Here is a 285,225-nt window from a genome sequence, read left to right on the forward strand (position 1 = left end):
CCACGTGCAAACCCTCACACATGCCAAGCATCGAAAACATGACTTCTCGCCCCTTCAGGCCATTGACCTGAATTGCAGCCAGACGGGGTTGCACTGACTGCTCGAGGCTGCCCTATGATGGTCCCACTTTGTGTGGGTGCCGGTGGGGACAGGAGTATGACGACACTGACAGGCACTCTGTCAGGAGGAAGTCCACAGAGGACAGACGTCAACCATCGCTTTATTAAGGCTCAGAGTCGTCTGCCAGTCGGGGGCTGAGTCACTCACCGCAGACTCCAGCCACGGAACACCCTAGGTGACCCCACGGGTGGAGGCTGTCCTTGAGCTCTCAAGCCATGGTCTCTCATGCTCCACTCGGGTCCATCCTGCAAGGCTGGGTGTGTGTGCAGACAACTCAGGGGGCCCTTGGCAGGGTGGGGCTGGCTCCAACAGGCCCTGGGCTCTGGCAGGGGGGCGGCAGGGAGGCACAGGAGGGCAGGGATACATCCGCTATCCCTCCCAGCCCAAACTATGGCTTTGTTACCCTATTGCCACTTGAGCAGGAGTGGAGCGCCCCTCCCCTGTGCTCTGGCCCGGGTGCTACACTCTGGAAGGAGGCAAAGGGAAAGCCCCTGGGGAGGAAAGGGCCCCTCTGTGCTTGGGATTTGGCCTGACTTCATCAGGGGATCGTGCCCCCCAACCCCACACACACACTCCCTCAGCTCCTCCCATCGACAGGTCTTCTCAGGTTGGGGCCGGTCACTCAGAAGTGGACACGCAGCACGTCCTGGCTGGCAAATGGCCTCTGGCAGGCTGTGCACGTCATGGGCAGGGAGCGCTGCTTCTCACCCAGGCAGGGCCGGCATAGGAGGTGGCCACAGGGGAGCTGGTACACAGGCTCCTTTTTGAAGTAGGGAGAAAACGCTCTTTTGCAGGAGGCACACTCGGGCCCCGGGATGCTCCCAGGCTGCTCTGGTAAATCAGGGAGGAAAATAGGCCAAGGTGAGGCGAAAGCTGTCCCCTGGTCCAGGCTCCGTCCTAATGGCAGGGCATGAGCCTGAAGTGGGACAAGAAGCTTCCCCACCCTCCACCCCTTCAGCGGCATGGCTTTATCCCTCCTGGGGCCACTTCTGGCTGCTCTGGGAGGAGAGGGTGTTGGGGAGCCAGGACACCTGGGAGACCTCCCCTCAATCATCAAATCTTGGTGCTCCAGTGAGTGCCCAAGAAAAGCTGGCTTCTGAAGGCAAGCGGACCGCACTGAGCCCTCCCTCCCAGTCTCTGAGCAGGATGTGCTTCCCCCTGGAACAGGCTGCTACGGTCAGAGTGAGGCACAAGCTCATCCTGATAACATAAACTACAAGAAAGGCAAGACGACTCAAGAAAGGAGACAGCAGACAGTGAGCAGGTGTAGCAGGGCTGGGCAGGTCCAAGGAGGAGGGAGGGCACCACGTGGGCAGGCCTGAGGTCTGAGTTACCCACTGAGCCTGGCACCTGCTTCTTCTCTTCAGCCTGGCAGCCCCTCCTGACCTGTCAATCCCCTTCCTGTGCGGCAGGCTCCCTCTTTCCCTGCTTCCCGCAGGGCCTCCCTGAATGAGGGCCGCAGTGGCCACGTCCTGCCACTGCCTCCCCAAGCTGCACCTGCTGCGCTTCCTTCTCTTGTGGCCCTAGCCTAAGGAGGCTGCTTTGTCCCCACTCCACACCCCTCTGGAGAGGGCAAGCGTGGTCGCTTAGGGGAAAAAAAGAGGCCGACCATGCAGAAAGAGAGGGACAGCAAGTACAAAGAATGGTTGGTCCAAAACCAAACCAAAGCAAAAAAAAAAAAAAAAAAAAGGAATGGCTGGTCCATTAAAGAAAGACAGGACACAGAGCTGTGATGGCGGAGACTGGCTTCAGGTGAGGCTACAAAGGGGGCAGGCTGGGGTGCGCAGGACTTCACCAGCGGCAGGGGCTTAGACTTTGTTCTAGGATCAGTGGGATGCCCTGGGAGGAGTCTAAGAAGTGAAGTGCCATGCGCTGGTGGACATTACAGGTGAGAGTGGCTGTGTGGGAGCAGCAGGGCTGCTGAAAGAGACAGGGAGGGGCTGGGGAGGGGACGGCACAGGGGACAGGGTGGCAGCAGAGTGCTCAGAGATCCACTTTGGAAGAGTACGTACAGGACTTGAGGATGAATGGATGTCAGGAAGGCTGAAGGACACCAAGGACAATCTCCACGTTACAGGCCTGACCCAAGAGAAGATGCTGCTCTTTACTAGCAATGGGGTGATGGGGCGTGTCTGCAGTTCTGAGTTAGAACTTCACTCAACATCTATCCAGGGGTTTCCCACGTGGAGGTGCCAGGCAGCTGTCAGGGAGGTCAGGGTCTGAGTTCCAAGGAGAGGAAGGAGCCACAGGGGGGAGCATGGGCAGTCACTGGCCAGTGGGTTCTCTCTGGGATGGCAGGGCAGAGAAGAGTTTGCAGGACCAGAGTCTGGAAGAGGAGTCCGAAGTGGAAATTGCAAAGGGACAGTGAAAAGAGGGAGAAAAAGAGCGCAGGATCCGAAAGGCCAAGAGAGAAGGGGTTTCAGGAAGGAGGGGCTGGCAAGCCGCATCAGACACTGCTGGGAGGGGAAGGGAGAGCAACCACTGCATCTGGAGCCGTGGAAACCACCGGTCACCTGGACGAGAAGGTTCTTGGTGATGGTCAGGATGGAAACAAGGGAAACGGAGGTGTGGATGAGAAGAAGAAGAGGTAAGAATGGCCTGGCTCTGGATGGGCAACAAGAATCGAGCATACACCTTATCACGGGCTCCTTCAGGCTTCATCTTGTAAAAATTGCCTAGCATTCCGGCATGTTCTCTCACCTTGTATCCTAACTGATTCTATCATCTAATGTGGTCCCAGGTTCACTGTGGGCAAAAACTGCCTCAGTCAAAAGCTGCTACAGCTCTATTCTAAACACCAGTGAAACTGTTAACAGGAAGGGACGAAGGAGACAACCCCCAAGCTTCTCTCCACACTTCCTTAAAATAAACTGCCCAGCTGTCAGATGGGAGACAGACTGGATCTGAAAACTAACCAAAGGAGAGGAAACAAAAGTCCAGGACAGAACAATTAATATTAGATCTTACCAAAAACACTGCAGAGTTGCCAAGCCCTAAGTCCACAGAATTACCAAGAGTTAACTAGAGAAAGCTCTCCTTGTGAAGAGTTAAACTTCACAGGAGCCCCTCAGCTCCCCCTGGAAAAGGAAAGAGACAGAGTTCTCCCTGAGGCCCGGGTGCTGGCTGCTGGCACTAAGGAGGTTGGGCATGGCAGTCCCAGGAGCCCCAGAGGCAGGGCCCAGGCTTCTGCTCCCGGGCTCTGGCGAGACGGATGGGGCCCCAGTTACCCGAGGCGGCGCCTGGCCTCCAGGAGGCGCTGCTCTCTCTTGTGCCGAGCTGTTGGAGCTGTCCCCGGGTCAGCCGAGCCGTGAAGGAGGGCATGGAGCCAAGAGTCGATGTCAAGGCAACTTCCAAGCTCTGTGACAGCTTCTGCTCGTGGGACACAGGACCTGACAAGAGATGCACAGACCACAATATCCAGAGAGAGGTTCAGCAAAAAAGACCAAGCAATAAGTCCTTGGAGGACCACAAGAACGGTACTTCTAACTTCAAATGGACGCAGATGTAAAGAAACTCCTCCCTGACGTCTGCTAGTGGATTGTGATGATGGAGTACCAGCAGTCAAAGCCTTGGGGACGTTCCTACCCATCCCACACCACTTTCAGGGTTTCTGGGCCAGCTCTAGCTTTCCTCCTCCTGGAAAGATTTCTGGGCAGGCCTGGGCCACCTTGTGGCTCATTTGCAGAACTGCACCCTACTTTCAGAAGGTCTCCTTGCAGGCCAAGGAGGTGCCCACCATTGTGCCCCTGCTCCCTGTCCATTCCCTCGCCAGCAGCTTTTCCTCATCTCCTCTCTTCTGGGGCCCCCACCCTCCCCGCTCTGCGGGTTTGCTGGCCTGCACTCTCTGGGCATTTGCGTTCTCTCTCTCCTGCTGAGTAAAGCAAAGTGGTCATTACCAAGTAGAATGACAAAGACCTCACTCTGCCCACTCCACTATCTAAGGGACCTTCTCTGTGTGGTTCACAGAAAGCCAAGCAGTAGGCTGAGGGTGAAGGCAATGGGAGAGTGAGACAGTTGTCCACGAAAGAACCCAGAGACCTGCCTGGTATCAGGGTTCACAAAACTGCCCCAAAGTAGGGAGTAGAACATTTTGTCTACAGTGTGCAGGACTTGCTTGGGGCCTTGAAGCACAGGTCAGCATGGTCCTATATCACCAACAAACCTGACCTTACAGACATCAGGGTCTAAGGACCTTTCTTTGTCTCACCCCACTGCACCTCAGATGCTTCCAGGAGTTTCCAGGGGTCATGTTGACTAAAATCTATACTCAAAACCAGAGAAGACATAGATGTAACCTTTAAGTGCACTATTTGCATAGGGCTTTTACAGTAAGAGAGGATATTACAAGAATGATAAAATCTAAACAGATTTATTTTCATAAGGAAAAAGAAAGTGTCAAAGAGTTAGCTCCAAAAGCACCAGGCACTAACAATCATGGGCAAATTCTACCAAATATGGAAAGAGGAAATTATTCTAATACTCTTACATTGTTCTAAAGTTGAGTACAGGAAAATGTCTTAATTCTTCTTAGGGAGCACACAAATCTTTGGTAACAAAACATGACCAGAGATGGTATGTGTATATGACAGTTCAAATTATTTATCCAAAATAAAACGCTAGCAAACAGAACCAAGCAGAACATTAAAAGAAGCATGACCAAATGAAGTTTATTCCAGGAATGTAATAACGGTTGAATATTAAGAAGCCTATTAATGTATTTTTTCACACTAAAAGATCTAAGGATGAAAAATCATAGTACCATCTCCACTGATATTGAAAAGGCATTAGACAAAATTCAACCACCAATCTTAGATAAAAACACTGAATTAAAAACATTTAAAAACATGACTGAATAAAATAGGAATCAAAGGTGTGGGAGAGTGTCTGAAATGGCTCCCAATGAGACCCACCTCCAGAGACTCATGCCCAAGGGTACCCCCTTCCCCTTGAGTGTGGGCCAGACTTAGTGACTTGCTTCTAACAGAATAAAGCAAAAATGAAGGGATGCCACTTCCACAATTAGGTAATATAAGACTATGACTTCCATCTTGTGCTTACACAGCTACCGTGTCATGTGCTGCCCTTGAGAGGCCCATGTGGCAAGGAACTGAGGACAGACGGAGTCTGCTGGCCAAGACCAGCCAACAGGGAAGAGAGGCCCTCGGAACAATAGTTCGGCCAGGAACCGAATCCTGTAACAATCACAGGAATGAGCTTACAAGTGAATCCTTCCCCAGTCAAGCCATGAAGCGGCTGCAGCCCCAGCCAACACTTTGACAGCAGCTGGAGAAGACCCCGCAGCAGGTGACCCAGCCGAACTATCCTGGCTTCCTGACCAGAGAAGCTATGAGATAATGAATGTGTGGTGCTTTAAGCCAGTAAGTTTTGGGATAACTTAAGACGGCAAAACATAAAGCACAGGGCAATAGTGCCACGTGTCACCTGGGAAGCACAGGGAGGGCAGCGGACATGGAAGCAGGGCATGGATTACCTGTTGAGCAGTCCATATGTGTCAGCCCAAGTTCACTGGCAGCTTTCATTTTCTTAGCGGTGTGCTCTGAGGTAGTGGGTGAGACCAGAAGGCTTGTGGTAGAAAAACAGGAAGCGTTTACCCCAAGGCTACTGTCCGGGGCATGTTCAGTCTGCTCCATCTTCCTTTTCCGAGAGGGCAGAGCAATGGAAGAAGGTGTCACTGCCAATGCAGTCTGTGCTCTCCCAAGCAGGTGGCAGCCCGGAATGGAGTGCTGGAGCAGGAAATGGTCGATCCGGGCCTTCAGGGAGGGGTGAGGCAGGGGCTGGGAGTGTGGAGTAAAGGCTACCCCCGTGAAAGGGTCACTGGGCACTCGGCCCCAGGCGGCTTCGCTGCGGTTACACTTTTCCAGCGTGCTCTGGTCGATGACCTTGCCTGAAGGCAGCAGCATGGGGCAAGGCATGATCTCCAGGGTGATGGGATCCAGGAACTCCTCAGGCACATCCTGAATCACCTCGGCTAGCTCCTGCAGGCTGGAGGGGGCCTGCTGGCCCTCAGACAGGCTTCCGGGATCACAGTCACTCTCCATGGGCAAGGCTGGGGCCTGCAGAGTCAAGTCCTGAGGGAGGCTCTCTGAGGCAACCAGCAGGACACTGTCTATCACCTCCTGAGAGCAGGTTTTAGCTGGCTGACCCCACACTTCCAATCGCTTGATGCAAGGGATACCGCTGCCTGTCACGTGGGTGATACAGATCTTGAGATGGATCACGTGGCTAAGGGAAAGAGCCCCTTTATTCCAGAGCTCCTGTGCCACAACAGCAGGAGAGGGGAGTGTGGCGTCCATTGGGCCAAAAGGTGGCCTGGCCTTGAAGCCCCTGTGACTAAACACCACTTGGCTCTGGTTTTTCAATAAGACTTTGCCTACTAAGGTGAACGCCTCCTTGTCTGGGATGGACGGCTCGGCGGGGCCCAGGGTCCGACACTCGGGGGCATTCCAAGATGCTCTGCTGGATAAGGCAGATGTGTACATTTCCAGGCCGGTGACATTCTGGCCTCCCCCAGCTGTGAGGTCTATGTTAATCCTACAGATTTCCACACTGAAGGGAAAGGAAACTATCACGTAGACTGGTGGCTTAATGAAATACTCTGTCCTAAAACCATGACTTCTCTTTGTCAGGTCTTCAGAGATGAGATTTTCTACTTCATAACCATCAGCTGATATCTAGAGTTAATGACAAATAAGACACGCATTCACTTGATGAGATCCAAATGAAGACACCTAGATTTCAAGAATTTGCTACTTTTTAGACAATTATTTAAAGAAAGTCTTAAGTTCCTCATTTAAACTTTCCTCTATTATACTGAATTCACCAGGGTTTTTTTGCGGGGAGGCACTCAAGGTTATCAGGTCAAGGGCTGAGGGCAACCGTGTCCCCAAGTACTGCCCATCCTTGAAAAATACAAGCAACAAAAGTCTGCTCAATCCAAACAAAAATCCCTTCAAAATAATGTCTGTGAGAAAAAAGGACAGCTCTACTAGTGTTTTTTTATTGTAGAGGATGAAACCACAGAGATTTAGGGGAAAACAAAGATGTTCGTTACAGTTCTTAATTTTGTATTTGGACTCTATCAGTTATTAAATTTCCATAGCAATCTTCTTGTGGACAATCTTCTTGTGAATCTATGACTGAGGGAACTTGGTCAAAAACAAAAGTGTGGGGGCACCTGGGTGGTTCAGTCAGTTAAGCATCTGACTCTTGATATCAGTTCAAGTCATGATCTCATTGTCATGAGATCGAGCCCCACATCAGGCTCTACACCGAGCATGGAGCCTGCTTGGGATTCTCTCTCTTCTCTCTCTGCCCGTCCCCTGCTCATGCTTTCTCTCTTTCTCAAAATAAATAAACATTAAAAAAAAAAAAAGTGTGTTCACCAACAAGGACCACAAAAGACTATACGAAATCTAGAGCAGTGAATATGCTAGGGGGTGGGATTGTGAGTAACTTCTCCCCCTCTTAATATTCCTAATATTTGTCATAACCAGTGGAAATTTTAAGGTAGAGGTATGCCTCCCTCTTTCTGAAAGTTCCTATCACACCACTTTGCTTTTACATAAGACCTATATTAGCACCTGTATTTGCTAACCAAAAGAAATCCAAAGAGAATTTTTACTTTTACGAAAACAAGTTTTGGTATCACACTAATGTAGATCTCTTGTAAATGAACTTCCGGAAAGCAGTGGATATTCATTTTACGCCATTTCAGCCTGTGAAAGGTTTCATAAGAATGTTCTTTTCAGATGGCGGAGGAAGCCTGTGTCTCTGTTCAAAGACATCAGGCTAGCAATCTGGGAACCTGAAACAGCATGCTGTGTGCAGAAGCTCAAAATTAAAGGACGGCTCAATTCTCTTTTTGCAGTTTCCTTACTCCTTGCTCCGGGCTGTGGAAAGATAACCTCCTTTGCACAAAAGGCAAAGCAACTTAGTTCAAATAAAGAAGAAGGAATCCAAATAACAAATACAAGTCATTATTTCTAGCATGAGAAGTAAGCGAGAATTCCTCTGGGGGAGACAGTATTTCTACCTTTGCTGTGACTTTGAGTAGAATTAAATTTTATCATCAGAGGGAGGAGCACAATGAACACGACCCTCCAGAAAATGAGCCACAGCTCCCTTTGCAACAGTGCTGCATGATTCTAGGGGTACATCCTGGCCAATGCTTACCTAAATATCACCTGGTGGGATTTAAAACAGTGAAGGTGAAAGCACATTACACCTAAATTAAGTCCACATACACAAGGCAAGACATGGGGAAAAGCATGAAAAATAGCCATTGCATATTTATGTGCATATACTTGTTTTGTTTACCTTGTTGCAGTAAATTCTTGGTCTGAACTGTGGGAGGCAAAGATTTATGACCATCTTTGTGGCTGAAAGGGTAGCTTCCAAGCATCAGAAATAGCCTTGAATAAAAAATAAAGCTTGATATTAGACATGTCAAAGTTCAATTCTAAACTTTTAGGAGTTGATTCCTACGGGAAGAGAATCAAACAAGGTAACAAAGACTCTCACGCACACGGCCATGGTCTATATAGTCTCACTGTATCGTACCTGTGATGCCAGGGAAAAGGAGTCACTAAAAAATTGCACAGGAGCTTCTTTTTTTTTCCTTATGTATTTAAGTAATCTGTACACCCACCGTGGGGCTCAAATTCACCACCCCGAGACAAGAGATGCACACTCTTCCAACTGACACAGCCGGGTGCCCCCACAGAGGAGCCTTCTCCTGCAGCCTGAGCAGGTTGGCCAAGACTGCAGGTCCTCTGGCTGACAGCTGGACCCAGTGGAGGCAACAGCTCTGCAAGGCGCTCCCCACAGGAAAAGGAGGGTCAGAAGTGGCAGAGCTCAGAGAAAGAACAGAACTACTCAGCCAGAGGGTTTAGAACGGAAAAGGTTGCAGAAATCATAGTAGTACTAGGCATCTTTGTCATTTAACAACTGTCAATTTTTTTCTTTTAAAGTTTATTTATTTATTTATTTATTTATTTATGAGAGAGAGAGAGTGAGCATGAGCACACATGTGAGCAGGGGAGGGGCAGGGAGAGGTAGAGAGAACCCCAAGCAGGCTCCGCACTGTTAGTGCAGACCCTGACACGGGGCTCAAACCCACAAACCATGAGATCATGACCTGAGCTGAAACCGAGAGTTGGACGCTTAACTGACTGAGCCACCCAGGCGCCCTGTGATTGCATTTTCTTATTAACATGAAAACAACTGGAAGAGTCCAAAATATCATCATTGAGAAACAGAAATCCCAGACTTGGAAAGCATCTTAAAAGGACATCTAATCCAAACAACATTTTAACGACCAACGTCCAGGCTGGGGGAAATGGGTGAAGTTGGTCAAAACGTACCAACATGTAGTTATAGAAGTTCTTTAAAAAAAAATTTTTTTAGGGGTGCCTGGGTGGCTCAGTCAGTTAAGCGTCCGACTTCGTCTGGTCATGACCTCATAGTCTGTGAGTTCGAGCCCCGCGTCAGGCTCTGTGCTGACAGCCTGGAGTCTGGGGCCTGCTTCGGATTCTGTGTCTCCCTCTCTCTCTGACCCTCCCCCATTCATGCTCTGTTTCTCTCTGTCTCAAACATAAATAAACATTAAAAAAAAAACTTACAAGCAAATTTTTTTAATGTTTATTTTTAAGAGAGACAGAGAGCGTGAGCGTGAGAGGGGCAGAGAGAGAGGGAGACACAGAATCCAAAGGAGGCCCCAGGCTCCGAGCTGTCAGAGCCCGATGCGGGGTTTGAACCGACAAACCGTGATATCATGACCCGAGCCGAAGTCGGACGCTTAACCTACTGAGCCACCCAGGTGCCCCTGTAGTTGTAAGTTCTGAGGAGGTGATGTACAGCATGGTGACTACAGTTAACAATACTGCGGTGTATATTTGAGAGCTGCTGAGAGTAGACCTTAAAAGTTCTCATCACAAGAAAATAAGCTGTAACTACGTGAGGTGATAGATGTTAACTTACTATAGTAAGCATTATGTAATATATACAAATACTGAATCATTATGTGGTACATCTTAAACTTATTCAATGTGATATGTCAATTAATAGCTCAATAAAACTGGAAGAAAAGCAAAGATCAATGTCCAACAGCCTTTGGTAGTCTTTGTAGAGAAGTAGGGAAGCCACCAGAAATATCTCTCCTGCCAGCAGGCCTTGCCAATGGCCCTGAACCTCTTGGGTGAGGCCAGCCAGCCAGTCTATGCTTTTCCATCTGGCAGAGAAGGCCATGCAAAACTCTTTTGTTAGCCCAACAGGGAAAGGGTCACCCTCTGGGGTCTGTGTTATCATGATTAATAGGTGCCACATGGAGGCCAGGCACATTTGGCATCGTGCAACATTTTAGCAGGCTGTTTCTGCACAGTGAAGGTCTGCCATGGGACCTTTAAATGTTTATTACGTCAGCCTCGCCCCAACTCAGAGTTTTACATATAGACACAAAATATTTTTTTAACATGGTTTTAATACATGCTAATTTCCTAAAAAGAGAACTTCTATGCAGATCACAGGAAGATTATACTTTGTTTTGTTCAGATCAGATTTTTACAAAGAGATATTAACCGTTTCTGACAACCGCATCACCAAGAGTGATGCTAATACATCTGACAGTCTACACTTGTAGCAGTCCGCATTCTAGGTGATTCTACATATTAGTAATAGCTTCTGATAACTTCATTATGCCTTCCAATATGGTCATAACCAAATATTTACACATGAGAATAAATTTTATTATCACACTTAAAAACCTCCTTTATATTACAGTTATAGCATTTGTATGTATATGAATGTGTACATACCTGTACACACATACCTGCACACACACATGTTGTTTTTTAAAAAGTAATGCATATGTTTATATTATTTTTTTTAACTTTGTTTTAATGTTTATTTTGAGAGAGAGACACACAGACAGACAACAAGCGGGGAGAGACAGAGAGAGAGGGAGACACAGAATCTGAAGCTGAGTGGTCAGCACAGAGCCTGATGCAGGACTCGAACTCAAGAGCTGCGAGATCATGACCTGAGCTGAAGTCGGATGCTTAACTGAGGGAGCCATCCAGACGCCCCTGTATTATTTTTGACTGTAAGTTCAGGACAATAGAAAGAACATTACAAGATAATTATAAAACTGGAAGAAAAACAAAGATCAATGAACCTGATGAGATGAGATGAACCTGATGGAGTGGAGACCCTTGGCCTAAAGTCTCCTGTTCTTTGTGAATCTGTGTTGAAATTCTTAGTACTTCTCACTGTTTGAGGTATATATGCCACCCCTCTGTCAGAATATTCTAGAATCTGGTCTGGAATCAACATGGACTAGTTTACAGAATTCTCTTTTTTCCCCCCAGGGAAAATGTCTCCAGCTTCTGATATTTTTCTTGTTCTCCACAATAACTCAAAAATGAATGTATGAGGAATTGCATCTGCAAATATTCTCAGGGCCCTTGTATGTACCTCTTCTTGGCCAGGAAACCAGAGCACATTCAGAGAAGCAATGCCCTCAATTCTCCTGTCCAACTAGGGAAGTGGCTTCTTATTAAGTTTTTGTTTTGTTTTAAATGCACAATTAAACCATTAACTGAATATGGAAGTAGTAACATGAATATAAAGCTCGTACCTAGGAAACAAAATATTTCTCCTGGAAAAGCAAGCCTATGATGCCAAAGGAAAACAGAGGATAGTGACACAGATGGTGACACAAAAGAGGTGTGCAAGTGCAGAACTGGGCTGGCCCTGAGCAAAGGGCGAGCTCAGCCACTCGGGTCCAGGTTCGAGAAGCTTTGCTTGCACTGCTGCAGGCAGCCCTCTCCTCCCAACTTTGTCCTGATGGGTCAGACAGGGCTTTGGTAAGAACAAGCAAAGAGGGGCGCCTGGGTGGCTCAGTCGGTTGGGTGTCCGACTTTGGCTCGGGTCATGATTTCATGGTTCATGGGTTCATGCCCCACGTCAGGCTCTGCACTGAGAGCGCAGAGCCTGCAGCCTGCTTCGGATTCTGTCTTCGGCTCTCTCTGCCCCTCCCCTGCTTGTGCCCTGTCTCTAAAATAAATAAATATTTAAAAAATTAAAAAAAAAAAGCAAAGAGACAGAAATTGTGTTATACTGTGTTATAACATGAGCATACTGAGAGGTGGTTGACAGTGAGATAAAGGGCCCCTAGAGTGCCATCACCTCCACTCCACTGTCCACTCCTTAGGCCTTTTCTCCCTCCAACTTTCAGGGACAAAAACAAACTGGCAGAGTAATAATGTCAGCTCCTGGAAGTGTTGATTTCCCAGTGGGAGGCACTGATTTCACTAACATTTACCTGCCTAGTTCCTTGTTATCTTCTTGGACATTTCACACTGCAGTCTTCTAACTTTGATTTATTCTACATATCATGAAATTAATCTGAGAACTTAAATGCCGGAACCAGAACAAGTTGGGTAGGGGTCCTCCTCAAGCCATGATGAAGGGCTCACCTGTGAGTATGAAGCCAAATAGAAAAGTTTCCAAAATTATCTGAGGACCCAACTCAATTGTAAATGGCAGTGTGAAATGAAATTGACCAGAAGTGACCACCCTCAGGACCAGCCTGCACTTTGCCTTTAACCCCGGCTCAGCTCTCACCAGATGCCTGCTCCTGTGGAGGGACTGGAGATGACAGGACGAGTCCAGAATGAGAGGATCTCATCTCTCCAGGATGAGAGGACGAGTCCAAGGGCTTTCAAACTCCAGTCATCTCATAACTTTAAAAATCCCACCTCTGACCCCTGAAAGGGGAAGAACTGGACTGTCCCTCCAATCAATATGATAATTTACAAGGTTTTATCTGCACTCTCAGCCAACACAAATGATTCCCAGTGAGTTAAGACACAAGGACCCTCTAGCAGCAAAACAACTCCAGCTAGAAAGGCACATACATAAAATGGCTTAGAGGAGGCCACCAGAAATTTCATTCCATTTTAATCTTACCCACTGGTTAGCCCTAAAGTGGTTACTAATATCTTTCTTTTGCAGATGAAGAAACTGTGGCTTAAAGAGAGGTTAAGCTGGGACTGAGATTCCAAACCTTCCAAACAAACTCTGGTTACTATCTATTTGGACACCATTTACCTTGAAGGACTTACCAGGAACTTACATGGACACCTTACAACTTTTTTCCCCCCTCTTACTTAGGTTAGGCTTTGGTATCATTCTTTTTTTTTTTTTTAATTAATTCTCCCAAACTTAACGTGGCTATGCTCTAAATGTAGAAATTTGGAAACCTTGACTGTCCCTTCCAACTTGTATTGGATCAAGCCTCAAATTGTTTTGTGAGGAAAATCTAGATAAGCTAGCCCTCTATTCGAGCATATTACCTCATGAGGGTTTTCAACCTTTCCAAGAGGTTGTTAATTCCATTAGCCAACCATTAAAGCATCTGACCAGACACAGCCTGTTTGTTCGACGCAGCACTTACCAGAATCTAATCTGAGAGAATATTTATGGAGACTGTTCAGTCCATCCACATTAAATTCCTTGTCATGCCAGCTTAAGTGGCACCTCTTGCTTCCTGCCTGGCACCCCTGGTGGCTGCTGCATTCATGTCCCACATCACCATCTGACAGACTGCTTAGGAGTGTGGACCCTCAGCCGTAGCAAAGATAAATGTAACACATGATGAAAATGTAGTGGCCTATCTGCCAAAATTCACAGGATATGAGGGTGGCAATGACACATCAGCGGGGAACCATAATTTACTGTCTATACTGTACTTCCCCATTGAGCTGCTCTTCAGGGCAGTGTACTGGATCATCCTCATGTTCAAATCCCAGACACAACCTTCACCACACTCCTCACCCCACCACAAAGAGCTTTACCAACTACTTCCATGTGGCCCATCAGCAGGGAAGGGAACACCTCTAGGGGCACCTGGGAGGCTCTGTCATCGATTAAGCCTCGGACTTCGGCTCAGGTCATGATCCCACAGTTCGTGAGTTCAAGCCCCACACTGGGCTCTCTGCTGTCAGTGTGGAGCCTGCTTGGGATCCTTGTCTCCTTCTCTCTGCTCCTACCCCACCCCCAAAATAAATAAACATTAATACTTTTTAAAAATGAAATACCTCTATGGCTGCCGTTTTATTAGGTTGTTAAGATGATCACTCTTTACTCTGCATAGTAACCTCTCTTTAAGACCCATGAGAAAATTCTCTTTTTGGTTTCAGTACTAGGAACAGTTGTTTTTTTTTTTTTCAACTCAATATTATATGGTGTGAATATGAATCATATAATTGATTATGATGTTTCCTTTATTTTGGCCACTAGAAAACTCAGAATAAACCTGTGGCCCATCCCTCCATATTTCTCTTTGCCTGAATTCTTCACTTATTTTTATGTCATAGTGTAAATATATTGTGAAAGCTACCTTAAAATCATTATGGAACAAGAGAGAGTAAAATTACCAACAAACCATTCTTTTGGTGGACATTTAGGTTGCTGGCAAGTTTTTACTATTAGAATATTAAGATAAAAATCTTAAGTCGGATTTTTTTGTCTTAGTACGATTTTGACTTTTTTTTTTTCTATGTTTCTTTTTGAGAGAGAAAGGGAGACACAGAATCTGAAGGAGGCTCCAGGCTCTGAGCCATCAGCACAGAGCCCAACGTGGGGCTCGAACCCATGAACAGTGAGATCAGACCTGAGTTGAAGTCAGATACTCAACCAACTGAGCCACCCAGGCACCCCTGACTTTTTTCTTAAGAGGTCGTGCATGCTTCTTGTGAAGGTGGCTATTTATTAACAGGATCCTTTTATCCCGTAAGTTTTCATAACCAGTTTGCTATATATAGGAAACTTTTTCATTTGGGTATCCATTATGTGTTCAGTTGGCTTATTAAACCAATTGATTTTAACAGATTTTCAGTCGGGGTTTTTTGCGGGGAGGGTCTACAGTCTCAATAATGAGAGCCTCCTTCTCAAAATGGTAACTCTTACTTGTCTCTCATCTTACGACATTAGCTAGAACTTCCAGAATTATATGAAATAATGAGCTGCCATGCTTGTTTTTGTTCCCATTAGAAAATGCTTCCAGTGTATCATCTTTGAAATAATGCTGATTGAAATATTCTTTTTATGCTAATAAAGCATGCTAATTTTCAGAGTTTTTTGAAAATCAGGGATAGGCTTTGAATTCTGAATTTCTCTATATATTGAGTTTTATTATTTTTCTTATCTGACAGACTAATGAGAGATGGCACATTTTTCTAATTTTAAACCATCTTTTTATTCCTAGGATAGGCTCTATGTGGTTGTGGCAGATTGTTCTTTAAATGTTTTTCAAATTCTACTGAATTTGATTGCTCATATTTAATTTTAGACAAGATATTACTGCCCATTCATATACACTTATAAGCCCGGTACTAGGCACTGGAGTATGAGATAACAATTAAATGGTCAGGGGATGCGTGGGTGGCTCAGCCGGTTAAGTGTCTGGGCTCAGGGCATGATCCCACAGTTCCTGAGATGAAGCCTGAGTCAAGCTCTGCGCTGGCAGCACGGAGCCTGCTTGGGATTCTCTCTCTCCCTCTCTTTCTGCCCCCTCCCCTGTTCCCGAGCATGCTCGCGCGCTCTCTCTCTCTCTGAACATTTAAACAAAAACTTAGACAATGAAATGGTCAAGTGGGGAAACTATTCTGTATGATATCGTAATGATAGATATGTGACATTACACATCTGTCAAAATCCACAGCACCATACAACTGAATGATCCTTAATGTAAATTATGAACTTCAGTTAATAATAATGTATCAATATAGGCACCAATTGTAACAAAAGTGCCATGCTAATGCAAGATGTTACTAACAGTAGAAACTGGGTGCAAGGTAGAGGAAGTATATGAGAACTCTCTGTATTATATGCTTGATTTTTCTGTACACCTAAAACCACTCTAAAAAAATAAAGCCTATTAATAAGAAGAATGGGGGGAAATGTGACTGAAACAAATGAAGAATGGAGATCAAATTGAAACAAGGTACTGTGCCATGTAAGAAGAGTGGCAGACCCTTTTTAAAACATCTTACAAATGATAGTATGTTTCTTTGGGAAATAGTGATGTCCAAATACTGTAGGATTCTATAGGGCTCTGGCTTCCATAAAGGTCTTGTGTGATCTTAGCACCTCTCTGGTTCCCACACTCCTGACCTTTTAAGGTCAAGTGCCTCCAGCCTTAATGCTTAATCTGGAAAAAAAGAATGGCTCAACTTACTGAAAATGCAGACAGCCTCACCCAGGAAGGCTCTCCACAGCCCTGCCTGGGAAATGACAGGTTACATGATGAACTCTCACAAATACTTATTTACTTATAAATTTACTCCAGTAAATACTTAAAAATGAGGGCCTCCTTTTCCAAATTTGGCATCTCAGTACAAGAGAGACTGGGTCTGAGTATAACCTAGGGGCCATGCATTATGGCTAAACTGCCCTGCTGTTCAGAGAAGTAGCCTGGAGCCAGACAACAGAGGTATTTATAAGACAGCAAGATAATACAGGTTTATAAGCAGATAATATACATGTAAATTCTATGGCTGGCTCAGTCAGTAGAGCATGTGATTCCTAACCTCAGGATCGTGAGTTTGAGCCCCATGTTGGGTGTAGAGCTCACATACATACATACATACATACATATACATATACATCTATCTATCTTTTAAAATGGGATGCCTGGCTGGCTTAGTCAGTAAAGAATGTGACCCTTGACCTTGGGGTTGAGTTTGAGCCCCATGTTGGGTATAAATATCACTTAAAAATAAAATCTTATGGGGTGCCTGGGTGGCTCAGTTGGTTAAGCATCCGACCTTTGATTTCAGCTCAGGTCATGATCTGGTGGCTCATGGGTTCAAGACCCACATGGGGCTGTGCATTGACAGTGCGGAGCTGGCTTGGGATTTTCTCTCCTCTCCTCTCTCTGCCCCTACCCTGTTTGTGCTCTCTCAAAATAAATAAATAAACTTTAAAAATTAAAAAATAAAATAAAATGTGTAAAAAAAAAACCATACAAGTCAATTTTCATTACAGTGATTTTTTTTTCTTTTTTTAAACAAAATATTTCAGATTAAAAAGGTAAAGACTATAGTAAACACTCTTATACCCACCACCTAGATTTAGTAAATGTAAACATTTTGCCACATTTGCTTCTCATTTCAGTGTTAAGAACAAACTTGAAAAGATACAGAGGTGCCTGGGTGGCTCAGTTGGTTGAGCGTCCAACTCTTTTTTTTTTAAATTGTTTAAAATGTTTGTTTATTTTTGAGAGAGAGAGAGAGACAGAGTGCAAGCTGGGGAGGGGCAGAGAGAGGGAGACACAGAATCCGAAGCAGGCTCCAGGCTCTGAGCTGTCAGCACAGAGCCCAACGTGGGGCTCAAACCCACAAACTGTGAGATCATGACCTGAGCTGAAGTTGGACGCTCAACCGACTGAGCCACCCAGACACCCCTATTGAGCATCCAACTCTTGATTTAGGCTCAGGTCATGGTCTCATGGCCAAGTCTGCATCAGGCTCTGCACTGATCATGGAGCCTGCTTAAAGATTCTTTCTCTCCCTCTGCCCCCTACCCCAACTGGAGCTTGCACTTGCCACAGCTCTCTCTTTAAAAAAAAAAAAAAAGATACAAACAAAAGCCACCACTAATCCTATTTCCTCTCCTTTTTTTTACCAAGAGATAAGCTCTATCTGAAGTTCCGTGTCTCTCATTCAAATCAGCATTGGTATGCAGTAGTCTTGTATATTTTTACCGTACCTTAAGGGTATTATAACAGGCACACCATGTCACGACTGGCTTTCCATTCAGCATGATTCATCCAAGGTTTTCCATGCTCAAATGTGGATTTCTAGTTTACTCACAGCATTCGACTGCACGACTAAAACAGCTTGCTTCTCCATTGCTCTATTACCTATGTTGTTTGTAATTTTTCACTATGAAAAAATACTGCAATAAATATTCTCTACAAGTCTTGTGAAAGCAAGTGAAAGAAGAGAAGGAAAAGAAAAAAATAAACGAAATGGTCCTGTCCTCAAGTCTTGAGGCACGATGGACCTCCTTCCAACAGTGATTATGGAACGTAAGAGTCTATAACAGAGCTCTCTGCAAATGACATTCAGAGTAGGAAGGATGGTCTAAGTGAATGTTTTTCAGTTTGTGGTTTTGAAATCAAGTTATGGGTTGAAGGAAAGAAATATTAACTGAAAGAGAATATAAAATATCAAAGTGCACATAATATGGAAATTATTTCATGAAACTTTTTTTTAAATGTTTATTTCTGAGAGAGAGAGAGAGAGAGAGGTAGCAGCAGAGGGGGAAGAAGGGGAGACAGAGAGAGAGAGAGAGAGAAAAAAAAAAATGAATCCCAAGCAGAGCAGATCCCAACTCAGGGCTCAAACCCACAAACCACAGGATCATGACCTAAGCCACCCAGGTGCCCCTCATGAAACTTTAAGATTTTTAACTAATCTCTATACCCAAAGTAGGGCTTGAACTCACAACCCCAAGATCAAGAGTTGCACGCTCCACCAACTGGGCCAGCCTGGCAACCCTACCTTCGTGAAACTTTGCTTCAGTTTTATACAAATACATATAACAAATTATATACTAGATCCAATATAAAATTTCTTATTGTGGCTTTTGATGAAAAAAAAAAAAGTAAGAATACTGGCCAAAAGTATACCCGGAATTCAGGGAAGAATTCACAGAAGTAATGTCTGAATTGGAGACAGCTAAGACACATGCCTGACATCATGACAACTCTGAGATGGGACAGATGCTACATACTAATTGTACATTGGACAACATGTGCTGGACTATGGGAGCCAGGAGGTAAGAACTGGAACAACAGGGGAAGGACACTAGGGAGAGGGACCTGTAGCAGCAAAGGCATAGAGATGGGACTGTGAGACTGATTTAGAAAATGTGGACTATGCCGCTCAGCTAGAAGAGGAAGAGGAGGCAGGGCTGGAGAGGCAGGTGCACTGAGATGGGCAGGGCTTTGAATGTGACGCTAACGGGCTTTAGACTACTTTACTTGGTGGTCTGAGGCAGTGTTTTTTCCCCCAAATTGCAGATGAAGAATCAAGAACTCACATTATTGAGACACAGCCAGAATTTTAAAAAATTCAGTAGAATAGAGTCAGAGTGTATCATACATGAAGGCGGGCAGTGTTTTACAAAACTTGTTTCAGATATATAATTGAAACTGTATTTCTATCAATCTGGGTTTCTTCCTTAAGTAATCTCTATACACCACGTGGAGCCTGAGCTCACGACCCCAAAATCAAGAGTCACATGCTGTACTGACTGAGCCAGCCAGTCACCCCTATTAGTCTGGGTTTTGATATAAAAGGCATTTCTTACTAAGTTCTGCCGTAAAAAAAAAGTTTGAAAGCTACCGGCCAGAGGGAAGTCATAGAAGGCTTACAACCTGGGGAAAGAACTGACACTAATGAAAAGCCTGCCATTAACCTCCTAGATGACAAAGCAATTCCGAAGCACTTAGAGGCAATTCACCCTTCAAGGGGTTCCAGCTCCCTCTATGTACTACCTCAGGGGCTATCTTTGCAAATGGCTTCCGGAAGGCATCAAAGATGAGTATCAAAGTACAAACTACTTAGAAATAAACTAGGAATCTTAGTTTCTCCCTCCCTGGGCATTTTCTTCCTTTATTGTTACCATTTTTTTTTTTTTTTTGAGGGAGGGGTATTCTTAAAGAGGAGGAAGGAGTAAACTGAACTATGTATAACATATTACAATCTTACAAGGATTTCAAAGCTACCCTCCAAAGAAGTCTTTTTTTTTTCTTTAAGTAAACTACTCCCAAACATGGGGCTCAAACTCATGACCCTGAGATTAAGAGTTGCATTCTCCACCCACTGAGCCAGTCAGGCACCCCAAAGAAATCTTTTCTTTTCAGAGATTTTAATTAAACTTTTTATTTTAAGATCATTGCAGATTCAAGTGCAGTTGTAAGAAACAATACAGAGATTCCATGTACCCTTTAACCAGTTTTCCCTAATGGTAACATCTTGCATAGCTACAGCACAGCATCCCAACCAGGAAGCTGGCAATGACACAATCTGTGATCTTATTCAATTTCCCCAGTTTACATGCACTCATGCATTTTGCCTGTGTATTCAGTTCTATGCAATATTATCGCATGTATGGATTTGTGTAATCCCCACCACAGTCAAGACAAAAGATTCCATCACAAGAATCCCTGGTACACTCCTCTAAGAAGCCTTTTATCTTACAGATTTTATTTTCTTATTATTATTATTTTAGAGAGAACACAAGCTGGGGAGAGGGAGAGAGGAGGAAAGAGAGAGAATCTTAAGCAGGCTCCACACTCAGAGCAGAATCCGACGCAGGGCTCGATCCCACAACCCGAGCTGAAATCAAAGTCAGGCTTGCAACCGACTGAGCCACCGAGGTGCCCCTGAAAATTTTACTTTCAAGTAATCTCTACACCCAATGTGGGGCTCGAATTTACAATCCCAAGATCAAGAGTTGCATGCTCTACCTACTGAGCCAGCCAGGATTTAGGTGCTCCTAAGTCCAAATCTCTATTACCATGGAAGTCTTAAAATTCTTTACCCAGATCTAAGACCAAAAATGGGTTTCTAGGGTCAAGTGAAAAGTCCAGTGAATCCCACTACCCACACCGTAAGACATATTTGAGTGACACGTTTATTCTTGGTGTACCTGCCACTAAAATGATAAATACTGTCTATGAAGAAAAATTACAAAACTATATATAAAATTTTAGAGACACAAAACAGAAGTATTATGATCACACATTTGTTAAAAATCTGTATTTAGGAATATGTACACATGAATAATTTGGGAGGTAATGGTGGCCATGCAGAAATTTAAAATATGCAACAGATTAGAGTGGTGGGCTACTCTATTTTCCTTTTTGTGTGTTTAAAGTACATGTAAGTAGTTAAACAATTGCACTGGGTTCCTGGGGTACAGGAAGATATCCGAGAGGACCGAGGCTCTAGATGCAATGTTCAGGGTATTTCTTGCAGCTTAGAGTCTCTATAGAACTGGATGACCAGGTGGAGGCAGACCTTTCTCCTCTGCTTCCCAGGATTGCAGGCTGAATAAGAGAAAGGGAAAGGGAAGGGCTGGGAAGGGATCCAAAGGTAGGGTGATCAACCATGCAGTCTATCTTGGACTAAGGGCTTTTCCAATGCAGAACTTTCTGTGCTAACACCAGAAAAGTCCCAGGTCCCAAAGTGGAACCAGTTGCTCATCCTATCTGGAAGGTTTCAATCTGTGCTTCCTTGGCGCTTGAAGCAGCTAAGTAAACCTTTTTGTGGTTGAGGACTCAGAACAGGAGGGTACGCAAGTGTGGAGGCATGATTCAGAAGAGAATAAGGTGACCATGACACTTTCTGAACACCTTAGCATCCATCTTCCTTTGGCCTAAAAAGTGCCATAGCTGAGTTATACAACCGGATTTTTGAGTCTCACAAAAACGTAATGGAAAGTAATTCTGGCAGATAGACATATTTTAAAGACTAGGCTCAAACAGGTTACAGAGGGAAAAAAAGAAGAAAAGATTACCTGTCAAATAAGAGAAAAGCATTTAACCTCATAGAGTGGGTGGAATACCAATGCACTGAGCAATTTTACAAATTGGGCACTTCAGCTTTTACAGAAGTACAATACTTCTTATAATTTCTAAATTGAGTTACTTGTCCATCCATGAAAAAAAATGTGACTTGTGTGCATTTTTCTTAGAGCTGGTTATAATGAAAGACAGCTGTCCCCGCACATCCCACACAGTCATCCACCAATGAGAGGTGCACAGAAGACCAACCAGAACACAGGTGTGCACCCAGAAGTTTGCAGCTTGTAATCTTAGGTGCTTGGAGCCCATTCGCCCTTCAAGGGCTTAATATGTGCAAGGCATACTGCTAGGCACAGGTAGATACAACTTTTACTCTTAAGAAACGCATAGGCTCAAAACAAGGCACAGATGGGTCTCTTAATTTTAAGAGACCCACAGTCTCAAAACAAGGACCTGAACCAAAGATTCTAATACCACTTACTCATCACCTTAATAGCAGTGCCAGCAAAATTCTATGGAAACCCAGCTGAAGCAGCTATGCTCTTCATTTACAAACCTGACCCTTGAACCTTATTCCATCTGTTCTTGCCTCTCTCCTGAATCCTCAGCTTATCTCTGACTACTGGACCTTTCCTCAACAGGTAAGCAACATTCAAGTTTCTTCTGCCCTCAACAGTCCCCTCAAAAAACCTTGCCGAGGCTCAGCAGGTTGAGCGTTCAACTTCAGCTCAAGTCATGATCTCATGTTTGGTGAGTTCGAGTCCCACACTGGGCTCACTGCTCTCAGTGCAAAGCCCACTTTGGATCTTCTGCCCCTCCTTGGCTCACACTCTCTCAAAAATAAATAAACATTAAAACAAAACAAAACAAACCTTGCCTTGGTGCTGTATTTTTCTCAGTGTTGCAATTTAGCAAATAAAGATAAAAAGTATCCACTTAAATCTGAAAACAGATAAACAATGGATTATTTTCTTTTAGTATAAGAATGTCCTATGTATTATTGTGACCTACGCCAAAAAATTCTTTATTGCACATTCAGCAAACTCAGAAAGGAACTTCCTTAACATAATAAAGGGCATTCATGAAAAACTCACAGCTGATATACTCCACGGTGAAAGACTTAAAGAATTCCCCATAAGCTCAGAAACAATTCTATTCAATTTCATACAAGAAGCTCTCACTAGTAGGCAAGAAAAATAAAAAGGTGGAAAGTAGAAAGAAAAAAGCAAAACTCTCTCTATCCAAAGATTATATGATCCTGTACGTAGAAAATCCTAAAGAATCAACACACACACAAAAACTCTTATAGCTAATAAAATAATTAGGCAAAAATGCAGGATAAATCATCCATATTTCTAAACACTAGCAATGAGTAATTCATAAAGATATACAGACAAAAATTCCATTTACAATAGCACTAAAAAGAATAAAATGCTTAGGAATAAATGTAACTAAGGAGGTACAAGACTTCTACACTGAAAACTGTAAAATGTTACTGAAAGAAATTAAAGAAGACCTAAATAAATAGAAAGCCATCTCTGTTCATGGACTAGAGACTCGGTATTGGTAAGATTGAAAGATGCTAGGGGCACCTGGCTGGCTCAGACAGTAGAGTGTGTGACTCTTGACCACAAGGTCATGAATTCAAGCCCCACACTGGGCATGGAGAAAGACAGGAAGGAAGGAAGGAAGGAAGGAAGGAAGGAAGGAAGGAAGGAAGGAAGGAAGGAAGGAAGGGAGGGAGGGAGGGAGGGAGGGAGAGAAAGATGATAAGCACCATTAGTCACTAGGGAAATACAAATCAAAGCCACAATGACATACCACTCCACACTCACTAGGATGGCTATTAAAAAATAAAACACATGCGTGCATGGATAGCTCAGTCGGTTGGGCCTCTGATTTCAGCTCAGGTGGGTTTGCAGCTCGTGGGTTTGAGCCCGCGTCGGGCTCTGTGCTGACAGCTCAGAGCCTAGAGCCTGCTTCTGATTGTGTCTCCCTTTCTCTCTGCCCCTCCCCACTCATACTCGGTCTCTCAAAAATAAAAGAAAAAAGAAAAAAAAAGAAAACACAGAAAATAACAAGTGTTAGCAAAGATGTGGAGAAAGTGGAACCCTAATACCTTGCTGCTAGAAATGTAAAATGGTATAGCCACTGTGGAAAAGTCTGGTAGTTCCTCAATAAGTTAAATATAGAATTAACATATAAGTCAGCAATTTCACTCCTAGGTATATACCCAAACTACTGAAAACAGGTGTTCAAGTAAAACATGCACATAAATGTTTACAGCGGCACTATTTACAATAGCCAAAAAGTAGAAAAACCCAGTGTCAATCAACTGATAAATGGATAAGACAGGGTATGCCCACACAACGCACTGTTATTCAGCTGTACGTAATGAAATACTGGTATATACCATAACATGGATAAATCTTGGTAATATTACACTAAGTAAAGGAAGTCACACACAAGAGGTTACATATTATATAATTCCACTTTTTCGAAATATCCAAAATAGGCATATCCACAGAGACAGAAAGCAGATTAGTAATTGACAGGGTCTGGGGTGGGGGCTGGGGGTGCGGTGGGTGTGGGGGGGGCGTATGTGGAATCACTGCTTAATGGGTATGGAGTTTTCTTTTGGGGTGAAAAAATGTTCTTGAACTAGATAGTGGTGATTGGTTGCACAACACCATCAATGCACTGTCACTGAATGACGCACTTTTCTACAAAATGGCCAATTTTATCTGTTTTTTACCACAAAACATTATCCGTTACTTATCTGAAATTCAAACTTAACTAGGCATTCTGTGTTTCATCTGGCGATCCTAGTCTCACTCTGCATCCTGCTCAAGGTTCCCCTTCTCTTCAAAAGTTCTCAAGGAGTGTATCAGCATTTGCAACCCATTCCTTAACTCTCATTATTTTACAGGAGTGTCTGGCTTTTGCCCTAACAATCCAACTCAAACTGCTATTGTTAATGCCATCAGTGATGTCCAAGTTGCCAAATTTACTGGAGATTTCTGGTTCTTGCCTTAACTGCTCTCTCCCCAGCAACTGACATGGTGCAAATTGTCTCCTTTTTGCAATATTCTCCTTTCCCATTGGCTTCTGTGCAGCAAAAGTTTAACTCAGCAGGTTTGGTCTGTTCAAATCCTGCACATTCCAAAAAAACTGGCCCTTCACCAGCTCCTTAGGGATAATCTCTAAACTCTTTGAACATCCTTCATGTTAAGACTGTCTGCATACACCTGAGACCTTGGGCCACACCAGTTTATACCAATAGTGGGGGCCTTGGGCCATGCTTTATCAGTTGGCCCTCTGAGAGGGATGGGGGCCAAATGAGGTCAGCCACGTGGGTACTCCATGCCTACATGACAGACGCCCCTCAATAAAAACCCTGCGCAGGCTCAGGTGAGCTTCCCTGGTCGGCAGTATTGGTAAAATGGCATCATTGCTGGGATGAAATTAAGAGCTGTCCACGACTCCACCGGAAGTGGACAACCAGAAGCTTGTGCCTGGTCTCTCCCAGACTCCACACTATGTGCCTTTTTCCTTTGCTGATTTTAATCTGTAGCCTTTCATTGTAATTAACCTGTAACTGTAAATGTAACAGCTTTCCTGAGTTCCGTGAATCCTTCTAGTGAGGGTGGTTTGGGGACCCTTGACAAACTTCTATGCTACCATTTTTCCTGAAGTCTAATTATATCTTCTTTTGTTGTCTTTACCACTGGGTCCCCTTTACTTGGTCCTCCCTACCAGAATACCAGAATGCTGGTATTCTATTCTTGGTTATCTTCTCTCCCCTGCTCCCCAACCCACAATAACCTCCCTCCCGCCTGTCCCAGGCAACTTCACTCACTTGTGGTTCTGACAGCCACCTGTCCTCATCCCCATTTGAGACCCCAGCCTGGAGATTTCTGCCTGGAGGCTCATCTTAGCATGACCGGCACAGATTAACCCTCTAACCAAACACCTTTCCTGCTTTGGTTCCAATTTTAGTTGAGGACTCCGTATCAATGTAGGCACCAAAATCATCATCCCCTAATCCACCCAATTAGCAAGTCTTGCCTTTTTCCCCTTCCAAACATCTCTGAAACTCAGACTTGCCATTCCATAGTTCTGGCCCTCATTATCTCTCACCTGAGCTGTTGCACACATTTGTGAAATATTCTGATGTATCTCATGCACCCCCACCCTCAATCTAGTTCTATTATTTTAACCTAACCGTTCTACAACATGAATCTGCCCAATTATGCTGACTTAAAACTCCTTTAAAAAAAATCCAGTCCCTACAGACTTAGGCTCTTTAGCAATGCTGTTAGTTGTGACCCAGATCTGCTCTACCTCTCTAGCCTCACCCTCTGCCTTCTTTCCACCCCAACTCTCCAGCAAAGCCCAGCCACTCTGAATTCCCACGCCATACTCACTAAACATTATCATCTCTGTGCCAGGACCCATTCAAGGCGCCGGAGACAAATTAACTAGTTAACTAGACAAAGTTAACTCAAAGGGCCACCTTCCAACAGGGAAAGTAATAAGTAAACAGATAAAGAGTAATTTCTGATGCTGAGTGCGGTGAGGAAAATGAAACTGAAGATGACAGAGCACAAACACAAGCCACTGGGAGTACTGTTTTAGCACAGGCAGGGAAGCGGGCTTTGAGAGGAGGCCTAAATAATGGGGGCAGGGATCCTTTTTAAAATTCTCACAGATCCCAAATGTTTACAAAGGTTACTTGTATTAAGTTGCATACAAATATATAGAGTCTATGTATACAATCTCTTTATGCTTGCAACTCTAATGCAACCAAACCTGAAGCCCACCTCATGGGAGGCAATGCATTTCCTTCTTGTCTGAGTTACTTGTCATGAACAACGTTCTACCCGGTCATCAGATTTGGTAATCAATGGCCCAACAGGCAGTCATTTAATTCTACTCTTCTAAGTCCAATTTTAGAAAGACAATATCCCAGAGGAAGGGTGGGGAGAGGGAGAACTTACTCAAGAGAAGTAGAAATGCAGAAGAAGGGGGGCTAAGAGAATGACATTAATTAAGCTAAGATAATGACATTAATCCTTGCTGTTTAAAACAGGAAGAACCAGCAACTAAGGATAACCAACCAAATCTAAAGGAGAATGAGACTTTAAAGAGTGTGAAGAGAACATGGTTGGTTGGGGGGGGGGGGGGGAATCTTGAAATGTAAATTAAGCTGTAAAAGATTCTTATTTTTTTAAATGTTTATTTATTTACTTTTTACTTTTGAGAGAGAACACAAGCAGGGGCGGGGCAGAGAGAGGAGACACAGAACCTGAAACAGGCTCCAGGCTCTGAGCTGTCAGCGCAGAGCCCGACATGGAGCTTTAAACTCATGAACTGTGAGATCATGACCTGAGTCGAAGTTGAATGCTTAACCGACTGAGCTACCCAGGCACCCCAAGAGATTCTTATAAAATAAACTATATGAAAACCATTTTTTAAAAATTAGCTTTGACAATGTCTGACTACCCTTTTATCTTACAAATTCAAAATAATCATAAGGCCAGTAAACAGAGGAAGAAAAATAAGACAGGACTTACTTGAAAATAGGGAATTTACGATGTTTATTAGTTACCTGCACAAATTAGCAACAACTTGTACAATGGGGCCAGGTTACAATTAATTCATGTAACACACAAACTTCACTCTGCCATTGACAAGAGCACAACTAAGTCTCTTCAACAGATGATTTTATTACCAAACCTACATGCTGGTTTTTGTAACTGTTTCCCAACACCTTGCATAGTATACCTCGATAGCCTTTATGAGTAACAATGTCCCTGAAAGCCCTTCAGAGAGCAGAGGTGAACACTTTCTCATGGAGGAACATCAGCTTTTCTAAGCGAGTTCGTTTCAATAGTGGGAGCCATTCCCAGTGGGATACCTCTACTACACGGTACCCAAGCCGATTCAGCTGCCGCCTCTTCATATTGTGCAGTCCGAGCAGATCCCTGGAACCATAGCAGTATTGGTTTTTATTTGTCAACTGAATAGCCAGCTTCACTTGTGGGGCCTGCGTGCAAGCTGGGGGACAAGGGCCAGCCATCTCCATAGCCCCCAATCTGTCTGCCACATTGCAAAGGGAGGTCCCCAAAGGTATAGGTGCGTTCTCTAATTCCCTTTCCCGCTGTTCAGTCTCTGATGCAATCTCTCCCTGGAAACATTCTCTTGATTTCCCTTTTAGTAGCTGATTCATCAAATCATCTGTAATGCTGACTCCCACATGCTTAAGCCTTAATGTGGCTTCATCCTTAATTGGTATGGCTTCTTTGTTAAAGGGTAATGGCTTCATGTTAACATCAAGCTGGACCTCTAAGTCAGAAGATCGGGTATGAGGCAAAATCATATGGTGTTTGATGTACTGGGGCCCACCCAACATGTTCTCTAGTAAAAAGAGAGCTTCCAGGAATTCAGGCTTTGAGCACATATCCTTCCTTGCTAAATTCCACAGCATTTCCGACCCCTCTTGCTGAAGGTGAGCACTAAGACGATTGCCTCTGTAATCTAGACACTCGATGCCAACGGTACCATCAAGAGTATATAGCTCCTTAGTGAGTTCAAACTTACTTCTCTCCTGAGCTAACTTGACGAACCCTGGACTCAAAGCAAAATTGATGAGCTCTAATGGAAAGTACTCAGAGAATGCCAGGCCCAGCAGGCAGGTGAGCAGGTGTTCTGGATATCGACTGAACTCAGGCATCTTTCTGTGAATCTCATTTATCAGGCTAGAATAAAACTCTTCTGTATTGGGTGGCTTATAATTCAGAGTTCCAAATGACCACAGAATCTTGGCAACATCTTTACTTCGGCAATATGCCACCCTTGGGGGCAAAGAAGCAGCCACAGCATTCATTATCCCTTCATCCAGGATGCGTAAGGCTGAGCAAGCAAGAGTCAGGTGCATGACACCCTGAACTCCTAGAAAAGGAATTCGCTGAGGAGCAATCTGGCCAAATTGCTTCATGAAATTTCCGTGATCCACGTGAGTGAAACGGAACATCTTAAGAATATTCACTAAGGCATAACTGCTCAGATGCTGCATGTCAGCACAAGCCAAGTCTCCAATTCTCCGCATGACGTATTCAGAGAGATTACTACTTGATTTAAAGAACCCCAAACAGATTGTACCAACCTCCTCTAAGTTGATCAAATCTATGTACTTGAGAATCAATGATTCCAGTTTTTGCATTAGGTCTTGGGGTGCCTGACGACTTTCACCTATAATATAAATTAAGTGAATCAGCTGGGACAAGGATAGGTCTTTCCAGTGCAGATTAAGATAACTAAAAAAGATTTTTAAAAACCGAGGTACTCTGCGACCCAAGTTTCGCCAGAGATCAGCCACCAAGAGAAGTTGATCCAGACTCATCTCCCACACCTTACTGCAAAATCTGATTTCATACACACCTAGCACTGAATGGGAGTGAGGGATTCCCAAACTGACAAAGGCCTTCAAAATACTGATCAACTCCGGGACATCAAAGAACTGTATGTTTTTCACACTCAGCTGGCAGAGCAAAGCAAAGCTGGTGCTGGACAGCAAAACAGGATGCTGCTCTGCAGGCAAAGAGCTCAGCTTACAGAAATAATCAGCAATGACTTGAGGCTGGAGATTATCTTGATGAACTGTGACTTTGTGCAAAATTAATTCACCTTCCGACACACACAGGGGCTGGCAAGTCTCAGATCTGTTATAGCTGTGAAGCCGGTACTCTGGTCTTAGCTGTAGGAAACCTCGGGGGTCTTCAAAGGAATCAAAAATTTCTATATCCTCTTCAACTCCCGCAGCCCTGTGTGAGCCCGGCTTCAACGTGCTGGCCTTAGAGGCAGAAGTCCTGCTGAATTCCAAACCTGGGAAGGCACTGCTGGTCATCAGGATCCTCTGAGAGGAGGAAATGCTATGAATGTTCTCAACTTTTTTGGCAGGATGGCAGAAGCCGCTGTGTTCTGGAGGCTCCTGTCCCCTCGGCTGTGTGTAGCTTCCCACATTCCAATATGTCACACTTCGGGCTGTGCTGTAGGCAAAAGGACTGCAAAACGCTCGATATCCTAAAGGTTTTAACAACTTGAGAGTGGCTGTTGTTCTGGTGTCAGTACTGATCGTTTTGGCAGTCAGAACACAGTCCTTACAGGTTTGTCCAGGCAATTTCTTGTTTACATGGTGCTTGATTAGAGCTGGACAGGGAGGCGTTCCACAGAAACTACCTGGAAATCTTCGGCATATCGCAAGAGCCATGGGTCACAAATGACTGGGCCAGAATTGGTGGTGCCAGATACTGAAAAAAGGGTAGATGAAGAATAAGTGGCTTCCACCTATCACAATACCAAAATTTACACATTATAAGAAATGGATTAAACTACATTGCTGTCCACTCAAGTAAGTTCAATGCTAGCGAATGCCCAAATGACAAGACAGCATACATCAAGGCTACAAGCTGCTTCTCCTTGATATCAATGCATAAAGGGCCCACTTGGGAGAATAAGAAAGTTGGTTAAAGCTGTTGCGCTAACACCAAAAGTAAAAAGCGGGACCTGATGTAAAGTTTAATTCATTATACCCACAATAACCCTCCTTGTTCCTAAGCATGAAACTTTTGACTACAGAATTGTTTTCTAATGCTCATTTCCCACACCTTACTCAACTGTTTTCTAATGCTGCTCCTGCACCTGCCAGAAGATGCCTATTCTCCTGTCCAGGCGACTTATCACAGACTTTGAACCACTATCGCAGAGAGGCACGCATTTAGGACATATACTCAAAAACTCATTTTGGTGGCAGAAGGCAGCAGCCTGAAGCTCTGCTGTCAATTCATGGGTGGGAAGCAAAAAGCATCTCAAAGCTGGGCTCACGGTTCAGGAAACACCAACTCACACGCCTGCCCCGCTGACGTGGAAGGGGAGCAGCACAGCTTTCCTCTGGAGGCAGCTGATTAGCAATGCTGCCAGGGAGTCAGGTGCTGAAATCTTGCCTCTAGCAGTGCAGGTCCCACTTTCCCCCATGGTAGAAACCAGGAGAGCCTACGAAACAGACTCTGCTATACTCTTGCTTTCTCTAAAGGCTTTTAGCTTTCCTCCCACTTGATAAATGCCAACGCCTGACAAGCAAAACCCAGTGAGCCCTGAGCTGCCAAGATGTGGACTTGACAGGGTTGTTGCTGCACAGAATCCCCTGCGGGTTCTGAGGGCGCAAGGGTGACTTTCTGAAATACCTGCCCAACTCCCCTGTCAACCTCTTCTTCCTTCCAGAGGCCATAGCATGAGAACCAGGTGACCACAGGGCAGGCCAGTGGCTTTGTGAGCTACACAGGCTTCTGTGGATGGTAGGAATGTATGCTCTACTTTCTTTGTGAACCAGAGGAGAATTCTTTTACATGAAATCTTTATACGTTTACATCTTTACTATGACCTTGTGGACCATTCCGTCTACCAAGTTTCAATCTATGGGTCCAGGTGTTACAGACCAGGTGTCAGCAAACTATGGTCCAGGAGCCCAAATCTACCCCTCTGTTTTTTGTTTTTTTTAAGAGAGGGAGAGGGGGAGAGGGAGAGAGACAGAGACAGAGAATCTCAAGGAGGTGCTACGCTCTGAGCAGAGCCTGATACAGGGCTCAATCCCACAACCCTGGGATCATGACCTGAGCCAAAATCAAGAGTCAGGTGCTCAGGGGCGCCTGGGTGGCTCAGTCGGTTAAGCGTCCGACTTCGGCTCAGGTCATGATCTCACGGTCCGTGAGTTCAAGCCCCACGTCGGGCTCTGTGCTGACAGCTCAGAGCCTGGAGCCCGCTTCGGATTCTGTGTCTCCCTCTCTCTCTGCCCCTCCCCCGTTCATGCTCTGTCTCTCTCTGTCTCAAAAATAAATAAACGTTAAAAAAAAAAAAAAGAGTCGGGTGCTCGACCAACTGTTCAAATCTGTAGACCTTCATCACACCTTGGGAACTAGTTCGGAAGAAATAACTGGGCGGGGGGGGGGGGATGGAGCAAAACTTTTTTATTTTATTTTATTTTTTTTAACAAAATATCTGTGCTACTCTAAAGCAAAAAATCGGGGTGCCTGGCTGGCTGAGTCGGCAGAGTGTGCAATTTGAATCTTGGGATTGTAAGTTCAAGCCCCACATTACGTGTAGATTACTTAAAAATAAAATGTTTAAGAAAAAAAAACTGAAAACAATATAAGTGTCCATCCAGAAGGAGGGGGCTGGCTTACAGGATAAGTGTGTGGCAAGCATCAACACGAGAAAATGCACATACAAATACTCATTGGAACAAACAGAACGCAAATGAGTGCCATCACCTAAAATACACTTATATGAAAGGAAAGGAACTATATAACTTCTTTGTGGGGAGACTTTCCATTATATCTTTGATAAATTAACTTTTCCTTCTTTATTGGCATTGAAACTGTTAATACAGAAGAGTATATGAATTTAACAAATACCTTTATAAATAATATAATTTTTTTTATTTCATTTTTATTTGAGAGAGTGAGTGTGCACACGCCCTAGAAGGGGGAGAGGGGGGAGGTGCAGAGGGAGAGAGAGAATTCCAAGCAGAATTCCAGATTCGGCACAGAGCCTGTTACGGGGCTCCATCCCACAACCCTGGGATCATGACCTGAGCTGAAATCAAGAGTCAACCGACTGAGCCTCCCAGCCATCCTGATAAATAATATTATTTTTTATTAAAAAAAAGTTTTTTTAATGTTTATTTTTGAGAGAGAGAGAGAGAGAGAGAGAGAGAGTGAGAGAGACAGGGAGACAGAGCATGAGCAGGGGAGGGACAGACAGAGGGGGAGACACAGAATCCAAAGCAGGCTCTAGGCTTCGAGCTGTCAGCACAGAGCCTGATATGGGGTTTGAACCCACAAACTGTGAGATCATGACCTGAGCTGAAGTCGGATGCTTCCCCGACTGAGTGACCCAGGCATCCCAAACAATATAATTTTAAAACACATTAGGGACACCTTGGTAGTTCAGTAGGGTAACCATCTGACTCTCGATTTTGTTTGTTTGTTTTTAATTTTTTTTTGTTTATTCTTGAGACAGAGTGAACAGGGGAGGGGCAGAGAGAGAGGGAGACACAGAATCTGAAACAGACTCCAGGCTCTGAGCTGTCAGCACAGAGCCCGACGCGGGGCTCAAACCCACGAACTATGAGATCATGACCTGAGCCGAAGTCGGACGCTTAACCGACTGAGCCACCCAGGCGCCCCTTGACTCTCGATTTTGGCTCAGGTCATGATGTCATGGTTCATGAGTTCAAGCCCCACATGCGGCTCTGCACTGACAGCATGGAGCCTGCTTGGGATTTTCTGTCTCCCTGTCTCTCTGCCTCCCCCTGCAAACACGCACTCTCTCTCAAAAATAAATAAATTTTTTTTTTTTACATTTATTTATTTTTGAAAAACAGAGTGAGACAAAGCATGAGTGGGGGAGGGGCAGAGAGAGAAGGAGACACAGAATCCGAAGCAGTCCAGGCTATCAGCACAGAGCCTGATGCGGGGCTCAAACCCACGAACTGTGAGATCATGACCTGAGCCGAAGTTGGACGCCCAACCGACTGAGCCACCCAGGCGCCCCTAAATAAACTTTTAAAAATAAATAAATAAATAAAAGTACATTAAATAATTTAAATTACTTCAATCAATACTACCTAAGCGTATTTAATGAATAAAATTACTGTGCATACTCCTCAAATGAAAAAAGAACCATTTCCTTGAACATTAATGTTTCTGTTTCGGTGACAGAGAGTCTGCATTTCGAATTAATGTGGTTCTTTTTGAAGTGCTAAAATACAGGTTAAGTCCCAAGATGGAAAAAACAACAGCCACAATTATCTTAGGGCCTCCTCTGTGCGAGCCTACTATGAGGTTTTTTATCTGCATATAGTTCCAATCCTTACAACCTCTCTGTAACGTAGGTTTTATGGTCTCCATGTTGTAGATGAGGAAAAGGAGACTTCACAAGGTTAAGGAACCTGCTGACGGTTACACAGCTAAGGGATGGAGTGGGGTTTGACATCAAAGATCGTCTGATTCCAAACCCACATTGCTGGTGTACTCTAGCCAAGAACAGTCAAATTCCAGACAAAGAAGTGGGGAGGACCCTGACCAACCTACAGGGTTTCCAGATGCCAGGGAGCTGGTGGGTTTGAACTGGGTGAAATCAAAAGCCCCTCTCACCTCTAATACAGGCGTTACCTTGAGATAGTGCTATTCAGTTCCAGACTACTGAAATAAAGTGAGTGTCACAATAAAGTGAGTCAAAGGAATTTTCTGGTTTTCCAGTGCACAGAAAAGTTATGTTTACACCATACTGCAGTCTGTCAAGTGTGCAATAGCATTATATCTAAAAAACACACCTATCTTAATTATAAAATACTTTATTGCTAAAAATTGCTAAGCATCATCTGAGCTTTCAGCAAGACATAATCACTGATCGCAGATCACCATAAAAAAAAAAAAGGAGAAAGGGAATATTTAGTGTTATAAGTCCATCAAACTATGTGACTGTGTAAATCATGTACAACTTTGACAAAAATTAAATCTGCAAAATGCATGTACTAACAGGAAATTAAGGTATTCTTCAAGAAGACAATCAGTATTCAAAGAAAGTAACGTTAAGTTTCAAGCAAAACGTTGAAAAGTTTTTCTAGCCCAAGTAATTCCTACTGTCTATAGAACTACTGTTTTCTTTTTAAGCGTTTGTTTATTTCTGAGAGAGAGCAAGCGAGCGGGGAAGGTCAGAAAGAGAGAGAATTCCAAGTAGGCTCCATACGGTCAGCGCACAACCTGATGCAGGGCTCGAACCCACGAACCATGAGATCATGACCTGAGCTGAAATCAAGAGTCCGAAGCTTAACTGACTGAGCCACCCAGGCGCCCCTCGAATTTCTTTATGAATGCCCAGTAACAGAAATGATGACAAAATAAAGGATCGTAGAGGCATGAAGAGCCAACTGCAAATGGCAAACAGTAGCTACTTACTTTTTCACCTTGCAAGTTTTAGTGTAACTGTATAGACACCATATCTACAAATATATGCCTGAAATATAATCACTTTGGAAGTCTGGTCTTGAGTGCTGTGGGAAAGAAAGGGAAAGAAACACACAGAAGATACAGAACCAATAAAGCAAAACAGTGAGGAGAAAAGGCACTGCGAAGGAGAGGCTGTCTGGATGTGTTGCCTACATAGAGAAAGCACAGCCGAGAGAGTTAGCTCCTTACTTAAGGACTCCCAGAGAATCCCAAAAAAAGCTGGAAAGGGAATGGTATGAGACAGATGCCCAATCAATAATGCCTGACACATTCTCTAGAGGTTCAAAGACATGTGACATCAGCACAAAGCTCCTTTCCTAGTTTAAGTGCCACATGTACATCCTCTTCCCCATCTCTCTTTAGGGGTCTTAACAAACCAGAACGGAGCCTCAGAGACCCCTGGCACTGTCCAACCACCCTAAATGATGTAATTTCACAGGAGTGAGGAATCTTACCTTTCCACCTTCCAGGTACAGGTCTGAGCAAGGCCGAATAGCTTCATTCTAAACTACAGTCCAGAAGTTAGAGGAAGGGAGCCAGACGGTGGAAGACAGCCATGCTAACTGTAGATTAAGTATATAACACTCTCAGCATATTTAATTCACCAGTTACTAGACCTCTCTGAATTCTGATTTCCATCCTTTTGCTAGAAAGGTTTAACCCTCCTATGTCCTGTTAAAATTGCCACAAATAAATGAATACTTCAAACTCTAATCTTGTCTTAGCAAATAATTTGTTGAGCAACCCTGAGAATTAAAAAAAAACCCAGAAAACTAACTTCCTCTAAGTGTTAAGAGTCTACCAAGTTTAATGCTCCTGGTGAGGGCTTAGTGACTGACCTAAGGATCCTTAGCTGTTAACGCAAATGCTAACGGGGCTAGACTCTTCTGTGCTTCAGTTTCCACACTGGAGCAGAGCCTACAAGACAGGGATCTACCACTACTGCCACGACAAAGGTCAAACACCAGTGCTAAGGTGTTTAGGTCGACGTAAGTATCACCCAGAGTTAAGCCAAACCAAAATCAATTCTAACAGCCCAACCCCTTCACTTCATTCTAGTTTCCACTCTTATCAGAGAAAACAGCACACCACAATTATCTGTGAAACTTTTTTTTTTTAGTTTATATAGCCCTTCCTCCCCTTCTAAGACTCTGCTATTCCTCTATCAGAATGGCAAGAAGGCCCCACAGATGATTGTTAGAGCCGCTGCTCTTAAAGGATTCCACACACTCTGTCTTTAGAAAATCTCTGGGTATGTGGGGCACCTGGGTGGTGGTTCAGTTGGTAAAATGTTTGACTCCTGGTGTCAGCTCAGGTCATGATCTCACAGTGGTGAGATCGAGCCCCATGTGTTGGACTCTGCATTGGGCATGGAGCCTGCTTGAGATTCTCTCTCTCTCCCTCAGAGGGAGGGAGGGAGGGAGGAAGGAAGGAAGGAAGGAAGGGAAAAAAGAAAAGAAAATCTCTGGGAATAGCAACAGAGAGCAGACACTCAGGTCCTCTCAGCCCATGTGAATGGAACTGCTAAAGGATTGCTAAAGCAATAGATGGGGAAGAAAACCATACCGTCAAATAAACTAGACCTGCACAACTCCCAAAGGCCTCACCTTCTCTGTTGCATTATGCAACACTGAGTCTCCATATTTCATTTTGATCTCCCAGGCAGTAGTGAAATCAAGCCAGAGCTTGCCTGAGGCCATTCAGAGCAGTGAGTTGTACAATCTAGTTCTGGAAAAGCGGCTTTCTTACTACTCACCGAGTGTGAGCCAAGGGCAGAAAATAGGAATTCACATTCCAGCTGCAACAAATGACTAGAGCACAGAACACCAGACACGTTGGTGCTAAAGCACTTGGCTGCCAGCTCCATAGGAAGAAGCACTCACTGTCCAAGGGTTTACAGTGAGTAGGCAATGAAGCATGACCTGAGGAAGTGGAAGAGTTTAACTGGTTTAAAGAGGGCCCAAAGCTCCCTGAGTCAGGACAGAAGAGCTGTGTCATGATTTGTACGGGAAGAGAAAGGGCAATTATTTTTCTTACCTCTGGAGAGAAAAGGGAGGAAGACATCAATAACGACCTTAGGTATGTGCAACTAAAAACCGTCTGTTACAAACGGGGACAGGATATACACTGTATTGGTATTTACTGAAGGCTCAAGTTGACCCGGGTACTAAGCAAAATACCGTAGGGGCCTGCGGACCAGCGGCATCAGCCTCACCTGGAAGCTGGTCAGGAATGCGTCATCTCGAACCTTACCCCAGACCTACAGACCCCATCTCCAGATCCCTGAGTGGGTCGCGTGCACGTGTTAAGTGTGGTAACGAAGTGCCGCAAAACACCTCACTGGATTCCCACAACAGCCCTGTGAGGCAGGCAGTGATCATCTCCGTCTCACAGAGGAAAAGTCAAGATTCAGGCGAACCGATTGTCCAAGGTCACAGAACTCTGGGGTGGCGGGGTCGCCGACATTCTGCCTAAACGGGCCTGCGAGAGGAGTCCGCAGCCCGGGCCCGGAAGCGCCCGGCCCTGCGCCGCCCAGGACGGGAGAGGCGGCCAAGGCCCAGGTGGACAGGGAGCGGCCGCCGAGTCCTCATCCGCGGCCGCCGCCACTCACCTGAGCCTGGTGAACACGGGCGCCGCAACACCAGACCCTGGATCCCGCGAGCTTCCGCGCCACCGCCACTCCACCAGCAACACCCAGACCTCACAGCTCCACTTCCGGCCAACTGCCCGATACTTCCGCCTGCTGCGCCGGTGACGGGTGCGGCCGAGGCTCAAAAGGCTCTGTCAGCGTTTTCCAAGGACGTTTTCCATTGTAGGACGGTGCCGAGAGGCCGGGGGAGTCTAGGACCCGCAGAGGCGAAACAGCGCCGTGGATGGACCTCTCTGGAAGTCGCTAAATAGCGTAGATACAGGTTCGAATCCCAGACCACCACTCAGGGTTAAAAAAAAATTTTTTTTTTTTTTTAACATTTATTTATTATTGAGAGACAGAGAGAGACAGAGCATGAGCAGGGGAGGGGCCGAGAGACGGGGAGACACAGAATCCGAAGCAGGCTCCAGGCTCTGAGCTGTCAGCACAGAGCACAAATCGAGAGGTCATGACCTGAGCCGAAGTGGGATGCTTAACTATCGGAGCTACCCGGGCGCCCCGCCACCCAGGGTTTTATAGCCTTAGAGAAATCACATTAACTCACTAAGCCTAGTTTCTCATCTGTATGGTGAGGGTAATCATCAATAATAGAGGCATCTGTGAAGTGCTCTCAGGAGAAGAGTTAGTGATGAAGAGCCGAGCCTGTTAGGAGAAATGGATATGAGGAGCCAGAGCTGGAGGAGGCCAGTGCTATATAGTAGATGAAGCCAGGGTCATCCTTCACCTCCCTAAGTAGAGGGGTTCACACCTGAGCTGCTATCAGCACCTAAGCAAAGAAGAGACCCTCCAAGAGGGCCTGACCCAACACTGCCGTTCTGGGGAAAACTTGAGCACTGCTGGTTGGGTTTGTCATACCTTGTCAGTGCCCTGGTTGCTGGTCCACCTATCCTAAGTGCTGTGAAGGAGACTTGAGAACTGACTTTCCCTCCAAGGTACCATCTTGTCCGGGAGACAAAAACCAATGCAGCGAGGACACTTCACTGCAAGGAGGGGCAAGCCTGGCAACCCAACTCTGGAGCTCTGCGGAGGGCACTGTTTGCCTGGTTTTCTCACTAGGGCCAGACCAGAGCAAATATTCCTTCTTGCTGATTAGGACTCTCTTTGCCAGAAGAACCCAGAGAGAGCAGAGGGCCCATCCCCAGGGGATGAACCAGATTGCTCCAATGCAGCCATGACAGTCCTGTCCTTCTTTGCCAAATACTCAGTTTCCCAGCCTCCCTTGAAGTGAGAAGAGGATGCCGCTCAGTTCTGCCCATCAACATTTAAAGGGAAATTTACCAGCAGGATTCTGGAAAACTTTTACCTTCATGATAAAGTAGTACTGCCTCAATCCCTTCGTGGAGCTGTGGCAGCCACTTTGTGGCATGGAGAGAACTACATACTATGGATGGGAGAGTAGGAACATTAAGTCTTATGTCCTTGAAACAATACTTATGACAGGATGCTTGTGACCAGAATTGTCAGGTAAGGAAAAATAAACCAGCCTTTAAATTCTTGTAAATCAAGTTGTTACTTGCAGCAGGATGCATTCTTGACTGGTGGGGGGGGGGGGGGCTCCGTAAAGATGACAGAAGCAATTATAAAGGACAGCACTTACCCGCAAAGGACAGCTCCATGCTCGCAGCACTCTTGGGTCCATTCTGTCTTTGGGGCCTCACTACTGATTACAAGTCTGTTCTCAGCCTTCGTGTTTTTGTATTCTGCCCTCAAACTTTGGCCAGTCGCTGTAACATGGCTCAGGATACTACATCTAGCTGTCCTGCATCACCTACCTTCCAAGCAGCAGCCTGGTGTCCAGATGCTGAGTTGGACCCACCTAGAAACCCTTCAGGGTGACAGTCCTAGCCGAAGAGAAAGCCACGGGCAGAAACTTGGAACCACGACTCCTCCTGGGCAACATGGAGGAGCTTGGGCTTTGGGCCAACCTTCTGGCATGGCCCAGTGAGCACCTCCGGACTTATGCCTCCTCTGGGAAATCCGTTTACTCCAGCTTTGCCCTCCACACCCCCTAACCCAGCTTCACCTCCCAAACCTGCAAAGACACAAGCAGTCCAAAGAATGCCACTCAAGAGGCTTTCTCCATTTTATTTCTTTGGGAAAAGAAAACGAAGTCTTTCCATCACATATGGTAGAGATATATATTTATATATATTTATATATAATTTCTTTTGTGGTTGGAAGTCCCAAAGCTGAGTCTGTTCATTTTTTTTTTTTTTTTCTATTTTTTTCCTACTAATGCCTTCTCTTCCCCCTGCCCCTCTGGCCTAGGCCCAGGTTCTGGGGCAGGTGCAGTGAGGGGTGAGTGGAATGGGCAGTGATTACCAGGATGGCTCCCCCAACCAGTTCAGAGATCTGGTGAGGGTCACCGGGAAGGGGCTGTGCAGAGGGACAGAGGCCACACAGAGGGGCACTCTTGTTTTTGTGGGGGACGCACAGCTCATTAAACAGTCACCAGTCATGGGAGGAGGCTGGTCAGGGGTTGGGGAACTTGCTCACAGTAGTTGCCAGCTCTCTCCACCCTGCCCTCCAAACCCAGTCTTGAGGGTGGGAGGAAGAGAGTGAAAAGAGAGAAATACAAGGGTTGAGGGCCAAGCCTCCTCTAATTTTTATTGCTGGTGAATTAGAAATTTGCCTTTCCCTTCCTGTCTTACGGAGATAGATTCTGAGAGGATACCGAGAGGGAAGTGACATTGCTGTCGCAGCCCCCACTGATGGCCATGCAGGCCTACCCTGGGCAAACCCAGGGTCCTGGGAACTCAGGGGTCAGTATTCCTCTCAGGTCAGCTTTGTCCTTCAAGGGCAATCACAACCATCCCCCTTGCCCCCCAAAACAAAGGCCTCTGGCTCAGGCTTGGGCCCATTGGAGCTTGGAAGTGGGCAGTGCACCAAAGATTAAGCAGAATTTTCTACTGGAAGAAAAGGTGAGGTTTGGGGGAAAAGGCGGCCTAGGACAATGATGTTCTGAGCGTGAAAGCAGAGGGAGGCTGGGGGAATCGAGTGGGAGAAGACACAGGAAGACATCACAGACACTCATATGACCTCAGAAACTGGGTGAGGGGAGTGCCTGAGAGGCAGGTAGCACTTACTAGCTGTAGTTAGAGCCGGATAGTGGCCCTGGGTGTGGGGTGAGCCAAGCAGATGGGGCTATCACCCTGTGGGATCCTGGCCGGAAGGGTGGGGTAGAGCTAAAAAGCCTCCAGGTGAACCTTCCCAAGTACAGGAGGGCAGATCTTCCCCGGGCACTGAACCTCCACCCCAGCCTCCCCTCCAGCCTGATACGCACATACAGACATACACTCAGGACCAGGCCAGGCTCTGAGGCCTAAGCCCAAGAGACCTTGGCGGGGGAGGGGCTGGGCAAGTAGCCCTCTCAACCACAGACAGGCCATCTGCTCCCACTTGTCCTGCCAATCTGCCCAGGGAGGGGTAATAGAGCAGGAAGGAGAGAGGCCAGGAGCCCAAGGTCTGTCAGCTTCAGCAGATCCCATGCAGGCCCTCTCAGACTACATGGCCTAGGAGGTGACCACAGAGAGCATCACTGGACACCGGGGTGGCCAACAGTAGGAGCCCAGACCTACCAAGGGGCTGGGGCACCTCATGGCACTTCAGGCCTGCTATCTCCATCTCTAACAAAGCAGCACTAATAAGGGGAGCATGGGCTCCCCTGCTGCCTGGGCCCCTCAACCCCCACTCATTCTGCCTCCCTCTATCCCCTCCTTGGGAGGAGGGTCCGAGTGGGTTGCCCAGCCATAGGGCCTGCAGGGCCCCCAGTGGGGGGAGAGGAGGGGTCTGGTCACAGCTGCTTTGAGAACCTCTTTGGTCTGGGGACATGGGGGACATGGGGAAGAGAGAAGGTGGGGAGGAGACACTGTGGACTCTGGCCTTTGACAGGGCATTTGTCAAAAGGCCACATGCCCATGTTGGTGGGGGGGGGGGGGATCAGATTTCTGTGGACTCAATGCGCTCGAGGCGGGAGGGCGTCCAGGCTTTCTTCTCCTCGCCGTGTTGCGGGGTGGGTGTGCTGGCACCCCCCGCAGCCCCGCGCTCCCGCAGCCGCCGCTCCAGCTGCTGGTTGCGCTGGTACATCTCCACGTAACTCAGCTGCAGCTGCTTCTGGTACTCGATGACCTTCTCCTTCTCCTCCAGCCACACGCGGCGCTCCTCCGCGAAGCTGGCTCCCTGGCGCTCCCGGGCTCGCCGCTCGGCCGCCAGCTCTGCCTGCAGCCTCCCCACCTCCCGCCGCAGGGCCCGCGTCCCGCTCTCCCCGCCAGCATCCGCCTCCCCGTCCAAGGAAACCAACGAGGCGGCGGCGGCCACCCCGGCCTGCCGGCGCATCTTGGCCTCGTCGCTCTCGCACGTGGCCAGGGCATCCTGGGGCTCCGCCGGGTCCACAGGGGTCAGCGCAGGTTTGAGGCAGGCCGCGGGCAGCTCGGCCTCACCCAGCTCCAGGCTGGCCTGTTTGCTGCCGAAGGAGTCCCTCAGGCTGAGCAGCTGCTCCTCCTTCTCCCGCAGCGAGGCCCGGCCCTCCCGCAGCTGCGAGCGCAGCCCCACGATCTCGCTCAGCTTCTGGGACACGTCGGCCTGCGAGTCCTTCAGCTGCTGCTTCAGGAGGGAGATCTCCCCTGCCTTCTGGCACACCTGCACAGGGGCAGAGGCGAGGAGGGCCAGGGTCAAGGCAGAGCCCTGTTGGCTGGCACCACAGCCACCACATCCAGCCCCAGAGGCACACAGCATGCCCAGACACAGCGTCAGCTCATGGGACATTCAGGAAGGACACACCGGGCCCTCCTCGGACTCAGGACACACCTGGCTCAGCTCACACAGCCCTGGGCCCGCTCTGGTGCCCACAGACATTCCTAATCGTTTTTGTCTCCCTCCCCTTCACTCCCCTGTGACAGTGGGCCACAGCTCTGGGTTTCTCTGGAGGGACAGAAGGAAGGAGACTCAGAGGGGGAAAGCCCAAGCCCCCTGCCCGCACCTCCCACTTAGTTTCCTCCATCCGGGGCAGGAAGTCAGCCTGCTCCTTCTGGCAGGCGGCCACCTTGTCCTCAAGCTCTTCCCGCTGCCGCATCAGCCGGGCTGCCTCCTCCTGCAGCTGCTTCTTGTCCTGCTGCAGTCGCAGCACCTGCAGCTGTAGGCCCTGCTGGGCGCGCTGGGCGCGGCGGGCCACCTGCTGCAGCTTCCCACTGCAGCCCTGCCGCAGCTCAGCCAGCTCACGCTCCCACGCCTTCTGCCGCTCCTCCAGCACCTGGGCCACCGCGGCCTCGCTCTGTTCCAGGCTCCGCCGCAGGGCTGCCACCTCCTGCTCCTTCTCCCACAGCCGCTCCTCTAGCTCCTGGATCAGAGCACTGGGCGAGGGTGGTGAGCAGGCCGCGAAGGGCAGGCCTCCACCTCCGCCCTCCCCAGACCCCAGGTGGCCTGGCCGACCCATGGAGGAGGACGACCCACTCTTGCTGGAGGCCCGCCCACTGTCGGAGGTTCCCAGGTCCTGGTAGCCCGAGCCACCACCGCTGCTGCCACCACTGCCACCACCGTAGCTGGCAGTGCCGATGCGGTTGATGTGGCTGGTGGAGGCACTGAGGGGCGCCAGGTGCTGGCTATAGCTGGAGCTGTAGGTGGGCAGGCTTGTGAGTGAGTTCCGGCCAGAGTCTGAGAGGCCGCCCCCACCCCCGCCCGCTGGGGTCATGGTCCGAGACTTGTCTAGTCCGCCCTTGAGACCACCAGGACCCTGTCGCCCCTCAGGAGTACCATTGGTTTGTGGGGGGCACAAGTTCTGCATGGAGTGGAAGTTCTTGGGTACAACGGGCTTGAAGGCTGAAGGCCGAACTAGCGGCTCTGAGCACTGAGTAAAAGCAAGCAAGGGGGAGTAGGCATCAGAATGGGGCCTTAGCCCTGGCTCCAGCCTCTTCCCTTTGAGACACGTTCAGCCCCGCCCCCAATTAATCTCCATCCTCAGGGTCCCTTGAAGCTGGGTCTCCACCTCACGCTACCTGAAAACCAAGTCTCTGCCCTGGGACCACCAGCTAGACTTGGCCCTCAAGACCCCTCCCCATGGCTTCTTAGCCCAACCTCTGGCCCGCACAACCCCACCTCCAGGGCCCACTTGATCCTCCTCTCTGGACAGCCTCCCATCTCCCAGAAAAGGGCCCTGGGGACTGACCTGGTCTAGCTTGCCAGAGGTGGCCAGGAGCTTAGGCGGATGGCTGGGCTCACGATACTGTGGTGGGGCCTTGTCACTGCCACCGCTGCTGCTACTGCCACCACTGCTGCCCACCACATTGCCGCAGACATCAGTGTGGTCACTGCCCCGCAGCTCACCGTTGAGGTAGAGGGAGTTGGCGAGAGCCTTGTCTTCTGAGGGGTAGCGGCCTGGCCTCTCCCTGCTCGCCCCACCACCACTGCTGCGGGGGCCGGGGAAACTGCCCTGGCTGCCCCCACCTCCTGTGCGGGTGCCCACACTCTTCATGGCGAACTCCTGGGCATGGGCCACCCCACTGCCCACACTGCCCATGGCCAGGCGAGGGTCTGGGGGTCCGAGCTCAGAGGGCCGAGGGGCAAAGGCCAGGAGAGGATCCCGCCCTGGGTCAGCACGCACAGGCAGTGTCTCCAGCTTCGCCATGACTAAGCCAAGGGGGCACTGTGGGCACAGGTGGGAAGACAAAGATAGGTCAGTCCCACCCCTACTCCCACCACCCCAGCCAAGTCAGCCCCAGCACCACCTGCGCCCCACCCTCTGGTGTCCCCTTCCCTCTAATGGGCACAAGGGTTCCCAGACACCCAGGGTGAAGGAGTGGGGCCGGGGTAAGAGGACAGCTTGATAACGGGGTGCCTGTTGCCCACCTGATGAAGCCCAGGCCCCAGGGCACCATGCACATACCCTCCCAGCTTTGCATTCCACTCCTCAGCTCCTGCCTCAGCCCCACCTCCTCCATGAGCCCTAGTTCCTCACTGCAGCCCTCAGAATTTAGGTGTTCTTGACCTTGGGTCTGGGCACCTACGACCCAACCGCATGGGCTGGGGATAGGAGGCTGGAAGGGGACAATAATACCCGAATTCAACAGGGACCCTCAGAATGTAAGAGAGGGAGAGAACCCACCCCTATCCAAATATTGTGTGTGTGGGTGGGGGGGAGGTCCTTCCCGGGCCCCTAACCTAGGGTGTTGCAGTCAAGGGAAGAAGTGGAGGCTCACTACCAGCGCAGGCTCCTCTCCTTGCCTTTCCAAGGGGGTGGGGGGCCGATGGGTCCTCAAGCCTGGGACCCTCCGAGGCCCGGTCTGCAGGGGCCATGTGCCTCACTCTCGCAGTCGGGGCTCGGCCCGAACCAGCTGTGCGACTTTGGACGGGCCGACTGAGCCATCCCGGACTGCAGTTTTCTCCTCTGCGAAATGGGAGGAATGAAGGACCTACCTCGTGGAGCTGCCGCGTGTCAGGCGCCCCGAGGCGGCGGGCGCTGGAGAGGACCGAGGTCTCGGTGCGGGAAGGCGGGAGCTGCAGCTGCCGCGCGCCCGTGGGTCGCCTGTGGGCGCCACCTCAGGCACGCCCCACCCCCCGCAGACGGCCGGGGACCGCGGCAGTCGCGCTTGGCGAAGGGATCTTCCCGAGGTCTCCCCAACTCGGCCGCACGAGGGGCCCCTTTGCCACGGTCAGTACCTCTGCAGAAGCCCGGGCGCTGGCTGAGGCCGGGGCAGAGGACGAGGTGCAGCCAGCTGCGGGCGCGGGCCTTGCCTCCCTCCTGGCCAGCGTTTCCCACAGGTGGGCGGGGCGAGGGGCGGGGCTTCTGCACCCTGCACCGCAGGGGATTCCGCGCGGCCGATCCCCCACTAAGAATTCACTGCCACCGGGAAGACTTCCTGGATTACTGCCTCCCCCCGTTCTCTATGGACCCTGAACCGCGAAGTTCTCTGAGCCCTTCCGTGAGCGTGCGCCCCCCCTCCCTCCCCTAAGGCCAGCCCACAAGAGCAGGGGGAGCAGCGCAAGGAAGGCGACAGGGCCTCGGGTTACCTGTGCTCTGGGAGGCCCCGCTTCCTGGTTCTTTTGTCTCAAATCCACACCTGGAAACACCTGCCCCAGAGATCCGCATAATCTAGCGAGGCAAAGGCACCAGGCAGTGCCAGCCGTGGATGTAGACCCTCAAATACGTTTGTCAGAGGTGGCAGGGGCACCCTTCAGGCTTTTACCCTCTACTCCCATGAGAAACCAGGCAAGGAGCCCTCCTTCTCTACGAAGATGAAGGGGTCCAGGTGGCACCTCAGTGCCCCTCAGACTGTCTTCTACCCAGATGCCTATTCTCATGCCGTGGCCTTGCTATCAGGCCCCAGACCTGGGGATCCTGAGAAAAATCTTGCCCTTCAGGAGTCTTTTGGCTACCACACCTGGAATTACAGCTTTAAGTGGTTGGGAAGTTCACCACCAAGCCAGTCCCCACTGCCTTTGTAAAATTCCATTCTCTCAGCATCTGCCCCCCAGGGGTGGAGAAAAGTACTGTACCACCTCCCTCCCTAGAGCCAGTCTGTCCCCACATGCAGGGCTGAGACTAGGGTGAGGCCAGGGATGCACCTAGTAATTTAAGTGCAGTATCAGTAAATGCAGGACCCTGAGAGTGAGTGCTTTCTTACCTCTCATGCCTCACTCTAGTTCCTGCACTGCCCCCACTCCCCACATACTCCAGCCCAGCTACCCTTCAACTCAAAAATCCCCCTCCCACCCTAAGCATGATCCCCTTCTCAGCATCCTTGGGTCCAGTGTAGGGAGCAGCTGGGGACTAGAAGGATGAAGGCTGAGTAGCCTGAAGCTTGAAACCAGTGGGAAGGCCTGGGCAGGGTTGGGAGGAAGAAAAGGCAAAACTTCATGGAGATAGGGTTCAATGGTGGGGGCAAGGGAGGAATCTCGCCTGGGGCATCAGGGTGGATGTGACACCCTTAACAAAACAGAGGGAAACTGTTTGGGGAAACAGGTACTTTGGGAAGGACCAGAGAAAGATCTCTCTCACCTACTGGATGGAAAGAGAGACTGGGGTGGTCAGCATTCAAGGGTGGTATGGGTGGAGCCCAGCATCGAGCTAGGGGTGGGCAGAGCCCCGGAAGTCTGGGAGGCAGTGTGGACTCAAGACGGAGGCCAGAAGAAGGCAGGCCCTGCAAACCAAGCTGGGGGGCTTCGAGAATGTGGGAGCAGCTCCCAGTAGTAAAAAGAGGCCAGGTAAAATTGGGATTGGGAGGTGTATCCTGGATTTGGCAGGTGGAAACCTCACTGGTGTCTATGAGAGAATGGCTTCAGAAAAGTGGTGAATAGCAAAGCCAGACTAGAGGAGTAGACGGATCTGGAGGGAAAGACGGGAGAGTTCTCTGCTAAAAGACAAGGTCAGAGAAGACAGTAGTTTAAGGTGGTTTGGGATCCAAAGGCTCTTTTCTAATTTTAAATTAAGCATGGTAGAAACCTGAGTATGTTGATATGGTGAAGGAAGGTGCCAATAGCGAGATTAGAGATCTAGGCAAGGGGGCTACACCAGACGCCTGGATGTGGGCAGGCGCAAACTTCAGAAGTGATCACATTGATCATGACAGTGACAGAGGATAATGTTTGCGAAGGTGCTTTATGAGCTGTACGGTGCATTACAAACATGCAGTACTACCTTCTCTGAGATTCAGGGAAGAAGAACCTGCCATAGGTTGGGGCTGATTGTATGCCACTCTGCCCCACTATTTCCCTGGAATGTGTGTGGTCTCCAGACAAGCTCAATGCCCAGAGACCTGGTTGGAAATGAGGTGTTCCCAGGACTGTCTCCTGGGACCATCTCCTGCTCTACCTGGGGAATCTTTGATTGTCAACTCACAGCAGCTCGCCCTGGGGCCTCGTTCCCCAAAGAGGGAATTGCCATTTCTAACCTGTCATGATCAACCTCATGCAAATGTTCCCTGCCCCTTGCCTCTCCCAAGTTTGGGCTGCTGCAGCTTCTTTTCTCAAAACCCCAGCAGGGAGCTGGCAGGACAAAGAGGGGCATATGTTTCCCTGACAGGCAGAAACTGAGCCCAGAGGAAGGGTTTGAGCTTCGTGTATGGGTCCGGGTCCTGAACTGGCCCAGGTAGCTGAGTGTGGTCTGCATAGGCAGCCTCATGGCATCAGCTCGAGCACCTGAGATGACAGGTTGCCCAATTCTGCCTCTCTGTACCATCAACCTTCAGTGCCCGGGGCATTATGCACAGTATTGATGGTCGCAAAGGGGCCAAATGAACTATATCTGGGGTTTGCATGGGCAGGTCCCTCCAACCCCATGACCACTCAACCCCTCCCTACCTATGTCCTTCCTAAAGCTAAGAACACTCCACCCTTCTCTTGTGGTCTCAGAGGCTCCTATACCAACCCATTTAGCCCCTAAAGCTTTCAGTAGCCCCTCTTGCCAGCACCCTTGCTGGGGGCTCCTCACTGGCCTTTTCCCCCTGCACTCCCTCCTACACACCGCTGCCAGAGGACTCTTTCTAAAGGGCAAAACTGATCTTGTCCCCGCTCTGCCTAAATTCTTCCAAGAGCAGCACCAAGAACAGTCGAAGGAGTTCTGGAGGCATCAGCTCAAGTGTAAATCCCAGCTGAACTGATTAGGGATGAACGCGTGCAGGTTATTTCACCTCGGGTTTTCACACCTACCTTACAGGAATCTTAAGAAGTAAATGTATTATGGGTAAAAGGCCTGGCATTTCTCTCAGTCTCCAGAACCAGAGCAGAGCTTGCGGCAGGGCCTCCAAGGCATCTCCTACTGCCCATCCTATTCCCCCTAACCTGAGCCCCTCTCCACTCCACACAAAATCTCTTCCCAGATCTCTATGCCCACCCTGCATCCTTCAAGGACCAATCCAAATGCTGCCTCCCAGGACAGCATCCCTGATCATCCCAGGGGAGCAGGGGCCTTGGGGCACTTGGCTCAGGCTACTCCAGGGAGATTTCACTCTGAGGCTTACCCCCGGGACTGGCCTGTGGGTGCCCTGGGGCACAGATGGCAGAGTCTTGGGGGTCTCCGGGCCCTGACCCTGAGGAGATGCAGAGAGAGTGCATGTTGGAATGCATGTTATGAGCAATGCAGAGAGGCAATGAATCCGAACAGAAAAATCAGGAAGGGCTTCCGGGAAGAAGGACTGAGGGAGAAAGGGGATTAAGGGGCACTGTAAGGGTTTTGGGGTGCAGAGGTCTTCAGAACTTCTTTGGGATGTGTGAGGAGAGACCCACCTTCCCTTGGCACAAACGGGGGAAGGGAACCATCTCCTAGATCCTGGCTCTGGTGAAGCTGGTGTTTAAGGACTGAGGGGGCTGACAGCGCCCCCCCCCACCCCAGCACACACACGCGCGCACACACGAGCTTCCGCGCAGGGAAGTGGGGGTGTTCGCCATTCACCAGCAGACCACGGCCCGCAGCGCCAGCTCGGAGACCCCGGCCACAGGCTGTCCCGAAGAGGTGCCTTAGGGTCTCTGTGGTGCAGGAAATCCCTCTCGCACCTCCCCTTGCTCCCTACCAGCGCGTGTGGCCCCGGGGGGCGGGGCGCAGAGGGAAGAGGTGACATAATCCGGGCCGCACCCCCTCCGGCCGCCACCTCCCCCCAGGCCTGGTGAAGCATCCATGACATCATCGGCCTTATCTCCACTCCCCTCCCCCGCCCTGGGACCCCAGCAGCGGGACGCGCCCCCTCCCCAGCTCCGGGTCCGGCCGGACGAGCATCTAGGTGCAGCGGGCACGGCGATAGGTCGGAGCCGGGAGGGGTGCCGGGGTGGGCTGGCCTCACTTACTCGCTGCCTCGGGGTCCAGCGCGGGGTCCTCGGCGCGGGCGCCACCGGCCCGGCTCGCTGGCGCAGCCCGAAGCCCGCCCGGCGGGGCGCGCGGCGCGGGCCCGGCTCCGCTCCGCGCCCCTCCCGCTCCCCGCCCGGGCCCCGCCCACCCGCGGCTGCGGCAAACGCGGGCCCGCCCTCCGGCCACGCCCCCCGGGGCCGCCAATCCCCAGGCTGGGGCGGGGCGCAATGCCTTAACCCCTTTGTAGCTGCGTCCAGGTTCGCGCTTGGGACCCCTCTATCTCGCCTTCTCCAAGGCTGCGTAAGTCGGTCCCGAGCCCCTCTGCTCGTCTCCTGCCATCCCCCAAGCCCCTTGGGCTCGGCCCCCAGGCTCTGATCTGTAACAAATGCGGTGGGACCGCGCCCTCCACCACATCTTTGGCGACTGGGAGGAGACCCTCGGGTTTGGGGAAGGGGTCCCAGATGCCGACCCCAGCCCCATTCCTCTCCCACTCCTGCTCTTCCGGACGCGGCCTCCCAGCGGAGGGCTTGAGACTGCAAGTCTGCAAGGTGGGGGCAGGGCGAGTTGTCCCAGGTGGATCCGACGGCGCTGAGGGTATATCCAAGCGGCCCGCAGGCCGGCGTGTGGGAGGCTTCGAGGGGCAGCGACTACGTCCGGCAGCAAACGGAGCCCGTTTGAAACTTACTGTTCGCAGAGGCGCACTGCCCGCGGGGGGGCGGGGGGGGGGGAGGAGGGCGACGAGGAAAAAGATCTACATTACAATCGTGCAGGGTGCGAGTGCTTTCTCACTCGGTGTCCTGCACTGGGCACGAGGTCCGGCCCGACCCCCACGCCGCATTAGGGGGTGAGAGGGAGTGAGGTCAGGACTTCGTCCCTCACTCGAAGTATCAGCTTCGCACGCGCGCGCTGCGTTCTGCGCCGGGATTTGGCCCTGGTGGACTGCCGGGAGGAAGCCGGCTTGTACTGGAGGTCTTAGCCTCGAATACTGCGAATATGGTGGGGAAGCAAGCCAGGCCTAGGGTTCAGCATTAGTAAAAGCCTGGAGCTACAAAGGGTCTGTCCTAAAAACTGCAGCGCCTCCAGTCTAGTTGAATGTAACCCATTATATCTTTGCTGTTAGAGCTGATTAGTCATTAGACATCCTGTTTTATAGTATATATTACTTGCTATTTCTTGTTTTCTGTATTTTTCCATATTTGCTTTTATCTTCTATAGTGTTCTGCAAGATAGAAATTCTGTTTTAAAGTCTCCTAGTGGTTGCCTTTGAGTTCATCAAGTAAAAATACAGTTTTTATTTCATAAATATTAAAATCAATGACAAATCATTCATTTTTATATTCCTCTTTATGTAATGAAAAATTTAATGTGCCTTTCCATCTCTAGGCCTCTTGCCCTCACACCTACTTATATCTGTCCATTTAATCCAGGATGATAGACCCAGTCTTTTTTTTTTTTTCAAGCCACAAAATCCTCTTGGAAAAGAGGCTTTTGCCAACTCTTTGTTTAATTGCTATCAATGTTCTGCCAGTTTTTTATGCTCTAATTTTTCTATTTCTCATTCAGACTCATCTCTCATTTTACAGGTGATTTCAGGGAGGACCACTGAATGTTTTTTTCCTAAGCCTTTGCCCTAGGTGAGAATGCCTTTCTACTTACTGTCTTCACACACTAATGTAATGTTGTGGCTTGACTGTTTATGGAATTCTTGAGTCTCAAACTGTACCCCTCAAGGCTCTCTTGTTCTTATCCCATTGTCTTTGGGTCTCAAGATGGTAGCAAGTACACCTGAAACTAATATAATGTTAATATGTCAATTATATATCCTCCCCCCCCCCCCCCCCAAAAAAAAAGGTAGGAAAGCTGGTCTGATGTGTGTTAGGTGAGCAATTTGCCTGGTGCTTGTTGGGATTTTCTTCATCCTTAAAAGTCAAATATTTTGCAAGTATAAGTATTAATTTTCCAGAAAAGAAGTGGTCTTTTCAGCTTAGAAAGGCTTTCTTCTAATGTTCCTGTCCATTTCTTGAACAGGGTTGCTTTGGTTTTTTTTCTTCTCCCCTAAAATTATCACATTGGATCACCACTGTCAATGAAATCTTTGTCCTTTTTCTCTGCGTCCTGGGAGAGTATCTCATGTTTCCTCCACATCACAGATTTAATTTTCTTGAGAGTCAAGGTCAAAGAAAACTCTTTTTCTCCAGTAAGATATTTAATTCTGCTTGTTTTATCTTCCTTTGATTTTAGCCAGTTTCCACCCTGCCTGTGTCTTGATCTCAGCCTTAATCTCTTTTTAGTTTCTGTTCCAAATCATAGAGAATGTAGTTTTGCATTTTAAGAAGAACAACAGGAAAACAAGGGAATACCATAGCTGACTCTGCTGTAATGCGTATGAAAACCTTGATGAAGTGGACCGTTTTCTGAGAAATAAAATTACAAAAATAAGAAAGATGTTGAAAACATTATCTAAGAAACATGTCCAAAAAAGGCTCTGGGCTCAGGTGGTTAAATGGAAGAATTCTCTCAAACTTTCAGCAAATAGATAGTCCTTACCCAGTAAATCTGCATTACACTCCGGAAAAGTTAGAAAGCAATTTCATTTTATGAAAGCTACAATTATCCTTAATTCCTAATATAGCATAAAAAGGAAGCTGCAAACCAATCAATACTTATCAATTCATGGGGAAAAAATTCTTAACTACAACTCAAGGAAATACAATTAAATATTCTTGTATAGGATATTGATCCATGTTTGTTAAATGGGAAAACAATCATTATCATATAGGCCGAAAAGTCATTCAAAAATCGGTACCCAAAAAGAACCCTCATAATTAGCCAGGAAGAGTTGAAACTAAGATTCAATATTTTGTGCTTCAACAGGTGGTAAAATCAGGAGTGCCTCAAATGGCCTAAGTGAACATTGCCCTCACCAAACAAGCCTCCTTATCAAATCGCCCAGGTGCAATTTTGACTTATCTCTGAGTAGCAGGCTTCAGTTCTCTGTCAGCCTGTGGAATCATTCAAACAAGCCAATCACGTTCCCTGCAGGAATGATGGGCTCACCTCACCCTCTTGCTGCTACAAAGCCTGTCCTGCCCAGCTTCTGGTTGTACACTGTATTTCTGAGTGCGACACCTGGATGGTCCTGTGTGACCTGTGGTGTCCTCCTTTGCTGAGCTGTGAGGATATAGGTGCCCAATAAACTGCTGTCAATCTCCCCTGTCCAGTGTCAGGTACTGTGTTTGACCATCCCCATAACCCAAGGGTGGGAACCCCTCCCTCACCAGTGGGACAAAGCGAAGGCGGTTAAAACAAGAGTGTATTATCTCAATAAAGATGGGAAAATAAAAATATATGGGGGCGCCTGGGTGGCGCAGTCAGTTAAGCGTCCGACTTCAGCCAGGTCACGATCTCGCGGTCCGTGAGTTCGAGCCCCGCGTCAGGCTCTGGGCTGATGGCTCAGAGCCTGGAGCCTGTTTCCGATTCTGTGTCTCCCTCTCTCTCTGCCCCTCCCCCGTTCATGCTCTGTCTCTCTCTGTCCCAAAAATAAAAAATAAACGTTGAAAAAAAAAATTAAAAAAAAATATGTATGTATCAGACTGACAAAAATTAAAAACTGATGATATCCCATGTTGGTGTGGCTGTAGGAAACAGGAACTCATGATGTTTTGGGGAGTATAAATTGGTACAACCTTTTGGGAGGACAATTGGGTTATCTATGAAAATGTGAAATATATCGATCCTTGGACCTAGTACTTCCATTCTGGAAAGAAATGCCATCACAAGTAATATGATAGATGTTCAAAGGTGGTCACTGATGCACTGACTGCAATAGAAAAAATAAATTTAAGCCTAAATACATCAATCTATTTATAGAAGATTGAGTACATGAATCAGAGTGCATCCAGTGCAATGGGTGTCTATGTATGGACATAGAAAGATGACTACATTAAGTGAAAATGGGGCAGAATCTTACGTATGCGTATTCTGATTCTTGTATTATTCTATTAAGAATATATATGTACACGCACAGAAAAGTAAAAAAAAAAAATGCACATCAAACTATTAACAGTGGCTACTTTGAGATGGTGGGATTGCAGGGAGGAGGGCAGAAAGAAGATTCCAGGCACTTCTGTAATGTTTGAATTTTTTGAAAAACAACAAGCATGTATTACTTTTGTAAAAAATATTTTTAAAAATAATGCAGTTTGCTTGGAAGAATAAACAGGTGAATAAGCTCTGAAAATGTAGCAACAACAGGCTATTAATATACTAAATATTTGCTCAAAAACCCCTACCCCCATGGGAGTTTGCATTTGAAGAGGGGGGAGACAATAAGTAAAATATACAGTGGGTTAGAAAGTGGCAAATACTAAGGAGAAGTTGAGATTGCTGGGGAATCCCAATTCTGAATAGGGTAGAAGGCCTCCCTCAGGAAGTGACAAGTTAAAGATGTGGAGGTAGGGAAGCAAGCCAAGCATAAATCTAGAGATTTCCAGGATGCGATCATTTTATCTACAATAAACTGAGCTCTTTTTCAGTATTTGTGTTTTTATGCACCAACTAAAGCTTCCAAAAAGAAAAAGCTGCTTAAACATGATTTTAATTATGGTTTTAGGAAGATCAGTAACTACAAAAGGAATTAAACATTGTTCAAGATTTACCCTTTTAAGTGGCACTAGCCTTAGACTGTTTTACAGCTGAGTTCTACCCAATCTATTAAGAGATCATTCTAAATCCTAGGAAAAGATGAAAAGCTCCCTAATTCATCTTATAAAGGTAGAATAATCTTAATGCCAAAATCTGACAAATAACATAAAAGAAGAAAATTGTGATTGATTAATCATCTGTCTTCCCCACTAACTTTTAGCATGTTAGGATACTTTTTTTTGTTTTGTTTTTTGACAGGATACTTTAAAAAAATTCCATATCCCCATCTTAATACTCTGGTAAGGAGAATTAATGGACCCCCGAAGATATCCAAGTCCTAATCCCCTGAATCTGTAAACATGTCAGGTTACATGGCCAAGGAGAATTAAGGTTGTAGATAGAATTAAGGTTTCTAATCAGCTAACCTTAAAATAGGGAGATTAGGAGTGCATGGCTGGCTCAGTTGGTAGAGCATGTGACTCTTGTTCTCGGGGTTGTGAGTTCGAGCCCCATGTGAGTGTTGTGATTACTCAAAAATCTTTATAAAATAAGGAGATTATCCTGGATTATCCAGGTGGGCCCAGTGTAATCATAAGGATCCTTAAAAGTGGATAAGGAAGGCAGAAGTAGGGGCGGGGGGCATATGACTGTGGAAAAAGGCTAGAGATGCAACATAGCTGGTTTTACAGATGGAGGAAAAGGACCACAGCCAAGAAGACAGAATAGAGCCTCCAGAAAGAAACAACTCTAGGTTGATGTCAGCCCAGTAAGACCCCTGTTGAACTTCTACAGAACTAGAGGATAGCGTATGTTGTTTTATGTCACTAAATGTGTGGATGTTACAGCAGTACTAGAAAATGAGTGCAAGCACATAATAGATACTTAACATTCATTTGTTGAATGGTGAATGAAACTGCAAAAACCCTGGGTCTACAGATAAATGGATAAAAGAGAAATAGATCATTCACAGAATACAAATGGCCAACAAGCAATTGAAAACATCTGCAGCCCTGCTGATACTGAAGAGATGCAAATAAAAACCTACCAATTAATAGACTGTTGTGACCCTTTGGGGTCCTACCCACCAAGTTATCCAGAAGGGGACTTGGGGCTTCTTAGGGGTGACTGGGCAGTGACCTCCAAATGCCGAACTGGGGGGCAGACAAAGCACTTAAATCCATGTTTAAGTTTGGATGTTGGCACTAAAGTTTTTCACAGCTATTGCTTGCTTTATGAGGAAATAAAAACCTCTGGAATTGGGCCAAAAATTCCTGAGAATGACTAGTAAAGGTCTTGGGGGTTATCCAGACCAGTATAAAACTAACTGAAATGTTTATGATCCAAATATGCTGGGGTCTTTAACATGTGGTTTTATAAGCTGATGTTTACACACACACACACACACACACACTGGACCCTTGAAAAATAAAAGTTAAAGGGAAAAATATTAAAAACTTATTAGACCGTTAAAACCACTATTCTTTACTCATTGCCCATTTTTCCCAATAGAAGATGGTTTTTGCTTTTATGTTCACAAGGGTCCCTGACATTTTTCTTTTGTTTTTACATAATTGATACTTTGTTTATATAGTACTAACAAAGAGACTTATCTGTATCTAAACAGTGTAAACCTCATTGCAAGATATTTAGAAACAAAGCATAAACCAATATAAGCCACTGCCCCCACCACCCACCATTGTGAGTTTTATGAATTCACATCTATTTGTGAAGAATGTTGTTCTTAAAGTCCCAAGCAGAATAATAATGATTATTGCATCATGGAATTATAATTATATCCAAAACTTTAATCAATTTTATGGAAACATGCAGACTCCAAAAATGTTACCAGATAGAATTTTTGTAAAAGCTGGGGTCCATGTGTCTGGCAGATAGCCTTCTTTGTAAACTTTTTACATTTGCAGATATGGTTGCAGACTAGATGAGATGGCTAGGTAAAATTTATACTACCTGTCTTTGGGGCCCAAACTTCCCATGTGTTCTTCCCTTACCATTTGTCAACTTTTCCTCTCTTGAGTTACTACAATCCAGCAGGGACAGTAGCTGAGCTGTGGAAAAATGAGTTTCCCAGCAATGATGGATTATATGTTCAATAATTTCTCATATATTCATATTTGTTATTATTGTCTATTTTGATATGAGGCAATATGCACAAACTAAAAAAAAAAAAATACATAAAGACAACTGCCAGAGTGGACATCAAGCATGTATCCACCCAACTGCATTGTTCTGTAAACTGTAGGGTTTAGCTCAACAACAAAATGGCGTGAAGTACCTCATTGATGAGAAATAGTTAAAGGAAAATAAAGTAACAGAAGTATTAAATCTCAGTTACTCAGTTACAATACAGTTGGAGCATTACTAGTTTTAGTTTTTGCATTATTATGATGATGATGATGGATGTGTTTTTGTACAGGTTAGAAATAGAAGTCAAGAAAGTTAAGTTAAAATGACTACAACCAGCCAATAAATCTAGCATGTTATGTGCAAAAGATTATATTTAAACAAATTTAATGTTACAGTATTGGTATTTAATAGGTTCTCATAACATTCTCTTACACATTTTTGCTGTAATGTGTAACAAAATAATGTAGTATATAATAAGCCAAAAATTATGTATGGTGTCAGGATAAACCAAGTAAAACTATTTTTCAATGTCACTACTGTAGTCTAAATTGCTTTTGGTACAACCCTGTGATTATCAAGTTATATATATTACACAACTCTTCACCCAGATATTGATCCTTTGCCCTGTCCTCAATGTAAAAGAAACAGGCTCCTTAGAACCCTATTTTTCAAATCAGTTAGTGGGTTAAGAAATCAATGGAGTCAGCATCAGCAGTGGTACAGAATAGAGAAGCAAATATCAACATGCATCAACCACACTAAGCAAAGCACTGCTAGGACACCTTAGCTTCAGGTCTCTCTATCATGTGCATACGAACATGTACTTAATGAGAAATGGATTTCTTACTAAGAGATACAGTCAAATAAGTTTGAGAAACACAGCCTCAGTGGAATAGTCCTCTCCAATCTTGGGCCTGGGACTTGGGACTGGAGATGTCTGGGGCAAGCACTTGTGAAGAGTGGAGTTGGTACAGGGAGGGGCTGATGGGAGTAACGATGATTTGTGGGATGAGATGACTGCAAAGAAGGGCTAAGAAATGAGTTACTCAGAGTGTCTGGGTGGCTCAATCAGTTAGGCATCCGACTTTGGCTCAGGTAATGATCTCATGGCTTGTGAGTTCGAGCCCTGCATCAGGTTCTGTGCTGACAGCTCATTACATTCCCACACGTGTCCTCCACTCAGCCCAGAAGGCCTTGCTTGTAAGCTACTGGTCCCTTTTGCATATCACAGGATTTGGCCATGCACCTGCTGGCTGGCTGACTGGCCTCCCTGGTGGATTAGCACCACTGCCCCATCCACTTGTGGATGGGGCCAGGTTTTGCTCAATGCAGTTCCCTGGGGTGCTTAGCATCTCGCCTCATACTCAGTAGGCTCTCCATAGTTTATTAGTTTTGTTTTTTGACACACACTTTGAATGTGTTAAATAAGTTTTGTGTTACACAGATCCAACATGCATCCTGAACTGACTGGTGCCACTGTGTAGCCTAGGGCCAATTGCCAGGTTGATGGAGGGACTACTGGCAGCCTCACAGGGTCCAGCTTTTTTAGCCCCTTTTCTGAAGCTTATCTTGAGCCAAGGATCATGAAGCCATCTAGGGCTCATTGTGTTATTTTTAAAAATATTTTACTTTTAGTGGCACCTGGGTGGCTCAGTTGGTTCAACTTTGGCTCAGGTCATGATTTCATGATTTTTCAGGGGTTTGTGAGTTCGAGTCCCACCCACATTGAGCTATGTGCTGTCACTGCATAGCCTACTTTAGATCATCTGTCCCCCTCTCTGCCCCACACCAGCTCGCACTCTCTCTCTCTCAAAAATAAAGCATTTATTGGGGTGCCTGGGTGGCTCAGTCGGTTAAACGGCCGACTTAGGCTCAGGTCATGATCTCGCGGTCCCTGAGTTTGAGCCCTGCGTCGGGCTGTGTGCTGACGGCTCAGAGCCTGGAGCCTGTTTCAGATTCTGTGTCTCCCTCTCTCTGACCTTCCCCTGTTCATGCTCTGTCTCTCTCTGTCTCAAAAATAAATAAACATTAAAAAAAATTTTTTTTTAATAAATAAAATAAACATTTATTTAAGAAATAATTATTTTTACGCCCTTCAAATTATCTTCTCCACAAGAAGGAATGAAAAAAAAGACCACCCATTTTGTAGAAGGTAGATGTGTTGGCAACAGGAAGACAAGATCAACAGGCTTATTAGAAGGATGAACTAAGGGATCTACCACAGTTATTTCTGTAATCTGGTCAGTTAATAAACAACTACTTTCAGGGACACCTGGGTGGCTCAGTCAGTTAAGCATCCAACCCGATTTTGGTTCAAGTCATGATCTCACAGTTCCTGAGTTTGAGCACACATTGGGCTCTGTGCTTACAATGCAGAGACCACTTGGGATTCTCTTTCCCTCTCTCTCTGGCCCTCCCCCACTCACATGCCTGTGTGTGCTCTCTCAAAAATAAATACACTAAAAATAAATAAATAAATAAGTAAATGACTTCTTTCAAATCGAAAAAACTTACTTTTAAGTAATCTCTACACCCATTGTGGGACTTGAATTTACAATCCTGAGATCAAGACTGGCATGCTCCACCCACTGAGCCAGCCAGGCGCCCCTTATTGTTTAATTTTAAGCTTTTTTTTTTTTTTTTTTTTTTACGAGAAACTTTCAATATAAAAATAGGAGTATAACCTACATGTATCCATTACCCAGTTTTTACAATTTTTCAACTTATGGCCAATCTTTTAACCATTTTTGAAAAGACAAGTTGTATTATATGGCTCTCCCACCACGGGCTTGTCAATAATAGGCCTTGGGGTGCCTGGCTGGCTCCGTTGGTTGGGCGTCCAACTTCAGCTCAGGTCCTGATCTCACAGTTTGTGGGCTCAAGCTCCATGGTGGGCTCTGTGCTGACAGCTTCGGATTCTGTGTCTCCCTCTCTCTCTGCTCTTCCCCCACTCACAGTCTCTGTCTCTCTCAAATAAATAAGCATTAAAAAAAAAAATAACAGGCCTTGAAGGTCCATGAAAAAGAGAAGTTGTGATAGAACAAAACTGAACTGGACTCTACTGGGAGCAAGTGGCATCAAAACAGGCCTGTCGAACTGGGCTATAAAGATAAGGCACCCAGAACAAGCATAATGAGCGTTTTGTAAATTGGGAACTCCAAAATCAGAATTTACCTGATGAGCTGGAGCCAACAGTCAAGTGTTTCTGATGTGGAGGGGGGACTTAATGATGAAAAAGGGGCCACACAACTAACGGACTCAGGGTCACAGTGAAGTCCTGGGTCCCTGCTTCTGAATCACCATCCTTCATATATATGCATCCTCAGCCATCCGAGATAATCATGCTGGGGCTCCAGGAGAAGTGAAAACTACCCTCAGGAAGCAAAAGAAATAAAAGCAGAGCTAGTGAATAAGCAAATGTAAATCATGATATTGAAATGTTTATAATCAGTTTCAGGATCACACACATAGATCAGTAATGTCATTGTTTTAACACCAGGTCTACTTTTTGAGATGTAAAAGCATTTAAAATAATTTCATGTATTAAATTTGGGGGATTTAAATGCTTAGAAGTATTTAAGTAATAATTGTTTAAATGCTCGAGAAATTACAAGTGGTTAAACCTGAAAGTTTTCATGTACTAATTGTGAAAGTGCTTTATACATATTTAGAAACATGTTAATCACTATTTCAAGAACTGCCCATTTGATAAATTTATTAGATTAGTAGGTTGATCACTAAATAATGCACACAGGGTCACAGGTTTTTTTCCTCCACACTAAGTGGGACATAAAGGGTTTTCGAAAGCTTCCAGGATGTGAGAGAGGGAATTTCCTTTTCCTCACTCTGGGCCTGTGGACTGTGTCCTGAGGGTGGAATGCAGGTGCTAAGACGCCTAGTCATCCTGCCACCTGGATGGCAGTGGCTAAGGACAAGTGAGGGAAAGGACGGAAGAGACCTTGCTCTGTAAGAAGCCCTTTCTGGTGGGGTCTTATTCTGATTCCCCTAGTCCAGAATGCAATCTGGCATGAGACTGTTCACAACTCCCCAGGTGCTTCCAATGGGCAACCAGGGCCCAGAACCATCCATCACTCAGACTGTAAGCCCCCTTTTCCCTTTGTAATTTTATGTTTCGTTCTGACACTTACGGTACCTATATCTGTTCCTTCTCTCTCCTACTGGATTACGGGCTCCCAGGCAGTGCACGTGGCCCTTCCTAGCTCCAGGCGACTCCCAAGTGCCTGCTGCTGACGGAAGCAGCAGAGTCAGACCTCACTTGGAATTTAGGTACTATAGTTAATGCTTATGGCACCAAATGAGTCAAAATCATCCTTGACAACACTCAGGAAGGCTCCACCCTAAAGCCTAATGTCCTGTCTCCCCATAATCATCCACACGGTTTCCTTCAGGGTGAGAACAGAAAGCTGCCTCCTCTACCAGGCACGAGAGGAAGTAGGTGGTTTATGTTTAGGGGCAATGTTGCATAAAAAATACACCTTTAAATACATGCCTCACCCTCAGCACAGCAGGATGCACACGCCATGAACAGCCTACAGGAACTAGAGTGACTGACCCTACAGGAGACACACATCTCCCATCTCACACCCACTCCTGAGCATATGGTCCTTACATCCACCGGTGGGTGGAATCGCCCACACCATTTAAACTTTGTTGAGGATGCAGAGCTAAATTCATGAGATGGACTGTAGGAAGCACATCTCTCCACTGTACAATTCCTTCCAGCTCAAGTAGATTCCCCGCTTCCTTCCACCTGCCCAGCCTCTCTCCCTCCCTGACTGCCCTTCCCTCCCTCTTAAAGGCTGATGTCCCTTAGGATTCTATCCTTGGCACTTCACTCTTCTCCTTAAGGGCTCTCAGTACTCTGTAGGGCTCCTGAATCCATCCATGTAAGCAACAGTGAGACCTCCCTCCCCAGTTAGGGGAGATGTGGCCCTAAGGTTGCTTACTTTTGCTCTGGGAAGGTTGCTCTGAGGCAGGGAGAGAAAGAACTCATCTTTGTAGGGTACAAAGGAACACAGTAAATGCTCAATATTCTTTTTAAATGAATGAATGCATAAGAATGGGACTTTCACCACAGGGCTCCTCCCACCCCCACCCACCCTGGATATAATTTGAGGACTAGGCTTCACTTGCTCATCTGGGATCTCAGGCCAGGCCTTCTGTCATACCAAGCCACACCAAGCTCAGCAGTGCTCACAGGTCTTTAATCTATAACTGCCTGGCCACATTCCATCTCTCCCCCAGGATGGTGGGGAGGGACCAAGATGTATGGCCAGGTAGGCTGTACCAGCTCCCAGTCCAAAAGGGAAGGGCTAGGTCAAGCTGGGGCCTGGACAGGGGGCTCCTGACCCCAGGCGATGAGGGAGTTGCTGGCCTGCGCAAGTTCGGTGATGGACACCCGGCCCCGCTGTCGGATGAAGTTAGCCACAGCAGTCAGTTCCTCGGGAGTTATGTAGATGAACTTGCCCCTGTCGTCAATCACACCTGTGGAGTCAGGAGGGTTGTGGGGCTGAGCCCAGCCCTCTAAGCCCCCCTCCCCACCACTGCATAAGAATGCCCACCCAGCCACCCCTTTCTGGCTCAGAGCCCTCCAGGCTTGCCTGCCTGCCTGGCCTCCCCTGGCTGCATCCAATGGTGGCTAGGTGAGTCAAATCAGGCTGTCCCTGTCACCCTGAGCCACTCCCAGGCCTGGGCATATCCCTCTGCTCTGCGCCCTTCCTGCATGCACACCACTTCCCTATCCAGGGCTGGGAGTGGGGAGTCATCTGGCCTCTGGAACAAGTCCCTGCCAGGCCCCCTGTGGCTAGACACCCACCCCCCTCCCAGGCCAGGGTCTATGGCGAATGATTCTCATCCCCTCACCTGTCAGAGCCCCCTCAGCCAGCAGGTCTTGGATGCGGTTTATGGTGTCCTACGAGAAGAACAAGTCTCAGAGCAGAGAAAGGCACTGCCATCCCCAGAAGACAGTCACAATCGCCCTCCGACCACAGCCGACTCTCCTCCCCTCCTTTTCATGGCCGCCCCCCACGTGACCCTGTGCTTCTCCTTTGGAGGGGCCTAGGGGAGACAGGACTCTGGTCTTGGGGCCCTGTAAGACCCCTGAGAGAGGCTCACTTCAAGGCAGGAGAGGAGAGGTGGGGATGTTTGGCCACGAAGGCTGGCATAGCCTGTTTGCAAGACAGTTATCAAGGTAACTGGGTTTGGGCTGCCTCAGTTACAGGGGCTGCTGGAGTGATGGGGTTTGGGCTTTTTTCTTTTTCCTTCATCGAGTAGAAACACAGGATTCCTGGGGTGCCAAAGATTCCTACAGTCTACTCTTGCTCGGGGACATCAACACCCCATCTTTCAGGCGGGCCCCCTCTGACAGCCATACGGGCCCCGTGGCCACATTCCACGTAGCAGGCCACCCACCTTCAAGAGCTTACCTGAGTCCGTAGGCCCACCTGGGAAGCCAGGTCTTCCAAGAGCACGACCTTGGACTGCTGCAGAGGGGAGAGGAGAGAGAGGGGGACCTTGGGCAAAGCCGTTCGGCATAGAAGCCCTCTGAGGTTGGCATGCCCACCTGCTCTGCTCTGGTGGCTGGCTAAGCAGGCTACATACTCCCATGGGACAGCCTTGTTCCGCTCACACACTACTCACACGCTCTCCCAGTTGCCTGTACACAGGCACACACGCACTCATAAATTCTCTTGTGGCCCTGCTTGCAGGGAGGGATCTGCCCAAACCACCACCTGCCCCATGAGCCACCTCCTGGCCTGGGGACTACCCTGGGACAGACACACATGAAGAGCTGAGTGCCGCTGCTACCTTCTCCTCTGCATCCGGCCATATCATTTCAACATCACGTACAGGCCAAAAAGGGAAGCACCACAGAGATGAAGCCAGGGGCTGACAACTGCCAGAAGCTGACTAAAAAACTCACTAGGACCTGTGTATGCTGAACACAAGGCCAAGGAACTGAGGTGTATGTATGTGGGAAGGAGGGTGCAGAGGTGCAAAAGACACATCCCCTGCCTGAGCTCAAGGCTGGCCGAGTAGACAGGTGAAAGCAGATGAGAAGCCTGGATGAGCCAGGGTCTTGGCAGAAGCAGTATAGCTCGGCTTGTCTCACCTTTGTTCACTGCCCCTGGCCTAGAGATCCCTGCGACCATGACATGCCACACTTTTCACCATCCCCTTCACACTGCTGAGGCACTGTGCTCACCCTTAAAATAACTATGGCTAAATTTGCTCAGTGCTTTCCATGCACTACCATGCTGTGTGTGCTTCCCTCTCACCCTCAGTAGAAAGTTTGGTTCCCGGGGCAGGGGGCAGGGGGAGGGGGGAGTGGAGGTGCTGCCGAGGCTCTACCTCTGGGTCCTACACATGCATCTGCCCCTGCCTCCCCTCCAGACAGCATAGCATGTGACTCGAGAGAAGGTGGTCTTTTGCGTTTCCAGGAATCTTCCATAGCGAATCAGCTGGGGGAGGAGTGACACGGTGACACCTCCTCAGCTGCAGATGGCATGTGACTGTTCAAAATGCCAAACTGAACGTTCAGGCGGGGAGGCAAGTGGGTGGCAGTTGGGCCAGGGGGTGGCGAGCACAAGTGACCTGGCCAGCTGACCTCTACCTACAAAGCAGGGAGCAGGCGCGGGGTTCTCAGTGACAGCTCAGAGTGTGAACGTCGAGTCACCCCAGGTGTCTCTTAAGACCCGGCCCGAGGGGCTGCTGGGGTCAAAAGTATGTTTAGAAAAACCAACCAACCCACTCAGCCCTGGTCAGGAAAGAGAGGGGACTGACAACCTGGAGGAGCCTGGAGGAAGGCAGGTGGGCTGTATTCCAGAAGTCCTTCTCCCTGCCGACAATAGCGCTGGGAGGATCAGCCGGCACGGGCCGGAAAGACCTCCAGGGTCCAGAGGAGTCTGGAGAACCCCCGGAAAATGGCCTCTGCAGACAGCCTCTGCAAGCAAGCGCTGCAACCGCCGCGGGGGGGTGGGCCCTTACTCAGGTCTCTGCAGAGGAGAGGGGGAGCTAACGCTAGCGATCAAAGCTTTCCTGAAGGAGACTCAAGACCATGTTGCTGTCCGCTGGGTAGGTGGGGACGGCAGGTTCCAAACAGCAGCAGAAAAGTGTGAGAGAGGTCTTGCTGGCCCTCGAAGGTGCCAGCGTGGAGAACCGGCAGAGAATGGGCTGCATCAGAGGGGAAAGGCGCTCTCTGCCTCCCAGTAACACCCGGCCCCCAGGCTGTGAGCACGGCTCCTCGCCGCTGGGAGGAGTCTGAACCCTGTTCCCTTTAGAAGAGGTGGGGGGGAGGATTATGCAAGGCCTGGCTCCTTGGCACCCCCTAGTAGCACCCCCACTGCCGCCCCCACTCCCTCTGTACCCCTTCCCTCAGCCGCCTCTGCACCTGTGAGCTGCACTTGAAAACCTCTCCCCTTGTCGCATCCTTCGTGGGAGAGAAGTTGCTTAGCAGCAAAGCAGAGCAGGACGTGCTTATGCAACCCGGAGCAGTACCCGGTGCGGCTACAGACAGAGTGGGGCACACGTGCCGCCCCGCCCTCGATTCCAAAGGAAACATCATCCTGTTTCCCTGAAGACCCAAGTTCCCGGTCAGGAACACATGGCAAGAGATACTTGTTTCAACTCAGTGGAGGCTCAGTGTGACAGAACTGACAGAAAACACATGTGAAGAAACCTGAAAACACAGTGACTCACTGAGCGTGGGGTCTGAGGAGCAGGGAGACTGTCAAACCCTGACTGTGAGGAAGTGATTGAAGGCTCAGGCCTCCCACACAGACCGGGTCCCTCTCCACTGTCAGAGGAGAGTGAGGTCTGCCAGGAGCGGGCAGCTCAGACTCTCCGGTCCCCCACCCATGCCTGCACAAGCTTGAATAAGCTGCCCGTACCCTGGCTCCAGTCTGCTCCCTCCAGGCCGAGAGAGCACACGTCACACACACACACACACACACACACACTCACACGTGACACACACGTGTGAGGCAGGGGGCAGACACCCAGGCTCTGTCTCGTGGCTTCTTACCTTTATGTAGTTGATGAACTCTGTCAGGAAGCTGTGGGACTAGAGGGGCAGAGAAATCAGGGTGAATGTCCCCCCTGCAGGGGCCACAGGGGTCTACGCCCAACCACCAGCCTGTGTGAGCAGAGCCTCCCAGAGCCAGGGGTGGGAGGCACCACCTCTCCTGAGGACGAGGCCTCTGGCCGCTAGAGGCTGCTCGGCCTGATGCCCACCCACTTCTCACTGCCTGACAAGGGCGGCAGGCGAGGAGCAATGGGGCATCTGGGATGGGGTGGTGGGCTTGGTGGGCATAGGGAGGGGCTTCCCAGGGGCAGTGTGGACCCACCTGTTCCTCAGTCATGGTCTCACCCACACCTTCCTCCTCCACCACGAAGGCCTCCTTCAGTTTCAGGTACTCCTCATGTTCCCGCTGGGCCTGCTCCTCCCGGGCCTTCCTCTCTTCCTCCTCCTGTGGACAAGAGTCAGGTACTGTGGGGCAGATGCCCACCTCATCCCTATACTGGGCTCTGCTGCCCCCACAGCGCACCAGGGCACACAGTCCAGCCCTCTCTCAGTTCCTTCAAGACTCTGCTCTCTCAACCTCAAGCTGAGCTGCAGGCAGAGGCCCCTCTTCTCACCAGTTTCATTACCTCCCAGACACATGCTGCTCAGCCCCCTCTCCTTGAAAATCCTTCTGTGACCCCACCCCACAGTACCTTGCAATCACCCCCCTCCTTCTCTTCCTGTCATGTCTGAACTTTGTCCAAAACGCCCAGGCTCCATTTCCTCATCACCCTTTCACCCCTCCTGCCTACTCCAGTCTGACTTCTCCACCAAAACAAGTGCTACAGTCCCACCCCTGCCCTCCATCCCACCAAATCCAAGGGATAACCATCAGCCTCACAGCCTCTCAGTGGTGCCGGGAGAGCTGACCATTTCCTCTTCCCTTGCTTGGCTTGCAGACCCCACCCTCTCCAGGACTTCCTCCTGCTCCTTGCTCAGCCCTGTCTCCCCCCCCACCCCCCCACTTCCTCGGGTCACCTTGCCATGCCCACAGCATCAACAACCATCTCCTCGCCAGTGACTGCCACAGTTGTACCCCTGCCCAGATCTTTCCTCCCACATGACACATCCACTGGGCCATCTCACAGGCACTTCAAATTGCGTATGTCCCAGAAAGACCTTGTGATCTACTCCCCACACGTCCGGTCCTCCTCCTGGGTCCCTGGCTCAGTGAGTCACACAGCCATCTGGCCACCTGGTCAGAAATAAAGTCCTATCTACCACTTCTGCCTTCAACTTCTGGAAAACTTCTCAGTCCATCCGTGTTGCTCAATCACCACCACCACCTAGTGCCATAGCCTCCCCCCAAGTCATCCTATTTTCCACAGCTCTCAAAAAGATCTTTTTAAAACACACAGCTAAAGCTGGGGCAAAGAACATATAAAATGAACCTGGTGCATCTTGTGGTGCCAGAAAGAAAGTACTCAGGAAACCAAACAATGAAGTTACGTCAAAGGTACATGGGAGCCAATTGCGAGAGCTCCCAATGGTCTATATAATAAGATAAGTAAGACAGTATTGGACTCTAACACAACATACAAAATAAATATCCTCTAGTCTGTGTAGATATAAACAAACAATTATATAAATAAAAAAGAAAAAGTATAGCTCTGGAACAAAAAAATTCCCAATACTTTGTGTAGATACTCTCCTCTGAAAGAGGTGGAGAATAACTCTACCCACCCCTTAAGTGTGGGCTGTGCACAGTGACTTGTTTCCAAAGAAGTACAGCAAGGAAGGAGTTAACATTCCAGTGCAGAAATCTGGCAAATACAACCTGAGCCAAGCAATCAAGGTTAACATCAGTAAAGACAAGTTGACAACATGTATCTTTGATACAATGAGAATGGCACTTCACCTGTGACCTTCCTCCCAGAAATCTATAAGCCCAGTCCAATTATGAGAAAAAAACCCATCAGCTGAACGCAAACTGAGGAATGTTCTATAACACTTGCCTGATATTCCTCAAAACTATCAACGTCATCAAAAGCAAGGAAAACCCGAGAAAATGTCACAACCCAGAGAAGCCTAAGGAGACATGGTAACTAAATGTAATGTGGTAGCCTGGATGCAACCCTGGAAAAGGAAAAGGAAAAAAAAGGAAAAGGAAAAGGAAAAGGAAAAGGAAAAGGAAAAGGAAAAGGAAAAGGAAAAGGAAACTGGAGGAAAATTAATGAAATCAGAATAATGTATGGGGTTTAGTTAAAACAACATATACTGGGGCGCCTGGGTGGCTCAGCTGGTTAGGCATCCAACTTTGGCTCAGGTCATGATCTCACGGTTCATGAGTTCAAGTCCCAAATCAAGCTCTCTGCTGTCAGCGCAGAGCCCACTTCGGATCTTCTGTTCCCCTCTTTCCTTGCCTCTCCCCCACTCGCATGCGCTCTCTTGCTCTCTCTCAAAAATAAACATCAACAAACAATGTGTCAGTACTGATTGTGAGAAATATACCACATTAAGATAAGATGCTAATAACGGGAAACTAGGTGCAGGAAAGGAGAATCCTTTCCTAAAGGTAGTTTAGGGTCCATTACACAACATCAATACTCAAAAAGGTAAAAAAACCCTTTCCACTAATGCCTCCTCTCTGCCGTGGTCTGGCCCATCTGCTATGGCACCCACAGCCAGGCTTTCTGCCATCCAGGGTCCCTGGACAATAGGACCAGTCAGAGGCCAAGGGCCAGCTTCCCCCAGCTGGGAAGCCCTAGCTCTCACTCTATATACACACCACAGCTTTGTGATGTTCCTTTTCTCAAGCACTCGTTCTCAGAAAGGGAGCCACTGGCAAACAAATGCTCATTAACCACCTTTACTGCAGAGGTCCCCATTCTCTGGGCATCTATCTTCTCCATGGCAGGCCCTAAACAGGACCTGGATCAGGCAGGATCCACCAACTCTTACAATGACCTCTAACAATTTCAAGGCCCTTAGGGTCCAGACCCCACCCCCTCTCTGACCCCTCTCCTTCTTGCTTACCTTGTTCCAGCCACTCTAGCCATCTCAATTTTCTTTAAATGCTCACTTTCCTTTAAATGGTATGCTCAATAAGCCAAATGAACAAAAATCCCCATCTCAGGGGCACCTGGGTGGCTCAGTCGGTTGAGCATCCAACTTCGGTTCAGGTCATGATCTCGCTGTCCGTGAGTTTGAGCCCCGCATTGGGCTCTGTGCTGACAGCTCAGAGTCTGGAGCCTGTTTCAGATTCTGTGTCTCCCGTGCTCACTTTGGCAGCACATATACTAAGATTCTGTGTCTCCCTCTCTCTCTTCTCCTCCCCCACCCATGCTCTGTCTCTCTCTCTGTCAAAAATAAATAAACATTAAAAAAAAAAATCCCCATCTCAGGCTCTGCTTTTCAGCAGCAGCTTTATATAGATTGTGTTTAGAGTCCAGGGCCAAATAAACCAGGGCCTGCTCCTGAACCCAGTCCATGGCCCATCTTCTAGGTCAGGTGTGGGGAGCTGCACAGGAAGCAAGGCTGCCTGGTCAGGGCTCAGAAGTTGGGAGGGGGGGGGTCTGCCTCACCTTCTGTTCCTCCTCCAGGCGAAGGCGCTCCTCCTCTTTCTTCCATTCTGCCTCACGCTGGGACTCAAGGCGTTTCCGCTCCTCACGTTCAGCCTCCTCTGCCTGGAGAGAGGCCTTTGTAGGGGGCATAGTCCCACTCCCAACTAGAGTTTGCCCACCTCACAAACAGGCCAGGGAAGGTAATGACTGGGCCGGACCACAGACCCAAGCTGCAGGAGACAGAGCCAGGCAAGCAGCGTGCAAAGAGCCCAAGGTAAGGTTCTGACATGGGGGACGAGAAAGGCAGGACCCTTTCCCATTTCCCAGAGCTGCACCCCATCCCTCCTGCTTGCCTCACGCTGGGCTTTTCGCGCCTGTTTCTCCTCTAACTTCCGTAGTTTCTTGGCTCCAATTTTCCCTGACAGGTGACTTTCCACTGGCTTCTCGATACCTTCTTCCTCTTGGGCTGAGAACAGTCAAAGAAAGACATTTCAGCTCCTGGAGAGGACCAATGAGGATGAGTCCATCCTACTCCTTGTTCCTCTCCACATTGTGCGGGGAGGGGGGATGGGATCCCCTTCCTCCCACCTGTAAATGTCACTAGCCTAGTTCTGCCCTCCAAAGACATCTGTCATGAACATAGAGATTCACACTCTGAGTGCATGTATGCCAGAAAGTGTGTGTAGAGTGTGTGTTGAGGATAGCAGATAAGGTGGGGTAAGGGTGAGAGAATGATGGGGCAAAGGAACAGATGATAACTTTAGATGCTGCATAGCCACAAAAAGGGAGGTGCTGGGTTCCAATATCTGAGTGTCTGAAAATCCCAGTCAGGCATATCTGGGCTTGCAGAGTTCTCTGGTTTGTTTCTGAGCCAAACCTCCAGGGAAGGATGGCCCCATGGGGAAATGTATCCCCACCTCATATCTGAAATTGTCTTCACTGTGGTCAGGAATGGCTGAGGGTTCTGGGCTCAACGCCTGGCCAAAAAAGATAGCTCCAACCCCAAGACTACCTAAAGTTAAGGCCAGCTAAAGGTTAGCTGTTGATGCCGGGGCAGCAGGAACGTCTGATCCCAAGTCTGAGACAAGGGGGATGGTACCACAGAGTGAGTCTTTTTTGAGTCAAAAGGGGCTAATTCCCAGAAGTACAAGGGCAAAAGCCCCAAATGCCTCTTCCTCAGGCTCACACCAGATTTCAGCACTGGAGAAGAGATATTTTTTCCCACAATGCCAGGGGCTCTGTTGGTCTCCCAGGGATATGGACGCTTCTGTCAACAAATTTCTCCAACCTCAAACACAGGTGATCTCACTTCAGGAACTACAGAAACTCTTGGCTAGGCACTCTGGCCCTAGAATGAGGCTCTCAGAAAATGAGTGTGCTGAAACTACTAAGGTGCTGGGATATGAAAAGTAGACTAAGGAACTTTCTGGGTCAATCTGAAGATCTCTGCCCTCTTGCTTAGACACTGAAAACCAAGATAAAGGAAGAGGGGGCTGGCCTAATAGAATAGGGGTCAGGGTCCAGAACTGCTGGTTTCTGGGACCAAAGGATGGGTCTCAAGTATTCCCTACTCCAACTTTATCTTGTGGCTCCCAGACATATCTCCTATACTCTAGCTTCACACTCCACTCTTCCATCCAGCTTTGGAGGTCCCCTTATGCCCTTAAACAGCCCCTTTCCCCTCCAGGCTGGGCCCCTCTCACCTGGGATGATGGCCTCCTCCTCATTCTCATCCACCTCTGCCCAGGCAATACGCTGAGCTCGACGCTGGGCCTGCAGGCGGCTGCCCAGGTCCCTCCGGCGCCGGGGCCTGCCCCCTGCTCTCTGCTCCTCGGGGTCCAGGGGCTGAGACTGGGCCACTGAGCCTGCTACTACAGGCTGCTCCTCATTGTGCAACGACTCCTGGCCAGCTGTAGGGAAGAGAGGAACCACAACACTGTCTAGCAACCCAATCCACCTGAAAGCAGGGGAGAACCCCGGATGTCTCACCCTCCACTTAACGTTCTCCAGGCTCCTGCTGCCCAAAGCACAAAGCCCCAGTTTTCTCAGATATTAAGGCCTTTATAACCCAGACCCACACCTTGGTCCTATGCAGCAAGATCATCCGTTCCCTCTTGCCTTTGTCAATACCTTTCCATCCGGTCTGTCAGGATACTGCCACCCTGCAAGACAGAGATGAAGCCCTACCTCCTCCAGGAAGCTCACCCTGACCTCTCCAGACTTCATGTGAATGCCCACTGCAGGACTGCATTTATTGCTTGCCTCAACACCACCTGCCATAGTTTTATAAGGCATGCCAACCAGGAGCACACCTGCTCCCGGGGGCTGTGTGTTTCCTTCCAGGAAGACTTCTTGGCTATCTGCTTTACCTCAGCTTTCTCTCTCCTGCCCTTGGAGCATGTAGGTGCTCTGAAGTAACTTGTGGGCCCAGGGAGGGGAAGAGACTATATATACACAAATCCACATAACGACAGGAAATGGGAAATGACGAGAGGAAGAGAATGATAGGAGTATCTGAACTGTACCCTGGCAGATGACATGGCCTCATGGTCGGGGTACAGAACAGAGAAGGTGCTCTCTTTGAAGGGGAAGGACAGAGGCTCAGGTAGTTACAGCTCGTAGGTAAGTAAGCACAAAACACTCAAGTGCCCCCTTCTTGGCATCCACTCTGGAGCCGGCCTGGGTGGGACGGGAAACCCCTGCGGCCTCTCCGTTGGGTGCCCCAATGAGGGAAGGCAGTGTGTCCGCCAGGGCCTGGCCCCTCTGGGTCTGGAGTGTCGGAAGGCGAGGAGAGGAATTGAGAGAAGCTGCCTCTGAGGCTAGGAGAGAGGTGTAGAGCGCTGCCATCCACTCGGCGAGTAGGGTTAGAGCACTACGTCTCTGCCCGCTCCCCGACGCGCAGGAATGCGCATGCGTGCAGCTGGACTGAAGCGCGACGAGCGCCAGCCAGCGCGGAGCAACTCGTCGGTCCAGGCAAGCAAGGCCAGCGCATGCGCAGAAGCCGCGGTGCGATGGCCTACAAAGGCTCAGTACAGAGAACGCGTCCCCACCTGTCCTGGAGCGGCGGTATCTCTTACCTGCTGTTGCCCGGCCCCTGCTGCGAGTCAGGAAAAAGATAAGGCCGACAAGCAGAGCCGCTGCCACCAGGTACACCACGGGGCCCACCATGACGAAAGCTTTCAGGCTGAACAAGCTCGTCCACCCTGAGGCCCGGATCTCCCGGGCCCCGCCCAACGTCCACATGGCCCCTCCTATCCCCCCCTAGACCCCACCCACCAGCCGGGTCTCCGCCCAGGCCGCACACTTCGTATGGAGGCCTCATTATTTTACCCTAAGGAATTTGGGAAGCATAAAAATACCCATTCCTTCAGGTGGAAATTATTGCAAACGGTTTTGTGCAGTGCGACATTTATATATGTTTTAAAAGGACTGAGCAATACCACACAGTGTTTATGAAAACATACATATGTGGAAAAAGTACAATAAGATGCTTAGCAATGATATACACCAACTTCAGGATAGAGGTTACCTTTGAGGGAAAGCCATGGATCGGATTAAGGGCAGAGATTTGCCTATTATCTGTGACATATAATTTCATTAAAAGGGGAGAGGGGAGGAGCAGAGACTAAATCTCCTATTTAGTGATATATTTTGTTACCCAGACCTGCAGTTTTATACCTATTTTAACATTAGCTTTATTATTTTAAATTAGCTTTATTAGACTAATATGAAAATTAGTGACCCAGTTTTCCATAGCGAGCACTCAAAATTTAAATACCCAGAGGAGATTTAAATTTCCATTTAATTCTTAAGAATTATTTAAAGGGCTGCCTGGGTGGTTCAGTTGGTTGAGCACCTGACTCTTGATTTTGGCTCAGATCATGCATGATCCCAGGGTTGTGGGATCAAGCCCCTTGTTGGGGTCTGCGCTGAGAGTGAAGCCTGTTTAAAATTCTCTCTCTCCCTCTGTCCCTCTCCCCTGCTTGTGCTCTCTCCCTCCCTCTCTAAAATAAAATTAAAAATTAAAAAAAAAAAGACTTAAAAACTAGGAAAAAATTATACTTCAATAAAGTTGTTTGGAAAAAAAAAAAGGGGACAGGATGTGAACTCAAGAATTTTTTTTAGTGTTTATTTACTTATTTTGGGAGAGCATGCAAGAGTGGGCAAAGGGGCAGAGAGAGGAGAGAGAGAATACCAAGCTGACCGTGCAGAGCCCCACATGGGGCTTGATCCCACAAACTGTGAAGTCATGTCCTGACCCAAAACCAAGAGTCAGATGTTTAACCAATTGAGCCAACCAGGCACTCTTCAAGATTTTTTAACAAGCAAATAGCAACTGCTGGGAATTTGCTGTAACAGTAATATGAAGTTTTTGTGTGTGTAATAACACAAAGATCAAAGGACCAATGGTATGAAGTGTAAGATTTGAAAAAAGATGGTACCATGTTAAAATTTTAACATCTGTTAAGTTGGAATATTGGGAACTTCAGCATCTATTTTATTATTTTCCGTAACTTTGGAAATTCATAATTCACATTTTTAAATTTTAAGCAAGCAAACAGGCCAGGATAGGTGAAATAAAAATAGCAAATGTTTAAAATTGTTAAAGTTGGGTAATGGGGCTTTTTTCCATATTTTGCTAAGTTTGACATTTTTGCATAAGTTGAAATTTCCCATAAAAAAAGTTTTATTGAAAATTAAAAATTATGGCAGCGCCTGGATGGCTCAGCTGGTTGAACACCCAACTCTTGAGTTCAGCTCAGGTCTTGATCCCAGGGTTCGTGGAATGGAGCCCCACTTCAGGCTCCACACCAAGCAGGAAGCCTGCTTGAGATTCCTTCTGTCTTCCTTTGCCCCTCTCCTCCTTGCTCACTCGCTCTCTCAAAAACAAAACAAACTAACAACAACAACAAAACACTAAAAAATACACAGGGCATGTAGCTGGCTCAATTGATCTCAGGGTCATAGGTTTGAGCCCCACATTGGATGTAGAGATTAATAAAATACATAAACTTCCTCTAAAACCTAAAAATTAAAACTTCATACATTTTTGTGTGTAATTTGCACATGCACAGAAAGTTTCTGGAAGGGCAGAGCAATAGTCAATAGAGAGAACTCTTCCTCGCTGCCTCAAACAGATATAATTTTTACAGCTTTCATTTAGTTCTCAGAATCCTGGAGCCCAAGCATGTCATTAAGATTTGTGGAGGGGGTGGAAGACAGCAGGGAGAACGGGGAGACAGCTGCTGCCGCCGGGGTCTAGGTATGAATAGGGCCGGTTCATGACAGTAGCAGTGGGGGTAGAGAGGAGGGGACTGACTGAAGAACTATTCCAGAGGTAGAATTGACAGGACCTCACGAGCTCCTTTGAGAGCAAGAATCATCCTTCTTTGCTTAACGGGATTTCCCTCACAACGGAAGGGTGTGTGATTCCAAAGAGATTTCCCGTTATATTCCTTACTAAATTTTAGGACGTAAAAATTCACATAGTTGAACTCAAGCATAGTTCGTTTAATGAACTACTGCAATCCCCTTTTGCTCTCTTCTAACTATGAACTTGACTGTCTCTTTATACCTTCGCTTATCAGTTAAATCAGTACATTTCTTTTTCGTTTTGTTGTTGACTAGGAGGATCTCTGTCATTGCAACCAAGAGTCCTGACTAGATTACATATACACAAACTTTTGCATGAATTACAGGTATTCATGTATCTCCTCTCTCCCCACAAGCTCTTATACTCCTAGGCCTTCAGCTTTAGAGTGAGGTGTAGCTAAAGCGAATACCCACTCACAATATTCCCTGCTTAATAACTCTTTATGGGCTCCAACGGTTTGCTGGGTGACTGTCCACACCTCTCCAACCTCAGTGATGATTCCCCTAGCACCCAGTGCTCCCAAGGTCCTTCCACTGACCATATTGCATGGTATTTGTTTGTGTGGTACAGGGACACACGTCCCAGGCGAAGAGCTTCTTGCCTGAGGCTGTAGCTGAAGCTTTCCACAACTAGGAGCTCAGCTTTGCTCCCTGGGGAGAGCTCCCCTGGGGATTCCTGATGACGTCATGAAGAAGGAAGACAGATGACACAAAGGAAGGGCCACTCACTCCCTGATTCTAACCCACTATGTTCAGACGAACTCCAAGGACCCTCGTACATTGCCTCATCAAATTGCCTAAACAGGAAACTTCAGACCCCCATCCCCCCCACCACCACAGGGCACAGTAATGCCTTTTGGCCTCTGCAACATTCCTGCTACGGTAACGTCATTGAGCAAAGGTTTTTAGAGAACATGGGAATTTTTCGATATACCCTGACAAATTTGAGGGTCTAAAAAAAAAAAAGGGGATTATCAGAGGACAAGAACATTAAGCAAAATAACTGATCCAGGCACTGACAGACCTCTGACTTCTGATGCTCTGTCAGGAGTTTCCTCACCAGTAAAGAACCACCCTGAATCTGCCCTTGCTGAGTCCCTGGAGGAAGGAGACAGGTGATTTGTTCACTGTGGATGTCAGCAGTGGGCCAAGGCCTCTGGTACAGGTGGGTCTGCTGGGGCACTCCCTACTCTTTGTACTGTCAGGGAGAAAGAACTTCCTCTGTCCTACAGTCCTCCTAGAAGGATTTAGAATCAAATTGACATGACAGATTAAGAGGAGAAAATCACATTAAAAAAAATTTTTTTTAGTGTTTTTGAGAGATAAAGAGAGACAGAGACAGAGCGTGAACAGGGGAGGAGCAGACAGACAGGGAGACACAGAATCAGAAGCAGGCTCCAAGCACAGAGCCTGATGCGGGGCTTAAACTCACAAACCGCAAGATTGTGACCTGGGACGAAGTCGGACGTTCAACTGGCTGAGCCACCCAGGCGCCCTGAGAAAAATCACATTTAAAAGGCATGTGTATAGGGAATCCACATAGACAAGACATCCCAAGACAATGAAATTGATGCCTCCAATAAGACAAAGGGGCAATGTGAGGCTCACTAGGAGGAGAAGGGGTAGGGGACTGAGGATACAAAGGGAAGAAAACTCATTAGCAAGGCGAAAAGAGATATTTGGAAAAAACAAGGTTGCTCTATTATGCAGATAAATGCCTTCATAAAGGGAGGGGGGGTCTCTGTTAATTAATACTTCTCTTCCTGTTGCAGGCTCTCCTTTCCAATGTAAATTTAGGCAGTTGGGGGGGTGGGTGGGGAGATAGAGAGCGTTTCCTGCATCGATTGCATTTTCATTACTTTTAACTCGGAATAATCTTTGTGCCACATTGGCACATTTTGGGGCATCTCATCCTGTACCCCTTCACTGTTTTCGGGATGCAAAGAACTGGCTGAGGCAGTGGACATGGAGAAGGCATGATGGATCTGAGAGGCTGTAGGGATGAGGGAATGAGGGAGTCAAAACACGGAGGTCTCAAGCCTGGGAGACAGGTGAAAAGACCAGGTTTGTTTTAGGCTATGCCAAATTTAAATTCAAAGGCAAGTAGCGGGATCTAAAAAAATGAAAACAGGGGCGCCTGGGTGGCTCAGTCAGTTGACCCTCAACTTCAGCTCAGGTCATGATCTCAGGGTAAGTTCAAGCCCCACATCCGACTCGCTGCTGTCAGTGCAAAGCCCACTTGGGATCCTCCGTCTCCCTCTTTCTCTGCCCTTCCCCCGCTGACGCTCTCTCAAAAATAAATATTTAAAACAAACAAACAAACAAACAAACAAACTCATAGTTAATGAGAACAGACTGGTAGTTGGGTGACTGGAGAATGGGTGAAGGGGGTTGACAGGTACAAACTTCCAGTTGTAAAATAAATAATCCTGGAGATGTACAGCATGGTAGCACGTTGACTACGTCCTGCATATTTTAAAGTTAGTGAGAGTCAATCTAAAAAGTTCTCATCACAAGAAAAAATACATAAGGTGATCGATGTTAACCAGACTTACGGAGGTGAACGCTTCCAAATGTATACAAAGATCAAGCCATTAGTTGTACACCTGAAACTGATACAGTATTATATGTTAATTATACCTTAATTTAAAACAAGTTTTGGTTTTGTTTTTGTTTTTAACCCACGGTCAGACTTGACGGGAAAGGAGAGACGGGAGTGGGGCTGAAGATGAGGTCAGGATAAAGACCCAGGTTTGCAGCCCTTGCCCAGAAGGAAACAGCTCTCAGAGGCAGATTTGGAGGCGCCCGCGGAGAACGCGAACCGCCCAGAGCACAAGACTGCAGCTCATTACCGTGAAGGTTCTTAGCCTCCCTCGGTGCCCCCTTCCCAGAGTGGGGAGAAAGCAGGGTAGGGGGCGGTGGTTGCAATGGTCTCTCCTGGTCCTCGAAAAGAGCGCCCCTTGGCGGGAGGGCCTGGTCTCGACCGCCAGTCTCTGGAAGACCTCGCAATTCCGGCGCAGACGGGCCGCGCCATTTTCCCCCCTTCTAGCGCCCGGCGCCCCAGGCTGCTCAGCCAGATAAGAGGCGCTCTGCTCCCGGAATCTGAGCAAGGAAGCCGGGCCCCCAGCGCGGACTTCTCGCCCCAAAGGCAGCTAGGCTGCCGCTCACAGAGGACGCGCTTCCCGGGAGCCTAAAGCTGCTTTGTCCCGGACGCTAAGCCGGAAGCCGTGCCGCCCGCTTCCGCGCGCCAGCCGGAAGTGCCTGCCACTCGAGGCAAAGGGGCTTCCTGTGGGTCATGCATGCGGTTCGGCATGGCGGTCCCCTTAGCCGGGAAGAAGATCGTGTTTGTCACGGGGAACGCCAAGAAGCTGGAGGAGGTGCCGGGAGGGCGCGGGAGGCCGACCAGTAGGCGGCTGGGGGGTAGCGTGTGGCAGGGCCCGCTGAGGATAGGGCGGAGAGAAGCGGTCTCCAGGTGGAGGGGGCACGGAGAGGCGGACCCGGGCGTGTGGAACGGGCTGGGCCTCGTGGAGTGAAACAGCCTTGTGTGCGGAGTGGGGCGGCCGGTGGTTGGCCTTGATAGAATGATGGCGTTGACAGATCCGGGCTTGTGAGCTCGGGGTTGCGGGAGCCAAAGGAGTTCCGGGTCCATAGTACCTGTCCCAGTGGTCACCTATTAAGCTAGACCCCAAACCGTGCCTCTTGACACCCCTCTGGAGCTGATCCAGGCCGCCCTGCGGACCCAGGAGTGCCAGACAACGCGTGGGGCAGGCATCCAAACTGAGCCGTCCACGCCCCACCACGGTTCAGAAATGTGGTCCTCAGCCTCTCCAAGCCTGTTTCCTTCTCTGTGAAATGGGGATGATTTGAGAGGTCTGTTTCACAAACCAGTTGGGTGGAGGAGTGAGAGAGGCAATGGATCCAGAGTTCCTGCCTCTTGGGAATTTGTGGCTAGCTGTGAGGATTCTGCGGGTGGACGGATAGCCTTTGGCAGCAAGTAATAGGGACACCAGAAGTTTATATAAACCACCAGGTGACTTTTCCTAGTAATACAATGTTACAATGTGATGTCTCACAAGACTTGAGCCTCTCAAGGGCCTATCTAGTCCTTGTAGTTCTCTCTGGATGCTCATCCCTTTCCTGCTGGTGTTTTTCTGCTTCCTTCCCTCCTGCTGGAGGGGGCAGTGAGGCTTCTGCCATACATTAGCTCTGATTAGCTTTGCTTTGGTCAAGGGTTTACCCCTGCTCAGTCAGCCATGGCCAAGGAGGTGAGTCATGGTGCAAAATCGGTGACATCCGCTAGATATGTCTGAGGCAGACGAGTGGGATGCAGTCATTAGGGGCCCCTTCATTTGTCTGCAGTATAGAGAATGATAGCACTTCTGTACCAGTACAGGGTGTCCTACTCAGGAGCCAGAGCCCTGTGCTAATGAAAAGTTTGGGATCTTGAGGCCAGACCAAACAGACAAGTAGTGACACGCGGAACAGAGCACCATCACAAAGGAAATTCTGTTGTACAATTCTCAAAATATAAATATTTGTAGGGGCGCCTGGGTGGCGCAGTTGGTTAAGTGTCTAACTTTTGAGCTTGGCTCAGGTCATGATCTCACAGTTGGTGAGTTCGAGCCCTGCATCAGGCTGTGTGCTGATGGCATGGAACCTGCTTGGGATTCTGTCTCTCCCTCTCTCTGCCGCTCCCCAGCTTGTGCGCTCTCTCTCTCAAAACAAATAAATAAACTTAAAAAAAAAGGAAAGAAAGTTCAAAATATAAATGTTTGTGATCTAGTTAACATATACTTTATTAACGCATTAAAGGATTCAATCTAGCAGCGTGTAATTACCATACTTTTATTTTATTCATTTATTATTTTTTTAATGTTTATTTATTTTTGAGATAGAGAGTGACAGAGCACGAACGGGGTGGTGGGGGGGTAGAGAGAAGGAGACACAGAATCCAAAGCAGGCTCCAGGCTCTGAGCTGTCAGCACAGAGCCCAACTCGGGGCTCAAACTCACTTAATCGTGAGATCATGACCTGCACTGAAGTTGGAGGCTTAACCGATAGAGCCACCCAGGCGCCCCTGTTAACCATAATTTTAAAAGAGTATTGTAAATATTGTGAGATTCTGCTATAGCTATAATGGCACATGACAACATGTGTGATTTTATTTTTTATTTTTAGAGAGAGAGTGAGCAGAAGAGAGGGCAGAGGGAGAGAATCCTAAGCAGGCTTCGCACTTACTATGGAGCCTGATGCAGGGCTCAATCCCACAACCCTGGGATCATGACCTGAGCTGAAACGGATGCTCAACCCCACATGTGTGATTTTAATAGATTTAAAGGTCACAGGAACTGCTGATGCTGTTTTGGTTTTCTATATTCACAATTGGAAAAGATGCTAAATTTCAGCTAGGGAGTAGTGAAAATAAAAAGGTATTTTTTCCCATCCAGGTTTACAGGCTTCTTGAATTCTGGGTAACCCCTGATCGAGAACTGGAATAGGAGGCTAGGTAGAGTTGCAGGGAGCAGGGAGAAGGGGAGAGGGTATTCCGGGTAGCTGGTTAACATGAACAGAGAGACCTGAAGTAGGAGGGGTAGGAAGCTGAGCAGATGGGGAAGCTGACCTGCTGGAGTGGGGCCCTGAAGTCTGGAGTGAGGCTCATGGGCCTAATTTGGTAAGCCTGAGGGGACTGGCCCGAGAATTACCTGAAGAGAAAAGTGGATGACAGCTTGTGTAGTATGGGGAAATTGTTAACAAATGGTGATAAATGTTCTTTCATTTTGGAACAGGTCATTCAGATTCTGGGCGATAAGTTTCCATGCACTTTGGTGGCACAGAAAATTGACCGTATGTCTCTGTTTTGTTTTATTTTTGAAAACTCGTTCCATTTCTCTGTCTCCCTGTGACCTGACTGTGTGTCTGTTTCTCCAATAAGTGCCAGAGTACCAGGGAGAGCCTGATGAGATTTCCATACAGAAGTGTCAGGAGGCAGCTCGCCAGGTGCTTGTTCCTCGCGTGTCCCATACTTGTTCCTCTTGTCCTGGGGGCTCCTGGGGGCTGTGCCTGCTGGGCTCAGACAGAGAATAATAGGGTGGGCACAGTTGGTCAAAACTTCAAGGACCTGCCCAGGCCAGCTAGAGTGGGGCCAATTAATGTTTCTTTCTTCTCAACATTGACTGCATAGTATCTCCCAGACCACCACCACACACACACACACACACACACACACACACACACACACACACACACTTCTCTCTCTGATTTTCAGATACATACATTCCAATCCCTACATTGTCCCCACACATATCTATCTACCGCTGCACTCACACATCTCTGTGGAATTGAGAAAGAGCACTTTATGAAGAGCCTGAGTGTGAATCTCAGCTTTCAGCTCTCCTGTTGCTGTGCCTGGAATAAGCTTTACAACCTGCCAAGTTTTTGGTGTTCCTATCTCTAAAGTGAAGATAAGAGATTACCCAAGGGCTGTTTCCTGTAGCTGTTTCCTGCTGCTACAGATCACAACTAGCTGTGTGTCTGGCCCCAGCCAGGGTGGCCTAGGAATTCAGGCTAGGGATAGGGCCCACTCCTGGTCACAGGTCTCAGGGCTCCATTTCCATGTGCTGCAGGTGCAGGGGCCCGTACTGGTGGAGGACACCTGTCTGTGCTTCAACGCCCTTGGGGGCCTCCCTGGCCCCTACATGTGAGTGCTCCCCTTGCAGGCGCCTGGCCACAAAACCACCTGAACTTTGAAATGATTGGTTACCTAATACTGTGGGTCATTCACTGTCTTGGTGTCAGCACCAATATTTCACATTGTCCCGAGAAGGGATTAGGGATGGGGGAGAGGCATGCCTTTCTTTCTTTTGTAAAGTGTGAGAATGTGATTGTGTAAGTGGAGATGGGCAAGAGGAACCCACCCGCTGGAGAGGTACATTCGTGGCAGATCAATTTCAGGAAAAAGGAAATAAGGAAGTTGAGATCTGAAAATGGATTTCCTTAAAACTGTCCAGCGCCCTGGACACCCTCAGATGGTCCTTGTGTATCTCTAGGATACAAATACCCCGATTTGAATACCCTTGGCCGGGGTTGGAGGACATACGCACAGAAGTGCTTTTGCTGGGTTTTGGATCTGTATATGTTGAGCTTTTGGATCGCCAGTATGTCTGCCAGGGCAGCTGCACCTTACGTATATTGCACCATACCCTCACCAGCGCTTATTAGGGCTTCAGTGTTTTGCAGTGTGGGGGATGTGAAGTGTTAGCCACATTTGGTTTTAGTTTGCATTTTTCTAATTACCAGTGAGGTTGAGGTCTTCATAGGTTTATTGATCTGTGCATTGCCTGTATGCCTCCATCCTTTTTCCTATTACTCCTCTTCATTTTGAATGACGGCATTTTCTGTCCTGTCATATGGCCGTCCCAGGGCTCTACTCCCTGAGGAGTGCAGCCCAGAGAAGATGGTAGGAAGCTCCAGCTGCTCCTGTTGTCTGATTCACCTTCGTTTCTCTTGCAGAAAGTGGTTTCTGGAGAAGTTAAAGCCTGAAGGTATTAATCTCCTTTATTATCTCTTCTTTTATCTATTGGGAATTGAGAATCTGGAGGTGGTCCAATGGAGGAATCCCAACTAGTAATCAGGAATCTCAGGTTCTAGCCCCCACCATGGAGCCTGTGTTCATCTGTTTCACTATCTATAAGAGCAGCTGCCACTCTCCCTACACACACCCAGCTCCAGGGAGCTCTGAGAAGATGGGAGTGGGAGTGGGAGTGGGGGTGCTGTGAGTTTTGGAGACAAAGGTGCTGCAGTTTATTCTGGCTGAGAGGGCTGGCCCTATTGACTGCTGGCCTGTCCTTGCCTTAGCGAGGGCCTGGGCTGGGGGCTGGGGGACTGGCCGCCCCTTGCATACCCTGTCACGTTGTGGGCCAAAATGTCCCCTCCTTAGGTGCTTTAAAAACACTTTATATTATGGAGCATTTCAAACATATACAGTAGTAGAATAGAATAATGAGCTCCATGTGCCCGTCACCCAATTTCCAGGGTTATAAGCACGGAACCTATCTGACGACATGTATAAGCTCCCCAAATTTGGTGGCTCCCCCATCCAGGGATTCAGGGATGGGGAGTAAGGCTGGGAGCTGAGCTGCATAGCCATCACTGTATTCCCCCCCCCCCCCCCCCCCCCACAGGTCTCCACCAGCTCCTGGCTGGGTTTGAGGACAAGTCAGCCTATGCGCTCTGCACGTTTGCACTCAGCACCGGGGACCCCAGCGAGCCAGTGCGCCTGTTCAGGGGCCGGACCTCGGTGCGTACGAATAATAGTTCCCCTATGTGCCGCCAGAGGGTGCTGTGGCTTGAGCCGATGGCCCAGGGTCTAATGCAGGAGGGTGGTGGGAAGGGCCCTCCTGGCCAGTTAGTTCCCAGAGCTTTGCCCAGGCATGCCCCTGGGCATGACAACCAGAAGTGCTGTCAATCCCCAAATCTATTTGACCTCTGAGACTGTTGTTTCTGGGATACACACAGTGGCTCATGGCTGTTGAGGCCTGGTATACCTAGAGCTCTGCACTGTGTGCCCTTCTAGGAAGCAGATATGGAACTGAAGGTGACAACTCCCAGAGCTACATGGACAACCCCAGTTGCTTCCAGCTCAAGTCTTTTCATCCAACTGCTGAGGCTATAGCTTCCCTTGAGCATCTCACAGCCTTTCCAACTTTTCATGTTCCTGTGCAATCTTCCCCTAGCTCATTCCTTCCTTGGCTGCCCTTGAACACACCCATGCCTGCCTAGCACACCCTTGGGTTCAGAAACACACCCCTGTGCTTCTCACAGGATCCAGACCACCTTCTGGGCTGGCCTGCTCCCCTGACAGTGCGGCTGTTCCATCCTTGTGTCGGGAGGATGCATTCTGGCACATCACTCCTGTGCCAGTCCCTTCTCATGATAAAATCCAGTCTCCTGTGGCCCGCAGAGCCATACCCCAGAGGCTCCTCTGGGGGTTGCCCACAGACATCTCATCATGCCCTGCTGGTTATTTTTTTTTATTTATTTTTTTTTAATTTTAGAGAGAGTGTGTGCAGGGGAGAAGGGGCAGAGGGAGAGAGAGAATGTGTGCCCTGTTGTACAACAGATCTCTAGAACTTTTTCATCCTGCAAAATTGAAACTATACCCATTGAGCAAAAACTCCCCTTTTCCCCTCCCCACTAAACCCTGGCAACTGGTATTCCACTTTTGTTTCTAAGAGTTTAGCAACTTCAGGCCCCTCCTATAAGTGGAATCCTACGTACAGTATTTGTCTTTTTTGTGGCTGGCTTATTTCTTAGTATAATGTCCGTCATGGATCATTTGTGTTGTAGCATGTGACAGAATTCCTCCTTTTTATTGAGGCTGAATAATATCCATTGTATGTATATTCACATTTGTTTTGTCCATTTATCCATCGATGGGCGTTTCAATTGCCTCCACATTCGGCTATTGTGAATAATGCTGCTATGAACATGGGTGTGCAGATACCTCTTGATCTTGTGCTCAGTTCTTTTGGCTGAACAGAGCCAGGATTGCTGGATCATAATTGCTGGGAAAAATTAGTCGTAGTTGTCTGCTACTTTCACAGAAATGTTCTCTAGAAAATCAGAAGTATGAATGACTGCAGGCCCTGCTGATGGGGCTTGCTCCCTGGGGTCCCCGTTCCCTATTTCCTCTTGTCTCCGCAGCTCTGGCTGCTTCACGTACTTTGTTGCTGGCCAGCCTCTGCTTTCGCTGAGGTGGCTTTGTTTCTTCTGGTTTTGGTCTCACTCGAGCTTTCTAAACCCAGTCACGTTGTCTTTTCTGCAACGCCCATGCCAAGCCCTTCCCCATCTTGGGTCCTGACACCGGCTGTGTCTACCACCTGGAGTGTTCTTGCCCAGCACTGTATGTGGCTAAAGTGTCTCCTCATGGAGTTCCTCATCTAGGTTACTCCATGCTGTTGTTCTTGAGCCCAGCTTCCTGTCTGTTCCCTCAAAGGCACTTTGCATTTGGTAATCGTTAATCTGTTGACTGGTGGAAAGCCTGTTTTGCGAAAGAGACCCATTCTATGAGGGTAAGGCTGGGCCTGCTATGACCCCAGTGCTGAGAACACTGCCTGCCCCACCGTTCGTGGTGTGGGTGAGGTTCAGAGTGGTCAGCTGTGGGCCTTGGTCACATAGCTCCCCACTAGCGGTAGCAGAATTTGCCTTTGGTCTGAACAGTTTGGCAGTTATGGCTACTGGCTCATACTCATCCTCTACCGCTTCCCTTGTATTTATTTTTTTTTTAAGTTTATTTACTTTGAGAGAGAGAGAGAAAGACCAAGAGAGCAAGTGGAGGAGGAGGAGAGGGAGAGGGAGAGGGAGGATCTGAAGCTGTAAGCACAGAGCCTTATGCAAGGCTCAAACTCCTGAACTGTGAAATCACAACTCCAGCAGAAACCTAGATGGTTGCTTCACTGACTGAGCCACGCAGGCACACTTCCCTTGTATTTTTAAGATTATTATTATTGTTACTATTTTTAAGTTTTTAAATTTATTTTGAGAGAGACAGAGCACGGGCAGGGAAGGGGCAGAAAGAGAGGGAGAGAATCTCCAACAGGCTTCACGCTTTCAGCGTAGAGCCCAGTGCGGGGCTCGAGCTCACAAACCGTGAGATTGTGATCTGAGCCGAAATCAAGAATCCGAAATCAAGAGCTTAACTGACTGAGCCACCCAGGAGCCCCTTATTATTTTTTAACTTTTATGGCAACATGACAGCTCATGATGCTGAGTTAAATTGTTCTTTGTTAACATTATTCTGTTGGAATTTGCCTATTACAGCCAGTATTTACTGAACTCATTTGTGTATTGGACACTGTGCTAAGTGATTTCTGTTTCTTCATTTAATTATTAGGGCCTCCTTTGTATTTTGAGAAATGCAGCAATTTATTTCACTTAGCATAATAAAAATGAGCGCCTGGGTGGCTCAGTTGGTCAAGCATCCAATTCCTGATTTCAGCTCAGGTCATGATTTCACTATTGTGAGATCGAGGCCCACGTTAAGGGACAGTGCAGAACCTGCTTGGGATTCTCTCTCTCCCTCTCTCTACCTCTCCCCTGCTCGTGCTCGCTCTCTCTCTCTCTCTCTCTCTCTCTCACTAAAAATAAAACATTTGTTTAAAAAAATTGAGTAGCAGGCAGAGGGCTTCTTTGCATAGTTTGGCACCTTATAACTTCTATTAAGAGAAAATGTTTTCTGTCAGTTTTTTCCAAGTTGACTTTCTTCTTTATTGAGGTCACAGTTTGTGAAAGCTAGGGAGGGCAGGTGACCCCAGGGGTATCAGTGTATCTGTGGGCTCAAGTTTGTCATTCTTCCGTGTGTCTGTGTGTGTGTGTGTGTGTGTGTGTGAGAGAGAGAGAGAGAGAGAGAGAGAGAGAGAGAGAGAGAAGGGAGAGCTGCCCCACTGCATATTATTTGTGTATTCAGCAAACATTTGCAGGTACCATGGACCCCTTGAAACCGTATCTTTTGAGTAAATGGGGCTTAACCAAACTGAACTCACACTGGCTACTACCCTTCTCCTAGTGCATCTCCTCTATGGCCAGTGACATACCTGTCCCTCCCTTTCGTCTGGCAGGGCCGGATTGTGGTGCCCCGAGGCTGCCGGGACTTCGGCTGGGATCCTTGTTTTCAGCCTGATGGATACGAGCAGACGTAAGGAGCTCCATTTCCTCCCAGGGATGTGGGGTCAGGATAGCCACAGTCTGGGTTGGGTCAGCGCCCCGCCTCAGTGCAGGCACGCAGGCACGGGCGGGGCCGGGCCACGGGCTGCCGTTCCAGCTGAAGGCAGCTCCGCTGGGGTGGACTCAAGGAATCCGAGTGGGCCAGTCTCCAGCGTAGGGGCAGCCGGGCGGAGCTGGGAGTCCTGGGCGCCCGGGCTCCAGCTCGCCATGAAGCAGCTGCCGGACTGCAGTGCTTTCCCCTTTCCGCCCTGACAGTTCTGTGGGATGATTCGACTTCCCTATCTGGTTTGGAAAAGCGTTAATATTTATAGCCTCTGGTGGGCACCGCATGAAACCCCCACGGTGCCAAGCGTTCTCAGTGTGTCACGGAAACCCACCCCCTTTATTTACACTGGACATGTTGGCCATTATTGGAATCAAGTGTTCCAGGCTAGAGGGGCCCTTAGGGAGTGTGGCCTGGGGCCTCACAATAGCCAAACAGGGCTGAGGACAACATGAAGCCCCACTGTCCCAAGAATGCAAGGGACAGAAATGCTCTATGTCCGCTCTGTTCAATCCAACACGTGGTTAGGGTGGCTGAGTTACTGAAATTATTTTTACTCCATTGTGGTAGATTTCAATTCAAATGGCCGCTTGTGGCTAGTGGCCACATAGCGGACAGCACGGCTCTAAAGTACCCAAGTGGGGTGTGGGATTCTCTAGAGTCCTGATGTGGAGGAGTGGCCACTGGTCGGCTGTCCCGTGCCACCCCCGCAGTACATGAGAGGAGACTGTCGTATTTGCTCTGTCAGGCCCCACTGCTTCCTGTCAACAGATGACAAAGCTGATCAAATATGTTGCTTATCCCCCAGTCCCTGGCTTCCCTTAATGACTTTTGGACAGTAGAGCAAATCTAACATCTTTCCGCACTCATTAATATGGGTTTCCAGCTACAGGGGAATTTAAAATTCTCTCCAGTTTTTTAAAAAATTAACCCTGGCTGTCAGGAGCTGGTGGCCCCGCCACCCTTTCCTGGTGACTCCTTGAGCTTGGGGCTCCAAGGCAGGTGAGGGATGCACACCCCCTGAATCCGGGCTCCTCTGAACTGCTGCTGTTGCCCCTTAGGTACGCAGAGATGCCCAAAGCTGAGAAGAACACCATCTCCCATCGCTTCCGGGCCCTGCTTGAGCTGCAGAAATACTTTGGCAGCCTGAGTCCTCCGGTAGCCGGTGACAGTCGCCCTGGCGGGGGATCTGGGGAAAGCTAGCCCGAAACCTCCCCCATCAGGCACCCCTCCAAGTACTTCCTTCAGGGTTCCCACTTGCTAGGGGTGTTGAGACCACCTCACCAGCCCTGCTTGGAGGAGCAGCTGGCTCTGCTTGGAGAAACTTTGGGCAGGGACACCATTTTCTTGCCCTCGGGGATTCAGTGGTCCCTCCTGCAGCCCCTGGCTTAGGATCCTAAAAGGACCTTGGATGTTATCCTGGCCACATCAGGATGGAGGTTCCGGGAAGAACCACACAAATAGCCCTAGATGTGTAAAAAATGCAACAAGTAAGAGTACTGGAAGACACTTGTCTCCAAAATAAACGATACGTCCATTTTGAAACCTGCCCTGGGCAGTTGTCTGTCTCCCGAGTCCCTTTTGGCAGGAGCAGGAAACCTCTCAGGTTGGGGGTGATGGTGGGACAAGGGCGGCAGCTGAGGGTGCTGGAGTAGCGCATCTTTTCTTTCGTTCTTGAAGTCTCTGATCACAAGCTGATCTTTTCTTGGCCAGATCCACACCGCCCACCCACCCATTGTGGGATGCCACCACCCAGCTGGCCTCCATGGTGTTTGCTGGGTTGGGGGCAGGCAATGCAGAATGTTGAGTGCTGTTGCAGTATTTCACTATGGCATTAGAGCAGCCAAAGTGTTGGTTTATGATTATAATGCCAAGTTCATTTGTATGGCAGGGGAACAGGGTGGAATCTTGATCCCAGTGGGATGACATGACATGGTTCAGCCTGGGGCCTCCAAGCTTTTCGGGAAGCTTGTCTCAGCTGCCCCAGGCCCTCGCTGTGACCCAGTGAAGCCATTTTCTGGACGGGACTTTAAGGGGCCTGGGGTGGCTCCCTTTCCTTCCCTGCAGGTTTCTCTGATAAGGAGGAGGTGCCCACCCTGAGGATATTCAGAAAAGCCTGTTGTGTGCAATGGGGGAGGGGAGAACATAATGCTGGGAGTCCCTCCCGGGCTTATTTCTGTGCTCACAGGCAGCTCTGGAGAATGTCACTTCCAGTCACTGTTCCTCAGTCCTGGCAGCATGGCCCAGGGCCTGAGTTTAACTGTTGTTTCCTCCCTGAAACTGCATCATTGTGTGTGGGTGAGGACAGAACAGCATTCCTTTGCTCCCCACTTGCCTGTGAGGCTCTCAGCTGGCTTATCTCCCCAGGAAGTGCCAGGGCCAGACCCAGCCTTCTCTAGTTGTCTCCTTGGTAGTGAGTGACGTCTGACTGGGCTCAGGCATGGGGTACTGGGGACCTGTCTGCTCCTGGCCTGGTGATTCTGGATAAGGCCCTACCTGCAGGGGACACCTAGGCCCCTGGGGAGGGGGCCCCAAAGGATCGTGAGCCACATGGATGGAGTGGGGACCTGGGGCTTAGGGCAGGGCAGCCCTCTGTGCTTGCTACTCAACTCTTAAAGTGATGTCCTGGGTCCACAGGACACTGTCCCCCTTTGTTAACCTTGAGCTACCCATCCCCGCACACAGCGCCGTGAGTGTTCGGACCCACGCCACCTGCCCAGGAGCAGTCGCGCAGTTGGAAGACGGGTCTTGATTGTGCCCGGTCCCCATTCCTCCAGTCAGCGAGCCAGGGGATACACCTCTCCCGCTCTGCCGTCCATCCAGCCAGGGCAGGGTCATTGTTGCCAGTTATAAGTGGAAGATACCATCTCTCCGTCGGGTTGCATTTCTCAGGTACCCAAGGGCATTCTCGCCGCCTGTTACCGTTTGGGTGCCCCCCACCGCAGGTTTTCCTCTTTTCTATTGGGGGTTGGGAGTCATGGTCTTTTTTTGTTGGTTTGCAGAAATTCTTAGCATATCTAGTTATTAGAGGTAGCAGATGTCTCCCTTGGTCTGTGGTGTATTTGTCAAGCCAAAGTCCTGTAAGGTGTGTGATGGGGTCCGTGAGCCAGGTGCTCTACCACTGCTGGTGCCCCCGATATGGCCAGAGTCTCAGATCTGTATTCCCTGCTCCCGCCACGGACTCTGGCCAACCACCAAATGACCAGACCAGAAACACGGCACCTTCTCCCCTCCGGCAAACCAATCCCTGCATCCTGCCATTTGGATTCTTCCCACTTCAGTTCATCCCTACTCTCAGGGCCCTGGTGCAAAGTGCAGCCCCTGCCCCCCCGCCCCCGTACCCATACCCTCCAACGTATAAAATCTGTACCCACTCAGCAGAGGGGACACGTTGCAACTGCAGCTCTGACCTACGTGCGCCTGTTTTTCAATCTGTTGGGCTGCTCTGCAGCTGCCTCTGGGAACCCAGGCTCATGGCCATCAGCCCTGCTCTCTCCACCAGCCATGGCCCTTCACTGGCCCCAAAGGGCCCTCCTCAGGGCCCTCGCACATGCTGTTCCCAGAATACTTCCCCTGCAGTTTCCTGGCAACACAGCAACACCGAGGCCTGGATCTTTCCGCATTTCCCTGTTGGACCAGCATCCGCTGTGCGGGGTCGGAGGGGACAGTCCACAGACGGCGCTCCACAAACACCGGTCCTTTTCATTCCACCTCCCCTTCACATTTTTTTATTCTCAGGTGGCCTTCTGAGGCCGGGGCAGGGTGGGACAACAGAGATGGAAGCGTAGAAACGGGAGCTTTATTCTCTAATGTGCACACAGCAAATTCCTTATACAATCAAGGAAATGGTTTCTCTTTCAGACATCTGACTCTTTTATCAAAAGAAAATCCGGCTTTAGTTCCACTCTGGGCAGAAGTTGTCCTGAGCAGTGTTACTGACCCAAGCGAAAGGCTAATGGGGACAGGGATGGGCACACGCCACGGACCCCCCCCCCCCCGACCTTGATGCCCCGATGTCCTAGGCCTGTTGGGACAGCTGGGAGGGAGTGCAGCACACAGGAACACCCCAAAAGACACCCGTACCTCTCCCCACATGGCTACAGTCAGCCTGGGAAGAGCCAAAGGGACAGGTGAATGGGACACGGCCAGGGCCTCAGTGTTCAGCATCCATGACGTCCAGGTACTTGGCTTCAATGATTCGGGGCAGCAGGTTGTAGCTGCGGGGACAGCGAACAGACCGCAAGATGAGCACTGGGTCAGAGGAGAAGGCGGAGGCTACTCCCCGCAACCCCCCACGGGGCCAGGCTGGGCCCCTCTGGCCCACCGCCCACCCTAACCCATTGTCTCCCACCCAGTGGGGTCTCTGCTGCCTCTGCCCGCCGTCCCGTACCGGATGGGGATCATGACGATCATGATGAGGGGGAAGATCATCTTCATGTAGGGCAGGTTGCTCATGCCAAAGGCACAGAGCAGCAGCAGCTGCATGACCTGCAGGCCCGTGAAGTAGTGGATCTTCCGCTGGGGCACCCTCCGGATGTAGTGGGTGGGCGGGTACGAGGTCTGCGGGGCGGCAGGGGCCAGGTGTGGGCCGGTCTGGAACTGGACCTCCCTCCCCCACCCCTCATTGTCCAGGCCGGACACTCACCTGGTCCTTGAGCAGCAGGGCCACGCGCTCAAAGAGCTGGTTGCCGTCAATGGAGGTGAGCGCGATGTAGAGGAAGAGGCCGTAGAGCACCGGCTTGGGGATCCACTGCAGGGGGAAGGGCAGCAGCAGGAGGGAGAAGCCCACCAGGATGCTGGCACCCAGCGTAGTCAGCCGTGTCTCCTTCACATTCACGATCCTGTGCGGTCCCAGAGCGCCAGATCACCTCCGGCCCTGGTGTGCGGGGCAGGCCGCCCCCCCACCCCCGCCTCAGGTCACACGTGGGGCCCTGGGCTCTTTCACTTCTGGGGCCCTAGTCTCCTGAGCCGTATCCCTTCCTAGGTCACAGGTGGCCCAGGGTTACCCCCACCTCAGGGTCCACATGACTTGCCTCCGGCCTCCAGGGACCACTCTCACACTCACGTCTCGTAAATGTGCCCGTTCTCCACACGCTCCTCCACCATGGCCAATGCCCGCACGTGCAGTGGGGAGTGGGGGTAGGCGGCATGGATCCAGGGCAGCCCAAACAGAGACAGCCCACTGTTGATGATGGCGATGAGCAGGAGGTCCCAGTGGTAGGCGGTGCCCTTCACCAGCCTGCAGCGGACAGGGGCACGTGTGGCGGGACACCCGTGGCCCCTCGGAGGGCCGGGCACGCACTCGCCCCTCCCCACCCAGCCCCGCAAACCTGTTCTCTGGGGCATTAGCCAAGGCAGCCACCAGGTTCTGCTCAATGAAGAAGAGCAAGGAGAGCAGGAAGCCCAGGCCCATGGCACTGGTGACGGCGCCCAGGGACAGGGAGTGCATCTCGGCTACCTCAAACAGGCTCTTGCTGGGGTTGTAGCGGAACTGGCTCACTGCAGCAGGGTACAGGCCCCTGCTCAAGCCTGCAGCCCCGAGGAGCAAGCCCACCCCACCTCGGCCCCTGCCTGAGCCCAACTCACTTTTAATTTCCCGGAAGCCGTAGGAGCAGATGAGGGAGAAGGTGAGCACCGAGATGGGCAAGGCACAGTCTGACAGGATCTCCCTCATGTAGGGGTGCAGGTAGGGGCTGGGGACGCAGGCGGGTGTATGAGCGCGGCCTGGGGGCCGGTGCCTCCTTCCCCTCACCCCGAGGCCCCCCTCACCTCTTCTTGAACTGGTAGAGGGTGTAGCTCAGCCACAGCGTGCCCAGCATGATCAGGAGGCTCAGTACAGCAGTCTCCCGGCCCAGGTGCTCAGTACCAGGGCCGCTTACGGAGGTCAACTCCAGGGGGCTCGCCAGGAGGCTGGTGTTGAGGGCGGTGTGGAGGCTGGTGTTGAGGCTGGTGCCGAGGCCCAGCAGGCTCACCACAGAAGTGTTGTCTTCATGGTGGTTCCCAAAGTTGTCATAGTAGTACTTCTGGAAGACTATACAGGCCAGCAGGCCTCAGCCATCGGGGCTCTGGGAGACTGAGGCCCAGCTTCCTCCTGGATGTGGGGCGGAGGGGGCCCTGAGGGGAGAAAAGGCTTCTGGGGGCAGGGGGGAAGGGAGGGGACTGCCTTTCTCTGTCAGCCAGGACTCCCTTGACCTGCCTGTCCACCCCCCACCCCCATCTCTGACAGTGGCTCACGCATGGCCCGGCGCCTCTGATCCTGCCTGAGGCAGCCCGGTCACCCTCCATTACATGGGGCTGCTGCTCTCTGCTAGTCACAGGTCCCCAGAGCACCCTGGACTGTGGCAGTAGCCCCAGCTTGCAGGCTGCTTGGCTGCCCTGGTCACAACCCACAGTCCCCCTGCTCAACTGAGCTCCCCCTGCAGCAGGTAGCCACCAGCTAGACACTCACTTTTAACCATGCCCTTGACAGCATCCAGCATGAACGTGATGGAAATGAACAGGGCAATGATCTCTTCTGTTGACCTGCCAGGGGGTGATAATGCCTCAGCAAATGGGGGTGAGTTGTCAGGGGTCCACAGGGTAGGCTTCCCTGAGCCTCTGCACAGCCCCCCATCCTCCTGCCATGGAGACCAGGGTCGCATGCTTCTCTCCTGGGGCAGTGATATGGTGGGGGCACCCCATCCACTGCAGAGCTACAGGACCTCAGAGGCCAGCATGGAGGCTGACCAAGCTCCCCGGCCTTCGTCGCCCTCCTGCTTGAGGGTCCCAGCAGCTCGGGGAAGGCTCTGTCACCTCTTGAAGAGACTCATGAGCAGGCTGAGGTTGAAGAGGGAATAAAGCGCGAGAAAGAAACTGTTCCACAGGCCCGTCCACGCGTAGAAGGTGTTGAAGTCCAGATCGTAGTCGTCACAGATGCCAGAAATTACTGCAGGCAGCAGGGCAGGGGTGGGAGGTCAGGGCCAGGCTGGGGCCAGGGACCGTGGGAACCACCTTCCCACCGGAAGGGCCACTGCACCTTGGATGTAGAGGGCCAGGGGCGCAGTGGTCAGCAGTACCACCAGCGGCTGCCCAGAGAAGAGTGCGTACAAGAGGCCTCCAATGCTCTGCCCTGCTATGGTTTTCTGCACATCTGAGAAGTGGGGGAAGGGGAGGTTGGGCAGGTGCCGCAGTGCTCGGCCCCCAGCCACACCCTCACCGGCCTCCAGCCCCTCACCGATGGCCCCGTTGGTGTTCTCATCGTTGAGGGACCCAAAAGCGATGGTAGGCAGGAGGCAGGCAAAGTAGAGGAACAGGGTGGTGGTGATGTATTTGCCCACAGCCTTATTTTTGCCGATAATGCCTGGGAATGGGACAGCACAGAAAGTGTGTTGGGGATGCAAGACAGGCACATGTGTCGTCCTGGGACCTAAGCCGTAGGCTGAGCTCTCGGGGGGACGACAGGGCCACCTACCGTCAGTGAAGTCCAGTGGGTACACAGGGAATCTGCGGGCAATGTCCTCCCGGATGCCCTTCCCCATAGGGAGAAAGTCCTTGTGCTTCGGGGGCTGGGCAAGAGGACAGATGTCCGTCAGCCCTGAGGCCCATGGCCCACGCCACAGGCCACTCGCCCACGCCCTCCTCTCCCCTGTACCTGTGGGGATTTGTGTATGCTGATGGAGTTCATGTAACCCTTTGTCCCGATGGATGAACGCTGCCTCTCCATGGTGAGCAGCTGTCTCTGATGCACCAGAGCCTCCTTGAATTCTTCCTCCGTGCGGGTGTTCAGGAGCTTCTGGCGGAAGGTGATGTCCAAGAACATGGTGGCGAATGTGCGCCCCACCTCAGCTGCAGTCTTGGTGCTTTTCTGGGGGCAGAGGACAGGAGAATCACATCTGCAGCTCGAGAGTGGGGGGGCACCCTGCCCTGCCCATCACTGACAGTCCGAAGCATGTGGCAAGTGCCCCCCACTGTGAGCTGGCAGCAAGTTTTGTCCCCCAAAGGTCAAGTGTTAGTGGACTCTACCATGATTCCCACCAGGTCAGCAGATCACTAGAACCACAGGCAGTCTCAGAACTTCCTTAAAAAACTCATGAGTGGGGCGCCTGGGCGGCTCGGTCGGTTAAGCGTCCGACTTCGGCTCAGGTCATGATCTCGAGGTTTGTGAGTTCGAGCCCCGCGTCAGTTTCTGTGCTGACAGCTCAAAGCCTGGAGCCTGCTTCGGATTCTGTGTCTCCCTCTCTCTCTCTACCTCTCCCCCGCTCAGGCTCTGTCTCTCTCTCTCCTTCAAAAATAAATAAAAACATTAAAAAAAAAACAACTCATGAGTTATGGGGCGCCTGGGCGGCTCGGTCGGTTAAGCGTCCGACTTTGGCTCAGGGTATGATCTCACGGCTTGTGAGTTCGAGCCCCGCGTCGGGCTCTGTGCTGACAGCTCAGAGCCTGGAGCCTGCTTCGGACTCTGTGTCTCCCTCTCTCTCTCTACCTCTCCCCTGCTCATGCTCTGTCTCTCAAAAATAAATAAACATTAAAAAAATTAAAAACAAAAACCTCTTGAGTTCTTATAAACTGAGATAGTGGTATTGTCCCAAGGAACATAAATCTGTATAATCGTGGATGATGAAATCACAGCGATGGAGAAGAACGTTCACCCAGCTCCGTTTCACTAGTGGTATTCGTACAGTCTGCAGGTATCTATGTATGTATGTATGTATGTATGTATGTATGTATGTAGGCTCGATGCCCAGCGCAGAGCCCAATGTGTGGCTTGAACTCCCAACCTTGAGATCGACACCCGAGCTGACATCAAGAGTTGGACACTTAACCAACTGAGCCACCCAGGTGCCTCTGGTTTGATTTTCAGAGGGGCTCCAGGCCTGTCAAGCCTTCCCCTTTCCTGACTAAAGTCAACTTTGTCCATGAACTTAGGGTCCAGCCTCTACCATGGCAACCTGTCCCCTGAGAGCAGTATCTGCCCCTTCAGGCTGCCCCAAAGCAGTAGTCCCAGGGCCGGCCAGCCCACACTCTGCTCCCTTTAGCTTAAGAACAGTCTCGTTCTCCCGAGGAGCCAGGCGTTGGGCTGGTTGGCCTGTCACGAGGCACCAGTCTAGCTGCTCAGCCCTGGGGATACTGTCTCTTCCACTGCTCTGGCCACCTGGCCAGCTGTTGCCCTCTCTGACCCATGAGCTGCCCACTTCCCTAAATTCTCTTCCCTCTCACCAGCAAAGTAGCATTCGGGGAGGCTCACAGCACGTCTGTGAAATTGCTGGGGGGCACCCGCTTTTCCTACAGAAAGCCTACAGAGGAGGGCCATGCCAAGCTTGAGTCTGTACCAGAGGCAAGGGCAGAATCATCAAGAAGCTAGAGGAAGTTGAAGCATGAAGGCCCTTCTCAGTCCTGGGCAGCAGCCTTAGCCGTTTTCTATTTATGATTTGGAAATCTTTTTCCTTGAGGGACTCCTGGGTGGCTCAGTTAAGCGTCTGACTCTTGATTTCGGCTCGGGTCATGATGTTGAGATTACTGAAATCGAGCCCCACGTTGGGCTCCATGCCGACAGCGTGGAGCCTGCTTGGGATTCTCTCTCTCTTCACCCCTCCCCTGTGCACGCTCTCTCTCTCTCAAAATAAATAAATAAACATTAAAAAAAATCATTTTCCTTGAAAAAAGACTCCTCGAACTACATCAGCCTCAGCTCCCACAAAAGCAAGGTGCCCCTGACCAGGGGGGTGTATGGCCCAGGCAGAAGCGGGGATCCTTGGCCAGCAAATCACAAAAGCGACCAACTGAAAGAAGGACTGGGGTGGGGGGAGGCCAATGACAAGCTCCCGTATTTGAGGGATACGAATTTTAACAAGTCTCTCTTCTCAGTCAAGAAGGAAATACAACTTCCCGGGCAACGTCTGGGGGAAATTAGGGCTTGACGAGGACCCAGCAAGGACGCTTCAGAGAAACTCAGTAGGGCGGATGTGACGGACAGTGTGAGCATGAGCCCCGGACTGTGGGATTCTCCGGCACATGGAAGAGATGCCTCCAAGAAGACGGCAAGGTAACCTGGAGCCTTCCTTCCCAGGAGCCACCGCGAGACCCCCTACTCACCATCTTGGGCGGGGCCAGCACCAGGATGACGAATCGCACCTCACACGAGTTCTCTCCCCAGTTCTGTGGGCGAACCAGCCGGCTGATGCACACATGCCGCTTCTGCAGGGCCTTGGAGGTACAGCTGCCGGGGTGGGGAGGGCACGCAGCACACAGTTGGTTGTCATCTTGGGAGCCGGGCTCCCGGAACCCCTAACTCTGACCCCCCCAGTGACCTCTCTTCGGGAGAGAAAGAGACCAAACGGGACAGAGTGCCCACACCCTCTGCCCTCAGACCCGGGGGGGTCAGGCTGAGCCGCGGGGAGGCCGGCTGTGGTGTCCTGGCAACTCACATGATGCAGATCCAGGACTGCTGGTATTGCACCCCTGTGGCCGTGGCAGTGACCCCTTGGATGGTGTCTGACAGCAGGTGGGCTGAGGCCGGAGTGAAAGGGGTAAGAGGGTCTGTCAGCCCGCCTCCCTGACAGCCCCTGCCCAGTCGGGCAGCTGGGCCTCACCTTTACCCTCCATGGGAGCCCCGGCATCCGTGAAGAGCATGGCCATGAACAGGCGCAAATTGCAGTCGGGCTCGGTGTTGTGGGGGTCATGGGCTAAGCGGGACAGCATGGCCCGCAGCACATCATCCAGCGAGGTAGCCGTCTCGTTCAGGATGATGCTGGCCCGTGCCAGGAAGCCGTCGAGGTCCCGGTGTGCACGTACCTCTTCCTCAAAGTTCTTTAACTTCAGGTACTGTGGGGACCCCCACGCACAGAACCACGGAGGCCCATGAGTGCGATCCGCCGTCGCCCCCTGGGCCCTCTCCTCTGTGCTGGTCCCCTGGCTGCCCCTGCCCACCGAGACCAATACCCCTTCCAAGAGGGACAGCCCGGCACGGCGGGCCCCCGCAGCCAGACCGAGGGCCGGTGTGAGACCCCTGTTGAGTGTGACGGGGAGCAGCCACCTCCCCCCGCCCCACCCCCCCCTTCGATCAGTGGCCCAGGACCAAGTGTCCCCTGTCCTGCAGACGGGCCACTCACCTTGCGGGAGGTGTGTAGGAGCCCGCAGCCGCCCGGCGACTCACTCTCGGCTAGAGGAAAGCGGGAGGGCTCAGGGGGCCGCCCCGCTTCCTCGGGACTCTTGGCGGAGCGCGGCCGTGTCTGCCCGGTCCCCGGTGCCCTGCCCTCCCCCAGCCTGGCCCTGCTACGACCCCCATACCAGCCTGGGCGGGCTGCACCTCCAGGTTGACGTTGACAAAAAAACGGATGCTCTCGCCAGACACAATGGAGGAGGTGACCGTGTCGAAGGCCTCATCCCCCAGGTTCTCCTCACGGGTTTCCGAGGCATCGTCCATGTCACACTTGAGGTAGCCTAGAGGCCCAACCACCACCGAGAGAGACCCCCCCCCCAGAGAGGACCCGGCCGTCAGTGCTACACACACCAGAGGGAGGGACTCCGGGCCCGAGGAGCAGGGGCCCCTAGGCTGTCCCACTTGGTGCACTCTCCGTGAACGCTGAGGGAGGCCTCCTGTAGGCCCGGGAGGCAGACTATCTAGTCCCCGCCCAGCCCCAATCAAAGTATGGCAGCCAGCTGGCGGCCCGACCCAACTGCTTTCTCCAACATTCTTCAGCTGCGGGGAACCAGGGCCCTGCACTGCTCTGACCCACGTGCATCCTTCAGCTAGAGAAAAGTATGGTCATTTCGCAAACTCTGGGCCAGGCACCTGGTGCAATGATGCAGGCAAGACTGGCCCCTGCCCTCCCAGAACCCCCAGATTACAGGACCTAGACCTGTCTGGCTCTCTAGGGGGGACCCAAGGGAAGCCGGAACTGCTGCGGCAGCCAGCCCCCTCCCCACCTTACTGGCACAGGGTTTTAGGGCGCTTCTTTCGGGGAGGGCATGTGGGTCGAAGCATCAAGGCTGAGAGACCCGGTCCAGACACCAGACAAGGCCCAGGAAGCAGGGGAGCCAGAGATACAGTCAGGGAGTGACAGAGAAGGGGACCCCCCCCCAGGAGAGACCCAATGGAGGGCAACAGGGGTGTCATGGCACCTTGGGACTCCCAGTGCAGAGCCTGGTCTTAGTGCCTACAACTGCTCACAGCCCACACCCGCTTCCTGGTGACATGCGAGTGTTCCACTCTTGCTCCTCAAGACCTCTGGGATGACAGTTGGGGCCAGCTCTGCTACCCCTGCCCTGACTCCTGGTCCCTCAGGCCCGGTCCTACCCCCCACTTCTGATCTCACTCCTGAGGCCAGTTGGCCAACGCCCCAGGCATGCCGGCACCTGTCCTACGAGCAGAGGGCTCCCCTCCCCAGAGGGCCTTCTTCAAGGCTCAGAGGAAGCCTCCTCTTTTGGCAAGTCCTCCTAGGTCCCTGCCGGCACCCCTTCCTGACTGCCCTGTTCCCCTGTGGTTCACCACGTGCGAGTGCTCCAGAAAAGGGGCTCTTGTAGCCCAGACCCCACCAATGCCTGACAAACACCTGTGCTGGGACGGGGAAGGGTCAGCAGCACGCCTACACCTGCCAGGCAGTGACTCACCCTGACTCACTTCCACTCTAGCCCATCGGTTTCCTCTGCACATCCCAGGCCCCGTTCCCCGCAGTGTCCTGTGCTCAGCCTGGGCCCTTTTGGGCAGGAGGTGCTAGGCCTTCCCTAGGAGGGCCCCCTAGCTCTAGGTCTACACTGTACTCAGAGCCCAGAGTCGAAAAATGTCCTTCCCTCCTTTGTTATGGAGTTATGGAGGGTCCCTGCCTGAGGGACCAGGGGTCAGGGCAGGGGTAGCAGAGCTGGCCCCAACGTCCATGAAAACCTCCTTCCTCCCCAGTCCTGGACCTGTTTTGCTTAGACTACCTGGCGCCCCAGCCCCAACCTGCCCTAATCTCCCTTCTGGCACCCCCATCAGCACCCATTATTTCTGGGCACTGCACCATCATGCTGTCCCCTTCTCCCCTACTCTGGGTTCTACCTAGGACCTGCCCAGCTGATACTACTCAGTCCCTGAGACACTCCTAGGAGGCCATGTCCCCACCTATAAGCTGAACCACACACCTAACCTGCCTACCAACAGCCTGGCACATGCAATCACCATGCCCTGGGGACCCTGGGTAAGAGCATATCATCACTCCACCCTATCCAAGCACTGTCCCACTGAACAACCCTCTGATGGCCAGGCCAGCCCCCCAGGTCTGGGCACAGGAGAGCCCAGAGACGTGGAGAGCGGGAGAGCTGGTCTGAAGGAAGCAGCAAAGCTGAAGCCCAAAAAGGTTAGGTTACATTTCGTTAGAGGGACAATGGCAGCCCTTGCCTCACAGGGCTGGGCGGGGACTGAGGGATGTGGGCAGATACAACATGGCCTAACCAGAGCATTCCAACAGTGAACCAAGGGCACTCATCTACACAGCCTAAGAGGGGGAACCGCCTGCCTTCCCAGATCCACGAGACCACCAGAGAGCCTGTCAGTGTCCGAGGCAGTGTTAGCTGCCCCCTCCACCTTACCACGATCTCCCGAAGGAGAGGATCTAAAAGCATCTAGCACCAACAGAGGGCCACAGATGGGTGATCAATGCCATGGGTGCCCCAGTGGAGGAATTAGGTCTCTTGTGACTTTTGACCAAGGAGCTCTCTTAGACCCCCCCCCCCCCCCCCCCACAGATGTACTCACCTACTACATCCTCAACGAATCCATTCTGGGACATTTCGGAAGAGGACTCTGCAAGGGAAACCCAAGAACTGTTACCAGCTACACAAACGAGCCCTGGACAGTGTCCCGTGTCCAACTGCTCCCCTCCCCACACCAACTCTGCTGACTCCTTACCCCTTCCCAGGTACCCAACCCAAGCCAACCTGGGGACAAAAAGTGTAGGGGGTAGTACTAGGCAGGAGCCCCTTAAGAGAAAGCCAAGCCTGTTATTCTTCAGCCAATCTGCTAGGGTCTGCCCAGGTGGGAAAGGGGAAATGTTCTCAGCATGTTTCCTCTAGGAGTTTAACAGTACCCTCGCAGGATTCGCTGCTTTTGCTACTCAGCACAGGCCGCCGGGACTGTTGGGAGGGGGCCCGTCCCTCCACCCTCCTTGTAGTAGCCGGCCTCCCTGGCCTCCCGCTTGCGCTGTTTCGCGGCCAAGCCCAGCACCTGGGCGGGGGCCTTCCTGGCGGCACATCGCGGCGCCTCCTACTCTTTCTTCGCACCCAGGGGCCATCAACACCCATCACACGTGTAGTCGCCCCCAACCGCACACGCCTGGGGTCACCGGGGGGCGACATGGCAACGGCCTCCTCCCCTCTGTGCCCCCCACGTCCCGGCCCTCCTGGGAGGCGGAGCCGTTGGTCCTCCAAGGAGAAGGCGCGGGGCAGGGGGTTGCGCGGGGGAAGGGGGCTCTGTGCGCGCTCACCGCACAGGGCCCCGGATGGTCCCGGCTGTTTGTGCCGCTCTGTGCGAGGAAGGAAGCGACAGGAGGGGCCGCGTGCATGAGAGGAAAGCGCCTCCAGACTCGGAGACCCTGGGGGCCGGGGGGGGGGGGGGCGGCAGGATGCGGACGGACGCGCGGGACGGGAGCCGGGTCTGCATCCAGAAGGGAGGGGCGGGGGCAGTAAAGCTAGCATCGAGGCCGCAGGGATGGCCAGAGGACGAGGGTGACGAGGGTTTGGAAGGGTGGGGGTGGTGCACACCTTACTCCCATACCGGGAGCCCCAAGTGCAGGTAAATAGTCCTACAAGCCCCAGGCTGGCCCTCAGGTATCAGAGCCGCGACGTAAAGAGTGCTGTGGTCTCACAGGGGACGGTCGGAGGCCCCGGGATCCCCCAGAATGGGCAGGCTTCTCCGCAGCGCCGGGGCGAGAAGGTGTCCCTGGCAGAACGTAACCAGAGGTGGCAGCGTGCCCGCTGGGAAGAGGCCGGCGCTCGGGGTGCTAGGGACTCCACAGTTCCGTCCCAACCGCTTCCACGCCCCCACCCCTCCACTGGTTCAAAGACTAAGAATTTCAAGCCTGCAATAGAGCATTAAATCAAGCGCGCAGTGTCCACGAGGCCCCCTGGGCCTCCCTCCACCACCCGCGTAATCCCCCGGGCTCGGGCTCCCACTCCCCCTCGGGCCGAACTCACACCTGACCCCCCAGGGCTGGGAAGCCTCCACGACCCCCTCGCCCACCGTGGCCCGGGGCCTGTGCAAGCCGGCGGCATCTGCGTTCTCCCCGGTGCTCCGACGGCTCCGCGTCCCTTCCTAGCAGCCCTTCGCGGCGGAGACCGAACGGCCCTCCCGCCGCGCCCCTGCCGCGCCCGCCGGCTCAGGCACCCACCGCATGGCTGGAGATGGAACAGGCGCCGGGTGGCCGCGGCCATGGCCCGGCGGTAGGCCGCCAGACGGCTGCACACACGCGCGCACGCCCGGACTCCTCACCCGGGATCTCTGGGACCCCGAATTTGGCATTTCGGGCGGGCCAGCGGCGGGAGCCGGCGACACACCCCCGCGCCGCGTCTGGGTCCTAATGCCGCTCCACGCCCCGCCCTGGTGCCGCCCTGGGCGGGGTCCCGTCCGCCCGCCCCGCGCCCTCACCCGCGCTCCTGCCAGTCCCCAGCAGGCTGTTCCCGGGAGCCCGGGGCAACTCAGCCAGAACGTGTAGATCGGGCTTCCTCGAGCCCGCGTGCCCTCCCAGGCGTTGCCGGATTAGGAGCTGGGCGGGGCTGGGAAGTTTCTGGGAAGAAGCTCGACGGGCCCAGGGACCCAAGGTGTTGTGCCTCTGTGGCGGGTCGTGGGAGGGCTTCTCCACAGTCGGCTTTATGCACGCTGCCGGCCCCCGCCCCACCCTCGGCAGGGGGCCTCGTCGGGGCCCAGCCCGCCAGCTGCCCCGCCCCTTCCATTCATCCCGGTCGCTTGAGCGGTAAACCCTCCTCCTCCTCCTCCAGGAAGCGCACCCTGACTAACTAGAAGGGCCGGCGCGCGTTCCCTGGGCTACGCCCTAGTCCGCAAGGGCCAGCGGCGCTCCCGGTTCGGCGGCGTCGGATTTACTTTCTGCGCGCCTCGCGGTTCCTCTTCTGGCCTCGTCGCATCCCCAGCGGTCTCTTGGGTCAAGGTCTTGACTCGTGGCTTCTATTCTTCCATTATTCGAGGTGGCCCTGCCGTCCGGTTTTCCTTCCCGAACAGGAGGGAGCCCGACCTGGGGACGTACATCCGCCAGCGCCTGGTCTTCTGAAAGTCGAGTGTGTGTGAGTGTGTGTGTGTGCGCGCGCAAGCGCGTGCGTTTGTGTAGGGAGGCGGTGTTGCGCGCGGGCAGGCCCGCGTGCGCTGCCACAGGTTAGGCAAATCCAGCCCATACGATGAATCCCTGGCTTGATCCTCGGTGGCTTCTCAGCAAAAGATTCTACAGCCCTTGCGCCCCACTTTGACTCAGGAACTCTCCCCACCCCAGTGTTTACCCCATCTCTTCACACTCCGGCTGCCAACCCGAGGACTAGCAGCGACGCCCCCCTCCCCCCCACCCCGCCCCAACCCCCGCCCAGCCTCCTGCTGGAAATGAGTCCTCAGCCACGGTCCCCCAGGCGTGGAAGAGAGGGGGCCGGGCAAGCAGAGTGTGAGCCCACCTCTGTGGAGGGGTTGCTCTGAAGCCCCCAATGGCTCCTGGTGCATTGGGGGAGCCCATGTCACAGACCGGGTAAGCCGGGCGGCCGGTTTCCCCTCCCAGCAAGACAGTGTGCATTGGGAGGGAAGCCATGGGGGCATTCCTCTGCACATGAATGGCCCCGGAGTCGGGAGGGCTCTGAGCACCCGGCTCCTTGCTACCAGAGGAGACGCGGAAATCTACCAGACTCAGGACTGGCTGGGGGCTGGCTGCATGTTTTCTGTGGGGCTGAGCAGGGCCTGGGAGGATGGACACAGGGTATTCCTGGGGAACCCCTGCACTCCACCCATGGGATCTTCTTTAGCTAGACCCTCAGCCTATTTTACCGACTTCCAGAGTCCTACAGGTGGAGAATGGAGGTTGAGGAGGAGCTGAAGGACAGATAGGCTGACTGCCCAGAGAATAAGGCTGGATGGGGTGGGTGGGTGCCAGGGTTGGACCCCTGAAAAGCCACCCATTTTGGCCCCTGTCTGGGAATGCTTAGGCTTCTGCATCTGTCTCCCTGTGTCAGCAACAGGTCCCAAACACCCAGACCTTCCAACCCACCTTCCAGGAAGCCACCCTGGATTGGAGGGGCAACCTCCTCCTGGATCTGGGACCTCACCACTTGGCTCACTGAGGAAGCAGGAGCCCACAGCCAAGGCCTCCCTCAGGGGTGGATGGACCTGACTCTCAGAGAAACTGCCACTGAGCCCTTCCCTGCTTCCTGCCCTCTGCCCCTGCAGGTTCTGTTCCTCTGGTTGCTCTGGAGAGAGGCCCCAGACCCCCCAGCACCCCCCCATACCCCAGCATGAGAAGCTGTTTACTTTAACCCTCCCCCCCATCACCTGCCCTCTGTGCATCAGAGGCTGAGGGCAAACACAGGTGCCGCAGGTCTCCCAGCCTGTGCCCCGTCGGGTCCTTACACAGGCAGGCAGCTAGGGATCCAAACATGGGCATACACATTTCCTCTGATTCTCTCCCTTGGGGTCTCAGACTTTACTGGGCTGTGGATGTGAACACTGGGTTCCACAAGGCACTTAATGGCTTTCCAAAGGCTTTCAACTCCATTTCCCCCATAAGCCTATAAGGCCTATAGATTTTAGAATCTGGAGAAGTAACTCTATAGTATCTCATTTAAAAACACAAAATAGGGGTGCCTGTTTGTCTCAGTCGGTGGAGCACGCAACTCTTGATCTTGAGGTTTTGAGTCCTAAGTTGGGTGGACAGATTACTTAAACATAAAATCTTTAAAAAATAAAAACACAAAATAAAAACAAAGCCACTCCCTTGAACTCCCTCCTCCAGGTACCATCCAATCTCCAGAGGGATCTCTGCTGCTTTGTCTCCACACCCTCTCCCTACTTCTCTTCAACCCCGTGATACGTCTGTCTTTTGTCCTCACCCCTGCACTCAAACCGCCTCAGCTCCCCTGCCTGTCCCCCGCCCCCAGCAGTGCCCAGCATCATCCATCCCTCCTTTTTCCTCCTCGTCCTCCTCCTCTGACCCAGTTCTCAGCGTGGGCCTGCCTGGATCTTTGGATCTCTCCCTGGGGCTCTCTACCAGCCACAGATTTCATGACTCCTGTCATTGTGTTCCTGACTTCAACAGGTCACAACTTACCTACCCCTTCCCCCCAACCTGGATGGCTGATAGGCAATTCTGAGGAAATCCAGGCTAAACGGAACTTCCAAGTCCACCATCCACCTGGCTGCTCTGGACCTGGGAGTCGCCCCAGTGCATCCACACCCAATCCGTGCGCAAATTTTGTTGGGTTTACCTTCAGAGCGGAGCACAGTTCTGCCCACTTTTACATCCAGCCTGGTCCATCCTCTAGCCTTCTGACTTGCCCCCACCCCCATCCATTCTCCACCAACAGTGGCTTCTCGTGGTTTTTTGAAAAACAAACGAATAAATAAATACGGCAATCTCCTGCTGTGGCCTAGGGAGGTAGGGGTGTGGGGTAGCGGGTGCTATACAACCTGGCCCCTATTCCCCACCTCATCCTGTGCCTCCTGCTCCCGGGAGAGTGCTGCTCCAGCCACAGTGGCTGCCAGCTGTTCCTCCAATACCAGCCTCCACCCGAGGCCCTGATAGTCTGGGTGCCAGGGAGGTGTGTCTGCTGCCTTGAACTGCTCATTCCATCCTTCAGCTCTCAGGGCGCCCTTCCCTGCTCACACGGCGTCTAGCAGTTCCCGTCTTTTCCTCACAGACCCCCATGCCCCCTAACTGCAGCATGGCCTTAGCTCCCTAAGAGCAAGTCTGTGTGTCCTTCACCAGCACAGCACCCAGGGTAGTAGGGTTCAATAAAGCTGACATGACTCATGTCTCCACATATAGTTTCCAGAGGCTTACGAGCCGGGGAAGCCCTCCGTCCTCCACTCCCACTCTGGTTTTCCAGCTGCACCTAATGGGGACCCAGCTGGATACCCCTGATTTCCCCAGACTCCCTTCCTCTCGCCCCAAACTCCTCAGTCGGCACCGAGTCCTTTAATTTCAGCTTCTGGTCTGCCCTGTTCCATCCCTCTGCCTTCCCCTTCCTTGGACTCCTGGCAAGTGTGGCTTCGCACACCTTGCCGTTGTCAGGCTTCCCTCGAGACACCTGGGGTTTTACAAGCCTTTTGGGGCTCTTGCTGCTTTGACCAGCCTTCCCAGCCCCTCACAGCCCTTCTCTGGTTACAGCTGTACAGTCCCTCATGGTCCTGGGAGGGGAGGTGCTGTTCCCACATTATCCCTCTGGTGATGCTGGTGGCCTGGGGGAGGGAACGTGGCCTCCACTGACCCTCCTCTCCTGGGGCACGTGTCCAAGCCCCACAGGTGGGTGTGAGGAAGAGCTTTTGGTGCCCAACGAACACGGCATTGAGCCCTCTCCCAGTTCTATTTATCCGTGCTGAAAGATCTAGGCTCCTCTGAGGGGAGGCAGGAGGGCAAGAAGCCCTGTGGAGGGCCAACAAGGACCTGCTCCCCTTAGGGGAACATTTCTTTGTGCCCTCCTCCCCTCCTGTCAACTCACAGTCAGAATCTAGAGATTGAAATGGAGGTTTTTTTAGCTAGAAAATTCCATGAAGGTTTGGTTATCAAATCATCTTTCCTCTTCCTGTTGTCCTTATTTTGCTATTATTTGTACATTCATCCAGGCATGAAACTTCTGAGTAAATATGTAAAGTTTCTTAAAAATCTGAAGCCCATGTGAGGAAAAAAAAATAAACTTCTTTAAGGGTATGGTAAAAGCAGGAGTAATTGTAGGATAAAATGGATATTTACTCACATTTTATTTGATTAGCATTTTAAAAAAACAGATTCATAGTCATTTATTAGTGTGACATAAAATTTATTGACACTGATTTTTTTTTCTTTCTTTCTTTCTTTTTTTTTTTTTTAACCAAAGCCTGGAAAGAGCAGGAATAATTTGTGGATGAATTTATTTTTCTCCAAATTTTTGGATAATGAAACAACAAAGTTTTTGGAATTGTTTCACATTAGGTTTTTTTCCACTTTGGTTTTTTTCCACTTCTACCTGGAGGTCACCCCTTTGCTCTTGTCTAATTGGTCATTTTGCCTTGTCAATTGTTCCTTCAAAATCATTCTCCAGTTAGTCCTCTTCTCATCTCCAGCAATATGGAGCAGCTGTCCACCCCTACACTACAGTCTACACCATCTCTCTTATTTAGGGGGGAAAAAAGATTCTCAAAACAGGCTCCCACAGAATACTGGTGTCCCTGAGTCCCAGAATACCGGCGCACTGAGGCACTAGAGAGCCAAAAAATGGTGGCCTTTTCTCTCAGTCTGCAGGGCAAAATGGTCCTACTGCATAGGATGTTTTCAATTAAAAACATGTTTTTCCCTTGGTTAAAGTCACTATCACCACAACAGAACAACTTTGTGCTTGCTATCTCTTGTAACAGAAAAGATTATCATAAAGCAAAATTTAAAAAATCAACTATATATCTGATTTTAACAGAAAAGCTCAGAAACGGCCTAGACCATGGTGGTCTAAGGGAGCAAGCCCTATTCTGGGGGACTGAGATCCCCAGTGGGCCTGATATGGGGGGCCTTTGGAAGTGCACAGTGACCCTTGGCCAAGCCGGTCAGAATATCCCTGATCGTTGTGACTGGTTCAGGGATGGGAATGTGACCCCAGACTTTGGTGCTGCTTCTGGAGAAGGAGGCTGGGTCTTCCCTTTGGGGTGCTGGGGCTGCTGGTGGCATAAAGAAAGCTTACCACCCGGGGAGAGGAAGGCCACCAATTGCGGAGAGAGGGCTCTGATGACATCTGAGTGCCTAGGTCCAACTTGAAGCTGGTACCACCCTAGACTCTTCTTACAGTAACCAAGCCATTCCCTTTCCATCACGGGCTACAAGCGGGGCATATAGTCAGGTTTCCCTGGGGCATCACTTTCCTAGATTGTATGATAGAAATGAATACCTGATTATTTCTCTGTGCTTCTGAGAGAGCTCTGTGATGTTCAGCAGCCCTATCTGAAACCCTCTATTCCAAGTCCCTTTCCCACCTATGGGCCAGAATTCTCTAATTCTGAGGCTTCTGCTCTGTCAAGCCTGCTCTCAGCTTCCAGTAGACCGACTGCCCTACTGTGCACTCCAGGTGGGGACAGGCCCCCTTCCTGGCCCTAGGTTTCCTGGCCTCTAAGACCTTCTGGCTCTCAAAGATCATCCCACCCAGAAGCTCTTTGACATATCCTGTCTCCCCCATCTCCCTGACAACTGTGGAGGGTAATCTCCAAATCCTGGTGGTTTCCTGGGAATTGAAAGCACAGGAGCTCCGTCACGTGGCCCTGCAGGAGGGGGTGGCATGAGACTCTCGGGGGAGGGGTTGTGAGGAAGGTGATACTGCTGCCCCCTCATCCCCAATTCTTTGGGCCCCTCACATGCAGTTTTGCTTTGGTTTGTACCTAATTGAGCACACAGGACCTCCAAACCCAAGACCATCTTCCCCACCATCTGAGGGGGGCTGCCTCCTCCCCCTTGGGTCAGCTCTCCATCTTCCCAGCAGAGCACTTCCCTTGTCTGGAGGCTCCTTCCTTGAGAGGGGGACAGAAGGCAGGGTCTCCATGGAAGCATGGCACCTCAGCAACGAGCTCCTGCCCTGAAATGACAGCAGCCCTACGCCAGCCAGGCCCGCCCACAGCCCAAAACCCTGCCACACGTGGAAAGGGGCACTGGTGACCGTTGCACCAGAGATGTGAGCCTTTGGGTGGCTTCTCCCTTGGAGCGTGCGGCTCCCAGGCCCGCTCTGTGGGGCAGTGCCGGAGAGGCATCTCGGATGGACTGGGAGCCAGGGCATGGGCTCTGCTCCTTGGGCGTGTCTCGGCGGTTCCATTTGTAAAGTAGGACCGAGGGCCACTCATGGAGTTTTGGTCATGGTTAGATGGCCAACAAGCTTTGTAAAGCACCCAGGCTGAGGCGGGGTGTAGGGTCGCAAACCCACACCCGAGCCCCGCCATCCGGGACGAGTGAGAGGTTACTGGTGGATGTGGCTTCTCCCGGGCCACATGAGGGTGAGGGTGGGGACAGGATGGCTTTTCTCTGGGGTCCTGGGGAACCCCTGTGTCCACAACTGGCTTCCTCGAGCCTCTCTCTGGGTCCTGGGAGTCCTGAGAGTGCCCATCCCCACGCAGGGTGGTATCCTCATGAACCTTACTCTCTGTGGGACCTCTGGGATCTGGGGATGGGAGTGTGCACCCCAAGGGCTCCTCCCCAGCTGCCCCCACAAAGCACTTCCCCAAGAGGCCCCAAGAGAATCCCCCGCCTTGTCCCAGGGGCCGGGCCTTCTCAACCTTGGGGCTGAGGCCACAGTGACAACCAACTGCGCCAGGTCTTGCTTGTTCAGTGAGTTTATTGGTCCTTAGCATGACGTCTCAGTTACCAAGGTAAATTCACATACACGACTGCAGGTAAAAACATGTAAAATAATATAAAAATAAATTGAAGGCTACTTTTATATATTTACTGAATTAAGTAGTGTAATAAATACTATAAGCAAAAAGCTTCAATCACACAATTCAGTTTCACTGAAGTTACAGTAGTGTCTGTAAATATGAGTTTTAAAATTTAAGTTACAAATATTAAAGCACTGAAAAACTAGTATAAAAGTGAATTTTGGCACGTAAGTGAGCTCTTCTGTCATTAGTATTCGACAACCTGGGACAATGAGGAAGCCTTTTCTCACCTACTTTTTGAGGTACAACTATCCAACGAGGCCAGCAACACGCTGGAATACTTAATAGTTTACAATCTTTGAGTTAACTTTTCCCTTTTGAGAAGCCCAAAGAGCAACCCAGAGCTTATTACTGTGCAAAAATTCTCCAAAATCCTAATAGAATTTAGGAGGGAACTTTTTCTTGTGACCTGCGGGGCCACGTGTCTTGGCCTCAGGTCAGAGAGCCCCCAGGGCTCGGACAGGGCCACCTGGACTCCTTGCCAGCAGCCCCTTCCTAGGGTGATCCCTTTTCTCCAATTTCTGCCTCCTTCCAATCAAAAAAAGGAAAAATCCCACATCAAAACGTAAAATAACCTATAACTTCAGCGACTTCAACATTATCACACTCACTCTGGGTGGTATAAAACTGAAGCTGCTAATAGGAAAGTTGGCAAAAAGCATGTAAGCCCCTGGAGGACTTCTGCCTGCCCCTAAGAAACCTACTACTTCTGATGTCCCCGCTGGGTTCCTGGCATCCACTCCTGAGGCCAAAATCTACAACACAGTGTCATGGCCCTTCCTCTGGAGAAAGCCTAAGACCCTGTCCCTCTGCCTGGAGCAATCAAGTGGACATTCAACTTCACAGTCGGAACCCAGAGTCGCCTGGCAGGTTCCAGAAGGGGCAGTGTGGGGGAGGAGGCATCCCCCTGCCTCAGTCCTCGAAGAGCTCACACAGCTAGTGTGCCTCTTTGCCAGGGCACAGCGAGTGTGCCGTGTGCCGCAAGGAATGCCCTTTCGCCAGTGTGCCCCTTCACACCCCCTAGCAGGCTGAGGAGTGTCAACAGAGGCCTCAGCCAGTTCTGCCTTTTTGGCTTTGGAACTTCTTAACGTTTTGACTTTTTTCAATCACAGTTTCATATTCAAGTTGAGGTAATCACAGTTTTCCCTCTAACAGCAGAGGGATTGGGACAGTGGGGCGAGTTGGTGAGAGAGCATTTCTGTGGACAATGGTCAGAAACCAAGACCACCACGTAGTACTACAGCCCCACGCAGTGGGAAGACCCGCTTTTATGGGCGGGCTCCGAGCCCTCTTTAAAAACTCTTTTGTGCAGCAGCCAGGAAATGGCTCGAGCTCCTCAATCCAGAGCTTTCATTTATAAATTCACAGCAACCCACCTGGAGTAAATGGCCTCTGGTTCCCCCACCCCACCCACCCACCCCACCTCTCCCTTTTCTAAGGCTGCTCAAGTTTGAGTTTTTAAAAAGAGCTCGGTAGAGCTAAAAGAAGCTACAGTAACTCATTGCTTATTTCATCAATTGCACTTAAGATCTATGTTATTGATTCTGAAGCAGAGGCAGGTCCATTGTGGACCCCAGCCTCCGGCCAACCAGAAGTGAGGTGCTCCCTGACTTGGGCTCCACATCTGGGCCCTTGTCACCACCAGCTTTGGGAGCTGGGCCTGGAGCACACAGGCCTTTTCAGAAGGCTTTCTTCATGCAAGAGTTCTTATTCAGTGGTATTTGGAGTTTTGTTCATTTGGCTTCAGATTATTTTTTTTCTAATACAAGTACATTTTACTGACAAGCCCTTAACACTTGCTTTGCTACTTGCATGGAGGCCTCTGAGTGATCAGGCACACAGACCACATGTGCTCCATCCTTTCTCTGTCTCTCCTCTGGGCCAGGGGCCTTTATCAAAAACCCCTATACATTACTGGAAACTTTGCTGGTTTCGTCTATGTGCTTCTTCCTAAGGCATGCAAAAAAAAAAAAAATGTGAAATTCAGAAAGCATTTACAATCTAGGCAGCTGAGGCGCTGAAGTCCTAAAAGACATCACCCAAACATCAGTGCCTGTGACCGCCCCCCTCCCACATACTAATTCTGGAAGTTAGGCATGGGATGCATTTGTAATACCCCTCTGCTTTGTGGTTCAGCTGAAAACAAAGCCACTGGAAGAAATTCTAAGTTGGATATTGGAACTCTTTGAAACTCCTGGTCCTCAGGAACCAAGCAAGTCCAGGGCCAGCAACAATGCTTGGGGACATAAGTTTCCTGAAGTTTGTGGCTGAAAACCAGGCCTTCCCTGGCATGGCCGAGGAGAGGGCTAGGTCTGGAGAGTGAGCCCCCTTCGGGGATGCCCCATAAATGATCATAGCTCTGGGGCTAAAACAAAGCAGTTGCATGCAGGATGCTCTCCTCAAAAGTGAGGCAAAGCATCAGCAGGGAGGCTGAAGCAGCAGGTTTGCTCTTGCCCTCGAATGGGGCAAAAGTAGAGGGATACCACGAGGGGAGCTGAGCACCGACCTCCAGGGAAACTGCTTGCGAATTCAAAAGCCACATGCTTCTGGAAAGCAACATGCCTTTCCCCTCAGTTTAGTCTGTAAGGGACATCCCCTTATCTTAGAACAGACTGTTGATCTCAGCCCAAGCTGCTGGCTCAGTGGGCTGAGCTTGAGCAGAGCTTGGGCTGCTCCCCCCAGGACTGGGCCCAGGGCCAACAGGGCCAGCTCCTTCAATGCAAGTGGCCTAACCAGAAAGGCAGGCACTCCACTGGGGACAGGCTCTCCTGGGGCAGTGTGTGAGGCCTGTGGTGGCTTGGCCCCCAGGCACAGCCACAGTTTGGGCAGCCAGGGTTCCTTCTGCATCCCAACAGCTCCTTTGTGTGACCCAAATGCTTCTCCCCACTGTCACAGTGTCTCAGCAGCCCATAGGAGATACTGTTACCAAAGACCCAGAGGTTTTGAACTGCCAGCCCCACACACAGGGCAGGGCAGCCCTTATCGGCTCTTGCTCCATGAGTACCCCCCTCCCCCCCATTAGTGGTGCAGGTGATGCTCTTCAGCGCTGTATAGAGAATAAAGACAACATGCACTCAAGCCAGCACACAAAGGCCAAGGAGAACAAAGACAGCCCCTTTAGGGAGGGGCCTCTGGGAGAGCTGAGGTTAAGTAACCCCCATTTCTAAACATCCACCTCCAGGGTGGATGTTCTGCAGGATGCACGGCACAGCCTTCCCCTAGGGCCTCTGCTCAAAGAGGTCGTGATACTCCTGCTGCTCCAGCTCCCGGTTATACTTCTCAATTTCCCGGTTGGCTTCTTCCACGTAGTCATTCATGAACTGGTCCATGACTGGCATTTCATTAAGGAAGAGAGCCCTGATACTGGAGGATAAGGGAGCCTGTCCCAGCTCAGAGGGATCTGTGGGCAGGTGAGGTGGGGGACACTGACATAATGAGCGTCCAGCTCACACAAAGGGTACATGACTCTTTTATATTGGCAGCACCACAGCTACAGAGAAGGGACTGGGGTTGGCACAGTCCTAGAGCTGAGCCCTTCAGCTTTCATGAGGACTCCTGTCTGCCTTCTCACAGATTAACTACTGTAATCACGTCTAGTGTCCAACTTGTATATTAGGACCCCTGATGACCACAGAAGTCAGGATGTCACCACAGTTACATTTAAAATACAACCCACAGTTGCATCAGCAATCACTGAATGAAGGTGAAATTAATTTTAATGATGTTAAAAGGCCACAATGAAAAGTCTGCCTCTGTGGCTTGCTGTGTGTTCCCAGAACCCAGCTCGCTCTAGGGGCTTGGCTGTGTTGGCTCTAACACACACCCTCTTTACAATCAGGTTTTCACATGCCCCCAAAGTTACTGCCCCTGATTCTAAGGATACGTGGGTGAAAATCAGTCTTGTCACCAAAGAAGTTGACAAACTGGGTGCCATTGTAAAAGTAGCCTGCAGGCAGGGGGTCCAGGTGGCGTTTCACCTGTTGGAAACAAGAGTCCTGTTAAAATTATTTGACCACTTTGTATCATTTCTTATTCATTAGAAACAAATAAACATGCCTATTTCCCTAGCAAGAGAGCCTACTCTGCCCCATGGAAGGCTAGACATGTCAGGGAATTAACACTTCCCCTCAGCAGTCCTCAAATAGTGACTGATGAAGGTTCCCCAGCTCTCAAGGAGGAACTCTAGGAGCCCCTCATGGGATTCAACTCCATTTGTCCTCAGTGGCACTGGTTTGATAACAGTCTTTTTAGCTGTCTCCCCCCCCCCCTTTTTCTTAAAGTTTTATTTACTTATTTTGAGAGAGAATGTGAGTAGGGGGTGGGCAGAGAGAAAATCCCAAGCAGGCCCCAGATGGTCAGTGTGGATGGAGCCTGATGCAGGGCTCGAACTCACGAACCATGAGTTCATGACCTGAGCCGAAACCAAGAGTCAGATGCTTAACCAACTAAGCCACCCAGGCACCCCTAGCTGTCTCCCCTTCTTTCTCCCCCTTACATTCCTACTGCTAGTGACTCCTAAGAAGCACTTCCAGAATAAGCTACCTGCACTCAAATCCATGTTCAAGGTCTGCTTCTGGGGGAACAAATACTATAAGGACTGCCTTCTGGGTGTGTTCTTCAGAAGCACCCAGGGTTGCCAAGAACAGGGGCTGGAAATGAACGGGCCTCTTCAAGTCCAAAGCAAGGGCTCCTGAGGTCCCAGATTCTCTCCCACCCACTCATTACAGGGAACAGCGACACAGCCTGTTATGGAGCCTGGATTCTGTGTCCCTTTTAGCCTTTGTCCCCAAGCCCCTCCTCAGTGGAGGTGGGAACTGGGGCACAGGCTGGGGGTCAGCTTACAGATTGGGGGGTTCATCAAAGAGCCTCTCGTGTTGGTCCCAGGATTCCGCCATCTGCCTATCAGTAGCTTCTGGATCTAGACAGTTTTTTCTGGGCCCTTGTTATTTTAACTGTGGTTTATCTAGCATGGAGGGATGGGAGGAGAAAAGGACTTCTGTGGCAGATTCAACGGTGTGACAAAACAGGGCTCCCTGTCATCCCTTCCTCCTACAGGCACTGCTTCTCAATCTCATGCCCAGGTCACACCAGAGGTCACCTGGTACCCTCTTCCTCTTTCAGGCTACAAGGCTGGATGGGCTGAGGTTTCTCTGTGCCCAGCTTCCCTCTGTGGTCTGAGAGAAGCACAACATCCAGCATGCCCTACAAATAGGCTCCTCACTCAGGGAGTCCGAAAGGATGGAGCTGTGCCAGCCCAGAAGGATACCCTTGGGCTCTTAGGGGACTCACATGGATGTTCCTGATCTCCTGCTGGGTCAGCATCCCCCTGGTCTTCAGGGCTTTCCTCTGAGGCTTCTGTGCAGAGATGAAGGAAGGAAGGGAGGGGTCAGGTCTCCAAAGAGCTGATAGAGTACATGGCGGGTGAGGGCTCTGGGAGCTAGTTACGGGACTAAGATCCCAGCAGCAGGGAAAGCACAAGCACGGTCATGGCCTGGACACAATATCCTGCCTGTGTGCTCAAGGAGACCACCCTCCCAACATAGAACCCTGTATGCCAGGGGAAGCAAGCAGCAGAGGAAACACCAGTGCTTTTTGCAAATAGGCACGTTCCTGTCTGTGCAGATCCTCAACTCTAAGCCCAACCAGTGACAGATATGCAGACAAAGGGACAACATGAAGTCCCCTAGTCAAGCACCAGTTTATATGAGAAAGACACAGCCCACAGGCAGCCATTCCTCAGTATAAAAGACAGGTTCCAACTAAGCATCTGCAAAGGAGCCAGAACCCAGCCAACTCTATTTCCAGGGTTCTAACTCAGGCCAAAACCCTGAGGCTGTGCTAAGAGGCCTAGTACCCAAAGCTTGCATCATATTAGAGGATTTTAACTGGGTTTCATCTGGGTTTTATTTTTCTTTGCAGTACTGGGCTAAAGATGCTTGTGTGCCTCTACAGGCAAGCGTTCTCTTCCCTTGCACCTGTTTCCAGGGCCCTGGGCTCACTGCTATCAGTGCTTGAAGTCTTGGTTTGCAAATAGCTATAAGCGTATCTTTGTCGTTTCTCTTTTCTAGAGAGAGAACCAAATTTAAAAGGATTCTGGGCTTAGAACACAGGACAGACCTTGAATTAGGTTCAGCTAAGAAAAGACATTTTGAGTTTGAGTTTAGACTGCCAGGCTGATCCAGGATCCACGTGGAACGGCCAGGTTTCACCCAGGACCTAGTTAAGCCACCTAATAACTGCAGTTTGCCTTGGCAGTAGAATTAGAAATGGCTGCAAGACCAGGTCTGCCTTGAGGCTGCCCTGGGTGGCTTCCTCCCAATCACAAAGCATCCCTGAAAGTGCTGGCTGAGCCTGTGAAGGGCGGACCGGGAGGGAGGTCATGAAGGGGCTTCTACCCCACAGCCAGGAGCAGCTCCGAGGTGTGCTGCTCACATCTGTGCCCGGTGTGTCTGGGCTTTGGAAACCACCTGCTTAGCTGACTGCCGCAGCCAGTCCTTGATGCTTTCTTCCTTCAGGGAGCAGCCAATGAACACGAGGTAGCTCTCCTGCTGCCCGTTGCTGTCCTGAGGTGTGCTTCGGGAATCGGGTGGTGGCGAGGGTCCTTCTAAAACTGGGACGATGCTCAAGGAATTGGCCAGAGTGTTGTGGCAGACCTCCATGGTCCTCTCAGAGTCTGCAGGGAGAACACACGTAGGCCCTGAGCCCCAAAAAGATAAAGCTACACTAAGATTGTAACATGCAGATGGTTGGGGACAGATTCCTGTGACACGCAGGAGGGAGAACTGATTGGTGGCAAGCTAGGAAGCATGAAATAAGAGAGGGAGGAGCAATGTCAGTTTCTGGCTTGGCTGATTTGGTAATCAGGTAGAAACCACTAACCCAGAAAGAGAATACAAGAGAGCCCTTTTGGTCTCAGCAGAGCCCTGAGAAGCCAAGGGAAGAGGGTGTGTCAACCAACACACAAGTGTGGCAGGAAGGTCACATGATAGGAACAGGAAAGATTGGGTTTACAGACCAAGAAGCTGGGGGCTAGTAGTGGTGACCCAAGAAAATGGCAAGGTTCCCCTAAAAAGCAGGATGAAAAAAGGGATCCAGAACACAGAGAGGTTAACCTTGAATAACAAAAAGGTCAAGAGAAGGTCTAAATAAAGAAGAAAACAAGGTGAGAGGAAAGGTGGAGGCATTATGACCTCTGAAGCAGGTCTGTTGGAGCCTGAGGGAAGTGGGCTTGAGTAAGGGGCCAAAGTTTCAGATTCAATAACATAAATTAGGCCAAAAGTATGGGTTCAGGACCTTGAGAGATTCTTTTATATAGGTGATGTCATCTAATTCTCCCATCCAAATCCAGATGGTCCCATGCTTACAACTCTCAGTGGCTCCTTACGGCAGACACTGACTGTTGCCTGTCCAGCCTCCCCCTTTCGCCAATACCAATTCCCCATGGGTGATGGGTCCTGGAAGGCACAGCAACTCAATCCTGGCCAATGAGAGGAGAAGTCTGCTGAGGAACTGGCAGGAGATGCCTCAGTAAAAGCTGTGTGTATTGATAAAGCCACCCACAGGAAGAGCCTCTCTTATCAGCTGGATGTTGTGTCTGGGTGGGACACCTAGACCTGCAGCACTATCTGCAACAAGGGGTGGGGACCTGACACACTAAGACTGGAAGGACCCACGTTACCTGTGTCCTCCGTGGCCTTGCTATGCTGCTTGACCTCTCGACTTCTCATTATGTAGCTAACACCTGCTAGTTGAGTTGGTGTTTGCTGTTGTGACAGCTACAAACACCCTAATAGACAGTCCCACTAGGTCCCTGCCACAGTGAACCTTTTTTGGTTCCTGAAATGTGCCTTTTTTGCTTGGTTCCAAAGCACATGCTATGCCTTTTCCCTGGAATATTCTCCCCTTTCTCAATGTTGAGTTGACTAACTAACCACCTCCAGCCAGGCTGGACAGACTTCAGGTCATGAGGGCTCCAGAGGTCTATGGCTGATAAACAGAACTAGTGGACAGAAAGGAGAAGGAAGGCTAAAGGCTTGAAGACTTTGGCAGAAACGGATGTGGAGCTGGAGAGCTCGGCACTGGGGCAACTCCTGGTGACAGGTCTAGGAGGCCACGGATGGCTTGAAAGGGGTGTGTGAGTCTCTGGAACAAGGAAGTCAAAGAGCTGTGAGGAGAGGCTCTGGGCAGGACATCTGGGGGAAGAGAGAACACATCTTCCACTGTGGAGCAGCACCTGCAGCAAGGTGGGGGAACTAGAAGAGCTACTGGTGTCAGGCCCACATGGGAGGGTTTTCCAGAGTCTGAGAGGCATCTGTGCTCTGCAGAGCATCAGTAGAAACTATGAACCCACATCATGAGATGTAAGCATTCCATAGTGCAGGACTCCCAAATCCAACTCCCCAGTTACCTGAAAACTTCACTTTGCCCAGGATGTGGTAGATGTTTCCAGAGAAGGGACTTGGCTTGATGGAAGACTGAATTGCTGGTGGAAGAAGAGGACAGGGCTGTCACCCACCCTGGGGCAGAGGCCAAGTTCAGGGCACACAGCTGGGAGAGAGTTAGGGTCTGGGAAGGATCCCCACTTGAGGGACCAGGGCTTGTAAGTCCTCCCTCCACCACACCCTCCCCAGTGGCTCTGCCACTCTTCCCAGGGTGGGGGTACTCCTGGGTCCTCAAATCCCTCTGTTTTCAGACCCCAATAGTGAGGAGACATGACAACACACATAATACTAAAATGGTGCCAGGAAGCAGGGACAACTCTGGGTATTCTTTTATTAGGGTCTGGGACATGTCCTAACCAAGGCTTACCTTTACACTTGGCCACAAAACGAGTCTTCTCCAAAGGACGACCAAACCATACGCAGATCTGAACCATTAGTGGAAAGACTGATCCAGCATCAAATTTACCTTCATACCTTAAAAGGTTTAAAAAATTGTAAGTACGAGTAATTGGGGCTTTGGGTGTTATTATATGCTACTCTGGGATGAACTACTTTGAGTTCCTTCTTACTTATGTGCCATTTTATGTATAAAACACTTGTTTTAAATATGTGTATGTCTTTTTCATCTTGAGATTGGGAAGCATATTGCCCCATTAGAGCAGGGAGGTCTCACCTCTGCAGACAAGCAGTTCCCTGAAGCCCAAGACCCCATCTACCTTTGAAGCCTACCAGTATGCCACCTGAGATTGGGGGTCCTCCCTGGCACTCCTGGAGCTCTTCCTCAGGGCCTTAACTGTACCCCACCCTTGTTGAGGGCAACTTAACAGACTGTACATTTGGATGTGTATACTCCCCAGAAGGAACTAAAGGGCTGGGGCATCTCTGCTCTATTTTCTCAGTTTTGAATTCAGCAGACATAATGCCAACCACAAACTCATTAAAAACATGCCATATTCAAGCATGCCTGGCTGACTCAGTCAGTGGAGCATGCGACTCTTGATCTCAGGGTTGTGAGTTCAAGCCCCACACTGGGTGTAGAGATTGCTTAAAAATTGAAAAAAAAAATCTTAAAAAAAAAAAAAAAACTAAAAGAACATGCCACATTCAGAGCACTTAAAAAGTTTAAGTTTTTGTTATGGAAAATTTAAAACACATGCAAAGACACTGCAATAAACCCCCATTACCCAGCTTCCAAAGTTATGGAATTGTCATTCCTTCTGCTGAAGGAATTCCTTGAGATGGATCCCCATGATGGAATCAATGCAGTAAAGGGTGTAACCATCTCCTGGGTTATAATTTATACCACTCCCAGTAGCACATGAGTGTTTCAGTTTCACAGGGCCCCCAGCAATGATTCTTACAGATATTTTTGGTTAAATGTAATAGATGTCAATCAAAACAACAGTGAGGCATCATTTTACATTTCTGAATATTACTAAAATGGAATTCTGTTACCACGGCTGCCACTAATACTTGCTCTAAAGTGAACTGTCCACATCTACATGGACTAGGTTACTTTTCAATATCAAAATAAACTTCTCAAATATTATATTAACTCTTTGCCACATATGATGCACACATCTTCTTCCAATCTATTATATTTTATTAGTTTCTTTTGCTCTAAAATAGCACTACAGGGGCACCTGGGTGGCTCAGTCGGTTAAGCATCCGACTTTGCCTCAGGTCATGATCTCATGGTTCATGAGTTTGAGCCCCGCACTGGGCTCTCTGCTGTCAGCTCAGAGTCCACTCTGGGTCCTCTGTCCACCCCCGCCTCTCTGCCCCTTCCCGACTCATGCTATCTCTCTCTCTCAAAAATAAACATTAAAAATTTTTTAAATAAAATAGCACTACAGGTTTGAATTTTATATCATATATATTGTTGAAAGTTATCTTACTCTTTGTGCTTTCTTTAAAGTAAGGCAGTGGCATAACATTTTTGTAATACTGACATATTCTTTTTGCCCTCTCCCCATCCAAACAAGTCATGGGAGACCATGGGCCTCTCTGGCTTCTTTATTCAGAGCCCAAATCCAAAGTGAAATTGGGAGGGGCTAAGGGAAGAGAACAGGTATCCTCCCAGACTAGAAATAAGCCTAGGAGAGATGTGGGCAGGGTCAATGAGCACAACCAGAGAGGGTTGTGGTAGGGGATGTTGAGAATCTGTACAGCACAGAGCTGAGCATATCCTAGAGCTAAAGCCTACTCCCTCTGAGGTGGTGACCCTGACCCAATGAGGAAGGGGGAAAATATACAGATGTGCAGGAGTCTGATGGCTGCCATCTTGTTAAAAGACTAATTACCCGATTCCTAGGAAGGGACTCAGAAGGGGAAGGTGCTCAAGGGTGATTTCTGAGGCCCCCTCCATCATTGATTCTCTACAAGGGCTGATCAAGGGAAGGCTTCAGACTAAAGGTTCACAGAGAGACTTTTTTTTTTTTTTAACTTTTTAAATATGATTGTTTATTTTTGAGAGAGAGAGAGGCGTAGAGAGGGAGACACAGAATCTGAAGCAGACTCCATGCTGTTAGCACAGAGCCCGATGTGGGGCTCAAACTCCCAAACCATGAGATCATGACCTGAGCTGAAGTCGGATGCTTAACTGACTGAGCTACCCAGGCGCCCCCACAGAGCATTCTAATGAATCCTTTACACCTGGCTTTTTCCTGGATCACTGTCTGCAGGAAAGTCTGTACCTGGAGCTAGGTTCATGCGAACAATTCCTAGAATGAGTCACCATGGATTAGAGAATGGGTGCTTCCCTAGGCACTAAGTAGAAAAAGCAGGAATTTCAGCACCAGGACCACAGGTGTGGCAGGAAAAGGGTGAGTAGCTGTAGTCACTGGAGAGGAGGGTTTCACCTCAGATGCTCAGATGCTCCATCTGTTTCTTTTTAGCTAGGATGGAATTGTCTTGTTCAGGCATAAGGAATGATCCACTTACCCACTGTTTAAGCAAGTATGTAGCTCAAATCAAAGATTCCTTCTAAGAATAGGCCTAACAGCCTTCAATTTCACACATTGGATTTTTTTAAAGTTTATTTATTTTGAGAGAGAGAGAGAGAGAGAGAGAGAGAGAGAGAGAGAAAGGGAGAGAGAGGGAGAGCAAGAGCGAGAGCGTGCAAGCAGGGGAGGGGCAGAGAGAGAGGGAGAGAATCCCAAGCCAGCCCCGTGCTGGCTGTCAGCACAGAGTCCAACACGGGGCTCGAACCCACGAACTGAGATAATGATTTGAGCAGAAACCAAGGGTCAGATCCTCAACTGACTGAGCCACCCAGGTGCTCCTGGACTTGTTATTTTAACAGCACAGCACAATCATTTTTCTGCTGGTCTAAAAAGATACTGGTGACGCAAGGGGTGGTGTGGAGAATGCAGAGAGGTGTCTGGGGGAAGTGAGTAAGGATAACAAAGATAATCCAAATTAACACGAGAGAATACTTTTGGCCAAGCTTTAGTAATTGTCTTCCCCTGAACCATCACCAGGGCAGAACCCAGTTAACCGTTCTATACAGGGACAAGCACAGCATGATGGTTGCATGTACCGGCTCTGGAGCCGCACACCCTGGGTGTGAAAGCCACAGCCCTTTCGCTTACTGGCTGTATGAATGTGAACACGCCTTTAACTCCTTGCTGCCTCACTTACCTTATCCTTAAAATGTGGAAAATAATACAGCCTACCTCACAGGCTTGGCTTGAGGATTCGTGCGATAACAGGTAGAGCTCTTAGGGTAGCACTGTCCAACAGAACTTTCTGTGACGATGCAAATATTCTGGATCTGCACAGCCCAACGTGGTAGCTGCTGGCCACAGGTAGCTACCGAGCACTTGAAATGTGGCTTGTATGACTGAGAGACTGAATTTTACATTTTATTTAATTTTTATTAATTTACATTTTACTAAATAGCCAAATGTGGCTGCTGGCTACTGTCCTGGAAAGCTTAGAACAATGTGTAGTACACAGTGAGTGCTCAAGTGATGTTGGCCCTGGTGTCACTACAGCGCCCTTGGCACTCTCTTTCCTTCTCCCCTCAGAGGAGAGGTTCATAGGCTGAGAGGCTGCCAAGAGAGAATAAACATCCCTTGGGCCACAACAGCAGGGAACCTACCTGTCAGGTGGGATCCCTTAGAGGACTGTATTCTTAGGAATGACTCTCTCGTGGTAAGGTTGTCACTCCTTGGTTCTGTGCCAGCCACCTCACCCTCACTAGAGGCTAGAGGAGACAAAGGACACCGTGTACTTGGTGCCCACAGAGCCACTCCCTAAGTCTCAACATCCAGCAAGGCCCCCAAGTTGGAGCCCAACATGTGTGGGGCACTGGGCTCCTGGCACGACCAGCAGCTGTTGGGACATGGCAGGCCATCCCAGCGGCCACTGTCACCCTGGCAGAACACTTGAAATTTCACTTTCTTTTTTTTTTTTTCCTGTAAATATATCATTGTGTTTACAAAGAAACCTTAGCTACTTTTCAATGATGATACTTGCCAGCCGGGGTACATTAAATATCGAGATCGCAGCATCTGAGGACTTGAAAAACTATTTTCTGAGAGAATCAGCTCAATGTCTTCATTCCTTTGAAAACATACAGAAAAACCCACGTTAATTAGGATGATCAATCTTAATCTGCCCATTTTGCTTCCTCCCCTTTGTCTCCACAGACACACAAGCACATATGCATATACTTATTTCTGTTACTTCACACCTAAGTCCTTCAGTATACCTCTCCCAAGAACAAGCACATTCTCTTTCAGAAGCACGATACTATTATCACATCCAAGGAATACAATACTGTGGACCAGCAGTACTAGTATCACCTGCAAGCTCATGAGAAACAAAATCCCAGGTCCCACTCCAGACCCGCTGAATCAGAACTCTCATTTTAAGAAGATCCCTAAGAGATCTATACGCAGATTAAAGTTGGAGAAGTACTGATCTAATCCATTTTCAAATTTTCCCTTTTTTGCAGGAGAGGTCTGGGACCCGGGATCTACACCAATCAAAGATTGCTCACTGAATTTACAATCTTTATTTTCCTTTAATCTTGGGGCCCCTGGGTGGCTCAGTCGGTTAGGCGTCTGACTTCGTCTTGATCTCGCAGTCAGTGCATTCGAGCGCTGCATCAGACTCTGTGCTGACAGCTCAGAGCCTGGAGCCTGCTTCAGATTCTGTGTCTCCCTCTCTCTCTGTCCCTCCCTGCTTGCACTCTGTCTCTCTCTCAAAAATAAACATTAAAAAAAATTTTTATTTTCCTTTAATCTGGAATAATTCTTCTAACTTTGCTGTTGTTGTTTCTCACGGAGTAGACATTTTTGAAGAGTACCTGCCGGCTGTCTTGTGTCCCACAATCTGGATTTACCTGGTTGTTTCCTTATGATTAGAATCCGTTAAATATTTTTGGTCACATTAATACCTAGGTGATGTTGTGCCCTTCCCAGAGCATCACATGAAGGAAGCATGTGATGTCAATGTGCAAATAATGGCCTTGCTAAGTTTAATCATTTAGTTAACGTCAGGTCTACTACATCTCTCACTGTGAAGGTACTTTCCCCTCACTGTAAGCAGTAAGTATCCATGGAGTGATACTTTGAGAACAGTTAATATCCTTTTCATCAACAATCTGTCACCCACCCGTTCTTAGTATTCAATGATGATTCTTGCCTAAATCAAGTGCTATAGTAACTGTTATAAAATGGTGACTTGCTAGTTCTAAAAATCCTTATTAGTGTTAAAGGAGATTTACTATCCTGCCCTCCCATTTTTTTAGTATCACCATGGACTCATTTTACTCCATGTGCTATACTCTGTTATTACATTTGTTTTCTCTTATGCTCCACGTGTCCCAGTGTGGCCAGTGAGAGCTTCTTGAGCTAGCTCCTGCATCCTTTTGGCACATCTCTACTAATCTCTGAGTGTCTCCTTGCCTTTTTTTTTTTTTTAGCACAAAATGTACCAGGTTCACCTTGTACTTTCCCTGCCCTAGACCTATAATCAGCCAATTCTCTAAGGAGTGCTGATAACTTTAATTGGGAACTGGTATATGTAGAAACCAGGACCTAAAGGTAGGGGTATTTATTCTACTGTGGTATTAGTATTTCTGGTCCCTTTCAATGGGAAGAGCTAGAAAATATACATTTTTTAATTGAAATACTGAACTTATATTGAGTCCATTCACAGGGTTTCTCTTCCCTTTTCCCACTTCATATTTATTATCTTCCTTATCTAACAAGTGATGTTTGAAATCAGGGTTCCAATGTTTATGTTTATTTAAAAATTTTTTAAAAATGTTTATTTATTTTGGAGAGAGACCGAGTGCGAGCAGGGGAAGGGCAGAGAGATAGGGAGACACAGAATCGGAAGCAGGCTCCAGGCTCTGAGATGTCAGCACAGAGCCTGATGTGGTGCTAGAACCCACAAACCGTGAGATCATGACCTGAGCTGAAGTCGGGATGCTTAACTAGCTGAGTCACCCAGGCACCCCTCCAATGTTTATGTTTAAAAGTTATTTGAATTAATTGTTTTGTGTGTGGTCATTATTACTTTGATATACAAATGGATTCACTTTTTCATTTAGTTTTATCCCTCTTTGTCAATTTAATTTCTGAATATGTAAAATATTTACATTGCTCAAAGTCAAAATTATATAAAAAGTATGTACCTTTTAGTATATCTTTATTGAGCAAATAAATGTGCTTTATGACCAGATGTTTCCTCTTCACACACACACACACAGACACACACACAGAGTCATCAATTCTCTATTTTTAGTTTGTAATTTGGACCCAAGTCCATGAAGTAAAAAGCTCATTTCTCTATGTTCTCTATCCCATTTCTTTCACATCTTAATACAAGTAATATTGAGAGTCTTGACTTCATTCTTTAATGGATGAAAATGTGAATCCATCAAGACAAAATCTCTCAAAACAGTACAGGATACTGACACATGGGGTCGTCTTGCTGATTTCTGCGCAACACCAAAAGCACTTCTATAAATGCCCAGGTCTTAGATAGAGTACAAAGACCCTGTGGGCCATAGCCAGAGTGTGGTGTCTGAGAAAGTGGCTGCTCCTATAGGGTGAAGTGAACTTAGTAAGTTTACCTGGTGACAATCCCATTTTCTGCAAGAATGAAGGCTGCAGTAGGATTGGCAGCCCTGATGAGGGTCTGCAGCTGGACAAGGAGAGGGTGCCTCTGCTCCGTGGTGTGACTGGTGAATACCACATTACTCACCAGGCCTGGGGAATAAAACCAAGAACGGTTCAGGCTTCAGAGTCCTTACTGGGGCTGAGGGCTCACACAAATGTGGGCCCTTGCTCCCTCCCTGATCATCCCTTCTAATAGGGGTCTTATGTAGATGCCCCTGACCCCCCAACACCTGTTCCCCTTTCTGTCATTGCACTTCTTGCGGTGAATGGCCTCAACCCTGGAACTGCCTTACTTCTTAACCTTCTCTATTTTCTCAATTCTGCTTTCCAGCTGACACCTGGAGCTTCTCTATCAAAGGGCCCATTCCACATCCCTTTTATCCTTAACCTCTTCAGGAAACTGTGCCACACACCTTCACCAGTTCAGACCACAGACATTTACCAAGCACTAACTATACATCAGGCACTAACCGTTAGATTCTCAAAGAGTGCCCAGCCAAGGAGTCACTTACATGCACCTAATTCCAAGATAAGTGCTAACACAGGCATTCACAGTCATACAATAAGAAGAGTGGCACATGTAATGAGGGATTGTGAAGTGGGTCACAATACCTCCCAAACTTCCATAAAAATACAGAAGGAAAATCTATGCTATAGAGAATCTGGAAATCAGGGAAGCTACCTTATCCCACCATACCAATGTAATTATAATACCTCTTCCATACTCATTCCTGTTTTGACATAGTTATGATCATAGCACACACACCATTTCTACTACAAGATCACTTGCATTTTTGTTATTCAACCATTTTCATTCACTTAATATTACTGTGAAAATTTCAAACATATACAAAAATTTTAATTTGAAATGTTTATTTATTTATTTTTGAGTGAGAGAGCACGCGTACAAGCAAGGGAGGGGCAGAGAGACAGAAAGAGACACAGAATCTGAAGCAGGCTCCAGGCTCTGAGCTGTTAGCACAGAGCCTGATGCGGGGCTAGAACCCACAAACCGTGAGATCATGACCTGAGCTGAAGTCGGGACGCTTAACCAACTGAGCCACCCAGGTGCCTCAACATATACAAAAATTTTAGAAGTAGTATAATGGGGGCACCTAGGTGGCTCAGTCAGTTAAGTACCTGACTTTTGGTTTCGGTTCAGGTCATACTCTCATGGTTTATGGGATTGAGCCCTGCTTCAGGCTCTGTGCTGACAGTGTGGAGCCTGTTTGGGATTCTCTCTCTCTCTCTCTCTCTCTCTCTGCCCTTCCCCTATTCATGCTCTCTCTCAAGATAAATATTAAAATATAATAGTATAATAGTATAATAGTATAACGAACTCCCATGTGCCCATCATCTGGCTTTAAGAATTAACAACATATGGGGCGCCTGGGTGGCTCGGTTGGTTAAATGTCCGACTCTTGGTGTTAGCTCAGGTCACTATCTCATGGTTCGTGGGATGGAGTGCCAGTTAGGGCTCCAAGCTGACAGCACAAAGCCTGCTTGGGATTCTTTCTCTCCATCTCTCTCTGCCCCCTCCCCTCTGGCCTGTGTGTTCCATTTCTCTCTCTCAAAATAAATAAGTAAACTTAAAAAAGAAAAAAGAATTAACAACACTTGGCTAATTCTTCCATACCATATGCCAGCCTTTTCCCCTTTCCCCCTGGATGATTTTGAAGCCAATCTCAGACATCCTATTATTTTATCCAAAAATGTTTTAGTATATATATCTCCATAAGATGACCCTTTAAAAAGTTAAAAATTAACAACAAATTCTTCCATATAAAAAATAATATAGTCCATGTTCAAACTTCTCTGCCTCATGAATGTTTTTCTAGTTAATTTTTTTGAATCAGGAACCAAAGTCCACACACTGTATTTCACGGATACATCTCCTAATTCTCTTTCAATTTGTAGTGTCTCCTTATTTCCATGTAATGTTGCTTAACATACTAGTAGCTAGATCTCTTTTATAGATTCAATCTTTTTAAATATAAATTATTAAAAGAATTTCTTGTTCTTTTTCCAACGTAAGTTGAATGCTTAATTCATTATTTTAAAAAGTTATGTCTTGGGGCACCTGGGTGGCTTAGTTGGTTAAGTGTCTGATTTTTGATTTTGTCTCAGGTCTTAATTTCATGGTTCTTGAGATTGAGCCCCGAGTCAGGCTCTGTGTTGACAGTGTGGAGCCTGCTTGGGATTCTCTTTCCATCTCTCTTTCTGCCCCTCCTACGCTCTGCTCTCTCTCTCTCTCCCTCAAAATAAATAAATAAACATTTAAAAAAGTTATTTCTTGTTTAGTAATGTCATAACTTAAGGGTACATGCTTTCTTTTGAATTATTTGGCATAGAAATACTCATAACAGGTTGTATAGATGGTATCCTTTATCATGAAAAACTGCCTTTGAAACTTTTCAGCTTTTTGGTTTGAATTTAACTTTGCTGTTAGTGTCACCTCTTTCCTTTTTGTCTATATTTGTCTGTTATGTTTTTTCCCATTCTTTTATCATCATCCTTATTTAGATTTGTATGCTTCTCTTGTATACAGCATCACAGAATTAGGTTTTGTTTTTTGGTTTAATCTGAGATACTTTTCCTTTTAATATGTGTTTGTCCCATTTACATTTACTGACACTTTGGTTCTTTCACCTTGGTTATACTGGATCCGTTTAAAAGTGTTTTTTTTTTTTTTTTTTTTTTTATCTTTAGCAGTATTATCTCTGCATTCCTTATTTTTTGTTTTCTTCTGATAAGTGGTGGGCTTATAGTCTGTTTTTAGTTCTTACAATGGCTATCCTTACAGCTTTAAAGATTTTTTTGAAGTTTATTTATTTGTTTTGAGAGCGATAGAAAGCAAGGGAGGGGCACATAGAGAGGGAGGGGGAGAGGGGGAGAGAGGGAGAGGCGGAGGGGGAGGGGGGGAGAGAGAGAGAGAGAGAGAAAATATCCCAAGCAAGCTCCATGCTGTCAGCAAAGAGCCTGACTTGGGGCTTGAACTCATGAACCAGGAGATCATGACCTGAGCTGAAATTGAGAGTCAGACGCTTAACTGACTGAGACACTTTTTAATAGATCTAAATCACTGTTTCTTATAATGTCCCTTTTAGACAATGTCTACTGGCTTTTCTACGTGACTGATGTGGAAGCTGGTAAGTGTTCTTCCCATTTCCACCGTCACTTTCTGGTTGGTTATATTATTTAGTTTCTCCAGTGAATGTTCTTGTATCTTTAAAACTATATACTAAGAATTTAACTCTTTATAACTTGATTTTACTGCTCTAAACTTTATTGATCTCCCACTTTGGAAGATACAGACAGAGTTATTTCCTGCTGCCTTGTAATTCTTTGTTAAATATAATTTCATTTTATAAATCTTCAAGATTTTCAACATTTATATTCTACTTTTTTTTGAAAACTTTTAAGTTTATTTATTTTGAGAGACAGAGAGCAAGTGGGGGAGGGGCAGAGAGAGAGGGGGAGAGAGAGAGAGAATCCCAAGCAGGCTCTGCACTGTCAACGCAGAGCCCAATGCAGGGTTTGATCTCACAAACTGTGAGATCGTGACCTGATCTGAAACCAAGACTTGGATGCTTAACCAACTGAGCCATCCAGGCGCCCCTATATTCTGTTTTGTAATAGAATTTTCATGGGTATTATCATTAACTCCATATCTAAGGATCAATTCTCATCATCAATCTTGTTTTTTTTTAAGTTTATTTATTTTATTTTGAGAGAAAGAGAGCACGAGCAGGGGAAGGGCAGAGAGAGAGAATCCCAAGCAGGCTCTGCACTGTCAGCACAGAGCCCAACATGGGGCTCGATCTCACAAACCGTGAGATCAGGAGCTGAGCTGAGATCAAGAGTCAGATGCCTAACCTTGAATGAGCCACCTAGGCACTCCGAGACTAGCTTTGATAAATGATTAGTTCATAAACAATTATTTCTAAATTACAGAGACGTCAACTTTCCTATGTAACCTTGTAATTGTAGGATCCTGAATAATGAACACTCAGTATAGAGGACTCTGTACTGATTTAGTTCAGCTGGGTGTTTAGTTCAAAAAAATTAGCTATATTTAGTTTCCGAGGGCAAAACTCAAACAAGGTAAAGAAGGGTTTACAGATAAAATAAATTCCCTTCCTCCCCAGCCACCTAGTTCTCTTCCCTGAAGGCAATCACCATTATCAGATTCTCAGCTCTTCTTCCAGGATGTGCTAAGTATGCACAAGTAAATGTGTGTATGCTTTTCTCCCCCCACAAACAGTGGCATGTTATACTGTTCTGCACCTTGTTTTTTTAAGTTTTTTAACCTTTTAATTTTGGTAAAGCTTACTTCTTCATTAAAATTTTCCCTAGTATCTTACCATTTCAATCCTTCCCTCATTCCACTCTGCTCCTCCTCTTCTCTAAACTATAAAAGTTCCTTCCTATAAATAACACAGGTGGTGTTTAAAATACAAGACTCATATTCTTATTTATCTTCTTCATATATGTAAAAAGACAGCATGATGTAAAGATTCAAGCATGGGTTTTAGAGCCAGGCAGACCTTGAGTTTGAATGTAGGGTTCCACTAATTGCTAATGAGTGACATCAGGGGCAAACTCCTCTCTCTGAGCCAAATTTCCTCCTCTGTTAGATGGGAACAATAACACATACCTGCAGGTTATCAGTAAATAGTTTTCACAGGGCCTGCAGATAGAAAGAACTCATTAAATGCAACTTATGGCCACCACCACTACCACCATCCTCATTACCAGCGCAGCAACAGCTTAAAATGGGACCTCTATGTGTACACTGAGGGGCTTGGACTAATCCATTTCTCAGACCAACAGGGTGGCTGTGGCAGGTGGGCCTCAGCCATAGCAACCAACAGGAAGGTAAATGAGTGGCCATCACTAGATCAAAGGCAACTTCCAGGATCCTTGGCCCCTGCCTCTAGTCTGTGGCAGAAGTAAATTATACTTCCTTCCTCTCACTACTCATACTAATGAGAAAAGTGTTCCAAAATTGCTAAAGACTGAATCTAACCTCACAAATTGTCTGGATACATTCCATTCATGACTAGGGAGCAGGGATTAGGAACTTCATGCCAATGGTCACATGTTAACACGGGGAAAAGGGCACACACAAAGCACAAAGGTTATGTATCATGCCCGGGACCACAGATGCCAGGACTTACAGCTGACCTGCCAAACACAGAACCTTCTTCCTAAGTGCTTATGTATAGTTTAGGGATCTATCAGTTCCTTGATTCTAAGATGCAGGTCCTACTCTTCTCACGTATCTGTTTAGTGCTCAGCTATTAAGTTGACCTTACGCCTCTGCACAGTGCTTGAGGGACCTCTAAGGACTCAAGGGTGAGTTTCCTCAATGGCTTTCCTTAAAATCTAAGTGGTGAGGGCAGCTCTGCCTCCTCCTCTGGTCTCTTGGTGAAAGGCTTCCTGGTTCCCCAAATGTGGGCCATGCAGGCACCAGAATCCTCCTCTAGGCCTGGTGAGTGCCAAGTAGCTCCTGGATCCATCATCCACTCTCAAGCCTGGCTACTGTTTGTCTAGTGCAGTCTACCACTTTCTTCATTAGGTCACTGCTTACTTTGTGCACTTCCAGGCTGTTTTTACTACAATTCATTTTAACTACTATCCTTCAAAAGAGTTATCTTTCAAAACCAGAAAATCTGATCTTATCACTTCCCTACTTAAAATATTTCAATGCACTCCAGGGACTGCAAACTTCTTGGCCTGCCTGACCTATCTGCCATGCTGTGCTTCCTCAGTGGCCTGGGTATGCTCTGGTCACCATCAGGCCTTTACTCTTATTGTTCCTTCTGCCTGGAACCATCTGTTCTTTCCTCTTTGTTGGCCCAACTCCTCTTTCAGGCTATAGACGATGTGAATAGCATCTCTTCCAGAAGGCTTCCCTAATCCCCAAGGACTGGGTTGGAGCAGGAGCCAGATACAGATTTGTTGAATAAATGAATGAATGAATCAAGTATAATAAAAGATACATGCAACCTGATCTCCAGGGCAGCTGCCTAAGCAGTTAAGTTGTGGGTACCCATGTGTCAGAGTTTTCCTCATTTATAAGTCTGAGCAAATCCCATTCATCAGACAACCATCTGAAAGCTTTCTAAGACTTACTGATCTATCTATCTATCTATCTATCTATCTATCTATCTATCTATCTATCTATGGTTTTGGTAGAAAATTCATAAAGTACAAAAGGGTACTCAAACCAAGCTTCTTCCTCCCTCCTCCTCTGGCACCCTGAGCCCAGAGGCTCATGGCATGCCAGGCCCAGAATGGGGCATAGTGGGGAAGCAAACTGGGTTCTAGAGGGCTCAGCACATTCCGGAGATGACAGACATGGGAGCTGGATCTTGCAAGAGGCCCATGAGATTTCCAGCAGAAGACAAGAATAGCTGTGGTGGATCTTGCAGGGAGGGGCCAGCAAAGGCTGAGTGAAGACCTATAAAGGCCCTAGATTCTGTTTGGTATCTTCTTGGGCAAAAGAAACTGGAGAGTTGGGACTAGTGTAAATGTGCCAACCCAAGTGGCATGTGCCAGGGTCACAAACACAGGCCGGGCCTGTTCAGAAAAAGGCCAGAAAAGACCTCTGACAGATACCTTGCCCAAAGTTCTGTCTGCCTCATGAGTGTCATGTAGATAAACCCTGTGGCGTTGGGATTTTAGGTCAGGAATTGGACACAGAAAAGGGGCTTTGCTTTATAGGGAAACAAGCAAAAGGATTATCCTCCGCATTCCTTAGGCCAGCTATGCAAACTACCACCTGCCAAGAGGAAATGCCATCTGTGAGGGCAGGTACAGCAGTTATCTGGAGCACAGGGTGAAGAGGCCACTGTGGGCGGTTTCATCTTGCTTGGGCCAGGAGCTTCCTTCTGTTCTGTATCAAGGAGTGGATACCCACATTTGGCCAAGGTATTACCAGTCTGGGCTGTGAGTGAGCGGGCAGCCTGATATGACCACTCCCCAGAATGGAGAAACCCCTCTGAGGTCTGACTGCACTGGTCTGAGCTAAAAGCTTCCAATGGCCCAGAAAAAAAGTTTACTTCTTTTATCTATCTGTAGATACTTCCAAAAGTGGTAGTAAAATGTCTTTGCTTTGCTTTCAAATCAGCATTATAATGAATCTTGTTTGCTGTTTAAGCATTGAGATTATTTCCTAATTCTTGGATTTCTGTAACACCCATTATCTTGGGGCTGCAATATAGTCCTTTTCTTGCTGTAAAACAATCCTTTGTTGTAAAAGCAATCAAACGGAACCTGACTCATGCTCAGGAGCAAAGGGAGGCAATATGCTCCCTCAGGACATGAAGTGTTTGTCTACTGGTGGCAGATCCTACCGCCAAGCTAGCCGCCAAATCTCTGAGGATAAAAGAAATACTTGCCTTTTATTTCCTCCCTCCCTGGACAGCCCATGCCCATGGTGAGCCAGGTCAGATCAGTTCATAGGGTCCCTTAGGCCCATATATAAGAGGAAGATAATTACTAAGACACTGTTACTCTACAAGCCCTTCCAAGTTTAGAAAAACAGCATATATGGCCTCAAGGTCATCTGCCCACATGTGGTCACATCCCTATCTTTACACATGCACAGAGCTTGACACAAGTTGCCTTTGGACTCTGAGTGAGGAAACAGTGTTAAAATGTGTCTACCAAGTGCCAGAGAGAATCCAGTCTGTCTCGGCCTAAAAGGACTTTCCTCCTACAATAGTGGCCCAGGTTCATGGACATTGAAGACACAGCTCCTCCCCAAGGCTCATCTGTGCTTTGTGTGCAAAAAAAGCAGAGGGGCACTGAGGGAGAAAGTACCAACGAGTCAAGGTGCATCAGGGTGGCAGTAATCGTGTGGTGGACAGGGGATAATGATAGCCCACACCCTTGGCTTTGGCCATAAGTTACAAACATGTATCTGAGGACCAGACAGTGATCCTTGGTTATCTCCTGGACCGATGTTTTTGCCTATGCTTTCTATTCCCAGGACAGATACTGACAACCTTCCTGATCTTCCAACCTAGAAACTTAGAGGGGTTCATCCTAGATACTTCCTTCTCCAACTCATGCCCCATATCTAGTTTGTCACCAGATTCTACTGATCCAACCTCCATAAAATCTCTTTCATCTGCCTGGAGTGGATACTGTGGGAAGACCCAGCCAGCTCTATTTCCCTCTGCTTCTGGGGTACAGTGCCTGGAAAGCAACAAGGGCCTCTAAAAGCTGGACTTGAGACGCCCTAGTACAGCAGCCCAATACACACATCCTTCCCTCCAGTGACCTGGTTCCTGCCCTGCACTGCACCCAGCTCAGCTGTTTCCCAAGACAATAGCTCTGGTATGCTTGGTTGTCTCCACTCCCTGTGGACTGGCAATGGGATCAGCAAGGCAAAACTGTGCTGGGGACACTGAGTTATTTCCTTCTATCTGATTTCTACTTGCTGGGCTGGCTCAGGAAGCTCAGACCCCAGGTCTTCTGACAACAATGAGCATTTTATCATCACTACAGGAAATTTAGAGTTTATTCTGGGTCTCCAGGCACCATAGTTAACATGACTAAAAAGTGCTGCTTCCAGGGTTGCCAAATGATAGGACAATGTGAAGTTGAGTGTAACCTACAGGATGGGTGGACTTTTCTAAATGTTATCAAGGAGGTGTGGAAAATTCCAGTGTATGCAGGAGGGGATTAAGGGAGAAGGTCCTACTGGGCCATACTATACACTCAATGGGACAGGAGAAGTGCATCAAGATCATGTTGATCCAGAGGCTAGGAATACCTGATACCTTTTTAGTCCATTGATATTAGTTGGAAGGCCAGGGAAGGCTTAATAAGGGAGGTGCTCAAGGGAGGTGCTGTTATGGCAACTTATCATCTTAAGGGAGAAACTTGGGAAGAAATATGCCTATCAAATATGATAAAAGAAAAAGATGTCAAAATTTCCCTGGACCAATTTTGTTTGTTTTAGACTTAAAATATTTATTTTGAGAAAGAGAGAGAGCGAGCAGGGAAGGGATGGAGAGAGAGAAAGAATCCCAACCAGCCTCCACACTGCCAGTGCAGAGCACTACGTGGGGCTCAAACCCATGAATCATGAGATCATGACCTGAGCCAAAACCAAGAGTCAGAGGTTTAACTGACAGAGCGACCCTGGTGCTCCTGTTCATTTTAGATTTTAGAATGGTAAGAAAGAGCATGAAGAGAGAAGTCTGTTGCATCTAAACACAATTTGAAAGGCATGCAAAAGCAAGAAGTAAAACATATTGCTTACCTTGTGAACACTGGTCGAGACATTTAGGAAAGAGAAATCTATGGAGAGGAAAAAAGAGAAATATTTAAAAACATTAATGTTAGGATTGTCACTGGTTATTTCCCACTAAACTGTGACTATCCAAGCTGACTTATTCAATAAGGCAAGTGGCAGGCAGTACTAAGTACCAAGAATAGCCATGGCTCTGCAAAAGGTTTTCACAGGAAAACCAAGGAACCCCACAGAAATAGCTCTTATGTGGCCAACTCTTGATGGAATGTTGAAGAGGGGATACTGTTGAAGAGGGGATATAGGGCCTGTTCTCTATAGACAATAGGAAACAGAGAAAGAAAGTTGATGTTTTTTTTTTTTTTCTTTGAAAGAGACACTGTCCTGATAGTGAAGGGAAATTTCATGGGAAAATGAGAATTACCTTCCCCTGTTTGGGTCTTCAGTACTAAAGCTGCCACACTTCCCTTCCTGTGCACGCTAGAGTCCTGGTTCTCCTTTAACACTATTCTGAGCTCTCATGGTGAATGAATAGCAGGAAACTGACTGGATCACAGATGAAGCAGGTGAAGGTGACTGATTCAAAGTGTGAGCTTGTTAACTAAGAGAAAAACCCACTCTGTCAGTGCTTTAAAACTCCTAAAACATCACAGTACCCTTCTCAGGGAAGAGAGCTAACACTAGTGAGAATAGCTGCCTTTTATCAAAGTTCTTCCTATGGCCTGGGTACCATGCAAGCAGTTCACATGTATGGTCTTGCTCTGTCCTCATGTCTACTCCATGCCTTGGGTACTCACAAGCTGAGAAGAGCAGGTGGGTTTGTAACAGCTGAACAGTCTAAGCACTTTGCCCATGGCTTCAGACAAAGCTAGAAAGTGGGAGGGCTTATGCAGGGACCCAGGTCTGTTTAGCACCACAGAGCTCCCATGTTTTCTCTCCCTACAAATGAGATGCTTGCTGAAGCCACGCTTCTGAATTGTTGTTGGTCTAGGTGGCACGTGGTAATGATGTTCAAAACACCGGGGAGAATTTCTCTCCTGCAATCTCCTTAGTGGTGGCAAGTCTTCATCATTCTATTTGCTTTCTGAAAACACTATTTGGAACCAAATTTGGTGGACAAGTGAGCTGGATGAATACCACTTTGGACCGTTGATGAGGTTCTCTTGCCTGACTCCCTCATGGTTTCTGAGGAATTCCAAGGAGGAACCCCTACGTGCTCTGGGCAAGATCAAGAGTCATGGAACAGGGAAGAGACATCCTTCCACACTGGAGTTTCCCCAAGAACAGAACTCACTGACTTCACTGCACTCAGTCTACTGAATGGCCTGACACAATAGCAAATACATTCTTAGAAAGTGTCTGTCCCCATCAGTGCCTGTCACTTTATAGTACATGCTCTTAAAGGCCTTCTCAGCACCCTGCTAGCTCCCTCACAGCAGCCCACAGCAATTCACACCAAAGACATCTTAGACAAGACAAGCAAAGCTCCCCCTCAAGGCATTTTATCCAATCACAGGCTGGATGCTCATGCTTTAAATCTCTGACAGCTGCAAAGAAAACATAGACTTGCACATATATATGACTCCCTAAAACTGGAATGCAATTTCTCTTATCTTGGCATCTGTCCTTCAAATTCATGTTAGCTTTCTTTCCTAATCCAACTAGGAGTTACCACTGCTTCTTTATAATTCTTATAAAATTGCATTAAATATTTTATTATAGGACTTCCTATCTATAACACGATTGATTGTGTACATTCATTGGTGTGGCATTTAGAAAATTATTGAACTTTTCTGAGCATTAGCTCCCTCAAGGTAAAACATGGTAATGATGCCTACCTTAAAGAGGGATTTTGAGGATCAAGAGAGGGTAAAGCATCACAGTGCGAGCGAGACAAATAGCACAAAATAAATGTTGGCTCCCTGCTTTCCTTCTCTACATATCATCCTCCTTACCAAACTCTAACGTTTTTTTTTTTATTTTTTAATTTTTAAAATTTATATCCAAATTAGTCATCATATAGTGCAACAATGATTTCACGAGTAGATTCCTTAGTGCCCCTTACCCATTTAGCCCATCCCCCCCCCAAACTGTAACATTTTTGAAGAGTGCCTGGCATAGCATGACTTTTTTTATTATTTTATTTTTTAATTTTTTTCAATATATGAAATTTATTGTCAAACTGGTTTCCATACAACACCCAGTGCTCATCCCAAAAGGTGCCCTCCTCAATACCCATCACCCACCCTCCCCTCCCTCCCACCCCCATCAACCCTCAGTTTGTTCTCAGTTTTTAAGAGTCTCTTATGCTTTGGCTCTCTCCCACTCTAACCTCTTTTTTTTTTTTTTTTCTTCCCCTCCCCCATGGGTTTCTGTTAAGTTTCTCAGGATCCACATAAGAGTGAAACCATATGGTATCTGTCTTTCTCTGTATGGCTTATTTCACTTAGCACAACACTCTCCAGTTCCATCCACGTTGCTACAAAGGGCCATATTTCATTCTTTCTCATTGCCACGTAGTACTCCATTGTGTATATAAACCACAATTTCTTTATCCATTCATCAGTTGATGGACATTTAGGCTCTTTCCATAATTTGGCTATTGTTGAGAGTGTTGCTATAAAGATTGGGGTACAAGTGCCCCTATGCATCAGTACTCCTGTATCCCTTGGGTAAATTCCTAGCAGACATGACTCTTAAACAGAGCAGACAAGTTTTGTGCCAACAAACATTAAAATAATGTATGTACAGGTTATTGACCAGCTCTTCCTCTAAGTAACAAAAGCAAGTGTGATATATATTCCTAAGCCTCACACAGGTATGGTATTGTGCATTTTGTAGTGTGCCAACCAAGTACCTGATTTAAATAAAATTCTAGTAAATCAAGAAATGATGATACTGATCCAATCTGCCCTAAAACATGGGCCCCACAATTCCTACATGCATATTCACAAAAATGTAGCTGTCACACAGGCAGATGTGGGACAACTTATTCCTTGCGGCCCTCTCAATGATTAGAATAGTTCCTGGCACACAGCAGACACAAGACATTCACTGAATGAAATCCTCTAGAAAAAAGACACCAAGTAAATCTCACATACACCCATTCTGAATCCAAACTGAGCCCATCCTTAACTTAAAGTAGACACGCTAACCTCCACTTCGCAGAATGGAAGAAGAAGCCCTATTATGCTCTGCCCCCAGCAGTTTTTTTTGTTTGTTTGTTTAACCATGATCTAGAAACAATGATGTAAATTTTATCTTTGCTAAGGTAGCCACTTTACAAAAACTTGATTCTCAAAAAATCGTTGATGATAAAAGCAATATATAATCCATAGCTAACATCATATTTAATGGTTAAAGACTAGATGCTTTCCCTTTCAGATCGGGAGTAAGATACAATGTCCGCTCTTGCTACTTCTACTCAACATTATACTGGAGGTTCTAGTAAGGACATTTAGGCAAAAAAAAAAAAAAAAACCCAAACAACCCCAAAACACCAAAAAAAAAAACAAAAAAAACCAAAAAAAACAACAAATACAAAGCCTCCAGATTGGAAAGAAAAAAGTAAAGCTATCTCTGTGTACTCATGACACACTTTTGTATATAGAAAAATCACAGAGTCATACAAAACAAAGCAATGAACAATCCAAAGATGATATGCAGAAAACAATTTCATTTATAATAACACCACAAAGAACAAAAATATTTAGGAATAAATTAAACAAAGAAAGCATAAGAGCTGTACACTGAAAACTAAAACATTGCTGAAAGAAATTTAAGACCTAAATAAATGGAAAGACAGCCAGGTTCATGGATTGTGAGGCTTAGTATTTTTAAGATGGCAATACTTCTCAAATAGATCTATAAATTCAATACAATCCCTACTAAAATCTCAGTTGTCTTTTCTGGCAGAAAACTGACAAGCTGATCCTTAAGTTTACATGGGAATGCAAGGAACTCAGAATAGTCAAAACAATCTTGAAAAAGAACAAATTGAAGGACTCTCACTTCTCAATTTCAAAGCTTACTACAAAGCTACAATAATCAAAACAATGTGGTACTGGCATGACGATAGACATATCTATCAGTGGAACACAACTGACAGCCCAGAAAATAAGTCTTCACATTGATAGTCAATCGGTTTTTTACAAAAGTGCCAAGACAATTCAATGGAGAAAGAATAAGTCTTTTCAACAAATGGTGCTGAGAGAACTGGATATCAACACGTGAAACAACGAAGTCAGACTCCTACTTCATGCTATATGTAAAAATTAACTCAAGATGGAACACAGGTCTACACGTAAGAGCTAAAACTATAAAACAGAGGAAAACACTGGAATAAATCTTTGTGACCTTGGATTAGGCAATGCTTTAAAAAAATTTTTTTTTAATGCTTTTATTTATTTTTGAGACAGAGAGAGACAGAGCATGAGCAGGGGAGGGGCAGAGAGAAGGGGAGACAGAATCTGAAGTGGGGTCCAGGCTCTGAACTGGCAGCACAGAGCCCGATGTGGGGCCTGAACTCACGGACCGTGAGATCATGACCTGAGCTGAAGTCAGACGCTTAACCTACTGAGCCACCCAGGCACCCCTAGGCAATGCTTTCTTAGATATCACACCATACATACAAGCAACAAAAGAAAAAATAAACTGGACTTCATTAAAATTTAAAAGCTTTTATGATTTAGAGGATACCATCTAAAAAATAAAAAGATAACCCATGGGAGAAATTTTTTGCAAATCAAATATCTGATAAAGGACCTGGATTCAGAAAATATGAAGTACTCTTGCAACTCAAAAGGAGACAACCTGGGGAGCCTGGCTGGCTCAATTGGTAGAGCATGCAATCCTTGATCTCAGGGTCTTGAGTTCAAGCCCCACATTGGGCACAGAGATTACTTAACAAAAAAAGTAGGGGGTACTTGGGTGGCTCAGTGGGTTGAGCGACTGACTCTTGATTTTGGCTCAGAGACCGAAGCAGGGCTCGATCCACAACCCTGGGATCATGACCTGAGCTGAAATCAAGGGTCGGATGCTCAACCCACTGAGCCACCCAGGTGTCCTCGGTATGTATCCTTTTAGATATTTCCTATATACATAGGAATAAACATTTAAAAAATACATATTGTTTTGGCAATTTACTTTTCTCAGTTCACAAAATACTGTGGACATTTTTACATGTTAAAATCTACTTAATTGTTTTAAATCCCTGCCTAGTATTCCATTGTATGAATATCCCAAAATTTAACCAGTCTCTTACTAATGAGCATTTGGATTATTTCCAATTCTTTGATATTACAAACAGTGTTTTTTTTAAATAAAGATTTTTTATTTTTTAAGTAATCTCTACAAACAAAGTAGGGCTCGAACTTACAACTCCGACGCCAAGAGTCACATACTCTACTAAGCCAGCCAGGCGTCCTGATTTTATAAACAGTGCTGTTTTGAACACTGCAGAGCACATCTGTCATGTTTCAGACTACTCAGTACCTTCTAAACAACTTTCCTAGGCTTGAACTTACGAAGTCCAACTTTTTTTTAAACAGCACAAACTACCTTTCCAGCCTTTCTTGCAGTCTGGGGTAGGCATGTGACCTAAGTTCCACCAACCAAATGTACTACAAGACTCCCACAGGCAGTGAGTCAGGTGAGTGAGGGGATGTATGCTAAGCAGATCCCATTTTCTGGTGAAGGAAGTGGTTGAGATATCCCCCCTACCAGGGCAGCCCTAAGAGGTTTGATTGCTCCTGGCTGCCTAGCCAATACATCCTGGCCCTCTTGGAGACTCTGCAAGCTGTAATGTCCTTTAGTAAATCTCTTTCCATTGAAACATACTGGAGTAGGCTCTCCTGTTTGGAATTAAGAATTCTATATGAAACAAACACCCCTATACCTATATATCTTTGCACATTTGTACAAATGTAATTATATGAAATTTTAGCAATGGAATGGCCAAATTTGTCTTCAAACAGATTATATCATTTTATATTCCTATCAACACTGCTTTTGAATGTACCTATTTTCCTACACTGTTGCTATGTAATAAGCCACCCCAAAACTAAGCGGTTTCAAATGATGATGACGTATTATCCCTCATGATTCTGTGGATTAGATGGGCAGTTGTTTTGGCTTGGAACAGCTCAGCTGGGGCTGATGGTCTAAGATGGTGTCATTCACATCCAACTGGGGTCTCAAGCTCAGATGGGAGGAATGGGATGACTAGGCCTATCTCTCCACATGATCTCTCATCCTCTACCAGCCTAGCCCAGGCTTCTTCATATGGTAGTCTCAGCTCCCAGAGGCAAGAGAGGGCAAGCCCCAATGTGTAAATGCTTTTTAAGCTTCTGCTTATTTCTTGCTTCTTGATGTCCCATTGACCAAAACAAGTCATATACCCAAGCCCAAATTCCAGGTATAAGAACTAGATACAACTCTTCAACTCTTGATGGAAGGGGCTGTTTTTGCTGTGGGCATATTTTAAATCTTCCACAGCTGGCCACGTAAAAAAATTTTCTTTTTTTAAAATTGGTGGGCTTAACACTGGCCACTTAAACTATTTTTTTAATGGAATGGGTTTAACTTTATTTCTTATTTAAAAAATTTTTTAATGTTTACTCCTGAGAGAGACAGACAGACAGATAGACTGTGAGTGGGGAAGGGGTAGAGAGAGAGGACACACAAAATCCAAAGCAGGCTCCAGGCTCTGAGCGGTCAACACAGAGACCAACATGGGGCTCGAACTTACAAACTGCGATCATGACCTGAGCCGAAGTCTGATGCTTAACTGAGCCACCTAGGTGCCCCGGGTTTAACTTTAGTAAGTTTCTATTCTTGATCATGTGTGCCATAATTCTTTTATTCTATGCATGGAATTCTTTTATTCTATGCACATGCACATGGAATAGAATAGCCCCATAGCCCATATGCATGGACTAATCATTAGTTTTCCAACAGAGCATCAGTAGACCACTATAGTAATTACTTTCTGGAAGGAATTCAAAGGTAAATTTGGAAATTTCTAATTTCTAAAAAAAAATTAGCCAATCAGTAACTTTGACTTACTGACTTAATACTTTTGATGTCCTAATATGAAAAAAAGAGGAAATTAGTATACTTATACTAACATGCATGATTTTGTTACTTGTATTTTTATATTCCATGACCATAATTCACACATGATATAGCCTTATTCTATTCTTAAATAGAATTACATGCTCATCTTTGGTCCTTTTATATACTTCTCATATATCTGAATTCTCTTAAGGACCTTTAGTCCTCACATGCTGGCACACCCATTTATTCACCAGATATTTCGTGAGCACTTACTTGCGTTAAGCATTAAACAGAAATGGTTTCGGCACTCACAAAAGCTAAGTCTATATTCCACAGTTCCTCTCTTTTCTCTAATGATCTTAATTTGTCTATTTTTCCTCTTCACTTTGTTATTTTATCAAGCTTGAGGCTCTCTGAACAGACTTAAGTTTTAGCAGTGTCTATTCTACTTCTCACTGCTTTGATTGAGATTTTTTTATTGCGATGGTGGTTTTATTATTGTCTTCATTTTCTTTCTAGGGCTCTAGCAGTTCATTTTCTATCTGTATTTGCTAACTAAACTCCCTGGTCTCCCTGATCTTTTCTATTTAAGAGTTTTACTGAGGTATAACTTGCATATAACATTCATTCATTTTACGTGTACAGTGCAATGATTTTTAACATAAATTTACAGAAGTATGCAACTATCACAATTCAATTTTAGAACATTTGTATCACCCCAAGAAGATCCCTCCTGCCCACTTCCCCAGACCTTTTATATAACTTCTCTGAGCTCTTCCCACCTCACCCTATTAACTTCTCTTCTTCTTAATTTTTTTTTTTTTTGACAGTGCAGAAGAGTACTCGTCTAGGCTAATTCTTCTGAAGTATAATCCCCATCTGTCGTTTGCTTATTACTATCTTTTCCTACCTTTTAAAAATGGTATTATCTGTCTCACATTAAATCTCCTTCTGCTTTAGTGCATCTTTATTTATTTATTTATTCATTTTAAGATTTTATTTTTAAGTAATCTCTATACCCAACATGGGACTTGGAAGTCACAGCCCTGAGATAAAGAGTCATATGCTCCTTCAACTGAGCCAGGCAGGCGCCCCTTTAGTTTATCTTTAAATGAAAACTTGAGGAAAAGAAGAAACACGACTGATAGAAAGGTGGCATGTAAGAGTCAATACAGTAGCCCAAAGTACAGTGGTGATGCTCAGCATTCACCACAATAACCTAGGACAAAAGGAAACAGACCACCTTGGCTTTTTTATGGGAGAGCAGAACCTAAGTCACAGCTAAAGAGAAGAGATATGGCGAAGACATTTCTTGAAATCAGTCAAGGTGATAAGGGAAGTAACCTCCAATATAATTTATAAGAGACATCTGAAGATATCAACTTGGGACTTAAATAGGAAGGGAGCTCTTTCAGATGAAGGTTGAAGGGTAGATCAATTAGTTTCCAGGAGAGAACAGTAATTTGGACTAGTCAGAAAGAACACGTGGTTACAGACCTGGGATACATTCCACTAGGCTAAAGGGACAGGAAGTCAAATAGCTCTCTGAAGGGACAATGTAATGTTTGAATCTCTCCCCAGTAAGGAGTGCTCTGATGATGAAATAGATACTTCCAGACACCACTGGAGAGGTATAAACCACAAAACCCACTCGGAAAGCAATTTTCAGCTGTGAATGAAGAGTAATAAAACTGATCATACAATTAATTAATAATATCCCTTTGAAGATTCTAAGGAAATTATCTCAAATTTGAGAAATTTATATGGATAAAAATGTTCCTACAGCATTATTTATAATAGTGAAAAGTTGGAGACATCCTATGTGACTAACTGTGGAGAAACTGTTAAGACAATCATATCCAGCCATATGCACAATTACCACTGTGCTACTGGAATATATGTTAACTTATATAGTATATGCTAATCTAAGAAGCATATAAAGTTATATGTAGACTGCAACTGTGAAGACATGCAGACAAAAAAGGCAAGGAATTCACAAAAATTATAATACTTAAACCACTGTGTTAGTGAGATTATGGGTAAATAATTATCCAATTTTCATTGTTGTTATATTACTTCCAATGTCTAGAGAAAAAAATAGTTCACCTATTAGTAGCAAGAATGAATGTCATTAACCGAGGTTAAGGTGGCTTAAGCATAGGAAAAATTATCTATAAGATACTCCAAGTACCTTGGGAAACAAATCATCTCCCCCCTGTAGTAAAGAGGAAAAGAAAGGCTGCCATGGGCATTCTTTTTTTTTTTTTTTTTTAATGTTTATTTATTTGAGAGAGAGAGAGAGAGTACGCACGCGTGAGTGAGAGTGTGTGGGGGAGGGGCAGCAGGGAAGGGGCAGACAGAGAGGGAGGCACAGAATCCGAAGCAGGTCCCAGGCTCCAAGCTGTCAGCACAAAGCCTGACATGGGGCTTGAACCCACGAACCGTGAGATCATGACCTGAGCTGAAGTCGGACGCTTAACTGACTGAGCCACCCAGGTGCCCCATGGACATCCTTTTTTTATGGGAGAAGCCGTTTCAAGTCCCACTACTCTAGATGGGCAACTTTTCAGTGCAAAAAAAAAAGGGGTGAGAGGCTGCCAGTGTATAGGCATCTCCTGAAAACCTAGCACAAATCAAGCAATAACTGAGCATTCATTATATATAAGGTAGACTAATGCATTCCAGAAGACAATAACACGTAAAGATGTGTCTCCTTCTGGTGGGTGGGAGAAAATCGCTTTTTGTACACTTAAACCCATCACGTCTTGTGGGCTGGAGATAATCCGAAGTATGTACCTGTGGTCCATGTAGCAGCTCAGGGGCTCCACACACACCGTGATGGCACCAATGGTGAAGGAGGACTTGACATTTGAGTCTGGATGGGTCTGCAGGGCCTGGACAACATCAATGACATCTGTGTAGCTGGGGGTAAAAAAGAGAAAGATTAGTTTACTGACTGGGGCCGCAGAATGGGGGAAGAGGGGCACACTGAGGGGCTGAGTGAGCAAGAGTGGAAGGAAAACCACGAGGAGGTACCTGTGACTAGGTTCCTTGGGGTCATCCCACTTCATGATTCAGAGCCCGTCCCTGCATCCCACAGTGTTTCTGCATTCCCAAACTCCATTAGTACTCCTAACTGTGCAAGAGTGAGTGGAAGAAGCCCCCATCACTTCTAGGAGTGAAGGGAAGCCTGCAGATGACCCTGGCGCTCTGAAGGTGGGATTGGTGTCCTTAGGCCTGTTTTCCAATCAACCTAGGAGCTTCGATGTTGGTCTATTTCCTTTAATAGCTTTCCCCTCTCCTTCTGCTTCACAGAACATGCAGACAAGAGAGAATGGGGATCATCAGGTACCTCTGTAGGTCAGCAGACACATGTCAAACCCCGCTTGCATTTGTCTTTCCTGCTGGGAACTCCCTCTAAACTACAACTTCCAGAGCCAACTTTAATTATTTTTAGTTAGAATGTAATATGTTTATCATTTAACTCCCCCATGCATGCTCCTCCCAAGGCCTTGTCCTTCTCAGCAGAGGGGACTCCATTCTTTTAGCTGCCAGGCCAAAAAATTTGTTGCGTCGTCATTGACTCCATTTTTTCTCAATTTTTAAACTATAACTAGAATGAGATGGCTGCTTACATTCTCACACTGCTACTGGGCCAGGACTGTCACCATCTCTTGCACAGATCACCCCACAGCCTCCTCAGTGGCCTCCCTACTTTTTTTTTTTTTAATTTTTTTTTTTCAACGTTTATTTATTTTTGGGACAGAGAGAGACAGAGCATGAACGGGGGAGGGGCAGAGAGAGAGGGAGACGCAGAATCGGAAACAGGCTCCAGGCTCTGAGCCATCAGCCCAGAGCCCGACGCGGGCTCGAACTCACGGACCGCGAGATCATGACCTCGCGGAAGTCGGACGCTTGACCGACTGCGCCACCCAGGCGCCCCCCTACTTTTTTTTTAATGTTTATTTTTCAGAGAGAGAGAGAGAGGGAGGGAGAGAGAGCGCGTGCACCAGTACGCATATGCACATGCATGCGGGGCAGGGGCAGAGAGAGGGAGGCAGAGGATCTGACGCAGGCTCCACACTGATAGCAAAGAGTCCAATGTGGGGCTCAAACTCACGAACTGTGAGATCATGACCAGAGCCGAAGTTGGACACTTAACCGACTGAGCCATCCAGGTACACCTCACAGACCTCCCTACTTCTGTCCCTGGCCCTGCCCGACCTGTCTTCAACACAGAAGCTAGAAGGATCATGCTGACCCCACTGTGCTAAGCCACGGAGTGGCTTCATCCCACTCAGAGTCAAAGCTCAAGTCCCTACGGGGCGCCTGGGTGGATCAGTTGGTTAAGTGTCCAACTTCGGCTCAGGTCATGATCTTGCAGCTCGTGAGTTTGAGCCCCACATCAGGCTCTGTGCTGATGGCTCAGAGCCTGGAACCTGCTTCAGATTCTGTGTCTCCCTCTCTCTCTGCCCCTCCCCCACTCATGCTCTCTTTCTCAAAAATATTAAAAAAATTAAATTTAAATAAAATTAAAGAAAATAAAAAAGCTAAAGCCCTTACCTCAGCCCCCGCGGTGGTCTATGATCTGACTCCCACACTGCAAGGACTTTCTCCTCCTACTATTCCTTCCCTTACCTCAATCTACCCATCCTGACCTCCTGGTTCTTCCCTGAACATGCCAGGCATATTTCCACCCTGGCATTCTCAGTCCCTTCCTGTGGTGCTCTTTTCCGCAGATATCTGCCAGGCTTGCTTCCTTGTTCCCTTCAGGTCTCTGCTCAAATGGCATCTTATGAGAGAGGGATCTTCTGACTTCCTGCAGCCTATGTGACACAGCAACCTTCCTTTTGGCACCACCGGTCCCCACGAAATTCTTCCCTACAGCACTGAACATCAGCTACATTGTATTTTCTCATTTATTTGTTTTTAGTCTGTTTCTGCAATAATAATGTAAAGTGACTGAATGGTGTACTCTATGGTGCCTAAGCAGGATAGATGAAGGAACTGGATGTTCAATCATGGGTAGACCCATGGCCACTCCAAGAAGGGGCCTTCCCTCTTTACCTTGTAGAGAACATTTTCCCAGCCTATCACCAAAAGGTCAGTTCCTATAGAGGGAAGGGAAATCAGAAGGCATCCTTACTGATCATAGGGGCCTGGGTCCTAGCCTGGGCCCTTGGGAAGCCAGTGATGGTGGCTGGGGGGAAAGGTATAGCCTGCCTGAGCCACTCCCTGAGTTTCTACAAATAATTCATCTGCAAAATGGCACTTGGCTTTATCCCAGACTGTAATATTCACATCCCAATCCCCAGGTCTGCCTCTGTCCTGACCAACTAGCAGTACTTCAATCAAGAACAGGGTGTGCCTGGTTTTAGAGCTTCCCCATGAGTGCCTGGTAGCCAGAGAGCTGTTAGAGTGAGCCCTCTGCTCCCCGGTTTCTCCCCCTGCCTGGGCGCACGTGTGGATGTCCACATGGGGTTCCTTCTCCTGGTTCTGCAGTGTCTAGTTAGGCCTGGATGCAAGAGAGCACCCCACACTGCCTGCATTGCCAGACGTTCTGCACCCTTGTTAAGTAGGACTGACTGATGCTTGCACACTGCCCCAAATCTCTTTGTGTTCATGTTTACCAGATTTAACCCTCCTGGTTAAGTGCCCCAGCCTTGCTCCTAAGCATCAGTTTTCTCTCTCTTCTAAAAATAAGTTTCGGAAGCTTTTTATTTTCCATGTCTGGTATGAGCCTAGAGAATCCTTTCTGAGGGCAGAAAAGAACTGAAAGATTTACCAAATCCTGGTCATTTTGGTCATTTTAATATCCTGGGTTTTCCTTCAGAGAGGGTGGCTGGTAATTCCCAGGTTTTCAGAGCATTCCATTTAATGGAAACAAGGTTGGAATGAAAACAGGCCCCAAAATCCTTGGTGGGAGCAGTGTTATCGAGGTGATGAATGTGGGCACTGCAGCCAGGAACTGCTGTGGCAAGACAGGAGGCCCTTGGTGTCTGTCACTCACTGTACTTGTTGTGGGGAGGAGGCTGCTAGGCTCTCCCTCCCTCCTCAGCCCTTGCCCTGTAATCATCCTGGCCAGGGCCTCCCAACAGGAGGAGGCAGGCTTCACTACGGAAGGAAGCACACTGCTCCAGCTACCAGAGCCCGAACTCGATCACTTTGGCTAATAAACTGCCTCAAATGCATGATGAAGGAAAAAAAAAACCAAAAAAACAAAAACAAACACACACAAAAACCCCCGGTTCTTCATGGCTGCCTCTTTCTTGTCAGTTCTCTCTTTATTAAAAATAAAAGCAAAACAAAGAAACAAAACAAAACCCCAGCAGGATTTTTACTTTCTTTATTCTGAAACAACATACCCCATTCAACTGTCCTTTGGCCTCTGTTTTATGTTTGCAATTTAAGCCTACAATTTGGGCATGTGTTTTAGATTAATAATTCAATTTTTGTTTTGAGAGAGACTTTAAGTGTAGATAATTTAAAGAATAATTTTTTACAATATTCTGGAGTATAAACAAATATAATCTCTCAAATTCCTTAAAATTATTTTTTTTAATTCAGATTTCTCCAGTTTTATGTGTCTGTCTGTAAGTTCTAGACAATTTTATTACCTGCATAGGTTCCTGTATCTACCACCACCGTCAAGACACTGAACAGTTCCACCACCACTTGGTTCCCTTGTGTTGTCTTTTTATGACCACACCCACCTTCTTCCTACCTCCCACTCCCATCCCTAAGTCCTGGCAACCACCAATCTGTCCTCTATTTCTAAAATTTTATCATTTCAAAATACATTAATTTTTAAAAGAACAATTAACAGCTCCAGTGAATGTCAAAGCTCAACACCACTGCCCCACTGCTGTAGGAAGTCAAATGGAACCAGGCCACTCTGGGGACAAAAGAAAACTGCCCTAGACCACAGTGTTCCCCCATGAACCCTATAAATGAAGATAAAAGCCATATCCAGGGAGTATAAATCTCAATTTGAGAAACCTCTGGAGTCTCCCTTCACTGGCAACCTCAATACTGGGCATGAAGGTCCAGTCCCAAGGAGATGGTCATGCAAAAAGGAGGCAGCCATGAGTTCCCTGCTGAGCCTCAAGAGAATGGGCCTGGCCCATAAGAACCATGTCTTAGCGAGAGCCATAGCATTTTGCTGGTATTTCCACTGAGTCCCTCAGGAAAGCTGAGATCCCTAGCATCCTGGGACTTCGACTGCGCAAAAGCTGGGTCTGAGAGTGGGCTGGCCATACACGGTCACTGCAGTCCAGCACAACCAGGGCAGCTGACACTTTTGCAGACCTGTACTGCCAGAGACAAGGAGTCAACGATGCTTTGTCAAGTGATGGAAGATGGTAATGCCCTCAGCTGCACAATGGCAAACTGCTGAATTTGACTCCAGGTCCACACTCCCAATGACTCTCAACTCTGGCAGGGACCAATCCATTCCTTTGACCATCAGAAGTGATGGAAAGCCAGAAGAAAACAAGTGGTTTCAAGCCTAGACTCTTGCTCTGTGCTTTCATGACCTCAGCCCACAAACAGGACAAAAGGGCTGACAGAAGGGAAGGCCAGGGCAGGTGTGAGAACAAGGCCTGAAGAAGAGGAACGACGGCTTGGTGGAGTGCACAATGCTGTCCACCTCCTGACTGAGGACCACCAGCCCAGCTTTTCTCCACTTCTCACCATCCATCCGCCCAGGAAACCCAACAGAGCTTTGGATCTGGGCCTGCTCTCTACTGGAAACAATTAGCCAATTGCAAACAGTAATTATTACAAGCACAAAAAACATAGCATAGCACAAAAGCGCTTTGTGAGAACTGCCAAAAGCTTCCGTATTACCAGCCATCATCAAGACCACAGACTATGTTTTCCCTGACCTGGCATGCTCTCTTCTGGGCCTGGGGGGTGGTGGGCCTGCATAGGGCTCCTCCCTGGAAGGCCTTAGAACAAACAGGTCGAGGTAAACTCCTTTCAGCTAGGGTCACTGAAGCAGTGGTACTCACTCTGTCCAACCTATCCTCACAGGGAGCTTCCTGCCCAACTGGACTATTCATGTTCCCCACTGAGGGTCCCAGGAAAACCTCCTGGACCAGCCATCCTGGGAATGGTGGGGGTCGAGAATGCAGAGGATAGGGGCTGCCTCTGCAACTCCACATGAGGGAGGATTGAAACAGACAGCAAAGGAAGAGACCTCAGGGCCACTACTGTTACAAGAATTATCGAAGAATCTTGCCCAGAGAATCTCTTCCCTAATTCTCTACCGTGAGGATAGAGAATTTTGAGGATACCATCGTGCTGAAACCAAACTTAAAACTTGTGGGAAAGCTACAGCAGCTCTCTGGGCCACAAGATGGTAACCGGAGTCCTTGCTTGTCTGAGGCCTCTCTGGGTAGTGCAGACTCTGTTCATGCAAATGTGGAGGTCATTCTGTGTCCCAGGCTAGCCACACACAAAATACAACAGTAATGGCAAGGTCATCACCATTCCCATTGTCCCCGGAAGACTTCCAGTGCTCACCCTTGCAACACCACTAGCAGTCGAATCTTCTTGCGGATGTAGGCTGACTGGCGGGCAGAGCGGTTCTGCTGGGCCTCCAGGACACTGGAAAGGTATCTCTGGAAGTGGGCAGCATGAAAACATTCAGAGCTGTCCATGATTTGGCGGTATACCATCCACCTGGAAACGGCAAGTATAATCTCAGCATGGGGGCTGCCTGATGGCCGGGCCCCACAGACTCAGCCAGTGGATCCAAATGTGACCAGTACTTCCACAGACATTCTGCCCAGTGACCCCGCACAGGAGGCCTGGGGAGCTCCGTATCCTGAAACCACTATCACTGGAACTTTTGACAGGAAATGCCTTGCCACAGGGGAAAAGGTCAGGTAAGCACATGACCATTAATCAGACTTCAGAATTGAGAAAGACTCCTTATGACTGGGCAGTCATTTCCTGAAGGACCATCCAATAAAATGGCTTCAGTCTGGTGCTGAGTAAAATTTTTGCTAAGAAGTGAGCAGGGTGAAGAATTCAGACTATTTCTACAACAAAAGAAATGGAAACAAGGGAGGAACTGGCTAGCTACTTAGTACTTGTAAGAAGACCAATATTTCTGGAGCATCTCTGTAAAACTTGTCCAACCTCCCACATCTCCCTAAACTCCCAAACTTCTAGGTGATTTCCATCTTCTCCATCTTTTCCATCTCCCTTATGGCCTCCTGCAAGATGCCTTACTTCGAGGTAGACTGACTAGATATTAAATGCCTGTTCAGTTAGCCAGGGATGTTTAGTAATCTGCCAGCCATATGAAAGTGATGGATGAACGATCTTCCCAATTTCCCCTAAGCCAACGTGTCCCAGATGCACTGGAACGGATGCAGTCCCCTTGTGGTGAGGGACGGATCACACCCACCAGCTCCCAAGTTCTAATCACCCTGGTCCTGAGTTGCCCTGTTAACCAGGCACACTCCCTGGCCTTTGCCTGTGCTAGTTCTGCTGCTATAGTGCTTGTCTCCAGATTTCCAAAGACTCACTCCTCTCATCTCCTCAGGCCTCTGCTCAAATGCCAGCTTCTCAGTGAGGTCTTCCCTGAGCACCCAATTTAAAACTGGGACCTCCCTCCCAGCTTGGCAATCCCTATACCCTTCTCTACTTTGTTATCTCTGTGGCACTTTTCACTAGCTAATATACTACTTTCCTTATCTGGTTAATTGTCTTCCTAAACTAGAATGTAAGGTCCACAAAGGCAGAGACATTTTTAGTCTTTTTTTTTTTTTTCATTTGTCGCCCACACTTAGAACAATGTCTGGCATACAGGACGTGTTCAGTATAAATGTGTTAAATGAATGGATGGATGGCTCCTGTGCTAATACCAATCACACCAAAGGCCAGTACATGTTGAAGGTTTCCCAGTGCCTATGTGGGACCAGGCATAGAATCCCTTTCCCCAAAGCAAAGGCAGCAGCCGTACTAACCTGCCATATTCCTTATGCAGAGTGACCAGGAAAGCACAGAGCTCGCTAGCATGACAGCCTGGGAGGCCAGTTACAATGCTGATAGTTACCTACATGAAAGAAAAGTCACGTGAGTTTGTCATTCAACAGGGAGGCAGCGTTGTGTAACAGGTTAAGAGAAATGATTTCTGGAACCAGGTTCTGTGGGTTTGAACCTCAGCACCAGCACTCACCTAGATATATGTCCTTGGGCTAATAACAGAACCTATCTTGCAGGTGGGTGTGATGGTTAACTGAGTTAATATATGTAAAGTGTTTAGAACAGTGTGTGTGGGACATAGCAAACACCACGTAAAATGTAGTGTTACTAATATAACTTCTATGCAGCAGGCTTGACTAGATCAGTTAAAATACCATGGAAAACACTGGGCAGAAAGGAGGTCTGAGACAAAGTGCCACAGGCTAAACTGGTGTGGTAAGTAAGCTCGGCCAAGGAAGAGGAGTGGCATGGGGATGTTTCTGTCTGGCTGCCCAATCCACCCAAGCCAAATGGCCTGAGCTAAGGAAGCAAACAGAATGTAGGAAGTACGTCTGAATCTTGACTAGGTGAAGAGCAGGTTGGACTGTCTTAGCCTTAACACACAACCAGATGAAAACAGGGCCCTCTGCAGGTATGTATTCTGAAGCAACTTAAAGAAATCCAGTGACAGAGAAGAGGTGGAGCAGGGGAGGAAAGGAACCATACACCTACTGAACAGTATCAATGTAAATTTTTAAAACAATTTTTTAATGTGTATTTATTTTTTGATATAGAGACACAGAGTGCAAGTGGGGGAGGGCCAGAGAGAGAGGAAGACACAGAATCCGAAGCAGGGTCCAGACTCCGACCTGTCAGCACAAAGCCCAACGTGGGGCCTGAACCCACAAACCACGAGATCATGACCTGAGCCGAAGTTGGATGCTTAACCGGCTGAGCCACCCAGGCACCCCTCGATGTAAATTTTTATTTCACAAGACTCACTGGGATGGGCCTGGTCACAGATGAGTTAGATTAAAGCTTAGCTGGTGGCAGTTACCACTCTAGTTGGTCACATCAGCACAAAGATGGCTGTGGATCTCTCTTCTTTTGTGGGAACCAGAAGTTTTCCTTCCTCCCTTCCAACCAGGCTCCTACTCTATATCCCTTACTGTCCCCGTGGGCAGTATTCCATGCAACTTCTTGTTTATCCTCCTCCCCACCCTGGTCCTATTCCTCAGCGCCCAAGTCCCTGGCTCTCAAATCACAGCACATGTGCTTATAGCCAGACACCGTCTTACTTTAAGGCCAGTCCTATAGCACCCTTTTAATGAGTAGGCATTTTCATTTTAAACTCTTGCCTTAGGGAAAAACCAGGCTTCTAACTGCTTGGTACTCCTATTTTCTTTTGCAGGTGAGTGTCTTCTAGATTTATGTATAAATAAATGCCCTCTTGGAGTATATTGACTTCTGGTTCCAGAGAAATGGTGGGAGGGGTCAAAAGGAGGGGCATGTGAGGTGGGAGCAGATTAAAATCCACTCTTGGGAAGACAGTGTTTATAAAGTATCACCTTACCCTAGTGATGCCAGCAAGGCCCAATAAGGCCCTTCCTCTTATTAAGCTCAATGTGTCACCCACTTCCAGGTAAGTCCTTGTCACAAACAGAAAAGGCTGATGGGATGAGAGCACTGAGCAAGAATCTGAAAGACGTGGAGAAGCCAGGGGAGGGCATGGCAAGGTGCTAGGGCTTTATGGCTGCTACAGGGCTTGGCTGGGGTCAGTACAGACACCTGTACACAGTCACTGTACAGAGTAGGTTTCCTGTATATCATTACATCAGTATCCTAGGAGGTGGAGAGTCTTACAAAAGGGACCCTGCTTGAGCTCTTTTTGTTAACTGACACAGAAGATCAAAGGGCAGGCTATCAGGCTTATCTTCCTGTGAATTCCCAGCATATTTGCTGAGCTGCTGTACCTTGTCATTTTCTACTCGGTGAGAAGGGTTGATTTCAGCTTGCTGTAGCAGGACTGGGAGATGGGTCCTCATCACAGGCTCTCGACTAATGCTGCTGATGGCAAAATGCTGAAGAAACCTAGAAAAACAAAGACAATGCTAATGTTACCACTGCCAGCCTTGCCTGAATGTGCTCCTTCACATGAGAAACGCCTTAACTGCTAAAAAAGAAACCTTAGACAGATACTCTCTAGAGAATAAAACTATATGGTGTGTCACTACTACTGTTTACACTGATCCCTAAGAAGCTACAAAGAAAAAGCAGCTTAGAATTTTTTTTTAATGTTTATTTATTTTTGAGACAGAGAGAAACAGAGCGTGAGTGGGGGAAGGGCAGAGAGAGAGGGAGACACGGAATCTAAAACAGGCTCCAGGCTCTGAGCTGTCAGCACAGAGCCCGATGTGGGGTTCGAACCCACGAACCGTGAGATCATGACCTGAGCCGAAGACGGACGCTTGACCGACTGAGCCACCCAGGGGCCCCTGGAAAGAGCAGCATAGAAAGGACCAACGCTGGGGTCTCTGACATTTCAAAAGCCATACCATGAAACATCTATAAACAGAAAACCAGAGCTCACCAGTCCAGCTCTGGGAGTTTGGCTGGGAGTAGCTTTAGAGGACTCCGTTTCTCCCCAGCAGAATGGCTCAGGACACTGAAGAGCTTCTGCGCACTGGAGTGTCTGGAATATCAAAAGCTCACAGATTAGAACTCCATCTCCCTATAGCACCACACTTTACATAACTTGATGCTTTCAAGCCAGAGTCTTGTGACAGAGTCAACACTTCCAAAATAAGCATCTCAATGACTTAAACACAGTGCGGTATTAGTGTGTGACAACTGGTGTACCCAGAGAGGAAGGCTTGCCTGAAACCCTTGGTAATATTACAGGTTTCTGATTCTTGGTGGATTTCATCTCTCTTGACTTCTGTTTCCCCAAGGGCACTGGCTACCTGCAAGTGGCAGCACTGAAATGACTGTGCTGGCCCTTTCAGAAGCCAAGACCCCTGTGTTACATAACGTAAGTCGTCCTGCAGAGAGAGCAGACACACACAGCTTAGGGAAACAAGCATAAACACTGAAGGCAGCCACTTACAATCTCTTTTGTTCCACAGATAATCCATCTTCCTGGATCACTTTTAAAGACAGCCCTGAGTTAGCCTGCTGTTGCCAGGGGGAGAAGACCTAAACAAAACAGAATTTGAGCAAAGAACACTTTAAACCCAACAACAGGATATGGAATCCACGTGGGGATTTGATGGTTGTTGAAAATCTAGACTGTCAGGACAGAGAAAAACCATCATAACAAACAAGTTTGTTTCAAAAATAGACGCCTGAAGCAATTTTGTTCTGTATTTTTCAAAACTAGAATTTCTTTCTGGGTTCCTCTCCCAGGGATTCTGTTCCTTCAGAAGCCAGGAAGCACGGAGGAAGGTGTCAGGTAACACTGTTCTGGCAGCATAGGCATGTTCTTCCCTGGTAATAGGGCCAGACAGAAGGAGCAGTTCAAGCAAGTCCTGTTTAGGGGCACAGAGATAGCTGAGAAGAATCTGAAGTGCTATCTCTATGTCCCTGGATTGAAAGGACAAGCACAAGGAGGTAGGAAAGATGAGCAGGCAGTAAGAGTAAGACATAGACTAGCCTGAGAGGCCACTCTGCAACCAGGCCAACCCTTCTCTCTTCCATGTTCTGTCAATCTGTCCTGAGAGAGGGACACTGTCCCCTTATAAGCTGCTGCAATCAGACCTTTCCGAGCATTTCCACCAGTCATGAGGCTGGCCATGTGTTTAACTTTGGCTATGGCATGGTCTCTAAGTGGGTTGTGTAATTCTTGGTAAGCTGTCTCACTCATGCAACCTGTACTGAGTGCCTATAACATGCAGACTGTCAGGTGGGACCATTCACAAGGGCAGGGCTTGTGAACCATGGGCAGAGACTGGGGAGGGCTAGAGAGCTCTTATCCAATAGGTATGGCCCAACAATTCAATAAAGTAGCTAAAAGAAAAATGACTCTAATTAGGATTTAAAGGGACAAAGAAGATTTGTCTTAGCAGCTAAAAAGCCTTTTATTTGGTTCTTTTAGGTTCTCATCTCCCAATGGCAAAAGCACCATTCCAGGACCCACAGGGATTAGAAGCAGCCACTTCCACCATCCCAGCTCTGCCTCTCATCACTTCACTGTTAGTCCTGTGATGTGGCCTTACCATCTAAACTCCTAAGGAAAAGAAAAGTATTTGTTTTGCTGACTAATGATTGGTGTTACCTCTGAGTAAAATGCTTGGTATATCTTTGATCTGGGGAAAAGGGCAATCATCAGAAAATTGCTTGATCCATGGAAATGAACTGGGAGATGAGGAAGCAGAGAACTTTTGAACTCTATCAGAAGGGCAGCAACAACACTGGTGGAATCCTAAAGAGAAAAAAGAGGGAGCATCAGTGAGAAAAGCCATTTGCATGACACTAGTCCTCATGATTACTGTCAGAACACATATAATGAATTTCACTGCAATTATTTTCACATTATGTGATATACTAGGGTTCAATTATGGATGGCTGGGATTATGGAATTATGGTATTGGCTTTCCAATACCCAGTTATGGGAGATACAGGAAGTACAAGGGTCTTTTCTCCTAAACTGAAAACGTCACCTCAAAACTCTTTCTATGGTATTAATCCCTTATCAGATTTACAATCTTTTTAAAAACAATCTCTATACTTAATGTGGGGCTCAAACTTATGACCCCAATATCGAGTTGCATGCTCTACCAACTGAGCCAGCCAGGCACCCTACGATTTGTAAATATTTTCTCTCATTTTGTGGGTTGTTTTCACTTTCTTGCACTTGTACTTTGATGCACAGAAGTTTTCAATTTTGATGAAGTCCAATTTATATATTTTTTCATTTGTTGTCTGGGCTTTTGGTGTCATATTCAAGAAATCACTGCCTACTCTAAGGTCAGTCATGAGGATTTTGCTCCTGTGTTTTATACTCAGAGTTTAGTAGTTTTGGCTCTTCATTTCGGTCTATGCTCCATTTTGGTTGATTTTTGTATACAGAATAAAGTAAGGATCTAACTTCATTCTTTTGCATGTGGATATCTAATTTTCCCAGCACCATTTGTTGAAAAGGCTGTCCCTCCCCAATGAATGGTCTTGGCACCCTTGTCAAAACTCATTTGACCATATATGCAAAAGTTTATTTCTGGGCAATTTTATTCTATTGGTCTGACCTTATGCTAATACCATACGGTTGTTTGATTACTGTAGCTTTGTAGTAAGTACTGAACTCAAGAAGTGTGAGTCCTTCCACTTTGCTCTTTTCAAGATTATTTTGGTTGTTTGGGCATACATTGAGGCTCCATATGAATTTCAGGGTGGGTTTTTCTATTTCTGCAAAAAATGCCATTGAATTTTGATAGGGACTGCACTGACTCTGTGGATCACTTTAGGTAGAATTGTGGTCTTAATAATGTTAAGTCTTCCTACCCATGAACATGGGATGTCTTTCCATTTATTTAGAACTTCTTTAATTTCAGCAATGCATTGTAGTTTTCAGCATATAAGTCTCCACTTCTTTGGGTAAATCTATTCTTAAGTATTTTATTTTATTCTTTTTGGTGTTATTGTAAATGGAATTGTTTTTTTACTAACTTTTTCAGACTGGTCATTACCAGGGTATACAAATACAACTGATTTTTTGGTGTCAATTTTGTATCCTGCAACTTTGATGAATTCATTTATTAATTCTAACAGGTTTTATGTGTGAATCTTTAGCGTTTACTACATATAAGATCATTCCATCTGTGAAGAGAGATAATTTTACTTCTTCCTTTCCAATTTAAATGCCTTGTAATTCTTTTTCTTGCCTAACCACTCTAGCTAGAACTTCCAATACTATATTGAATAGAAGTGGCAAAAATGAGCATTCTTGTCTTGGTCCTGATCTTAGGGAAAAGCTTCTTTAAAAAATTGTTTTCATTATAAAAATAACATGTTCACTAATTAAAGTTTTGAAAAAATATAAAAATAGAATAGAGAAAGTTAAAAAAAAAGTCAATCCAAAGTTCCATAGTCTAAACCGAACCACATCTAACATCTTAGTAATTTTCCTTCTAGTCTTTTTTCCTATTCATTTACTGACTTGCCTTTTTCAGGCAGTGCAAAATTGTATTTATCTTTCTAATTCCATACCTTGCTTTTATTTTATTTTACTTTACTTTATTTTATTTTATTTTATTTTTTGAAGATTTTATCTTTAAGGTTACCAGGGTAACTCAGTCGGTTAAGAGTCCGACTCTTGATTTCAGCTCAGGTTATGATCTCATGGTTCGTGAGTTTGAGCCCCAAGTCAGGCTCCATGCTGACAGCCTCTCCTGTGCATGTGCGCTCTCTCTCAAAATAAATAAACTTTAAAAAAAAAAAAAGGAGAGAAAGAGAGAGAGAGAGAGAGAACTAATCTTAACACCCAACATGGGGCTCAATTTACAATCCAGAGATCAAGAGGCACATATTGGACTGACTGAGCCAGCCAGGCACCCCCCAGGACCCTGCTTTTAAAACTTCATTTACCATCAGCACCTGCCAACTTGCTACAAACTATCTGTGAATATTTTCAAAGATTGCATCCCACTATCCTCTAAAGCTACCCCTATGGCTGGACATTCATATTACTTACTGCATTTCTCCTTGCCAATAGAACCTTTTATTTATTCTTTGCCAATTTACTGTTTTACATGGTAGTGTGAGGCTGTTCCTGATGTACTTCCATATATCTGCTAACTAACTTCATGTTAATAAAGACAGAATTATTAATAGAAAATAATTTGTTCTAATCACCAAAAACATTTTATCCAGTTTACTTTTTTACTTTTTAGTAAATTCTCTCCTTGAGACTTTCTAGAGTTTCAAATTATAAATTAGTCTGATAAATTTTGTTATATCCAAATAATGAAATACCATTCGGCAATAAAGCAATAAGAAGAAACAGACTATTGATACAAACATGGGTGAATCTAAAAATCATTATGCTGAATGAAAAATGCCAGACTCAAAAGGGTACAGAATGTATGATGTCCATTTATGTAACATTTTATTTTATTTTATTTTATTTTATTTTATTTTATTTTATTTGCTTACTTTGAGAGGGAAAGTGAGTGTGTGTGCACACATGCAGGGGAGGGGCAAAGAGAGAGGGAGACAGAGAATTCCAAGCAGGCTCCACACTCGGTGCAGAGCCCAATGTAAGGCTTGACCCCACAACTGTGAGATCATGACCTGAGCTGATACAAAGAGTCAGATGCTTAACTGACTAAGCCATCCAGGAGCCCATATTAGAACTGCAAACTGATCTACGGTGACAGAAAGCTAAGTGGTAGTTGCCTGAAGCCAGAAGTGGAGGGAAAGATGAACTGCAAAAGAGCATTAAAAAAGTTTAGGGGTGATGGAAGTCATCTGTATCTTGACTGTGACAGTGGTTTCACAAGTATATACATTTATCAAAACTTTAAATGGATATAGTTAACTGTATTTAAAGTATCCTTCAATAAATTAAATTATTGGCAATCCTGCCCCATGGTGGAGGAACAGGGACAGGGAGTTATTTGGTTTTCACCTCAGAAGTGTGAGTATCCTTCTGAACATCAAAGCCATGGACTGGTAAAACACCTACCCCATCATAGAATAAAATGGAATTCATGTGATCCTTGGAAAGGACGATACTTCCGTGATGACGGTGAGAAAACAGAAGACCACTAGAGAAGAAATGCACTTTCCCTGGAAGGAAAAAAGAGCTGGTCAGAGCTGGAGGGTTGGATCTTGGGGGCTAGATCCCAATGTCCTTACAGGTACCAGGGCAAACCACAGTGGTAACTAGAGACTAGTATCTGTAATGCTTAAGTTACACAATTTTTCTTAAATGTTTTTATTTATTTATTTAATTTTTGAGAGAGTGAGAGCACGAGCCAGGGAGGGGCAGAGAGCCCAATTCAGGGCTCAAACCCACGAACTGCAATATCATGACCTGACCTGAAGTTGGACGCTTAACTGACTGAGCGACCCAGCACCCCAAGTTACATGATTTTTATGCTGAGCCCCGTGCTCTGGGGAAGCTGATGTACACTCCTAGAGCTTCAGAGAGAAATGAGGCATCACAGTCTTTGTACGCAAATTAGAAAAAACAAGTATGTTATCAGCTGATGGGGAGAGGCAAAATTCACATTGACTTGTGGGTGTCTTCTACGGGAACACACTGAAAAAGACTTTGGGGTATGTTTGTTCTACCGCTGAGTTTAAAATTTTTTTTTTTCAACGTTTATTTATTTTTGGGACAGAGAGAGACAGAGCATGAATGGGGGAGGGGCAGAGAGAGAGGGAGACACAGAATCGGAAACAGGCTCCAGGCTCTGAGCCATCAGCCCAGAGCCTAACGCGGGGCTCGAACCCACGGGCCGCGAGATCGTGACCTGGCTGAAGTCGGACGCTTAACCGACTGCGCCACCCAGGCGCCCCTGCCGCTGAGTTTATAAACTCTGCTTCCTCCTATTTTGGCAGAAGGTGGCTTGGCTCTAAAGAGACCACATCCCTCACTTAAGGCCCAACAAGAGTAGTAGGGTCTCAGCTGAAGGACAGTAAAGGGAGCCTAAGGGTCCCTGTGGCCAGCAAAGGAATATTTGAGTTAGGCAATAAGGGGATTCTATACACACCAGAGACCTGTTGTTCTATATTCACAAAAGATGGGTGGGATGTAGACACTAGAGGTGGTTTCTTCAGTTCCGAGGATTCAGGTCTAAGGAGAACTGTTGTTTTCTGGGTGGTCAAGGTCATACAGAATCGCTCACTATGGGCCCTAGGGGGCAGACCAAGAAAGGATGGAGAGCTAAGATGATAAGTGTTAAGGCTGGGTTTGGAAACTGAGATGAAGCACCCAGAGCACCCATAAGACTACAGAGGGCAGAAGACAAAGAAGAGGGACTGATTCCTTGAGCTGTAGCTCTAGGAATGCAGCCCCAAAGCTTGAGATTATAATGACAAGAAGAACAAAGGCAAAGGTGAGGAATTCTGGAGACTTCAAGTTTTCCTGAGGAGGTGTGGTTTCAGGAGGCAGAAAGGCCTAACTGAGTAAGTGTGCTGGAGTGTGCATGTTAATGCGGCATGAAAAGAAATAGGGGAGGTAGAGGCAGCTTTTAGGTACAAGAGGAAGGTTTGGAGCCTGAATACCAATAGACAAACTAGATGCTCAGTTAGAGGGAAATAGTGCTAACCTTAGCATCTGGGGCAGCAGCAGCTACCCAGTTTAAGGCATCCAGGTTCAAGGCCTATAAGCCTCACAACCTCTAACAAGTAGAGCCTGACCTCTTTTGCACATAGGCTTGCCCTATAGGCTTCTTGAATAGAAGCCACCCACCACCCAGCTTCATCCTGTATCAGTGCCAAGGTTGCTCATGGCTGCTCCCATACCATTCCCTTCCATGATGGCACAATATTTTCATTCCCTCAGACACACAAGCCCTTTCTTCCCTTCAATGCTCACAATGACTACCCTCCTAATCATGCCATAATGTTTCAAACAACCAAGACTTCCATCCCTTCTTAGAGATCCAGGGGATGACCCACACCCCATTCTGGACACACTACTCCTCAATCCCAATGCCACAGCAGTAAAACAGAACCCAGGAAATCTTAACCTCTGAAATCTTCAGCTCCAGAACCTACTCTTGGAGTGCAACATCCTATCATCCTTTTTGCTACCTCACTTCCCAAATCTTATCCTCTGATGTCACTGAGCCTTTGAAACCTCAGGCCCCCAGTTTTCCCCTACTGCTCAGAAGTTTCTGACTTTCCTCTCACCCACATCTAGGGCAGATCTTCCAGGACAGGGCATACTTTAACTTCTGTTTTCTTAGGGAAGGGGATGGGAACAGATTCTGCTCAGTATTTACTAATTACACTAACTGCACCAAGCACATCATATACATTATAGTTTTCCATCTTCCCAACAAATTTAACAAGTAATCTTCTTCTTACAGGACTGATGGGGAGACACAAGCTTAGATAAGTTTCTCCCCAAAGTGACAGAACTATGTGCAGTGCAGCCAAGGCACTGTGGCACCTGGGCCCCTCTGGTTGTTCTTACCCGGCTTCTCCCCACTTGGCTCTCTCCAAATCGCTCCCTATGGCTGATCTGACGATGTGCTCTCTCTGCTTCTTAGCCTCAAGAGGCCCACAGCACTGCCGCAGTCCTTCCTCTGCTCTCTCAGCTCCTCTAGTAGCTCCCCCAAGTCCCAGCCAAGATTTTCAGCACTCTCCTCATGTCATGACCTCACTGATTCTAGCCACAAGATAACTCTACCTACTGTTTACAGAGAAAAGAGAGGTCAACGGGTATTAGGTTAAGAACTGCTCCCCTACTACTGCTTAGTATCGGTACCCTTCCAGGTTCTGGGCTCACCCTCCACCTCTGTAGCTCCAACAAGACGCTTCTCAGAAGCAAGAACAGTGCCACTCAAAGGCCTCCTAGACAAATCTCAACATCCTTCCAAAGCTTCCAGAAAAGAGCACAGATGTGAGAGGTCATCTCCAGTATTTCCTTTCTCTCTAGACTCAAGCTTGAAATAAAATGGAAAAGACGAAGACAGAAATTCATAAGGCAGTGTTGGAAAAGCACTCATTTTGGGGCCTGGCCCAGGGCAAGAACACAGTAAACAGAAACTGATTTTAGTACTGGCGCAAAGAGATTGCCCTGTGTCACAGCGACCCCTCGGCCTGGCTCTGGGAGCAGTAACTTTCATTATCCTCAGAGCACACATGAAATGTGACTCACTGGGTGGCCGAGTGCCTGTTACCTGGTCTCTGGATCCTAATCCACATGAAGTAAAGACACTTCGAGTATCTGCTCTGGACTCATGACTGTCAGACTTCAGTCTGAAGGGAAATGCCTTTGTAGGGGTTTCTCAGTGACCATGGGAGCCAACTCCTGATGAGATCTCCTTGGCTCCTTGTCCCATCCCCAGTGCCCTTACTGAATGGCCTCTCTCATTCCTTCTCCATTCTGTGAGTCTAAAAACCCCAAGTAAGAGCAAGTTCCCCTTCACTACCCAAGAAGCAGGGGACTGAGGCCTGGCTCTGTCTTTGATTGACCTCTGTATCATCAGGAGTCCAACAGAAGGATGAGCCCTCAGGCAAACAAGACACCAAGTGCCAATGAAGAATTTGGCTTTTCCTCCTTTAGAAAACTGGCTGTACAAAGAAAACTCCTCCAGTGGTCCAGCCTGTGTGAAGAGGGAACATCTATCACTGCTGAGGAACTATGATACAATGGCTGGATAATTTTCATTCTGTGTGAGAGTGTGTGAAATGTACACGTATGGTTTAAAGAAAATCAGTAACAACAAAATCTCAACGCCTGTACACTCACCACTCAGACTAAGAAATCCAGCACTGCTAGTACCTTTGAGGCCTCCCAAATGTCCTTTCTCAATGGCTCTCTCTCTTCTACCCAGAGGGAACCAACACCCCGAATTCCATATAATTTTAATGTATTTCAGTGTATCTATAAACTATTCATTATTTGGTCTCATCTGTTTTGCTTTCATATAATAGAATTTTACTTTTATTTTTTTATTAAAATTTTTTTAAATGTTTATTTTTAAGAGAGAGAGAGAGCAAGTGAGTGTGGGGGAGGGGCAGAGAGAGGGAGACAGAAGATATGAAGCAGGCTCCACACTGACAGCAGAGAGCCTGATGTGGTGCTTGAACTCATGAACCGTGAGATCTTGACCTGAGCCAAAGTCGAATGCTTAACCAACTGAGCCACCCAGGCGCCCCTTTATAAATAGAATTTTAATAAATGTGTCCTTCTGTGATTTGCTTACTACTCTCAACATCTGTTCCTGAGTCATCTATGCTGTAGGTAATATGCAGCTATATAATCCATTCACGTTAAGTGCTGCAGAGGACATTCTCTCTACGGCATCCCTGGCTAGCTTCATGTGGACACAAGGGAACACACAAGAGGGTTCAGAATGAAGTCAGCAGATTAGCAGTTGCCCACTGCCTAGGTCTTCGCAGCATAGGAGGGTGGGACTCAGCTTGGGAACCAGAGTTCTCAGGATGTGTCCACTGCCCCATGTGCCGATGGGACTGGCGTCCCTGTGCCTCAATGCTGAACAATCTCTGCTCAGTAGAAAAAAACACTCCGTGTTCTTTAAAGCCCTACAGGGACAATGAAGGAGCTGCCTGAGAGCCAACCATTCACTGAAGCCTGTAGGAAATAGTAAATACGTACAGTCAACTGATATTCAACAAAGGTACACAGACAGATCGAGGAAAAAGGAGTCTTTTCAATAAATGGTACTGGAAAAACTGGATATTCCTATGTAAAACAATGAACATCAACCCATACCTTGAATGAGACTTTCTGCCCATTCCCACCAGCCACAGCAGAAAGCCTCGTATTTCACAGGGATGTCTGGTAGAGTACTCAGAAGGCCTCTGCCTCAGCAGTGGGGTAAAATTAGCCCTAAATTAAATGCTGTTCTGCCACCTGGCTAACAAAGTTTAAAAGCAAGGCCAGATAAGACTAGAAGAAAGTATATTAAAAAAATTATTATAGGGGCTGGGTGGCTTGGCTGGTTAAGCTTCTGACTTTGGCTCAGGTCATGATCTCACAGTCTGTGAATTTAAGCCCTACACCGGGCTCTCTGTTGACAGCTCAGAGCCTGAAGCCTGCTTCAGATTCTGTGTCTCCTTGTCTCTCTGCCCCTCCGCTGCTCATGCTCTGTCTCTCTCTCTCTCAAAAAATAAACATTAAAAAAATTAATATAACGGTATCCTATATGTTGAAGAAGCTAGAAGACTGAACCATGTTAACTTGAGATATGAAAAGCTGTAAAAAATATCTCAAACTTCTAGAGATGAAAAATACAATGTCTGAGAAGAAAAATACACTGAATGAGATTAATAACTAGATAGTTGTCAAAGTTTAGCTAAGCTACTCCAGGATATTGCTGCCTATGTATACATTTTGTTTGGCCAAGAGGCCTGGGGGAAAAGGGGCTTAAAATCAGGCAAGCCCTATGTAGCAGCCCGTAGAGTCACAAGAGGATGTAAGTTCCTGACATGACTTCCCCAACAGCTCTTGTTATTAAGTCTCCCCTGGGGGTGCCTGGGTGGCTCAGTCGGTTGGGCATCCGACTTCAGCTCAGGTCACGATCTCACGCTCTGTGAGTTCGAGCCCCGCGTCGGGCTCTGGGCTGATGGCTCAGAGCCTGGAGCCTGCTTCCAATTCTGCGTCTCCCTCTCTCTCTGCCCCTCCCCCGTTCATGCTCTGTCTCTCTGTCTCAAAAATAAATAAAATGTTAAAAAAAAAAAAAAAAGTCTTCCCTGCCTTCTAGGGCTATCCCCTTGTGCTTACCAAAACCCTGCTTTATTGGTTTGAATTGACCAATCTGGACTTAGCCTGGGAACCCCAAAGCACTCTACCCTAATAAAGGCATGTGCCCCAGGTCTTGCCTCTCCATCTGCACTCTGCTTTGTCCTTCCTATGTGCTCTTGGAGGCATAAGGTATGCCATTGCGTGTACTTCCTTCAAGATTTGTGAGTAATAAACTTCTCTATTTCAATTTCTTTCATGGTCTTTTGTTGAACTTGGCTCACCCTTAGGTACTCCGTGCTTCACTTAACAAATGTTAATTTAATAAACTCAAAACAACAGTGCAGGAAAGAAAGTTAGTAAATTAGAATACATACAAATAGAAACTATGCATAATGAAACACAAAGAGAAAAAAGACTGAAAATAATTGTACAGAGCAATAGGGGCCTGTGGGGCAACTCCAGGCAGCAAAGACATGCAACTTGACCCCCAGAATAGGAGGTGCCAAAAAAAAAAAAAAAGGCCAAAAAACCCCTCCCAATTTGAGGAAAACTAAATCCATCCAATCAAGACACAAAACGATTTCCAAGCACAAGGAAGATGAAAAAAAACAAACAAACACATGAAATCACATAAAAATAAAATTGCTTAAAATCTGTGATAAAAAGAAAGACTTTCTAAAGCCATTGGAGTGAAAAATAGAGAACTGCTATAAAAGGAACAAAGATAAGAGGTGGATTTCTGGTCAGGAACGATGCAAGTGAGAAGACAGTGAAGTGGAGTAGCACCTTTCCAGAAACAAGGAAACTGTTAGGGCACCTGGCTGACTCAGTCAGTAGAGTATGCAACTCGATCTGGGGGCTCGTGAGTTCAAGTCCCATGTTGGGCAGAGAAACAGAGAGGGAAAGAAACTGGACTAATTGCTAAGACAACTTTTTAAGGACTCTATTAATGGACCAAAGTTGTATAACAAAACTTGAGAAGCATCTATTTGAGAAATTCTACTGAAGTTTGGTGAGAACAGGAGAAATCTGTGGTGTTTCAGCCAGGGGCTATTCACACTGATGTGGAGAATAAAGGCAAAAGAAAAAAAGTAAACTTCTTTCTAACTTACAACCCAGTGACAAGTACTAGAGACAGGCAGAGTAACCTTCCCCAAGGAGCTTAGCTGCCTTGATGTTAATACTTTGTTAAAGGCAAAAGGCAACCTTAGCTTGACATTAGCCAGACCTCTAGGATCCTGTAAAAAATCCCTTTGGAAACTTCCTTTATGTCTACCTTCCTCCAAGATATATGTTTAACAATCATCCTCCAAACATATGGCCCACTGATATATACCTAAAGGGTCTCATGACTAAGGTTTTACTAGACAGTAGTAAATGACCTTATCCTAACAACAGCTAGCCCCTCAAGGTCCTGGAATTCTTGCTTCCAAATTCCTCAAAGACTTACTTTTATCCCTACCTCCCTCCCAACTCGAAAGTATATAATCAGCCACTCCTCACCACCCCAAGGCAGCTCTTTCTGCCGCAGGTCCTGTCCCCGTGCTTTAATAAAACCACCTTTTTGCACTGAAGATGTCTCAAGAATTCTTTCTTGACCACTGACTTCCAAACCCCAACATTCCACATCAACATGACCTCCCCTCTAGTTCCGTGGTGCAGAGAAATCTTATGAGGCAAAGCATAGAAAATTCTACAGCTAGGTAAGTTAAAAAACAATAGCAATCAAAGTGGCAAACATTCAAGGAATGCCAACATACCAACCAGCCAGAATGTAACAGGAAAGTCAGGGGCCTGAGACAACATATATCAATGATTATACAGCAAAGAAGCTGTGTTTAAGGCATCTTCCTGGTGCCATGTGCACCAGGATACAGGTATAAGAAGGCTCATGACAGGACTGTCTGCAATAGCAAAAAACCATAACCTCAAAAACCATCAACAGTCAAAGAATAAACAGCACATTTTCATATAAAAGAATCCTATGGAGCCATGAAAGTAAATGAACCATATGGCTACCCATAATAATCTGGGGAAGTCTCAGGAATAGAATAGTGAGAAAAAAAAAAAAAAAAAACAAGTCCCAGAAGAATACACAGTGTGTGATTATATATGTTACACTCAAAAACAAGACTTTGTTTAGGGATATAGGCATATGTGGTAAAACCCTAAGCAGGCTCCTGAGGATTAGGAGCTGGGCACCCTGAGGGTGGGGAAGAGAAGGACACATGAAGGACATAAATGAACAGGAAGCTGCTATGATGCAGAAGTAAAGAAAGTACTATTCTTGTCTATATGTAGTTCGAAATGCCAACCCTGGACTGAGAATCAGAAGACCTGGTCCAGATTTTAGAAAAACACTGTGAGGGGCGCCTGGGTGGCTCAGGGTTAAAGCGTCTAACTCTTGGGTTCAGCTCAGCTCTGTGCTGACAGCACAGAGAATGCTTTTGATTCTCTCTCCCTCTCTCTGACCCTCCCCTGCTCGATCTCTCTCTCAAAATAAATAAAATAAAAACTTTTTAAAAAAGGAAAGAAAAGAAAAAAAAAAGACCTAGTCCACCCTCCAGAGCTACCTGAACTTGCAGTTGTAACCTCAGTCAAGTTTTCACTTATGGGATTCAGGACAAGAAGCTCAATTAAGACAATGCATGCTGAAGAGCTTTTTAAATTTATTTTTATTTATTTATGGTTTAATTTATATCCAAGTTAGTTAGCATATGGTGCAACAATGATTTCAGGAGTAGATTCCTTAATGCCCCTTACCCGTTTAGACCATCCCCCCTCCCAAATGAAGAGCTTTTTAAATGCCTTTGGGGAATGGGAACAGATACATTTCAAGCTCATCATAGTCTCAAGAAGAGAGAGACTCACCAAGACCCTAATGACACCGAAGCTTCAGAACCCCTCACCTGCCCAAGCCCCCTTCCAAGGCCTGAGAAGAGCCCTACATGTTTTGTGTTCTCTTTCCTTAAGAGAGCCCTAAGTGGTACAAACTCGAAGCCCCACTTGACCTGAGCTCCAAAGTGGCAAAAAGCTTAACAGATAGCTAGAGGAGATTCCTGTTTAAATTCTCTGCTCCTATTTAATTTTTCTGCCTCAGAAAATCACCTAATTCAAACTACATTTCCCTCTGAAACTAAGAGTGCACTCTCAAAAGAGTGTGACTAATAGGGCTCCAGAAATCCCTGGCTGTGCCCTTTATGTGGAAACCTCAGGATACACTGAATCCTGCAGGAAAACTCAATACAATTTAAAATTATTTTTCTAACGAGGCCCTTTGCTAAGAAGGTGCAAACTAAATTTTGGCAAACATCCTTGATAAATATTATAACTGGCTCAACTATGACAGAGCACAACCACCTCTGTGTTGCCTCTACAACTTGCTTCTGAAACACTATGCAATCTTGCCCCAAGGCTAGTGGCACTGTGACGCACCCGCTGCCCTCAACAAGGGTTCCTAACACCGGTCTTCTGCACCAAGATCTAGATAGGCAGAAGTGCAAGCAGGGGCTGTAGTACAGGCATGACAGCAAATGCTATTACTTACTCCCCCCAGCATTTTGTGGAACACCAAAACTCCTTGTGCTTTGTCTCCTCCGTGAATGGAGAAGCAGAAGCTGAGCCAGTAATCTGAGAACAGAGAGAGGAATTTGCCACTGGACAAAATATTTTCAAGGAGAAAAAATTATCCAGAAAGGGGATTTGCATAATAGAGGTTGAGAAATTTGTGGAGTAAGTCACAACTCTTCCTCTACAAAATGACTGTATCAACCAGAGAAAGAATAGGACTAAGAAAATGTTATTTTGGGGAAACCAAAAAGGAGCATGGAATGAATCCCCATGAAATCCATGCAAAACCAACAAGGTTCTTGAGAATCTTGGGTCAGCAGAAAATACTGCCAGCTTGGACTGAAAGGGACAGAGAGAGTATAAATCAAAAGAGATTACTGGATTCTCAAAATTCTACTGGCAAGAAGCTGATAAAACTCAGCTACAAAGTGCCACCTTTACGAAAAAGGATGACCAAGGTGTAGCCACAAGCCCAGAGGGGAACACTAAGGGTTTAGTTGAAACCAAGAGCCCAGGTGGCAGAGATCAGAGCTATGGAGGACTATTCTCAGGCCTTGAAACCTAATCCAGACTCTGGAGTTTGCCCAGCTGCATTTCAAAGCTACCTTGGGCTGATGACTCCTTTTTATTTTCTATTTCCCCCATTTTTGAAGCTGAATGTCTGTAACTGTTATCCTATACCAGTGCCACCTTGGGTGTTGGGAAGGCAGAGGCAGATAACTGGTCTCTTTAGTTCGACAGGGCCACAGCTGGAGAGGACTTGTGTTCAGTTGTACTTACTGGATTACATGCCAGAGCTTATCTACACCTGATTTACATGATCTTGATGAGGAGATTTTGGATTTGTGAGCCTGGTGAGATTTAGGACTTTGAACTATTACCATAATGAAATGAGGCCCTTGGGAAGGGGTGATTGTATTTTGCACATGGGAGGGATGAATGGGGGGCCAGAGGGTAGACTGTGGCTCCCGTGACCTTCATCTCCTGATGTTATTCCTGTGTTCATGTAACATTATATGGCAAAAGAGAAATTATCTGAGTGGGCTTCTAATCACAACAAGCTCTTTAAAAGCAGTTTTCTCTGGCTGGTATAGAAAGGGAATTTATACAGAACAGAAGCATAAGAGAGATTCAACAACACAAGGGAGGTTCTCATTGCTGAGATGGGGGAGGGCTGTCACAGGGTGGAGACCTCTGCAAGAAGGAGCTAAGCATGGTCCTGGCTGTCAGCTGGCAAAAAGCAGGGACCTTAGTCCTACAGTCTGAAGGAACTGAATTCCATTGATAATCTAGATGAGCGTGGGAGCACATTCTTCCCCAGAGTCTCCAGACAAGAGTCTAGTCTAGCTGATGCCTTAACTTCGGCCTTATGAGACCCTCAACTCAACATGAATCCTTCTGACCTACTGAACTGTGAGATCATAAACATGTATTGTTTTGAGCTACTAAATTTGTGGTGATTTGTTATACAGCAATAGAAAACGAATCCAGACTTTGGTCCACAGATTCCATTTCTGAACATGCTACTGCTCTAGCCCATTCTGAGAACAATCCTCAGGAGGCAACAAGAGGACCAGATTGTGGTTCTGGGCCCATCCCTTCGGAGCACAGGTTTCCTATCTGCAAAATGGGTGGATAAAAGGAGAAAGGTTGTAGGAAAATACTTCTATGCCAACAAATCTTTTCAAATATCTGATGTATTATTTCTCACAACACCCATGCCAATACCTGCAGAAGTGGAACCCAGACACAGTCAGGAAGAGAACAGTAACGGCTGGCTCACCTTCCTCAGGCCAGGAGTGTGGGTTGCTGGAATAAAGATATGCTCCTTCTCCTCCTGTTAGAAAAGTGCCCAGGAAACAGGCATCCCCCTTTAAAAACAAGCAATCACAAAAAGTAAATGATTCATAGCATAAACATTCACAGAATCAAAAGTTTTGCCCATTTGTCTATCTACAAAGCTGCTTAGTAGCCTCAGATATACCCGATTTCTTCCACACCTCTGACACTGCCTGGCTCTTTGTCATGTTACTGGCATTCTTGACCTGTGCCGAAGAAAAGAATGTGAGGTCCTCTCTGAGTCCAGGCACCAATGCCTGCTATGCTTGTTCATGCTCCAGTGGATTTCTAGCCACCAGAAGCAGTTCTCCTTGGCCCAAAGCCTTGACCTCTCAGTTCTATATGTCTAGGTCAACCTGAGATCTGCTTGTAATAGTACAGGGAGATTTAAAAAAACACACCAGAGGCACCTGGATAGGTTGGTCAACTGGGCGTCCAACTCTTGATTTTGGCTCAGGTCATGATCTTGTGGTTCGTGAGATAGGGCCACGCTGGGCACTGCACTGACAGTGCAGAACCTACTTGGATTCTCTCTCTCCCTCTGCTCCTCCCCTCACTCGCACTTCCTCTCTCTCTCAAAATAAATAAATAAACATTAAAAAAAAAAAACCCCACAACACACCAAAAGGCCTAAATGGCGGAACAAATCCCCTCCAACTGTGCATCCCATTCAATGGTTATTTAAAAAAATTTTTTTAAGGTTTATTTTTATTTATTTTTGAGAGAGACAGACAGAGCATGAGTGGGGGAGGGGCAAAGAGAGAGGGAGTCACAGAATCTGAAGCAGATTCCAGGCTTTGAGCTGTCTGCACAGAGTCGGACAAGGGGCTTGAACCCATGGACCACGAGATCATGACCTGAGCTGAAGTCAGATGCTCAAGTGACTGAGCCACCCAGGCGTCAACACCCCCCCACTTTTTTTTTTTAATTTTTAATGTTTTTTTATTTTTGAGAGATACACAGTGAGAGCAGGGGAGGGGCAGTGACAGACAGAAATGGTTATTTCTAGAGCTTTGCCAGGAGGGGAAGAATCCAAGCAGGAATTGAGACAGAGAGGAACATATCCTTCAGATCAGCTCTACAATGAAATATTCCAAATTATCTTCATAAATTGTTTACATTTCATTTTGATACAATGTTAACATTAAGAATAAAAAGGCTGCTTACCTTAACTGCTTGCTGAGTTTTCTCAGACAATTTTACTTCATTATCTTCTACCTGTATCCAAAAGGAGTGCAAATTTTCAGTTTCCTACTTCAAGGGTAAAATTCTGCTAGGTTTCCCCCATGTTCAAATATTTCCAGGAGACAGGGCAGCCCCTCGACCAAATCCCATGCTCTCAGGCCCTGATGGCTGGCAGAGTTGGCTGGCTGCCAGTCATCAAGTCTTAGAGCCCAAAGCCATGGTGGGTTCTCTCACTGGGACCTGAGGTCCAGCTAAATGAGCCTACAATATGTGGAAATGATGTCTTTGTCTCCAATTATATTTTAGGGAAAAACAACTATTTGTAAGGATGAAGGGAAGAGAACATATTAAAATATTTTGAGTGCATTCTCCTTTAAATGTGTTCATCTCTGAGGCTGATTCTTCCCTTTCCATGTCAGAATTGTAGGAACAATATAAACAGAGTCTAAAATAGGTACTTAGACCATTACTTCACTCATTACTGTCATACTTTCTGTGTCCCACGGCACCATAGTTTCAGACCAAGTCCCACTGGTGCAGATGGGACCCTTCCACATGTAGAGAAATCATTGCTGTAAAAACTCAGCAGCAACCATTCTGACCAGAGAAGGGAGCCATGTGATCTATTCCGCACTATCTGTGTGACTTTAGACAGGCTGGTCAATTTCTTAGCCTCAGTGTCCTCATATGGAACATGAAGGTGTTAACGTCTTTCTTTCAATAATTTAACAGGGACCGAAATCATTTAGTTCCTTTCGTTTGGCACTTTCCCAAGATTAGGAGAGAGTTAAAGAAACTAGATTCGTTTGCATAAACACAAAGAGCTCAGATAATAACTTCCATTCCTGAACAACAGCTAGTTTAGGATCTGACACCCCACCAGGGACCCAATGAAGAGGCTCTTCTTCAGATGTTCTCCCCGATTTCTCCACATTTAAGTCCACTTCCATTGGATGAATAACACTAACCAGCCAGGAGCAGAATCTGGGTATGGCGGCTGTCAGGACTATGGAGCTGGTTTCTGTGGTAACAGTGCCATCTGCAGGAAGACCACAGACATGCTAGTTACTGCTCACTACCTGGCCCACCTTATAGGCCCAACAGCTAACACCCCCTCCCCTTCTCAGGAGCGAGGGATCCTCTTATTAGTATACAAAATCTTATGCTCTCAGAAATTTAAAACCTCCTCATCTGGGGACAGGGAGACTAAGAGGGGAGGAATAAAGTTTTCCCTGTGATATTAACTCTATTACTTTTCTTACAACAAATAGAATTACACATTTAAATGAAGAGTCCTGGGAATCAGTCCTTTTTATCTACACTTTTAATTTTTATCAAGGTAGTGCAAAGGTTAAAAAAAAGGATCTAATTATTATTTAAAATTGCTTCTTCCTAACTACCAATAAGGCTGTATATGTGAAAATAATGTTATATATTAATGTTAATAACACATTATGTATAATTAGATCACAATATACAATAATGTATAATTATTATATATGATTTATATATACATATGTACTATGAAATTATATATAACTTATTTTGCCAAAACAAACCAAAAAAACTCAAGTTTTGCTTTCTAAAGACCTCTTATAAACACTTACCCTTTTCTTTAACCAAGATCTGAGATGTCAAAAAGGATTCTGAGAAGACCACAGACCCTAAGCACCCCCTTCCTCCCAGCAAGTCAGGAATGTCATAGACAGTCATACAAGCCTATATCAAATGAGAAAACAGAGTTAGGCCAGTTGTCAGTCTTAAACTTTCAGGGAGAGACCTTTAAGAAACAGACCACAAAATGCTGCTTTAAGGCACATTTCAAAAGAATACTCAAGAGCTTCTAAGGAAAACGAAAGTCATCCTGAACTACATCTCAGAACTGGGAGAGAACCTCAGCATTACCCAGGCATCTCTGCAACCGCCACTGCATCAGAGACACACTTGGGCTAGAGGAGCATTTTTCTTTTAAAGTTTATTTATTTATTTTAAGAGAAAGAGTGAGCAGGAAGGGCAGAGAGAGAGGGAGACAGAGAATCCCAAGGAGGCCCTGCACTGCAAAAGCAGAGCCCAACGTGGGGCTCGAACTCACAAACTATGAGATCATGACCTGAGCTGAAATCAAAAGTTGGATGCTTAACTGAATAAGCCATCCTGGAGCTCTGGGCCAGTGGAGTATATTTATGCTTCTTCTATAAAGTCCCTCAAATTGTCTATCTTCCCTAAGAGAAACATAACAGCCTTCCTTCTTAATTGTGATGAGGCCCTGGCCTCTCAGAGTTGAGGGCGTTTCTTCCAGGGTTTTTTTTGTACCCTCGCATACTTTTCACATCCTGGCACATCAATACGCTCACCAACTCCTTTTTTGGTTTGGGCTCAAGTTCTGGACAAGCCTAGAAAGGTAGTCAATCATTTAGTACATAAGTCTTCATGGATATTTCTGGGTATATACTGACACCTGCAAATGCTTCTTTCACTACCAAGAAAATTAAGAGAAAACTATATAAGTTTTTATGGCAAGATAAAATAGAGCCTTCAGCAGGCTGGAAAAAAATTGGAGCAACAGAGTTCTTGAATATCTGGTAAGTAAGTCCTAATTTATATTAAAACTAATGAAAATGGAACAATTCGGGGGGGGGGGAGGGGGAGGGAGGAATCTAGCAGAAGAAATGCAGAAAATAGTATGAACCAGAGCCAGGGTCTAGAAAGATTGAAAATCTGGTGAGGGACATGATGAGTGGCACAAGGAGCCCTCTCAGGTACTGTCTCCTCCTGGTCTGACGTTGCTGAATGAATGCCCAGGTGCAGAGCTCCTGAAGCAGAGCCCACCTTCACACATCTTTGTCCTTGCCTGGGACCCCTGCACCACCCTCAGCACAGAGACAAAAGAGACCTGGGGCTCTTGAAGAAATTGCTAGATCCCTAAACACAAAAAAGCAGCAGAAGAGTTGAGGGAAAAAAACAGAGTTAAAGCCGAAGTTGTTAATTTCTCATGTCATCATGAAAAAAGAATGTACAAAAATGACAGGTAGGCTTTTATAGTTTAGTTAACTTTTCTTTTTTAAAATAAATTTTTGTTTAAAATAATTTTATTTTTTAAAAAGAGACAGAGAGAGAAACAGAACTAGAGAAGGGGAAGGGCAGAGAGAGAGGGAGACACAGAATCTGAAGCCAGCTCCAGGCTCTGAGCTCTCAGCACAGAGCCCAACACGGGGCTTGAACTCATGGAACGTGAGATCGTGACCTGAGCTGAAGTTGGATGCTCAACCCACTGAGCCACCCAGGTGCCCCTCTTTTTTTTTTTTTTAAGATTTATTTTTAAGTAATCTTTACACTCAACACTGGGCTCATATCCACAACCCTGAGATCAAGAGTCACACACTTCACTAAGCCAGCCAGGCGCCCCTGTTTTAGTTAGCTTTCTGAGTAGGTCTGACAACTGGGGTTTTTTATCTTAATCTGCTCCAAAGAATTTTAAACATCTAAAGATACAAAACCTTCCTGGGCTATGTGGTCTCTCTTAAGTGGCAATGAGAATACCACTTTGGTTCCTAGATCAATCAGGAAGACAATCCTGTGGGTTATACCCAATACCTTACTTTCATATTTGGCTTCTGATATTGAGGAAGGGGAGAGAGAAAATTAAAAGGCAGAACCTCATCTCAGCCTGGAAGGGAGGACAGGATTTGGACTGAAAACAACAACTTCTCTCTTCTTTCTTATTTCATTAGCAGCTGCTGAATGCATACTTAACACAATAATATGATTCCACTGGACTCCCGACTACCTTCTATTGTGCAAAGCACCTTCCAAAGCACTGCACAACAGTCTAAGTAGAGAAGTCAGGGCTTAACGTCTGGCAAGGAGATAAAGTACTATCACTTAATATCAGAAAGCATTTCCTGGCTTCTTGATTATGTCAATTAATAAAATCTAAACAAACATCAATATGAAATGGTGACAGATACAGGGAACAGATACATTATAAAAAGAGAAATTACAACCTTAAAGTTACCCCTCTTGTACTACTTTTTTTAATTTAATTTTTTAATTTTTGAAAGACAGAGACAGAGCAGAAGTGGGGGAGGGGCAGAGAGAAGGAGACACAGAATCTGAAGCAGGCTCCAGGCTCTGAGCTGTCAGCGCAGAGCCCGATGCAGGGCTTGAACCCATAAATCGTGAGATCATGACCTGAGCCAAAGTCAGATGCTTAACCAACTGAGCCACCCAGGCGCCCCATGTACTACTTTCTTTAGATAACACGACTGTTTTCCACTGGTGATGGTGGTGGGCATGCATCTGCACGGAATCATCCACACCTGTGCACCAAGTTCCTGGTGACTAAAAGCTCACTGGAATTAAGGCTTGGGCAGTAGCCGTAGAACAGACTCAAGGCATAATCTGTGCCCATATCTATTTCAACCAGACTCTTGGCTGGATGGGCCACTATCCTCTCAGGCGTTGCTTGCCGATCATCTACACATCAGGATGCACTGGGATAAACGGAGGACTTGGCTTGTGACCAGGAGCAACTAATCTAGAAACTGCTCCCCTAAGCCATGCCAGTCAGCTGACCTGGGGACCTATATTTCTGCATCTGTAAACCACCCAAATGGCCCATCAGTGTGCTCCCAGCACATGGGTCCGAAAGTTCTGCTCTGACCACCCTCTTCACTGGTGGCTTAGGCCCCATTTTGTTGTTGTTGTTATCTATTTGTTTTTATTTATTTTCACAGACCCCTGTTAATAAGGGCATCAGCACAGGCTGTGGAACACAGAGAAGCCACTGAAAACTCAGCCTGTATTGAGGCAGGCTTGTCCTCTGCTCACATTTCCATATGAGGTCAGAGCAATCACAGTCACTTAGAGGAAGCCTTCCTAACTTTAGGAAGAAGTGTCTCTCCTAGCCTCCAGCTAAGACTCTGGGCCCTGGGAGCCTAGGCATGGGGGTATGATGTGGTGGGCCTGGCACAGCTGCCTGGGCACCCTCAGAAAGCACAGGCTCCCCACTCCCTCTGCAGCTGAAATGCTCCTGCGAATAGACCAGTTTCCTCAGGTAAGGGACGGACTGCCCAAGAATCCCACATCCTCCTATCTCACCCCTTGCAGATGTCCCTCTAGAGGCCATTCTCTGCCAGCTAACTTAAAACAGCTCTACTTACCGTCTTCACGAAATATAAGCTATCTTCACTGTCCAGAGGCACAATCCTAGAGGAGAAAAGAGATATATATTACATTTACAATGTTCTCTTTTCTCAACTTGGCGGCAACCCACAGACCTAGATTTCTTTCAGGGCTTTTCAAGGCACTGGGTTGCATGTAAGTAGAATTAGTACATAGGCTGCTGGAGGGAATTAGGTCCACCTCCTACCCCCATGCCCAATGCTTCAGTGGGAAGCACTCAGGGCAGAAAGTCTCAGATGAGTGTAGCCAGCCCCAAGCCCAACCCTGGCATAATGCTGTTGCCAGGTGTGGAACTCTATGAAGACCACCCACATCAGCAGTTACAAGACAGCCTCTCTCTTCTTCTTTGTTCCTAAAACTTGCCCCAAATGAGTATGCACCACAAACATACACTTACCTTCCGTGATTATTCACAGCATGTATATGAAAAGTCATCTTGGAGCTGTAGGCCCAAAACAAAAGAAGTCAGTCTGCTCCTGGTGACCACAGCGTTGGTGCCCTCCCCAGACACCTACAGCTGCAATGCACCTGTGCTGGGCCCTCATGGCACCCTTCCCAAGTGTGGGGCCAGCATCTGACTCGTCATAGCTCTTCCTCTGTGCAGATTCTCAGGGCTGCCTTGACTCTTGGACACAGCACAAGAGAACCATGTGACAGAACTACGGTCTATTGCAGACTGGGAAGACCCTCTAGTGGCCCACGGCCTCCTGCCCCATAGCTATGACAGCTGTGACATATTGTCCTAATCCTGCTCTTCTTTACTACTTTTGGGTCAAGCTGCCATCTCTGCTCAGAGCCCAAGCAGAGGCCAAATCCTGTGTTCCTCTTGGGAGATGGTTTGCTAATCTGATGTAGTGTGAGGGTACTCAGTAAAGTGATCTTGTGGAGAGAAGGGAGTGGGGCTCCAGATGGAGGGCTGGCCATGGGAGACGCTTCTCCTATTGCCCGGTATTCGTTCCTTGCCAATCCTTCCTCCAGCTGGGAGGTATACCCGGGGCTAAAAGGCCTTGGGGTTGAAAGGTAGCCTGTCCTGGAGAGGCTGAGTGGCCTATGCAAGGCCCTGAGGAAAGGAGAAAATGAATAGGTCAGCTGTGTTGATGGTGACACAGAAGAGCCCCATGCAACAGCAGCTAACGTTTACATGCCTAGTCTTTCAGCACAGTGGGAACATGAGGAAACAGATGTTCAGAGAGCTCCTTGTCTTGCCCAAAGTCACAGAGCTGGAAAGCAAAGGTGCTTTCTCAAACTCAGGTCTTCCAGGAACAGACAATCCAGGCCAGTGCAAGACCTTAAGGGAACGAACTTCCTCTGTCCCCTTCCTCTCAGGGCCTGAGCTACAAGATCCAGAAGACCCACAGGAAAGGAACCTTAAGCCTTGCACCAAAGAGATCTGGCTCTTCCCTCCACTCCTGGAGTTACAGCGATAGAACTCTTGTTAGATCAATTGACTGACTTATTGTTCTCAATACTCCTTCTCACTACCCAGGGCTGTAGATGTAAGAAAATGTGGGGTACAGAGATGAGGCACCACAGGGCACGTCCCATAGAGTTCTTAAAGAAATTGCCCAATGTTGGGGTCTTCGGTCTCCTTTGCAAAAAAAGTGCACCTAGTGGTCCTCATATGGTACAGAGGGTTAGGTGGAGTGGGTTCATGAAAGTTTTGCTATGGACACAGACCACACAGAGAGCCTCTGTGATGTGCCAGGAGATGTGTGATGCTTAGACTGCCAGCAAGCCCAATTCCCACAGCATCTAGCCCCTGAGGCAGGGCCAGGCTCAGGGTGTCAATGACCTGAGAGGGCATGGAGGCCCAGAGCCAGGCTCTTCTAAGCAGTGACTGCCTTCTTGTGCCCAGGGACCTTGACCCAACAAGCTTCACCTCTCATGTCCCCAGCTTCACCTTTCTAACTTGTGAACCTGGGTCCTTCAGGTCTCCGACACCTCTGGAATTGATCTGCCTCCCTTTCGGTCATCAGGAATGTGTCTGACTCTTTCTCATACAGTTCCTCCATCTTAGGCTCCTTGGCCTCTCAAAGCCCTGATCTTGAGTTTCTCCTTCACACATCCCCTTACTTTACTAGAATGTTTCTCAAAGAGAAGGTGGAATATCAAATACAAGGGAGAAGAGGGTCTTTATAAAATGAACATTAAAAATAATTCCTTATATAAAATAGCAGTCATTGCTTACCGTAGGCCTGCCTTAAACTGTGTCAAATCAAAGGAATCTAACCCGGATCCCAGGGTCTGCTCAGCTACCTCCTTGGCCTGTAAAACCAATCACAAAACAGAGACAATGAGCTTTCACAGCAGGAAAGAGTACACATCACTGATGGGAAGTACCCTTCTAACATTTGGCCAGAACACTGTGCCCCTCCCCTCTACATGACTGCTTTGTATACATCAATAGATCAAAGTGGAAACATTGTGTTAAGGGAAACAGGTGCCTGCTTTCTTTGCGCTGGGTTCACAGGAAACACTTCATTCAGGCAGGTCGGCACTGGAACTTGATCTGCTGGGAACTGTAACCAGCTGAGATGATGCCATTGTGAGGTCTGGAAAAGTGTTTCCCCCCCCCCCCAACTCTCCCCTGGCCTTGAGGGAGAGACTACTGCCCTTGGAGTTTCTGTCAGATGCTAAGAATATTCAAATACCTAGATTCACAAAAGATCAGTTAAAAAAACAAAGGTATGAGAACTAATAGTGCATAAACTTTCAGCTAAAGGGTTGAGAAATCCCAAGTTGTGCCAGGGATTCAAGTTCAGTGAGGAGGGGAGATAGCAGGGAGCTGGTGACTACGGCTACAGTGTCTCTGGTATCTACATCATACACAACCTTTCCAATGTCAAATGGCTTCCTTCAGGAAAGGTCCTATTGGCATTGGGAGGCATCAAGCCGACTCTTCTCATCTCCTTACTGGGTCAGATATAGGAATCCAACTCAGCAGGGCAGGTTAACCGCAAAACAGCAAGGAAGAGAACGGTCAGAGAACGAGAACACATGTGCTTGTCTAGGAAAGGCAAGTCAGATTTTCTAATCTTTAGGGTTTTTTTTTTTTTAACACGAAATTATAGGAAATCACACTATATAGTTCAAAACAAACTTGGGGAGCCTGGGTGGCTCAGTCAGGTAAGCGTCTGGCTCTTGATTTCATCTCAAGTCATAATCCCAGGGTTGTGGGATCGAGCCCTGCATCCGGCTCTGCACTGAGCATGGAGCCTGCTTGAGAGTCAGTCTCTCTGTCCCTCTCCCCAACTTGCATGCTCTCTCCCTAACATTAAAGAATCAAACTTACCTAACTTTATATTTTTTATTTTTAACTTTTAAAAGGATTTTTTAAAAGCTATTAATTAAAACACTATGCTACAGAATGATTTTCTTTAACACAAAGATCTACAAAGATCTACAAAGAAGTGCTGATTAGTGGTCCTTCGTAGGACAAATGACACTTCGGTCACAGGCAAGAGAAGCCCAGTGCTCTCCAGGCATCTGTGTCTGGTGCCAGCTCCACCGAGGCCCAAGCTCGCACAAAACTGAGTAGTACCAGGTATCCAAAGCCAAAACAGATGGATAGGAAGTTTTACATTGAAATAACTACTAAAGAAAGAGAAACATGGTATTTAAATTACCTTTGTTAGACTGGAAGTTTTAGCATAACATGCAATGCCAGCCAAAACAGCCTCAATAACGGCAGCATACACCTGGGACAAGAGCCTACTTTAGAACAAAAAAATATGGGTTAACTACAGCATCATAAGGTTTCAATAAACGCTGCATGCACATAAATGACATTCCCTAAGGAACTGAATGAGAAAAGTACAAAAACGGAACTCATTGATTTCTAAACCTTTAAGCCATGTGCCCCATACCTGAGATACACTTTGCTCTTACTAAACCATGACAGAAAAGTCAACTCTTCTTAATTCTGCTCAGAAGACCAACCTTCCCTGTTTGTGATCCAACAGAAGAGAACTCTGTGGGCTCCCTAGCCCCTTCAGTGTCATGGTACAGACTTTGCTTTTCCAGGACCAAGCACACCACACCTTCATGTCATCTCCTCCCAGGCCTGCTGTGGGCTGGCTGTTACTGGAATCTCAGGGTAGGAGACCTCAGGGGCAAGAGAGATTACTAGAGAAGATAAGCTCCACTTAAATTCAAATTCCGAGCTGCAGACCACTTTACAAGTAGCTTACCTGCTCTAGAGAATAGAGAATGTTTCTGAGGGGAAACATTCTCTTCCTATAGCCTCCCTGCTCCCTGCCCGCCAATCTTGTTCTTTCTCTTGGACTCCTCACTTCCCAAAGTGATTATAAGGTTTTTTTCCCAAAGTGATTATACGAAGGTTTCTATCTTTGCCAGACTGGGACTGCTATGAAGGTCCCTAGAAAATCCGACACTGGTTCCTCTTAAGCAAAAATTTTCAATCTCCGTATTTTGGGCCAGATAATTCATTGTCATGGGGTCAGTCCTGTGCACTACAGGATGTTTAGCAGCATCCCTGGTCTCTATCCATTAGATGCCAGTAGTACCCCAGTTGGGAAAACAAAAATGTCTCCAGCACTGTCAACCATCTCTGGGAGTCGGGGGTAGGACTGGGGGAAGAGGAGCAGTAAAATTGCCCTTGGTTGAGAATCATGCTTTAGGGGAGGGAGATCCAGGATCTTATCAGGATAATTACAGACAGAAGGGGTTCATTCACAAGGCCCTGAAAAGCAAAGGAGGTGCCTGGCGAGAAAGTGATAAAGCCTTGCCTCAGACTACTACAGAAAAGTCTATTTTTATGCCTGAGAATCTCTTAACAGGTAAAGGAAGGTGACAGGAATTGGAAAGCAGGAAGGAACACAGAAATGATCTGATCTAACTCCTCTGACAGAAGAAGCAAGTAGGGCCTCTGAAGGTGGAATAAGTTGTCCAGGGAACAGAAAACGAATGGCAGACTTGAATTCAGGTCTGATGCCAGCCTGGTGCTTTTCTACTGTGCCATGTCATACTGCCAACTTCTTTAATTTCCTCTTTGGCTCCTGCACCACACCTCCACATTATAGGTAAAGGATTTGAGTTGGGTAGAAGAAAAAAAAAAAGACAGAAAAAGTATACATAACAAAATGATAGCTCCAAGAATCAGCATATCCTGAAGACTGTTGGCCAGGCCATGAGAGAGGGATCCATCCTGGTATGAAGTAGGCCTGGCAGGGACACTGACAATGAGCTTGGCCACTTCCAGGTAAAACCACAATCCTCCACACCTAAACACCAACACCAAAGACATATATATGTCTTCCTCCTTTCCCCACCCAGCTTGATTCAGACATCATTCAGTACCAACACTGTTCAGGTCTCCCCACTCTTGGCCTTCTCCTATACAGTCCTTCAGATAAGAGCTGAATGCAAAGGTACCTGGTTATGGACTCAAAATGGCTTGAATGGGAGGCCCGAGATTCATGACAAGGGAAGAGTCTGCTCCATGCCTAGATGGCACTGCTGTTGCCTTCCCTAGGACTCCACAAGGCCCAAGTTCTACCAGCTCTGTGATTCAGTAAGTCTCCTGATATGGGCCCATGCACCCCTCAATACCAGTCCCTGAAACAGGGCACCAATGTATTTGGTTTAGGAAAAACGCCAAAGATCCAGAATGAAGATCCAGTGGCTAAGCACAGGTGGCATAAAAGTATCAGCAGGTACAAAGCAAGACTATATATACCCATCAACGTATGAGAACGTGGTTGACTTGCTGCTAAAGTGCAGCAAATCCACACATTTAAAAACTGCACAGGGGCTCCTGGGTGGCTCAGTCTGTTGGGCATCTGACTTCGGCTCAGGTCATGATCTCAAGATTCGTGAGTTTGAGCCCCGTGTCAGGCTCTGTGCTGACAGCTCAGAGCCTGGAGCCTGCTTCAGTTTATGTGTCTCCCTCTCTCTGCCCCTCTCCTGCTCGTGCTCTCTCTCTCTCTCTCTCTCCCCCCCTCTCTTAAAGAATAAACAAACATAAACAAATTTTTTTTAAACTGCACACACATTGGGGTGCCTGAGTGGCTCAGTCAGTTGAGTGTCTTCTTGATTTTGGTTCAGGTCATGATCTCATGGATTGTGAGTTTGAGCCCCACATCAGGCTTTGTGCTGATATTGTGGAGTCTGCTTGGGATTCTCTTCCTCTCCCTCTCTTTCTGCCCCTCCCCCTGCTCTTACTCTCTCTTAAAAACAAAACAAAAAATAAAATAAAAAATAAAAAACTTCACACACATTAATTACCACTATACAATACCTAAATGTAGAATTTTTAAAAACCCAGAAAGATACACAGTAAGATATTAAAGGGTAGTGCCAAAGAGGAGGAATTATAGCCGATCTTATTTTCCTTACTTTCTTTTCAGTTTTCCAAATTTTCAGTAGTCTGACTATATTCCTCACATTATATTTTTTCCAATACAGTTTACTGTTTCCTACCCCAGAGGGGTAGGGGTAATTCTGGGAACTACTATAGCCTGAGGATCATATATTTATAAAAAGATCCTTAGATGATTCTCTGTGGCCTGTCACTATTGGCCTTTGGGAAGCACTTGTCTAGACCATAGTAGTTTATGTTGGAATATTTAACTAGGTAATAACAGAACTCTATTATGTTTGTATTTTTAAAGGAAAATTCCTTTTTGGAATTCAATAGTTCCAGCATTGTTATGGATTGAATTGTTTCCTTCTAAAATTCATATTGAAGCTCTAACCCTCAATGTGATTGTATTTGGAGATAGGAACTTTAAGAAGGTCATTAAAGTTAAATGAGATCATAAGAGTAGAGCACTAATCCAGTAGGACTGGTATCCTTATAAGAAGAGGAAGAGACATCAAAGACTTCTGTTTCTCCACTAGAGCACAGAGGACAGGCCAGGTAAAGACACAGCAAAAAGTGGTGGTCTGCAACTCAAGGAGAATGGCCTCACCAGAGACCAACACTGCTGGACCTAGAACTTGGACATTTAGCCTCCAGAACTGTGAGAAAATACATTTCTGCTGTTTAAGCGACCCAATCTCTGATATTTTGTTATGGTAGCCCAAGACTAACACAAACATTAATGAGTTTATTTCTTATCTTCGGTTTCCTGTTATATGTGGGGGGAGAGAAGTTAACACTAGGACCTTTCTAAAGTTGCACAGCCTAAGTTCAAATCCTAGCTCTGATCCCTAAGCCTGAGAGTCAACTCCAAAGGAAACACTGCTCAGACCAGATGGGGTTTCACAGATTCTCCCAATGCATTTTAGGATGTTTTATTTGTGGGAAAGCCTCTGATAAAAAATGTACTATGTAGAAGACATAGAAGAGTCAGGCCATTGAAATGCATGGGTGTGCAGAGAGGAAGTCTCTGAGTTCTGGAGAGAGGAGCACATATCAAAGACAGCAGGACTCCATGCTGAGGGACAGGGGCTGGGAACTAAAGCTCTGCTCACTACTTCACTCTGCTCACTCCCACCCATTGCTGGTCTCAAAGTGGGACAGCCACTTCTTCAGAGTAACTCAACTTTGAGAAAGAAAAAATAAGACAGAGGGACACTTGGGTGGCTCAGTTGGTTGGGTGTCCGACTCTTGATTTTGGCTTGGGTCATGATCTCACGGTTTGTGAGTTCAAGCCCCGCATCGGGCTCTGCACTGGCAGCGTGGAGCTTGCTTGGGATTCTGTCTCCCTTTCCCTCTGCCCCTCCTCCACTTGCTCTGTATCTCTCTCTCTCTCAAAAATAAATAAAAATTAAAAAAAAAGAAAAAAGAAGATAGAAATGAAGACTTACATTTGTTCAGTTTTCTTGGGCAGCTTACTCTCATCACCTGTGAAAAGAGAACCATGAATTAAGTGTGACAAGATCACAAGACATGCAAACATTTCACAAGGAGACTACAATTTCGTAATTTGAAGATGTCAAGAATTACATTTTTTTTTCTTTTGGGTTAAATACAGTACAAGCACACACAAGAGAGAAACCCAGCTTCGCCCGGTATCCTCCTAGTCCTTCACTCCTGACGCTGATTTTGTCACCACTAAACACCAGAGAAGACATGGGGAATTTCAGGCTCTGGAATGTTTTTGCCTTTGTTTTTAATTTTTTTAATTAGGAGGTATAATTAAGTAGGCTCAGTTCTGACTCTTTTATTGTTTCCTTAATTAGCTGACCCTTAATTATCATGCTTCTTTCAGAATCTTCTGGCTTATATGGTAACACCCAGGTAAAAACCTGGTTTCTGCTATACCCTCTGTGGAACAGTGCTGAGATCCTCATTCATTCTAGAGGTTCTTCTCTATACCTCTTTGGATGTCTGCAACTTCTAGTTACCCTAGCAAGGAGAGCAGCTCTAGTGGCCCTAACCTTTCTGGATGGCCCTGCAGCATGGAACACTTGCTCCTGTGAATGTTCCCAGTCCACAGGTAGCCTTCTACCATGGTCCTTCCTCACAGAACAGCAGGCATCTGGCTGAGTCATCCAAAGTCCCACTGTAGCCCACACCTCCTGCTATCCCCTACTAGGACTTACTCATCTTTGCCTTCCATCTGACACTGAGCACATGGTCTCACATATGGTTAGACTATATACATCCTGAGCTGATAACTGTTCCTCCTGAAATACATTCTTTGAGAAATGTGTTAGGCACATCAACTCTCCTTCTGGAATCAGAGAGGGAGTTGGAGGCTGACAAAGTGGGTATCCTAAGCTCCTGAGGAAAGCAGTAAACCGTGAGTCCACTTTTATCTAGTTCATGGGAGAAAGTATTCGTTAGGTAAGTTGATGAGATGATAACTTACAAGAACTTACCCAAGTAAGGAACGTGGGTAGCTCCAAAAAAGTATGTTCTTGAACAGGCAAGGGGCCCCTTTGGTGAGACGCACTGTACTACCTGGATGTCAGAAAAAAGTAAGAGTAAAAAAGGAGCAGGGACTTAGGTGTGTACTGTTAGAGAAATGAAAAGTGTATACTTAATGGAAATCAATTTTATTTCACCAACAGCTGATTTATTATTTTTTAAAGGCACAGAGGAAAAGGTCACGTTTAGCTGTTGTTTTTCCAATGGTATTTTGTGTGTGTGTTTTTAACCTTGGCTACATTGTGAGGTTGCTGTCGGGTCAGCCCATGATGCTAATGAATTCACATCTTAGAAGGAAAAGAGGAAATATGCTTGGATTTTGACTTCCATTAATAGTCTAGAACTTTTACAGTGAGGACCTTGGCCAACATGACAGGCAGATGTTTGGGGGAGCTATAAATTCAAAGAGGGTGCTCCCCAGGTCCCCATCTTCATTTGTATTTCATCTCTATACACAGGCCTTGGAGAAAAGAAAATAAGTTTCCTAGATTTAAAAATTCTTATTCTTCTTTGTTTAGTTCATTTATACAAAAGTAGATAAAGATGTCCTTTTCTCTTGTGAAAATCCAGCATCTCATCAGGGTTCCCAGGATATCAGGTATAAAACAACAACAAAAAAATGCTACTATAGGAGCTAAAGGAAAAGAAATTAGCACAATATATTAAAAAAAAATAGCTAAATGTGACACAAATATTCCTTCTACTCCAATATTTAAGGAAGTCACAAGAGAATGCATGGCATTTTTTCTGTAATATTGTGAACACCATGAATCCAAAGATTTGTATTAAGGACTTGTTATGACTACTCTGTAATTCACCATCATGAACATGATCAATATTGCCATGATCCTAAATAAAAATGCATGTACATATTTCTAATTGTTGGTTAATGGACATATTTCCTCAATAAAACATGTTCCCTAGACTCCAAATTTCTCCTAACTCAAGTTTTTTTTTTAAAGATGCCATGTGTTTCAAACCAGCTTCCTGAGATTATATCATAAATTTGTATAAGTAAATTTCACATCTAATTTACTGATACATTAAAAGAAATCAGTACAAGAGAATTTACATATACAATGTACAACTACTCAGATAATCTGGATTTGCATGTTTTACCTGTCACTGATTAATCTGTAAATTATTCATAAATGGCACAGAAGTGGAAAGGGTAAGTATGTTACACTGAAAAAGAGATGAATGAAGATGAAAGGTCATAATCTCAGACCCCCCACCTCCATCCCAGGACCAAATCTCATATAAGTTCCTTGAACTCATTAAGTTTCTGAGTTTATAAAATAAAGATCCCCAATTATTATACAAAGTTCTACAAAGAACTTGGAAAATTAAAAAAAACTTAATAGATTGTTTTGAAGAGCAGTTGTAGGTGTACAGAAAGAATTAAACCCACAGGTGTGTGTGGCCCTCCCTACATTCTGCAGGAGTCTTCCTCTCTCACTCTAGTCCATATGCAGCCTCCAGGAGTTCATCAAAATTGTTATTTACATGTGGCTTCTGCTCCAGGTAAGCAGACATTGGCTGTGACTCCCTCGATTCACCCCTCTAGATCTTGGAGTGTATTCGCCTTGAGACTTCAGTTCTTTGATGAGCCCAAGAAAAGTTGTTGGTTTTAGGTTTTTTAGCTTTTTTCTTGTAAGGATGGGAGAGATGATTTCTAAGCTCTTTATGTGTTAGCACCGAAAGTGGAAGTCTGCCCTGGATCTTACTGAAATCTTGCACTTTAGTAGCCCTTCTTTGACACTGCTTCTGTGGGTGAATAGGGGAGCACATTGCTTTGTTACCGCCTGGTAGGAGCGTTAAGTCCAGGTTCTCCACACAGACTCTACTGACACCCAGAGAGTGCGCGCGCGCGCGCGTGTGTGTGTGTGTGTGTATGCGCACGCTCGAGAGCGCATGCTCCTTGTTACTGCTGGGCAGAATAGGAGTTTAGGTTCCCCAGTATGCCTCTAGTGACACCACCCTGGCTTGGGAGAGTCACAGACACTATCGGTAAGTGATGGCCTTGTTATAGCTGAGTGGTGGTGGAAGTCCTGACTCTCCACTGGCCTCCAATGATACCACCCCAAGGAAGAACACCTCGTTACTGCTGGATAGTGGTGTACATCCAAGACTCCCCTGTCTCCACTGATACTGCAGGGGGAGGGAGGGTACACTGGTGCCCAGTGGGGATGAAAGTCATGGCCCCCTACTGGGCCTTCTCTAATACTGACAGGGGTGGGGGTAAGGTAATGGTGCCCTGTTACAGCCTGGCAAGGGTGGATATCTAGGCTCTTCACTCAGCTCTTGTTGGCAGGGGTAGATGGAAATATTTTCTGAGGGGTTTGGCAGGAATAGAATAGCTGTTATCTAAAATTTTTTTTTAAATTTTTTGAATGTTTATTATTTTTTGAGAGAGAAAGAGAGCGTGCGTGTGAGCATGAGCGGGGGAGGGGCAGAGAGAGGGAGACACAGAATCTGAAGCAGGCTCCAGGCTCCAAGCTGTCAGCACAGAGCTTGACACGGGGCTCAAATCCACAAACCACGAGATCATGACCTGAGCCGAAGTAAGACGCTTAACTGACTGAGCCACCCAGGCACCCTGAAAGTTTTCTGTCTTGTTAGGCTGTCCCCTTCCTAGTCCTTCCACCAGAGAAAAGAGGCTTTACTTAGGGCTTTCTAGGTCTGTGCCTATTGGCATTTCTGGGTTGTCAGCTTTCCAATATCCAGTCTGGGATATATAGGCAAAAAGGAAGCCCAGAAAACTCACTGCCATTTTATCCCTTTGGTCCTAAGGTCCTCAGCCAGCCTACTTCTTCTACCTTCCTGTGTTTCTTTTATATATAGTGTCCAGGGTTTTTAGTTGTACTTAGCAGAAGGAATAGGAAGAAGTAGGTCTACTCCATCTTCCCAGAGGCAGAAATCAGCTAGTCTCCTTAAGTTTTAATTTAACATGTAGAGTCAACAAATAAGATTACACAAAGAAGCCTATGCCATTTGGCATTTTCTGTATATTCCAAGGGTGCTCTGGGTGGGGGGAGGTTGAAATGAGGCCTGAGCCCTCCCATTACAGGGCAGTAAGATCCTGACAGCATATCTATTCGAGCAGCCCTATGTTCCTGACTGGCTTGGAGACAGATTTGAGGTTTCAGTCCAGAGAGACTAGGTCTCATGTTCTCCAGTCAAAACTAAACAATAGTACCTACCTCCCCAGCTTTCCTGATTGTCAGGAACATTCTGAAAATAATCAAAATTCCATGGACTTTTACAATCACTAGAGTCTCACATTTCAGTCTAATGTTTCCTTTAAAAGAATATAGTAGACAATTTACCACCAAATGCAAAAGTCTTCTCCCTGGCACCCTCAATACAAGAACAGTGACCCTCAAGGTTTATGTCCTGAAATGTAACAGTTAAGACAAAACAAACTTAGGCTTGGATGACTCTATTTCCAAGTTAATTTAAAATTCTTATTCTACTGACAATACTACTATGACAACTTAAAGAGTTTGGTTTGTGGAAGTATTTTTTTAACCTTTTTCCTTCAAATATTTAAAAATTAACTATGATGTTTTCAAATTATACCTAGTACTTCTATAAATACAGTCAGTTTGCAATCACTTCACTCCAAAACAACTTCAAGTTCAAGGTTAAATCAATACACTAACCAGAAAGGTTACCCTTAACTTCCCCTCTTTCCTATTTAATAATAAAACCAATTAAACACCAGGTAGTCAAGCCACTCACCATGTGTTTGGCAAAGCTCCCACTGGGACCAGTGCTGCGTACCAGGTGCCCTTCAGAAGGGAAGTTAAAGTTGCCAGCGTTCAGGTTTTCTCGTGTGGAGTGATTACCAAAGAGAACAAATGGCTGCCTATTAGGGCTAGAGTGGCAAACCAGAAATGTGATTAGAAAAGAGATTCCTGGCCAGGACAATTTCCCAGTGAGTGGGTTCTTGGGGTTTTCAGAGTGGTGTCCTGCGGTCTGAACAAAGTGGTCAATACAGCCCCCCTAACACTCCCTACTGGGTGGGAATGGATGCCAGATGTCTCTGACTCCTCCTACTGACCCATAGAGATCATTTAGGGACATAACTAAATCCAAGCCAGGTTTATATTTTCAGCTTGTCCTACTTCTTAAGGAGAAAGTTCTGTAAGTCTGCTGTCCATGGTACAGAGACGGAGCAAGAATCCAGTTTCACACAATAGCATTTTAGTGGAAACAGAAATTTTAAAGGATGATAGCAGTTGTGATAGACTGTAGGCAGACAACAGAGGCATTAACTATTTGGAGTAGCTTTTAGGATGGGAAGAGGAGAGTAGGGCTACGAATGTCCTCACTACCACATCCACCTGACTTGCATGTGTCCCCTTCTTCTGTCTCCTCTCTTGGTTAGACTTGTCTTTTTGTGGTTTTTTTTGTTGTTGTTGTTGCTGTTACTTTCTTTTTTCTCAGCCCACTTCAACTGACCCCCTCAGTCATTTCACTCAAATTACTCTTGCAAAAGTCACCAAATGACTTTCACGTAGCAAATAGCCAATCCACTAGGCAGCCTTCAGCCTGCCCCTCCTTGGGTCTCTCAGAAGCACCGGACACCCTTTCCCTGCAAAAGCTGTTGCTTCTCAGTCTCCTTCATCAGCCATTCTCCTCTTCTATCTGCCTCAGAATATTCCTAGGGTTTTACTTTCAGCTATCTGCCTCTCCTCTCCTCTTTCATGATCTACCCCACTATACCTGTTCCCCTGGAATCAGTATCCATCCAAGGACTGAGCCAGACCTGAGAGGCCCCCTTAGGCCTCCTTAACTTCTTCTGCCCCTAACCCTCTAAATCCAATCAATCAACTCACTAGTTGTCCATTTCCCTCAATCCACATGGTTACAAGCCTCGTCCATGCTGCCATCATTTCCTCCCTAGACAACTAGAATGCTTCCGCACAGCTACCCTGCTTCCACTCTCGCTCTCCTACAGTCTCTTCTCCACAATGCAGAGAGCACAACCTTTTACACATGCAAAGACTGTAATGCCTTTATGTTATTTTCAGGAGGACTGAAATCTTTCACATGGTGAAAGATGATCTACATTCAACTTCTTTGGCTCCACGAAAGGCCACTCTCCTCCAACTCCTATGTCCCACCAAACTCATCCTCTTTTATGTTTCTTATGTTCTCATCTCAGGGTGCTTTTCTCCCTTTTTTTTTTTTTTTTTAAAGATTTTACTTTAAAGTAATCTCTACACCTCATGTGGGGCTTGACTCCACAACCCCAAGATGAAGAGTCACACGCTCCACTGACAGCCAACCCAGGAGCCCCTCCCTTAATTATCTTTGCTCATCATTCAGATTTCCTCCCAGAGGAGTCCATGCTCCCAGCTATGGTCTTCACAGTACCAAGTTCTTTTTTCCTTCATGGCACCAGAGTTTGTAATTATATTTTTTTGTGAGGTTGCTTGATTAAGGTCTTATTTCTCCACCACACTATATACTCACTCCATGAGGGCAAAGACCATGACTAGTTTATTTTTGAATTTTAATTTTTTAGAAATGTAATCTCTATGCCCAACTTGGGGCTCAAAATCATGACCATGCTCTACCAACTGAGCCAGCTGGGCATCCCCATGGCTGGTTTACTTTTTAACCATGTTTCTCTTGTCTAATATGTCATATGTTCTCAACAACAGTCAGTGACTAAAGGGCATTTTTATTTTCTTTTATTATTATTTTTTTAATGTTTATTTATTTTTGAGGTGGGGGAGGGGCAGAGAGAGAGAGGGAGACACAGAATCCGAAGCAGGCTCCAGGCTCTGAGCTGTCAGCACAGAGCCTGACCTGGGGCTCGAACTCACGAACCATGAGATCATTACCTAAGCCGAACTGTGGGACACTTAACTGACTGAGCCACCCAGGCGCCCCAAGGGTATTTTTAAAAAATAGTTTCTGCTATGTATTGAATGTATCCCCACAAAATTCATAGGTTAAAATCCTAACCCCAAAGCGATGGTATTAGGAGGTATAGCCTTTGGGAGGTGATTAAGCCATAAGGGCAGATCCCACATGAATGGTATTATAAAAAAGGCTCTTATAAAAGAGGTCTGAGAGATCCCTTGCCCTTTCTGCCATGTGAGTTTACAGTGAAATGAGGAAGCAGGCCTTCATCAGACACTGGATCTCACAGTGCCATGATCTTGGACTTCCTAGCCTCCAAACTGTGGGAAATAAATGTTTTTTTGTTTATAAACCACCCAGTTTATGGAATTTTTGTCATGGTAGCTAAAACAGATTAAGACAGTTTCCTTTATCCCTGATCCTTTCCTTAAATTGCCCTTAGTGTGTGTCACGTGGAAAAGTGTTTACATTTCTTTGTATTATTCTTAAAAATACCTCCTTAAGCTTCAGGCAAACAGGGGCTCTTAAAAGTAAACATAACTGATTTTTCTTCTGAAGCTTAATTCAAGTTAAGTGACTCTTCAACCAGTGTAATCTGTCTCATTTCACACTGGATTGGAATTAGGAAATAAAAGAGAGGAAAAATCTACTTTGATCTACTTTGATCCCATCCCAGGCTGGGCCCTCCGGATTACCATGACAAAGAGAGGTGCTAAAGGAAAAACCACAAGAAAACAAAATGCAGCAACCCTGATACTCTCTTGTCTTCCTGGGGCTGGACCTTTATTGCCAGAGCCCTTTTACTCTCCACAAATGAGGATCCCTGCCCAGCCCATGGACATCCTACTTCCTAGCTTTCCTGGGGTAGGGATGGAATATAAAATTCCTTTCTTAAGATTCCAGCAAGCTACAATGTTTTAAAAACTAGTTTGCTATAAATCTATATTAATATATATATACATACACACACACACACATACATATACACACATATACACAAAAGCAGTGAAATGGACGATTTTTCAGAGTATGCATTTCTTAACCTATGATGACTAAAGTCAGTCTATATTTTCCTGACTCTACCTTCTGGACTTAGATGCTCCCTCACATCCACTTCCCTTGTTAAACCCCATTTCTCTAACATCATTCACCTTTCTTCCCCAAGAAACCTACCTGTTTTCAGTTATATGGCTGGAGATCATTCCATGACTGAAGTAACTTCTGAATGGCTAAAAAAGAAGCCAACACTGTATTATATCACAATTTTATAAAACAATCACAAATCTCTCATATATATATGTGCATAGGTATAGAGTGTGTATGTGTGTATTGGAAAGAGAGAATGAGAGAGAGAGAGAGAGAGAGAGAGAGAGGTGTTTATAGATTATTGTAAGAACATGGAAGGACATATGTGGTAGAAAGCAACATGAATTTGGGGGACAAGTAACTAACAAACAGCAACAGAAATAGACAAATGGCTGCAAGAGAAAAAGAAAGGTAAAGAAAAATTCTTGTCAAATTTTATGATTTAATTATTGAAACAAAATTGGACCAACCATTATCTATGGTCCAAGATACTAATAATGTAGGAATTTTCCCTTCTATTAAAAATTTGTTTTTCTACATTTCTTTTTTTTAATGTTTATTTTTGAGAAAGAGAAAGTGAGCAAGCACACGCTGGGGCAGAGAGAGGAGGACAGAGGATCCAAAGCAGACTCTGTGCCAACAGCAGAGAGCCCAACATGGGCTTGAACCCACGAACCATGAGATCATCACCTGAGCTGGTCAGACACTGAACCCACTAGCCACCCAGGCACCCCTGTTTTTCTACATTACTAATAAGGGAATATACATTAATTCTAACATACTAATTTAAAATCAGCATTAAGAGAGAATCCACAGAACTTAGAAATACACAGAAAGTTTCCCAGGAAAGCACAGAAGTATTTCTCAGCATTGGTATGTAAAGTGCTAGGCTAAACACTAACCAAAAATTGATACTCAGGGACTATGTCAAAAGGGTCAAAATTTCAAAATACAATTTTAATCCTCTTAAAAAACATCTATTGTTTACCTCTTGCTCTGATTATATAAGTAATATATGCTTATTTTAAAATATAACAATCTAAGAACTGTTAACTTTCTGGTAAATTTTCTTCCTATCTTTTTTCTATGGTACATCCATAGCATATGGCTGTACCAAAGTTTATTAAATAGCCCTCTATTCTTAGAAACCTATGTTTCTTATATCATAATACTACAATAAGCAACTTTTCATAAGTTTTATTTGCAGCTTTGATTATTTTCTTAAAGCAGATATGGAAATGAAATTATACAGTAAAAAGGCAAAACTATATTGCCAAATTGTTTTTCAAAAAAGTTTTATCAATATACACTTCCACTTACCATACATGAGTGTGCCTATCTCAAGGTAAACTCATAAGCACTGTCGATTAAATGTCCATTTAAAAATATATTTTCCAACTCAATAAATGAAAAATGGTACCTCACTGCAGCTGTATTATACATTCCTTTGATTTCTAATGAAATAGAGTATATATTCAAATATGTTCAATGGCTACCTGGATTTCCCTTTGGTAATTAACTGTTTACATCCTCTGGATGTTCATCAATTGGAGTTTTGGTGTTTACAGATCTTACTGATCTGTAAAAACTCTCTCTATATTAAAATAATAGCTATATTTTACTGAGGTTTACCTCTACTGTGATAGACACTTAAATGTATTATCTCAAGTAATCCTAATAACCTATGAGGATCATTCGATCACTATTTCCTCTAGTTCCGTTAATAATACTGTACTAATACTAAAACAGGAAAAAAACATATGAAAATAAAATATAAAGTGGCCTTCAAACATGAAAAAAAGTTCAAGCTTACTCATTATTAGAAAAATACAAATTAAAATAATACTGACATACCATTTCTTATCTACGAGATGGTGAGAAATTAAAAAGTGTGACAATACATCCTGTTGGTGAGGCTGTGGTGTAACAGGCACTCTCATATACAGCTGGTGGGAATGCAAATTGGTCAACCCTTCTGAAGAGAAATTTGGCAATAGCTAACACAACTAGATGTGCACTTACCTTGTGACCCAGCAATCGCATTACTAGGTATACAAACCTCCAACAATATGAAAATACATAAGCACAAAGTTATTTACTATGGCACTGTTTGCAATGGCAGAATATTGAAAACAACCTAAATAAGCACACATAAGAGAACAGCTGAATAAATTACAAATCCACACAGTAGTATACTATGAATCATAACAAAGAATGAGAAGATCTCAATGAACTGACTTGGAGAAAGTTGCAGGATATTTTCTTGTTAAGTGAAAAAGTGAAAATGACTACATGTATGTTGCCCTTCAATGAAAAAAACAAGAGGACACAAGAAAATACACACGTATCTGCTCATGTGTGCAAAAGATAAAAAAAGACAAATCAGAAATGAAGAGATTTGTTATCTACTGGTAGTAGAGTAGGTGGAAAATGGTGGAGTGAGGGAGTGAATGAGAAGGAGGTGATAGGAAACAAGGAGTGACATGTCACAGAATATACCTTTTTGAGTATCTTTTACTCTAGGAACCACAGTAATGAGAGAAAAAATAATCCAGAAAACTAAAAAGGGCACTGGTGAAATGTGGGACTACTTCATGTGGCCTAATATAGAGGTAACTAGAGTCTCTGAAAAAAAAGATGGACAGAAAAAATATCTGAATAAATAATGGCCAAAAACTTCCCAAACGAGATGAAAACTATGAATCCACAGATCCAAGAAGCTCAACAAGAGCCAAGCGCAAGAAACATAAAGAAAATTATAGTGAGACACATCAGAATCAACTCAAAACCAGTAAAAAAAAAAAAAAAAAAGAGAAAATCTTAAAAGCTGCTAGAGGGGGAAAAAAAACCAGTTATACAGAGAGGAACAAAGATAAAGACGAAAGAACAGACCATCAGAAACAATGCAAGTGAGAAGACAGTGGAACAGTATCTTCCAGGTACAAAAAGGAAAAGACAGTCAACCAAGAATTCTATACGTGGCAAAATGTCTCCCAAAAATGAAGGTGAAATACAGATATTTTTTCAGACCTATACAAGTTGGAAGAATTCATCATCAGAAGGTTTTCACTATGAAACATATTAATGGACACTTCAGGGAGAAGGAAATCATACCAAATGGAAATCTGGATCGTCACAAAGGAATGAAGAGCATCAAAAACAGTAACTACATGGGCAAATATGTAAGATTTTTTTTTATTACTTAAATCTTTTTAGAAAGGATTAAAACGAGATTAAAAAGAGAACTGACTGCTTAAACAAAAATAATAGCAATGTGTTGGTGGCGTTTATAACATATGTAAAAGTGAGATGCATGACAACAAAGGTCAACACCAGCTCCAAAGATCAGGAGTCAGTGTAGCACAGGGGAGCTGAGGACTGGCGTGCAAAACCAAAGTAGGCTCAAGTACAAGCTCAAGATTTGTCTTCTGATCCTTCTTACTGACTAGTTTTGGGCACTGGCCTATGCCTCGGTTCTTGATTTAGATACCACTGTTTACTCCTGGAGTGAATCTTACCCTGAATCTTGTAACTTCACCATTGTTTGCATGGAAAAAAAAATTTACCTAGAGACTCAACTGACAAAGGTGTGCTACTCACATGTGGAAAATTATGTCTAGGCTTATCAACTACTGCCCAATAGAATTCCTTGCTGACAGAGGTATCATGACACTGAAAAATGACTATCCATCTTATATAGGAGCTGGTACCAAACATCCAACTTCCTTATAGATGTTGGTAGGTTGGCATGGGGGTTAAAGACTTCTATACAGCATACAACAAAGCATAAGGAAAGAATAAATATTAGGATCGGTAGTGTTGTATTCTGAAAAAATTAACAAAACAAAAATAGAAACAATAAGTTAATCAGGTTTTTCTTTCTCTTTGACCCTTCCCTTACATACCTCACCCGCTTGAGATTCAGAAAGTTCCAGCAGGAAAGGAATTTCTGTATCAAAATTAGCAAAGAAGCTAGTCCACTGATGTTCAAAAGCCACCAAATCCTATGAAGAAAATGAAAAGGATAATGCATTTGGTTATATTAAGAAGTACTTTAGAAACATGAATCAGATCTCAAGTACTTTAGAATCATGAATCAGATCTCAAAATACCAGACTGTTTAAATGTTTTAAAAGTTAACAGCAGGGGAGCCTGTTGTGGCTCAGCTGGTTAAGCATCAGACTTCAACCCAAGTCATGATCTCATGGTTTGTGAGTTCAAGTCCCACATCAGGTTTGAGCTGTCAGCACAGAGCCTGCTTCAGATCCTCTGTCTCCATTCTCTCTGCACCTCCCCCACTCGCCCTCTCTCTCAATAAATAAACATTTAAAAAAGTTAACAGCAAACTACAGATACATGTTACAACATAGATGAACCTCAAAAACATTATGTCAAGTGAAAGAGGCCAGATATAAATGACCACCTGGTGTATTCTCCATTTATATGAAATATACAGAAAAGGCCAATCTATAGAGACAGAAAGTAGATCAGTGATTTGAATGAGGAACAGAGACTGACTGCAAGTGAACACAAGGGAATTTTCTGCGTTGATGAAAGAATTCTAAAATTCGATTATGGTGATGGTTGTACAACTCTGTAAATTTCACTAAAAACTACTGAATTGTACATTTAAATAGGCAAATTTTATGGTATATAAATTATAGCATAATAAAATTGTTTAAAAAAAAGGGGGGCAGTAATGGCCACTCCAATGCCTTAGCAATGCCTTTAGCAATCTTTGTTGGAAAGAGGGACCTATTTATGATGTATCTTAAAGATGGTACATCCTGTGCCAAAAGGGTCACATGAGTGGAGCTTTAAGGACAAGTTAGATGACCTTAGTTAGAAGTTGGTTGGTGCCATGGGTGGCCCAGAGCCCTCTCCTCCCTTACACCCTCCCCCAGTGGCAGTGGGAGGATTGTGAAACTGTGTGCCCTTCCCAGTTGACTCTCCTCTTTGTGCAACCTCTTTCCTTCCCCACCCCGGCTACTTTTCAGCCTCCTCTCTGAACTCATTCTGGCTCCCAGTCACCACACATTGCTTTGTGCTACTGGCTTTCCTTTAAAACATCATCAGTTAACCAAAAAAAAAAAAAAAAAAAAAAAAAATCATCTATGAGTTGCTTAAGACACTCAAATAGTATCCTTGTCTTATTCTGAAGTTGCTGATAATTTGTACTGAGATAAGTTATCTTCACTGCCCATCTCACAGTTTAAGTGTCTGTATGTTGGGCGCTGGCCTAGTGCCTTGCTCACAGCAGGCATTCTGTTTGCTGCATTAAAACTTACTAGCTGGATTTATGCTCTCCTCCATTCTTCTCTCCCAGTAGGGGATAAGCAAGTACTCAGACCTATGGGCTCCGTGTTAGCCAGGTATTGAGTCTACTGGCCCTAGGCATACAGCACAATGGACCCCTGCTGGGAATTCTTAGTGTAAACAACATTCTTACTAATGGCTCCGCTGCTTGTTGCCCAGATGATCTATATTTTATTTATAAATAAATACAGAAGTATATGTGTATATGTATCTAAAATTATTTTAAGTAATCACATGGGTGACAGTGCTGATACTGCTTTCTGAATATGTTTTATATATAATTTGGGATAAAAAAATCAGGTATACATGTGAGAATATTTGTATATACATATGGAGAGAAAGACACACACAGAGAATTTCCTACCTCTATCCACTGAAGAGATATAGAAACAATGACCAAACCAGTACCAATGAGCATTCGCAGCACCTACATTGTTGTGCTAAAATACCACTCCCCAAACAAACTAGAACTTATTAGAGAAATGACGATTCCAGACCTGGGACAGGAAATGTATAAGAGAACCCAGGAATCTCTTATCGTAGTATATGGCAAGGAAGTTATCAAGGACTATTAGGGTTGTGTCAAAACAATTTGTAACCAACTTTAAGTGAGCTACTACCCAAAGATGAAACAAGCTGAACATCAGCAAAGATGGTAACTGCACTGGATAAAAACACATCAAATAGGTTTAAATCTATGAGTTCAAAATGAGATATACTAAAAAGAACTAATTGGTTACTTTTAGGAATGGTTGGGAACCAACTTTATTTTGAAAATTGATAAATAAAAGCAAGAATTCAAACAACTATCCTGTTCTTCCCACATGAACTCCACCACTGCATAACCAAATGGCAAGCTGAATTATTTCTCTTTAGAGAATATAAATGAAGAAGGAATTATAGAATTGGAATACTACCATTTTACAATGGTGAATTAAGGATCTAATTAATCAATTAAAGACCTAAGGACCGTACATCAGCGACTGTTCACAAAATTAAAAGAGATTCAATTACACATATATACTTCTTGTAAAGAATACCCTCTCAGAAGTAGTTTTCCCTCCAAAAATCATTCCTGACACTGATTAAACCTCTAGATTCAATTACCAATAATATGGAAATACAGAAGATAGGGAAAATGTTAAACTACATGATAGGAATGTGATCAACAAATCCCAATGAGGATAACTATAAAACAAATGATCTGATTTCCTTAATAAATAGTTAAGTGGAGGTAGGGACAAAAAGAACCTATAGATTAAAAGAAACCTAAACACACACACAGGCAAAGTTAAACTATGTATATAGTATACATAGTATACAAAGTATAACTAGCATTACACATGAAGCACATTTGGAAGCACATTTTGATGATAAAATTGCAAAGAAAAGTAGGGGTCATTGCCATAGAATTCATGATAGTGTTATTCTTCGGGGAGTAGGAAAGAGGTGGTGGGTTTGACAAAAAGCACTCAGACTGCTTCTGGGGTGGCAAGACTCTGTTGCTTTGCTTTATAATGACTTATTAAATTACATATTCGTTTTATGTTCTTTTCTGAGTCTGTGTTAATAAAAAGTCTTTAAAAACAGACAAACAAGTAATATACATTTATTACAGAAACTCAGAAAATCTAGAACAAAAATCACTGTTAACATTTTGGAAAATATGGGGCACCTGGATGGCTCAGTCAGTTAAGCGTCCGACTTCGGCACAGGTCATGATCTCACAGCTCATGAGTTCGAGCCCTCTGTGCTGACAGCTCAGAGCCTGGAGCCTGCTTCAAAATCTGTCTCCTTCTCTCTTTGCCCCTCCCCCACTCGCATATTTTCTCTCTCTCTCTCTCTCTCAAAAAAGGAATAAACACTAAAAAAAATTAAAAGGAAAAACATTTTGGAAAATGTTCTCATTCGATTTTTACAGACGTATTATATATATATATATATATATATATATATATATATATATATATATACACACAAACACACACACACACAAAATATGTGCATGTATTTTTAAGTTTGTTTATTTTGAGAGAGAGCAAGCTCGACCACAAGTGGGGGAAGGGCCGAAAGAAGGAGAGACAGAATCCCAAGCAGGCCCTGCGCCATCAGCTCAGAGCCCAATGAGGGGCTCCAACTTAGGAACTGCGAGATCATGACCTGAGCCAAGATCAAGAGTCTGATGCTTAACCGACTATGCTACCCAGGCAACCCCAAATATGTGCCTATTTGTAACTGGAAATCTACAATTATCTGGGTCAGACTGTCCTACCCTACCACCTCTGTGCCTTGGCCCAGTAAACCAGACCTCCTGAGTTTGGGATCCTGACCTGCTGCTATCAGGTCTAATCAGTGCCCCTGATCCAGGGTCCAAGATAGTCTATGTGTTTTAGAGAATACACGAAAAAAGATGGAGCACTCTGTTCCAAAAAATTTCCCCGAGGGAGCCAGGTGTGTTAGTACTAATTACAGAATAAGATAGAATGAATCATTAAATACTGCTTTCAGCTCCATGCTAGGAGTGAAATGAAAGATGCAATGAATTCTCATATTAAAAATAACTAGCATTATACATGGAATGCCCACATAAATGCGTGCGCGCGCGCACACACACACACACACACACACACACACACACACACAGTCTTAAAACACCCTAACATCCTTATATTTCTCTATGCTCACTATAAAGATGAGGAGACTAAGACACTTCAGAGTAAAGTGATCTACCTAAGGATGGAATACTAAAGAGGAACAGAAGTGGAAATATATCTAGGCAGGAGATACCCAGAGCCTGTTTTTTCCACCACAGTATTCTCCAACTTTTCCAATGGATACTGTGTATGTAGGTAGAAATGGTCAGTTGCATTTGATGTGGAAGAAGGGAAAGTTTATCTGCTCAGACTCTTTGAAGTCAAATCCAGAAGACAGGCCCAGATAGATATCAAGGTCAGATACGCAGCAAAGGTCAGAAAATGCTGAGACTGTGTCAGTGTGCCTTCGTTCTTGGCTGGTGGCAAAAGATGCTGAACTTTAGTCAGAACTCTTGGCCCTACACTGGCATCCTGCTCTCTGGTGGCTCAAAGTCCATATCCATGGCACCACCGGTAAGCTGAGCTGGCTTAAGGACTAGGCAAGGGGACAGCAGCCACATTTGAACAACTTCTCTCAATGTTGAAAAGGAGATGATTCTGGGGCTCAGACAGGTTCCTTCCCTGTGGCTAGAATGCTCATACTGCCTCCTCCTTGGTCTGGAAAATCTCTGATCACCACACATGCTCTGGGAAGCAATTCCAGGAAGAATGATTTTCCTTACCCTTTATGTTCCACTGCAATTATAGCAGTTACCAAAGTATGCTGCTATTATTGGACTAAGAGCCCATTAAATAGTATGAGTGGGAGCCAGGTCTACCTGTTTCTGTGACTTTAGCATAAGCACAGTATCCAAGAAATAGCAGGGATCAAGGACTATGTATTTAATAAATCAACAAGCAAAAAAAAAAAAAAAAACACAACTCAAAGGCACTATACTGACTGACCAAGAGGGAAAAAAAGCTCAATTTAAATATTTAAAAGTATTTTTATGAATTACACAATGCAATAAAAATGGGAAAATGAAAACAAGTGACCAATAAGACTATCACCTAAAGTTTCTAAGACACAGACATACAAACTTTACAAAGATGGAATACCTTTTACTTTTTTGCTAAATATATTTTGAACATCTTTCTATATCATATTCAATTTTAAAAAAATTTTTTCAGTGTTTGTTTATTTTTGAGAGAGAGGGAGACAGAGCACGAGAAGGGGAGGAACACAGAGAGAAAGAGACAGAGTGTGAGTGAGGGGTGGAGAGGCAGACACAGAATCTGAAGCAGGCTCCAGGCTCGAAGCTGTCAGCACAGAGCCCAACATGGGGCTTGAACTCAAGGACCATGAGATCATGACCTAAGCCAAAGTTAGACGGTCAACTGACTGAGCCACCCAGGCACCCCTATATCAAATCCAATTCTAAAACATCATTTCAAATGACAGTATAATGGGCCGCTGAGATTTTTTTTTTTTTTTTAGAGAATGTGTGCTGGGGAGAGGGGCGGAGAGGGAGAAAAAGAATTTTTTTTTTTAAGTTTATTTATTTTGAGAGAGAGGGAGAAAGAGTACCCCAAGCACTGTCAGCACAGAGCCAGATGTGGGGCTGGATCCCATGAACTGTGAGATCATGACCAAAGCTGAAATTAAGGGCCGGCTGCTCAACTGACAGCTACCCAGGTGCCCCCTGAATAGTTTTATTTTAACCAAATTCCTATTGTTGGACATTTACTTTGTCTACAGTTTTTATAAACAATACTTCAAGTGAACATTCTTCAGTGACATCTTTAATTTCTTAGGATAAATTACTAAATCGAAATTGCTGGGGGGCACCTGGGTGGCTCAGTCAGTTGAATGTCCAACTTCTGCTCAGGTCATGATCTCACAGTTCATGAATTCAAGCCCTGCATTAGGCTCTCCACTGTCAGCGTGGAGTTGCTTCAGATTCTCTGCTGCCTCTTTCTCTGCCCCTCCCCCGCTAGTGCAGCATGCTCTTTCAAAAACAAGCAAACATTTAAAAAAATAAAAAAGAAAATGCTGGGGGCACCTGGGTAGCTCAGTTGGTTAAGCATCTGACTTCAGCCTAGATCACGATCTCGCGATTCCTGAGTTCAAGTCCGACATAGGGCTCTGGTGCTGACAGCTTGGAGCCTGGAGTCTGCCTCAGATTCTGTGTCTCCCTCTCTCTCTGCCCCTCCCCTGCTCATGCCCTGTCTCTCTCTGTCTCTCAAAAATAAACAAATGTTAAAAAAAATTAAAAAGAAAAAAAAAAGAAATTGCTGGATAGGGATGCCAAATGTTCACTCAAGACAGGCATTTCACCTATTCCATTGAAGGCCTCACTCTTACTCTGACAAGTGGCAACTCAATCTAGTCTTTTAGAAATTTCTAGCATTTTCGTAGATGAAAAAGTAGCACCTCCTTGTAGTTTAATTAGTGTGTTTGTGAGAACTGGTGCAGTTCATCTGTAAAGAATATTTCATGGAGGGGTGTCTGGGTGGCTCAGTCGGTTAAGCGTCCGACTTCGGCTCAGACCATGATCTCATAGTTCGTGAGTTTGAGACCTGCCTTGGGCTCTCTGCTGTCAGCGCAGAACCTGCTTAGGATCCTCTGTCCTCCTCTCTCTCTGCCCCTTCTCCGCTGGTTACCTCATCTCAAAAAAACCAAAAAACAAAAAACCTTTAAAAGAAAAAAGAATATTTCATGGAAAAAATAATGAAAGAAAAAAATACACTTCGCAGAGGAGTATGCACTCTCCCTCTTGAGATCTGTGGGATCCGACCAGGAAGCATGGAGCTGTACGTTCTCTGGCCATCAAAGAGCTGCCAGCAATGATTGGCCAATGGAAATTAAAGCCCAGATGTCAATCCTGGCTTAAGATTACGATCTTGGCAAAGGGGGAAATAAATATGAGCAGAAAAAGTATTTGGATGGTGGAGAGAAAAGAGGGTTTCAGAGAAGTTTGGAAGCTATGAAATAGCTGAGAGAAGGGGGAATAAGGCAAATTTTTAAAAAGTAATATAGGTATGGATCACACCCTTTTCAGTGATTTTCTAGAGACTCAAAGACTGGAATAGCATTTTTAAATACTTTTGGTTGTTGAATTTGAATTTTATTAAGGACATTTGTTAACTCACCACAAGAGATCCCTGTACAAATTTATTGTCATTTTTATACATATCTATAGTAGTTTTTATCCCACTTGGGGTTCAATGAGCTTCATGGATTTGTGGACTGATTTTATCAATTTGGAAAGTTCTTGGACAGTATCAGCTCAGATTTCCTGCTGCATTTTCTCTCTACTCTCCTTTTGGGATTCTAACTATACTATGTTAGATCATCTGACATTGTTTGACAGGTACTGGATGCTCTGTTCTACTCCCCTTGCTGCTCCTCTCTTTGTCCTTCAGTTGAGAAATTGCCTTTGATATATCTTTAAGTTTACAGAACACTTCTTCATTTGTATCTAGGCTGCTGTTAAGACAATCTAATGAATTCTTCATTTTAGATATAGTATTTTCATTTCTAGCATTTCCATTTAGTTCTTTTTCTACTTTTCAAGTCTCTGCTGAAATTTCTCATCTTTTCATATATGCTGTTCTCTTTTTGTCCAGATTCTTCAGCATTTATTTTAATGTTTATTCATCCTTGAGGGAGAGAGAGAGAGAGAGAGAGAGAGAGACAGAGACAGAGAGACAGAGCATGAGCGGGGGAGGGGCAGAGAGAGAGGGAGACACAGAATCCAAAGAAGGCTCCAGGCACTGAGCTGTCAGCACAGAGCCTGACGTAGGGCTCAAACTCACGAACCGCAGGATCATGACCTGAGCTGAAGCTGGACACTTAACTGACTGAGCCACTCAGGTGGCCCTGATTCTTCAGCATTTTTATTAGCTACTTAAAATTCTCCATTAGTTAATTTCAATATCTGGATCTAATTCTCTTGACTGGTTTTTTTTTTTTTTTGAAGATTTTATTTTTAAAAATGTTTAATAATGTTTATTTTTGAGAGACAGAGAGAGAAAGAGAGCACGAGTTGGGGAGGGGCAGAGACAGAGACACAGGATCCAAAGTAGGCTCCAGGCTCTGAGCTGTCAGCACAGATCCCAATGCAGGGCTCGAACTCATGAACCATGAGATCATGACCTGAACCGAAATTGGATGTTTAACCAACTGAGCCACCCAGGCACCCCTAAGATTTTATTTTTAAGTAATCTCTACACCCAGTGCAGGGCTTGAACTCAAAACCCTGAGATCAAGAATTGCATGCTTTACCGACTGAACCAGTCAGGTGCCCTCTCTTGACTGTTTCTTGATAACAATAAAATTTTCTTCTAATTTTTTTTTTTTTTTTTACCACATGCCAGCCATTTTGTGATAAAAGAACAGTAAAAACTGAAGCAGGTAATATTTACCTTTACAAAAGTATATCTTATCTTTTATCAGGTCATTAAAATAGGGATCCAAGGAATTTTGATCTACAATTGATCAGAGTCTGGGTCTGAGTGCATTTGTGCATTTGTTAATTACTAAATTAAAATATTTTGAGGGTAGGGTCTGAACTTCAGCAGACTTTGCTCATGGGAAGTCAGAAAACCAGGGAAGGGCCTGGTCTATAGTCCATGGTGATTACCACTACTGCTTCTTCAGCCAAAAATGTCATCATCTGTTCAGGTGCAATTAAAAATATCCTTCTGGGGGGCACCTGGGTGGCTCAGTGTGTTAAGCGATCGACTTTTCGGCTCAGGTCATGATCTCGCAGTTTGTGAGTTCGAGCCCCGCATCGGGCTCTGTGCTGACAGCTCAGAGCCTGGAGCCTACTTCAGATTCTGTGTCTTCCCCTCTCTACCCCTCCCCTGCTCATGCTCTGTGTGTCTCTCTCTCAATAATAAATGTTAAAGAAAAAAAAAATTTTTTTTAAATATCCTTCTGGGGTGTCTGGGGGGCTCAGTTGATTAAACAGCTGACTCTTGATTTTTTTTTTTTAATGTTTATTTTTGAGAGAGAGACAGAGAGAGAGAGAGACAGAGAGTGAGTACAAGTGGAGGAGGACAGAGGATATGAAGCAGGCTCTGCACTGTCAGTACAGAGCCCGATGTGGGGCTCCAACTCAAGAACTGTGAGACGACCTGAGCTGAAGTCGGAGGCTCAACTGACTGAACCACCCAGGTGCCCCAGACTCTGGATTTTGGCTCAGGTCATGATCTCATGGTTCATAAGTTCGAGCCCCACCTCAGGCTCCATGCTGACAGTGCAGAGCCTACTTGGGATTCTCTGCTCTCCCTCTCCCCCCGACCCTACACCTCAAAATAAATAAACAAACTTAAAAATGTCCTTCTGTGTGGTCCCTCTCAATGGGCTCCAGAGATGCTTCCAATGTTCTCCAAACTACAATGCTACATTTAGCCTCCATGTGTGAACAATGGCATCCTCACATTCAAATGACTGCAGGCAAGTTGGATATGGGTCTCAGACAGTTGTAGAAACTCCTAAACTACTTATCTCTCTTTCTTTGTGGTTAAATTTTCTTTATCATTTTTGCATTCTTATGTTACATGTTTTTGCATTTTCACTTTTTTCCATAATTAGGCTAGCCATGGATTGATGATGATGATGATTAGGTCTCTTCAAAGGATAAAAAGTTCAGGTTTTATTTTTCTTTTATACTTGTTTAATTAGAAATGTTTAAACAGAATGGCTGTTCAATTTTATCAAATGCCTTTTAGACACCTATGGAATCATCACAAATCGTTCCAAGGAGAAAAATTAGTATAGTGATTACACTAATAGGTTTCCTGACACTAAACTAAATATTGTACCCTTGTTAAGCTCTATTTCATCAGGGAATACTCTGACATGGTACTGGATTCTATTTGCTAATATTTTACTTAAAATACAGGCATCAACATGGATAAGTGAGACTGGTCTGTAGTTTTCATTTTTGTTATTTTCACTGGGTTTTAATAATATAACTAAATTAATTAAAAGGCTACACACTGTTCTTCTTCTATGCATATCTAGCCATGGCCACTGAGAGATACTGCTGAGCTGCTTCACCACAGCAAGTATTCCCAGAGCCTTAGTTTTATCCGTTGCTCCTCACTGCAAAGTGTTCCACCCAACTTCATGTTTTCTTCCAAGTTCAAATGAACAGTTAATGCCTGACCCTCTAATCCAGGAATCAACAAGTTATGGCTTGTGGGCAGGCCACATATTTTTGTAAATAAAGTCTCCTTGAACACAGACACCCCCATTCATTTAAGCACTGTCCACGGGTGCTCTCAGGCTACAATAGCACCGCTGAGTGGTTCTAACAGAGATGGAGGGCACACAAAGCCTACGTGTGCTGACCCCTGCTCTAATTCTTAATTTGTTTAAGCCAAACCCCATCTTCGCTTTCTTTTTGTCACAGAGAAAGAATACAAAAAGACATCCTCTATATTGTTTTTCTAAAGTCCAGCCCAACCGAGAGAATGTCTTTAGGTGGAAATGTAAACCCTGGTAGGCAGCTTTGGCTTCACCTCAGGTGAGGTTTCCTCACAGCAAAAGAGGCAGTATCACTTTTCCAGGTCCACTTCTACTCCCAAGGAGTTCAAGGTAACAATCCGGGAAGAAATTGTTCAGACAAAAATATCTCTTGCATTTCTTCAAATACTGTTAGTGGATAAGTGAGCTGGCTGTAATATTTATAAGTTAAATATAGAGTTAGGCTCCTTACTTCTGAAAGCAAACTCTCCAGAGACATAGGATCCATCTTGCTGTAGACATTCCATAGATTCAAACTCACATCCTGCAGCTGCAACATAGGGCAAAAACATTGAAATAACTGAGTCAATATCACTACAACAATCAGATTTATCAGAAATGACTATCTTGGTGAAAACTAAGTGATTAGACTAATAAATCAAACTTTTATCAATTATATTAGAACCAATACATATTAATAAATGCTATCCAACTCAAGGAAACTAACTTTACAGAAACTTTGGTACATTTTTGACTATCTTCAAAGATGAGCACATATATATGTATGTACATACACACATTTATTTGCCTTTGCTTAAGTTTTTTAATTAAAATAATACATGCTCATGGTTTAAAAAAAATCAAATAGTAGTAAAGGCTTAGAATAAAACATGTGAATCGCCTACTCCAATCTTTCTCCAAACCTCCACTGTCACAGAGGCAATCACTCACAAGTCTTTTAACATTTTCTTTCTGGTAGTTACCTCCAAATTTTGATATAACATGCTTCTATCACTATTTGATTTCTCAATTTAGAAATTAAATATTAACCATCCCTATTCTCACACTTTTTCTCCACATACCTATACCCTAACATCATCTAATATCATGATTTTTTAATTATACCAGTAATTACTGTTTATAACATTAAGATCATATATACATTATTTACTATAGGAACATGTATGCTATACTCCTAGTTGCATTCTTAAACCAATTTTATTTTTCTTAGGGCTACCGACAGAGTCATTTTTTTTCACTTGTGCGATTAAAATAAAAATCAACCCTGAAGTTTTTTCTAATTGTCCCACCCAATTAGCTATGTTTACACTAGGGTTTCTAAACATCAACACTACTATCATTTGGGGCCAGATATTTCTTTGCTGTGAGGCACTTCCCTATGCATTGTAGGAGGCTTAGCAGCATCACTGGCTTTTACTCACTAGATGCCTATAACACTGCTACCCCCAGACAATCCAAAAGTAATTCCAAACACTGTAAAATGTTTCAGAGGTGGGATGTTGGGGAAGCGGCAACAAAATCATCTTGACTGATAACCAATGGCTTAAACATATCAGATAATCTAATAATTCTTTTTCTTACCTCATTCTGGTCTGGCTGTTATGTAAGCTTGCTGTACAACTACAACTTTTGCTTTGAGAGTTCTCTTTGCTATCATCCTGAAGCTTTCAGATGATGGATTTGGTTCCAGGGCTTACTTTTCTCTTTCTTGATTAACTCACTTGTTTACTGGAGTACATCCTCAAATAGCTTTTTAAAAAATATTTATTTATTTATTTTTGAGGGGCGGGGAAGGGCAGAGAGAGAATCCCAAGCAGGTTCTCTATTGTCATGGCAGAGCCCAACACAGGGCTCAATCTCACGAACCGTGAGCTGAGCTGAAATCAAGAGTCGGACGCTCAACCGACTGAGCCACCCAGGTGCCCCTCCAATATCTTTTCAGAAGGCAAAATTTTTTTAGTTTTAAAATGTCTTTATTCTGTCCTCAGGCCTGACTGACAGCTCATTAATGCTCTTTCCATTCTTTTGGACTCTTCACTCTCTCCATGCTTTACCTTGATAGTTTCTACTGCTGTAGCTTCAAATTCACTAATTTTTTCTTCTGCAGTGTCTAATCTATTGTTAAAACCTCTCCCATCTCAGACAATGTAGTTTTCACCTCCCTTTTGAAAATTTTCTCTCTCTGTTCAACAAGTTCAATTTTCCTCCTAGCTTCTTGAAAATATGAAATACAGTTAGAATAACTATTTTAATGTTCTTTGCTAATTCTAACATTTCTGTCACTTCTAGGTCAATTTTGAATGATTACCTTATTATCAGTCATGTTTTCCCACTTCTTTGTAAAGCAGATAATCTTTGGATGCTAGACATTGTGAATTTCACCTTGTTGGAGACTACGTATTTTTGTATTCCTATAAATATTCTTGTGCTTTGTTCTGGAATGCAGCTAAGTTACTTGGAAACAGTTTGATCCCTTTAGATCTTGCTTTTATGAATTTTTAGGAGGTCTAGAGCACTGCTCAGTTTAGGAGTGACTATTCCCCATTACTGAGACAAAACCCTTCTGAGGACTCTACTCAGTGCCCTTTGAATTATGTGTTTTTCCAGTCTAACTGTTCCCAGCCCTTAGCATGTATCAGGCACTGTTCTGGATTACTTTTCAGATGTCTTTTTTTTTGATGTTTATTTACTTCTGAGACAGAGAAAGACAGAGCATGAATGGGGGAGGGGCAGGGAGAGAGGGAGACACAGAATCAGAAGCAGGCTCCAGGCTCTGAGCTGTCAGCACAGAGCCCGACGCAGGGCTCGAACTCACAAACCATGAGGTCATGACCTGAGCCGAAGTCGGTCACTTAACAGACTGAGCCACCCAGGCACCCCCAGATGTCTTTTGTTTAACTCTTGCCTTTGGTAGTTACCTGACACATGGATGAATTGATCAATACTCTTGAATACTTGAGATGGGGGGAGGGGCAGGGAAATCTTGGCAGATCTTTGGTGTTCTCTCTCTGGGCATTTTCCTTTTTAGTACTCTAGCTGCTCTCTTACCAGACTCTTCACTGCATCTTCTCAACTCAGGAAATACACTAGGATTCACATGGGTATCCCCCTCCCAATGCCATGGCCTGAAAATTTTTCTCAAATTACTAAGCTAGCGAAATCATGGGGCTGTGCTTGCCTTTTTTTTTTTTTTTTTAATGTTTATTTATTTATCTTGAGAGAGAGAGAAAGAGCTCGAGCAGGGGAGGGGCAAAGAGAGGAAGAAAGAGAATCCCAAGCAGGCTCTGCACAGCCAGCACAGAGCCTGATGAGGGGCTCGAGCTCATGAACCATGAGATCATGACCCGAGCTGAAATCAAGAGTTGCTCGCTGAACCGACTGAGCCATCTAGGTGCCCCTGACCTTATTTATTTCTATTTCTCAGGGAATCACTATTTCTCAGTGTCTGATGTCTAGTGTCTTGAAAACATATTTTGTTTCTTGTTTGTTCTTTTGGTTTGGTTAGGTTGGGTTGTTTTGGGAAGGAGAGAAATCTGGTTCCTATTGTCTTATGTAGGTGATTTATTTTTTTCTTCTGGAAGCTGTGATATTCTTTTATTCTTAGTGTTCAAAAAAGGAATAGATAGATTTAAGGTTTTTTCTTCTTCATTTATATTTAAGTCATTTAATTTAAAAGTTGTATTCTCTTTATCACTGGAAATTGTTTATTCTTTTAAAAAAATTTTCTCCCTCCTGATACCTCTGCTCTAACTTTCTGCAACTCCAACTTGTATATCAGACTTCTTGGAACAGTTCTCTATGTCTTTTCATTTTTATCTCATATATTCTGTCTCCTTGATTTTTAAATTTTACATTTTTAGAAAATTTCCTAACTTTACCTCCCAGCCCCTCTATTAATTTTATAAATTATAATTTCCCAGAGCTCTTATTTTCATCATGTTAATTTATGACAACATAACACTTGTTCTATGGTCACCAAATCTTGTCTGGGCATCCGAAGTGAAGTTTTAGGTCTTAAATTTTCCTCTATATCTTAATTATCTTTGGATCTTATCCAATGTCTTAAAAAAAAAAATCTTGATCTTTTCCTTTAAAGTTACAGGTATTTAAAGCAAATGTCTGGTGATCTTTGGTTGCCTGTTTTTATTTCAAAATGGAAAGGCTAATTGGAAGCTTCATGCTTTCAGCAGAGCTGGTCAACTACCAGAAAGTTTTTTTAGGGAGAGCAGACAGCCAGCAGGTGGTTATTCAGGATCCCTACTCCCTTACATTCTAAATCCCAATAGACTGATTTAATATATTTGGCCCCTTTCTCTGTAATCTGGAACAGCTTTTCAAGTGTCAACTGATTTGATTTTTTGAGGGTGCTGAATTAAATTTCTAATTTTAAATGCAAACGTTAACTCTACTATTAATTTTGAGACATAACATTTCCTCATGTCATCCATCTCCCTTTTTAATTCTGTGTGTCCTATCATTTTTCTTTTTACAAATTCCATTCTTTTTTTTCTTTTTTAATTTTTAAAGTTTATTTTGAGAGAGACAGAGTATGAGCAGGGGAAAGGCAGAGAGACAGAGACAGAGAGAGAGAGAATCCCCAGCAGGCTCTGCAGAGTCAGTACAGAGCCCAACATGGGGCTTGAACTCACCAAACTTTGAGATCATGACCTGAGTGGAAATTAGAAGTCAGACGCTTAACCAACTGAGCCACCCAGGCGTCTCTTTACAATTTACCCATTCTTAACAGGTACAAAAGAGATCATCTTTTTTCTCATTTTTATTTTATTTCCTGGAGAAACCGTTTTTAAAAAGCACGCTTATTTCTGCATCTAATATGCTATGGTTTCCTTCCTATATTTTGTTGAATCTTATTCGTAAGTTTCATTCCACCTTTCAATACGAACATCTTCTGTTTGTCCATAAAAAGGTAAATGAATGTTTGTTCTATGGTTACTCTCATTATTCAGAAGTTTGCTATTAGAATCCTCTCCTTGGGAGCTAGCTGATGTAAATTTACTTTACTAGGTCACAGCTCCAGCAGCTGGAGAGTTAAGAAGGAGGAAGCCGAAGGCAGGGAAAGCCCCAGCAGAGGAACTTCCCTGTGCTGCTTCCCAGGAAGAGTTCTCTATCTCATAACTGAGTTTGATCCAGCCTAAATGCCAAGTATAAGTTATGTGGATCTGGTTTCCTCTCTCATGCTGGCACCTACTACATCAGGGACATAGCAACCTCTTGGTTAATGACTTTGTTCTGGGTATGGACATACAACAAAACAAAATTTTTAATAAAATTAAGTTTCTAGTGTCCGTAGTTCTCCTTCTCTTGACCTTCAAAAGATGCAAAAGTATTTCTGGCTCAGACAGTTATCAGGCCTTAGGTATGTGACTCAGAGTGGAGTACTGCTCCATATCCTAAAGGCCGATAAGGAAGAGAACTGGGGTGGGGGTGGGGGAGAGAACGAGATGGACAACAACAGGAAAAGTATTGGAGAGAATGACAATTAGCAACTACAAAGAAGGGAAGAATCTGGAGAAAGGGATCTTGAGAGAAGACTTATAGTAGCCCGACTAAATGCTGTGTGTGGTTTCTTCCACCCTACAGAAAAGATCTACATTACCTTGTAAAGGTTTTTTAGAAGGGGATTTTGTGCCTTTTGGATGTGTCTGCACAGTGTAATGTTCCTCAAGGCAGGAGCCAGAAAGGCCTGCCACATGTGGTCTGCAAGAACCCGGCGACCTCCTAGTGTACTGCTTTTTCATGCTAATCTACCCACAGCACAGGGCTTAGGAGCACAGGCTCTGAAGCCAGACCCTCTGGATTTGGCCCCACCCCTGCCCCTCACCAGCTACTAGCTCTGTGCTTTTGGGAAATTCATTTAACCTCTCTGTAGAATAGGAACTAATAGTACCTACTTCAGAGGGTTCTTTTGTAAGAATTACAGTCAACTCATATGAAGTGCTTAGAACAGTGCCTGGCATATAGGAGACACTATAAATGCCCAGTTTATACAATTAATTAAAAATAAATATTAGCATTATTGCTAAAAATTTTAAGCTTCCTCTCTACCTCCTATGGCTTGCCCCCTTCAAGCCCTTACTCTTCTAAATTAGAGAGCATTACTTCCCAGCGGGAGCAGCTTCCACAGCCTTGTTTACAAATAACTTCTGCTGTTGTAGTCAATGTGAGAATACTACAGTTTTGGAGCAGGAAAAGTGGGAGTGTCAAGTGGTGTGCTTCTCTTCAACCCTATAGCCCATGTTTTTTCCATATTAGGGAGTCTACCAGGCAAGCACCCACTCACTTCCTAGGGATTCTGCTACTTCTTGGAAAGGAGGGGTAGCAATTAGCCCTGGGTCATGCTTCCAAAGGTCCCACTTACTCTATGCCCAATACTATGTCCCCATTCTGAGCATGTCAATACTCACTCCCTATTTCTGTGCTGGGGCAGGTCATCTCACTGAGGATCCTTTAGAGGCCCGTGGATGCTTCTGGGGATGCTGCTAACCTACCAGGCCATCCTCCTTAATATGCACTCTGGATGACCCCCTCTCCCAGACTCATTCATCAATTCACTTAACAAATATTTATGGGTCATCTCCTAGATAAAAGAAATATTGAAACAAAAGATAACCCTTTTATTTCTCTAGTATATTGTACTTAGACAAAATTTTGCACTGTCCTTTTCATTGCTCTTGAATAGTTCTCAAGTTATATGAATTTCTGAGATACAAACCACAACAATGAAAAGACTATTTTTGTTCTCAAGGAACTTCCAGTGCAGAGACCAAGGGCAGGTGGATACATGAACAGGGATGTGTGGAAAATGTATAACATAGGACAAAAAAAAAAAAGCTGTAAGAGGATTCAGCCTAGGATGCTACAAGAGTAGACTGGAAGAACAATGGCATCAGAATGGGGAAAAGAGAGAAAGGAGGACAGAGAGAAACTCCTAGAAGAAAGGACATATGAGTTCTGTTTGGGGACCAGCTTTAAACAACAACTATTTTCCATTTCAAGTCTTTTAACTTGAGGTCACTATTAGGTTTTCAGTGTTATAATGATGCACAATCACAATGTGGGGGTCCTTCATAAAGATTGCAGGTGGCAGATAAAAGCCAGGCATACTGTCTTTCATACATACCTCATATTTCATGGTAAAAAATCCATCCCCTCCAATGCCCTCAAGTGCAAAGGCCTGTACAATTGGCCACTTCTCTACTACAAACATATCAAATATCTGCAAGTGACCTAGAGGAATCAAATACAACAACATGTATCAAATACCATCCTGGATATAACAGTCTAAACCTGATCTTAAGTGGTTACCCAGGCATCTCTCACAAGTTCATTACGGTCACATTTAGCAGAATAAAAGTAAAACAGATAAAATGCTTAGATATTAAAACTAGAAATTAAAAATGAAAGTCAAAGAAAATGCAAACCATAACAAGCTACATAAATTCAGATTTCTCTATAGTATAGCACACTCTGGTTTCCTAAGTAAGCAAGTAAGTTAACGAATAAATAGTGGCCTATTACATCTGACTTGCATCACTTAGCAGATATAATTATTAACAGACCCAAACTCGGCTCTTCCCACCCTTAAGAAACATAGCCAATCAACTTCCTTAAGGGAAAATTACCAAATCAAAAATTTTCCTTTCTTGCAGCAATAGCTCCAATGTGCAAAGTTTAAGAAAAAAATAAGATATAAGTACTGCTAAATGTGTTGACTTTTTCCTTTATTTTTACACATTTTTCAGCCTCTCTGTCAGCATATTTTAAACAGCTACTATTTCTTATTACCAAGAGGCTCCACAGCTATACTCTACATACAGTAGCAAATGGCACAGCTAGACGGCAACTGTGGTAAATCCCTTATCAGTTCTTCCTTCTGAATAGATGGCCTGCTGTGTTTTTTAGAAACTACAGTTATAAGTAACCAGCTTGCACAGAAAAATCCCCAAATTTCATTCTGTTTGATCCTCTGCCTTTAGTAAAAATAGATCAATGGGTTTCCCAGGTGAATGCCTCCAATGGAAGGGGGAGGTAGAAACACTGGATTCACACATCATCCAAGCAAAGTTCTAATAGGGCTTGCTGTCAGATACTCACCTTGGGAGCTGTAAGGAATGCCAATTCTACTACAGTCTCGAACCATGTCCACAAAGCTGGCAATTTTAAATTCTTCTGCAGCTTCCTCATCTTCATACTAAAGAGGGAAATTGAAAGGAAAACAGGCTCTGAGGTGACATCATGCAAAATCCCCTATTTCCTCGGTATTTTATCAATCAGAGTTATGGCAAATGACATTTATAGAGGACTGCACCCAAGAGGGTGTTTCCAAAGCCAACTTCTTGTGCTGCCTTACACCACACATAAAAACCAACTCAAAATAGATCAGATACCTAAATGCAAGAGATAACATTTGCCTCCAAAATTCCCCAAACGCTCACATGGAAAGAAGGGTGCTTCCCATGTTGTTTAAGGGCCAACTGTACATCAGTATATTTTGCGATTCCATTCTATTTTTCTTCTTGTATTAGAAGTCTGTTGTGTTATTTTAGCGATTGCTTACAATTTATAACAAACATCTTTAACATTAAAAAAAAAAAAAAGAAAGAAGAGTTTTTAACCCACATCAGGTCACAATTTCTATGAAATCCTAAATCTCAAGTCCCAATTTGATTTCCAGCCAAACACTTGAAAAGAACCCAAAAACAAATACCAAGAAATCCAAACACAGAAATGTCACAAAGCTTATCAAACTCTCCTGAGGCAGTCCGTGGCACTAGTCCTCTGAGAGAATGGGCTCAGGCTGGTGATGAACAAGTAGGACGGGAAGCTAGGGTCACAAGCCTACGACTAGGTCCCAATCTGAAGAGTCCTTTTTGTCTCTGTCAGGCATACGATTTATCTATAAGGTAGCCTCATAATGAATTATGAGAAGTTCCACTAAAACAAGTAACTTTTTTTGTGTAACCACATCCTGCAAAGTGATTTTTTTAAGGGGCCTCCCAGTCCAGATCTACACTTTTTTTGAAGAATATCCTTAGAGTGTCTCTAAGTGCCTGTTCTATCTTTTCTCCTTACCTCATTTTCGGTCATGCAATGGAAATGCAGATTTCTCCAATGTGCCACATAGGGTAAGAGATAGCGATAGTTTACAGGATTACAGTACAGATGGACACTATCTGATTTTACCAATATAATTACATCTGTAAGGAAAACAAATTTAAAACACAAGATTGTCAAAGGCATTTCTTTTGCACATTTTCTGTCCACCTAATTGATAAAACCATTAAAAAACTATTTCAGAGAAAAGGTAACAAAACTCTAAACTAAAAATTCTTTAAGTAGACAACGTGCCTCAAAGTGACTGTGGAACACTCACGTGTGGACAGCAAGGATTTTCTAGTTCCCACGCGATGCTCCAATCATTGTGGCCCTCTGGTTATGACAATGCAGGCACAGAATAAGTCAAAAGAACAGCCTTCAAAGTGTTCTGCTTTTGCAAAGTTCAACACAGTCACATCTATGGTATCAGACTTAGCTGGGTGTTTTGCTGCAGAGATAAACACCAAATGGATGTGCCACAGCCTACCACTGAGGCAGGAAATATCACCAACTATGGCCAGTGATGGTTTTCCTGCAGACATCAGTGTCTAAAGCCCTTGGCTGTTGACTCAAGGCAATCATGGGCCTGAGGATGTCACTGTTCAGCTCTGGGAAGCATTACTATGTACTGGGGTGAACTTTGTACACAGGAAAAGCTGGGAGGAAGGAAGTAGAGGCAAGTGGACAAAGCTGCTATAAATAGATCAGCAGCTCACAGACTTAAGGGGTAATCACGGATGTTGCTGGGTCAGTCAAACAAATAAAACAATTCCAAGAGTGCGAATAAATTTAGGTAAATTAACAGAAGAGCCATGGAATGGGGCAGGAATATTAAAGCAGTTTGAAGACTGAGAAAGCAGTCATACTTCCAAAAGAAAAGCAGAGCTCACTGCATGGCTCCTCAGAGCCATCTCAGGCATCTCTCTAACAAGATGATGCGAGGGAAGTTGCTGCAGGAGGTGGCTGGAAGTGAGAGAAGCGTGGGGGCAGGGAACACCTGAAGCAGCAGGTTTAGGACAATGCCAACACAGTAACACAGTGTGACAGCAAATATTCTACAAAAACCTAAGCCCGATGAATACTGACTGCAGCTGATGACACCAATGGGTGGCCTCTTGAAATAAAGCTCCAGGATGCTGGCCTTTGATTTTTCAAAAATCACTCTGTGCTCCACACCTGACCAGACCCAGGTATCCTAGGGAATGCAGTATGGTGCAGCATATTCACTGCTGACTCTTAGTTAAGCACCAAAGTCAAAAGGTGGCAAGAGATGGGAAAAGGGTACCCTCTCACCCTGTTGGTCCTCTTCACACAGGCCCTCTAATAAGAGCCTTGCCCTGAATTACTTGTAGAACGTGTGCTGAAGAGAGACTGACATCACCTGGAGAGCCTGAGGGTTTCCTAAGACTGTGCACTACACTAATGTGTAACACTCCACAAGGAATTAGGATCCAATAAAAGAAATAATGCAACAGCTACTAAGCCTAATTAAGCATTTTCAGAATCTCATAGGACTCTGATGTCATTAAAAATTTTTGCTTTTGTTTTTTAATAAATCCTTCATGTTGGCCTCTTTTCCTCTCACAGAGATCAAAATGTAGATGCACAGGGGTACCTGGCTGGCTCAGTCAACAGAGCATGGAACGCTTGATCTCAGAGTCATGAGTTCAAGCCCCATGATGGGTATGCAGCCTACTTAATTAAAAAAAAAAAAAAGAAAGAAAGAAAGTAGGGGCACCTGGGTGGCTCAGTCGGTTGAGTGTCCGACTCTTGATTTTAGCTCAGATCATGATCTGGTTGGTGGGTTTGAGCCCCACTGCACTGACAGTGGAGAGCCTGCTTGGGATTCTCTCTCTCTCCCTCTCTCTCTATCCCACCCCTGCCTGTGTGCTCTCTCTCTCAAAATAAATAAATAAACTTTTAAAAAATTAAACTTCAAAAAAAAATGTAGATGCTTAAATCCAGTGATCTCAGTTTGCCAATTACTAGAATTTAAAACATGAAGTTACTAATTCACTTTTAATTCATTAATGATTTATTTTTCTTCAAAGAATTCTTTCAAAGAAAATGCTCATTTCATAAATACCCATTGTGCCAGGTGACAGGATAAAGACAATGATAAACAAAAAAGCACACCTTTGAGGATTTAAACTTTCCTTAAGTTCAGTACCATACTGTCCTTAGCAACCTTGGCTTCAGTGAAATGTATGGCTGGTATGAGTACCTGTCTTTTTATAACTCTAAATGAGCTGCCAAGATGAATTCTTTCTAAACCAGTAGATGCTGTCCAGCATGAAGAAACATTTTCAAAAATCAAAATCTGAAACTAAATTTGAATTAAAAGAAATTATTTTTTTAATTTTATTTATTTTGAGAGAGAGAGGAGGAGCAGGGGAGGGGCAGAGAGAGAATCCAAAGCCCACTCTACACTGTCACCAGAGCCCCACATGGGGCTGGAACTCACAAACCATGAGATCATGACCTGGGCCAAAATCAAGAACTGAACGCTTAACCGACTGAGCCACCTAGGTGCCCCAAATTGAAAGAAATTTAATGGAAGTGAAGCCTGCTCTGTCTGCACTTCCTAATAAAAAGGAAATCTTTAATCAATCTATAAGGATACACACTATTAAGGATTTTACCACAGAAGAATTTTCACCAACAGTAGACCAGGGTTCTGTAACCTTGGTACTATCGACAGTTCAGACCAGATCATTCTTTGTTGTGGAAGGCTGTCCTGTGCATTGTAGATGTTCAACAGTCACTGAACATCAGTTCATCAACAATAGCTGGGACAACTGAAAATGTCTTCAGATATTGCCAAATGTCCCTTGGGAAATGAAACTGCTTCCACTTTATAATTTTTTTTGAAAGTTTGAGAGCAAGAGAGAGAGAGAGCATGCAGACAGGAGGGGCAGAGGGAGGGTGAGATAGAGGATCCTAAGCAGGGTCCGCACTGTCAGCACAGAGCCAATGGGGGGCTCAAACTCATGAACCACAAAATCATAATCTGAGTCAAAACCAAGAGTCCAGACACTTAACTGACTGAGCCATCCAGGTGCCCCCAAACTGCCCCCACTTTAAAACCACTGCACTATATCCACTGCAAGATTACTTTCATATCAGATGTTTGCTTTCATGTACTCCCCAGCTGCTTCACAAGAGCTGCCTGTCTCTTGTCCAGTTTGATTTGTCTATTCCTGTGTCTCCTGATCCATCTGGCAAACAAGTCATGATGCTAAGTATGTGATATAAGAGACAGCTCCTGGGCATCAGCCCACAACAGTATCAACACAGGGAGAGTGTCTCAGAGCTAAAGAAAGGGGAATGTAAGCAGAAAGCCTCCATTGTAGTCATGGGCATCGTCATGAATTAAAGTCACACAGAAAACAATTCCCAAAGACGGAGCAGGACAAAGAGCCTTTGTTCCTAAGCTGAAGATCCACATGAAGTCTTCCTTGTAGGAGTAGCCTGCAGGCTCATCTTTTACCCACAAGTGAATGTGCTTTCACAGGACAACAGCACATAATCTGAACCTCCCAGCACACAGAGGCAGTGGGCAATTCAGAGGAAAACTAGTGCTTTGCCAAGAAAATATAAAACCAAACTGATATGTATTTTTTCCCCTAAAACTAATTTACCCATTAAACATATTCTGAAAACTACTGGTCACTAGTCTTGTATCAACCAGCAGGTGACCAACAGGAGCACACTACTTACTACTATATATACTTACCATCTAGAACTTCTTCAGAAAACCCTGTTTTCTCAAAATCACTTGCATTCTGATTGTACAAACCAAACAGAAGATAATTTGCCAGCTCTCTGCAGCCTTCATTGTACCTGCTATCGATTCCTGCAAGGCAAAGAAGGCTCTGATCAGTGGTACTGTACTATGGGAAGCAAATAAGTCCCAGTAATTTGTCCCTGCTCAGCAAAACCCTGATGGTTAGGTTAAAGGCAGAAGCTCATACCAGTTTTGTGCCAGGAACCAAACTGAACAACCCTATGAAAGAAGCATCAAGTACTCTTACTTGGGTTTCAGATCTATATAGTTGAGACAATTAAACCATATACATTATTGAAGCTATTAATTTCCAAAAGGCAATTTTTGAGTATAGAATGAAGCAGAAAATATGGTCTAGGTCCTTTGGTGGCTGGTTAAATACTGTGGAATACTGTTCAGCTGGAATAGGGGGATAGAAAATATTCACTTTTCAAAGAGAGCTTTAACAAAACATGGGGTATCAAATAAAGACAGATTAAGGTGGTTTGAAAAGAATTAAAAGAAGTGAAAAAGAGGACAAGTGAATGGAACCACAGACACCTATCATTTCACAAATATTTATCAGGCTCAAGGTCTACACTGTGCTGGATGCTGGAATGTGTGGTGAACATGACTGCAAACAGCCCTCAAGACGCTTACAGTCTAGTGGGGCTGGATCAGAGACAAAAGGAAATTAAACAACACTGCTTTCACTACTGCCTGGTTCCTGAGTATCTATGAAAGCCCAGAGCTATGGCTCTGGGCAAGAGGAATGTCTCACAGGCAAGGCAGTAGCTGTCTAGTTGAGACTGAGGAAGGAGTTACAGCAGAGAGACCTCCAAGAATAGAAACATGGCTGGAGCCTGGAAAAGAAGACTGTCAATGGTCATCCGGACAAGGGACAAGTGAAAGGTAGAAAGTAACGGTCATTTATACCAGAGGGGCTCAGGACTGCTTGTGGCAGAGGACTTCTAATGTAAGAGAACTCCCATCTCAGTTGAGATTATAAGAGAACAGCCCTCCCTGTTTATCTCATTCAATGCTTCAGCCAAGGGAGGGGTGAAAAAGAATCAAAGTCAGAATGGACTGCTATCTACAGCCCAACATTTAAAGGGCTACAGAGTTAAAAACAAACATGGGCTGGGCAGACCTAGCTTCAATGTTTATTTATTTTTGAGAGACAGAGAGAGACAGAGCATGAGGAGGGGAGGGGCAGAGAGAAGGAGTCACAGAATCCGATGCAGGCTCCAGGCTCTGAGCTGTCAACACAGAGCCCAATGCGGGACTTGAACTCACAAACCGTGAGATCATGACCTGAGCCGAAGCCGAAGCCGGCACTTAACCGACGGAGCCACCCAGGCACCCCTGGGCAGACCTAGCTTCAGCATGTCTACCTCTAAGGATTCCAGCCGCATAAACTGTTAACATGAAAAAGACTATGTAAAATTAAAGACAAATGAAACTATATGTAGGCACTGTGCTTAAGCTGATAATGTTGTTTCTCAAGGGGTATTATAGGTTAACAATTCTGATGTTGCTGAATATGTATACTAGAATTAAGTAAACTGATGGTGGATGATGGGTGCCAAGTTTCTCACTGATGAAGTAGGAGTTTACAGGTAAACAAAAGGGGGAAGCTAGAAAAATCTATGTGGTAATTGGTTAGGCTGGAGACATTAATATGAATTCATGTTTAGCTTAATATGGGTACATAACATTTGCATTTAACGTACACATATGTATCTTGTTACTCTGTCAGCTGCCAGGGCTTAGCAGCAGTGACATCTAGTAATGAGAGTGTATCCAAAGCCCAGATCTTGGTTTCTAATACCATTCTCCAATAAAAGGAACCCCAGTGCTCCCTGGAGAAATGGCTGATTCTAGGACTGGAGGAAATACACAAAATAAGTCTAGAGTACCTTATAGTGCCAGAAAGCACATAAGTGCTAAACAAACAAAACTTTGATGGGATGGTATGTCAAAGGGAGAGACACAGAAGCCAAATGAAATAAGAGCATAAATACAGTAACAAACAGGTGGTTTTATTCATAGGTAAATTCATGGCAAAGACAGCCCCCACCCTTTTGAGGGCTGCAGCTAGAGAGGGGATCCAATGAATGCTGTTTAAGCATTTGAAACCTCTGGCAGGAATTCCAGGTCCACCACAAGTGTGTCTTTATAGAGACTTGCCAACCTCTGGGCTTAGTAGTGGAGCCAGGATTCAAACCCCAAATCTACCTGGCTCCAGAGTGCATGTTTTTAACTACTCTGCACACTACCTCTCATAAGGCTAAAGGCAAGTGCTGTTAAGTGAAAATACAAAATTATGCACAGAATATATGAGGAGAGACAAACAACAAACTAATGGCAGTTTGCTTCTAGGAAAGAAACTGCGGTGGTAGATGGACAAACCACCAGACCTAACAATTCCAATCCCATGACTCAATGGATATAAGTGAAAATGAGACAAAGAAGATCAATCTAATATAGAAAAATCTCCAAAATATATTGTGAAGTGAAAATTTAAAAATTAGGTTAATTACAGTATAAACAAGATGTTTCCATTTGTGTTAAAAAAAGATACAATTGACAATGTTATCTCTGGGGAGTGAAACTGGGTATCTGGTTGGTTGGGAAGCTCAGTTCATTTTCATTTGAGGATTGTCTTAATTTTTAAATTATATGATGCATTTTCATAATAAAAAAACTTAAAGAACAAATAAGTGTCCAATTCTGCTACTCTATGGTCCTGGGCAAGTCTGTTCCATCTCCTTGAGTCTCAGTATCCCCCTCTATAAAAAAGGGGACTACACTGCTCCCTTTTAAGGTTGCTGTGAGGGGAAATGAGATAACCTGCACAAAGTGCCTGCTTCATGGTTGTGGGTCCTTATCCTACTGATATCTCACCTGACCTCATTAAAACAGCAACAGATTTCAAGGGAACAAGAGCTGGAAGAAGGACACTAACCCAAGCTTATCTCACAATGACACTATTATTAATATCTTCCTTGAACAGAAGCCCAGTTGCCCCAGCTTGTTAAAAGCACTGACCTAGGATGCAGAGGATCCCATCGGGTTGAGACTTGCTGCTCTGGGTCAAGATGCTCTGAACCTGGCGGAGTCGGCTGCAGCTGCAACAAGAACAGAAACAAGCTCCTGAGTGCCAGCGCATGAAGGCATGAGGAAAAGGAAAGGGATGGAAACTGGCCCTTGCCTGGTTTTGGTATCAGAACTGTGACATGACCTGGGAAGTACTCCCTTCTCTTCTGTTTTCTGGAAGAGATTATGCAGAATGTGTCTGAAGCCTAAATCTGAACTGTTGATTACAAACTGGAGAGTCCATGGCTCTGTGGCTCACCAGAGGATGGAGCCAACGCTGGACTGGGACTCAGCAGCTGACCGAGGGCCCTCCAATGACTTCTCATTTTTGAGGATTATCAAAGAAGAGTTACCACACTGATCTGCCCTAACTGTGGTCCTCATCGGTTTGCCAAAAACAAAAATGAAAAACAGTTAAAACCAAAAAATTGGTTTAAGGACCTAAATGAAGCTCTGATTCACCATCACAACTACCCCCAAAGAGAATGTTAGCAAAGGGTACTTGTTCCCATTTCTGTGCAAGTCTATTCCCGTGGACTTAGGGATATCCCCTCCTCCCAAAGTATAAGGAGAGGCACTCCCAGACATTAATATCACTTCTAAGGACTCCATGCTCTCCATACCAACCTCTCCTCCTTCCTAGTAGTCCCAGAAAAAGGTGCTCAAGACTGATTCTGTTCAAGACTGATCACGTGATCAAGGATCAAACTGATCCTTCCACTAGGTCTCTCCCTGTCACCCCCAGGTTCAGGATGTGCCTCTACTATTCATTCCCTAACACTCCCATTAAATTTTTCCCTACAGTCAGCATATTCCCAGCCTTACCTCATTATTAACTAAGATCCTCCACAAACCAACACTAAGCGTTCCATCTAGGACAATTAGATTTCATTCCCACTCGTTGCTGAATCTGCTCCACTGCATGTCCTATACTCACCCAAGCAACCGTATTCAGCCAAACAACACTACTTCTCTTCCCTGAATGCTTTCCCCCGCCCTCTGGATTCTTTCTGATGTTTACACTCCTCAACTCATCCATTCCATGACTTAGCGGTCATTATCACTGTCTTCTATCAAGATGTTCACATATACCACCTAACATCAAAACCAGAGACAGTACTGCCAAAAAAGAGAGCTACAGACCAATATCATCATGAATATAGCTGTAAAAACCTTTAATAAATGATTAGTAATTAGAATTCAACAACATATAAAAAGAATTATACACCATGACCAAGAGGGGTTTATCCTAGGGATACAAGGCTGGTTCATTATTGATAAATCAGTCAATCATATTAACAGGCTAAAGAAGAAAAAAATCACACAATGATACAGAAAAATCATTTTCTGCACTAGTTTACAATAAAAGCCCGAATGAACTCTATTTCTGTATTGAAGCAACAAAGACATGGAAATCAAAATTAAAAATACAATGTGACCAAAATATAAATTTAACAAAACATGTATAGGATTTATGTGTTAAAAACTACAAAACAGTTATAAAGGAAACCAAAGAGGATCTAAGTAAATGGAGAGACACTGTGTTCATGGATTGGAAGACTCAAGATAGTATAAATGTCAATTCTCTCTAAATTAATGTATAGGTTTAACACAATTCCTTCAAAATCCTAGCAAGCTTTTCTGTAGATACAGACAAGATCAATCCAAAACTTACACAGAGAGGCAAAGGAACTAGAATAGCTAAAAAAATTTTGAAGAAGAAAAAATAGGGAGAGGAATCACTCTGATATTAAGAGTTACTACATAGCTAAAGTAATCAAGACTGAGTGGTACTGACTAAGAGAGAGGATCAACGGAACAGAACAGAGTTGCCAGAAATTGCCCTACACAACAGAGCCAGTTAACTTTATTTGATAAAGCTTCAAAAGCAATTCAATGGAAGAAGGATAGTCTTTTCAATAAATGGTGTTAAAGCAAATGGATATCCACAGACAAAAACACGAACCTCAACCTAAATTTTGTACCTTACACAAAAATTAACTCAAGATAAATCACAGATTTAAAATTTTAAATGTGAAATTATAAAATATTTAGAAGGTAACAGAAGAAAATATTCAGAACTTAAAATCTGATGAAATTCTTAGACTTGATACCAAAAGTATAATGCATGAAAGAAAAAAAAAAAATCAATAAATTTGACTTCATCCAAATTGTAAACTTTTGCTTTGTGAAAGATCCTGTTGAGAGAATAAGACAAAGTACAGATTGGCAATATGTATTTGCATATCGCATATCTGACTAAGTAGAATAAAGAACACTCCAACAGTAAAAAAATTAAAATCCAATTAGAAAATGGGCAAAAGGTATGAAGAAACATTTCCTCAAAGAGGATATAGAGATGGCAGATAAACACCTGAAAACATGTTCTGCATCATTATCTATTAGGGAAATGCAAATTAAAACCACAATGAGATATTACTATGTATCTACTAGAAAAGCTAAAATAACAAACAGTGATAATAGGAAAACGCTGGGAAGGATTCAGAGAAACTGGATCATCCATACATTTCTGAAGGAAATTAAAGAAGATACCAATAATGGAAACACATCCATGTTCATGCACTGGAAGACTTCTTATTGTTACACTGTCAATACTACAGAAAGTGATCTACAGATTCAGCATAATCCCTACCAAAACCCTAATGATGCTTTTTGTAGAAATGGAAAAATCTATCCTAAAATTCAAGGGACCCAGAATAGTCAAAAGCATATTGAAATGGACAAAGCTGAAAGACACAATTCCCAATTACAAAAGTAACTACAAAGCTATGGTAATCAAAACAGTGTGGTACTGGCATCAAGATAGACATATTGACAATGGAATAGAACAGAGAACTCAGAAATAAACTCCTTTTGTGACTGGCTTATTTCACTCACTATAATATCCTCATGGTCAAATGATTTTTCACAAGGGTACTAAGACCATGCACTGAGAAAGGACAATTTTTTCAATAAATGGCTTTGGAGACACTGTATATCCACATGCAAAAGAATGAATCTGGACCATTACATCATAAATAAAATTTAACTCAAAACAGAAAAAAAGACCTAAATGTTAACCTGAAACTATAAAACTTTTAGAAGAAAACATATGGGAAAAACCTCATGAAACTGGATTTGGCAACAATTTATTGCTATGACACTAAAAGTACATACAACAAAATAAAAAATATGTAAATTAGATTTTATCAAAATTAAAAACTATGTTCATCAAAGGATACAATCAACAGAGTGAAAAGGCAGCCCGCAGAATGGGAGGAGATATTTGCAAATCACGTATCTGAAAAAAGGTTAATATCCAGAATATAGAATTCCGAAGGAAATTAAAGAAGACACCAATAACGGAAACACATCCATGCTCATACACTGGAAGACTTCACATTGTTAAGCTATATATGTAATTCCGGACATTAGCCTCTTACATATAAAGCACTCCTACAATTCAACCATACACATGCAAAAAAAAAAAAAGCAACAAAAACATTCAAAATGGGCAAAAGACTTGAATATACATTTCTCCAAAGAAGATACACAAATGGCCAATAAGCACATGAAAAGAAGCTCAACATCACTAATCATAAAGGAAATGCAGATCAAAACCACAAAGAGATACCATTCCCACACAAATTAGGATAGTTACTATTAAAAAGAAAACAACAAGCAAGGATGGTGGGAAAACTGGAACCTTTGGGCATTGTTGGTGGGAACCTAAAACAGTGTAGCCGCCATGGAAAATGATATGACAATTCCTCAAAAATTAAAAATTGAGGGGCAGGGGGAGGGAAAAATGAAAAACAGATTACCCTGTAACCCAGCAATTTCACTTCTGGGAATATATAGAAAAAAAAAATGAAAACAAGGATTTGAAGAAATATTTGTATACCCATGTTCAGAGCAGCATTATTTACTACAGTCGAAAGGTAGAAGCAAATATCTATCAACAGATGAATAAACAAACTCTGCTATATACATACAGTGGAATATTATTCAATCTTAAAAGGAAGGAAATTCTGAGACTTGCTAAAAACATGGATGAACCTTGAGGACATTATAATAATGAAAAATAAGCCATTCATAAAAAGACAAATATCACATGATTCCATTTATGAGATATACTTACTATATTCAAATTTATAGAGACATAAAGTAGAGTGGTAGTGTTGAGCTGGGGCAAAGAGGTGGGGTTACTGTTTAACAGGTACAGAGCTTTATAAGATGAAAACAATTCTGTGGGTGAATAGTGGGATTATAGCACAACAATATGAATTACTTAATGTTGCTAAATTGCATTTAAAGATGGTTAAGATGGTATATTTTGTTATAGTTATTTTACCACAATTAAAAAAAATTGGGGTGCCTGGGTGGCTCAGTCAGTTAAGTGACTGACTTCAGCTCAGGTCATGATCTCACAGCTCTCAAGTTCAAGCCCCACGTTGGGCTCTGTGCTGACAGCTCAGAGCCTAGAGCCTGCTTCGGGTTCTGTGTCTCTGTCTCTGTCTCTGTCTGTGTCTCTCTCTCTCTCTCTCTCTCTCTCTCTCTCTCTCTCTGCCCCTCCCCCACTCACTGTCTGTCTGTCTCTCTCTCAAAAATAAATAGAAACATTAAAAAAAATTTTTTTTAATTTAAGTTAAAAAAAGTCAATGTCATGTAAAACAAAAAGAACAAACAGGGAGAATGCTTCTAATGTGAGAGATTAAATAATAATAATCTAATGTAAAAACCTTAATTTCATTAAAAACAAAAACAGAGAAAGAGCCATGAGACATCTGAGAAAATTTGATGGTAGTAAGGAATTACTATTAATTTTTTTAGGTGAGATGTTATTGTGATTATACCTAGAATGCCCCCCCCCCCTTTTTTTAAAGCAGATACATGAGAAAGTACTTAGAAGTGTCATGATGTCTATAACTCACTTGAAAAGGGTTTAACAGAAAACAAGAATGAGGAAAAGAAAAATAAAGATAACATACATGGCAAAATGTTAAAAATTATTGACTCAAAGTGGTGGGTATATCAAGTATTCACTGTACTACTACTCTTTTACCTTTACTGTATTATTTGAACATTTTCTTAATAAAAATCTGGGGATGAAGGTAAGAGGGTCACACGGAGTAACTTTAGGGTTTTTAGAAGTAGCACAACAGAAACTGCAAGATAATCAAGATTAAAGGTAAGAAAGCTTCTTTCCTTGGGAAATTATCTGCCTCTCCCCCACCTTTTCATATTTAATACAAGACCAATCTTGCAATCATTCTCTACACCAATTTCATCAAGTTGGTCCTTTGGCCCATTTCCTAACCCAAATGAACAGCAGTCGACTGACTGCCAAGGGTACCAAGAGCTCTTTGATTTTCAAACTAACAACGAACGAGCCAGTGACAAAAAGCATGAATAGGTCATGTGACCAGGAAACAAACAGCTCCCCAACTACTGCTGTGGAAAGCCAAGACAATACTGAGAACAGGAGCAAAAAGCATTTCTTTTCCACAAGTAGCTTGGCCAAATAAAGTGGAAGCATATAAAATGTAGAAAGACCTTCCTTTTCCCAGAGTAAGACATTTTCCTAATTAGTATCTCTTTTCTTGTCAAATGAGTAAAACTAAATTGTTCTTTCCTCTATACATTTTCCTGCTTCCCAAATTTAATTTTTAACCAGAACATAGCCTATTATTTGTCACTAAACCATTAAACTTGTCACTTATTGAAATACTTACTTATTAAAAAAAAACCTAGTTAAGTATAGAGAAAACCACAATCACCCGTATTCCCAGCACCCAGAGTTAGTCTCTATTATTAACATTTTGGCATACTTGCTTTTATCTACCTTAGTACCACATGTAAAATACGTATTATCCTTTTTTTGATGAAAAAAAAAATGGAATATTACAAAAGTAACTAAAATTGTCATTGTTCCTCACCCCCAGAATTCACCACTCATCTTGCTGTATATCCACCAGTCTTTTTTTTAATAGAAACTTTCAAACATATACCAAGTCCGGCAAGAGCACTGCCCTCTAGCTTTTAGGTCTACCTGAGCACAGCTGGCACATCCTGGGTAGATGGCCTGTGGTCACCACTACTTTACAAAGTTCCTCTTTTAGAATACTTGTAGTCTCAGCAGATGCTGAGGTTTATGTCAAATGTGTTATGTCAAAGGTTATGTCAAAAACATAATGAGGTTTATGTCAAATATGTCACTTGTATGCTATACTTTATTTCTAACTTTCCTTGGATTCAGACTCAAAATCTAGACATGATAGTTGACAAACTGAAGAAGCCAAGACCCAAACAGAAGCAGTTTACCCAAAATCACAAGGCTGAGTAAAGATTAGCAACCCCAGAACGTGAGCCACCATCAGATACCCTAAGTCTGAACTTTTCCTTTCTGCTACCCCTCAGTGATTTCCTGACAATAAAGTTTGCCACAAAACAGTAATTCTGAATTCTAAAGTCATCTATTTTTCCCATCTTCAGTTAATTCACTGGTCACTGCTTTTACAAGTTACCATATACATGGCCAGGTATATTTTCCTGTTTATATTTCATTATCCTGGGTCCCTGGAAGTGAAGGAAAAAAAACCTGAAAATTTTGTTTTTGCCCATTTTTTCTCCATAAGTTATGTTAACTTTTTTATTTTCAAAATTAAACAATTAATGAATATACTGTCCTTATATTCTGTAATGCTTTGTGTTTGGATTGTTTTACAAAGTGAATCCTCACACCAATCTGATTCACCCTATAATAGAAAACTGTGAACAATTTAGTGTGAATCTCTCAGTAACATAGTTTGGGTGAGGCTTTTTTCAGAGGTGGACTGTTTTTACATGAAATCATAATCATGAGATATGTAACTGCTCTGCAACATGCTTTTTTCACTTAACATTATACATTAAGATCTTTCCAAGTTAGTACATAGAACTCAACTGCATTTTTTTTTATTTTTTTTTTAACATTTTATTTATTTTTGAGACAGAGAGAGACACAGCATGAACGGGGCAGGGGCAGAGAGAGAGGGAGACACAGAATCGGAAGCAGGCTCCAGGCTCTGAGCCATCAGCCCAGAGCCCGACGCGGGGCTCGAACTCGCGGACCGCGAGATCGTGACCTGAGCTGAAGTTGGACGCTCAACCAACTGAGCCACCCAGGCGCCCCTCAACTGCATTTTTAAAAGTGCTGTACTGTATTCTTTTTTTTAGCCACTATGAACATTCAGGACATTTGTTATTTTTGCAATAGCAACAATGCTTCAAAGAATAACTATATCCATCTTTGGCATAAGTACAAAAGTTTCTGCAAGGTAGAGACCTAAAAAGTAGCACTGGCAAGTTGAGGTATCCGCATTTAAAATTTTGATAGATCTTGCCAAATTGTTTTCTAAAAAGAGTCACCTACATATACCAGAATACCTGTTCCCCACAACTTTCTAAACCATGTGTTATCACTTTTCAATTAATGTTAATGGTTAGAGTTATTATCATAATTTACATTTTTCCCTAATCACTAGAGAGGCTGTCAAATGTTTTACTGATCATCTATATTTCTTTTTCTATGAATGCCTACTTTTTTTTTTTTTGGTTTATTTTTGAGACAGAGTGTGCACGTGTGGGGGAGGGGCAGAGAGCGAAAGAGGATCCAAAGCAGGCTCTGTGCTGACAGTAGAGAGCTCAATGTGGGCTCGAACTCAAGAACCTTGAGATCATGACCAGAGCCTAAATCAGATGCTCAATCAACCAGCTGAGCCACCCAGTCACCCCTGTGAATGCCCATTCTTGTTCATTACCCATTTTCTGTTTAGTCATGGGGGGTCTGAATAATTTATATATTCCATCATATTTTAAAAATTGTGTTTTGGTCATATGTTGCAAGTATTTTCTCTAAACTTCTAGACTTTATTTATGGTATCTTTCACACAGGAGCTGTCAAGTTTTACAGAACTAAATTTGCCTAACTCTACTTTTAGGCTTAGGAGTTTTATGTCTTCCTTTTGTGTCTTCCCCACTCACTATTATTTAAAAAATAATAAAATGCCAATTTTTCCATTTTATTTGTGTGTGTATTTTAAACATTTATCTCTTTATTCCTATGAAATTTGTTTTACTTTTGTGAAGCAGGAATATAACTGTATTTTTCCTCCAAAATATAAATGATTGTCCCAAGACTACATATTATTCCTTTTAATCCTTTGATCTAGAATGACAGTTTTAGTATATGATAAATTATTATATAAAGCTGGATCCACATTTTCAAACTTTATTTGATCTATTTACCTATTCTCACAGAAATAGTACATTTAAAACAATAATCAGAGTTTTATGTTATTACTTGAACTTTGTTAATAGATTATTTTTATCTGATCTGATTATTTTTATCTGATATTTTTATCTGATAGTGCACGTCCTTCTATCATTGTTTCAAAGAGTCTATGGCTTTTATTGAACATTTTCTCTTTACGATGAATTATAAAATCAGCTTGTCAAGTTCCAGAAAAATTCCCACTGAGAATTTATATTGTGATCATACAATCTGGTCAGCACTGAGCTCCCCACTCAGGAACATGATATATCTCTCCATTCATTCCTCTCCTGTTTTACGTACTTCTGTCAAGTTTTATATTTTTATTTATGTAAGTTTTACACATTCCTTATTAAGTTGACTCCTAGATATTTTACAGCTTTTGTTCCCATTTTGAATGTGATCTTGAGTCCATTACCTTTTTCAAACAATTTGATAAACTCTTATTAGTTCTAATGGTTTTACCTATTACCATAGTTTTCCAAATAGTAAATCATAGCAATTTTATCTCTTTTCAATACTTACAGCTTTTAACCCAACTCATTAATTCTTCACATTTTTTTTAATGTTTTATTTATTTTTGAGAGAGAGAGAGAGAGAGAGAGAGAGCGAGAGTGAGCACACGGGAGGGACAGAGAGAGGGAGACCCAGAATCTGAAGACAGGATCCAGACTCTGAGCTAGCTGTCAGCACAGCCAGACGCAGGCCTGAACCCATGAACCCATGAATCAGGAAATCATGACCTGAGCCGAAGTCAGATGCTTAACCGACTGAGCCACCCAGGTGCCCCAAAAGAAGCTATTGTAGGACTTCCAGGGTTTAAGAAACTTGGCTCTGAGTTAAAGTGGCAATTATTTACCCCCCTTGCAAAACTAGAGACTTGAGGGGGCACTGGCTGGCTCAGTAGTGCAGCACATGACTCCTGATCTAGGAGTCTTGAGTTTGAGCCCCACGTTGGGTGTAGAGATTACTAAAAAAATAAACTTATGGATGCCTGGGTGGCTCAGTCGGTTAAACGTCCGACTTCGGCTCAGGTCATGATCTCACGATTTGTGGGTTCAAGCCCCACATCAGGCTCTGTGCTGACAGCTCAGAGCGTGGAGGCTGCTTTGGATTCTGTCTCCCTCTCTCTCTGCCCTTCCCCCCCCCAATAAATAAACATTATAAATAAATAAACTTAAAAAAAACACAGAATAAAACAACAACAAAAAACTAGAGACTTGGAAGAAAGGCAAGAAGACAGGATGTGTAGCAACGCAAGAAACGTCATTTCCTACTGGTATCTTTGCTGTAGCAATAACTTACAATGGAAAAAGCAAAGCCAACATTACCACTGTCATGGTCAAAACATGATTAACCACTGACTATAAGTGATATAAACTCAAAGTGATTTACACACTGATAAACTGAGATACACACATAAGATATGAACGAGAAATGCACTGGCATCATCAACTATTTAAATGACCTTCATTTTCTCCCAGCACTTTGGTGCAGCTCACCAAAACTGTTAGTAATCCTAAGTAATGTAACTTTCATTCCAGGATGCTACCTCACTGAGGGAGAGACAATCACCTCATCCATATCCATTCTCCCCTTCTTTTTCACTCACAGTACCCCAATTTTATTTGGGGCAAGCAATGGTGCAGTTCCTCTGCTTCTAGGGCTGACCAATGAGACATGCAGAAGCTATCATGTGGAAGCTTCTGGGGAAACTCTCTGAAGAGAAAGAATCAACTTAACTAGGAGAGCTGTCCTTTCTCTTTCCCCTTGCCTGACAGACATGATAGCTGGAGTTCTTCCAGTGATTTTGTGACCATGAAGCCATGGAATCCACTTGCTAAGAATACCAAAATACACAGAAGAGGCCTGGTTCCCTCCCTGATGACTTTATACCAGGACTAGCCTACACTCCTTAGACAAACATCTTTTTTAAGAAAAAATAACCCCCCAAGTTAAGTCATTATTGTTAAGCATCTTGGACCAGCTAGCAAACATAGTTCCTGATAGGCCACATTATCTAAAATGGTTAAAACTGGTGACCATTTGCAATTCATGTCTACACATATTTCATAAACTAGGGTGTACAAAATACTCCACAAACTAAATTCAAGGACTTCATAAAATGCTACCTACCACACATGGAAAATGTTATCTGGAAGTCTGTTCTCATGATACTCTAGTGGAACAACATCTTATTTTCCATTTTCTTCCTCTTCTCTGGCTTTCTCTGAGCATTTCCTCACACAATCTGCTCTTTGTAAAGTCAGTTTCACAAGTCTTCATTCAGAAAGCATCCACAATTATTTTCCCTCACTTCTTTGACTATTAAATGCATGCCAAATCTAAATGCAATGTGGGATCTTTGGATCTTGGAGTAGAAAAAAAGACATTAGTGGGAAAACTGGGGAAACTCAAATAAATAGTCTGGAATACTAAAAGCCAAGTAAACAAAAGTTACTTAGTAAACTAAAGCACTATACCAGGATTTTGATAAATGAAGATGGTTATACATAAGATGTTAACATCAGAGTAAGCTGGATAAGGGCTATATAGGAACACTCTACCATATCTGCAACTCATCTATAAATCTAAAATCATTTCAAAATAAGAAGCTGAAAATAAAAAACATACCAAGTGAACTGACTTTTCCTCAAACCGGGGCTCAAAATCACAGATAAAACTTTTTTTAGTATTTAAAAAAAATTTTTTTTAATGTTTATTTTTGAGAGAGAAAGAGAAAAAGAGTGTGAGTAGGGGAGGGGCAGAGAGAGAGGGAGACACAGAATCCGAAGCAGGCTCCAGGCTCTGAGCTGTCAGCACAGAGCCCAATGCAGGGCTCGAACTCACAAACTATGAGATCATGACCTAAGCCAAAGTTGGACACTTAACCAACTGAGCCACCCAATATTTATTTATTTCTGGGGTGGGGAGGAACAGAGAGAGAGAGAGAGAGAGAGAGAGAGAGAGAGAGAGAGAGAATGAGCAGGGGAGGGGCAGAGAGAGAGACAGAATCCCAAGCAGGCTCCACATTCCCAGCACAGAGCCCAACTCAGGCCTAGATCCCATAAACCGTGAAAACATGACCTGAGCCAAAATCAAGAGTCGGATGCTTAACCGACTGAGACACCCACATATAAAATTTTTAAACACCCCAGCTGCAGACTCTGCTTTTTCTGTTCTTTTTCTTTAAACTTTCAGGGCAAAAACAACAATAATTTAAGCTGTGTAACTCTGGAGGGCATCTGCATCTCATTCACTCCCTTCTCTAAAAATTAGAACATCATAGACAAGCCCAAGAGTTAGGAAACATTATCAAGATACTGTGCACTATTAATGCCACAGTATTCACTAAATAAGAGTCCTCAGTACACAGTCATCCTAGACACAAGTAAAAAGACAAATACTCAGACCTCAACCTCTGGGCCAGAAATAAGACAACCATCTTTGCTTCTATAGACACCACACCAAGCCTCCCTGGCCAGCATCTAAGTATAGGAGGTAAAGCTTTGCATTTTCAGATATACAAAGTCATAGCCTTGCTTTGCATTCTGAGTTTCCTTAAGGCAGGATTATGTGTACAATAGTAATTATTACTTCTGTAGATCTGTAAACTACAAGAGTACCATGTGTATTGGCCACTGGCCAATATGTATCACCTGAAGAAGTAACTTGTTTCTGTGAGACTTTACCAAAGTGCACTATATACAGCATCACTATGGTGAACCACTTCTCACCATCTAGCTCACATATGATTCTTCATTCTCTGAACACTCCTGAAATTTAACATAGCCCACAGCTTCAACTGTAATTACTCTCTATTCATTCAATAAATAATTCATGCAAGCAATATCTCATAATAGCTTACAACAGCAATTCATATTTAGTGAATGCTGTCTATGTGCCAGACACTGATCTAAGTACCAGGGTAAGCAATGTGGGAAATGGTAATACAAAATGGTTCCAGCCCTTTGGTAATTTCCAGAGGTAACAAAGAAAGCCCTTCCTATGAGTCCCTTATAGAGGATCCCCAGCACAGGAACCCCTTAATCAGACTGCTTTGCTAGAGCACATCTTCCAGTGTTTTTTTGTTTGTTTGTTTGTTTGTTTTAAGAGAGAGAAAGCGCACCTACGTGTGCATGAAGGGTGGAGAGGGGCAGAATGAGGGGGAGAGAATCCCCAGTAGGCTCCACGCTCAGCGCAGAACTCAACGCGGGGCTCAATCCCATGACTGTGGGATCATGACCTGAGCTGAAATCGACTTGGATGCTCAACTGACTGAGCCACCCAGGTGCCCCCTGCCAGCGGGCTTCTTAATAAAGGGTGCATGGAAGGTCAAACTTTGAGAATTTGCATGTGTGAAATGTCTTCATCCTTCATCTGCCTGAGAGTATGCCTGGATACAGAATTCTAGGTAGGAATCCATTTTCCCTCAGAAGGCACTGCTTCTCCATTAGCTTCTAGTTTCCAATTTTGCTACAATACTATGATTCCTGACTCTATGTGATTTGTCTTTATAGTGCTCAAAAATTTCATGATGTTCTACCTTGGCATGGATATTTTTAAATTAGTTGTGCTGGACTAATGGTGAGTCCTTTTAATCTGGAAACTCATGTCTTCTGGTTTTGAGAAAATTAATTAATTAAACTTTTTGCTTTATTTTATTTTGGCTGATTTCTCCATGTCATCCAACAATAACTACCCGTTATCCCTTCTTCCACTATCCCTTCTTGTTATAAATACCTACAAACCTCTGGGTCATTCGGTTCTCTACATTCCCTAAAGATTTTTAGCTTCTCGATCACCAGCCCACCAGCATTTGGGTCCATACACTCACCAAAGATGAACTGTCCATGTACCTATCTAGTCTGAGACCAGTGTATCCATTTATGTCCTAGACCCTATTCCCTCTCACCTGCTCAAGGACTTCACCCCTGCAATTTTCCCTTCTCTCTCTTTAATCACCAATTTGCCTCTCTGTACGCCATCATTACTAATCAACTTCAAACATTTTCAGATGGATTATAATGTCTGCCCACCTAAAACCAAAAAGAACTCTAACACTTCCACTCTTCCAACCACAGCCCTATTACTCTGCCCTTATAGCCACACCCTATTATTTTGCTGTCTGTCATAGCCATACCCATAGGGCTCTGCTCTTCAATTCTTGAAACAACATCATTATGGCTATCTATACTCACCGTCTTCAGTTCTTCTCCCATTTTTTCTTAAACCCGCTGCACCAAACCTGTTCTTGTCAAGGTCACAGATGACCTCCATGTTAACAAATCTAATGGTCTATTCTTAGTCTCACCAGCTCATCAACAGTATCCGTCATTTGGCTTTCCATGATTGTCGTGTATTTTTTTCCTATCTCAAAAGTAGGAAGCCACTGTCCATTATGGTTTCCAAACTGGAAACCACTTCTACACTGTCTTTCCTATATGGAATATCCCAGGGCTTGGATGCTGGTCTTCTTCTCTATCTACATTTACTCCCTGGATCTCTACCCAGTCTCATAGATAAAATAAAAATGTGGGAGTCATCAGCATGGTAGTTCCAGAACGTCCCAGTCTTTCTCCTCAACTCCAGATCTAATATCTCCATCTGGATATCTATTAGGCAACTCAAAATGAATAAAGCCAAAACTGAACTCTATTTTCTCTACAAACCTGCTCTAATTCCAGTGTTTCCAGTATAGGTAATGGCAACCTCATCCTTCCAACAGTTGAGCTCAAAACCGACTATGCCTTCCAACATTATTGTTCCTTCAGCCCTTTTTCTTCTCAACACTCTTTATTATGATTTTTGCTATTTCTCTTTCCACTTATAAAGGAGCTCTTTGAGGGCAGGGCCTGCCTTGTCTGAATCCACAACACCTAGCACAGGTGATATATGTATAAAGACCAGTAAAATTTAAACTAATAAACAAGTCCTGAGCAGGATCAGGTCTCTCTGCAGAAAAAGATTTTTGAAAGAGGAAAGCATATTTCAGCTATTTCCACTGGTTCCTTAGTACAAGTCAAGATAGTTACTTGGTAATAACTCCAAAATCTCAGTGGCTTCAAACAATGAAGGTTTACTACTTGCTCTACATGTCAAACATAGGTTACCTGGAGGTTTGCTCTGGGGTACCAGACTAATGGACAAGCCACCAGCTGAAGCACTAACAGTCACCATAAGAGAGGGAAAGATAGTGGCAAATTACACACCAGAAGCTTTTACCATTTCTGAGCACACTTCACTCATCAAAGACAACTCATAAGGCCATACCCAACTTCAAGGGGGCAAGAAAGTATAATTGCAGCACATGCCCAGGAGGTGGAAGCCAAAAATAGTTGATGGGCAACAATGATGACTACCATATCCTGATAAAGAAGCTTCTAGTTCTAAGTATCATTTTAACTCCTGATCTCTATTCTCCATCTGTGAAAATGAACTCCACTGCTAGAAGAGAACCACACACTTGCAAAGTACTATCTATGGGTCTTTAGGAATGTGACTTCACCAGTTAGGCCTGCCTCTCTCATCAGTCAGGCGTCAGAGTGCAGCAAAGCAGCCAAATATGGGTGACAGGAAAGTGCTAAGCCCATACCTGCCATTCAATGCCCGAAGTCAGGAAAAGGCTTAAATGAGTAAGAAAAGCATGTTCAGTTCTGTGGAGGTAGGATAAAGGAGGGGAACCTTGACTAAATTTCTTTTACCAAAGGTATATAGGACAGCCAGGCCTTGCGGTTCCTTGCACTATCCTTTGAGGACTAACAAGTTTCACTCAAACCACTTAAGATTCAGAGTTTATGATTAACAACATTAATCTAACATAAAAATACTAATTTAAAAAAATGCTGTGCACTGTCATGCTCCTAGAAACAAGAAAGGCAGCAGTTAGAGATGGATTTCACTGAGAAGCTTTTTTTTTTTTTAACGTTTATTTATTTTTGAGGCAGAGAGAGACAGAGCATGAACAGGGGAGGGTCAGAGAGAGAGAGAGGGAGACACAGAATCCAAAACAGGCTCCAGGCTCTGAGCTGTCAGCACAGAGCCCGACTCGGGGCTTGAACTCACGAACCATGAGATCATGACCTGAGCCGAAGTCGGTCGATCAACCGACTGAGCCACCCAGGCGCTCCTCACTGAGAAGCTTTTTTCTCCTAAAAGTTTCAAAGACTCAAGATTCCTAAGCTGAAGATGATCTAGGATCAACCCCACGTCCACACAGAGCTTAGATTTAATGGATGGCTGCTTTAAATTCTAAAGTGTTCTGTGCAGGAGTGTCTATCTAGTTTAGCAGGTAGAGCATGCAACTCTTGATCTCAGGGTCACGAGTTCAAGCCCACTGTTCGGAATGGAGCCTACTTAAAAAAAAAAAAAGTATCCTCCACAGTTTCTATTCTGTACAGAGTTCAAATATTTTCTAACAGTGAAAGTGGCTGCCAGAAATGTTAGGACAGATTGGAGATGGTTACCATAAGCAGCTAAACACTTGGAACACAAGGAATTCCACTGAAGGGCAGAGCAGGAGTTCCAACAATGTCACCTGCCAAATTTGAAGCAAATTAGGACTCCCAAATGCAAATGGGTATCGAGCCCTACCTCCTCCATTCTTTATTCACTCAACAAATGTGCATTAGTTGCTGGGGTGGGGGAAGGAATGCCAGGAAGTAAGAGAGATACAGGATTCTAAGATTTAGTTCTTGCTCTCCGTGAATTTGTTCTTGTTAAAACAAAACAAAAACAAAACAGATTGGCGAGCAAAAAGTTAAAAATACAATGCTTTAAGTACCGTAACAAGAATACAAGAAAAGCCATTTTAACATATAAGTTAACAGCTTCCTTTCAAGGGAACATATTTTCTTTGCTAAACTGCTAAAATACAGAAAAAGGAAAACAAAAAATCGCTCTTCTGATTTAATGACAGTTTAGCAGTCCCAAAGCCCATTCCGCTCTCTCTCCTTTCTTCCCTCTCAACGATCTCGGCCGCAAATGCTCCTTCATTCCAATCTCCGTTCTCTGCGGGCGGCCCCATAACAGCTCCATCGCAAACAATGCCCAGACTATCAAGGTCAGGCCCAAAGGCACTGGGAGCAGAAATCGGAAATGGGTCTTCCTTTAACCAAAGGGGGCGGGGACCCTCCCCAATATCCCCATACCGAAGCACCCAGAGGCTCGGTCTCTAACCTCAGGGGCTTGGGGTCTGCCAATTCCTCAGGGGTTGGGGTCCGCTAATTTCGGGAGTTCTGGCCTCTTTTTCCTATTTGTCCGGTTAGTTTTCTCTCCTGCGAGCCTAATGACCTCCACCTTCCCCCAACCTGAGCTCCCTATTGTGGAATGAGGGAGCGTCGCGATGCAGGATGGGGCCTGGGGAGGTGGGGGAATGCGCAATAAGGAAGATGCTGTCAGCGTGTGTATATGCAGGGGGCGGGAGGGGGGCACTCTTTAGGGACGCGGCTGTCAAGGGAAAGGCTCTAGAGAAGACCTACTGTAGGAGAGATTTATACGGAAGTCGTTTCTGGGGGAACCTAATTGGGGGTTATATCCAGGGGAATACTGTGGGGGGGGGTCTCCATAGATAACCTTTTCTGGGGGAAATATTCCAAGGGGAAGGCAAATGAGTTACGCATAGAGAACCCACTGCGGAGGTTCTCCACAGGGAAATCTTTTCTGGGAGAAACCTACGGAGGCGGAGATGTCATAGTAGGGGGTCTCTATAGAGGAGACGCTGTGGAGTTGTCTACAGTGGAGCCATTGTGGGAGCCGCTACACACGGCGCCGTTCCTGGGGAAACGTTTCTCTGGCAGCCGTTTAGGGAAAACCATCTGCAAGGAAGCCATGTCGGACCACGCCCTGCGGCGGGAGGCGTCGCCAGACCCCAACAGTCCGCAACCCCCAGCCCGGCCTCCCCTCTGCGGCATCGGCCCGCGTACCTGACGGAGGGCGACCCGCGGCCGGGGCCGCCGGGGAACCGCCCGCGGAGTAGCCCCAGCCGGTGCGGGGGATACACGTCCATGGCGGCGGAGGAGGACGCTGCGGCTGCGAGGGTCGCTCAGGCCCGCGGGGCAGCTCCAGGCCCGCGGCTGCCGGGCGGGGCGGCTGGGCGTGCCGGGTGGGCGGGGGGCGCGGCGCGCGGGGGGCACGTCGAGGCGGGGGCGGGGCCGGAGGCGCGCGCAGAGCGTGGATGGGGGCGTCGGCACCCGCTGGGATGAGGGTGGGCGCACCGCCGCAGGGCCGTGCCCTCCTTAAGCTGCGAGGCGGCCCGGCGGGACGTTGGGAATGCCGGTCCCTACGGTGAGGGCTTCCACGCCAGGGCTCTGCCCTGTCCTCAGATCCCGCATCATAGAGTGGGACTCTGCTGCGCCCCCAGCCACGCACACGGACGCGCCCGGGGGCGGGGCCTTACCGCGTCCCGCCCCACTCTGCCGGCTTCGGCCTCCAGCGAAGCCTTCCGCTGTAGCAGCCAGGTCCCGGGGCGCCGCGAGAACCTAAAGCACTGCCCGGGTTCTCCTCCCGGTCTTCCAGATGTCCCAGGCCGGTGCCTCCCTTCTCTTTCCTTCCCCGCTGCTAATCAGTTGCGCACCCTCCCTTCAAACATCCTGCCGATTCCTAGCCGACCTCAGGTTAGCAGTGTGCTCACACTCGTGCGCAGGGCATGGGCGTCAGGGGCTCATAGGTTCTCAGAGGATCCCTGCCCTTTACTGTTCAGATCCTGGCTCCACCTGTCCTTATGAGAAACCTAACGCACCGAGACTCAGTCTTTTCGTGTGTAAAATGGGGGAAATACTTAATTGTTAGGGTTATCAGGAGTTTCACTTATGCAGGACATATTTCGATTTTGTTTTGCGTCCGGTATTGACTTGTCAGGATGCCTTACGTGCCCCGTATCCATCTTTTTGCAATCAATTACAAAAATATTAGAACAATTTTTCCGCCAAGGTAATTGGAGCTTAAATCGCTTAAATGGTAACTCTAGTTGAAATATCCTACCTCTGCAAATAAAAAGATCTGGATAATACCTATAGATCCTCCAGCAGGTTTAGCTGAGGGAAGACCAAAAGAAAGGACTAGAAATTAAAAGTACGTATTCCTATTCAAAAAAGGACTTCTCTTGGCTCAAGTTTCGAGTCGTGAACAAGTAACTACCATTATTTAGAGATAATTTCACATCAAAACACAAGCTCTGAAAATCAGCCAATCAGTGACTGCTTCACTCCAGTGGCTATGCTTCTGAAAATCAGCCAGTCAACAACAGCTTCACTCCGGTAACTATGCATCTGAAAGTTAGTAAATCAATGACAGCCACTAGCTTCTGAAAGTCAGCCAATCATTGGCAGCTCCACGCTTCAAGACATCAGCCAATCAGCAAGTGTCTCGCTGGGGTGACCAAGCTTCAGAAGTTACCCCGGGTCTCCAGCTGCCTTAGAGACCACACTAACACTGCTGGAAGTCAGTTCATAGGGAGCTGGATGCTTCTGCTTCTGAAATACCTCCAATCCCTGAACGCGGGGTTTCCCAAAACATATAAAATCACCTCTGGCTTTGTTCAGGGAGGCTGTGCTTTACAAGTACAGCTCTCCTTTGCAGGCAGAGAAGTTCATCTTTTTTCTGCATCAGATACTGAGTTTAATTTTCTTTTTTTTAATCTGAAGTTCACAATCCTTTCAAGATTCAACTCCCAGCTACCATTAGTGATAGGAGTTTGGACTTGTGACAAATTCAAGGACACAGCCATGGGATTTATCAAATACAACCTTTTCAGTTCTTGCGATGGTTGCTATTATCTTTTTCTTTACTTTTTTTTTTTTTTTTTTGCAGTTCTATGGGTGTGTTCATGTACAGTCACCACCACAACCAAACTTAGAACATTTTCATCGCCCCAACAAGAAAACCTACACCTTAAAGCAGCCATTCCCCCATTTCTCTCCCATGGTCCCAGCCTTAGGCAACCATGAATCTTTCTCTCTCTCTCTATGGATTTGTCCGTTCTCAACATTTCCTACAAATGGAATTATAACTATGTGGTCCTTCGTGACTGACATTTCATTTAGCATAATGTTTTCAAGATTTATCTATGTTGTAGCATGTATTAAAACTTCACATTTATGGTTATAATATTCCATTGCATGGATAAATCACGTCTTTCTTATCCACTTATCAGTTGATGTACATTGACGTTATTTCCACATTTTTACTATGTTTTTTAGCTAATGCTGCTATGAAAACATTAATGTACAAGTTCTAGTGAGACATATGTTTTCAGTTCTCTTGGGTGTATTACCTAGGCCTAAAATTACTAGATCATATAGTAACTCTTTAAGCTTTTGAGGATCTTCCAAACTATTTTTCAAAGCAGCTGCACCATTTGCATTCTCACTAGCAATATATGCAAGTTTCAATTTCTCCAAATCCTCAGCAATATTTATTATTATGTATATTTTTATTATAGCCATCTTAATGGGTGTGAAGTGGTATGTCATTGAGGTTTTGGTCGACATTTCCCTGATAGCTAACGATGTTGAGAATCTTTTCATCTACTTATTAGCCATTTGGAGAAATGTCTGTTCAGAGCTTTTGCCTCTTTTTTATCTGGTTATTTTTATTAAGTTGTAATAGTTCTTTTTAAAAAAAAATTATTTATTTTGAGAGAAAAAAGCATGAGTGGGCAAGGGGCAGAGAGGGAGGGAGAGAATCCCAAGTAGGCTCTCAGCACTGTCATTGCAGAGCTAGATGTGGGGCTTGAACTCGCGAACCATGAGATCACGACCTGAGCCGAAGCTACATGCCCAACCTACTGAGCCACCCAGGCACCCCATAATAGTTCTTTATATATTTTAAATAAAAGTCCCTTATCAGCTATATGGTTTGCAAAAAAAAAATTTCCCATTCTGTGGGTTGTCTTTTCACATTCCTGATAGTGTCCTTTGAAGCACAAAATTTTTAATTTTGATGATATCCAAATTTATCTCTTTTTTCTTTTTGTTGCTTGTGTTTTGGTATCAGATCTAACAAACCAGTGCCTAATTCAAGGTCACAAGGATTTACCCCCACATTTTCTTCTAAGAGTTTAACAGTTTTGGCTCTTAAATTTAGGCACATTTGAGTACATTTGGTACATTTTGAGTTAATTTTTATATTTGGTGTGAGGTAACGGGGTCCAACTTCATTCTTTTGCATGTGACTATCCAGTTGTCTCAGCATCATTTCTTTTTTTTTTTTTTTAATAGTTATTTATTTTTGAGAGAGAGCATGAGCAGGGAAGGGGCAGAGAGTGAGGGGGACAGAGGATTCCAAGAGGGCTCTGTGCTGACAGCAGTGAGCCCAATGTGGGGCTCAAACTCAAAAACCGTAGGATCATGACCTGAACTAAAGTCGACACCTAACCGACTGAGCCACCCAGCTACCCCTATTTTTATTTTTTTGAGGGGAGCCTCCATGCTGTTCTCCAGAGTGGCTGCATCAGTTTGCATTCCCATCAGCAGTGCAAGAGGGTTTCCCTTTCTCTGCATCCTTGCCAACATCTGTTGTTTCCTGTGTTGTTAATTTTAGCCATTCTGACAGGGGTGAGGTGGTATATCTCATCATTGTTTTGATTTATATTTTCCTGATAATGAATTACGTTGAGCATGTTTTCATGTGGCTGTTAGCCACCTGGATGTCTTCTTTGGAAAATGTCTGTTCACACCTTCTGCCCATTTCTTAACTGGGTTGTTTGGGTTTTTTGGGTGCTGAGTTTGATCAATTCTTTATAGATTTTGGTTACCAATCCTTTCTCAGGTCATTTACAAATATCTTCTCCCATTCTATAGGCTTTTAGTTTTGTTGATTGTTTCCTTCTCTGTGCAGAAGCTTTTTTATCGTGATGAGTCCCAACAGTTCATGTTTGCTTTTGTTTCCTTTGCCTTCTGTGATATGTCTAGTAAGAAGTTGCTCTGGCTGAGGTCAAAGAGGTTGCTGCCTGTGTTCTCCTCTAGGATTTTGATGGTTTCCCATCTCACATTTAGGTCTTTCATCCATTTTGAATTTATTTTTGTGTATGGTGTAAGAAAGAGGTCCAGTTTCATTCTTCTATATGTCACTCCAGTTTTCTCCACACCATTTATTGAAGAGACTGTCTTTTTTTCATCGGATATTGTTTCTTGCTTTGTCAAAGATTAGTTGACCTACCTGAAGTATTTTCTAATTCCAAAACTGTAAGCAAAATTTCAAATGCCAGGACAAAAAATCTACTGCAGTAATTGAAAATGAAATGACTCCATTTGCTGTTGTAGTGATTATTAAAGCTCTAAATGGTTCATCTTTTGACGGCATTATCATGGATGCAAGTAATGATTGACAATGCAGAAAACTTTTTCCTTTGTGCAATACTCTTCTTGTGAAAAGGCTCATTTGTAAGGCTATTTTGAGAAAATCCCTTCCAAACGAGACTTTAGACACAAGAGAAAATTTTTGTTCAGACTCTAATCGAGTTAGGAGTTAATAAAGAAAATTGTACTGCTTTTGGTGGAAATCATACAAATACAAATGTTGGTAGATGTTTGCACGAAGTGCAGACATTGTCTATTCAAAGCTGAAGGTAAAGCATGAATGATTCTATGGAAGCGTTGGCTGTCCTGCTTATATTGTGCATAAGGTTGCTAAAATGGCAGTTCATGTCCTTCCATTTCTTTGATGTAATTGTCATGAAATTGTTCTTTTTTTTTAATTGCTCTCTTATGCCAGCATTTATACAATTCAAACTGAACAATTAAGGGATTTTGTGATTTTGCTGGCATTTTGTATTTTTCATTTCTCTTGTTAGCTCTCTTTAACAAATGGAGTTGAGAGAATTCTCAGTTTGTTTGAAGCACTGGAATCTTACTTTCATTCTTAAAAAAAAAAAAAAAAAAAAAAACTCCCCAAATTCTTACTGACTTTAAAAACAATCCAGTAGGGGCACCTGGGTGGCTCAGTCGGTTGAGTGGCCGACTTCGGCTCAGGTCATGATCTCACACTCCGTGAGTTCGAGCCCCGCGTCGGGCTCTGTGCTGACAGCTCAGAGCCTGGAGCCTGCTTCAGATTCTGTGTCTCCCTCTCTCTCTGACCTTCCCTCGTTCATGCTCTGTCTCAAGAATGAATAAACATTAAAAAAAATTTTTTTAAATAATAAAAACAATCCATTAAGGGAAACCAATTTATTTCTTGTTCATAGTTTACAATATCTTCTTAGCAATTGGATTATGCAAACTGAAAAGAAAAGTGTTATTGCAACACCCCATTGCTTAAGGGAACTGTTGTATGTATTAAAGGAAAGACTGATGAAGAAAAATTTATCCCTTTAAGTATCAAGACTGTTCTTAAAAGGGACAACACTACTTATGAAAAGAAAAAGAAATTCTAACTTGAAGTGGATAATTCTTACAGCACCTGTCATGACTACTTTTTGAAATGGATTTCATCTTACAAAGAATTTGATTTTTTTACATGGATATTGCTAAATACTCATGTCTGACAGCCTGGGAACAAGTGGAATCGCCTTGTGTAGTAGTGAAGAAGAAAGGAATAAAAATTAATAATGCTGTGTTTTGTTAGTGGACATTTTAAAAAGTTATTGAGTAAGAGATACAACGTAATACTGAGGAATGGAAAAGCAAGTCATGCCATGAAAGATGGTATTGGCTTCAAGAAACCAAATTTAAAGAGCAGTTTTCAAGGTTGTCAACTTTATCCTAGTACCTGTTCGGTATACTGGCTCATGATGCTAATGTTGAACATATTTTCCATTAATGAATGATCAATAGACAAAAGAACTAAAAAAGTTAGATGTGACCACTGTAGAAGCTATGATACAAAGGAAATGAACTTAGATGGTATTTGCAAGGACTTTCATAAGCAAATTCCACAAAACAAGTAACTATTAAAAAAGAACCAAAAGGTCAAAAAAATATAATTAAAGGAAGAAGTATATAGGTACTTATAACTTATTTCATTTAAATAACAATTACTTTTTAGCATGTATCCCATATAATAGTTTTCTTTTATATCATTGTACATATGCATAAATAATTAGATATGATTCAAATTTAACAGGGCCCCCCTAAATCTGGCAATTCTCCTCATAGTACCTCCTAGATCTGAGGTACTATATGCAATCTATTTAATGAGGATCTTTTGAAAAGCTTTTCCCCAATAATCTTTTTGTTTTGGGGGTACAGTTTCCCTAGAATAAAATGGATAATTAAATGAACAGTTCAATGAGTTTTAACAAATGTATACAGTTGTAAATCATTGCCCAACCCCCCCCCCCCCCACCCGTCAGGATACAGGAAATTTCCATGACCATAGAAAGTTCCCTGGGGCCCCTTTGCAGTCAAATCTGCCACCCTTGCCCCAGACAAACACTGATTAGATCTTACTGGTCATAGATCAGTATTGTCCTCTCTTGAAATCTATATAAATTTGTTATGCAGGAAGAGATAACTAATATATCTCACTATAGTTCTATAAGGTAAGAATTAGAGATATTTCTTATACACAAATAAAGAAACTGAGGTTCAGAAAGATTAAGTGACTTTCCCAAATAAGTATCAGAGCAGGTTTTTCCCTTGACAAATAATTTTTTTTTGCAATTTTCATGGAGAAACAATAAAGAAAAACATCATAGCTCAGATAGCAAATCTCATCAGCCTTCCCTGAACCTCTTTTATTTTTCCCCAATGTTCCATCATCTTTTCTTGCACACCCTCAAGCCTGCCCAACTTCATACTCTGCTCTCTATATCCTGTCATCTGGCAGTGTTCACTAAGCAAAGAAAATGTTGGTTACATTAGAACTCAGTCTTGATTCTACCTCTATCTTTCCCCAATGCCCATTTCCTAACCACTGCCTTCTAGAAGAGTTTTCTAGGAAGAGAAAAAGGGAAGGGCATTAGAGGCAGAGAAAACAACAAATGCAGAGAAGTGAGGGTTTGACAGAAACCAGCAGCTTCTGAGGGAACGGATAGATAGTGGTTCAATGTGGCTAGAGAAAAGACCTCCTGGAAAAGGAGATGGGGTGAGGCAGGAAAGGAACTGGTAGTTGGTGTGGAGAAACCTATACCCCATGCCAACTTGGAGTTCTCTACAGTAAAAGACGTTAGACAGGGAGAAACATGCTTTTTTCTTTTCTTTTCTTTTCTTTTAATGTTTGTTTAAGGGTGTCCACCAGTGGCTCTGTCAGTTAAGCGTCCAACTTCGGCTCAGGTCACGATCTCACCGTTCGTGGCTTCAGGCCCTGCATCTGGCTCTCTGCTTGGTGACAGCTCAGAGCCTGAAGCCTGCTTTGGAGTCTGTGTCTCCCCCTCTCTCTGCCCCTCCCCCACCCACACTCTGTCTCTGTCTCTCTCTCTCTCTCAAAAATAAATAAAAAACATTAAATTGTTTTTAATGTTTATTTTTTTGAGATAGAGAGGGCCAGCAGGGGAGGGGCACAGTGAGACAGGGACAGAGGATCCAAAAGGAGCTCTATGCTGACAGCAGGGAGCCTGATGCAGGGCTTGAGCTCACTCACTGTGAGAGCATGACCTGAGCCAAAGTTAGGCACTCAACCAATGGAGCCACTCAGGTGCCCAGAGACTGAGTTTTCAAAAGACCCTTTGGTAGCTTCCCAGACGCTGTTGGGGCTCCTTGGCACTTAACCACTTCCCTGCATGTCTGCCCACCTTCCATGTCAGCAGGCTGGAAGCCCTCAATCCATGACTGAACGGAGTTGCTATATGAATATCCCGACTTATCCCTCCTCAGGTAGGATGACTCAGAAGCACACCCTCCATGGCGTTTCTCAAGGTTCCTCAGTAGGATAAGCTCTAGCTGCCCAGTGATAACTTGCTGGAAATCATGCACTTCAACTGCTTTCCTTGCCCTGAATCTCTTCCCTACTCTCCAGCTGGTTCTTCCTGGGATTATTTCCCAAAATAGGTACTTGCACTTAAATTCTTATCTCAGGATTTACTTCTGAGCAAAGTAGCAAAATGAAACATGGATTACAAGATAATATATCCCACATTTATTCAAATGCTCATTAAAATGTTGATTCTTCCCCAAATACTCTTATGAGTTAAATGCAATTTCCAACAAAATCCTAACAGGATATTTTTAATGGAACTTAACTGATCCCTATGTCATTAATAGCAAAGTTGGTTATGAAAAAAAAAAAAAGGAGAGGGAACTTGCCCTACCAAATAGTTAGATATGTTATAAAGCTTTTAGTAGTTAACATTCACTCTAAAACTATCATAATGGCATGGTGAGGGGCAAACAGACCTAAACATATATGAGACCTCATTGTATAATAAACGGAGCATTACAAACTATGGGGGAGCTGGTGGACTGTTCAATAAGCAGCACTGAACAACTGAATTCCCTTGTGAAAAGAATTAAACTTCTATGTGACATAATATACAAAATAAACAGATAATTCTAATATGAAAAACTGACGGGAGTATTTGAGAATATCTTTATAACTCAAGGAAAGGGAAGGATTTCTTGAACAAGACAAAAATCAGAAATCTAAAGAAGATTGATGTATTTGATAAAATAAAAAATTTGAAACATATGTACAACACATGGTATAAACAACCAGATTAACCATCCATGCTATAATACGGATGTAACTTGAAAGCATTAAGCTTAGTGAAAGATGACAGTTGCAAAAGATCTCACATTGTATGATACCATTTTTATGAAAGGCTCAAAATAAGCGAACTGATACAGACAAAAGGTACATTGGTAGTTGCCAGGGGCTGGGAGGAGAGGGAGAAGGAACAATGACTGCTAATAAGTGCAGGATCTCTTTAAGAGATGATGAACATGCTCTAAAATTAGACTGTGGTGATGGCTGCATAAATCTGTGACTATAACTAAAACCCAATGAACTGTACACTTTAAATGGGTGAATTCTATGGTATATGAATTATTTCTCAATAAAACTTTTTTTTTAAGGCGAGACACCCACTGGGAGAAGATATTTGCCATGAATATTACTGACAGAGTATATCAATTCTGTAAAGCAATAAAAATGACAAACCTCTCAATATGAAAATGCACAAAGAACTGGCAATTCAAAGATGCAGAAACCCAGGGGCGCCTGGGTGACTCAGTCGGTTGGGCATCCAACTTCAGCTCAGGTCATGATCTCATGTTCTGTGAGTTCGTGCCCCGCGTCGGGCTCTGTGCTGACAGCTCAGAGCCTGGAGCCTGCTTCAGATTCTGTGTCTCCCTCTCTCTCTGCCCCTCCCCTGCTCATGCTCTGTCTCTCTCTGTCTCAAAAAATAAATTAAAAAACGTTAAAAAAAAAAAGATGCATAAACCCAGTAAACATACATAAATGTGCTCACAATATTAGGAATGAGATAGAAGAAAATTAAAACAATGAGATACCATCACACCCATTAATTTGGAAAACAACATTTAAAAGCTTGACATTATTAAAAATAATAAATAAATAAAAATCAAAGCTTGACATTATTTAGTGTTGCCAGAATATGGGAAAGTGGAAACTCTCATACTCTTCTGGTGGGAGTATAAATTAATATAACCACCTTGGACAGCAATTTAGTAATACCTAATAAAGCAGAAGAAGCTTGCATGTCCCTATGAGCCAGAAATTCCAGTTCTAAAAAAACTCCTTTTTTGAAAAAAATTTATTTATTTTTAGTAATCTCTACACCCAACGTGGGGTCTCAAACCCACAACCCCAAGATGAAGAGTCACACAAGGTCTTCCAACTGAGCCAATGAGGTGCCCCCTTAAGAAACTTTCACGTGGGAACATGTGAAGTGAGTCCAAAGATGTTTATTAAAATGTACCATGGCATTCAGTATGCAGGGGCAGATGGATACAAGTAAAATTATGGAGAGGAGGGGCCCCACCAGGGCAGGAAGCCAGGATGCCCAATCCGTGGGATCCCATCCTTTCCATCGATTGATATTTTCCTGTTGTCTATGTTGAATTCTTTCCTTGAGTTCCTTAACCTTAGTTGTAACTATTCCTGACTGGTTTCCGAAATAGCAACATTCCTCCCCCAGAAAGATGCAAGTCCCTCCTTTTTCTGAAGTGAGGAGGTCGAGGGCTCACCTATTTTGGAGGGTCACTCTTGCCAGAGAGTTTATTTGGCTTTGTAAGGTTACCAAAGAATCTGCCACCTGTTCCATGTCATTTAGCTCTTGAGATAGTCTATGGTATAGTCCTACGGATGAACCTGTGCCCCCTATTCCAGTTCCTATTCCTGTTGCAATTCCTGCTCCTATCAGAACCGGTAGCAGGACTGCCCATTTAGCCCGGGACTTGGGGCTAAAGGCTGTTAGGAACTGATCTTCAGTGTATATGGGTATCTCTGGGGTTAGGAAGATGGAATAACATATCTGAGTCCAGTTGGTCTCTAAGCATCAGTAGGCCGAATTAGAACACAGACAGAACACCCCAGGGGTTGAACACAGGGTTGCATTCCTCTTTAAGGTTCTATTTCTTCCGCATAGAGAGGTACCATTCATACCTTCAGGGACTATACAGATTAGATTGTTGGCATTTGTGAGATGGATCCCAGTGGCCAGGGGTCCAATTAAGACAGAAGTGTTGGTTTTGAGATTTTCAGGAGCTTCCCAGGTCAAAGGGATAGGAGTGGCTAAGTAAGCCCTCCGGCTGAGGGGAAGCACATCCAGCAGGTTTGGGTGTGATTATCTATTTTATGGAGGACTGGTAGAGTAGTGTTAGTCCAACATTGGAGTGGGGAATTGGTAAGCATCTGATTGAGGGCTAAAAGGCTCAAACCTTGGTAGGCTGCGGGGGGAGTGGTCGCCTTTATGGCTTATATTACCCTGTCCTGGGTATCCTTTCTAACCTTTTGAGGGGCCCTGTCCTGCATCCCTTCCCCACCCGAGATTCCCCCATTGAGGAAGGTAAGTGTAGCAAGCTTCCCTCTCTGGAGGCCCTTGTTGTAACATGGGTTCCTGACATTTTGGGTTATCTCTATGGTCCAATACTTAGTCCTCGGGGCATCGGGTGACTGACAGAGAGTGGGTGTTTTTCCCTTGTAGCAATCTTTGTGGAGGGAGGCGAAGGCACTGAACGCCTTATTGTCATATTGTCATATAACAATCCTGGGGGCAAAGTGGGTAAGCGGCAGTCGTGAGGGTGAGAGAGGTTATCATAATACACAGGCAATACTTAATAATCCTCCCATCCAGAGGAGGTATGTGAGACCTGGCATGCACCTTTTGTCCCATGTCCAGCTTGTTGGTGCAGTCTCTATCAGCCCAACAGTAAGAAGTAAGATGAGGGCTATGACACCAGTAAGGGACAAGGGCTGGCAGATTGCATCCAAACCCCTGGGCTTGGTCCACCTGTTGATTCCTCAAGCTTCTGCCATGCTCAGGCCAGCCGGCTTCCAGGGTGTTGCTGGAGCAGGGCTGGAGATCTCAGGGGCCAGTGTCTTTTTGAGGGTCAGTTTAAGCAGGTTGACTGGATCTGGATCACTGCGCCAGGTTGAGGGTTCCTCTGAGTTGGCCTTCTTAGCTCTGGAGTGATGGACCCATGGGGTGATACCTGAAACTGAATCCTCTATTTGGTTGTATGTCTGTAAAATCCACCTCCAAGTCTTCGAAAAGGGCGGGTTTCTGCTAACTGTCAGACCAGGTTTAGGGAACATATGGGTTGCATATTTAGAGATCCATCCTGTTTTCCAGTTGTTTAAATAATCATATGCCCATGGGGTCTTATTATTATCCCCACAGTATAACAAGCACAGAAGATTGCCTATACATGAAATACTGTGACAATTTTCTGAAGTTTATCTCAAGTTGTCTAGTTTAGGCAAACAACAAACATTTAAAGGCAATCATAACTAGAATTTAACATCCATAACGGTGCATTGTTGAAACATAGTTGTTCTCTCTAAACCCCCCCCCCCCGCCCTTTCCAGAGACAGCCAAATTGAGACAAGTGCATTTGTAGAACAAATCCAGTCTTAACAAATCTGGCCTAATTATTTACATAAGCTCAGCAAGAATAGCGATTGATCATGGGGATAATTCAAAGTTTGCTTTGTTGGAACCTTTTATAAGGAATCTCTGGGTTGAACTTTTAGTAGCCTCTCCAAGCCAGAAGCCAAGCCAAATACTTGCCATAAGACAGGCCTGCAATACCTGTAGAATTGGGCAAATTCCTCTTCATGAGGTCCCCAAGATATCCTGAGGTTCCTGCACCTGCCAGGAAGTGACTTTCTTTACTTACCTGATGAGGCTCCTGGGAACTCTGTAAGCAAGGCACCAACATTTCCAAGGGGCTTTATGGCTCCATGTTTTATAAAGCCAACCCTAATTCCTTAAAGTTGTCTGGTCATATCTGAGTCTATGAATGTCATCCTCAAATATGACATTCCAGTCAAAGCCTTGGTAAAATAACCAGTATTTCCAAATGGTGACCTGTTATAAGATGAACAGATTCTTATTGAATTTATGCAAACAATTGTAATTGCTATGAAGGAAAGAATACTCATTGAGAGTTTTGAATTTCAGGGGAATTATGTAGAGAGAAAAGATAAATGCTTCAGTTTACAAATGCGTACTTTATGACATTTTTGTATATCCTAGATATCTTAAGAGAAAGTTTCCTTAATCTGGAAGAGGAAACATTAGGGAACCAGCAATATTTTCAACAAGAATCACAAAACTATAATCTTCCTTAGTTCATTTAATCCCATGTTCTTAATTCTTGTTCAATTTGAATGCAGCTTTTTAATTCTGGAAATTTTTACCCATTTTAGTATTAATCTTAAAGATGTCAAATACCTGTATTTATCCCCAACGTCCTTTTTATAAATGTCCTTGAAGAAGAAACACGTTTTGTGAGAGAATAAGAACAATTATAAATGGCAAAATCTCAGAAATAGACATCGTTAAAGATCTGATGAGAGTTCATTATGATGCAATTGACAAAGAAATTCGGTTATTTCTGTGACACATAACATCTCAAGTATTCAGAATATTAAATGATGACCTTATATCAAGACATTAAAATTTTAGGAATTGCATATATTCGGGCAGTTACAACATTTACCTGTGCAATACAATCTAAGGTTTACCATTGTATGACAGAGCTTTTACAAATAACTTAACATCCCAAATAAAAGGACCTAATTGGTCAAGAAGAATTCATTTACCATTTAAATCCTGACGGGGCGCCTGGGTGGTTCAGTTGGTTAAGCGTCCGACTTCGGCTCAGGCCATGATCGCACAGTCTGTGAGTTCGAGCCCTGTGTCGGGCTCTGTGCTGACAGCTCAGAGCCTGGAGCCTGTTTCGGATTCTGTGTCTCCCTCTCTCTCTGACCCTCCCCTGTTCATGCTCTGTCTCTCTCTGTCTCAAAAATAAGTAAACATTAAAAAAAAAAAAATTTAAATCCTGTGAAGTTTGTTAAAACCCCAGAAGTCATAAGTGCATCCTAAATAGGATTATAGATCATTACAAATCTTACAATTTTATATATTCAACCAAAGTGGCAATAAAAGATCCCAAAGGTGAATGTATAGCATTATACAGTTGTTATCAAACCCTAGCTCCTTTAACATTCAGAAGTTTTAACTAACTAATCAAAGACCTGATAGAGATGAGACCTAAAACTTTGATTTTTCCGGAGGACAAACCTTTGTTTTCATTGTCTTATCAAGAGCAGATCAACAGCTCAAGAAAACTTTGTCATTTGAGCAGAGAGAAAAGCAGGATTTCAACCTTATACTAGTGTACTTTTAAAATTCCGTTCATCTTAACCTTCTATAACTTTCTTTTGTTTCTAAATTTTGTCCCAAAGCCATTTCTTTCCAAATAACCAGTCTCATTTAGGACAAAATTACTTTCTTCTACCCTCAATGAAACTGTATTTCCATTCCTTATATCTTTCTTATATACCTCCTATTTTCCTACATACAGAGTTGCTTTCTTGATTTTCATCAGTCTTAAGTACATTTATCAGAATTTTAACTCAGAAAACCTTAGTCTCCAATTGAGGACTTAGTAACCAATGGAGAGGTGTTTACATCAGAATTTTTTTAGATGGTAAATTCATGAACCAATTAAGTACAAAGCATGTTTTCCAATAGGTCTGAATAGCCTTAATTTCTCAGCAATAAGAAGTTAAAAACACAAACCTATGTTCAATAATCAAACCTTTAGAATTCCATCCTATTTGGAAAGTTTCAGGTTACCAAGGACCTTGAAAGTTATCTTAACAATTACCCATGAAAACTTTGAGACAGACAAAATTAACTATCATCAACAAATTGCAACAGAGATAACATGAGCTTATTTGACCTTTGCTGATAACTTTAAAGACAGGTCCAACAAACTTAAATTAGTTTAATTTTTTAAAAATTTTATTTATTTTTGACAGAGGGAGAGACAGAGCATGAGTAGGGGAGGGGCAGAGAGAGGGAGACACAGAATCCTAAGCAGGCTCCAGGCTCTGAGCTGTCAGCACAGAGCCCGATGCAGGGCTCGAACCCACAGGCCGCAAGATCATGACCTGAGCTGAAGTTGGAGGCTCAACTGACTGAGCCACCCAGGTGCCCCAACTTAAATTAGTTTAAACATCGAATATGTTTCATCTGCATCCACCTAAAAGCCAATCAATTTTTCCCCATTGTCAATTTTCATTTGGGGCACCAGTGGAGATATCTGAAATGGGCGGTCCAAGGTGGGGGGGGAGGTGCACTTTTCTCCTTGACTTGGAGGGTGGGAGGAGGAACCAATGGTGCCTGAGACACTGAGGATGGTATAGGACCACACCCAAATTGGTGCAGAAACGTGAGGGGGAGGGGAAGGCAGAAGCAGCAACTGCTTGGGAATATTCCTTAAAGTCCCTGTCCGGAGGTAGACTAACCACAGTTGGCTCCATTAATAGCTGTTAACCTGGGAAATGAGGGAGAATCCCTCACATCTATTAAGCAGAGAAACAGGGAGAGAGAGAGTGTCCCCTTTTAGTCTGGGTCTATCTCAGCTAGACCAATAGGGTCCCCTTCTCCAGGTTCCTCCTGATCTCCGCTGGGTTTTTGGGACTTTCCCTGGTTGGAACATTTGTTCTTTTTAATGTCCTTTCCCCCTTGCAACTGGGCATATTTATGGCCTTCTCAGCCCCCAGCTCTGATATCAGTGGATGTGGACCAGCATTTGGAGAGGCCAGTCCCTGGCTGTGGTGAGGGCGCAATCTGCCCACGGGGCCTTGTGGGGGAGGGTTTTCTGGCCTGGAAGGGGAGGAGAAATGGGCGGCGGAGGCAGCGTCCTGGAGGCGGTGGCAGCAGCCAGACCAGTCCGCCAGGGGAGGAGTTTCAAGCTCAGGGGAGAGGGGAGGGAGCCTAAAGAGTCATCAAGAGGGGAACATTAGGGGAGCGGTGGGTGGCTTCTTTGGCTCCCTGGGTGAGTCTCCGGATAAAGCGGTTAAAACCTTTGCCTGGCTCTCCTGGCTCCGTCCCGACCCCACAATGCTCCCGTGAGGCGGAGTCACAAAGACAGAGGGACAGGGGCGCCCCCTCCAATGAGGAGACTAGCCAGATGCCCACCTGGCAGTGTCCTGCAGGAACCCAGGCGACGCTCAGCCCCACAGGTCACAGCCCTGCGACCCATGATCAGAAACGTTCTGATATCGACACAGACCGAGTGCCATCCATCATGGAATTGCAGACGGGCCCACTCACACTCCGTAGCCCCCTGGGCACCCCAATCGTGCCTGCCTGTGGAGCCACAGAATAGAACTCGGCAGGCAAGCTAGACCCAGTCGCACATTCACATTCACATACACACCAGAGGTTATTATATTCCCTACTACAGAATCCCTACCTGTGAGACTTCTGATGTCTCCGGGAGTGATCAGGTCCCCCTTCCACTCTTGCGAGCGGGCCTGGCTAGATTGGGCCCCAGCCTTACTGGTTCGGACGTCCGGTCCAGGTCCTCACCTGCCAAGTCTCCTCGAGTCCGGCGGGAACGGCGGAGCGGGCCGGCCTGAAGGGGACAGAGAAGACTGCCGAAATTTAGGCAGGGTGTTCGCTCTCCCTTGTGATCCCTCATTCCGTCACCGCCTCGCTGTTCTCCCAAACCAGTGGCAACAATGGGCCAGTGCGGTTGGGTTTCTCGGTCGGGGAACCAAGTATGTTACAGAACCAGGCTGGAACGCTGGCGGAAAAACCAGGTGGCACTCGGAGATCTTGGTGGATTGGAGATTTTATTTTACACCGGCGGGCTCAGAGGAGACTGTTTCTCCGAAGGTCTGAGCCCGGAATGCAAGTGGGGAGAGTAATTTATAGCCGACAGCCTCCATAATCTGGGGGGGGGTTCGCGCACACAGCAAACAAAGGAAGAAGAAACTGGAGGAGGGGTCTCTAAGCTAGAGACCAGAGTTCGTTTTAGTCCAATCAGCCATCTTTGGTGTACTTTATCTACTTCTCCAACACAAGCAGGTTCAAGCATCACTCTCCTATCCTACGTGATGACTTTCTCCTAGAACCTCAAATGTGGAATGGAGTGATCCCTCCTGCATTTGGGGCCTAGCTGAATTTTCAAGCTGTCTCTCTTCCTTCAGGTTAAAGTCTACAATGGAGAGACTAGGGCCCATGCATTCCATATTCTCTCTCTGCTTCCTCTTCCTCTCCATAATACCTTCAGGCCAAGGCCTAGGTTTTGAAAGCACACTATGGAAGTAAAGCTTCAATCTGGTAGCTATTGATATGTCAAATGAGAGCTACAGGAATTTAGAAAATTATTTCCCTTTTGACGATGCCTTGCTTTGAAGTCTACTGATTTGCAGCAAAACTCTATTGTGAATGTCCAAAGCTGAAAAAAGAAAACAATCCTCTTTGCTTATTTCCTGCAATAAATCAAATCTTCATCACCACCTCGACAAGATGGATGAATTGTGGTAGACATGGAGATTTGCTGCCCAGATCCCCTTTCAAGGAAGGATTTGCTGCCCAGCTGCAGAGAGCATGGTCAGCAGCAAGCCATCAGCTCATTTCAGGGTCTGCCTCAGCTATAGACAGCTGACTCTTCCAAGGTCACGCCCCTCTGAGGCAGCCTACCTAACGACTAAGTCAGGTGGAGGTATAAAGACGTGGCTTTTTTGGCCTAATGTGGGCCCTTCTGTTGGGAAAGGTTATTGGAAAGATACGACCACTAGTTGACCCGTGAGCTGGACCTGGGCAGTCAGAAGCTCCTCCTCCCTACCTCCCTCTCTTGTCCTTGTACTATGGGTTCTACTTGCCTTTCTTGCTCCCAGAGGTTGCTCCAAGGACATAGCCTTGAGACAGTGATGTGGTTGGTGTTGAGAATATGTACATGGTATATGTGACTGAACCCAGTTAAGGCCTCTGTATAAACATTCAAGAGTTGGTGGGCAGGTGTGGGGATCTACTTGTCTTGCTGCTGCTCAAGGCAAACCCAGTATGTAAGTTTCCTGTGCTTATTAAAACTGACGCCTAAACTGAGGGTTGTTGTAGAGAGGTGGGTGGGGAGATGGGTTAAATGGGTGATGGGCATTAAGGAGGACACTTTTTGAGATGAGCACTGGATGCTATATGTAAGTGATGAATCACTAGGTTCCACTTCTGAAGCCAAGACTACACTGTATGTTAACTAATTTGAATTTAAATTAAAAAAAATCAGAGGACACCTCACACACACACACACACACACACACACACACACACACACACAATTGCCACCACCAACCTGGAGTGGCCTGCCTCTTTCTTTGGTCTCTCCCTGCCCTCTATGTTTGGGGGCCAGTTTCAGATCACACCCAGGAAACTCCTGAGGAGGCTATAAACCAACACATTCTACCAGGCAGTACTCATTCAGCAAGGCTTCATTTGGCCTGCGTCACAGTTTGATTTCTTCCTCCTCCCTTTCTGGCTTCTGCCTCCTTCTTTCCCATAATAAATATCTTCAACCCAAACTCCATCTCAGAATCTAAATCAAACCTAATGACATGGACACTCTGGGATGAACACAAAGATACTCTTTTTTTTTAATGTTTATTTTTGAGAGCGAGAGAGAGAGAGAGAGAGCACAAGAGGAGGATGGGCAGAGAGAGAGGGACAACGGATCTGAAGCAGGCTCTGTGCTGACAGCAATGAGCCTGATACAGGGCTCGAACTCACAAACCGGGAGATCATGACCTGAGCCAAAGTCAGACGCTTAACCAACTCAGTCACTTATGTGCCCCAACATAAAGATCCTTACACATACAAGGGAATATGATTCTGCCTCAAAAAGTAAGGAAATTCTGTGGTGCCTGGGTAGTTCAGGTGGTTTAAGGTCCAACTTCAGCTCAGGTCATGATCTCGCAGTTTGTGAGTACAAGCCCCACATTGGGCTCTTTGCTGACAGCTCGGAGCCCGGAACCTGCTTCGGATTCTGTGTATCCCTCTCTCTCTCTGCCCCTCCCCTACTCGTGCTCTGTCTCTCTCTCTCTCAAAAATAAATCAACATTAAAAAAAAAAAGGAAGGAAATTCTGACACCTGCTATAGCAGATAGATGAATGTTGAAGACATTATGCCACGTGAAATAAGCCAGATACACACACAAAAAAACAAAGATTGTAGGATTCTACTTATCTGAGGTACCCCAAGTAGTCATATTTATAGAGACAATCTCTCCAGGGTGTGGAAAGAGGGGAAAATGACAAGATACTGTTTAATAGGTAGAGTTTTAGTTGGGGAAGATAAAAAACATTCTGGAGATGGATAGTGTGATGGCTGCACAACAATGTGATTGCTTAAGGCCACTAAGCTGCATTTAAAATTGGTAAATTTTATGTTATGTATATTTTATCACAATAAAAATTGGTTTACCAAAGTCAGCCATAAATCAAAGAAGTACACACTGCAGGCAAGTTTATGGAATATAAGGATGGTTAAATATTAGGAAATCTTGGTGAGATGCTGCAAGTCTAAAGTGGTCCCCTTAGGACCATAATGTAAGAAAGTGCCCTCTAGATATATTTCAGCAGCTTTCGCACAGAGTGACGGTGGCATTGGACACACTTAACAAAGACATAAGAAATAGGTCGGAGACCATGCTCACTCTTTTCATATTACAGAGACCTGGATGGTGACATTTCCAGAGGGAGAATGGAGGATGCTGAGGGGACTACAGAAGTCTCCCCTGGTCACTTTCAGAACATGAGGGAGGCTGTGGTAGAAGGAAACTGAAAGTTTCAAAGTGTTGATCATGTCCATTAAATAAGCCATTGGGTTTAAAATCACTATGACATTAAGGGGCATTTGGGTGGCTCAGTCAGTTGAGTAGCTGACTTTGGCTCAAGGCATGATCTCATGGTTCATGAGTTCAAGCCCCACATCAGGCTCATGGCTATTAGTGCAAAGCCCACTTCAGATCCTCTGTCTCCCTCTCTCTCTGCCCCTCCCCCACTCATACTCTCAAAAATAAATAAAATGGATTAAAAAATAAAAATAAAATCACTATGACATCATATTGCACAGGGCCCTGATATTACCTGATTTTCTTTTTCTTTTTTTAAGTTTATTTATTTATTTTGAGAGAGAGAGCACAAGTGGGGAAGGGGCAGAGAGAGAGGGAAAGAATCCCAAGCAGTCTCTGTACCAGGGCTCAAACTCCTGAACTGTGAGATCATGACCTGAGCCAAAGTCGGATGCTTTATTGACTGAGCCATTCAGGCACACCTACCTGATTTTCTTAAAAATAAACCTGGGTTCACATTTTTGATAAATGTAGTAAGTGACCTGTGTCTACCTCAGTGTATCACATTTGTCAGTTTGTCACATTAGTGATGATGCTAGGTGTAACCCACTGGTCAAAATAGTGACCACCAGATCTCTCCATGGTAAAGTTTCCTCTCTGCAATTACTAAATATTCTTAAGATAATACTTTTAGACTTTTTGAATATCCTTTTTCCCATCTCGTTTCATTGCAATGGTTTTATCTTTCATTGATGATTCCTGTCTGAACCAAACATTACTAGAATGTTTATAAAATGATTTTCCCATTTCTGTCATTCCTCCTACATTGGCTAGTTGGCATTCTTCTATGAAGAAAAACTACTTTCCATGCCCCTAATGTGTTTTGTGTTAATATTAATATAAATGAATAGATTTATTTTCATTCAATATATTGTAACCCATTTGGTGCATTATTTGAGGCTAGTACTGCCCCAAGTTTGCCATGGGGCCCTCTTTAAAATGTAGATTCCAGAGGCACCTGAGTGGCTCAGTCAGTTAGGCAGCCTACTTGAGCTCAGCTCATGACCTTACGGTTGGGGAGTTCAAGCTCCACATCAGGCTCTCTGCTTCGGGGCTCTCTGCTGTTAGTGCAGAGCCCGCTTCAGACCCTCTGTCTCCCCTTCTCAGTGCCTACCCTGCTCACGCGCAGGTGCGCTCTCTCTCTCTCAAAAGTAAACAAACATAAAGAAATAAAAAAAATAAAATGTAGATTCCAAGTTACCTTCTCCATCTTCTGGGGGTGGAGTCTGGGATTCTACATTTATAACTGGCTCCCCCTAGTGCTACTTATGCCCATTAAAGTTTGAAAAGCTGTGGTGAAGCCCTTCCAAAGGACCATCTGAGCAGTTTATGTTAACAGTGGTCCCGCACCCACAAGGCAATACACTTAAAACTTGAAAATGCTACTCTTCTGAGCCAAAAACTGGCCAGAATACCAGCAAACAAAAGTCTGTCTTCCATGGGTGGGAAGGAATGAGTACGAAGACGGTGAAGAGGTTGGGAGACAAGATACCTACTAATTCTTGCAATGTTACAGCACTGTTTTTCTGCATAATGGGAACCATTTGCTTCCATCCACAAAGGCGGGGAGCTCTTTGATACTTGAAACCAAACATTGATATAATCAGAAAAAGGCCTAGATCAAGCCAGCAAAGAGAATATATGAATACACACTGTCATTCCTGCTGGAAACTCTGAATAAAATCCAGAAAGGATAGGAGAGAGGGAAAGTATTAAGTCTACAGCAGCATCTGGAAACTGAAAAACCAACAGACCAGGTGTTTCAAGAAAGTCTTGGAAGATAGAGAGCAGAAAGAAATGTGTGATCAAAAAAAGGGAGTTGTACTGAAGCGTTTTTGCCTGCTTCCTTTTCAAACCTCACTAAAATAAAGTAAATTGAAAAAAAAAAAGAGCACAAACCCCACAAAGATTAAAAGAACAGGCTTTGAGGCAGGCAAGGCCAGGCTAGCGATGTCAATAATATATTAGATGTTCTTACCTAACATAAGGGAGAAAGAGAAAATGGGGCAAAGTTATGGTTGACTGCTTCCTGGTACCTTGAGAAAACACCTTCACAAACCCTGCTTAATGAAAGTAGAACCTAGTGTCCTGGGAATGTAATTCATTACCACAATGTATCTAATTGATCCACAGCTATTATGGTCCTATACGTTAAACTTTAGAAACCAGTAGCTTCTATGGTGTTATAGGCTGTTGTGAAGCTAAACACAGAATTTTATTGCCCAGTAGAAAGTTAACCAGGCTTGAATCTTACCTAGCAAATTGTCTTTGGAATTCCTTTCATTAAATCTAACTCTGTGTACACACACACACACACACACACACACACACACACACACACCTCTGTTTTTCAAGCATTGGCAAACCACTTTTTTTTAAACCTGCTGATTCCTTCCTTATAGGAGTTAAATAAAATTTTGATATATGCTTACAATCTCTTGGTTTCAGAAGTTTGTCAGTTTCTCAGTTGTGCCAGGTAGGTGGTACTGAGACAAGAAGAAAACCAATTTGTGTTTTAGTACCCCAGAAAGGCTCAGAGATTGGAAATACCACATAGCTTTGATATCATGAGTGAGGGCTGGAGCTAGAATGGAAAACATAGTTGAAAATCTGGGTCCTTTTCTACCAGGAAAGTAGAAATTCCCATTTGGAAAGGTTAGACCTCAAAGCTCTCACCGTAGGCAGATCAGGCACAGCAGAGAGTGAGGCTGCTAGAGTGGACACTGGGGAATGGAGTGAAGTCTGCGTTATGAATGGAGAGAGCCTGGCATCATCCACCCTACTCTGAACCAGTCAGATTCCACCACTCTCCATTCTTTCTCTTCCACTCACACATATGCTTCCTGCCAACAGGCAAAAGATAGGAAGAGCCTTTGTTAGAGAAACTGACCAGCCCAGAGAAAAGTACCTACTGAAATTAACATGGGGGGGGGGACCACAAACACCTACAAACACAAAGCTCCAGTTATTGTGCATATGAACAGAGGGGCACACATAGGTCACCTAACATGGAAAGTTGCTAACATGAAAATCAGAGACCTGAAACAACAAAAAAAGGAACTTGAGAAAACAGAGAAAACGACAAAAAGCAGGAAAAAACTTATAGAAATCTACTGTAATTAATATTCCCAGAGAGATTAGAGAAGATCTTATATCCATGAAACAAGATTAGAATGCTATATATAAAAAAGGAACATTTAACAAGCATAAAAAAAGATTTTAGATGTTAAAATGTTACGGCAGAAACCTTTTTAAAAATTAAAAGTTTAAAAGATGACATTGCAAAAATCTCCCTAGAAAGTACAAAAAGACAAGTAGAACAGGAGAAAAATAATTATGATGATTAGAAGAACAGTTCAGGAAGCCTAATTCCTCTCTTCCCTTTGTATCAAAGTGTAGACAATCACAGGCAATGTAGTTCAATAGAATAATATTAATTTAGAGAATTCAACACAACAGTGGCAGTAGAGTTACAAGAGCCAAATGAGATGCCCAAGGTTTAGCCCCAGCACAAACCTGCCATCATCACCAAAACTGGAAGAGAAAGGTATCAAGAGATGTTACTAGAGGTGATGTTACTCCAGGAGCTGGAATTTGCCAGCAGAAACTGAAATCATGGTAGGGGTGCCCCAGAAGGAGATTCAGCCCTTGCCAAAGACAATACCCAAAGCAGAGAGAAACAGGGATAAATACCCTGTTCCCACCTTCCAGTTTCCTGCCATGGCCTCTCATACCTCAAGGGAGACTGAGAAGCTACATGGGTCAGCTTCCTACAAACATAGGAGGGGTGGGCAGGGAATGGGTGTGTGAGCAAATAAGCACCTGCCCAGTACACCTTTGAAACACCAGCTAAATTCAGACAAAGGAAGAGAGAGGACAGCGAAATAGGGACAGAGACAGAGAGACAGACAAAAACAGAAGGGCAGAAACAGAGATGGAGACAGAGACAGGGACAGACAGACACACAGAAAGACATACAGAGATATAGAGAAAGAGAGCTGAAATGAGAAACTCGGGAAAGGAAATTGTCAAGGAGAAAATCCAACTTCCCACAATCAAAGGACACAGGGTTCTAGTTGGAAAGGTCTCACCAGGAACCCAACACAATGAATAAACTTAAAAGTATAAATACAGACAATCAGCATGAATTCATGTTTAGTTTAATATGTACACAGATGGATAGATATAAAGATGAACTTTAGAAATAAATATGTGCCTACCCAGGTTAGTATATATACACATATTTTCTAACTCTTGCTGAGAGATCCTGAGAGCAGTGACACCCCAAGAGAAACAAGTACACTCAGTGCCCAGATCTCGTTTTCTAATACTGTTCTCCAGTAAGAACCTAGGCTCTATGGAGAAATGACCAAATTTAGGGCCGGGACAAGGAAAATACAAAATGAACCCAGAACATTTTGTAGTACTAGAAATTAAGGAAGTGCTCAAAAACTACAGTAACAACAAAGGATGGGACATGTCAAAGGGACACCAGACCCAACTTGGAGGAGTTCCCAATGGCCAAAGCTGAAAAAAAGTGGCAAACAAAATAAATAATGTGGTATTGAATTATAATACAAAGTGTAAAATAAATATACATTTATACTTGTATAAATAAATTGGTTGAATAAATAAACAAATGGGGGAGAAGCAACAAATCTTCACAGAAGAATTTCAAATAATAGAAGTAGACATGCTCCCTCTTTTGCAGAAGGTAGAGTTTATTTCCTTTCCCTGTCCCCTTTGACTTCGTGACTCACTTCCAAATAATACAATATGGAAAGGAGAAAAATAGTAACTTTACAATGGAGAAACCTGACAACACCTTAACCAAATGATCCAGGTTAGCATCATCAGTAATAAGTTGTGTTGATATTATGTGTCTCCTGATATCATGTGATCAGAAGGACTTTCACCTCTGTGCTATCCTTCCCCAAATAGCAAACATCAGGCAAACCCAAACTGAGGGACATTCTGAAAAATACCTAGCCAGTACTCTTCACAAAGATAAAGGTCAAATACATACCATGGAAATACTAACCAAAAGAAAGCTAGTGTACTTATATTCATACCAGACAAAACAGACTCTAAGGCAAACAGTATTTCTAGAAATAGAGACTTTTCATAATGGTGAAATGTTCAATTTGCCAGGAAAATATAAAAATTCTAAATTTGTAGTTCTCAAATGTAGTTCTCAACATGAAAAGCTAAATAGGGGTGCCTGGGTGCCGCAGTCGGTTAAGCATCTGACTTGATTTAAGCTCAGGTCATGATCTCATGGTTCTTGAGTTTGAGCCTTGTGTCAGGCGCTCTGCGCTGATAGTGCAGAGCCTGCTTGGGATCCCCTCTCTCCCTCTCCCTCTCTCTCAAAATAAATAAACAAACTTAAAAAAAAGTAAAAAAAAAAAGCTAAATAGAACTAGAAGGAAAAATAGTTGTGCCCACAATCATTACGAGCCATTTTACCATACTTCTCTCAGGAACTGATAGAACAGACAAAATAGATCAGTGTGTGCTTTCTGGCCTTTTCTTCCTTCCTTCTTTCTGGTTTGTTAATTTATTAAAAAGTCAAAAATTAGCACTAGAAGCATGATTAGAAATAAGGGCAGAGGTGCCTGGCTGGTTTGGTCAGTGGAGCATGAGACTCTTGATCTTGGGATTTTGAGTTGGAGCCCCATGTTGGGTACAGAGATTACTCAAAAAGATAATAAAATCTTTTTTAAAGAAAAGAAGAAAGAAGGATATAAATACCAGGCAAAATAATTTTAGCACTCAGGTTAGGTGGGATTGGCAAGGGGAATTCACTTTTCATTATGAGCTCTGTGATGCTATTCGAACTTTTAAACCATTTTCATCTGTTGCTTTGGTAAAAATTAACAATTCAAAATAAAATTTTAAGTCATTGAATACATTTAAAAAATGTGGCACAGTCAGATTAAGGGAGAATAGGAGCAAAGAGAACAGCCCAAAATATGCCTGTTAGAAGAAGTTTAGTACCAAGTAAAAAGTAGTGCTTCCCCAAGAAGTTAACTGTTGTTTATACAACGTGGTATTGTCATAGGAATAGAAGATCAGATCAATGGAGCAATGCATACTCAGGAAACAGACTCACATAAATATAGAATTTAATTTGTAATGAATGTGTCACATCTTAAATTTTTTTTAACATTTATTTGTTTTTGAGAGACAGAGAGAGACAGAGTGTGAACAGGGGAGGGGCAGAGAGAGAAGGAGACACAGAATCTAAATCAGGTTCCAAGCTCTGAACTGTTAGCACAGAGCCTGACATAGGGCTCAAACCCATGAACTGCAGATCATGACCTGAGCCGAAGCTGGATGCTTAACCAACTGAGCTACCCAGGCGCACCATGAATGTGTCATTTCTGACTGGTGGGGGAAAGGACACTATTCAACATGTGGTTTGGGGATAATAGGGTTTACATGTGGGAAAAAACTGAATTAGGTTTGTACCTCATGACATCAATATAAATACATTCCAGATGGAATACAGATCTAAAATGAAAATACAAATTTTTTTAGAAGTAAAAAGTAAGAGAATTAAAAAGGCATAAATACATACACACTTATACATACATATATATATATATATATATATATATATATATATACACACACACACACACACACACACACACACACACAAATACAATTTGGGGAGAAATAGGTTTTCACAAACAAGACACAGAGGCAAGGATGAGTATGGTAGCTACTGCATATGTATCAGGCTTTCCTTTCCTTCATTCTTCCATTACAAAACTCTTACAACCTGTGGGGAGCACATTGTGAATAGTTTGGAATGACTAATCTGGCTATCAATATGTAATACATATTGGTCAGAGTGCTCATAACAGGTTAGCAGGCTCTCCTGGGATTGCTATGCCTGATCCATCATACAGTCCTTCTCTCTCCCTTTGGAACCATCAAATGTAAGAGTGGGCCATGTTTCCAACAAGGCAGAGGAAGCTTCAAAAGAAAGAAGGCCAGAGAACTCATATACTAAGAGAAAAATTATCCTCATGATACTGTTGGAGTGATGATTCTACTCATGGCTCAGGACCAAATACATCTGGAATTCCCAATTTTGTGAGTCAATAAACTGTCTTTTTATTTGAACTAAGTTGAGTTTGGTTTCCATCACTTTCAACCGAAGAACCATGTCTAATAATCCAAAAATGATATAGGTTAAGCTTGTTGATCTAGATCCCATAAAATTATAATCTTCTAAATAATGACAAATATCATAGATAAAGTGAAAGACAAGTGGTGGATTGGTCTAAATTATTTACAGTAAACAGTGGGCAAAAGATCAATGTCTAAAATATATAAAGAATGCCTACAACTCATTAAAGAAAAAATAAAATGACTCAAAGGAAAATTGAGAAAAAGGTCTCGGTCAAAACTCTTTCCTTCGAAGGTGATAAAGCTTAACTCTTATTCTTTTAACCAAAAAGGGGAATTTGTTGGTTCAAACAACTGAGAACCAAAAGGAGCAATATGCTTCAGGAATGGCAGGTTCCCGGTGCTTAGCTATTGCTAAAACAATTGCTTGTTCTCTCTCCCGCTCTTAGTTCTTTCTTTTGTATATATAGATTTCATTGTCACCCATTGGTCTCTTCACATGGCAGCAATATATTTTCTTGCAGCTGCAGACTTGCCATCATTGCATCTGTCATCACTTCATCATTGCTTTGGTTTATTTTTGTTTTTAATTTTTTTAATGTTTTTTTATTTCTGAGAGAGAGAGCATGAGCAGGGGAGAGGCAGAGAGAGAGACACACACAGAATCTGAAGCAGGCTCCAGGCTCCAAGCTGTCAACACAAAGCCCGTTGGGGGGCTTGAACCCACGAACCATGAGATCATGACCTGAGCTGAAGTCAGACACTTAACCGACTGAGCCACCCAGGCGCCCCATCATTGCTTTGGTTTTAAGTGTTATAAAACCTAACCCAAAGTGGTGTAAACAAAAAAGAGAACTCATTAGCATGTGAAATCAAAGAAGTAAAATCCAAGGTAAGATGGTCTTTGAGTGAAGCTTGAACCAAGAGCTCCAATAATGTCAAAGTAGGACATATTTCACCCTTCTGCAATGTCCTGCCTTCTGCTGTGTTGGTTTTATACGCAGGTCCTTCTCTCATAGCCCTAGGTCCTCCTCATCCTTGAGGCTCTCATTCCAGGGGGAAAAGAGATTTTCCTGTCTTAACCCATGTTTCAATAGCTCTGACTGGGTCACAAGACCTCCCCACACAATTTCTGTGGCCATAGAATGTGATTGGTTAGAGTGGGTCATCTGTCCACCCATGGATTCAAAAAGAAGTCACCTTCACCCAAAGTAGAACTGAGAATAAGAGAAAGAAGTAGTTCCTTCTCCCTTCCTCCAAAGCCAAGAAGTAGAGTGAAGTACATTTTAGGGAGTGAACATGTAGCTACTATAATGCTCTTACATATAGCTCATAACCTTAGAGAAAAACAGATCTGCTTTTTCTGAGATGCCCACAAAGGCTCGAGCTCTGCTGGGGCCATGTGTCTCCCTCTGGGCCAATCCATCATTGTGTCCCACTGAATGGGTGCTAGCTGGGCATCTAAGAAGCAGAGCCTGAGACTTGCACCTTAATAATTGAGGAGTGTTCTTAGGAAAATCCTGTTAGAGAATGAGGGAAGCAAGACAGTGTCAGGGAAGAAACTAGGCAAAGGTGAGGATCCAGCTGCTTTCTTGGGGGAGTTCTGATGCATAAACTACCCTGCAGAATTGTCTTCCCCACCTTCCTGTGAGACAGAGGAGCTGTCTTTGTATCTCCTTTTAGATGTGGAATGCCTGTGGTGGGAGGGTATGCTATCCCAGCCAAATTGGCCCCCTCCTCCTAAGGGCAATTCTCTGAAGAAAAATGCAGCTGTGAGCCTCTAGTGGGCAATACTCACCTGAATTGGAGGATGGGAGCATTGACCAGTAAAGCGGATCTGACTGGGGCACCAACAGTAGCTACTACAATGACTACAGTGATCAGTCTGCTTGGGTCATTTGTATGTCCTGAGACAGAGGAGATGGACCTTTTGAGTGATGGTCCGTCCCCCAGAGTCATATGCAATGGGAGAAGGGCGATTCTGAAAAGCATAATGAGATATTGTCTGCATTTTACTTCTTTAACTCACACACATGTGCCTACAATTAAAAAAATTTTTTTAGAGAGAGAGCACAAGTCAGGGAGAGGGGCAGAGGGAGGGGGACAGAATCTTAAGCAGGCTCCATCTATGCTCAGCATGGAGTCCGACACGGGGCTCCATCCCACGACCCTGGGATCATGACCTGAGCCAAAATCAAGAGTTGGATGCTCAACCAACTGAGCCACCCAGGTGCCCCATGTGCTTACAATTTAAATGAATGTCCTCATTTACGGTAATGAAGCTAACTCACAAGTGATGAGAAATCTTCTGCGTTTTTGCAGCAGATGCTGTCACTGCCTTGCCCATATCCCCTTGTCCTTACCGCTTTTGGGCATACTGACCTGGCTTCCAGCTGCCAGCATGTGCACTTCCTTGCATAATGGCTTTCTCTGATTATTCCCTACTCTGTCTTTGTCACTTACACAGGAGGCAAGAAGTGCAGAGGAAATAACATTTCTTCCTCCCTGGAAGCTGCTCTCAACCAATGACTGATGGGAGTTGATGTGTGAACATCCCAGCTCCCTTACTCCTTGTAGTGGAGTAAAACTATGATGCATGTTCTATACTGGCTCCCCGAGTTTCCCATGGGATTAAGTCCCAATTGTACACAATGGTAACTGGATTGAAAATGCACCCTATATTGGTTGCCTTACTTTCTCTGTCTTACTTTCCCATTCTCCTACCAGTCTTTTCTTTTTATCTCCCAAATAAACTACTTGCAGTCAAGTCTTTGTCTCAGGATATGCTGCTGGGGACACAAATTAAAATATCCCCTCCCCAAACAGAAATAGCTCAAGTCATGCCCTGCTGTTGCAAGAAGGTGTGTGTGCGTGCAAGGGGGGTTCCTTCAGTTGTGAGCTGGCTGCCTTCTTCTAATTTAGATCTGGATGTGGCTCTCCAGGGTCTAGCAACATACAAAGAACACTCACAAACAAACAAGCATATTGTTGGAAGAGGGATGGAAGAAACCCCTTCAAAAAAAAACCCCTCACATTTGGAACAGGAAAGAAAGAGAGAACATCAAGGAGTAGTCACCAGTTCCCAGCACACACGATTCCCCTGCAAGACAAGAGCAGTGAGTGCTCTGTGCTTTGGCAGCAGACAACTGCCTCGCTCAGTCCACCTCACTGTTTTCAGGCTACTCTCTGTGCTCACCTCCCTTATTCACTGTCCTCCATGGCCACATCTAAAGGGTTCCTTGGATGGATTCCTTTTCTGAACTCTGTACATTATGAGCAGCTCACTTCCTATTGATGTGAGATCTGAAGCCCGAGGATGCTTTAAGGTAGTGTCAGTCATACTTGTCTGATCATAAGACTCACTTGGAATGCTTATTAAATACATAAATTTTGGGGTGCCTGGGTTGCTCAGTCGGTTAAGCGTCCGACTTCAGCTCAGGTCATGACCTCACAGTCTGTGAGTTCGAGCCCTGCGTCGGGCTCCGCGCTGACAGCTCAGACCCTGGAGCCTGCTTCCGATTCTGTGTCTCCCTCTCTCTCTGCCCCTCCCCTGCTCACACTCTGTCTCTCTCTCTCAAAAATAAATAAACATCAAAAAAAAAATTAAAAAAATACATAAATTCCTAGCACTGCTCTTTACCTTTCTGAAGGAGAAGATCCCAGAAACTTGTCTTTGCCTGGATTTCCTAGAGAACGGAGCAAAAGGCAAAGACTTCTTGGTAGGATGTTAATGGGAGGTGCTATCCTAGAGCAAAAGTTAGAGTCAAGCAGAAGGAAGAAAAGCACTACAAGAAGGTATATTATTGAGCTCCCTGTAGCTTCAAGAAACCATCCTTGGTTGCTTAGTTACAGAGAAGTCTTCTTAAAAAGTTATGCAAACCCACCATGTTTTGAAATGGCCCACTGTGGGGTGAGAGGGAAAGATTGTTTGCTGGTTCCTCCCTGTCTCTTACCTTGCATTGGCCCAAGTTCACCCACGGGGGTTAACTCCCTCATAGCCTGGGATTCGTTCCCACTCTTGCAGAAGGGAAGGCCAAGTTCCTTGACTGACAGGCTCATGAAATCATGGGTGGTGGGAGAATAGCAGCTTCCTCAAATGTGGAAATGCAGGCAGACAACAATTAATTCATAGAATTTGAAGGTCACAGGTGAAGGGGTGATATTCAAGATATTTAACAATAAATACACAGGCATAGCTGAATGAGAAATTATTATAGGTATTATAGGACAAAGAAAATGAATACACGTACTTTTATCGATGACATTAAAAACCAAGATTCTGGGCTGCCTGGGTGGCTTAGTTGGTTAAGTGTCCAACTCATAATTTCAGCTCTCGTCATGATCTCGTGGTTCTCAGGATCCAGTCCTGTGTTGGGCTCTGCACTGACAGTGTGGAACATGCTTGGGATTCTCTTTCCCCCTCTCTCTGTGCCCCTCCCCCACTCATGTGCATGTGTGCATGTGCCCACACACTCTCTCTCTCACTCTTTTAATTAATTAAAAAACAAATCAACCAAGATTCTCACTCCAGGACAAAAGAGATACAAACATAAGCTCCCAAGAAGTATAACTCTGTAGTCCTAAATTTGAATTTATAGCACCAGTGTGAACCTAAGGTATATTTTCCCCCAAAATAAAAATGATTATTTTCTAGCTCTGTATACTTAAAAAAAAAAAAACAAAAACTAAGTCACTGGGAATAAGTACCCCTAGCATCAAGATCGTGGTCTCTAAATACTATTTGTCTCTAAAAGGAATAAGGATACTTGAGGAAATGTCTGCTTTCATATTTGAAGCAGAAAATGTAAAAGAAGAGCCTGTAACATCTTGTATTTGAAATGAAAACAAACAAACAAAACCAAACAGACAAACCTATAGAACACTACTGTAGGAAACAACCATTAACATATGGGAAAATTTGAACATCAAAAAGAATAGTAACTACAATGAACTGAAAGACATCAGATATGTTGTTTGTGAATCTACAATGACATTCAAAACAATAAAAACAACAAAATGCTTTGGTCAACTTTGGAGGATGCCAGGGAATCATTTCATTATCCTGTATACTGGTGCACAAAGGCAAATACTGGTGCACAAAAACACTTACCATGCTTTTACTGTATGAACTACACCTCAGAGTAACTAAATAGTTGACAAGGGAATGTTATTCTTTATAGAACAATTGCAACTGATAAACATATAAAGGAGACTAGATTAAAATGAAATACTAGAGGGGCACCTGGATGGCTCAGTGGGTTAAGCGTCTGACTCTTGATCTCAGCTCAGATCTTGATCTCAGGGTTGTGAGTTCAAGCCCCATGTTGGGTTCCACACTGGGCGTGAAGCCTACTGAAAAGATGAATCAAAATAAAATAAAATGAAATACTAGAAATAGTAAATATTAGAACTAAAGCAAAACAGTGGTTCTAGGCTAGTTCTGTCAAATATAACATTCTGTGATAATGGAAAAATTCTATATTTGCATTGTTCAACAGAGTAGCCACTGCAGCTGTTGAGAACTTAAATGTGGCTAGTGTGACCAAGGAATTAAATTTCTTTTTTTTAAATTTTTTCCCCAAATTTTTATTTAAATTCTAGTTAGTTAACACAGAGTGAAGTATTGGCTTCAGGAGTAAAATTCAGTGATTTCTCACTTACATACAACACCCAGTGTTCATCACAACAAGAGCTCTCCTAATACCCACCATCCATCTAGTCCACCCCCACCCACCTCCCTCCAGCAACCTTCAGTTTGTTTTCTATTGTTAAGAGTCTCTTGTGATTTGTTTCCCTCTCTTCTCCCTGCCTCCTGTATGTTCATCTGTTTTGTTTCTTAAGTTCTACATATGAGTGAAATTATATGTGGTATTTGTCTTTCTCTTATTTCATTTAGCATAATACACTCTAGCTCCATCCACATCACTGCAAATGGCAAGATTTCATTCTTTCTGATAGCTAAGTAGTATTCCATCATGTATATATATATACCACATCTTCTTTATCCATTCATCAGTTGATGGACATTTGGGCTCTTTCCATAGTTTGGCTATTGTTGATAATGCTGCTATAAACATTGGGGTGCATGTATTTTTGAACCTTTATTTTTGTATCCTTCAAGTAAATACCTAAGTAAATACCTATCTGAGTTAAATACTCAAAAGTTCTCCATAGTGGGGCATCTGGGTGGCTCAGTCGCTTAAGCACTCAACTTCAGCTCAGGTCAAGATCTCATGGTTCAGGAGTTTGAGCCCCACACTGTCAGATTCTCTCTCTTTCCCTCTCTCTCTGCCCCTCCCAGACTCAAGCTTTGTCTCTAAAAAATAAATATGTGAACTTAAAAAAAAAAGTTCACCATACCGTTCTCCAGAGTGGCTGCACCAGTTTGTATTTCCACCAACAGTGCAAGAGGGTTCCCCTTTCTCTGCATCCTCCACAACACCTGCAGTTTCTTGTGTTGTTAGTTTTAGCCATTCTGACAGGTGTGAGGTGGTATCTCATTGTGGTTTTGATTTGTATTTCCCTAATAATGAATGATGTCGAGCATTTTTTCATGTGTCTGTCAGCCATCTGGATGTCTTCTTCTTTGGACAAGTGTCTGTTCATGTCTTCTCCCCATTTCCTCACTGGATTATTTGTTTTTTGGGGGTTGAGTTTGACAAGTTCTTTAGAAATTTTGGATACCAACCCTTTTTCAGATATGCCATTGGCAAATATCTCCTCCCATTCCATAGCCTGCCCTTTAGTTTTGTTGATTGTTTCCTTAGCTGTGCAGAAGATTTTATCTTGAGGAGGTCCCAATAGTTCATTTTTGCTTTTGTTTTCCTTGCCTCCAGAGAATTGTCAAGTAAGAAGTTGCTGCGGCTCAGGTCAAAGAGGTTGTTGCCTGTGTTCTCCTCTAGGATTTTGACGGTTTCCTGTCTCACATTTAGGTCTTTCATCTATTTTGAATTTATTTTTGTGTATGGTGCAAGAAAGTGGTCCAGATTCATTCTTCTGCATGTTGCTGTCCCGTTTTCCCCACACCATTTGTTAAAGATAATTTTTTCCATTGGATAGTCTTTTCTGCTTTGTTGAAGATTAGTTGGTCATACATCTGTGGGCCCATTTCTGGGTTCTCTATTCTGTTCCATTGATCTATGTGTCTGTTTTTGTGCCAGTACCATACTGTCTTGATGATTACAGCTTTGTAATAAGACTTGAAGTCCAGAATCGTGATGCCTCCTGCTTTGCTTTGCTTTTTCAGGATTTCTTTGGCTGTTCGGGAGAAGGGAGGATTAAATTTCTAATTTTGTTCCATTTTCATTACATTTAAATAGCCACATGTAGCTAGCTGCTGTTGTATTGAACAGTACAGTTCTAGGGCATGATTATCTTGGGCTGCTAAAATTCTTAGGTGAAAGACTAGTGGGGAATTTATAATGGGGAGATTAGAATTACTACCCCTAAATTTACTGATCAATTTTAAAATCACAAAAAGAGGCAGACGTTATGTATTCTAATTAGATGCAATGGGGAGTATGTAACACCACCCATGAAACATTCTTGCCAAAAATATCAAACCTAAATCTGATCCAGCTTCTAGATCTAACTACCAGTTTTGGAAATACAGAGAACAGGAGAATATGATACACACCATAGCAAGAGAGGTCAGCAAAATCTAGAATGTGGTAAACTCCTCAGAACAAACAATATGATTTATTATGATAATAAAATAATTGCAAGGGAGGGGCACCTAGGTGGCTCAGTCTGTTAAGCATCCGATTCCATTTTAGCTCAGGTCATGATCTCATGGTTTGAGTCCTGAATTGGGCTATGAGTTGACAGTGAAAAGCCTGCTTGGGATTCTCTGTCCCCCTCTCTCTCTGCCCCTCCCCTGCTCATGCTTTTTTTTCTCTCTCTCAAAATAAATAAATAAACTTAAAAAAAATAGTAATTGCAAGGGAGAAGTGGGAGAGGATGAAAGCTATAGATCAGAGAGACCCTATTTGGGATCAACTGTGTCTTGGTCTGGTGCCCCCCAAAGCAGAACCTGATTAAAAAAAACAAAAACAAAAGCAAAAACCAAAACTATGTGTAATGCTTTATTCAATACTTTATTGAAGAGTGTGATCTCAGAGGGCAGGAATGAGGGACAATAAATGAAAAAGGGAAGCACAAGAAGGCATGATCAAGTTGGCTACCATGAAGAGTGATTTCTTAATCCCACAGACCTTGTGAGAAGTTACATATACTGGGTCTTCAGACTGTCGATCTCGGGATGAAAAGGAAAGCAGTTGTCCATTGGTCAACGTTTGCCTCAAAGAGTTTTAAGTGCCTGGCACTTTTGGGTTGTGCATGCCAGGCAGGTTTCTACAGTATTCCACACTGCAGCATTAAAGAGAAGCCCTGAAGCTGTGCCAGGCCACACCTGTGTGCAGCTGGTTGGAGCCTGTGCAGAACTGATACGGGCAGCAAAGTCTGGATTAAATGACAGGTGAGCCTGAGGGTATCTGGAGTTATGCACAGAGATGTCTGATATAAACTATTAAAAAAAATGGGGGGGGGAGTGGGACAGGGAGAGAGAGGGAGAGAAGGAGAGGGAATGAATCAGGGGAACTTGAATGCTATTGAATTTTGACTGAATGTCTTTGGTGACCTTAAGGAATTATTGTTAAGTTAACTTTTTGTGTGATTATGGTATGGTGTTTATGACATTTTTTTCAAGACTTATCTTTTAGAAATCCATACTAAAGGATTTGTACATGAAACAATATGATGTCTGGAATTTTCTTCAAAAGAATCCAGTTTTTAAGGGAGAGTAGATGGAGGCATAGCTGAAACAAGATTGTCCATGAGTTATATGCTGATTTTGAAAACATCCACTAACTTTGAACTTAATTTCTCTCCCCTTGAATGTGGATGGGACTTAGTGACTTGTTTCTAATGAACACAATGTGGTAGAAGTGATCTTGTGTGTCTTCCAAGACTGTGTAATAAAAGTCATTGCAACTTCCACCTTGCACTCTTTTGGATCATTTGTTCTGGGGGAAGCCAGCTACCCTGCTGTGAAGACACTTCAGCTGCTCTGCGGAGAGGGCCACGTGGCAAGAAACAGATGCTTCCTGGCAACACTTTACCAGCCAGAGGTGAGGGTCACCTTGGAACAGATCCTTTAGCCCGAGCTAAGGCTTCAGATATCTGCAGGCCAGGCAGACAACATGACCACAGGCTCATGACAAATCCTAAGACAGAACCGCCCAGTTAAGCCACTCCTAAAATCCTGACTCTCGGAAACTGTGCAAGATAATAAATGTTTATTACTGTTTAAATATGCTAAGTTTTGGGGTAATTTGTTACACAGCAGTGGTCAACTGAAATAAATTAATAATTGTTGAAGCTGAGTGTTGAGTTCATTGTAGGATTCTGTTTTTGTATATGTCAAACTACATTTTCTTTTTTATTATTTTTAGAGAGAGAGTGTGTGTGAGCAGGGGAGATGGGCGGAGGGGGAGAGAGAAAGAATCTTAAGCAGGCTCCACACTCAGCACTAAGCCTGATGCAGGGCTCGATCCCATGATCCTGGGAACATGACCTGAGTCGAAATCAAGAGTTGGATGCGCAACCAACTGAGCCCCCCGGGTGGCCCTGTTTGGCATTTTCCATGATAAAAATTAAATACTGAATTCCTATATTGCATCTTCATGTTAAGTCATTTCCAAGTGGATTAAAGACTATCTGTCAGGGGCGCCTAGGTGGCTCAGTCAGCGGGGCATCCGACTTCAACTCAGGTCATGATTTCGCCATTTCCAAGTTCGAGCCCTGCATCCGGCTCTGTGCTGACAGCTTGGAGCCTGGAGCCTGTTTCAGATTCTGTTTCCGTCTCTCTCTGCCCCTCCCCGACTCATGCTATGTCTCTGTCTCTGTCTCTGTCTCTGTCTCTGTCTCTCTCTCAAACATTAAAAAAAAAAAAAAACTATCTGTAAAAAGCAAAAATTCCTGGTAAATTATCATCTCTTTAACCTCAACGTAGGAAAGGATTTCTTAAACAAGACATGAAAAGCACAGACTACCACGGCTCCTGGGAAGCTCAGTCAGTTAAGAGTCTGACTCTTGATTTTGGCTCAGGTCATGATCTCGCTGTCATGAGATTGAGTCCCTTCAGGGCCTCAATGGCCCTGGCCATGGAGCTTGCTTAAGATTCTCTCTCTCCCTCTGCCCCTCCCCTGCTCATAGGCGTGCTCCCTCTCTCTCTCTCAAGAAAAAAAAAAAAGAAAATCACAGACTATTGAGAAAAGATTGATAAATTTATATACATTAAAGATAATTTATTAGATGATACTATAAAGAAAGTGGTATTTGTTACACATATAATGAAGAAAAGACTAGTATCTGAATATAGAAGTGACACAAATCCGTAAGAAAAAGAAGCAATTCAATAGAAAAGTGGGCAAAGGATATGAATGCTCACTTCACAGAAGGGGAGACCTAAATGGTCAATAAACAAATAAAAAACTGATCAACCAGTGTCTCTATCTCTGTGTTGGTCCCCTCAGTAATTAACACTCTCTCCCCTAGCAGATATTAACAATGGCTGACTGGAGTTGGTATATAAATACCTGTAAACACCCTTGCCCCCTTGCCTCTCTGAGACATGTGTCCTGTACCACTTCCCAGAGTTCCCTCTGTGGAATTTCCCTGTGGAATGGCTCACACTAGTCACTGACTAATAACACATTCTGTATTGATTTTCTTCCCTTCCCTGTTTCACTTCCCTACTCTCCTGTTTCCTGGGATTACATCCCACATTAACCTTGAATTCTTGCCTCAGGGCTTTCTTTCGGGGGAACCTAAGCTAATAGAAGAGTGTTCAAGCTTCCTTGCCAGTATCAGACACAGTCTTGAGCCCTGGCAATTCTGTGAGAATTTCATGCACAAAAAGAAGCTATAGCCTTGAAATGCGTATGGGAGAAAGGCGTCTGATGGCTTCAAACAAACCCTAAGGGTGGGAGGCTCAGACCAGTGGCCATAGGAATACACTTCAAAGCTACCCCAAGCCCAGGACTCTTGCAGGTCTGCTTTCTTTCTGTCCTCTTTCAACTCTGTACGTAATCAATGCCCTTGGCCCTGACTCACTGAGTTCATAGCTAAACTCTCCCTGTTGCTTGAGTCATTTTTGATATGCTGATCTGGCTTTAGCCTGTTTAACTTGGTAAATAAACACTGCAATCTGGGCCATATCTCTAGCCACAGACCATGCTTTTGGTGAGCTGGTTCTGTACACAGGGTTATCTGCTACCCCTCCTCCATACTGGGGTTCTGGCCGCGGTCATAGTACAAGTGAACACAAGAACCACCTCCCTGTAATGAAGGCTGCTTTGCTGCCAGTGGCTTCTCAGATGATGGGAGTTTATGCCAATGGCTTGGCAGCAACATGAGATGGGGACCTCTGTGTGGGCATCAGAAGCCTTCATCACAACACTGGCAGCAGTTTATATCAGTGCCTTGGGCAAGCACTAGCAATAGAGACGGTGTTTCTGGCTGCACCAGCACAGTGGGCTTTCATGGGAGCCAGCTTAGAGAGTTGGTTTCTCTATGAGCCAAAGCAGGAAACAAGGAAATGGACATCTTCCACGGGTTTGCCATACTGTCTCAGTGGTAGTATCTTCTGTTATGGTGTTGGGTATATTTAGGGGGACTTCCAAATTCTTGTGGCCTGTGTTAATTACCTACTGCTGTAAGACAGACTGCCCCCAAATTTAGTGGCCTACAACAATTTATTATCTTCACAGTTTTTATGGGTCAGAAATTCAGGAACAGCTTGACTAGGCAATTCTGGCTCAGGGTCTTTTGTGAGGTCTCAGTCAAGATGTTGGCCAGGACTGGCATCATCTGAAGCCCTGACAGGGGCCAAAGGATCCATTTCCAAATTGTCTTACACACGTCTGGTAAGTATGTACTGGTTCTTGGTGGCAGGTTCCCGTTCCTCCCCACCTGTGCCTCTCCACAGGCTGCTCGTGTCCTCATGACATGATGGCTGGCTTCCTCCAAAGCAAATGAAGAGAGAAGGACAGGGAGGAGAGGGAGAGGGAGAATGTGAAGGAGAGGAAGAGGGGAAGGAGAAACTATCCTTTGTATGACCTAACCTCAGAATATATATAGTATAATTCTACCACATTCAAGTTGTTAGAAGAGAGTCACTAAGTCTGGCCTTTATTCTACAGAGAGGAATTAAACTCCAACTTTTAATGAGAATATCAAAGAATTTGTGGAAATTTCTTTTATTTAAAAAAAATTTTTTTGAATGTTTATTTTTGAGAGAGAGAGAGAGAGAGAGAGAGAGAGAGCGAGCGAGCATGAGCTGGGGAGGGGCAGAGAGAGAGAGGGAGACAGAGAATCCAAAGCAGGCTCCAGGCTCCGAGCCCGATGCAGGGCTCAAACTCACAAGCCATGAGATCATGACCTGAGCCAAAGTCAGACGCTCAACCGACTGAGCCACCCAGGCACCCCTGTGGACATTTCTTTTAAAGCACCATCTTGTTTTTAAGTTTAATAAGTAATTGTAACTTGGATTATAAGGTTTTTTTCAAGTCCTCTGTCCTTTGAGTTGATATAAAGGCCACTTCCTGTATTCGTGGGGCTTACCTATGGCAGCCACCAGGAGCTCTGACAACAGCTAAGGGGGCTAATCCTATGCTCCCAGATCAAGGATCCCTGAACATTTACTTGTAGAGCCTCCCAAGTACTATAGGGATCTTATGTTTGTAAGTTGACCTATCCTTCACACGGGAGCTACCATTGCTACCATTGTGTTTCTTCCAAACCCTCAGGATCAACCTTTTTCACAGGCAATATAGTACCTTACATGTTAGGTAAGATTCTGATATCTATAATTAGGGAATTGCTTTGTTCCAAATAGATGAAGAGTATAAGAAGATCCTTGACATAAAAAATGTTGATTTTTCCAATAGTACAGAGTGAAGTCTCTTGATACTTAGGGAAGGTCAGACAGCTTGATCAGATAGATCTTACCAGGGCAGCATTCATCCTTACAATCCAGTGCTCCATAAATATTTGTTGTATACAGTAGACTGATACCCCTCCCAATTTTTTTTTTTGGATCTTTCTTATGGCTGTGAGTGTTGGCTGGCTGCCAAATGAGATTTGTATACAAAACAATGCCTTCTTGTCTCAAGGTGGAATCAACTCTTAGATACAATCTATGTCTCAAGGCTCTCCATAGGTTTAGGCTGCCGCTTGACTCCAGATAAGACCACATCTTTGCTTAGCTCCCTTCCCTATCTGTCCTGCTTCCTTCATTGCCTTTCTCCAGGGAGCACTCTCATAATAAATCCTGTTTCGGGCTCTGCTTCTAAGGAAACTGACCTAAGACAATGCATGAGTAAAAGCCAAACAATTGTTAAAACATCCATGTCCATGACCTGGAGACAATGCAAAGATATAGAAAATGATGGCATGAAATTAGAGAGAGCAAAGGGCATACAAACAGAGAGACTGCCTTTCCTGAGTTTAAAAAAAAAAAAAGAAGAAGGAAAAAATGGGCAGAGGTAACTTCAAACTGTCTTAGTGGATACAAACCTCCTTGGCCACGCAGTTGGTGAGGACTCTGTCATGTGGAGTCTGGACTTAAAGCAGTTCCAGGAATTTTTTGCCATTGGAATTCCTTGCCATTAACATTAAAATTTCTAGGTCCTGGAAGTGGCCACCTTGAAAGGACTAGTGGAGAAAAAGATGGTGTGGGATTTCAGATAGAACAGTCATAGAGTGTTGGTGGTAAGGTGTAAGGAGTCCAGCAGACAAGCTTCTGGAGCTGCAATGACCCTCTTCAGGAAGAATGACCCAACGACCAGAACCCTCTGTGTATTATATATAAATGACTCATTGTACATCCTATATGTATATACAATTATACAGCCATTGTTAATCAAGTTTACCTTAAAGACTTATTCTTATCTTTGGAGGCAGGAAGTTACAGAGTATTTTGGGAATTTATTGCAGTCCTAAAACAAACCATCCCCAAACTTAGTGGCTTAGAGAAGTACATTTATTTATTTTGCTCATGTATCCGCGGTTTGGGTGGGTTAGCAGAGGTGGCACCCCCTCTGCTTCATTAGTGTCTGGGGCCTTAACTGGGAAGAACAGAACGGCTAGGGTCCGGAATGGCTGCGGCTGCTTCCTTGCAATATGGCAGTATCAGATTAGCTGGGCTTCTTTTATGGCAGCTGGATTTCCTCAGAGCAAATGTTCGAAGGCACTCAGAAAGAAGCAGCAAAACTTCTTGGACCTTGACTCAGAAGTTTCAGTATTTCACTTCCACCACAGTCTATTGGTGCAACAAACACTAAGACCAGCCCAGATTCAAGGAGTTGGGGGAATTAGTCCCCATCTTTCCATGGAAGGAGTGCAAAACAATTTGTAGCCATCTTTAATTCCACCATGCAAAAGTATAAAGTGCAGGAGACTGACAACATTAAAGGAGAAAGAAGATTGCAGTATTTCCCTGCATAGTCAAGGTAAGATTTTGTTTGTTTGTTTGTTTTTAATTTTTTTTTTCAACGTTTTATTTATTTTTGGGGCAGAGAGAGACAGAGCATGAACGGGGGAGGGGCAGAGAGAGAGGGAGACACAGAATCGGAAACAGGCTCCAGGCTCTGAGCCGTCAGCCCAGAGCCTTGACGCGGGGCTCGAACTCACGGACCGCGAGATCGTGACCTGGCTGAAGTCGGACGCTTAACCGACTGCGCCACCCAGGCGCCCCAGATTTTGTTTGTTTCTTATTAAAAAATTTTTTTTAACGTTTATTCATTTTTGAGATACAGAGAAACAGAGTGTGAGCGGGCAGGGGCAGAGAGAGGGAGACACAGAATCTGAAGCAGGCTCCAGGCTCTGAGCTGTCAGCACAGAGCCCGACATGGGGCTCGAACTCACGAACTGCTAAATCACGACCTGAGTGGAAGTCGGACGCTTAACCGACTGAGCCACTCAGGCGTCCCAGATTTTGTTTTTTTTAAGGTAAGGTCATTTGAGCAAAACATGGCTAAGGAAAGAGAACCAGAGAAGGGAGTAGATTAAAGAGGAAAACATTTGCTGTAGCAAGGTTCTAGGGCAGCCATATTGCTGCCCTGTGGACGCAAACCATTTTCTCTTATCTCTGAGTATTCGTAAAATTATGTGAAACTTCACAGCCTGGCTTCAGTTTTGCTGTGAAGAAAGAAGGGAAAGTCTGGTTCCATTTCTGGCCTGGGGGAGTAGGGAGAGCAGTGCTTCCTGAAGCCAGGCCATAGCTTCATGTAAGCCACCTCCATCTGACTGGGTTCTTGCCAGAGGGTAGGGCCATGTCTTCCATCCCCACCTCATTCTACACAGCCCCTGTAGGACGCTGCAGCAAAAACCACCCGCAAACCAGAATGCCTGTGGTAGGGCCTAAGCTGAACAATGTGTTTTGTGTAACAATAGGAGGGATGTGTGGGTGGAGAGCTGAGGGCGGAGACTGGTGGGCTGTTAGGCTTCACCTGCCATGAAGTGGATACACAGGAAGGTAGGTCAGGACCTAGGTATGAGTACGGGGGTATATTCTAGAATTCTGAGCTCTAAGGTAAAGCAAAAGGGGATTTGTTTCCCAGGGACTGCAGGGTGCTCAAACTCTGAGCTGACCCAGGAATATTCCTCACAACACAAGGCTTATGTCAGACAATGTCTGGTTATCTATTGCTAAGTAATAAACCTCTCCAAAACTTAGAGGCTTCAACTGACAGCCAGTTTCTCAGGATTTTGGAAAAGGCACAGGAGGAAAGACTTACCTCTGTTCCAGGTAATGAGGAACAGCTCAGATGGCTGGGACAACCTAGGTGGCTTCTTCCCTCAATGACTGGTCCCTCAGCTGGGATGGGTTCACCAGGTACATGTGTCTGGGACTTCACTTCTTGGTGGTAACTGGGTCTCGACTTCTCCATGTCTCAAGGCCTTTCCCTCTCTATGTCTCTGTGTCATCTTTCTACAGCAAGGTGGAAGAGGGGGAGCAGCTCAGGATTATCAAAATCAAAATCAAGGTTACCAGGTATTCTCAAAGCTCGTATCTGTAATTGGCACAGTCACTTCTGCCACGTTCTGCCTTTGGTTACATCGAATCACAGGTCCAGTCCAGATTCCAGGGTTGACGACCACACAAGGTTACACTGTCAGGAGGCTTGTTTCACTGGGGCCACCAAAGTAACAAACTACCTGACAAGAAGGGCTCTAGGTGCAGATGTGTGCGGTGGGCTGAGGGTGCTGGATTCTCTTAAGAGGTATTTGAGAACATATAGTGCAAAGTAAGATAACCCCAAATTTCCTCCCCAGAATTAAGGGTGGGGGCTCTGGTCGGCCACTGGATCGGCCTGAATCAAGGAAGCTGAACTCTTCACTCAAGAGTACTGGGCATTTATTGCGCATAGCCTATGCGCTGGGGTTAATACACGTGTTACTTCGTTGTCCCTACTTTACAGAGGGGAAAGCAGGGCTGGTGCGCAGCACTCTTTCTACAGTACCGCACACCACGACGAAGCCTTCTAGGCCCCTCTGCCCCGAAGGTAGTCCCCCGCAGGCAGAGCGATGACACACGCCGGGGTCTCCGGAAGGGCAGTCCTCAACACAGCCGGCTTTGCTAGCAGAGCGGAAGGCTCCCAGGCAGCCAACGGTAAGAGGCTGCCTCAGGGATGCTAACCTGTCGCCGGGGAACCGAGAGAAGGCTAAGAACCGGAGCGCAAAGGCGCCTCTGACCCGAGGGGGAAGGGGTCTCAACAAGCGGTAGACCAAGGGTCAGACACCCGCCTCCAAGGCCGCGTGTGCGAGAGGACGGCCCGCGCGCCGCGCACCGCCCACGCACGCACGCACCGCTCCGCCTACCGCGCAGCTCTGGCCCCGCCCCCAGGATTGACCGCCCGAGCCACCGTCCGCACAGCCCCGCCCCGCACGGCCAGGCAAAGCGGAGCCGGCCGTGCGGTGTGTATGTGTTCGCGGGGCGCCGTCTCAGCCCCGGGAAGATGGTGGCGGCGGCGGCGGCGACTAAGGCGAGGCTGAGGAGCAGGACGGCGGCGACAGCGCTTGCGGGCAGGAACGGCGGGCAGCGCTGGGACTGGGACGCGACCGGGGCTGGGAGGCCGGGGCTGGGGGCCGGGCTGCGCCTCCCGCGGCTGCTGCTGCTGCTGCTGCTGCTGCTCCCGCCGCCGCTGCTGCTGCTGCCCTGGGCGGCCGAGGCCGCGGCAGCGGCGTCGGCGGTGTCGGGCTCAGCCGCAGCCGAGGCCAAGGAATGTGACCGACCCTGTGTCAACGGCGGCCGCTGCAACCCTGGCACCGGCCAGTGCGTCTGTCCCACCGGCTGGGTGGGCGAGCAATGCCAGCACTGCGGGGGCCGCTTCAGGTGAGTGGGGGGTGGTGTTGGAGGGTCAGGCCCAGAGGGAGACTGAGGCTAAGGGGCGCCGAGATGGCTCCAGGCCGGAGGCAGATGCCGGACAGTAAGTGGGGAGGGTACGGCCGCCCCTCGGTGTTTGAGGACCATTTGCTTCCGAGGAGATCATCGTCTCTGGCCTAGGGTTGTCTTGTACTGGAAGATGAAAAGGTTCGAGGCACGGGTGGAGGCACTACAGAGGGATTTGGGTGCGGCGGGTACATGAGAAGAAAGCTTAGGGTCCCAAAGAGTATCAAAGCCAGTCCTTGAAACTGGGCCGCTTTCGGATAAACGGGGTATAAAAGAAAAGAGAGCTAGTCTTTAAGTAACACTTCGTTTTAACGTCTCCTTGTTCCCTAGGGCCTGATGAGTTCTCCGACTCATTGGAGATGTAGGGTACTCTGAAGAAACAGGGCCCTGGAAGTGATTTGTTGGCTGGAGATAGAAGGAAAAGGTTAGGATTGTGAGATATTAGAGATAGAATCAGTGGTTGTTGGCTAGAGGAAAGTGAAGAGACTCGCCTTTTGAAGCTCACTAGAGGTTGCTGATTGGAACAGGATGGAGAGGGCATAGAAGGAGGTTCCTGTATGCCCTGGTTTCTGGAGAATATGGAGTTCTGAGTTGGCCTGGTTTGGGACAGTACCTCCTGGAGAGATCATTAATTCATTAATTAAAAGTTATCTATTATTTGCTTCAGTTGTGAAAGGATTTCCAGGTAATGCACACAAACAAATAGATTAGCTAGACTTTGACCTAGTCCACCTGGAATTTGGAATACAGTAAGAGAAAGATAGGTACACAAATGACCCTAGTCACCAGGACTACGGAGTCATTCATGCCTTTGGCAGATTTTACTAAACATTTTTGATGTCAGATGTGGAGGAGTGGGGAAATATGGAAACCAAGACAGAGGGTCCCTGCTCTCATGGATCTTACGTTCCAGTGGGGGAGACAGGCAGTTAATAAGTAAATAAGCAAATAAGTAAAGAAAAATGAACAAGATAATTTCAGATAATAGTAAAATGCTGTCAAGAAAATAAAACAGGATGACCTGATAGAAAATTGTAACCAGTGAGTAACTTTAGGAGGAACTCTCATTTGAAGTGACATTTGATCAGACCTAAATGAAATAATGGAGAACCTGTGGGAATTCAGGGAGGGAGGTTGTGACTAGCTGGGGGAATGCAAAGAAGACTTCAAGGAAGAAGCGACATTGGATTTGAGCATTTGAAGCAAAATAGGATTTGGAAATGTATAGCTGGGAAAAAAAAAATTCCAGGTGGGAGGAAGGATGCAAGCAAAATTGTGGAACCCAGAAAGCAAAGTATTGCTGGTACCAGGGTGTATAGAAGAGAGCTGTGAGAGGGATCTTTGGAATCGTAGAACTGTAGACCCATGTAATGTCAGATCTTCAGGGGAACTCAGAAACATTGAGGAGATGAGCTGTTTATTGTTAGGGAGTAACCAAGTGATTTCATGACCTGTGTGTAGTGGGGGCTGGCCTTGTAACTTTTTTTTTTTTAAGTTCATTTTTGAGAGAGAGAGATAATGCACAGGAGGGGCAGAGAGAGAGGGAGAGAGAGGGAATCCGAAGCAGGCTCCAAGCCATCAGCACAGAGCCTGATGTGGGGCTTGATCCTGTGAACCGGGAGATCATGACCTTAGCCAAAATCCAAGAGTCAGATGCTTAACCAACTGAGCCACCCAGTCGCCCTGTGGCCTTGTAACTTAGAGCGTTCTGATTTATGAATTACATTAATTGACTCATATTTGTTGAGGGCTCCTCTGGGGTAAGTTGTGAGATACAGTGGCAAACAAGACCAACATAGTCCTGCTCTTATGGAGCTTACATTCTAGCTTGGGAATAGGAAATCTAATAACCGATTTATTATTATTTTGCTTGAGGCTATGGAAGAAAGGATAGAGGACAAACAGAGGACTTGGTTTGGAATGGTAAGGCTAGTGGCTGAATAAGTGACTTTTGAGTTGAGATTTGAAGGGTAGGATAGCACTGCCTATGTGAGGAGTGGGGTGCTAAAGGGCCAGCATGTCCAGAGGCTTGGGATGAAGGGGATCATGGCAAGCTGGATAGAAGGCCAGAGAGCTGAAGCAGAGAGCAAATGGGAGCATGGCAAGACTAGAGAGATAGGCAGGGGCCAGGCCATGTGAAGCCCTGTAGGTTGAGTTGAGAATTTTGACCTTTAGCTATCGAGCAATGGAATGGCATAGTTCACTCTCATTTTCATGGCATTACAGGATTTTAGATTGGAGCCAGAGCAGGAATGGCCTGAAAGTAAGGCCAGAGCATTTTGAATTTGAAGATCTTCTAAGATCAAGTGAATGGGTGGTTGTGTCAGAGGAGAGTCCTTTAAGTTCTGAGAATCTGGAATGCTGTGGAAGGCAGTGGGGGCCCACAGGGTGTGGAGGAACATGCATAGCAAGGTCTGTCTGTCTACTCTTCAGAGTATGTGGACTCATTGGGCACCTGGGTGGGGGCTGGCCTGGTTCAGGACGGCAGTAATGAGAACCTGAGATAGGCTGTGGGAATGGAGGCAGGGTAGGTGCTAGGTGGTATTGCAGAGGTAAAAGACAGGTCTTGCTTTGAAACTGGTTCATTCTTGGGAAGGGAGGGGGATGGTGAGGGAAAGCAAACTAGATCCTATCTTGGGCGACTGAGAAGATAGTAATACTATTAACAGACATAGGGACACAGGAGGAGATTTTATACACACTGAGATTGGGT

The 285,225-nt window shown here is 45.3% G+C and overlaps 8 protein-coding genes and 3 long non-coding RNA genes across 56 annotated transcripts in view; 3 read left to right on the forward strand and 8 right to left on the reverse strand.

Moving 5' to 3' along the window:
- Window positions 1-202: 202 nt before the first annotated feature.
- Window positions 203-37,561, reverse strand: UBOX5 (U-box domain containing 5). 4 transcript variants are annotated; one of them, XM_015078142.3, is made up of 5 exons: window positions 37,421-37,561; window positions 8,458-8,552; window positions 5,612-6,812; window positions 3,348-3,509; window positions 203-946 (listed from the first exon to the last, which is right to left on the reverse strand). In XM_015078142.3, the coding sequence occupies exons 2-5, from the start codon at window positions 8,509-8,511 to the stop codon at window positions 825-827; spliced, it is 1,539 nt and encodes a 512-aa protein (XP_014933628.2). In that variant the 5' UTR covers window positions 8,512-8,552; window positions 37,421-37,561; the 3' UTR covers window positions 203-824. The 4 variants fall into 4 exon arrangements, with proteins under 4 accessions (XP_014933628.2, XP_014933626.2, XP_014933627.2 ...); XM_015078140.3 differs by having other exon boundaries at window positions 203-951; window positions 37,421-37,560; XM_015078141.3 differs by lacking the exon at window positions 37,421-37,561 and adding an exon at window positions 35,265-35,366 and having other exon boundaries at window positions 203-951.
- On the reverse strand, window positions 27,312-37,560 carry FASTKD5 (FAST kinase domains 5). Of its 4 annotated transcripts, XM_053200182.1 has the most exons (3): window positions 37,421-37,529; window positions 35,265-35,372; window positions 27,312-30,051 (listed from the first exon to the last, which is right to left on the reverse strand). In XM_053200182.1, exon 3 carries the CDS (start codon window positions 30,009-30,011, stop codon window positions 27,567-27,569), a length of 2,445 nt encoding a protein of 814 aa, XP_053056157.1. In that variant the 5' UTR covers window positions 30,012-30,051; window positions 35,265-35,372; window positions 37,421-37,529; the 3' UTR covers window positions 27,312-27,566. The 4 variants fall into 4 exon arrangements, with proteins under 4 accessions (XP_053056157.1, XP_026925482.1, XP_026925485.1 ...); XM_027069681.2 differs by lacking the exon at window positions 35,265-35,372 and having other exon boundaries at window positions 37,421-37,560; XM_027069684.2 differs by lacking the exons at window positions 35,265-35,372; window positions 37,421-37,529 and adding an exon at window positions 37,025-37,414.
- Window positions 37,562-39,518: 1,957 nt separating the features above from the next.
- Window positions 39,519-49,381, reverse strand: LZTS3 (leucine zipper tumor suppressor family member 3). Of its 12 annotated transcripts, XM_053200187.1 has the most exons (7): window positions 49,229-49,364; window positions 48,409-48,477; window positions 45,461-45,542; window positions 44,675-44,837; window positions 43,620-44,096; window positions 42,438-43,301; window positions 39,519-42,097 (listed from the first exon to the last, which is right to left on the reverse strand). In XM_053200187.1, the coding sequence occupies exons 4-7, from the start codon at window positions 44,744-44,746 to the stop codon at window positions 41,399-41,401; spliced, it is 2,112 nt and encodes a 703-aa protein (XP_053056162.1). In that variant the 5' UTR covers window positions 44,747-44,837; window positions 45,461-45,542; window positions 48,409-48,477; window positions 49,229-49,364; the 3' UTR covers window positions 39,519-41,398. The 12 variants fall into 12 exon arrangements, with proteins under 12 accessions (XP_053056162.1, XP_053056159.1, XP_053056158.1 ...); XM_053200184.1 differs by lacking the exon at window positions 45,461-45,542 and having other exon boundaries at window positions 42,501-43,301; window positions 48,422-48,477; window positions 49,229-49,369; XM_053200183.1 differs by lacking the exon at window positions 45,461-45,542 and having other exon boundaries at window positions 48,422-48,477.
- A 55-nt stretch (window positions 49,382-49,436) lies between these two features.
- On the forward strand, window positions 49,437-52,574 carry LOC113602482 (uncharacterized). Its single transcript, XR_008289184.1, has 3 exons — window positions 49,437-49,777; window positions 50,813-50,863; window positions 52,104-52,574. It is a non-coding gene; the product is annotated as an uncharacterized LOC113602482 (long non-coding RNA).
- Window positions 52,575-61,224: 8,650 nt separating this feature from the next.
- On the reverse strand, window positions 61,225-71,853 carry DDRGK1 (DDRGK domain containing 1). Its single transcript, XM_015078166.3, has 9 exons — window positions 71,681-71,853; window positions 70,307-70,513; window positions 68,957-69,069; window positions 68,625-68,726; window positions 65,384-65,506; window positions 65,062-65,100; window positions 62,465-62,521; window positions 61,902-61,950; window positions 61,225-61,523 (listed from the first exon to the last, which is right to left on the reverse strand). Exons 1-9 carry the CDS (start codon window positions 71,844-71,846, stop codon window positions 61,357-61,359), a joined length of 1,023 nt encoding a protein of 340 aa, XP_014933652.1. The 5' UTR covers window positions 71,847-71,853; the 3' UTR covers window positions 61,225-61,356.
- Window positions 71,854-76,983: 5,130 nt separating this feature from the next.
- Window positions 76,984-87,289, forward strand: ITPA (inosine triphosphatase). 3 transcript variants are annotated; one of them, XM_015078160.3, is made up of 8 exons: window positions 76,994-77,353; window positions 79,763-79,820; window positions 79,909-79,973; window positions 80,600-80,673; window positions 81,486-81,517; window positions 82,157-82,272; window positions 85,592-85,668; window positions 86,802-87,289. In XM_015078160.3, exons 1-8 carry the CDS (start codon window positions 77,276-77,278, stop codon window positions 86,941-86,943), a joined length of 642 nt encoding a protein of 213 aa, XP_014933646.2. In that variant the 5' UTR covers window positions 76,994-77,275; the 3' UTR covers window positions 86,944-87,289. The 3 variants fall into 3 exon arrangements, with proteins under 3 accessions (XP_026925480.1, XP_014933646.2, XP_014933647.1); XM_027069679.2 differs by lacking the exon at window positions 79,763-79,820 and having other exon boundaries at window positions 76,984-77,353; XM_015078161.3 differs by lacking the exons at window positions 76,994-77,353; window positions 79,909-79,973 and adding an exon at window positions 77,366-79,647.
- Window positions 87,290-89,517: 2,228 nt separating this feature from the next.
- Window positions 89,518-102,189, reverse strand: SLC4A11 (solute carrier family 4 member 11). Of its 21 annotated transcripts, none has more exons than XM_053200172.1 (21): window positions 101,339-101,617; window positions 99,783-100,633; window positions 99,452-99,499; window positions 97,006-97,158; window positions 96,828-96,877; window positions 96,309-96,540; window positions 96,144-96,225; window positions 95,812-95,935; window positions 93,371-93,583; window positions 93,191-93,284; window positions 92,954-93,079; window positions 92,756-92,869; window positions 92,533-92,665; window positions 92,189-92,262; window positions 91,510-91,771; window positions 91,327-91,433; window positions 91,071-91,239; window positions 90,806-90,979; window positions 90,386-90,581; window positions 90,131-90,300; window positions 89,518-89,957 (listed from the first exon to the last, which is right to left on the reverse strand). In XM_053200172.1, exons 2-21 carry the CDS (start codon window positions 100,387-100,389, stop codon window positions 89,894-89,896), a joined length of 3,192 nt encoding a protein of 1,063 aa, XP_053056147.1. In that variant the 5' UTR covers window positions 100,390-100,633; window positions 101,339-101,617; the 3' UTR covers window positions 89,518-89,893. The 21 variants fall into 21 exon arrangements, with proteins under 21 accessions (XP_053056147.1, XP_053056148.1, XP_053056146.1 ...); XM_053200173.1 differs by lacking the exon at window positions 101,339-101,617 and adding an exon at window positions 100,934-101,319 and having other exon boundaries at window positions 89,518-89,991; window positions 99,783-100,772; XM_053200171.1 differs by lacking the exon at window positions 101,339-101,617 and adding an exon at window positions 100,934-101,318.
- A 6,027-nt stretch (window positions 102,190-108,216) lies between these two features.
- DNAAF9 (dynein axonemal assembly factor 9) lies at window positions 108,217-238,778 on the reverse strand. 3 transcript variants are annotated; one of them, XM_027069660.2, is made up of 38 exons: window positions 238,573-238,778; window positions 221,287-221,366; window positions 218,206-218,325; window positions 214,446-214,570; window positions 213,468-213,564; window positions 212,494-212,600; window positions 205,804-205,881; window positions 195,089-195,187; window positions 191,271-191,326; window positions 187,962-188,097; window positions 184,169-184,250; window positions 183,152-183,188; window positions 179,005-179,092; window positions 177,567-177,643; window positions 175,776-175,820; window positions 175,357-175,402; window positions 171,802-171,913; window positions 171,163-171,233; window positions 170,177-170,227; window positions 168,954-169,041; window positions 157,898-158,001; window positions 154,493-154,639; window positions 153,326-153,414; window positions 152,810-152,911; window positions 152,193-152,310; window positions 150,222-150,310; window positions 148,768-148,926; window positions 143,038-143,163; window positions 133,198-133,235; window positions 123,872-124,007; window positions 121,261-121,347; window positions 117,146-117,252; window positions 116,745-116,819; window positions 114,805-115,010; window positions 113,627-113,692; window positions 112,221-112,314; window positions 111,513-111,668; window positions 108,217-110,287 (listed from the first exon to the last, which is right to left on the reverse strand). In XM_027069660.2, exons 1-37 carry the CDS (start codon window positions 238,653-238,655, stop codon window positions 111,556-111,558), a joined length of 3,534 nt encoding a protein of 1,177 aa, XP_026925461.1. In that variant the 5' UTR covers window positions 238,656-238,778; the 3' UTR covers window positions 108,217-110,287; window positions 111,513-111,555. The 3 variants fall into 3 exon arrangements, with proteins under 3 accessions (XP_026925461.1, XP_026925462.1, XP_026925460.1); XM_027069661.2 differs by having other exon boundaries at window positions 108,217-111,668; window positions 179,005-179,089; XM_027069659.2 differs by having other exon boundaries at window positions 108,217-111,668; window positions 238,573-238,775.
- Window positions 238,779-253,019: 14,241 nt separating this feature from the next.
- LOC128311142 (uncharacterized) lies at window positions 253,020-270,278 on the reverse strand. Its single transcript, XR_008289186.1, has 3 exons — window positions 269,308-270,278; window positions 269,011-269,148; window positions 253,020-254,640 (listed from the first exon to the last, which is right to left on the reverse strand). It is a non-coding gene; the product is annotated as an uncharacterized LOC128311142 (long non-coding RNA).
- Window positions 270,279-279,821: 9,543 nt separating this feature from the next.
- On the reverse strand, window positions 279,822-281,917 carry LOC106980194 (uncharacterized). The gene is made up of 3 exons (XR_008289185.1): window positions 281,760-281,917; window positions 280,858-281,051; window positions 279,822-280,436 (listed from the first exon to the last, which is right to left on the reverse strand). It is a non-coding gene; the product is annotated as an uncharacterized LOC106980194 (long non-coding RNA).
- Window positions 281,918-281,985: 68 nt separating this feature from the next.
- ATRN (attractin) overlaps window positions 281,986-285,225 on the forward strand; it is a 159,825-nt gene continuing 156,585 nt past the window's right edge. For 4 of the 5 annotated variants that reach the window (XM_015078127.3, XM_027069653.2, XM_027069654.2 and 1 more), the window contains exon 1: window positions 281,987-282,455. In XM_015078127.3, the coding sequence (XP_014933613.2) occupies window positions 282,079-282,455 (377 nt within the window). In that variant the 5' untranslated portion in view covers window positions 281,987-282,078. Of the gene's footprint in view, window positions 282,456-285,225 lie in introns of all 5 variants that reach the window. The other variant, XM_027069657.2, reaches the window with a different exon arrangement.

This window comes from Acinonyx jubatus, chromosome A3 (genome assembly GCF_027475565.1).
Source record: "Acinonyx jubatus isolate Ajub_Pintada_27869175 chromosome A3, VMU_Ajub_asm_v1.0, whole genome shotgun sequence".
Classification (NCBI taxonomy): Eukaryota; Metazoa; Chordata; class Mammalia; order Carnivora; family Felidae; genus Acinonyx; species Acinonyx jubatus.

Excerpts from the sequence above, each read along its gene's own strand:
- LZTS3 (XM_027069685.2), bottom strand. The coding sequence starts at position 44,746 with ATGGCCCCTGCAGACCGGGCCTCGGAGGGTCCCAGGCTTGAGGACCCA. Across the intron at positions 44,097-44,674 it reads CCCCCCACCCCCTTGGAAAG|TGCCCCCTTGGCTTAGTCAT; the intron begins GCAAGGAGAGGA and ends CTGTGCCCACAG. Across the intron at positions 43,302-43,619 it reads CCTCTGGCAAGCTAGACCAG|TGCTCAGAGCCGCTAGTTCG; the intron begins GTCAGTCCCCAG and ends GCTTTTACTCAG.
- ITPA (XM_015078160.3), top strand. The coding sequence starts at position 77,276 with ATGCGGTTCGGCATGGCGGTCCCCTTAGCCGGGAAGAAGATCGTGTTT. Across the intron at positions 79,974-80,599 it reads GTCAGGAGGCAGCTCGCCAG|GTGCAGGGGCCCGTACTGGT; the intron begins GTGCTTGTTCCT and ends CATGTGCTGCAG. Across the intron at positions 85,669-86,801 it reads CCTGATGGATACGAGCAGAC|GTACGCAGAGATGCCCAAAG; the intron begins GTAAGGAGCTCC and ends GTTGCCCCTTAG.
- SLC4A11 (XM_053200172.1), bottom strand. The coding sequence starts at position 100,389 with ATGCTAGCTTTACTGCCCCCGCCCCTCCCTTCTGGATGCAGACCCGGC. Across the intron at positions 93,080-93,190 it reads CCCACTGGACTTCACTGACG|GCATTATCGGCAAAAATAAG; the intron begins GTAGGTGGCCCT and ends TCCCATTCCCAG. Across the intron at positions 92,870-92,953 it reads GAACACCAACGGGGCCATCG|ATGTGCAGAAAACCATAGCA; the intron begins GTGAGGGGCTGG and ends CCCACTTCTCAG.
- DNAAF9 (XM_027069660.2), bottom strand. The coding sequence starts at position 238,655 with ATGGACGTGTATCCCCCGCACCGGCTGGGGCTACTCCGCGGGCGGTTC. Across the intron at positions 218,326-221,286 it reads TGGGATCCTCTGCATCCTAG|GAATCGATAGCAGGTACAAT; the intron begins GTCAGTGCTTTT and ends TTTGCCTTGCAG. Across the intron at positions 212,601-213,467 it reads CATTCCTTACAGCTCCCAAG|GTCACTTGCAGATATTTGAT; the intron begins GTGAGTATCTGA and ends TGATTCCTCTAG.
- UBOX5 (XM_015078140.3), bottom strand. The coding sequence starts at position 8,511 with ATGGTCATAAATCTTTGCCTCCCACAGTTCAGACCAAGAATTTACTGC. Across the intron at positions 6,813-8,457 it reads CAAGAATTTACTGCAACAAG|ATATCAGCTGATGGTTATGA; the intron begins GTAAACAAAACA and ends CATTAACTCTAG. Across the intron at positions 3,510-5,611 it reads ACATATGGACTGCTCAACAG|GTCCTGTGTCCCACGAGCAG; the intron begins GTAATCCATGCC and ends ATCTCTTGTCAG.
- FASTKD5 (XM_027069681.2), bottom strand. The coding sequence starts at position 30,011 with ATGGCTCTTGCGATATGCCGAAGATTTCCAGGTAGTTTCTGTGGAACG.
- DDRGK1 (XM_015078166.3), bottom strand. The coding sequence starts at position 71,846 with ATGTGGACGTTGGGCGGGGCCCGGGAGATCCGGGCCTCAGGGTGGACG. Across the intron at positions 65,507-68,624 it reads GCCTGGAGGAGGAACAGAAG|GAGGAGGAAGAGAGGAAGGC; the intron begins GTGAGGCAGACC and ends TCTTGTCCACAG. Across the intron at positions 61,524-61,901 it reads GGCTGAGGGGGCTCTGACAG|GTGTGATTGACGACAGGGGC; the intron begins GTGAGGGGATGA and ends CTGACTCCACAG.